Genomic DNA, 280,863 nt, shown 5'->3' with positions numbered 1-280,863 from the left:
TGTAGTTGTAGTCGTTTCCGTTGTTGAGGTAGTGGTGGCCTCAGTTGTGGTGCTTGTACTCGTTGGGGGTTGTGTACTTGTTGATGTTGTGCTACTTTCAGTTGTTGTAGATGGAACCTGAGTGGTGGTTGTCGTTGAAGGCGTGGTGGTGCTTGTAGAAGCTGTTGTACTTTCTGGGGTTGTGGTAGTACTCATTTGTTCGGTTGTGGTAGAAGGAGCCTCAGTTGATGTACTGGATGGAGTACTAGTAGAAGTGCTGCTACTCTCCGTACTTGTACTTGCAGTGCTGCTCAGTGTTTTTGGTGAAGTAGTTGGGGCTTCAGTTGTGCGTGTGCTCGTTGGCAAAGCTGTGGTTGTAGACGTACTTGTCGAAGTCGTCTCTGGAGTACTTGTTGTAGTTGTAGTCGTTTCCGGTGTTGAGGTAGTAGTGGCCTCAGTTGTGGTGCTTGTACTCGTTGGAGGTTGTGTACTTGTTGATGTTGTGCTACTTTCAGTTGTTGTAGATGGAACCTGAGTGGTGGTTGTCGTTGAAGGCGTGGTGGTGCTTGTAGAAGCTGTTGTACTTTCTGGGGTTGTGGTAGTACTCATTTGTTCGGTTGTGGTAGAAGGAGCCTCAGTTGATGTACTGGATGGAGTTCTAGTAGAAGTGCTGCTACTCTCCGTACTTGTACTTGCAGTGCTGCTCAGTGTTGTTGGTGAAGTAGTTGGGGCTTCAGTTGTGCGTGTGCTCGTTGGCAAAGCTGTGGTTGTAGACGTACTTGTCGAAGTCGTCTCTGGAGTACTTGTTGTAGTTGTAGTCGTTTCCGGTGTTGAGGTAGTAGTGGCCTCAGTTGTGGTGCTTGTACTCGTTGGAGGTTGTGTACTTGTTGATGTTGTGCTACTTTCAGTTGTTGTAGATGGAACCTGAGTGGTGGTTGTCGTTGAAGGCGTGGTGGTGCTTGTAGAAGCTGTTGTACTTTCTGGGGTTGTGGTAGTACTCATTTGTTCTGCTAAAGTAGAAGGAGCCTCAGTTGTTGTACTGGATGGAGTACTAGTAGAAGTGCTGCTACTCTCCGTACTTGTACTTGCAGTGCTGCTCAGTGTTGTTGATGAAGTAGTTGGGGCTTCAGTTGTGCTTGTGCTCGTTGGCAAAGCTGTGGTTGTATACGTACTTGTCGAAGTCGTCTCTGGAGTACTTGTTGTAGTCGTAGTCGTTTCCATTGTTGAGGTAGTGGTGGCCTCAGTTGTGGTGCTTGTACTCGTTGGGGGTTGTGTATTTGTTGATATTGTGCTACTTTCAGTTGTTGTAGATGTATCATGAGTGGTGGTTGTCGTTGAAGGCGTGGTGGTGCTTGTAGAAGCTGTTGTACTTTCTGGGGTTGTGGTAGTGCTCATTTGTTCGGTTGTGGTAGAAGGAGCCTCAGTTGATGTACTGGATGGAGTACTAGTAGAAGTGCTGCTACTCTCCGTACTTGTACTTGCAGTGCTGCTCAGTGTTGTTGATGAAGTAGTTGGGGCTTCAGTTGTGCTTGTGCTCGTTGGCAAAGCTGTGGTTGTAGACGTACTTGTCGAAGTCGTCTCTGGAGTACTTGTTGTAGTTGTAGTCGTTTCCGTTGTTGAGGTAGTGGTGGCCTCAGTTGTGGTGCTTGTACTCGTTGGGGGTTGTGTACTTGTTGATGTTGTGCTACTTTCAGTTGTTGTAGATGGAACCTGAGTGGTGGTTGTCGTTGAAGGCGTGGTGGTGCTTGTAGAAGCTGTTGTACTTTCTGGGGTTGTGGTAGTACTCATTTGTTCGGTTGTGGTAGAAGGAGCCTCAGTTGATGTACTGGATGGAGTACTAGTAGTAGTGCTGCTACTCTCCGTACTTGTACTTGCAGTGCTGCTCAGTGTTTTTGGTGAAGTAGTTGGGGCTTCAGTTGTGCGTGTGCTCGTTGGCAAAGCTGTGGTTGTAGACGTACTTGTCGAAGTCGTCTCTGGAGTACTTGTTGTAGTTGTAGTCGTTTCCGGTGTTGAGGTAGTAGTGGCCTCAGTTGTGGTGCTTGTACTCGTTGGAGGTTGTGTACTTGTTGATGATGTGCTACTTTCAGTTGTTGTAGATGGAACCTGAGTGGTGGTTGTCGTTGAAGGCGTGGTGGTGCTTGTAGAAGCTGTTGTACTTTCTGGGGTTGTGGTAGTACTCATTTGTTCGGTTGTGGTAGAAGGAGCCTCAGTTGATGTACTGGATGGAGTACTAGTAGAAGTGCTGCTACTCTCCGTACTTGTACTTGCAGTGCTGCTCAGTGTTTTTGGTGAAGTAGTTGGGGCTTCAGTTGTGCGTGTGCTCGTTGGCAAAGCTGTGGTTGTAGACGTACTTGTCGAAGTCGTCTCTGGAGTACTTGTTGTAGTTGTAGTCGTTTCCGGTGTTGAGGTAGTAGTGGCCTCAGTTGTGGTGCTTGTACTCGTTGGAGGTTGTGTACTTGTTGATGTTGTGCTACTTTCAGTTGTTGTAGATGGAACCTGAGTGGTGGTTGTCGTTGAAGGCGTGGTGGTGCTTGTAGAAGCTGTTGTACTTTCTGGGGTTGTGGTAGTACTCATTTGTTCTGCTAAAGTAGAAGGAGCCTCAGTTGTTGTACTGGATGGAGTACTAGTAGAAGTGCTGCTACTCTCCGTACTTGTACTTGCAGTGCTGCTCAGTGTTGTTGATGAAGTAGTTGGGGCTTCAGTTGTGCTTGTGCTCGTTGGCAAAGCTGTGGTTGTATACGTACTTGTCGAAGTCGTCTCTGGAGTACTTGTTGTAGTCGTAGTCGTTTCCATTGTTGAGGTAGTGGTGGCCTCAGTTGTGGTGCTTGTACTCGTTGGGGGTTGTGTACTTGTTGATATTGTGCTACTTTCAGTTGTTGTAGATGTATCATGAGTGGTGGTTGTCGTTGAAGGCGTGGTGGTGCTTGTAGAAGGTGTTGTACTTTCTGGGGTTGTGGTAGTACTCATTTGTTCGGTTGTGGAAGAAGGAGCCTCAGTTGTTGTACTGGATGGAGTACTAGTAGAAGTGCTGCTACTCTCCGTACTTGTACTTGCAGTGCTGCTCAGTGTTGTTGATGAAGTAGTTGGGGCTTCAGTTGTGCTTGTGCTCGTTGGCAAAGCTGTGGTTGTAGACGTACTTGTCGAAGTCGTCTCTGGAGTACTTGTTGTAGTTGTAGTCGTTTCCGTTGCTGAGGTAGTGGTGGCCTCAGTTGTGGTGCTTGTACTCGTTGGGGGTTGTGTACTTGTTGATGTTGTGCTACTTTCAGTTGTTGTAGATGGAACCTGAGTGGTGGTTGTCGTTGAAGGCGTGGTGGTGCTTGTAGAAGCTGTTGTACTTTCTGGGGTTGTGGTAGTACTCATTTGTTTGGTTGTGGAAGAAGGAGCCTCAGTTGTTGTACTGGATGGAGTACTAGTAGAAGTGCTGCTACTCTCCGTACTTGTACTTGCAGTGCTGCTCAGTGTTGTTGATGAAGTAGTTGGGGCTTCAGTTGTGCTTGTGCTCGTTGGCAAAGCTGTGGTTGTAGACGTACTTGTCGAAGTCGTCTCTGGAGTACTTGTTGTAGTCGTAGTCGTTTCCGTTGTTGAGGTAGTGGTGGCCTCAGTTGTGGTGCTTGTACTCGTTGGGGGTTGTGTACTTGTTGATGTTGTGCTACTTTCAGTTGTTGTAGATGGAACCTGAGTGGTGGTTGTCGTTGAAGGCGTGGTGGTGCTTGTAGAAGCTGTTGTACTTTCTGGGGTTGTGGTAGTACTCATTTGTTCTGCTAAAGTAGAAGGAGCCTCAGTTGTTGTACTGGATGGAGTACTAGTAGAAGTGCTGCTACTCTCCGTACTTGTACTTGCAGTGCTGCTCAGTGTTGTTGATGAAGTAGTTGGGGCTTCAGTTGTGCTTGTGCTCGTTGGCAAAGCTGTGGTTGTAGACGTACTTGTCGAAGTCGTCTCTGGAGTACTTGTTGTAGTTGTGCTTGTGCTCGTTGGCAAAGCTGTGGTTGTAGACGTACTTGTCGAAGTCGTCTCTGGAGTACTTGTTGTAGTCGTAGTCGTTTTCGTTGTTGAGGTAGTGGTGGCCTCAGTTGTGGTGCTTGTACTCGTTGGGGGTTGTGTACTTGTTGATGTTGTGATACTTTCAGTTGTTGTAGATGGAACCTGAGTGGTGGTTGTCGTTGAAGGCGTGGTGGTGCTTGTAGAAGCTGTTGTACTTTCTGGGGTTGTGGTAGTACTCATTTGTTCGGTTGTGGTAGAAGGAGCCTCAGTTGTTGTACTGGATGGAGTACTAGTAGAAGTGCTGCTACTCTCCGTACTTGTACTTGCAGTGCTGCTCAGTGTTGTTGGTGAAGTAGTTGGGGCTTCAGTTGTGCTTGTGCTCGTTGGCAAAGCTGTGGTTGTAGACGTACTTGTCGAAGTCGTCTCTGGAGTACTTGTAGTTGTAGTCGATTCCGGTGTTGAGGTAGTGGTGGCCTCAGTTGTGGTGCTTGTACTCGTTGGGGGTTGTGTACTTGTTGATATTGTGCTACTTTCAGTTGTTGTAGATGGAACCTGAGTGGTGGTTGTCGTTGAAGGCGTGGTGGTGCTTGTAGAAGCTGTTTTACTTTTTGGGGTTGTGGTAGTACTCATTTGTTTGGTTGTGGAAGAAGGAGCCTCAGTTGTTGTACTGGATGGAGTACTAGTAGAAGTGCTGCTACTCTCCGTACTTGTACTTGCAGTGCTGCTCAGTGTTGTTGATGAAGTAGTTGGGGCTTCAGTTGTGCTTGTGCTCGTTGGCAAAGCTGTGGTTGTAGACGTACTTGTCGAAGTCGTCTCTGGAGTACTTGTTGTAGTCGTAGTCGTTTTCGTTGTTGAGGTAGTGGTGGCCTCAGTTGTGGTGCTTGTACTCGTTGGGGGTTGTGTACTTGTTGATGTTGTGATACTTTCAGTTGTTGTAGATGGAACCTGAGTGGTGGTTGTCGTTGAAGGCGTGGTGGTGCTTGTAGAAGCTGTTGTACTTTCTGGGGTTGTGGTAGTACTCATTTGTTCGGCTGTGGTAGAAGGAGCCTCAGTTGTTGTACTGGATGGAGTACTAGTAGAAGTGCTGCTACTCTCCGTACTTGTACTTGCAGTGCTGCTCAGTGTTGTTGATGAAGTAGTTGGGGCTTCAGTTGTGCTTGTGCTCGTTGGCAAAGCTGTGGTTGTAGACGTACTTGTCGAAGTCGTCTCTGGAGTACTTGTTGTAGTTGTAGTCGTTTCCGTTGTTGAGGTAGTAGTGGCCTCAGTTGTGGTGTTTGTACTCGTTGGAGGTTGTGTAATTGTTGATGTTGTGCTACTTTCAGTTGTTGTAGATGGAACCTGAGTGGTGGTTGTCGTTGAAGGCGTGCTGGTGCTTGTAGAAGCTGTTGTACTTTCTGGGGTTGTGGTAGTACTCATTTGTTCTGCTAAAGTAGAAGGAGCCTCAGTTGTTGTACTGGATGGAGTACTAGTAGAAGTGCTGCTACTCTCCGTACTTGTACTAACAGTGCTGCTCAGTGTTGTTGATGAAGTAGTTGGGGCTTCAGTTGTGCTTGTGCTCGTTGGCAAAGCTGTGGTTGTAGACGTACTTGTCGAAGTCGTCTCTGGAGTACTTGTTGTAGTTGTAGTCGTTTCCGTTGCTGAGGTAGTGGTGGCCTCAGTTGTGGTGCTTGTACTCGTTGGGGGTTGTGTACTTGTTGATGTTGTGCTACTTTCAGTTGTTGTAGATGGAACCTGAGTGGTGGTTGTCGTTGAAGGCGTGGTGGTGCTTGTAGAAGCTGTTGTACTTTCTGGGGTTGTGGTAGCACTCATTTGTTCTGCTAAAGTAGAAGGAGCCTCAGTTGTTGTACTGGATGGAGTACTAGTAGAAGTGCTGCTACTCTCCGTACTTGTACTTGCAGTGCTGCTCAGTGTTGTTGATGAAGTAGTTGGGGCTTCAGTTGTGCTTGTGCTCGTTGGCAAAGCTGTGGTTGTAGACGTACTTGTCGAAGTCGTCTCTGGAGTACTTGTTGTAGTCGTAGTCGTTTCCGTTGTTGAGGTAGTGGTGGCCTCAGTTGTGGTGCGTGTACTCGTTGGGGGTTGTGTACTTGTTGATGTTGTGCTACTTTCAGTTGTTGTAGATGGAACCTTAGTGGTGGTTGTTGTTGAAGGCGTGGTGGTGCTTGTAGAAGCTGTTGTACTTTCTGGGGTTGTGGTAGTACTCATTTGTTCGGTTGTGGTAGAAGGAGCCTCAGTTGTTGTACTGGATGGAGTACTAGTAGAAGTGCTGCTACTCTCCGTACTTGTACTTGCAGTGCTGCTCAGTGTTGTTGATGAAGTAGTTGGGGCTTCAGTTGTGCTTGTGCTCGTTGGCAAAGCTGTGGTTGTAGACGTACTTGTCGAAGTCGTCTCTGGAGTACTTGTTGTAGTTGTAGTCGTTTCCGTTGTTGAGGTAGTGGTGGCCTCAGTTGTGGTGCTTGTACTCGTTGGGGGTTGTGTACTTGTTGATGTTGTGCTACTTTCAGTTGTTGTAGATGGAACCTGAGTGGTGGTTGTCGTTGAAGGCGTGGTGGTGCTTGTAGAAGCTGTTGTACTTTCTGGGGTTGTGGTAGTGCTCATTTGTTCGGTTGTGGTAGAAGGAGCCTCAGTTGATGTACTGGATGGAGTACTAGTAGAAGTGCTGCTACTCTCCGTACTTGTACTTGCAGTGCTACTCAGTGTTGTTGATGAAGTAGTTGGGGCTTCAGTTGTGCTTGTGCTCGTTGGCAAAGCTGTGGTTGTAGACGTACTTGTCGAAGTCGTCTCTGGAGTACTTGTTGTAGTTGTAGTCGTTTCCGTTGTTGAGGTAGTGGTGGCCTCAGTTGTGGTGCTTGTACTCGTTGGGGGTTGTGTACTTGTTGATGTTGTGCTACTTTCAGTTGTTGTAGATGGAACCTGAGTGGTGGTTGTCGTTGAAGGCGTGGTGGTGCTTGTAGAAGCTGTTGTACTTTCTGGGGTTGTGGTAGTACTCATTTGTTCGGTTGTGGTAGAAGGAGCCTCAGTTGATGTACTGGATGGAGTACTAGTAGAAGTGCTGCTACTCTCCGTACTTGTACTTGCAGTGCTGCTCAGTGTTTTTGGTGAAGTAGTTGGGGCTTCAGTTGTGCGTGTGCTCGTTGGCAAAGCTGTGGTTGTAGACGTACTTGTCGAAGTCGTCTCTGGAGTACTTGTTGTAGTTGTAGTCGTTTCCGGTGTTGAGGTAGTAGTGGCCTCAGTTGTGGTGCTTGTACTCGTTGGAGGTTGTGTACTTGTTGATGTTGTGCTACTTTCAGTTGTTGTAGATGGAACCTGAGTGGTGGTTGTCGTTGAAGGCGTGGTGGTGCTTGTAGAAGCTGTTGTACTTTCTGGGGTTGTGGTAGTACTCATTTGTTCGGTTGTGGTAGAAGGAGCCTCAGTTGATGTACTGGATGGAGTTCTAGTAGAAGTGCTGCTACTCTCCGTACTTGTACTTGCAGTGCTGCTCAGTGTTGTTGGTGAAGTAGTTGGGGCTTCAGTTGTGCGTGTGCTCGTTGGCAAAGCTGTGGTTGTAGACGTACTTGTCGAAGTCGTCTCTGGAGTACTTGTTGTAGTTGTAGTCGTTTCCGGTGTTGAGGTAGTAGTGGCCTCAGTTGTGGTGCTTGTACTCGTTGGAGGTTGTGTACTTGTTGATGTTGTGCTACTTTCAGTTGTTGTAGATGGAACCTGAGTGGTGGTTGTCGTTGAAGGCGTGGTGGTGCTTGTAGAAGCTGTTGTACTTTCTGGGGTTGTGGTAGTACTCATTTGTTCTGCTAAAGTAGAAGGAGCCTCAGTTGTTGTACTGGATGGAGTACTAGTAGAAGTGCTGCTACTCTCCGTACTTGTACTTGCAGTGCTGCTCAGTGTTGTTGATGAAGTAGTTGGGGCTTCAGTTGTGCTTGTGCTCGTTGGCAAAGCTGTGGTTGTATACGTACTTGTCGAAGTCGTCTCTGGAGTACTTGTTGTAGTCGTAGTCGTTTCCATTGTTGAGGTAGTGGTGGCCTCAGTTGTGGTGCTTGTACTCGTTGGGGGTTGTGTATTTGTTGATATTGTGCTACTTTCAGTTGTTGTAGATGTATCATGAGTGGTGGTTGTCGTTGAAGGCGTGGTGGTGCTTGTAGAAGCTGTTGTACTTTCTGGGGTTGTGGTAGTGCTCATTTGTTCGGTTGTGGTAGAAGGAGCCTCAGTTGATGTACTGGATGGAGTACTAGTAGAAGTGCTGCTACTCTCCGTACTTGTACTTGCAGTGCTGCTCAGTGTTGTTGATGAAGTAGTTGGGGCTTCAGTTGTGCTTGTGCTCGTTGGCAAAGCTGTGGTTGTAGACGTACTTGTCGAAGTCGTCTCTGGAGTACTTGTTGTAGTTGTAGTCGTTTCCGTTGTTGAGGTAGTGGTGGCCTCAGTTGTGGTGCTTGTACTCGTTGGGGGTTGTGTACTTGTTGATGTTGTGCTACTTTCAGTTGTTGTAGATGGAACCTGAGTGGTGGTTGTCGTTGAAGGCGTGGTGGTGCTTGTAGAAGCTGTTGTACTTTCTGGGGTTGTGGTAGTACTCATTTGTTCGGTTGTGGTAGAAGGAGCCTCAGTTGATGTACTGGATGGAGTACTAGTAGTAGTGCTGCTACTCTCCGTACTTGTACTTGCAGTGCTGCTCAGTGTTTTTGGTGAAGTAGTTGGGGCTTCAGTTGTGCGTGTGCTCGTTGGCAAAGCTGTGGTTGTAGACGTACTTGTCGAAGTCGTCTCTGGAGTACTTGTTGTAGTTGTAGTCGTTTCCGGTGTTGAGGTAGTAGTGGCCTCAGTTGTGGTGCTTGTACTCGTTGGAGGTTGTGTACTTGTTGATGATGTGCTACTTTCAGTTGTTGTAGATGGAACCTGAGTGGTGGTTGTCGTTGAAGGCGTGGTGGTGCTTGTAGAAGCTGTTGTACTTTCTGGGGTTGTGGTAGTACTCATTTGTTCGGTTGTGGTAGAAGGAGCCTCAGTTGATGTACTGGATGGAGTACTAGTAGAAGTGCTGCTACTCTCCGTACTTGTACTTGCAGTGCTGCTCAGTGTTTTTGGTGAAGTAGTTGGGGCTTCAGTTGTGCGTGTGCTCGTTGGCAAAGCTGTGGTTGTAGACGTACTTGTCGAAGTCGTCTCTGGAGTACTTGTTGTAGTTGTAGTCGTTTCCGGTGTTGAGGTAGTAGTGGCCTCAGTTGTGGTGCTTGTACTCGTTGGAGGTTGTGTACTTGTTGATGTTGTGCTACTTTCAGTTGTTGTAGATGGAACCTGAGTGGTGGTTGTCGTTGAAGGCGTGGTGGTGCTTGTAGAAGCTGTTGTACTTTCTGGGGTTGTGGTAGTACTCATTTGTTCTGCTAAAGTAGAAGGAGCCTCAGTTGTTGTACTGGATGGAGTACTAGTAGAAGTGCTGCTACTCTCCGTACTTGTACTTGCAGTGCTGCTCAGTGTTGTTGATGAAGTAGTTGGGGCTTCAGTTGTGCTTGTGCTCGTTGGCAAAGCTGTGGTTGTATACGTACTTGTCGAAGTCGTCTCTGGAGTACTTGTTGTAGTCGTAGTCGTTTCCATTGTTGAGGTAGTGGTGGCCTCAGTTGTGGTGCTTGTACTCGTTGGGGGTTGTGTACTTGTTGATATTGTGCTACTTTCAGTTGTTGTAGATGTATCATGAGTGGTGGTTGTCGTTGAAGGCGTGGTGGTGCTTGTAGAAGGTGTTGTACTTTCTGGGGTTGTGGTAGTACTCATTTGTTCGGTTGTGGAAGAAGGAGCCTCAGTTGTTGTACTGGATGGAGTACTAGTAGAAGTGCTGCTACTCTCCGTACTTGTACTTGCAGTGCTGCTCAGTGTTGTTGATGAAGTAGTTGGGGCTTCAGTTGTGCTTGTGCTCGTTGGCAAAGCTGTGGTTGTAGACGTACTTGTCGAAGTCGTCTCTGGAGTACTTGTTGTAGTTGTAGTCGTTTCCGTTGCTGAGGTAGTGGTGGCCTCAGTTGTGGTGCTTGTACTCGTTGGGGGTTGTGTACTTGTTGATGTTGTGCTACTTTCAGTTGTTGTAGATGGAACCTGAGTGGTGGTTGTCGTTGAAGGCGTGGTGGTGCTTGTAGAAGCTGTTGTACTTTCTGGGGTTGTGGTAGTACTCATTTGTTTGGTTGTGGAAGAAGGAGCCTCAGTTGTTGTACTGGATGGAGTACTAGTAGAAGTGCTGCTACTCTCCGTACTTGTACTTGCAGTGCTGCTCAGTGTTGTTGATGAAGTAGTTGGGGCTTCAGTTGTGCTTGTGCTCGTTGGCAAAGCTGTGGTTGTAGACGTACTTGTCGAAGTCGTCTCTGGAGTACTTGTTGTAGTCGTAGTCGTTTCCGTTGTTGAGGTAGTGGTGGCCTCAGTTGTGGTGCTTGTACTCGTTGGGGGTTGTGTACTTGTTGATGTTGTGCTACTTTCAGTTGTTGTAGATGGAACCTGAGTGGTGGTTGTCGTTGAAGGCGTGGTGGTGCTTGTAGAAGCTGTTGTACTTTCTGGGGTTGTGGTAGTACTCATTTGTTCTGCTAAAGTAGAAGGAGCCTCAGTTGTTGTACTGGATGGAGTACTAGTAGAAGTGCTGCTACTCTCCGTACTTGTACTTGCAGTGCTGCTCAGTGTTGTTGATGAAGTAGTTGGGGCTTCAGTTGTGCTTGTGCTCGTTGGCAAAGCTGTGGTTGTAGACGTACTTGTCGAAGTCGTCTCTGGAGTACTTGTTGTAGTTGTGCTTGTGCTCGTTGGCAAAGCTGTGGTTGTAGACGTACTTGTCGAAGTCGTCTCTGGAGTACTTGTTGTAGTCGTAGTCGTTTTCGTTGTTGAGGTAGTGGTGGCCTCAGTTGTGGTGCTTGTACTCGTTGGGGGTTGTGTACTTGTTGATGTTGTGATACTTTCAGTTGTTGTAGATGGAACCTGAGTGGTGGTTGTCGTTGAAGGCGTGGTGGTGCTTGTAGAAGCTGTTGTACTTTCTGGGGTTGTGGTAGTACTCATTTGTTCGGTTGTGGTAGAAGGAGCCTCAGTTGTTGTACTGGATGGAGTACTAGTAGAAGTGCTGCTACTCTCCGTACTTGTACTTGCAGTGCTGCTCAGTGTTGTTGGTGAAGTAGTTGGGGCTTCAGTTGTGCTTGTGCTCGTTGGCAAAGCTGTGGTTGTAGACGTACTTGTCGAAGTCGTCTCTGGAGTACTTGTAGTTGTAGTCGATTCCGGTGTTGAGGTAGTGGTGGCCTCAGTTGTGGTGCTTGTACTCGTTGGGGGTTGTGTACTTGTTGATATTGTGCTACTTTCAGTTGTTGTAGATGGAACCTGAGTGGTGGTTGTCGTTGAAGGCGTGGTGGTGCTTGTAGAAGCTGTTTTACTTTTTGGGGTTGTGGTAGTACTCATTTGTTTGGTTGTGGAAGAAGGAGCCTCAGTTGTTGTACTGGATGGAGTACTAGTAGAAGTGCTGCTACTCTCCGTACTTGTACTTGCAGTGCTGCTCAGTGTTGTTGATGAAGTAGTTGGGGCTTCAGTTGTGCTTGTGCTCGTTGGCAAAGCTGTGGTTGTAGACGTACTTGTCGAAGTCGTCTCTGGAGTACTTGTTGTAGTCGTAGTCGTTTTCGTTGTTGAGGTAGTGGTGGCCTCAGTTGTGGTGCTTGTACTCGTTGGGGGTTGTGTACTTGTTGATGTTGTGATACTTTCAGTTGTTGTAGATGGAACCTGAGTGGTGGTTGTCGTTGAAGGCGTGGTGGTGCTTGTAGAAGCTGTTGTACTTTCTGGGGTTGTGGTAGTACTCATTTGTTCGGCTGTGGTAGAAGGAGCCTCAGTTGTTGTACTGGATGGAGTACTAGTAGAAGTGCTGCTACTCTCCGTACTTGTACTTGCAGTGCTGCTCAGTGTTGTTGATGAAGTAGTTGGGGCTTCAGTTGTGCTTGTGCTCGTTGGCAAAGCTGTGGTTGTAGACGTACTTGTCGAAGTCGTCTCTGGAGTACTTGTTGTAGTTGTGCTTGTGCTCGTTGGCAAAGCTGTGGTTGTAGACGTACTTGTCGAAGTCGTCTCTGGAGTACTTGTTGTAGTCGTAGTCGTTTTCGTTGTTGAGGTAGTGGTGGCCTCAGTTGTGGTGCTTGTACTCGTTGGGGGTTGTGTACTTGTTGATGTTGTGATACTTTCAGTTGTTGTAGATGGAACCTGAGTGGTGGTTGTCGTTGAAGGCGTGGTGGTGCTTGTAGAAGCTGTTGTACTTTCTGGGGTTGTGGTAGTACTCATTTGTTCGGTTGTGGTAGAAGGAGCCTCAGTTGTTGTACTGGATGGAGTACTAGTAGAAGTGCTGCTACTCTCCGTACTTGTACTTGCAGTGCTGCTCAGTGTTGTTGGTGAAGTAGTTGGGGCTTCAGTTGTGCGTGTGCTCGTTGGCAAAGCTGTGGTTGTAGACGTACTTGTCGAAGTCGTCTCTGGAGTACTTGTTGTAGTTGTAGTCGTTTCCGGTGTTGAGGTAGTAGTGGCCTCAGTTGTGGTGCTTGTACTCGTTGGGGGTTGTGTACTTGTTGATGTTGTGCTACTTTCAGTTGTTGTAGATGGAACCTGAGTGGTGGTTGTCGTTGAAGGCGTGGTGGTGCTTGTAGAAGCTGTTGTACTTTCTGGGGTTGTGGTAGTACTCATTTGTTCTGCTAAAGTAGAAGGAGACTCAGTTGTTGTACTGGATGGAGTACTAGTAGAAGTGCTGCTACTCTCCGTACTTGTACTTGCAGTGCTGCTCAGTGTTGTTGATGAAGTAGTTGGGGCTTCAGTTGTGCTTGTGCTCGTTGGCAAAGCTGTGGTTGTAGACGTACTTGTCGAAGTCGTACTTGTTGTAGTCGTAGTCGGTTCCGTTGCTGAGGTAGTGGTGGCCTCAGTTGTGGTGCTTGTACTCGTTGGGGGTTGTGTACTTGTTGATGTTGTGCTACTTTCAGTTGTTGTAGATGGAACCTGAGTGGTGGTTGTCGTTGAAGGCGTGGTGGTGCTTGTAGAAGTTGTTGTACTTTCTGGGGTTGTGGTAGTACTCATTTGTTCGGTTGTGGTAGAAGGAGCCTCAGTTGTTGTACTGGATGGAGTACTAGTAGAAGTGCTGCTACTCTCCGTACTTGTACTTGCAGTGCTGCTCAGTGTTGTTGAGGAAGTAGTCGGGGCTTCAGTTGTGCTTGTGCTCGTTGGCAAAGCTGTGGTTGTAGACGCACTTGTCGAAGTCGTCTCTGGAGTAGTTGTAGTTGTAGTCGTTTCCGTTGCTGAAGGATCTTGAGCAGGGCTTTTGGTTGGATTTGTTAGGGGTTCTGTACTTGTAATGTTACTTTCAGATGTTGTTGATGGAAAATGAGTAGTTGTTGTCTCCTGTCCTGCTGTGTTTACTAAAATTGTAGAAGTACCTGTAGTTGTTGTAGTATCAGGAATTAATATAGTTGTTGGCACCTTAGTTTCACTTTGAGTTGTTATAATCATTAGTACTGTTGTTGTAGTTTGAGTTGTGGTTGTTGTAGGCACAGTGGTTGTAGTTTGAGTTGTGGTTGTTGTAGGCACAGTGGTTGTAATTTGGGTTGTTGTTGCTGTTGGCACTGTGGTTGTACTTTGGGTTGTGGTTGTTGTTGGCACAGTGGTTGTACTTTGGGTTGTGGTTGTTGTTGGTAATGTGGTTGTACTTTGGGTTGTGGTTGTTGTAGGCACTCTGGTAGTACTTTGGGTTGTGGTTGTTGTTGGCACTGTGGTTGTACTTTGGGTTGTGGTTGTTGTTGGCACTGTGGTTGTACTTTGGGTTGTGGTTGTTGTTGGCACTTTGGTTGTACTTTGGGTTGTGGTTGTTGTTGGCACAGTGGTTGTACTTTGGATTGTGGTTGTTGTTGGCACAGTGGTTGTACTTTGGGTTGTGGTTGTTGTTGGCTTTTGAGTAGTTGTAGTAGGAATTAGATTACATGTTTTCCTATCAGTATCCAGTTCATATCCTTGGTTACAGTAACAGAGGTAACTTCCTTCTAAATTACTACATCCCTGGCTACAGTTATGGATACTTGTGGAACATTCATCAATATCTGTAAAATAAATAAAAGTTAAGGCATTACCAAATGCCATATATTGAGAAAAATTATTTATATTACCAGAAATAAACATCTCTGATTTTAGTGTATGTGAAAATGGTGTTTCTTTTCCTTTCTAAAAATGATAATTACAACATGCCTTAACCTTTAGGATAATACACATGAAGAAAGCATTTGTTCTTCATTAACAGGTTTTATCTAATCCATAAAAACGAACATTCGTTCTACATAAAGAAACAAACCTTGACATGAGATATTGTTCGGCCGCAGACTGAACCCTGGACTACAGGAACAGTTGTAGCTCCCCTCAGTGTTTATACACAGCTGTTGACAAATGGCCTGACCATTGCTGCACTCATCCACATCTACAATATTCAAATGAATTTTTGCAAATGCACATCACAGAAAAAAACACTATTCCTTATTCATTATATGAGATACATTTTTTTACAGAATAGACACCAAACTGAAAATCTCTGGACAACAAGTTTAAAATACATTTGATTCCCTGGCACTTCACCTTGACATCCACCATTTTGATCGCTCTGAAATCCAGAACTACAGGTGCAGGTGTAGGAGCCTGGGTTGTCCACACAGACCTGACTAGCGTTACAGGGCGACGTCAGACATTCATTGATGTTGGTATCACACAGGGTTCCATTCCATCCCTGCTGACATACACAGCCCACAATGGGGTCACAGGATGAGGCCCCCACCCCACAATTACAGGGGGTGGTACAGTTAGGGCCCCACGAATTGGTCTCACTACAACCTAAAAAGGAAGCAATTATCCTGAAAATCTGACGCAGTATAAACAGCAACAAGCTGAGTATTCATTTTAAAAAAGAAGTTTAATGCTTGCATTTGCCAGAATGCCATTGTTTACTATAATAGTATCATCCTTTGAAATCAAATTTCCATTTTCTAAACCCAGCCACCCATTCAAAGAAAATAACAAAAAATCTGTTAGCAAGTCACTGTATTGGAAAATTACGAATGTCATGCAATGAAAAGCAAATTGAATTATGTCAATTTAAATCCAAATTAAGCAGTTGCTGATACAAAATTTATTTAGAAGTTTGAAAGCCATAGCAAACATGGACATGTCAAGAACACTGGAGTGACAAATGAATGAAATGACAAATGAATGGGGAAACATAACATTTTTCAGGACATGACCTATGTCTATCAATGACTTATAAATAGTTGAACTATAATTTTGGAGGCATTTTTTAGATTGATTACTTTCGCAAGTTTTCTGATTGGTGGTAAGTTTGTATCCGTCTGGACAGCTACAAGAGAAGCTTCCACTGATATCAGTGCAGACGTGGGAACAGCCAGAAATGTTTCTCTCGCACTCGTTGATATCTGAAAATGGACAAAGGTAATTTGTCAGAAAACTATTGGGTCATCTGTATTACATCAGAATATTGTAATTTTGGTAATAATGCCATATTTGATTGGCTACAGTGATCTGCTCGGAAATATCAAAAGTGCAATCATCAAGAGTTGTGTTACATGTGTATTATATCCATACAGAGGTTAATGTAAAATTTCCCCCTGATATAAAGCAAAATACTGGTAAGCAAACTGTCTTACTTGGACACAGTGAGAATCCTGATGCATTGACCTGGAGCTCGTAGCCAGAGTCACAGAAACAGTAGGCCACATTGGAAGCATTGACAGTGCAGCCGCCATGTGTTGTGTCACATGTCCCATCCACACTGGCTCCCAGACATGGATTGCTGGCTACAACCAGAACAGCAAAAACAATTAGCAGCGACCATCAGCAAGCTGAAGAGCTTGTCACAGCGACAATCAGCAAGCTACAGAGCTTGTCACAGCGCCAATCAGCAAGCTACAGAGCTTGTCACAGCGACCATCAGCAAGCTACAGAACTTGTCACAGCGACCATCAGCAAGCTACAGAGCTTGTCACAGCGACAATCAGTAAGCTACAGAGCTTGTCACAGTGACCATCAGCAAGCTACAGAGCTTGTCACAGCGCCAATCAGCAAGCTACAGAGCTTGTCACAGTGATCATCAGCAAGCTACAGAACTTGTCACAGCGACCATCAGCAAGCTACAGAGCTTGTCACAGCAACAATCAGTAAGCTACAGAGCTTGTCATAGCGACCATCAGCAAGCTACAGAGCTTGTCATAGCGACAATCAGTAAGCTACAGTGCTTGTCACAGCGACAATCTGCAAGCTACAGAGCTTTTCAATGAATTAAAGTACAAAATGTTTTCTGGTCCTTTCATACCAATCAGGTATAGGTTTATTTTCTCCTGTAGCAAATGCTATGTAATACTACGCTGCGCAGCTAATACCGTTTTTCCTTTATGCTATAAGACACGCCCATTTTGTGTCACTCATCTTTTATGAAGTTATTTGGCTATAAGGTTTAAAATTGCTTTGTATTGTTATCACAGACAAAGAAAGTTGAAAATGTAAATATATAACGTTCTTTTACATTCAGAATACTTACATTTCACACAACTAGTTCGATCATCTTGAAGTTGGTATCCTATTAAACAAGTACAAAAATAACTTCCGATAGTGTTGTGACAGTTCTGGGAGCAAGAAGCTATTCCTTCAAGACATTCATCAACATCTGAAATCACAAAGATCAAGTTGTACAAATTTGTACATAATTATATATAACATATAAGCTATCCTATTGTATCTTTAATGCTGATTTCCTAAGCTTGACAGAAAGTCAGTTAAGTTAATATGACTTCTATCATTAAGGTATAACATAAATATCTCTAGCAACAGCTACAGAACTGCGCAAAAGCTAACCGGAAAAATTCAAGTTGAAAGACCACACTGCTAAGTTCCATATGTACATGTGAAAACATGCAACTTATGGCCAGAAACAAACTTGCCCTGGTGTTAGATTTACCAACAAAATTTCTCAACACATTATGTGGAGCAACAGTTTTTCTTGTTTCCACATACCTATACAGATTCCAGAGGTGGCGTTTCTCTGGTACCCTGTCTTACATGGACACAGGAAGGACCCAGGGACATCCTGGCAGTACTCTGTAGACGTACAGTTATCTAGTGACTCAGAACACTCATCCACATCTAAAATATACAAAGTAAAAGCAATAAACTGGTTTATGTCTAAGCTCAAAATAGTGGATATAACAAGGGGATAAAACTAATTACAATATCAATGTCTTACAAATTAACACATGAGACTATAAAATAATGCATGCATGTTAAATAGCACTGTAATACATATACAAACTAAATCAGGTCTGCGTGTGTTCATTGTTATTAATATTTATATAGTTCAGTTTTAACTTTTTTATAAATAACTATACATAATCAATATTTAGAACAACTAGTAAGACAATAAAAGCCCCTCTTACTCTGACAGGATCCAGCAGCGCTCCTCCTGTATCCAGGGATACACTGACAACTGTAGGAGCCCCTGTTATCTACACACACTTCTGTGGCTGAACACAAACTGGGGTCTACACACTCATTGATGTTAGTGTTACATTGGACTCCCGACCAACCAGCCTTGCACACACATCCTCTCACACTGTCACAACGCAAAGCATTCTGGGAACAGTCACATGATGTGTTGCAATTGTATCCCCAGTGCATAGAGTCACAACCTATCATGACAAATAAAATTCTCAAAAGATAGCTTATATGCTAAAATGTTAAAGGGGTAAGGTCATGATTTTGGTTAAAAATCTTTTTTTTTCAATTTTAATGTTTATATTGCTGCAGTAAGGCATTTTTAATAGTCAACAAAAAAAATGTGAGTGTCATTTTTTTGAGTTGTAAGGGAGTTACAGAGCTTACAATGTTTTGCTATGTATAAACAAATCCTTTGTTTACATTTTGAATGTTGAGGTGAAAATTCCAGTTTAAGACCTAAAAGGAATGTGTTATATCTCAGGAACTGTTTATTCATGCCTAAAAATGAATAAGAAGATTGACAAATTGGCTAGAAAAATATTTTTTACTGGTATATTAAACCTTTGTAAACATAAACAGGGCACGAGCCTTGTTTACATGACAAAGAATTGTGAGCCCTGTATCTTGCTTATAACTCTAAGGCTGACGTCGCGACTCTCAGATTTCATTTTATTATTAGAAATGCCTTCTTAAAGCATTGTATTAAATGATAAAAATAGAAAAATAGAATTTGACCAAAATCGTGACCATGCCGCTTTAATGTTAAATGAGCAGAAACGACAAATTTACCGGAACAAGATGACTTGTCTTCTTGTAGCTTGTATCCAATGAAACAACTGCATGTAAAACCTCCGTCTGTGTTGGAACACACTTGGGAACACTGCCCACTATTCTCACACTCATTCACATCTTTAAGTAATAGGAAAGAATGTATAACTACATAGTTTCAAAATCAATGGTCGACATTAAAATTTTATCATGTGTGCAAGCTTGCAAATTACAATATAGTTCAATATGGCCCATTAACCTTAATTAACAATGCATCTACATTACCAACTTACTACTGGCAACTATATATATCAAATTAAGCCTTTGAAGCAAGAAGGAAATATTGTTTTGGAAAATAAATTAAAAATATTACCCTCTTTGAACTTTTTGGTATTTAACTGTATGCCCCCTGAGCACTGAATAATCAAAGACAGAATCATTAACATTTCGAATTTTCCTGAAGTAAAGGTTCTTTTACCTGTACAGTTCTTTCTGTCTGACAACAGTGTATATCCCTGGTTACAGAAACAAAATGCGGAACCCGTGGCATTGACAGAACATCCCTGACTGCAGTTCATATTATCACAGGTTTGCTGTGGAGCTGCAATTCAACAGTGGACGATCTTGGAGTTATTCAAATAAATAACATTCAGTTCTTTCCTATAAACATGCATGTTTGACCTACCTAGCAAGGTACAGGAAACGCCATCTGGTTGGAGAGAATAGCCGTCCACACAAGAACAGCCGTAAGAGCCCGCAGTGTTCACACACTGTTGCTGGCATTCATTGGTCCCTTCTTTACACTCATTGATATCTATTACCAAAGAAAAAAGAAACACCATTTAAAATTGAAAGATAATGAAATTAACTAAGGAAAAACTTTAGTGTTAATAAACTTAGAAGTCTTTATTGATAACACAAATTGAAATTTTCATCCTTAAAACACTGGAGAGAATAAAACAATCTGACACCTAAACACCTTGATTTCAATAATCGTTGTGAATAGTTTATAAAGTAAAAAGCTAGATGTTTACCTGAACAGAGAGAGTTGGTTAGTCTGTAGCCAGTGTGACAGGAGCAGGAGTAACTCCCCTCTGTGTTTGTACACAGCTGGTTACACAGATTCAAAGAACTGTTGGAACATTCATCAATGTCTGCAAACAGAAAGTGCAATATGCAATCATAGTCATATCTACAATCTAAATAATCCTGAATTAATAAATATCCTACTTTTGACTCATGGAATTCAGTTAATCAGTAACTCCAGCTGGCATTTACATGTTCCACTTAAAATATCTGCACTGATAGGAACTTGCTTGTTAAACCAGAACAAATGTTCTCCAAATAATTATTCACTGCAAATCACATTTTGCACAGGATTTCTACAAGGGACACTTAGAACAGAGTTTGGTTGAAATGGACCAGCAATAATCTTTCCATAAAAAGACAATGAAACAAACGTTCAAAAAATTAATAAATGTGAAAAGTTAACAGATATCAAACTTTATCTAAAACACATGCACAGTATTGTCAGTGCAGTGTCTATATACACTTGAAGGCCTAAGACACCCATTGCCACTTGTTCGAGATTTAAGACCAATTCTATGTAAGAATCAAAGATTTATAAAAGGGCCTGGCCACGCATAGTCACCAATTTTCCTAATATTTCATACATGGACACAACTAGGTGTAAAACGCAAAAAACCACTAAAAGTTGGTTGCTAGGGGTAACCGTTGCCATGGTAATCGAGGCTAAAGATGGAAAAATAGCGAAACTTACCTTTTTTGAAGCCATATTAGAAGGTCTGCCCACTAATGTAAACTACCAAACACATAAAACAGCATTTGTCCTATTTTCAATTATTTTATTATATCAGAAAATTTATGGAGAAACCAATACTTTTAAAATGTTACCATGGAAACCGTTACAAATTTTTGAAATCATTTTTATGCGGTTTTTTAATAAGCCGAAATAAGAAACTGTTAATTTCTTACATTCATATCAATGTCCATGATATATATATATATATATATATATATATATATATATATATATATATATATATATATATATATATATATATATATATATATATATATATATAATTGTGAAAATTGACATCCGTTGCTATGGCAACAAGGCCAAAAAATAGGAAAAACTAAGAAATTGAAGATGATTTTGATATGCTTTAATTCCCAATTTTAGAATTTTTGTGCAATTGCTTTAGTTGGAATATGTAAAAATATATCTAAATTTTCATTATCTACCACAAAAAGCTTTGTTATGCAACAGAGAAGTGTTGTTGCTATGGAAAATTAAGTTGCATAAAAAATCACAAAGAAATTCTTACTTTTTGAAAAGTCCATAGCAACGGGCGTTATTTTTAGAAAATTTCAGATTTTTTTCAAGCGTCATTAAAGTTAAGGACATACTTTATTTTTTTTTCACCATTTGATTTCATATATTTATTCATTATAAGGAAATAATATCCATTCAAAGATGCCTAAAAATATTATAATTTTCCTTATTTTTAAGCTTGTTACCATAGCAACGGTTCTCAATTTTCATATTTAAATTCTTAATTGCACAATCATAATAGTGTTTACCAAAAAATCCAAGATTTGCAATTTTTATTCAAATTAAATGAAGAAAACATATTTAAAAATTTCTGTTAGGTAGCCATGGAAACGCTCTAAAAATATGCGTTTCTCCATGAATTTTTTTCTTTCTTTCGAAAAATGACAACTATTTTTAATAATATATTCTACCCTGGAAACCCCAAGTTCTGTACATTACTCATAATATGTTCTCAAATAAGCATTAAAATGCCATTTTTACATCTTTACCCTAGGTTACCATGGCAACGGGACCACATAGCAACAAACAAATGCGTGGTCAACGAATTTTGATTCTTACATAGAATTGGTCTTAATTCTTACCTCCACACTTTTAGAACTGAGTCACCAATTAATTATACACTAGTGATACAGAGTAATCCTTTACCTACACACTTGTAGAACTATGTCACCAATTAATTATACACTAGTGGGACAGAGTCATCCTTTACCTATACAGTTATAGAACTGAGTCACCCATTAATTATACACTAGTGGGACTGTGTCATCCTTTACCTATACACTTGTGGGACCGAGCTCCACTTTTTACCTATACACTTGTAGAACTGAGTTATATGGCAGCCAGTTACACCATTTACCTGTACATTTGTAGGACTGATACACTTCTTACCTATACACTTGTAGGACTGAGTCATCCCTTACCTGTACATTTGTATGACTGAGTTATCGGGCAGCCAGTTACACCATTAACCTGTATATTTGTAAGACTGAGAATCAAGCAGCTTTACCGACCCCACAAATTTCTGTAAACAGTCAGTAACAAACCAAAAAAGTGTTTAAATTGTTTTCTCGAGGACCTAAAGTTTGATCTGTAAACAATAAAAGATAATATATAACAATTTAATTCATAGGCTTATTCTCTTATGTTGTACCTTTTTCGTCAGTCGTCTGTGCAAACCTGGGTGCCATCGTATATAGGATCGTTTTATTACGTCACGGGCAAAGGGGGGGGGGTCACTCTAAATATTTTGGGGCTTATAAATTAAAGGTATGGTTGGACGTTTGTGTAAAAAACAGCTCAAATAACGTTAGGTCCGCCATGTTGCCGTATAAATTTTGACGCCCGCTGTGTAAAGAAATTTATAAGGCAATCACATGATTCATCCAATGACGTTGAGACATTCTAGTCCGAGGCAAAACAAATACAGTTGTAGGACCGAGTCAACTCTTACTTATACACTTGTAAGACTGAGTTGAATCTTACCTATACACTTGAGGGACTGAGTTATCTGGCATCCAGTTAATTTACTTATCTTTATATTTGTAAGACTCCTCACTCCTTACCTATACACTTGTAGGACGGAGTCAAATCGTGATTTTACACTTTTAGATTGAGTTATCTTGCAGCCAGTTACACCACTTACCTATACATTTGTTGGACTGGGTCACTCCATACTTTTACACTTGTAGGACTGAGTTATCTGGTAGCTATTTGCACCACTTACCTATACACGTGTAGTACTGAGTTATCTGGTAGCTAGTTGCACCACTTACCTATACACTTGTAGGACTGAGTCATCTGGTAGCCAGTGGGACAGTTCTGACATGTAAAGGCCCGTCCAGTTAGCTGTTGCTGAGCTGCTGGGGTGTCTGTACAGTTACTGAGGGGGTCACATGGGGAACCAGCACAACCATCAATGTCGGTCTCACACGAGTCGCCTAGAACAAGAGTCAATCAAAATAAAAGAAAAAGAGAGCATGTTCACTTACCACACACTCAGATTACTTGACAATGATACACATGATCAAAGGCACATGCATTAAATGTAACAAATATCTAATTTATAGAACATATTACCCACGAATATATTAAATCAAAATGTCCTACAAAAATGCACAACAATGAATTGACTATAAAGTTTCTTAACATTCCGTTCAGCAGTTTCAGAGAAGGTAGGCTTACAGACTGATTAATAGTTTATACAATAGTGGACATGATTTTCAGTTCAAAAGATAATGAAAGAATCAAATATCCCTGTCAATATACCTGTTTTACACTAAGGCTTTAATCATTAGCTACAAAAGTTCTATAAAATTCTGTTAAGTGGATTATTATAAAAAAGGAGTTTCACCATACCAAAAATTAAAAAAAAAAAAAAACAGAACTGACTGCCTGACTGACTGAATTACTTAATGACAGTCAGACTGTCTAATTGATCAAAAATGTTAAACCCCGATCAACTTGTTGTGAATACTTACTTAAGACTGTTAAACATTATAGAAAATGAGAGAAAATAAGAGAATAATATTGAATCTTTACCTGTCCACCCGATGTCACAAGAGCATGGTACAAAAAAGAATGAAGAAATACTGGTGCTTGTTGCTAGGGAGTAGTTACAGTTTCCATGGTTATTGCAGCCATAGCATTGGTACACAGTTTCAGATAACATAATGGACACACCATTTAGTTCATCAACAGCATACAATCTGAAATAGATGTTCAATATACATAAAAACTGCATTCATTCTTAAAAATACATGTATACTAACATTTTAGATTCTTTCTAAATCACTGAAGTTCGTCATCATGTACCTAATTAGATAAATACCATCTCAATAGGATCTACTTACTCTACAGAATAGGGTGTCATGTCTGGTGGCGTAAAGATGTAGGAGAAACTACTTACTCTACAGTATAGGGTGTCATTTCTGGTGGAGTATAGATGTAGGAGAAACTACTTACTCTACAGCATAGGGTGTCATGTCTGGTGGAGTATAGATGAAGGAGAAACTACTTATTCTACAGCATAGGGTGTTATGTCTTGTGGAGTATAGATGTAGGAGAAACTACTTACTCTACAGCATAGGGTGTCATGTCTGCTGGAGTATAGATGTAGGAAAAACTACTTACTCTACAGCATAGGGTGTCATGTCTGCTGGAGTATAGATGTAGGAAAAACTACTTACTCTACAGCATAGGGTGTCATGTCTGCTGGAGTATAGATGTAGGAAAAACTACTTACTCTACAGCATAGGGTGTCATGTCTGCTGGAGTATAGATGTAGGAGAAGGAGACATTCCCTGGGAGTGTATCAGAAGTAACATTCACAGGACTCAACATAATGATGGTAACATTGTCTCTGTTCACATCATAGGCAAAGGCTGTTATGTTGATGCTCTGGCCAACAACTGTGAACAAGGTTCCAACTCCATCCAGAAAAGGCTTTACATTAGCTGAAATTATACGGAAAATATGATATTTAAAACTAAGAACGCAAGATAGCTACATTGAATTTTTTTTTTATACTTTCTGATATCAAATTGGAGACCAACAAATAAAATAAAATATAGTCATTTAACATGCTTTTTATTATCCTACATGTAGCTCCCATACTTTGTGACTTTTTCAGCATGCAGATAGTACTGCAATGCTAACATGCATATCATTTGCTTAAGCCAGTAAGCTTCGATTTTTCTTCTGGGGCTGACCTGCTAGTCTCTGTTCCTTGAGGACTGTATCATACGCTGTTTTAGTGACATTAGCTATGGCTTCATTTTGTGTGGCAAGAAAATCGTAGATACAGTTTAAATTCTGGGGACCTCCACACACTTCTTGTGCTTGGTTTATCTCTTGCTGGGTAAAATCGTCCATAAATATTGGGGCAAAATCTGTCTGTTGGAAGGAACTGCAATCCATGTCACCTCCATACACAAACAAAGATGCAGCACAATCAATTCTCCCTGAAAGAGTAAGATTTTTATATGTTGACTATATTATCAATTAAGTATAAAAAGGAATTAGATGTTCAACTCCTCTGACCTCTTTCAAAAAATTTAATTATGTTTAATTTCTCTAACGAATTAAGTTAGTTCAATTCTGTTTTGAGGCTGCAAATCAAAGTTTGTTGACATTGGTCTTATTGAATAATTCTAATGTGATCACATATCAGTATAACTTAATATGACTTTTATGAAAATCCTGTAAACTAGCCTGCTTCAAAATTGAAAGATCAAACCTTTCTTGTCCTTCATAGAAATAGTTTTGAGACTTAAAATTCTAGGTATTTTGCATTGAAACCAGGCCCATTTGGAGCCCCTTTCTGACTCCTGGAAGAGTCTTAATTAAACGTAGTAAATAATGCCATTATTGATTTTGGAGTTCTTAGATACATTGAGATGTACAATACTAGTATGTAGCAGTCTTACAAAGCTCTCCAAAGTTGAAATATAGCTCTCGTTCAGTCGTGTTAGAGGGCAGTAGTGTTCCATTGGGCATTTTCAGGTCATCATTCATGTTCCCGTTGATATTTCCCAGAAGTCCTGAGTTGGTTGAGGTGGAAGATAATGAATCTGGTATTCCAGTAGTTAGTTCCAGCATTCCGAGGTTAAGAGACATATCAAAAGTGATGCCTATTATACAAAATATTTTATAGTCAATTGAATCATTCTGTAATATAATGCTGCAAAATGAAAGTAAAACTCTCTTCTACTTAATGTTCTCTTTTACCTGATGGGAACAGAATCTTGGCAGAGTTTGTCCCTGTTCTTTTCAGTAACAGTCTACTGGCTACATAGTAGGAGTAAGTATCGCTGGAATAAAATTGACGGGTGATATCCTCTCTATCTGCATAAACAACCAGTCCTGAAGCAAAGAAAATTAACACAGGTAATACCTACGATATTGCTGGTTTTGCCTAATTAATGCAGTTTCAGCGTTGCTTATGAAATCATAATTAAACTTAACGAGGCTGGATCTAATTTGTTCTGCCCTAGATTTTTGAATGAAATTTTTTTTGGAATGGGATTTTGCTTGAAATGTAACAATTTTGCACATTTTTTTTTTTACATTTTTTTAAAAACTTCTCCCCTATTGATTTCTTTTTCTGTTCTTCATATTAAAGTTATTGCTAAAAGGCATCAAATGGTCAAATAAAAAAAACCTTTTACCTCCTGGTTTGTTCCAGGGGTAAAACTCAATGGAAATGTTTGTTTAACGTGATGATATATAAAAATTGTATATCTTATTTGCTTTGAACATTACAGTTCTTCTTTGCATATCTGTCTGTACCTGATTTTGCTAGATTGACCTCCACCTGGGCTATTCCTCCATTCTTTTCTTTGACAGCGAACGCTTGGAACACGGTGGCATTAATGGCGGTTCCATTAGCGTTGATGGCCTGTGTTGTACGGGTCTGAATCTCTAGAAGAGTCTCATTAGACCCAGGTTGTGTCATAGTCAGCATCACATATTCTCCCAGTCCATTAAATGTATAGGTAAGACCATCCAATGTTCGTATGTGAGGATCTCCAAAAGATGATCCTAAAAAAGAGTATTTTATAAACAAAAAATCTTTAAAATATTCCCCGTTTAAAAAAAGCTAACTTCAAAATCAAGACTACATAGTTTAAGGCACATTCAACTTATGCGCTCATTTTATACTACATCACCGAAACGTATTAAAATTAGTCTATCAAATAAGTGTATTCTGCTGTAAGCTAAATTGGATTAACAACCGTCAGCGTATTATATTTAGTGAATATTTTGTAGTTAAAGCTGAAATGAAATCATAAAAGCATTTGGTCGCCATATTAGTTTTGATCGCTGCTCTACTGTCACTGGGGTATATATACCGGTCGAGAAAGTTACGGTCGGTTGCCTTCTGATCGAGGCATTCAGGTTGCACGGACTTCTGAATGCATGAACTACACAATGTAGTAAAATGTTTGTAATATATAATAAAGGAAAAAACAATCAGTAAAATACAAAATATATTTATTCTTTGAAACAATTTCCAAGGTATCCGTAATATTTTGCACAGATAGTGCTGCCTTACTTCGCATGCACATCGAACACGTGTGTCGTTCATTCAGAATGCATAACGTCTGCATCATTTTTAAAACCCCGGCGGCAGTTCATCCAACACAGTAGCTGAATGATAGTCAATCCAAGAAAGTAACAACGTAACATCGTTTCCATCCGTTCCTACAAAAACGCTCCGTTTCTAAAAATCCATGCGATCATTGACATTGCTCGATCTGCCACAGTGTGTAGTTTGCGCATGTGCGATGTTATATTATACACAGGAAAGGTCTAAATTTATCGAGGATTTTTGAAGTATCTGTGGCTGGATTTCAGTCTGTCTTCTTTCGTCATTCATTGGATATGCCTTGCCAGAGAAGTGGTTGTCATATTATTTTTGTTCCAAACGTGTTTCTACACGTCTTATCGTCCAAGGTAACGTGTTCGGGTGAATGAAATACACGAATGCGGTGAAGCATGAATAGTACTCTCGGCCTTATATAGGGGGTGTGTAGCGATGAGCTTCTGCTCATAGAAATCGACAACTAATATGGCGGTAGTCGGAGATAAAAGGGAAATAATGCATATTTATGAATTCATGTCAGCTTTAAGCGATGATACTGAATGAGGTTGACAATGGTTTTCAAGGGGTGTTAATTTCAACTCTTACCCTCCCAAGCAGGCACTATTCATTTTATTATACCGAATGTCTTAATTTCACTTTACTGCTTTTATTTAGGTATATATGGCGTGAATATTATGGCGAACCGTACGCGCATGTAACAATTCGTTTTATTATACTTTCATGTTAAATACTGAAATCTGATTGGGTTAGACGCAGTTGATAATCCGTTCTATTACCCTCAGCGTTAGCAACACACGGGTAACACAACGAATTGTTACATGCGTGTAAATTATGCACGTACGGTTCGCCGTAGAATTCACGCCATTTCTATATAAAAGCTTCGCGTCAGTTGACAATGGCTTACTCGGGTGTCAATTTCAACAGTTACCCTCCCAAACAGGCACTATTTAAATATTGTTATACTTTCATGTTAAATACTGAAATCTGATTGGTTAAGACGCAGTTAATAATATTTACTATTACCCTCAGCGTTAGCAACGCACTTGGCAACGGGTAACATTAAAAAATGTTACATGCGCGAAAATTATGCGCGTACGGTTCGCTGTAGAATTCACGTTATTCCTATATAAAAGCAGTAAAATTTTCTTAAAATTCTTTTAAAAGACATTCAGTATTACAAAATAGATAGTGCCTGTTTGGGAGGATAACAGTTGAAATTGACACCCCTCGAAAACCATTGTCAACCTCCGCTTCGCGTCGGTTGACAATGGTTTTCTCGGGGTGTCAATTTCAACTGTTACCCTCCCAAACAGGCACTATTTATATAATGTTACCCAATACCAAGGGTCTTGATTAGCGCCGAGGGTAATAGAACGGATAATCAACTGCCTCTTAACCAATCAGATTTAAGTGTTTAACATGAAAGTATAATAATGAAATATGCAATTGATTTAGTGGAAAACGCCTGCCGCTAAAGAAAGGTTTTCGGTATTTTAACATACATGTATTCACCAAAACACTTATGATACTTTCAAACATGATAAAATGGTTAATTATTTTGATCATACCAGATGTGAGGGCTTGGTAGAGATCACAAGTGTCAGAGTATCTTAGTCTGAGGAATTCACTACAGAGGTTGGAATGGTGACAGCAGTAATCGTGAGGCTCCTCATCCAACACATTGGCTTCTCTTGGATTGTGTAGAGGGTTTGATGTGTAAATATAACCAGCACTTGCTCCAGAGCTAATCAGAGTGGCCAGAGTTGAATTTCTAGAATAGCAGCATTTCTGAAACAAACAGTGTTGAAGATATAATGGGATTTGAGAAATAATGAAGGAACAGACTGGGATTCCAACTCAAGCCCTCTTAATCTCTAGCCAGGTGCTCTACCATCTGAGCTATCTATTTCGACCTACTCTGACCATCATTTATCTCCCCTTTACATAATCTTCGCCCTTGAAGATCATCCCAGGCACTTTCCCTTCACTGACAGGAGTTATCTTGTCAGTAGTTTTTACAAGGCACCAAATGTAACGGGATTGGAGAAATAATGACAGATCAAATCGAGATTTCAAGCTGGGCCCCCCTGAAACTCAAGTCAGATGCTCTACCCATTGAGCTGTCTGGCGCAGGGTTTTTTTTATCCAGTTTGACCGTCAAAAACCCAGAGAGGGCCACAATGCTCATCTGCTCAGCAACAATTTATAACCGTGACCAAGTTACTTTGATGGTCATAATTATATGTTTTGAATAAACTGGAAAATTCTTAAATCTAGCTTGATGTTATATTGAATTGACAGTCTTAAACCTCTAAAATTGAAGATATTTACCAATAGAATTTTCTTTTTGAACAACTCTTAAAAGTTTTGGACTCTAACTGTGCCCTCTTTCCAAATCAAAGAATAATGAAATCGATGTATACTTGAAAGCCAAGATAAAAAAAACAAAATATGCAGACGATATCTTTTATTTCTGATGTTCTCCCCTAATACTTGATGGTATTCTAAAAGAATTAGACTTCTTTGAAAAAAAAATCTGGTCTTAAAATCAATTTCCAAAAAACACAAATGGTTAAAAAAAATTGGAAAATAATTTGTAATATTTTTTGTGGGGATGCAACAGGCATAAAATAAAGAAAACCCCTATAATACAAGATTATAAATATGGAGGGCTAAAAATGATTGATTTCCCAGCTTTTATCATTAGCCTAAAATCCAGCTGGATAAAAAAATTAATTAATTCTAATGCAAAAAAGGTAAAACTTTAAGAAACAACTATAGAAATTGAAATATCAGATTTATGGAAAAGAGGATTAGATTTTACTTTTGAAATGATTAGAAAAATACCAAATTTATTTTGGAAAGAAGTGTTACCTAGCTGGGCAGAAGTAATAAAATCAACAAGTAAGCCAACTGAAAAACAATTTAATACCGAACTATTATGGGACAACCCAAACATTCTCATAGGAAATTCCTCAGTATTTAAAAAAAAATATTTTGGAGTAGGGTTTACGCTAATTAGTGATCTGTTTGACTGTAATAGGAATTTTCTTAGCTTATAGATATTAAATGACATGAAAGTGAATACAAATTTTATTGAATACGCAGGTTTAAAAAAAAAGCAATAAAAACACATAGAAAATACAGATATGAGCAAAGAACATGGACCCAAAATTCCAAACTCTATTTATCTTTTTTCATAGAGATACAAAAGGATGTAAGGAAATGTATAACATTTTAATTGAAAATAAAAGAGATCTAATAACATCATCAATGGGATGGAGAGATCTTGGAGAAAATTCCACCGATTTAGAATGGAATAGAATCTACTGTCTCTGCTTTAAAAATGTTCAAGAAAGTAAACTCAACTGGCTCCAATATAAAATTTTACATAGAATTATACCTACAAATTATTATCTGCACACGTTGAAATTAATTGATTCTCCCTTACGTGGGTAGCTTCTATCGATCATCTTTTTAAAGTATGTTTTTATGTAAAAGAACTATGGTGTGATATTGTGGAATGGTTTTTAAATGAATTTGATATTTCCATAGTTTTTGATCGGAAATCTGTTTAATTTGGTAAAATTCTAAATCCAAGCATTTAAAAACTGTACAATTTTATATCAATGGTTCTTAAATGGTATATTTTTGCAACCAAATATAACAAAAATCCATACCTTAGTTTTAAATTAGTAAAACAAATAATAAAAAACAGGATCCTGCTTGAAAAATATGTTATTGAAAAACTGTAGATACTCAGATTATGAAAACCACTGGCAAACAGATTGTGAGAACTTACAACAAGTTTTATGACATCTGTGGTTGCTTAAACTATTCCTTTTTTTAACTATATTGATTTGTGAACATCTACAGGAATACTACTTTATTAAGATAATAGACTCGAATTTTCGGTCTTTAATACCGAGAAATCGGAAGAATACCGTCTTTTATTTTATATATCTTAAACATCATTGGTACTTGAAGATTACCAATTTTTTTATTTTCTCTCAGTTAAGCTTCGCTAATTAATAATCCCGGAAATAACCTAGATTTTTTGGATTTTACAATCTTGCGCTTGCGCAATACATTCACGCTAACGGGATTTCTGCAATACCACATCTGCATGAATAAACTCAGAAAAGATAATACAAATACGGGTTAATTTTCATTGGACGTTTGCTATATATTCCGTTCATATATATATTAATAATTTCTTATGAGAGAAAGTATAAAATAACAAATAGACATTTCAACTAAGTACTTACTCTTGTCTTCGTGATGACAAAAAATATTTGATTACATGTAAAAAAAAAAAAGTTGCATTATATTAATTTAAAATATACGGACCCAGTTTTACAAAGAAATTACGTGAACGTTGGTGAAAAGGTGTTGAATTCTTCCATTCTATGGATTAAAATTTTTAGTTGAAAGTTATTTGCAGTCTCAAAAAGGTTTGTTGTGATGAATTTGACTGTTATTTTCAAGCCAACTTCATTGACTTTCTCCAAAATCGTTCTGGAGCGATCCTTCAATTTTCTGCTACATTACGGGTATAAGGGAGGCATTCTAACTATGGTGAGGGCCTTTCCCGACACACAGATTATTCAAACTAAGAAAAGTGTAGTGAAATTAATAGCATTATTGTAGGCTTATAGCTTTTTTATGTCAATGTCAATAATACGGTGTGTCGATGTACCTATTTCGTAAATGTCCGATATGCAATGTTAATCCGTGCACGCATGGGTCAAAGTCTAGTATATTTTGATACATGTAACCCGCCCCCCCCTTTTCTTTTGTATTTTTTTCTTCTTCTTAACTGTCCTTTTTCTCTTTTTATCTACTGCTATTATTTATTATTTTTTTTGGCAAGAAAAACATGTTTTTACACTATATGGATAACTCATTTTCTTTTAGATTAATAAGATATTACAATATGTAGAATCTTGAAATGTATGAAATATGTCTGAAATATGTGTGTATGTGGAATTATGTGTAAACAAAAATAAAAAAAATATTATAAAAAAAGAACCCAAACAAAAACAAAAGATGACATAGATTTAAAAAGGAGGGTTTCAGTCATATTTTGCTCTGTTTTTAAGTGATTTTTACCAGAAAATACATCCAAAAATGAAATCGTAGCTTTGTGCCCAAGAGTAGCAAACGAAATAATAAATAAATAAAATAAAATAAGAATTAAGCTATAATTAATTTTATCTTCTTTATAGCTTTTTTAATGGTAATGTTGATGTCATAATAAAGTAAAACCTTCCATATTTTTCTTCAAACTTAGCTAAAGAAACCAATTTGTTCTAGTGTATTACCCCCAACACGCTATTTTCACAGTCACAGCTGTCACGGTGAAAGTCACATTATAAATTCAACATGCTTTTTCACATAAAATACATTGTGTATCTTTAATGAAATTTTAACAACTTTTGAATACACTGAAAGAAACTTACGGTCCTTTCTTTTTAGAAAATAATTGAAAAAATGATCTAAAGCTTTCAAACTCTGCTAAATGTAAAGTCAAGGTCAAAGGAAAGGTCAAGGTAGTCAATACACAGTTTTGCTTAATTAAATTATGATGAAAAAAAAAAAATGACTAGGCATAAAAAGATATTATCTAGATCTTTGTAGTTTTGGTTAAACTGCTCTATGCACCTGCTCAGACGCATCCGAACAATAAATAATTAATATGCGATTGCTTTACAACAAGATCTTTACTTGCGAAGAAAAATGTAGTTGGCAACATTTTAAAAATATGATTTATGGCAGCATAAATATTACATAAACAGTATGACTACTCATTTTAAACAAACAAATTAATTACCCGTGTTCCAGAAACTCCAGTGGGAGGAAATTCACTAACATAACAGTTTGGTTGACGGGGGTATGGTACAAATCGACCATCTTTTTGTATTCTGTCTTCACTGCATGGACAATTGGTTAATTTTGTGTTTGCCAATGTAACTGCCAGATACTCTGGGTTTCCATAGCTTTGGATCCAGGTGTAACATTTTTCAGCGTAGTTGATGAAATCGTTCATGGTATCCATCTTGTAAATCCAAATGCCTGGCTTACCTCCCCCTGAAAGACGTTAAGTATAGTAGTTAAAAAGTATTTAAAAAAATGCTCAGTACACATATCTCCACCTTATTACAGTTCGTCCGTCAGTCTATCAAAATGTAATCAAAATCTAGCTGCTAAGATACAGAAATCAAAATTTTGGTCAGTTTCAAACACTAGATCAAAATTTCAATACCGATAACACATAATAAACTAAGGAGTCCACAGGTCAACCAGTTAGTATAGACAATGTTCATTTAATTAAATCAAAATCTAACCACCATTAAAAGGTAAAGGTGATAGTAATTTAAATTAGATTTGATTTAACTTAGTTTGCAAGTAATGCAAAAGTTTTTATATTTCAAACATATAAATATTTTATCTACAACCAAAACTCTCCAAAGTAACTTACTGTTATAGCCATTGTTAAACACCTCATCGAGCATGTTGTTGGTCAGAGAGCCTGGATGGCTGTAGAAGTCACTGGACCCACACTTGTATCCCAGCAGGGCTGATTTTGGGGGGAGCCAGCCCATTTGTTTAAAGAGGAAAGCTGTGAAGGTGGTCACTCCATCGCTGACAATCAGCAACTGGAAACTGGCCCTCTGTTAACAATATCATTTGTAACTTAAATAACAATTAATTATTAATTTTAGAGACATCCATACAAAAATAAAATAAAAACCTCTTTGTTTAATATTTGTTAAGAAAATCAACTGTAATATATATTATGACCAGTATTTTATAAAGACATGGAAAAGTCCATTAAAACTTTTACGGATACTATTGGCTTAAATGATTTCATCCATATCCGACTTTAGAATATATCTATCTATATTATTTCCCAAAAGACCACATTTTACCAACAATTTTATTAAAAATGTTTAATGCTAATTGAATAGAAAGGTTAACTGTTAGATTTTTTCCATGTTGAAAAACATGCAGATATAAAACAAATAAATGCACCAAGGCAAACAACCATTCATTGATGTTTTTTCTCAAATCTCAACATTGTGTGTTTTTGGGCTTGTTTACAATTCGGGAAGTGAGAACCAATAATTGACTGTGGCACATCATCACAGATTTGTATTTGTATTTACATGCAATCAATACTATCTGACTTATCCTTAGTCTGTTCTTTACCTGAGAGGAATAGACAGAAGCAGGAGCTGGACGGACATTTTCCCATGTGACAACTAAACCTGTATTGGGACTAAAACTTGAAGCCACCATTGAATCTTTGTAATTTTGAACAATGAGAGTTTGGGCCTCATAGAGAACAGACGAATTGGCAGAAAATTGGTTGTAGAAATGATACCAAACACGCGAGTCTGCCGTCATGTCAATGTCTGACCAAAAGGGAGCAACTATTTTGTCTGGCAGTGATCCTGGCTGAACATAGAATTGCTGTGGACGACCGCTATTGAAGTAGCTATCAAACGTCACGTAACCATTCGTATAGATCTGAAAAATAAATACGTAATTAATAAAAACTAATCTTTGGATAAAATATGGTAACCGTTATAAACGTTAACTTAATCTAGCATACAACCACACAGCTTAAAGAAATTGATATATATTTCAGTTTGTATTAGAATATATCCATGTTGAATAATACAGTTAAAGTATCCCTGTTGAATCCTTGGTGCTAACATAATTAAAGACTTTCCATCGTGTACCGCAGAATTTACCGGCAAAAGCGATTGTAGATATTATTTATCACAAAATATTTGTTTCAGAGAGAGTTGTAAATATTGAGATGTTGGTCATTAAACATTGCAAAACTTCTATCATCTACATCAAATTTCACAGAATCTAATATCAATTACAAATTTAAACTTAACACATACATAAACACTATGAAATAGTGATGATCCACAAGTAATTCCAACTGGATTATCAACAATTGCTAGCAGCAAGTCATCCCCACTTAAACCTTCGATATCACCAGCTTCTTCCCCGTATGAAAGGAAGTCTATTGGAAACCAAAAAAAATCAAGTGAATAGAGCTCCAGTAAAAAGAACTTAAATGAAAAAAAATTATGTGAAAAGACTACTTTCAAAAGATATGTAAAAAAAGGTTTACCAATATACTTTAAAATTTGCTTAAGAATTACCAAAAATAGCTTACTTTCATTTCGAACACTGATTGTGGTGGAGATAAGTTCAGTTGTAGTGGTGATGATTTCTGTTGCCGTGGTAGAAGGAACCTCGGTTGTTGTACTGGATGGAGTACTGGTAGAAGTGCTGCTACTCTCCGTACTTGTACTTGCAGTGCTGCTCAGTGTTGTTGATGAAGTAGTTGGGGCTTCAGTTGTACTTGTGCTCGTTGGCAAAGCTGTGGTTGTAGACGTACTTGTGGAAGTCGTCTCTGGAGTACTTGTTGTAGTTGTAGTCGTTTCCGTTGTTGAGGTAGTGGTGGCCTCAGTTGTGGTGCTTGCACTCGTTGGGGGTTGTGTACTTGTTGATGTTGTGCTACTTTCAGTTGTTGTAGATGGAACCTGGGTGGTGGTTGTCGTTGAAGGCGTGGTGGTGCTTGTAGAAGCTGTTGTACTTTCTGGGGTTGTGATAGTAGTCATTTGTACGGTTGTGGTAGAAGGAGCCTCAGTTGTTGTACTTGATGGAGTACTAGTAGAAGTGCTGCTACTTTCCGTACTTGTACTTGCAGTGCTGCTCAGTGTTGTTGATGAAGTAGTTGGGGCTTCAGTTGTGCTTGTGCTCGTTGGCAAAGCTGTGGTTGTAGACGTACTTGTGGAAGTCGTCTCTGGAGTACTTGTTGTAGTTGTAGTCGTTTCCGTTGTTGAGGTAGTGGTGGCCTCAGTTGTGGTGCTTGTACTCGTTGGGGGTTGTGTACTTGTTGATGTTGTGCTACTTTCAGTTGTTGTATATGGAACCTGAGTGGTGGTTGTCGTTGAAGGCGTGGTGGTGCTTGTAGAAGCTGTTGTACTTTCTGGGGTTGTGGTAGTACTCATTTGTTCTGCTAAAGTAGAAGGAGCCTCAGTTGTTGTACTTGATGGAGTACTAGTAGAAGTGCTGCTACTCTCCGTACTTGTACTTGCAGTGCTGCTCAGTGTTGTTGATGAAGTAGTTGGGGCTTCAGTTGTGCTTGTGCTCGTTGGCAAAGCTGTGGTTGTAGACGTACTTGTCGAAGTCGTCTCTGGAGTACTTGTTGTAGTTGTAGTCGTTTCCGTTGTTGAGGTAGTGGTGGCCTCAGTTGTGGTGCTTGTACTCGTTGGGGGTTGTGTACTTGTTGATGTTGTGCTACTTTCAGTTGTTGTAGATGGAACCTGGGTGGTGGTTGTCGTTGAAGGCGTGGTGGTGCTTGTAGAAGCTGTTGTACTTTCTGGGGTTGTGGTAGTAGTCATTTGTACGGTTGTGGTAGGAGGAGCCTCAGTTGTTGTACTGGATGGAGTACTAGTAGAAGTGCTGCTACTCTCCGTACTTGTACTTGCAGTGCTGCTCAGTGTTGTTGATGAAGTAGTTGGGGCTTCAGTTGTGCTTGTGCTCGTTGGCAAAGCTGTGGTTGTAGACGTACTTGTCGAAGTCGTCTCTGGAGTACTTGTTGTAGTTGTAGTCGTTTCCGTTGTTGAGGTAGTGGTGGCCTCAGTTGTGGTGCTTGTACTCGTTGGGGGTTGTGTACTTGTTGATGTTGTGCTACTTTCAGTTGTTGTAGATGGAACCTGAGTGGTGGTTGTCGTTGAAGGCGTGGTGGTGCTTGTAGAAGCTGTTGTACTTTCTGGGGTTGTGATAGTAGTCATTTGTACGGTTGTGGTAGAAGGAGCCTCAGTTGTTGTACTGGATGGAGTACTAGTAGAAGTGCTGCTACTCTCCGTACTTGTACTTGCAGTGCTGCTCAGTGTTGTTGATGAAGAAGTTGGGGCTTCAGTTGTGCTTGTGCTCGTTGGCAAAGCTGTGGTTGTAGACGTACTTGTCGAAGTCGTCTCTGGAGTACTTGTTGTAGTTGTAGTCGTTTCCGTTGTTGAGGTAGTGGTGGCCTCAGTTGTGGTGCTTGTACTCGTTGGGGGTTGTGTACTTGTTGATGTTGTGCTACTTTCAGTTGTTGTAGATGGAACCTGAGTGGTGGTTGTCGTTGAAGGCGTGGTGGTGCTTGTAGAAGCTGTTGTACTTTCTGGGGTTGTGGTAGTACTCATTTGTTCGGTTGTGGTAGAAGGAGCCTCAGTTGTTGTACTGGATGGAGTACTAGTAGAAGTGCTGCTACTCTCCGTACTTGTACTTGCAGTGCTGCTCAGTGTTGTTGATGAAGTAGTTGGGGCTTCAGTTGTGCTTGTGCTCGTTGGCAAAGCTGTGGTTGTAGACGTACTTGTCGAAGTCGTCTCTGGAGTACTTGTTGTAGTTGTAGTCGTTTCCGTTGTTGAGGTAGTGGTGGCCTCAGTTGTGGTGCTTGTACTTGTTGGGGGTTGTGTACTTGTTGATGTTGTGCTACTTTCAGTTGTTGTAGATGGAACCTGAGTAGTGGTTGTCGTTGAAGGCGTGGTGGTGCTTGTAGAAGCTGTTGTACTTTCTGGGGTTGTGGTAGTACTCATTTGTTCTGCTAAAGTAGAAGGAGCCTCAGTTGTTGTACTGGATGGAGTACTAGTAGAAGTGCTGCTACTCTCCGTTCTTGTATTTGCAGTGCTGCTCAGTGTTGTTGATGAAGTAGTTGGGGCTTCAGTTGTGCTTGTGCTCGTTGGCAAAGCTGTGGTTGTAGACGTACCTGTGGAAGTCGTCTCTGGAGTACTTGTTGTAGTTGCAGTCGTTTCCGTTGTTGAGGTAGTGGTGGCCTCAGTTGTGGTGCTTGTACTCGTTGGGGGTTGTGTACTTGTTGATGTTGTGCTACTTTCAGTTGTTGTAGATGGAACCTGAGTGGTGGTTGTCGTTGAAGGCGTGGTGGTGCTTGTAGAAGCTGTTGTACTTTCTGGGGTTGTGATAGTAGTCATTTGTACGGTTGTGGTAGAAGGAGCCTCAGTTGTTGTACTGGATGGAGTACTAGTAGAAGTGCTGCTACTCTCCGTACTTGTACTTGCAGTGCTGCTCAGTGTTGTTGATGAAGAAGTTGGGGCTTCAGTTGTGCTTGTGCTCGTTGGCAAAGCTGTGGTTGTAGACGTACTTGTCGAAGTCGTCTCTGGAGTACTTGTTGTAGTTGTAGTCGTTTCCGTTGTTGAGGTAGTGGTGGCCTCAGTTGTGGTGCTTGTACTCGTTGGGGGTTGTGTACTTGTTGATGTTGTGCTACTTTCAGTTGTTGTAGATGGAACCTGAGTGGTGGTTGTCGTTGAAGGCGTGGTGGTGCTTGTAGAAGCTGTTGTACTTTCTGGGGTTGTGGTAGTACTCATTTGTTCGGTTGTGGTAGAAGGAGCCTCAGTTGTTGTACTGGATGGAGTACTAGTAGAAGTGCTGCTACTCTCCGTACTTGTACTTGCAGTGCTGCTCAGTGTTGTTGATGAAGTAGTTGGGGCTTCAGTTGTGCTTGTGCTCGTTGGCAAAGCTGTGGTTGTAGACGTACTTGTCGAAGTCGTCTCTGGAGTACTTGTTGTAGTTGTAGTCGTTTCCGTTGTTGAGGTAGTGGTGGCCTCAGTTGTGGTGCTTGTACTCGTTGGGGGTTGTGTACTTGTTGATGTTGTGCTACTTTCAGTTGTTGTAGATGGAACCTGAGTGGTGGTTGTCGTTGAAGGCGTGGTGGTGCTTGTAGAAGCTGTTGTACTTTCTGGGGTTGTGGTAGTACTCATTTGTTCGGTTGTGGTAGAAGGAGTTTCAGTTGTTGTACTGGATGGAGTACTAGTAAAAGTGCTGCTACTCTCCGTACTTGTACTTGCAGTGCTGCTCAGTGTTGTTGATGAAGTAGTTGGGGCTTCAGTTGTGCTTGTGCTCGTTGGCAAAGCTGTGGTTGTAGACGTACTTGTCGAAGTCGTCTCTGGAGTACTTGTTGTAGTTGTAGTCGTTTCCGTTGTTGAGGTAGTGGTGGCCTCAGTTGTGGTGCTTGTACTTGTTGGGGGTTGTGTACTTGTTGATGTTGTGCTACTTTCAGTTGTTGTAGATGGAACCTGAGTAGTGGTTGTCGTTGAAGGCGTGGTGGTGCTTGTAGAAGCTGTTGTACTTTCTGGGGTTGTGGTAGTACTCATTTGTTCTGCTAAACTAGAAGGAGCCTCAGTTGTTGTACTTGATGGAGTACTAGTAGAAGTGCTGCTACTCTCCGTTCTTGTACTTGCAGTGCTGCTCAGTGTTGTTGATGAAGTAGTTGGGGCTTCAGTTGTGCTTGTGCTCGTTGGCAAAGCTGTGGTTGTAGACGTACCTGTGGAAGTCGTCTCTGGAGTACTTGTTGTAGTTGTAGTCGTTTCCGTTGTTGAGGTAGTGGTGGCCTCAGTTGTGGTGCTTGTACTCGTTGGGGGTTGTGTACTTGTTGATGTTGTGCTACTTTCAGTTGTTGTAGATGGAACCTGAGTGGTGGTTGTCGTTGAAGGCGTGGTGGTGCTTGTAGAAGCTGTTGTACTTTCTGGGGTTGTGATAGTAGTCATTTGTACGGTTGTGGTAGAAGGAGCCTCAGTTGTTGTACTGGATGGAGTACTAGTAGAAGTGCTGCTACTCTCCGTACTTGTACTTGCAGTGCTGCTCAGTGTTGTTGATGAAGTAGTTGGGGCTTCAGTTGTGCTTGTGCTCGTTGGCAAAGCTGTGGTTGTAGACGTACTTGTCGAAGTCGTCTCTGGAGTACTTGTTGTAGTTGTAGTCGTTTCCGTTGTTGAGGTAGTGGTGGCCTCAGTTGTGGTGCTTGTACTCGTTGGGGGTTGTGTACTTGTTGATGTTGTGCTACTTTCAGTTGTTGTAGATGGAACCTGAGTGGTGGTTGTCGTTGAAGGCGTGGTGGTGCTTGTAGAAGCTGTTGTAATTTCTGGGGTTGTGGTAGTACTCATTTGTTCGGTTGTGGTAGAAGGAGCCTCAGTTGTTGTACTGGATGGAGTACTAATAGAAGTGCTGCTACTCTCCGTACTTGTACTTGCAGTGCTGCTCAGTGTTGTTGATGAAGTAGTTGGGGCTTCAGTTGTGCTTGTGCTCGTTGGCAAAGCTGTGGTTGTAGACGTACTTGTCGAAGTCGTCTCTGGAGTACTTGTTGTAGTTGTAGTCGTTTCCGTTGTTGAGGTAGTGGTGGCCTCAGTTGTGGTGCTTGTACTCGTTGGGGGTTGTGTACTTGTTGATGTTGTGCTACTTTCAGTTGTTGTAGATGGAACCTGAGTGGTGGTTGTCGTTGAAGGCGTGGTGGTGCTTGTAGAAGCTGTTGTACTTTCTGGGGTTGTGGTAGTACTCATTTGTTCGGTTGTGGTAGAAGGAGCCTCAGTTGTTGAACTGGATGGAGTACTAGTAGAAGTGCTGCTACTCTCCGTACTTGTACTTGCAGTGCTGCTCAGTGTTGTTGATGAAGTAGTTGGGGCTTCAGTTGTGCTTGTGCTCGTTGGCAAAGCTGTGGTTGTAGACGTACTTGTCGAAGTCGTCTCTGGAGTACTTGTTGTAGTTGTAGTCGTTTCCGTTGTTGAGGTAGTGGTGGCCTCAGTTGTGGTGCTTGTACTCGTTGGGGGTTGTGTACTTGTTGATGTTGTGCTACTTTCAGTTGTTGTAGATGGAACCTGAGTGGTGGTTGTCGTTGAAGGCGTGGTGGTGCTTGTAGAAGCTGTTGTACTTTCTGGGGTTGTGGTAGTACTCATTTGTTCGGTTGTGGTAGAAGGAGCCTCAGTTGTTGTACTGGATGGAGTACTAGTAGAAGTGCTGCTACTCTCCGTTCTTGTACTTGCAGTGCTGCTCAGTGTTGTTGATGAAGTAGTTGGGGCTTCAGTTGTGCTTGTGCTCGTTGGCAAAGCTGTGGTTGTAGACGTACCTGTGGAAGTCGTCTCTGGAGTACTTGTTGTAGTTGTAGTCGTTTCCGTTGTTGAGGTAGTGGTGGCCTCAGTTGTGGTGCTTGTACTCGTTGGGGGTTGTGTACTTGTTGATGTTGTGCTACTTTCAGTTGTTGTAGATGGAACCTGAGTGGTGGTTGTCGTTGAAGGCGTGGTGGTGCTTGTAGAAGCTGTTGTACTTTCTGGGGTTGTGATAGTAGTCATTTGTACGGTTGTGGTAGAAGGAGCCTCAGTTGTTGTACTGGATGGAGTACTAGTAGAAGTGCTGCTACTCTCCGTACTTGTACTTGCAGTGCTGCTCAGTGTTGTTGATGAAGTAGTTGGGGCTTCAGTTGTGCTTGTGCTCGTTGGCAAAGCTGTGGTTGTAGACGTACTTGTCGAAGTCGTCTCTGGAGTACTTGTTGTAGTTGTAGTCGTTTCCGTTGTTGAGGTAGTGGTGGCCTCAGTTGTGGTGCTTGTACTCGTTGGGGGTTGTGTACTTGTTGATGTTGTGCTACTTTCAGTTGTTGTAGATGGAACCTGAGTGGTGGTTGTCGTTGAAGGCGTGGTGGTGCTTGTAGAAGCTGTTGTAATTTCTGGGGTTGTGGTAGTACTCATTTGTTCGGTTGTGGTAGAAGGAGCCTCAGTTGTTGTACTGGATGGAGTACTAATAGAAGTGCTGCTACTCTCCGTACTTGTACTTGCAGTGCTGCTCAGTGTTGTTGATGAAGTAGTTGGGGCTTCAGTTGTGCTTGTGCTCGTTGGCAAAGCTGTGGTTGTAGACGTACTTGTCGAAGTCGTCTCTGGAGTACTTGTTGTAGTTGTAGTCGTTTCCGTTGTTGAGGTAGTGGTGGCCTCAGTTGTGGTGCTTGTACTCGTTGGGGGTTGTGTACTTGTTGATGTTGTGCTACTTTCAGTTGTTGTAGATGGAACCTGAGTGGTGGTTGTCGTTGAAGGCGTGGTGGTGCTTGTAGAAGCTGTTGTACTTTCTGGGGTTGTGGTAGTACTCATTTGTTCGGTTGTGGTAGAAGGAGCCTCAGTTGTTGAACTGGATGGAGTACTAGTAGAAGTGCTGCTACTCTCCGTACTTGTACTTGCAGTGCTGCTCAGTGTTGTTGATGAAGTAGTTGGGGCTTCAGTTGTGCTTGTGCTCGTTGGCAAAGCTGTGGTTGTAGACGTACTTGTCGAAGTCGTCTCTGGAGTACTTGTTGTAGTTGTAGTCGTTTCCGTTGTTGAGGTAGTGGTGGCCTCAGTTGTGGTGCTTGTACTCGTTGGGGGTTGTGTACTTGTTGATGTTGTGCTACTTTCAGTTGTTGTAGATGGAACCTGAGTGGTGGTTGTCGTTGAAGGCGTGGTGGTGCTTGTAGAAGCTGTTGTACTTTCTGGGGTTGTGGTAGTACTCATTTGTTCGGTTGTGGTAGAAGGAGTTTCAGTTGTTGTACTGGATGGAGTACTAGTAAAAGTGCTGCTACTCTCCGTACTTGTACTTGCAGTGCTGCTCAGTGTTGTTGATGAAGTAGTTGGGGCTTCAGTTGTGCTTGTGCTCGTTGGCAAAGCTGTGGTTGTAGACGTACTTGTCGAAGTCGTCTCTGGAGTACTTGTTGTAGTTGTAGTCGTTTCCGTTGTTGAGGTAGTGGTGGCCTCAGTTGTGGTGCTTGTACTTGTTGGGGGTTGTGTACTTGTTGATGTTGTGCTACTTTCAGTTGTTGTAGATGGAACCTGAGTAGTGGTTGTCGTTGAAGGCGTGGTGGTGCTTGTAGAAGCTGTTGTACTTTCTGGGGTTGTGGTAGTACTCATTTGTTCTGCTAAACTAGAAGGAGCCTCAGTTGTTGTACTTGATGGAGTACTAGTAGAAGTGCTGCTACTCTCCGTTCTTGTACTTGCAGTGCTGCTCAGTGTTGTTGATGAAGTAGTTGGGGCTTCAGTTGTGCTTGTGCTCGTTGGCAAAGCTGTGGTTGTAGACGTACCTGTGGAAGTCGTCTCTGGAGTACTTGTTGTAGTTGCAGTCGTTTCCGTTGTTGAGGTAGTGGTGGCCTCAGTTGTGGTGCTTGTACTCGTTGGGGGTTGTGTACTTGTTGATGTTGTGCTACTTTCAGTTGTTGTAGATGGAACCTGAGTGGTGGTTGTCGTTGAAGGCGTGGTGGTGCTTGTAGAAGCTGTTGTACTTTCTGGGGTTGTGATAGTAGTCATTTGTACGGTTGTGGTAGAAGGAGCCTCAGTTGTTGTACTGGATGGAGTACTAGTAGAAGTGCTGCTACTCTCCGTACTTGTACTTGCAGTGCTGCTCAGTGTTGTTGATGAAGAAGTTGGGGCTTCAGTTGTGCTTGTGCTCGTTGGCAAAGCTGTGGTTGTAGACGTACTTGTCGAAGTCGTCTCTGGAGTACTTGTTGTTGTTGTAGTCGTTTCCGTTGTTGAGGTAGTGGTGGCCTCAGTTGTGGTGCTTGTACTCGTTGGGGGTTGTGTACTTGTTGATGTTGTGCTACTTTCAGTTGTTGTAGATGGAACCTGAGTAGTGGTTGTCGTTGAAGGCGTGGTGGTGCTTGTAGAAGCTGTTGTACTTTCTGGGGTTGTGGTAGTACTCATTTGTTCGGTTGTGGTAGAAGGAGCCTCAGTTGTTGTACTGGATGGAGTAATAGAAGAAGTGCTGCTACTCTCCGTACTTGTACTTGCAGTGCTGCTCAGTGTTGTTGATGAAGTAGTTGGGGCTTCAGTTGTGCTTGTGCTCGTTGGCAAAGCTGTGGTTGTAGACGTACTTGTCGAAGTCGTCTCTGGAGTACTTGTTGTAGTTGTAGTCGTTTCCGTTGTTGAGGTAGTGGTGGCCTCAGTTGTGGTGCTTGTACTCGTTGGGGGTTGTGTACTTGTTGATGTTGTGCTACTTTCAGTTGTTGTAGATGGAACCTGAGTGGTTGTTGTCGTTGAAGGCGTGGTGGTGCTTGTAGAAGCTGTTGTACTTTCTGGGGTTGTGGTAGTACTCATTTGTTCGGTTGTGGTAGAAGGAGTTTCAGTTGTTGTACTGGATGGAGTACTAGTAAAAGTGCTGCTACTCTCCGTACTTGTACTTGCAGTGCTGCTCAGTGTTGTTGATGAAGTAGTTGGGGCTTCAGTTGTGCTTGTGCTCGTTGGCAAAGCTGTGGTTGTAGACGTACTTGTCGAAGTCGTCTCTGGAGTACTTGTTGTAGTTGTAGTCGTTTCCGTTGTTGAGGTAGTGGTGGCCTCAGTTGTGGTGCTTGTACTTGTTGGGGGTTGTGTACTTGTTGATGTTGTGCTACTTTCAGTTGTTGTAGATGGAACCTGAGTAGTGGTTGTCGTTGAAGGCGTGGTGGTGCTTGTAGAAGCTGTTGTACTTTCTGGGGTTGTGGTAGTACTCATTTGTTCTGCTAAACTAGAAGGAGCCTCAGTTGTTGTACTTGATGGAGTACTAGTAGAAGTGCTGCTACTCTCCGTTCTTGTACTTGCAGTGCTGCTCAGTGTTGTTGATGAAGTAGTTGGGGCTTCAGTTGTGCTTGTGCTCGTTGGCAAAGCTGTGGTTGTAGACGTACCTGTGGAAGTCGTCTCTGGAGTACTTGTTGTAGTTGTAGTCGTTTCCGTTGTTGAGGTAGTGGTGGCCTCAGTTGTGGTGCTTGTACTCGTCGGGGGTTGTGTACTTGTTGATGTTGTGCTACTTTCAGTTGTTGTAGATGGAACCTGAGTGGTGGTTGTCGTTGAAGGCGTGGTGGTGCTTGTAGAAGCTGTTGTACTTTCTGGGGTTGTGATAGTAGTCATTTGTACGGTTGTGGTAGAAGGAGCCTCAGTTGTTGTACTGGATGGAGTACTAGTAGAAGTGCTGCTACTCTCCGTACTTGTACTTGCAGTGCTGCTCAGTGTTGTTGATGAAGTAGTTGGGGCTTCAGTTGTGCTTGTGCTCGTTGGCAAAGCTGTGGTTGTAGACGTACTTGTCGAAGTCGTCTCTGGAGTACTTGTTGTAGTTGTAGTCGTTTCCGTTGTTGAGGTAGTGGTGGCCTCAGTTGTGGTGCTTGTACTCGTTGGGGGTTGTGTACTTGTTGATGTTGTGCTACTTTCAGTTGTTGTAGATGGAACCTGAGTGGTGGTTGTCGTTGAAGGCGTGGTGGTGCTTGTAGAAGCTGTTGTACTTTCTGGGGTTGTGGTAGTACTCATTTGTTCGGTTGTGGTAGAAGGAGCCTCAGTTGTTGTACTGGATGGAGTACTAGTAGAAGTGCTGCTACTCTCCGTACTTGTACTTGCAGTGCTGCTCAGTGTTGTTGATGAAGTAGTTGGGGCTTCAGTTGTGCTTGTGCTCGTTGGCAAAGCTGTGGTTGTAGACGTACTTGTCGAAGTCGTCTCTGGAGTACTTGTTGTAGTTGTAGTCGTTTCCGTTGTTGAGGTAGTGGTGGCCTCAGTTGTGGTGCTTGTACTCGTTGGGGGTTGTGTACTTGTTGATGTTGTGCTACTTTCAGTTGTTGTAGATGGAACCTGAGTGGTGGTTGTCGTTGAAGGCGTGGTGGTGCTTGTAGAAGCTGTTGTACTTTCTGGGGTTGTGGTAGTACTCATTTGTTCGGTTGTGGTAGAAGGAGTTTCAGTTGTTGTACTGGATGGAGTACTAGTAAAAGTGCTGCTACTCTCCGTACTTGTACTTGCAGTGCTGCTCAGTGTTGTTGATGAAGTAGTTGGGGCTTCAGTTGTGCTTGTGCTCGTTGGCAAAGCTGTGGTTGTAGACGTACTTGTCGAAGTCGTCTCTGGAGTACTTGTTGTAGTTGTAGTCGTTTCCGTTGTTGAGGTAGTGGTGGCCTCAGTTGTGGTGCTTGTACTTGTTGGGGGTTGTGTACTTGTTGATGCTGTGCTACTTTCAGTTGTTGTAGATGGAACCTGAATGGTGGTTGTCGTTGAAGGCGTGGTGGTGCTTGTAGAAGCTGTTGTACTTTCTGGGGTTGTGGTAGTACTCATTTGTTCGGTTGTGGTAGAAGGAGTCTCAGTTGTTGTACTGGATGGAGTACTAGTAGAAGTGCTGCTACTCTCCGTACTTGTACTTGCAGTGCTGCTCAGTGTTGTTGATGAAGTAGTTGGGGCTTCAGTTGTGTTTGTGCTCGTTGGCAAAGCTGTGGTTGTAGACGTACTTGTCGAAGTCGTCTCTGGAGTACTTGTTGTAGTTGTAGTCGTTTCCGTTGTTGAGGTAGTGGTGGCCTCAGTTGTGGTGCTTGTACTCGTTGGGGGTTGTGTACTTGTTGATGTTGTGCTTCTTTCAGTTGTTGTAGATGGAACCTGAGTGGTGGTTGTCGTTGAAGGCGTGGTGGTGCTTGTAGAAGCTGTTGTACTTTCTGGGGTTGTGGTAGTACTCATTTGTTCGGTTGTGGTAGAAGGAGCCTCAGTTGTTGTACTGGATGGAGTACTAGTAGAAGTGCTGCTACTCTCCGTACTTGTACTTGCAGTGCTGCTCAGTGTTGTTGATGAAGTAGTTGGGGCTTCAGTTGTGCTTGTGCTTGTGCTCGTTGGCAAAGCTGTGGTTGTAGACGTACTTGTCGAAGTCGTCTCTGGAGTACTTGTTGTAGTTGTAGTCGTTTCCGTTGTTGAGGTACTGGTGGCCTCAGTTGTGGTGCTTGTACTCGTTGGGGGTTGTGTACTTGTTGATGTTGTGCTACTTTCAGTTGTTGTAGATGGAACCTGAGTAGTGGTTGTCGTTGAAGGCGTGGTGGTGCTTGTAGAAGCTGTTGTACTTTCTGGGGTTGTGGTAGTACTCATTTGTTCGGTTGTGGTAGAAGGAGCCTCAGTTGTTGTACTGGATGGAGTACTAGTAGAAGTGCTGCTACTCTCCGTACTTGTACTTGCAGTGCTGCTCAGTGTTGTTGATGAAGTAGTTGGGGCTTCAGTTGTGCTTGTGCTCGTTGGCAAAGCTGTGGTTGTAGACGTACTTGTCGAAGTCGTCTCTGGAGTACTTGTTGTAGTTGTAGTCGTTTCCGTTGTTGAGGTAGTGGTGGCCTCAGTTGTGGTGCTTGTACTCGTTGGGGGTTGTGTACTTGTTGATGTTGTGCTACTTTCAGTTGTTGTAGATGGAACCTGAGTGGTGGTTGTCGTTGAAGGCGTGGCGGTGCTTGTAGAAGCTGTTGTACTTTCTGGGGTTGTGATAGTAGTCATTTGTACGGTTGTGGTAGAAGGAGCCTCAGTTTTTGTACTGGATGGAGTACTAGTAGAAGTGCTGCTACTCTCCGTACTTGTACTTGCAGTGCTGCTCAGTGTTGTTGATGAAGTAGTTGGGGCTTCAGTTGTGCTTGTGCTCGTTGGCAAAGCTGTGGTTGTAGACGTACTTGTCGAAGTCGTCTCTGGAGTACTTGTTGTAGTTGTAGTCGTTTCCGTTGTTGAGGTAGTGGTGGCCTCAGTTGTGGTGCTTGTACTTGTCGGGGGTTGTGTACTTGTTGATGTTGTGCTACTTTCAGTTGTTGTAGATGGAACCTGAGTAGTGGTTGTCGTTGAAGGCGTGGTGGTGCTTGTAGAAGCTGTTGTACTTTCTGGGGTTGTGGTAGTACTCATTTGTTCGGTTGTGGTAGAAGGAGCCTCAGTTGTTGTACTGGATGGAGTACTAGTAGAAGTGCTGCTACTCTCCGTACTTGTACTTGCAGTGCTGCTCAGTGTTGTTGATGAAGTAGTTGGGGCTTCAGTTGTGCTTGTGCTCGTTGGCAAAGCTGTGGTTGTAGACGTACTTGTCGAAGTCGTCTCTGGAGTACTTGTTGTAGTTGTAGTCGTTTCCGTTGTTGAGGTAGTGGTGGCCTCAGTTGTGGTGCTTGTACTTGTTGGGGGTTGTGTACTTGTTGATGCTGTGCTACTTTCAGTTGTTGTAGATGGAACCTGAGTAGTGGTTGTCGTTGAAGGCGTGGTGGTGCTTGTAGAAGCTGTTGTACTTTCTGGGGTTGTGGTAGTAGTCATTTGTTCTGCTAAACTAGAAGGAGCCTCAGTTGTTGTACTTGATGGAGTACTAGTAAAAGTGCTGCTACTCTCCGTTCTTGTACTTGCAGTGCTGCTCAGTGTTGTTGATGAAGTAGTTGGGGCTTCAGTTGTGCTTGTGCTCGTTGGCAAAGCTGTGGTTGTAGACGTACTTGTGGAAGTCGTCTCTGGAGTACTTGTTGTAGTTGTAGTCGTTTCTGTTGTTGAGGTAGTGGTGGCCTCAGTTGTGGTGCTTGTACTCGTTGGGGGTTGTGTACTTGTTGATGTTGTGCTACTTTCAGTTGTTGTAGATGGAACCTGAGTGGTGGTTGTCGTTGAAGGCGTGGCGGTGCTTGTAGAAGCTGTTGTACTTTCTGGGGTTGTGATAGTAGTCATTTGTACGGTTGTGGTAGAAGGAGCCTCAGTTGTTGTACTGGATGGAGTACTAGTAGAAGTGCTGCTACTCTCCGTACTTGTACTTGCAGTGCTGCTCAGTGTTGTTGATGAAGTAGTTGGGGCTTCAGTTGTGCTTCTGCTCGTTGGCAAAGCTGTGGTTGTAGACGTACTTGTCGAAGTCGTCTCTGGAGTACTTGTTGTAGTTGTAGTCGTTTCCGTTGTTGAGGTAGTGGTGGCCTCAGTTGTGGTGCTTGTACTTGTTGGGGGTTGTGTACTTGTTGATGTTGTGCTACTTTCAGTTGTTGTAGATGGAACCTGAGTAGTGGTTGTCGTTGAAGGCGTGGTGGTGCTTGTAGAAGCTGTTGTACTTTCTGGGGTTGTGGTAGTAGTCATTTGTGCTGCTAAACTAGAAGGAGCCTCAGTTGTTGTACTTGATGGAGTACTAGTAGAAGTGCTGCTACTCTCCGTACTTGTACTTGCAGTGCTGCTCAGTGTTGTTGATGAAGTAGTTGGGGCTTCAGTTGTGCTTGTGCTCGTTGGCAAAGCTGTGGTTGTAGACGTACTTGTCGAAGTCGTCTCTGGAGTACTTGTTGTAGTTGTAGTCGTTTCTGTTGTTGAGGTAGTGGTGGCCTCAGTTGTGGTGCTTGTACTCGTTGGGGGTTGTGTACTTGTTGATGTTGTGCTACTTTCAGTTGTTGTAGATGGAACCTGAGTGGTGGTTGTCGTTGAAGGCGTGGCGGTGCTTGTAGAAGCTGTTGTACTTTCTGGGGTTGTGATAGTAGTCATTTGTACGGTTGTGGTAGAAGGAGCCTCAGTTGTTGTACTGGATGGAGTACTAGTAGAAGTGCTGCTACTCTCCGTACTTGTACTTGCAGTGCTGCTCAGTGTTGTTGATGAAGTAGTTGGGGCTTCAGTTGTGCTTGTGCTCGTTGGCAAAGCTGTGGTTGTAGACGTACTTGTCGAAGTCGTCTCTGGAGTACTTGTTGTAGTTGTAGTCGTTTCCGTTGTTGAGGTAGTGGTGGCCTCAGTTGTGGTGCTTGTACTTGTTGGGGGTTGTGTACTTGTTGATGTTGTGCTACTTTCAGTTGTTGTAGATGGAACCTGAGTAGTGGTTGTCGTTGAAGGCGTGGTGGTGCTTGTAGAAGCTGTTGTACTTTCTGGGGTTGTGGTAGTAGTCATTTGTGCTGCTAAACTAGAAGTAGCCTCAGTTGTTGTACTTGATGGAGTACTAGTAGAAGTGCTGCTACTCTCCGTACTTGTACTTGCAGTGCTGCTCAGTGTTGTTGATGAAGTAGTTGGGGCTTCAGTTGTGCTTGTGATTGTTGGCAAAGCTGTGGTTGTAGACGTACTTGTCGAAGTCGTCTCTGGAGTACTTGTTGTAGTTGTAGTCGTTTCCGTTGTTGAGGTAGTGGTGGCCTCAGTTGTGGTGCTTGTACTCGTTGGGGGTTGTGTACTTGTTGATGTTGTGCTACTTTCAGTTGTTGTAGATGGAACCTGAGTGGTGGTTGTCGTTGAAGGCGTGGCGGTGCTTGTAGAAGCTGTTGTACTTTCTGGGGTTGTGGTAGTACTCATTTGTTCGGTTGTGGTAGAAGGAGCTTCAGTTGTTGTACTGGATGGAGTACTAGTAAAAGTGCTGCTACTCTCCGTACTTGTACTTGCAGTGCTGCTCAGTGTTGTTGATGAAGTAGTTGGGGCTTCAGTTGTGCTTGTGCTCGTTGGCAAAGCTGTGGTTGTAGACGTACTTGTCGAAGTCGTCTCTGGAGTACTTGTTGTAGTTGTAGTCGTTTCCGTTGTTGAGGTAGTGTTGGCCTCAGTTGTGGTGCTTGTACTCGTTGGGGGTTGTGTACTTGTTGATGTTGTGCTACTTTCAGTTGTTGTAGATGGAACCTGAGTGGTGGTTGTCGTTGAAGGCGTGGTGGTGCTTGTAGAAGCTGTTGTACTTTCTGGGGTTGTGATAGTAGTCATTTGTACGGTTGTGGTAGAAGGAGCCTCAGTTGTTGTACTGGATGGAGTACTAGTAGAAGTGCTGCTACTCTCCGTACTTGTACTTGCAGTGCTGCTCAGTGTTGTTGATGAAGTAGTTGGGGCTTCAGTTGTGCTTGTGCTCGTTGGCAAAGCTGTGGTTGTAGACGTACTTGTCGAAGTCGTCTCTGGAGTACTTGTTGTAGTTGTAGTCGTTTCCGTTGTTGAGGTAGTGGTGGCCTCAGTTGTGGTGCTTGTACTTGTTGGGGGTTGTGTACTTGTTGATGTTGTGCTACTTTCAGTTGTTGTAGATGGAACCTGAGTGGTGGTTGTCGTTGAAGGCGTGGTGGTGCTTGTAGAAGCTGTTGTACTTTCTGGGGTTGTGGTAGTAGTCATTTGTTCTGCTAAAGTAGAAGGTGCCTCAGTTGTTGTACTGGATGGAGTACTAGTAGAAGTGCTGCTACTCTCCGTACTTGTACTTGCAGTGCTGCTCAGTGTTGTTGATGAAGTAGTTGGGGCTTCAGTTGTGCTTCTGCTCGTTGGCAAAGCTGTGGTTGTAGACGTACTTGTCGAAGTCGTCTCTGGAGTAGTTGTAGTTGTAGTCGTTTCCGTTGCTAAAGGAGCTTCAGCAGGGATTTTGGTTGGACTTGTTAGGGGTTCTGTACTTATAATGTTACTTTCAGATGTTGTTGATGGAAAATGAGTAGTTGTTGTCTCCTGTGCTGCTGTGGTTACTAAAATTGTAGAAGTACCTGTAGTTGTTGTAGTATCAGGAATTAATATAGTTGTTGGCACCTTAGTTTCACTTTGAGTTGTTATAGTCATTAGTACTGTTGTTGTAGTTTGAGTTGTGGTTGTTGTAGGCACAGTGGTTGTAGTTTGGGTTGTGTTTGTTGTAGGCACAGTGGTTGTACTTTGGGTTGTGGTTGCTGTTGGCACTGTGGTTGTACTTTGGGTTGTGGTTGTTGTTGGCACAGTGGTTGTACTTTGGGTTGTTGTTGTTGTTGGTAATGTGGTTGTACTTTGGGTTGTGGTTGTTGTAGGCACTCTGGTAGTACTTTGGGTTGTGGTTGTTGTTGGCACTGTGGTTGTACTTTGGGTTGTGGTTGTTGTTGGCACTGTGGTTGTACTTTGGGTTGTGGTTGTTGTAGGCACTTTGGTTGTACTTTGGGTTGTGGTTGTTGTTGGCACAGTGGTTGTACTTTGGGTTGTGGTTGTTGTTGGCACTGTGGTTGTACTTTGGGTTGTGGTTGTTGTTGGCTTTTGAGTAGTTGTAGTAGGAATTAGATTACATGTTTTCCTATCAGTATCCAGTTCATATCCTTGGTTACAGTAACAGAGGTAACTTCCTTCTAAATTACTACATCCCTGGCTACAGTTATGGATACTTGTGGTACATTCATCAATATCTGTAAAATAAATAAAAGTTAAGGCATTACTAAATGCCATATATTGAGAAAAATCATTTATATTACCAGAAATAAACATCTCTGATTTAAGTGTATGTGAAAATGGTGTTTCTTTTCCTTTCTAAAAATGATAATTACAACATGCCTTAACCTTTAGGATAATACACATGAAGAAAGCATTTGTTCTTCATTAACAGGTTTTATCTAATCCATAAAAACGAACATTCGTTCTACATAAAGAAACAAACCTTGACATGAGATATTGTTCGGCCGCAGACTGAACCCTGGACTACAGGAACAGTTGTAGCTCCCCTCAGTGTTTATACACAGCTGTTGACAAATGGCCTGACCATTGGTGCACTCATCCACATCTACAATATTCAAATGAATTTTTGCAAATGCACATCACAGAAAAGAAAACTATTCCTTATTCATTATATGAGATACATTTTTTTACAGAATAGACACCAAACTGAAAATCTCTGGACAACAAGTTTAAAATACATTTGATTCCCTGGCACTTCACCTTGACATCCACCATTTTGATCGCTCTGAAATCCAGAACTACAGGTGCAGGTGTAGGAGCCTGGGTTGTCCACACAGACCTGACTAGCGTTACAGGGCGACGTCAGACATTCATTGATGTTGGTATCACACAGGGTTCCATTCCATCCCTGCTGACATACACAGCCCACAATGGGGTCACAGGATGAGGCCCCCACACCACAATTACAGGGGGTGGTACAGTTGGGGCCCCACGAATTGGTCTCACTACAACCTAAAAAGGAAGCAATTATCCTGAAAATCTGACGCAGTATAAACAGCAACAAGCTGAGTATTCATTTTAAAAAAGAAGTTTAATGCTTGTATTTGCCATAATGCCATTGTTTACTGTAGATTCCTTATTTAACGCGAGTACTTAATTCTGCGGTTCAACGATTTACCATCATATCGCGAAAACATCAATTGGCGAATGCCGAAATTTTATCTTACTTTCATGTTGTTTACATGTGTCCCAAAATTAAAAGCGAGATTAAAAATTCACGGGCTTCTCGCGATTTTACGCGGATATTAATTCCTCGCGTTTAATTAGGAATTTACAGTATCATCCTTTGAAATCAAATTTCCATTTTCTAAACCCAGCCACCCATTCAAAGAAAATAACAAAAAATCTGTTAGCAAGTCACTGTATTGGAAAATTACGAATGTCATGCAATGAAAAGCAAATTGAATTATGTCAATTTAAATCCAAATTAAGCAGTTGTTGATACAAAATTTATTTAGAAGTTTGAAAGCCATAGCAAACATGGACATGTCAAGAACACTGGAGTGACAAATGAATGAAATGACAAATGAATGGGGAAACATAACATTTTTCAGGACATGACCTATGTCTATCAATGACTTATAAATAGTTGAACTATAATTTTGGAGGCATTTTTTAGATTGATTACTTTCGCAAGTTTTCTGATCGGTGGTAAGTTTGTATCCGTCTGGACAGCTACAAGAGAAGCTTCCACTGATATCAGTGCAGACGTGGGAACAGCCAGAAATGTTTCTCTCGCACTCGTTGATATCTGAAAATGGACAAAGGTAATTTGTCAGAAAACTATTGGGTCATCTGTATTACATCAGAATATTGTAATTCTGGTAATAATGCCATATTTGATTGGCTACAGTGATCTGCTCGGAAATATCAAAAGTGCAATCACCAAGAGTTGTGTTACATGTGTATTATATCCATACAGAGGTTAATGTAAAATTTCCCCCTGATATAAAGCAAAATACTGGTAAGCAAACTGTCTTACTTGGACACAGTGAGAATCCTGATGCATTGACCTGGAGCTCGTAGCCAGAGTCACAGAAACAGTAGGCCACATTGGAAGCATTGACAGTGCAGCCGCCATGTGTTGTGTCACATGTCCCATCCACACTGGCTCCCAGACATGGATTGCTGGCTACAACCAGAACAGCAAAAACAATTAGCAGAGACCATCAGCAAGCTGACGATCTTGTCACAGCGACAATCAGCAAGCTACAGAGCTTGTCACAGCGCCAATCAGCAAGCTACAGAGCTTGTCACACTGACCATCAGCAAGCTACAGAACTTGTCACAGCGACCATCAGCAAGCTACAGAGCTTGTCACAGCGCCAATCAGCAAGCTACAGAGCTTGTCACACTGACCATCAGCAAGCTACAGAACTTGTCACAGCGACCATCAGCAAGCTACAGAGCTTGTCACAGCGCCAATCAGCAAGCTACAGAGCTTGTCACACTGACCATCAGCAAGCTACAGAACTTGTCACAGCGACCATCAGCAAGCTACAGAGCTTGTCACAGTGACAATCAGTAAGCTACAGAGCTTGTCATAGCGACAATCAGCAAGCTACAGAACTTGTCACAGCGACCATCAGCAAGCTACAGAGCTTGTCATAGCGACAATCAGCAAGCTACAGTGCTTGTCACAGCGACAATTTGCAAGCTACAGAGATTTTCAATGAATTAAAGTACATAATGTTTTCTGGTCCTTTCATACCAATCAGGTATAGGTTTATTTTCTCCTGTAGCAAATGCTATGTAATACTACGCTGCGCAGCTAATACCGTTTTTCCTTTATGCTATAAGACACGCCCATTTTGTGTCACTCATCTTTTATGAAGTTATTTGGCTATAAGGTTTAAAATTGCTTTGTATTGTTATCACAGACAAAGAAAGTTGAAAATGTAATTATATAACGTTCTTTTACATTCAGAATACTTACATTTCACACAACTAGTTCGATCATCTTGAAGTTGGTATCCTATTAAACAAGTACAAAAATAACTTCCGAGTGTGTTGTGACAGTTCTGGGAGCAAGAAGCTATTCCTTCAAGACATTCATCAACGTCTGAAATCACAAAGATCAAGTTGTACAAATTTGTACATAATTATATATAACATATAAGCTATCCTATTGTATCTTTAATGCTGATTTCCTAAGCTTGACAGAAAGTCAGTTAAGTTAATATGACTTCTATCATTAAGGTATAACATAAATATCTCTAGCAACAGCTACAGAACTGCGCAAAAGCTAACCGGAAAAATTCAAGTTGAAAGACCACACTGCTAAGTTCCATATGTACATGTGAAAACATGCAACTTTTGGCCAGAAACAAACTTGCCCTGGTGTTAGATTTACCAACAAAATTTCTCAACACATTATGTGGAGCAACAGTTTTTCTTGTTTCCACATACCTATACAGATTCCAGAGGTGGCGTTTCTCTGGTACCCTGTCTTACATGGACACAGGAAGGACCCAGGGATATCCTGGCAGTACTCTGTAGACGTACAGTTATCTAGTGACTCAGAACACTCATCCACATCTAAAATATAGAAAGTAAAAACAATAAACTGGTTTATGTCTAAGCTCAAAATAGTGGATATAACAAGGGGATAAAACTAATTACAATATCAATGGCTTAAAAATTAACACATGAGACTATAAAATAATGCATGCATGTTAAATAGCACTGTATTACATATACAAACTAAATCAGGTCTGCCTGTGTTCATTGTTATTAATATTTATATAGTTCAGTTTTAACTTTTTTATAAATAACTATACATAATCAATATTTAGAACAACTAGTAAGACAATAAAAGCCCCTCTTACTCTGACAGGATCCAGCAGCGCTCCTCCTGTATCCAGGGATACACTGACAACTGTAGGAGCCCATGTTATCTACACACACTTCTGTGGCTGAACACAAACTGGGGTCTACACACTCATTGATGTTAGTGTTACATTGGACTCCCGACCAACCAGCCTTGCACACACATCCTCTCACACTGTCACAACGCAAAGCATTCTGGGAACAGTCACATGATGTGTTGCAATTGTATCCCCAGTGCATAGAGTCACAACCTATCATGACAAATAAAATTCTCAAAAGATAGCTTGTATGCTAAAATGTTAAAGGGGTAACGTCATGACTTTGGTTAAAAATCTTTTTTTTTCAATTTTAATGTTTATATTGCTGCAGTAAGGCATTTTTAATAGTCAACAAAAAAAATGTGAGTGTCATTTTTTGAGTTGTAAGGGAGTTACAGAGCTTACAATGTTTTGCTATGTATAAACAAATCCTTTGTTTACATTTTGAATGTTGAGGTGAAAATTCCAGTTTAAGACCTAAAAGGAATGTGTTATATCTCAGGAACTGTTTATTCATGCCTAAAAATGAATAAGAAGATTGACAAATTGGCTAGAAAAATATTTTTTACTGGTATATTGAACCTTTGTAAACATAAACAGGACACGAGCCTTGTTTACATGACAAAGAATTGTGAGCCCTGTATCTTGCTTCTAACTCTAAGGCTGACGTCGCGACTCTCAGATTTCATTTTATTATTAGAAATGCCCTCTTAAAGCATTGTATTAAATGATAAAAACAGAAAAATAGAATTTGACCAAAATCGTGACCATGCCGCTTTAATGTTAAATGAGCAGAAACGACAAATTTACCGGAACAAGATGACTTGTCTTCTTGTAGCTTGTATCCAATGAAACAACTGCATGTAAAACCTCCGTCTGTGTTGGAACACACTTGGGAACACTGCCCACTATTCTCACACTCATTCACATCTTTAAGTAATAGGAAAGAACGTATAACTACATAGTTTCAAAATCAATGGTCGACATTAAAATTTTATCATGTGTGCAAGCTTGCAAATTACAATATAGTTCAATATGGCCCATTAACCTTAATTAACAATGCATCTACATTACCAACTTACTACTGGCAACTATATATATCAAATTAAGCCTTTGAAGCAAGAAGGAAATATTATTTTGGAAAATAAATTAAAAATATTACCCTCTTTGAACTTTTTGGTATTTAACTGTATGCCCCCTGAGCACTGAATAATCAAAGACAGAATCATTAACATTTCGAATTTTCCTGAAGTAAAGGTTCTTTTACCTGTACAGTTCTTTCCGTCTGACAACAGTGTATATCCCTGGTTACAGAAACAAAATGCGGAACCCGTGGCATTGACAGAACATCCCTGACTGCAGTTCATATTATCACAGGTTTGCTGTGGAGCTGCAATTCAACAGTGGACGATCTTGGAGTTATTCAAATAAATAACATTCAGTTCTTTCCTATAAACATGCATGTTTGACCTACCTAGCAAGGTACAGGAAACGCCATCTGGTTGGAGAGAATAGCCGTCCACACAAGAACAGCCGTAAGAGCCCGCAGTGTTCACACACTGTTGCTGGCATTCATTGGTCCCTTCTTTACACTCATTGATATCTATTACCAAAGAAAAAAGAAACACCATTTAAAATTGAAAGATAATGAAATTAACTAAGGAAAAACTTTAGTGTTAATAAACTTAGAAGTCTTTATTGATAACACAAATTGAAATTTTCATCCTTAACACACTGGAGAGAATAAAACAATCTGACACCTAAACACCTTGATTTCAATAATCGTTGTGAATAGTTTATAAAGTAAAAAGCTAGATGTTTACCTGAACAGAGAGAGTTGGTTAGTCTGTAGCCAGTGTGACAGGAGCAGGAGTAACTCCCCTCTGTGTTTGTACACAGCTGGTTACACAGATTCAAAGAACTGTTGGAACATTCATCAATGTCTGCAAACAGAAAGTGCAATATGCAATCATAGTCATATCTACAATCTAAATAATCCTGAATTAATAAATATCCTACTTTTGACTCATGGAACTCAGTTAATCAGTAACTCCAGCTGACATTTACATGTTCCACTTAAAATATCTGCACTGATAGGAACTTGCTTGTTAAACCAGAACAAATGTTCTCCAAATAATTATTCACTGCAAATCACATTTTGCACAGGATTTCTACAAGGGACACTTAGAACAGAGTTTGGTTGAAATGGACCAGCAATAATCTTTCCATAAAAAGACAATGAAACAAACGTTCAAAAAATTAATAAATGTGAAAAGTTAACAGATATCAAACTTTATCTAAAACACATGCACAGTATTGTCAGTGCAGTGTCTATATACACTTGAAGGCCTAAGACACCCATTGCCACTTGTTCGAGATTTAGGACCAATTCTATGTAAGAATCAAAGATTTATAAAAGGGTCTGGCCACGTATAGTCACCAATTTTCCTAATATTTCATACATGGACACAACTAGGTGTAAAACGCAAAAAACCACTAAAAGTTGGTTGCTAGGGGTAACCGTTGCCATGGTAATCGAGGCTAAAGATGGAAAAATAGCGAAACTTACCTTTTTTGAAGCCATATTAGAAGGTCTGCCCACTAATGTAAACTACCAAACACATAAAACAGCATTTGTCCTATTTTCAATTATTTTATTATATCAGAAAATTTATGGAGAAACCAATACTTTTAAAATGTTATCATGGAAACCGTTACAAATTTTTGAAATCAGTTTTTTGCGGTTTTTTAATAAGCCGAAATAAGAAACTGTTAATTTCTTACATTCATATCAATGTCCATGATATATATATATATATATATATATATATATATATATATATATATATATATATATATATATATATATATATATATATACAATTGTGAAAATTGACATCCGTTGCTATGGCAACAAGGCCAAAAAATAGGAAAAACTAAGAAATTGAAGATGATTTTGATATGCTTTAATTCCCAATTTTAGAATTTTTGTGCAATTGCTTTAGTTGGAATATGTAAAAATATATCTAAATTTTCATTATCTACCACAAAAAGCTTTGTTATGCAACAGAGAAGTGTTGTTGCTATGGAAAATTAAGTTGCGTAAAAAATCACAAAGAAATTCTTACTTTTTGAAAAATCCATAGCATGGGCGTTTTTTTTAGAAAATTTCAGATTTTTTTCAAGCGTCATTAAAGTTAAGGACATACTTTATTTTGTCTCACCATTTGATTTTATATATTTATTCATTATAAGGAAATAATATCCATTCAAAGATGCCTAAAAATATTATAATTTTCCTTATTTTTAAGCTTGTTACCATAGCAACGGTTCTCAATTTTCATATTTATATTCTTAATTGCACAATCATAATAGTGTTTACCAAAAAATCCAACATTTGCAATTTTTATTCAAATTAAATGAAGAAAACAGATTTTAAAATTTCTGTTAGGTAGCCATGGAAACGCTTTAAAAAATATGCGTTTCTCCATGAATTTTTTTCTTTCTTTCGAAAAATGACAACTATTTTTAATAATATATTCTACCCTGGAAACCCCAAGTTCTGCACATTACTCATAATATGTTCTCAAATAAGCATTAAAATGCCATTTTTACATCTTTACCCTAGGTTACCATGGCAACGGGACCACATAGCAACAAACAAATGCGTGGTCACCGAATTTTGATTCTTACATAGAATTGGTCTTAATTCTTACCTCCACACTTTTAGAACTGAGTCACCAATTAATTATACACTTGTGGGACAGAGTCATCCTTTACCTAAACACTTGTAGAACTGAGTCACCAATTAATTATACACTAGTGGGACAGAGTAATCCTTTACCTACACACTTGTAGAACTATGTCACCAATTAATTATACACTAGTGGGACAGAGTCATCCTTTACCTATACAGTTATAGAACTGAGTCACCCATTAATTATACACTAGTGGGACTGTGTCATCCTTTACCTATACACTTGTGGGACCGAGCTCCACTTTTTACCTATACACTTGTAGAACTGAGTTATATGGCAGCCAGTTACACCATTTACCTGTACATTTGTAGGACTGATACACTTCTTACCTATACACTTGTAGGACTGAGTCATCCCTTACCTGTACATTTGTATGACTGAGTTATCGGGCAGCCAGTTACACCATTAACCTGTATATTTGTAAGACTGAGAATCAAGCAGCTTTACCGACCCCACAAATTTCTGTAAACAGTCAGTAACAAACCAAATAAGTGTTTAAATTGTTTTGTCGAGGACCTAAAGTTTGATCTGTAAACAATAAAAGATAATATATAACAATTTAATTCATAGGCTTATTCTCTTATGTTGTACCTTTTTCGTCAGTCGTCTGTGCAAACCTGGATGCCATCGTATATAGGATCGTTTTATTACGTCACGGGCAAAGGGGGGTCACTCTAAATATTTTGTGGCTTAAAAATTAAAGGTATGGTTGGACGTTTGTGTAAAAAACAGCTCAAATAACGTTAGGTCCGCCATGTTGCCGTATAAATTTTGACGCCCGCTGTGTAATGAAATTTATAAGGCAATCACATGATTCATCCAATGACGTTGAGACATTCTAGTCCGAGGCAAAACAAATACAGTTGTAGGACCGAGTCAACTCTTACTTATACACTTGTAAGACTGAGTTGAATCTTACCTATACACTTGAGGGACTGAGTTATCTGGCATCCAGTTAATTTACTTATCTTTATATTTGTAAGACTGAGTCACTCCTTACCTATACACTTGTAGGACTGAGTCAAATCGTGATTTTACACTTTTAGATTTGAGTTATCTTGCAGCCAGTTACACCACTTACCTATACATTTGTTGGACTGGGTCACTCCATACTTTTACACTTGTAGGACTGAGTTATCTGGTAGCTATTTGCACCACTTACCTATACACTTGTAGTACTGAGTTATCTGGTAGCTAGTTGCACCACTTACCTATACACTTGTAGGACTGAGTCATCTGGTAGCCAGTAGGACAGTTCTGACATGTAAAGGCCCGTCCAGTTAGCTGTTGCTGAGCTGCTGGGGTGTCTGTACAGTTACTGAGGGGGTCACATGGGGAACCAGCACAACCATCAATGTCGGTCTCACACGAGTCGCCTAGAACAAGAGTCAATCAAAATAAAAGAAAAAGAGAGCATGTTCACTTACCACACACTCAGAATATTTGACAATGATACACATGATCAAAGGCACATGCATTAAATGTAACAAATATCTAATTTATAGAACATATTACCCACGAATATATTAAATCAAAATGTCCTACAAAAATGCACAACAATGAGTTGAATATAAAGTTTCTTAACATTCCGTTCAGCAGTTTCAGAGAAAGTAGGCTTACAGACTGATTAATAGTTTATACAATAGTGGACATGATTTTCAGTTCAAAAGATAATGAAAGAATCAAATATCCCTGTCAATATACCTGTTTTACACTAAGACTTTAATCATTAGCTACAAAAGTTCTATAAAATTCTGTTAAGTGGATTATTATAAAAAAGGAGTTTCACCACACCAAAAATAAAAAAAATTAAAAAAATCAGAACTGACTGCCTGACTGACTGAATTACTTAATGACAGTCAGACTGTCTAATTGATCAAAAATTTTAAACCCCGATCAACTTGTTGTGAATACTTACTTAAGACTGTTAAACATTATAGAAAATGAGAGAAAATAAGAGAATAATATTGAATCTTTACCTGTCCACCCGATGTCACAAGAGCATGGTACAAAAAAGAATGAAGAAATACTGGTGCTTGTTGCTAGGGAGTAGTTACAGTTTCCATGGTTATTGCAGCCATAGCATTGGTACACAGTTTCAGATAACATAATGGACACACCATTTAGTTCATCAACAGCATACAATCTGAAATAGATGTTCAATATACATAAAAACTGCATTCATTCTTAAAAATACATGTATACTAACATTTTATATCCTTTCTAAATCACCGAAGTTCGTCATCATGTACCTAATTAGATAAATACTATCTCAATAGGATCTACTTACTCTACAGAATAGGGTGTCATGTCTGGTGGCGTATAGATGTAGGAGAAACTACTTACTCTACAGTATAGGGTGTCATTTCTGGTGGAGTATAGATGTAGGAGAAACTACTTACTCTACAGCATAGGGTGTCATTTCTGCTGGAGTATAGATGTAGGAGAAACATCTTACTCTACAGTATAGAGTGTCATTTCTGGTGGAGTATAGATGTAGGAGAAACTACTTACTCTACAGCATAGGGTGTCATTTCTGCTGGAGTATAGATGTAGGAGAAACTACTTACTCTACAGCATAGGGTGTCATGTCTGGGGGAGTATAAATGAAGGAGAAACTACTTATTCTACAGCATAGGGTGTTATGTCTTGTGGAGTATACATGTAGATGTAGGAGAAACTACTTACTCTACAGCATTGGGTGTCATGTCTGCTGGAGTATAGATGTAAGAGAAACTACTTACTCTACAGCATAGGAAGTCATGTCTGGTGGAGTATAGATGTAGGAGAAACTACTTACTCTACAGCATAGGGTGTCATGTCTGCTGGAGTATAGATGTAAGAGAAACTACTTACTCTACAGCATAGGGTGTCATGTCTGCTGGAGTATAGATGCAGGAAAAACTACTTACTCTACAGCATAGGGTGTCATGTCTGCTGGAGTATAGATGTAGGAGAAGGAGACATTCCCTGGGAGTGTATCAGAAGTAACATTCACAGGACTCAACATAATGATGGTAACATTGTCTCTGTTCACATCATAGGCAAAGGCTGTTATGTTGATGCTCTGGCCAACAACTGTGAACAAGGTTCCAACTCCATCCAGAAAAGGCTTTACATTAGCTGAAATTATACGGAAAATATGATATTTAAAACTAAGAACTCAAGATAGCTACATTGAATTTTTTTTATACTTTCTGATATCAAATTGGAGACCAACAAATAAAATAAAATATAGTCATTTACAGACCCTGAAACGTACTAATACACCAAAAAAGCGTGTGACTTTCGTGCGAGAAACGTTTCGTGTAAACCGTTTAGCGTTTCGTGTAAACCGTTTAGCGTTTCGCGTGAATCGTGAAGCGTTTCGTGTAAACCGTTTAGCGTTTCGGGCAAAGCGTGCAGCGTTTCGGGCAAAGCGTGTAAATCGTTTCGGGCAAAGCGTGCGAGAACCGTGTGAAACGTTTATCAGATTTCATTCGGAACTCTCTGACAATTTAATTGTTTCAAAATAGCGCTCGTATTAAAGATTGGCAAAACTCCTTTGAGATATTCTCGTGAAAAAGAAATGATATACATGTACTTATCTTTTTACAAAATTGAATTAATTTTTAACAAACAAAAGAAAAGTACGCGTATTGAAAGAAGACTAGTTACTGAGACTATTCGGCTGTGTACAACCAGTACACATAACCTCGGACATCGGGTAAGACCTGCACCTGGCTGAACCTGTCAATCAAACTCTGTGTATTTGTTTTCATTGGATGGTCACGCGTCTCGTTTTTTGTCAATAGCCAATAGAAATTTAATGACTGCAAGGTAGTCGGAATCAGTATTTGATGATGAACAATTTCAATGATAGATTATTTAACATTAATTTGAACAAAATTAAATGTAAACATAGGAAGAAAATATTCTGTTCATTTCTATGAAATGCGGGAAGTAAATTCTTCTGAATCCCGATTAAAAATATTTCTACAAGTTATTATTTTAATTATTTAAACACTGATTACGGAAAACAACAAGTAATTAACACACTGAAATTTTCCTAAAAAGTACACATGCAATTAATTATTATGGGAATCTATATGCATGGTACTTAATTCAAATAGATTATGATAGATATATTGTACGCCGTTATGCGGGGCGCCGGTTATGTATACGAATATTAATGAGACAAAAATCTAAATCATTTCTTATTTTTTGTTCTTTCCGAAATCCAAAATAGTAATGACAACTTTCTTTATTGTTTAATCCATTGATTTTTCTCTGTGATGTTATGTACGGAACATTTATTTACGTGAATGATTCCACATAAAAAAAAATTAATCGGTTGTTTTATAGCATTTTTCCAACTTATGTGACTAATTTTATTTTACATAACTTTCAAAATTATCAATGTAAATAATTACAGGTTTATTTACAGTTAGTATTTTTACATCGTATTCTCTGAAACCAATAAAAATATTAATGTGAGAAGAATAAACAAATCCCGCCGAATACTGAAAAACCGATTTCAGTTTGTAATCATACGGATTTTATTTTTGGTATTGAATATTGTGTTAAGGTAAGTTTTTTCTCTGGAATTTTTATTATTAACGGGACTAATAAGAATCATGGATATTTCTTTTGAGCAATAACTATATTTATAGAAGTAATATTTTTGGCTAATTCTGTGAATAAATAATTTTTTGCTTTAAATATAAGTACCAAATTAATTTAATTAATCAATTCAATACTTATGTACATATATGTTTCTAATATCAGTATTTCTATTATTTCGTGTTTTCTTAAAATTAATTCTTACTAACAGAGTCAGGGTAAAAATCCGAGAGGACCCGCATCGATCAGGATAAAAGCGTGTCCAAAGCGTGTGAAAAGCGAGCAAATCGTTTCGTGCGAGAATCGTTTCGTGTAAACCGTTCAGCGTTTCGTGTAAATCGTTTAGCGTTTCGGGCAAAGCGTGCAGCGTTTCGTGTAAACCGTTCAGCGTTTCGTGTGAACCGTTTAGCGAGCGTGTAGCGAGCGTGCAGCGAGCGTGTGGTGTAGTAGTACGTTTCAGGGTCTGGACATGCTTTTTATTATCCTACATGTAGCTCCCATACTTTGTGACTTTTTCAGCATGCAGATAGTACTGCAATGCTAACATGCATATCATTTGCTTAAGCCAGTAAGCTTCGATTTTTCTTCTGGGGCTGACCTGCTAGTCTCTGTTCCTTGAGGACTGTATCATACGCTGTTTTAGTGACATTAGCTATGGCTTCATTTTGTGTGGCAAGAAAATCGTAGATACAGTTTAAATTCTGGGGACCTCCACACACTTCTTGTGCTTGGTTTATCTCTTGCTGGGTAAAATCGTCCATAAATATTGGGGCAAAATCTGTCTGTTGGAAGGAACTGCAATCCATGTCACCTCCATACACAAACAAAGATGCAGCACAATCAATTCTCCCTGAAAGAGTAAGATTTTTATATGTTGACTATATTATCAATTAAGTATAAAAAGGAATTAGATGTTCAACTCCTCTGACTTCTTTCAAAAATTTAATTATGTTTAATTTCTCTAACGAATTAAATTAGTTCAATTCAGTTTTGAGGCTGCAAATCAAAGTTTGTTGACATTGGTCTTATTGAATAATTCTAATGTGATCACATATCAGTATAACTTAATATAACTTTTATGAAAATCCTGTAAACTAGCCTGCTTCAAAATTGAAAGATCAAACCTTTCTTGTCCTTCATAGAAATAGTTTTGAGACTTAAAATTCTAGGTATTTTGCATTGAAACCAGGCCCATTTGGAGCCCCTTTCTGACTCCTGGAAGAGTCTTAATTAAACGTAGTATATAATGCCATTATTGATTTTGGAGTTCTTAGATACATTGAGATGTACAATACTAGTATGTAGCAGTCTTACAAAGCTCTCCAAAGTTGAAATATAGCTCTCGTTCAGTCGTGTTAGAGGGCAGCAGTGTTCCATTGGGCATTTTCAGGTCATCATTCATGTTCCCGTTGATATTTCCCAGAAGTCCTGAGTTGGTTGAGGTGGAAGATAATGAATCTGGTATTCCAGTAGTTAGTTCCAGCATTCCGAGGTTAAGAGACATATCAAAAGTGATGCCTATTATACAAAATATTTTAGTCAATTGAATCATTCTGTAATATAATGCTGCAAAATGAAAGTAAAACTCTCTTCTACTTAATGTTCTCTTTTACCTGATGGGAACAGAATCTTGGCAGAGTTTGTCCCTGTTCTTTTCAGTAACAGTCTACTGGCTACATAGTAGGAGTAAGTATCGCTGGAATAAAATTGACGGGTGATATCCTCTCTATCTGCATAAACAACCAGTCCTGAAGCAAAGAAAATTAACACAGGTAATACCTACGATATTGCTGGTTTTGCCTAATTAATGCAGTTTCAGCGTTGCTTATGAAATCATAATTAAACTTAACGAGGCTGGATCTAATTTGTTCTGCCCTAGATTTTTGAATGAAATTTTTTTTGGAATGGGATTTTGCTTGAAATGTAACAATTTTGCACATTTTTTACATTTTTCTTAAAACTTCTCCCCTATTGATTTCTTTTTCTGTTCTACATATTAAAGTTATTGCTAAAAGGCATCAAATGGTCAAATGAAAAAAAAACTTTTTACCTCCTGGTTTGTTCCAGGGGTCTTATCAAAGTTGTTTTTGTATGGCCAATTTCCCAGTTTGTCAGATAATGGCCATTTTTTATTAGACAAAGACGGAAATGGTGATCTTTATAGTATTATTTAAACATTCAGACATATTTAAGTAATTAAATATAAAACATCACATGTTAAGGGTCATTGATATAAAATACATGGTTACTGTCTTGAAATATATGAATTAAGCTATATTTAGGCGGGTTAAAAAAACGTTACAGAGGGCTAGGCTTGCCGAACCCTTTTCACGTTTTCGACCCGAGCCCAAATATAGCTTATACTTCGAGACATTTATGTTTATTCCACAATATAATATCACTTTTACACATCAAACGAGCTATTTTCAACATATTTTGCTAAATTTGTGCAGTTGAAACGATCACGCCATGGCGTCATCAAAGCAAAAAAGATGACGTCACAATACAAATGAAACGCTGCGCGAAAGCGTGCATACTCATTCTGTACTCGGCCTCGTTAAGTGTACAGTCCATATATATAATTCAACAGCTAAAACCTAATCCAACAGTTCAAATCTTGAGCACTTAACATTGTACTTTGTGTGCAATGTTTAAATTCTCTTGTAAAAAGATGTTCAAATATTTCAGCATGCAATATTTTCAATGAACACTGAAATAAGAAAGAAATGGTAACATAATTGCATAAGCCAGATAATCCTGTTAATGATCGAGTTCTTGTACTTTAAAAACTCAATGGAAATGTTTGTTTAACGTGATGATATATGAAAATTGTATATCTTATTTGCTTTGAACATTACAGTTCTTCTTTGCATATCTGTCTGTACCTGATTTTGCTAGATTGACCTCCACCTGGGCTATTCCTCCATTCTTTTCTTTGACAGCGAACGCTTGGAACACGGTGGCATTAATGGCGGTTCCATTAGCGTTGATGGCCTGTGTTGTACGGGTCTGAATCTCTAGAAGAGTCTCATTAGACCCAGGTTGTGTCATAGTCAGCATCACATATTCTCCCAGTCCATTAAATGTATAGGTAAGACCATCCAATGTTCGTATGTGAGGATCTCCAAAAGATGATCCTAAAGAAGAGTATTTTATAAACAAAAAATCTTTAAAATATTCCCCGTTTAAAAAAAGCTAACTTCAAAATCAAGACTACATAGTTTAAGGCACATGCAACTTATGCGCTCATTTTATACTACATCACCGAAACGTATTAAAATTAGACTATCAAATAAGTGTATTCTGCTGTAAGCTAAATTGGATTAAAAACCGTCAGCGTATTATATTTAGTGAATATTTTGTAGTTAAAGCTGAAATGAAATCATAAAAGCATTTGGTCGCCATATTAGTTTTGATCGCTGCTCTACTGTCACTGGGGTATATATACCGGTCGAGAAAGTTACGGTCGGTTGCCTTCTGATCGAGGCATTCAGGTTGCGCGGACTTCTGAATGCATGAACTACACAATGTAGTAAAATGTTTGTAATATATAATAAAGGAAAAAACAATCAGTAAAATACAAAATATATTTATTCTTTGAAAGAATTTCCAAGGTATCCGTAATAATTTGCACAGATAGTGCTGCCTTACTTCGCATGCACATCGAACACGTGTGTCGTTCATTCAGAATGCATAACGTCTGCATCATTTTTAAAACCCCGGCGGCAGTTCATCCAACACAGTAGCTGAATGATAGTCAATCCAAGAAAGTAACAACGTAACATCGTTTCCATCCGTTCCTACAAAAACGCTCCGTTTCTAAAAATCCATGCGATCATTGACATTGCTCGATCTGCCACAGTGTGTAGTTTGCGCATGTGCGATGTTATATTATACACAGGAAAGGTCTAAATTTATCGAGGATTTTTGAAGTATCTGTGGCTGGATTTCAGTCTGTCTTCTTTCGTCATTCATTGGATATGCCTTGCCAGAGAAGTGGTTGTCATATTATTTTTGTTCCAAACGTGTTTCTACACGTCTTATCGTCCAAGGTAACGTGTTCGGGTGAATGAAATACACGAATGCGGTGAAGCATGAATAGTACTCTCGGCCTTATATAGGGGGTGTGTAGCGATGAGCTTCTGCTCATAGAAATCGACAACTAATATGGCGGTAGTCGGAGATAAAAGGGGAATAATGCATATTTATGAATTCATGTCAGCTTTAAGCGATGATACTGAATGAGGTTGACAATGGTTTTCAAGGGGTGTTAATTTCAACTCTTACCCTCCCAAGCAGGCACTATTCATTTAATTATACCGAATGTCTTAATTTCACTTTACTGCTTTTATTTAGGTATATATGGCGTGAATATTATGGCGAACCGTACGCGCATGTAACAATTCGTTTTATTATACTTTCATGTTAAATACTGAAATCTGATTGGGTTAGACGCAGTTGATAATCCGTTCTATTACCCTCAGCGTTAGCAACACACTTAGCAACGGGTAACACAACGAATTGTTACATGCGTGTAAATTATGCGCATACGGTTCGCCGTAGAATTCACGCCATTTCTATATAAAAGCAATATAAAATTTTTCTAAATTTAAGACAGTCAGTATAATAAAATAAATAGTGCCTGTTTGGGAGGATAATAGTTGAAATTGACACCCCTCGAAAACCATTGTCAACCTCCGCTTTGCGTCGATTGACAATGGTTTCCTTGGGGTGTCAATTTCAACTGTTACACTCCCAAACAGGCACTATTTATATATGATTATACTTTCATGTTAAATACCGAAATCTGATTGGTTTAGACGCAGTTGGTAATCCGTTCTATTACCCTCAGCGTTAGCAACACACTTGGCAACGGGTAACACAACGAATTGTTTCATGCGTGTAAATTATGCGCGTACTGTTCGCCGTAGAATTCACTTCATTTCTATATAAAAGCAGTAAAATTTTCTTTAAAATTAAGACAGTCAGTATAATAAAACAATTAGTGCCTGTTTGTTGAAATTGACACGACACGAAAACCATTGTCAACCTTCGCTTCGCGTCAGTTGACAATGGCTTACTCGGGGTGTCAATTTCAACAATTACCCTCCCAAACAGGCACTATTTAAATAATGTTACCCATTACCAAGGGTCTTGCTTAGCGCCGAGGGTAATAGAACGGATAATCAACTGCCTCTTAACCAATCAGATTTAAGTGTTTAACATGAAAGTATAATAATGAAATATGCAATTGATTTAGTGGAAAACGCCTGCCGCTAAAGAAAGGTTTTCGGTATTTTAACATACATGTATTCACCAAAACACTTATGATACTTTCAAACATGATAAAATGGTTAATTATTTTGATCATACCAGATGTGAGGGCTTGGTAGAGATCACAAGTGTCAGAGTATCTTAGTCTGAGGAATTCACTACAGAGGTTGGAATGGTGACAGCAGTAATCATGAGGCTCCTCATCCAACACATTGGCTTCTCTTGGATTGTGTAGAGGGTTTGATGTGTAAATATAACCAGCACTTGCTCCAGAGCTAATCAGAGTGGCCAGAGTTGAATTTCTTGAATAGCAGCATTTCTGAAACAAACAGTGTTGAAGATATAATGGGATGGGAGAAATAATGAAGGAACAGACTGGGATTCCAACTCAAGCCCTCTTAATCTCTAGTCAGGTGCTCTACCATCTGAGCTATCTATTTCGACCTACTGTGACCATCATTTATCTCCCCTTTACATAATCTTCGCCCTTGAAGATCATCCCAGGCACTTTCCCTTTACTGACAGGAGTTATCTTGTCAGTAGTTTTTACAAGGCACCAAATGTAACGGGATTGGAGAAATAATGACAGATCAAATCGAGATTTCAAGCTGGGCCCCCCTGAAACTCAAGTCAGATGCTCTACCCATTGAGCTGTCTGGCGCAGGTTTTTTTTTTATCCAGTTTGACCGTCAAAAAACCAGAGAGGGCCACAATGCTCATCTGCTCAGCAACAATTTATAACCGTGACCAAGTTACTTTGATGGTCATAATTATATGTTTTGAATAAACTGGAAAATTCTTAAATCTAGCTTGATGTTATATTGAATTGACGGTCTAAAACCTCTAAAATTGAAGATATTTACCAATAGAATTTTCTTTTTGAACAACTCTTAAAAGTTTTGGACTCTAACTGTGCCCTCTTTCCAAATCAAAGAATAATGAAATCGATGTATACTTGAAAGCCAAGATAAAAAAAACAAAATATGCAGACGATATCTTTTATTTTTGATGTTCTCCCCTAATACTTGATGGTATTCTAAGAGAATTAGACTTCTTTGAAAAAAAAATCTGGTCTTAAAATCAATTTCCAAAAAACACAAATGGTTAAAAAAAATTGGAAAATAATTTGTAATATTTTTTGTGGGGATGCAACATGCATAAAATAAAGAAAACCCCTATAATACAAGATTATAAATATGGAGGGCTAAAAATGATTGATTTCCCAGCTTTTATCATTAGCCTAAAATCCAGCTGGATAAAAAGATTAATTAATTCTAATGCAAAAAAGGTAAAACTTTAAGAAACAACTATAGAAATTGAAATATCAGATTTATGGAAAAGAGGATTAGATTTTACTTTTGAAATGATTAGAAAAATACCAAATTTATTTTGGAAAGAAGTGTTACCTAGCTGGGCAGAAGTAATAAAATCAAGAAGTAAGCCAACTTAAAAACAATTTAATACCGAACTATTATGGGACAACCCAAACATTCTCATAGGAAATTCCTCAGTATTTAAAAAAATATATTTTGGAGTAGGGTTTACGCTAATTAGTGATCTGTTTGACTGTAATAGGAATTTTCTTAGCTTATACATATCAAATGACATGAAAGTGAATACAAATTTTATTGAATACGCAGGTTTAAAAAAAAAGCAATAAAAACACATAGAAAATACAGATATGAGCAAAGAACATGGACCCAAAATTCCAAACTCTATTTATCTTTTTTTTATAGAGATACAAAAGGATGTAAGGAAATGTATAACATTTTAATTGAAAATAAAAGAGATGAGATGGAGAGATCTTGGAGAAAATTCCACCGATTTAGAATGGAATAGAATCTACTGTCTCTGCTTTAAAGATGTTCAAGAAAGTAAACTCATCTGGCTCCAATATAAAATTTTACATAGAATTACACCTACAAATTATTATCTGCACACGTTGAAATTCATTGATTCTCCCTTACGTAGGTAGCTTCTATCGATCATCTTTTTAAAGTATGTTTTTATGTAAAAGAACTATGGTGTGATATTGTGGAATGGTTTTTAAATGAATTTGATATTTCCATAGTTTTTGATCGGAAATCTGTTTAATTTGGTAAAATTCTAAATCCAAGCATTTAAAAACTGTACAATTTTATGTCAATGGTTCTTAAATGGTATATTTTTGCAACCAAATATAACAAAAATCCATACCTTAGTTTTAAATTAGTAAAACAAATAATAAAAAACAGGATTCTGCTTGAAAAATATGTTATTGAAAAACTGTAGATACTCAGATTATGAAAACCACTGGCAAACAGATTGTGAGAACTTACAACAAGTTTTATGACATCTGTGGTTGCTTAAACTATTCCTTTTTTTAACTATATTGATTTGTGAACATCTACAGGAATACTACTTTATAAAGATAATAGACTCGAATTGTCGGTCTTTAATACCGAGAAATCGGAAGAATACCGTCTTTTATTTTATATTTTTTAAACATCATTGGTACTTGAAGATTACCAATTTTTTTATTTTCTCTCAGTTAAGCTTCGCTAATTAATAATCCCGGAAAAAAACCTAGATTTTTTGGATTTTACAATCTTGCGCTTGCGCAATACATTCACGCTAACGGGATTTCCGCAATACCACATCTGCATGAATAAACTCAGAAAAGATAATACAAATACGGGTAAATTTTCATTGGACGTTTGCTATATATTCCGTTCATATATATATTAATAATTTCTTATGAGAGAAAGTATAAAATAACAAATAGACATTTCAACTAAGTACTTACTCTTGTCTTCGTGATGACAAAAAATATTTGATTACATGAAAAAAAAAAAAAAAGTTGCATTATGTTAATTTATAATATACGTCCCTGGTCCTACGGACCCAGTTTTACAAAGAAATTACGTGAACGTTGGTGAAAAGGTGTTGAATTCTTCCATTCTATGGATTAAAATTTTTAGTTGAAAGTTATTTGCAATCTCAAAAAGGTTTGTTGTGATGAATTTGACTGTTATTTTCAAGCCAACTTCATTGACTTTCTCCAAAATCGTTCTGGAGCGATCCTTCAATTTTCTGCTATATTACGGGTATAAGGGAGGCATTCTAACTATGGTGAGGGCCTTTCCCGACACACAGATTATTCAAACTAAGAAAAGTGTAGTGAAATTAAGGTACTTCACTACACCGAGACTTATACTTTTTAAGACACTACGTCACAAGATGGCGATTTAAATGTTATGTTAAACTGTTTGTATCAATCGATTCAGATGTATATCGTCATAGCTCAGTGGTTAAAGTATCAGGCTTGTGAACCGCAGGTAATGAGTTCGAATCCACCTGGGGCTTTTGTTCATGTTTACTGAATGACATTTTTGAAAATATCATTTTTTATCTAAAATTGTACATTTTCTCGCCTCTTTGATATATATAATTCTTATCCATCATTCTTTCTATCATAATCAAGTAAATTTCTGCTGATTTGAGAAACTATTTCAAGGTGTAGTGAGATTATTCAAACTAAGAAAAGTGTAGTGAAATTAATAGCATTATTGTAGGCTTATAGCTTTGTTATGTAAATGTCAATAATACGGTGTGTCGATGTACCTATTTCGTAAATGTCCGATATGCAATGTTAATCCGTGCACGCATCGGTCAAAGTCTAGTATATTTTGATACATGTAACCCGCCCCCCCCCCTTTTTCTTTTGTATTTTTTTCTTCTTCTTAACTGTCCTTTTTCTCTTTTTATCTACTGCTATTATTTATTATTTTTTTTGGCAAGAAAAACATGTTTTTACACTATATGGATAATTCATTTTCTTTTAGATTAATAAGATATTACAATATGTAGAATCTTGAAATGTATGAAATATGTCTGAAATATGTGTGAATGTGGAATTATGTGTAAACAAAAAAAAAAAAATATTAAAAAAAAAAGAACCCAAACAAAAACAAAGATGACATAGATTTAAAAAGGAGGGTTTCAGTCATATTTTGCTCTGTTTTTAAGTGATTTTCACCAGAAAATACATCCAAAAATGAAATCGTAGCTTTGTGCCCAAGAGTAGCAAACGAAATTAAAAAATAAATAAAATAAAATAAGAATTAAGCTATAAATAATTTTATCTTCTTTATAGCTTTTTTAATGGTAATGTTGATGTCATAATAAAGTAAAACCTTCCATATTTTTCTTCAAACTTAGCTAAAGGAACCAATTTGTTCTAATGTATTACCCCCAACACGCTATTTTCACAGTCACAGCTGTCACGGTGAAAGTCACATTATAAATTCAACATGCTTTTTCACATAAAATACATTGCGTATCTTTAATGAAATTTTAACAACTTTTGAATACAAAAGAAAAGAAACTTACGGTCCTTTCTTTTTAAAAAATAATTGATAAAATGATCTAAAGCTTTCAAACTCTGCTAAATGTAAAGTTAAGGTCAAAGGAAAGGTCAAGGTAGTCAATACACAGTTTTGCTTAATTAAATTATGATGAAAGAAAAAAAAATGACTAGGCATAAAAAGATAATATCTAGATCTTTGTAGTTTTGGTTAAACTGCTCTATGCACCTGCTCAGACGCATCCGAACAATAAATAATTAATATGCGATTGCTTTACAACAAGATCTTTACTTGCGAAGAAAAATGTAGTTGGCAACATTTTAAAAATATGATTTATGGCAGCATAAATATTACATAAACAGTATGACTACTCATTTTAAACAAACAAATTAATTACCCGTGTTCCAGAAACTCCAGTGGGAGGAAATTCACTAACATAACAGTTTGGTTGACGGGGGTATGGTACAAATCGACCATCTTTTTGTATTCTGTCTTCACTGCATGGACAATTGGTTAATTTTGTGTTTGCCAATGTAACTGCCAGATACTCTGGGTTTCCATAGCTTTGGATCCAGGTGTAACATTTTTCAGCGTAGTTGATGAAATCGTTCATGGTATCCATCTTGTAAATCCAAATGCCTGGCTTACCTCCCCCTGAAAGACGTTAAGTATAGTAGTTAAAAATTATTTAAAAAATGCTCAGTACACATATCTCCACCTTATTACAGTTCGTCCGTCAGTCTATCAAAATATAATCAAAATCTAGCTGCTAAGATACAGAAATCAAAATTTTGGTCAGTTTCAAACACTACACTAGGTTACCGTTAATGGATCAAAATTTCAATACCGATAACACATAATAAACTAAGGAGTCCACAGGTCAACCAGTTAGTATAGACAATGTTCATTTAATTAAATCAAAATCTAACCACCATTAAAAGGTAAAGGTGATAGTAATTTAAATTAGATTTGATTTAACTTAGTTTGCAAGTAATGCAAAAGTTTCTATATTTCAAACATATGAATATTTTATCTACAACCAAAACTCTCCAAAGTAACTTACTGTTATAGCCATTGTTAAACACCTCATCGAGCATGTTGTTGGTCAGAGAGGCTGGATGGCTGTAGAAATCACTGGACCCACACTTGTATCCCAGCAGGGCTGATTTTGGGGGGAGCCAGCCCATTTGTTTAAAGAGGAAAGCTGTGAAGGTGGTCACTCCATCGCTGACAATCAGCAACTGGAAACTGGCCCTCTGTTAACAATATCATTTGTAACTTAAATAACAATTAATTATTAAATTTAGAGACATCCATACAAAAATAAAATAAAAACCTCTTTGTTTAATATTTGTTAAGAAAATCAACTGTAATATATATTATGACCAGTATTTTATAAAGACATGGAAAAGTCCATTAAAACATTTATGGATACTATTGGCTTAAATGATTTCATCCATATCCGACTTTAGAATATATCTATCCATATTATTTCCCAAAAGACCACATCTTAGCAACATTTTTATTAAAAAATTTTAATGCTAATTGAATAGAAAAGTTAATAGTTAGATTTTTTCCATGTTGAAAAACATGCAGATATAAAACAAATGAATGCACCAAGGCAAACAACCATTCATTGATGTTTTTTCTCAAATCTCAACATTGTGTGTTTTTGGGATTGTTTATAATTCGGGAAGTGAGAACCAATAATTGACTGTGGCACATCATCACAGATTTGTATTTGTATTTACATGCAATCAATACTATCTGACTTATCCTTAATCTGTTCTTTACCTGAGAGGAATAGACAGAAGCAGGAGCTGGACGGACATTTTCCCATGTGACAACTAAAGCTGTATTGGGACTAAAACTTGAAGCCACCATTGAATCTTTGTAATTTTGAACAATGAGAGTTTGGGCTTCATAGAGAACAGACGAATTGGCAGAAAATTGGTTGTAGAAATGATACCAAACACGCGAGTCTGCCGTCATGTCAATGTCTGACCAAAAGGGAGCAACTATTTTGTCTGGCAGTGATCCTGGCTGAACAGAGAATTGCTGTGGACGACCGCTATTGAAGTAGCTATCAAACGTCACGTAACCATTCGTATAGATCTGAAAAATAAATACGTAATTAATTAAAACTAATCTTTGGATAAAATATGGTAACCGTTATAAACGTTAACTTAATCTAGCATACAACCACACAACTTAAAGAAATTAATATATATTTCAGCTTGTATTAGAATATATCCATATTAACAGGTTAAATGATAAAGTTAAAGTTTCCCTGATGAATCCTTGGTGCTAACATAATTAAAGACTTTCCATCGAGTACCGCAGAATTAACCGGCAAAAGCGATTGTAGATATTATTTATCACAAAATATTTGTTTCAGAGAGAGTTGCAAATATTGAGATGTTGGTCATTAAACATTGCAAAACTTCTATCATCTACATCAAATTTCACAGAATCTAATATCTATTACAAATTTAAACTTAACACATACATAAACACTATGAAATAGTGATGATCCACAAGTAATTCCAACTGGATTATCAACAATTGCTAGCAGCAAGTCATCCCCACTTAAACCTTCGATATCACCAGCTTCTTCCCCGTATGAAAGGAAGTCTATTGGAAACAAAAAAAATCAAGTGAATAGAGTTCCAGTAAAAAGAACTTCAATGAAAAAAAATTATGTGAAAAGACTACTTTCAAAAGAAATGTAAAAAAAGGTTTACCAATATACTTTAAAATTAGCTTAAGAATTACCAAAAATAGCTTACTTTCATTTCGAACACTGATTGTGGTGGAGATAAGTACAGTTGTAGTGGTGATGATTTCTGTTGCCGTGGTAGAAGGAACCTCGGTTGTTGTACTGGATGGAGTACTGGTAGAAGTGCTGCTACTCTCCGTACTTGTACTTGCAGTGCTGCTCAGTGTTGTTGATGAAGTACTTGGGGCTTCAGTTGTGCTTGTGCTCGTTGGCAAAGCTGTGGTTGTAGACGTACTTGTCGAAGTCGTCTCTGGAGTACTTGTTGTAGATGTAGTCGTTTCCGTTGTTGAGGTAGTGGTGGCCTCAGTTGTGGTGCTTGTACTCGTTGGGGGTTGTGTACTTGTTGATGTTGTGCTACTTTCAGTTGTTGTAGATGGAACCTGAGTGGTGGTTGTCGTTGAAGGCGTGGTGATGCTTGTAGAAACTGTTGTACTTTCTGGGGTTGTGGTAGTAGTCATTTGTTCGGTTGTGGTAGAAGGAGCCTCAGTTGTTGTACTGGATGGAGTACTAGTAGAAGTGCTGCTACTCTCCGTACTTGTACTTGCAGTGCTGCTCAGTGTTGTTGATGAAGTAGTTGGGGCTTCAGTTGTGCTTGTGCTCGTTGGCAAAGCTGTGGTTGTAGACGTACTTGTCGAAGTCGTCTCTGGAGTACTTGTTGTAGATGTAGTCGTTTCCGTTGTTGAGGTAGTGGTGGCCTCAGTTGTGGTGCTTGTACTCGTTGGGGGTTGTGTACTTGTTGATGTTGTGCTACTTTCAGTTGTTGTAGATGGAACCTGAGTGGTGGTTGTCGTTGAAGGCGTGGTGGTGCTTGTAGAAGCTGTTGTACTTTCTGGGGTTGTGGTAGTAGTCATTTGTTCGGTTGTGGTAGAAGGAGCCTCAGTTGTTATACTGGATGGAGTACTAGTAGAAGTGCTGCTACTCTCCGTACTTGTACTTGCAGTGCTGCTCAGTGTTGTTGATGAAGTAGTTGGGGCTTCAGTTGTGCTTGTGCTCGTTGGCAAAGCTGTGGTTGTAGACGTACTTGTGGAAGTCGTCTCTGGAGTAGTTGTTGTAGTTGTAGTCGTTTCCGTTGTTGAGGTAGTGGTGGCCTCAGTTGTGGTGCTTGTACTCGTTGGGGGTTGTGTACTTGTTGATGTTGTGCTACTTTCAGTTGTTGTAGATGGAACCTGAGTGGTGGTTGTCGTTGAAGGCGTGGTGGTGCTTGTAGAAGCTGTTGTACTTTCTGGGGTTGTGGTAGTAGTCATTTGTTCGGTTGTGGTAGAAGGAGCCTCAGTTGTTATACTGGATGGAGTACTAGTAGAAGTGCTGCTACTCTCCGTACTTGTACTTGCAGTGCTGCTCAGTGTTGTTGATGAAGTAGTTGGGGCTTCAGTTGTGCTTGTGCTCGTTGGCAAAGCTGTGGTTGTAGACGTACTTGTCGAAGTCGTCTCTGGAGTAGTTGTTGTAGTTGTAGTCGTTTCCGTTGTTGAGGTAGTGGTGGCCTCAGTTGTGGTGCTTGTACTCGTTGGGGGTTGTGTACTTGTTGATGTTGTGCTACTTTCAGTTGTTGTAGATGGAACCTGAGTGGTGGTTGTCGTTGAAGGCGTGGTGGTGCTTGTAGAAGCTGTTGTATTTTCTGGGGTTGTGGTAGTACTCATTTGTTCTGCTAAAGTAGAAGGAGCCTCAGTTGTTGTACTGGATGGAGTACTAGTAGAAGTGCTGCTACTCTCCGTACTTGTACTTGCAGTGCTGCTCAGAGTTGTTGATGAAGTAGTTGGGGCTTCAGTTGTGCTTGTGCTCGTTGGCAAAGCTGTGGTTGTAGACGTACTTGTCGAAGTCGTCTCTGGAGTAGTTGTAGTCGTTTCCGTTGTTGAGGTAGTGGTGGCCTCAGTTGTGGTGCTTGTACTCGTTGGGGGTTGTGTACTTGTTAATGTTGTGCTACTTTCAGTTGTTGTAGATGGAACCTGAGTGGTGGTTGTCGTTGAAGGCGTGGTGGTGCTTGTAGAAACTGTTGTACTTTCTGGGATTGTGGTAGTACTCATTTGTTCGGTTGTGGTAGAAGGAGCCTCAGTTGTTGTACTGGATGGAGTACTAGTAGAAGTGCTGCTACTCTCCGTACTTGTACTTGCAGTGCTGCTCAGTGTTGTTGATGAAGTAGTTGGGGCTTCAGTTGTGCTTGTGCTCGTTGGCAAAGCTGTCGTTGTAGACGTACTTGTGGAAGTCGTCTCTGGAGTACTTGTAGTTGTAGTCGTTTCCGTTGTTGAGGTAGTGGTGGCCTCAGTTGTGGTGCTTGTACTCGTTGGGGGTTGTGTACTTGTTGATGTTGTGCTACTTTCAGTTGTTGTAGATGGAACCTGAGTGGTGGTTGTCGTTGAAGGCGTGGTGGTGCTTGTAGAAGCTGTTGTACTCTCTAGGGTTGTGGTAGTACTCATTTGTTCTGCTAAAGTAGAAGGAGCCTCAGTTGTTGTACTGGATGGAGTACTAGTAGAAGTGCTGCTACTCTCCGTACTTGTACTTGCAGTGCTGCTCAGTGTTGTTGATGAAGTAGTTGGGGCTTCAGTTGTGCTTGTGCTCGTTGGCAAAGCTGTGGTTGTAGACGTACTTGTCGAAGTCGTCTCTGGAGTACTTGTTGTAGATGTAGTCGTTTCCGTTGTTGAGGTAGTGGTGGCCTCAGTTGTGGTGCTTGTACTCGTTGGGGGTTGTGTACTTGTTGATGTTGTGCTACTTTCAGTTGTTGTAGATGGAACCTGAGTGGTGGTTGTCGTTGAAGGCGTGGTGGTGCTGGTAGAAGCTGTTGTACTTTCTGGGGTTGTGGTAGTACTCATTTGTTCGGTTGTGGTAGAAGGAGCCTCAGTTGTTATACTGGACGGAGTACTAGTAGAAGTGCTGCTACTCTCCGTACTTGTACTTGCAGTGCTGCTCAGTGTTGTTGATGAAGTAGTTGGGGCTTCAGTTGTGCTTGTGCTCGTTGGCAAAGCTGTGGTTGTAGACGTACTTGTCGAAGTCGTCTCTGGAGTACTTGTTGTAGTTGTAGTCGTTTCCGTTGTTGAGGTAGTGGTGGCCTCAGTTGTGGTGCTTGTACTCGTTGGGGGTGGTGTACTTGTTGATGTTGTGCTACTTTCAGTTGTTGTAGATGGAACCTGAGTGGTGGTTGTCGTTGAAGGCGTGGTGGTGCTTGTAGAAACTGTTGTACTTTCTGGGGTTGTGGTAGTACTCATTTGTTCGGTTGTGGTAGAAGGAGCCACAGTTGTTGTACTGGATGGAGTACTAGTAGAAGTGCTGCTACTCTCCGTACTTGTACTTGCAGTGCTGCTCAGTGTTGTTGATGAAGTAGTTGGGGCTTCAGTTGTGCTTGTGCTCGTTGGCAAAGCTGTGGTTGTAGACGTACTTGTCGAAGTCGTCTCTGGAGTACTTGTTGTAGTTGTAGTCGTTTCCGTTGTTGAGGTAGTAGTGGCGTCAGTTGTGGTGCTTGTACTCGTTGGGGGTTGTGTACTTGTTGATGTTGTGCTACTTTCAGTTGTTGTAGATGGAACCTGAGTGGTGGTTGTCGTTGAAGGCGTGGTGGTGCTTGTAGAAGCTGTTGTATTTTCTGGGGTTGTGGTAGTACTCGATTGTTCTGCTAAAGTAGAAGGAGCCTCAGTTGTTGTACTGGATGGAGTACTAGTAGAAGTGCTGCTACTCTCCGTACTTGTACTTGCAGTGCTGCTCAGTGTTGTTGATGAAGTAGTTGGGGCTTCAGTTGTGCTTGTGCTCGTTGGCAAAGCTGTGGTTGTAGACGTACTTGTCGAAGTCGTCTCTGGAGTAGTTGTAGTCGTTTCCGTTGTTGAGGTAGTGGTGGCCTCAGTTGTGGTGCTTGTACTCGTTGGGGGTTGTGTACTTGTTAATGTTGTGCTACTTTCAGTTGTTGTAGATGGAACCTGAGTGGTGGTTGTCGTTGAAGGCGTGGTGGTGCTTGTAGAAACTGTTGTACTTTCTGGGGTTGTGGTAGTACTCATTTGTTCGGTTGTGGTAGAAGGAGCCTCAGTTGTTGTACTGGATGGAGTACTAGTAGAAGTGCTGCTACTCTCCGTACTTGTACTTGCAGTGCTGCTCAGTGTTGTTGATGAAGTAGTTGGGGCTTCAGTTGTGCTTGTGCTCGTTGGCAAAGCTGTGGTTGTAGACGTACTTGTCGAAGTCGTCTCTGGAGTACTTGTTGTAGTTGTAGTCGTTTCCGTTGTTGAGGTAGTGGTGGCCTCAGTTGTGGTGCTTGTACTCGTTGGGGGTTGTGTACTTGTTGATGTTGTGCTACTTTCAGTTGTTGTAGATGGAACCTGAGTGGTGGTTGTCGTTGAAGGCGTGGTGGTGCTTGTAGAAGCTGTTGTACTCTCTAGGGTTGTGGTAGTACTCATTTGTTCTGCTAAAGTAGAAGGAGCCTCAGTTGTTGTACTGGATGGAGTACTAGTAGAAGTGCTGCTACTCTCCGTACTTGTACTTGCAGTGCTGCTCAGTGTTGTTGATGAAGTAGTTGGGGCTTCAGTTGTGCTTGTGCTCGTTGGCAAAGCTGTGGTTGTAGACGTACTTGTCGAAGTCGTCTCTGGAGTAGTTGTAGTTGTTTCCGTTGTTGAGGTAGCGGTGGCCTCAGTTGTGGTGCTTGTACTCGTTGGGGGTTGTGTACTTGTTAATGTTGTGCTACTTTCAGTTGTTGTAGATGGAACCTGAGTGGTGGTTGTCGTTGAAGGCGTGGTGGTGCTTGTAGAAACTGTTGTACTTTCTGGGGTTGTGGTAGTACTCATTTGTTCGGTTGTGGTAGAAGGAGCCTCAGTTGTTGTACTGGATGGAGTACTAGTAGAAGTGCTGCTACTCTCCGTACTTGTACTTGCAGTGCTGCTCAGTGTTGTTGATGAAGTAGTTGGGGCTTCAGTTGTGCTTGTGCTCGTTGGCAAAGCTGTGGTTGTAGACGTACTTGTCGAAGTCGTCTCTGGAGTACTTGTTGTAGTTGTAGTCGTTTCCGTTGTTGAGGTAGTGGTGGCCTCAGTTGTGGTGCTTGTACTCGTTGGGGGTTGTGTACTTGTTGATGTTGTGCTACTTTCAGTTGTTGTAGATGGAACCTGAGTGGTGGTTGTCGTTGAAGGCGTGGTGGTGCTTGTAGAAGCTGTTGTACTCTCTAGGGTTGTGGTAGTACTCATTTGTTCTGCTAAAGTAGAAGGAGCCTCAGTTGTTGTACTGGATGGAGTACTAGTAGAAGTGCTGCTACTCTCCGTACTTGTACTTGCAGTGCTGCTCAGTGTTGTTGATGAAGTAGTTGGGGCTTCAGTTGTGCTTGTGCTCGTTGGCAAAGCTGTGGTTGTAGACGTACTTGTCGAAGTCGTCTCTGGAGTAGTTGTAGTCGTTTCCGTTGTTGACTTGTTCACTTGTTCTGCTAAAGTAGAAGGAGCCTCAGTTGTTGTACTGGATGGAGTACTAGTAGAAGTGCTGCTACTCTCAGTACTTGTACTTGCAGTGCTGCTCAGTGTTGTTGATGAAGTAGTTGGGGCTTCAGTTGTGCTTGTGCTCGTTGGCAAAGCTGTGGTTGTAGACGTACTTGTCGAAGTCGTCTCTGGAGTACTTGTTGTAGTTGTAGTCGTTTCCGTTGTTGAGGTAGTGGTGGCCTCAGTTGTGATGCTTGTACTCGTTGGGGGTTGTGTACTTGTTGATGTTGTGCTACTTTCAGTTGTTGTAGATGGAACCTGAGTGGTGGTTGTCGTTGAAGGCGTGGTGGTGCTTGTAGAAGCTGTTGTACTTTCTGGGGTTGTGGTAGTACTCATTTGTTCGGTTGTGGTAGAAGGAGCCTCAGTTGTTGTACTGGATAGAGTACTAGTAGAAGTGCTGCTACTCTCCGTACTTGTACTTGCAGTGCTGCTCAGTGTTGTTGATGAAGTAGTTGGGGCTTCAGTTGTGCTTGTGCTCGTTGGCAAAGCTGTGGTTGTAGACGTACTTGTCGAAGTCGTCTCTGGAATAGTTGCTGTAGTTGTAGTCGTTTCCGTTGTTGATGTAGTGGTGGCCTCAGTTGTGGTGCTTGTACTCGTTGGGGGATGTGTACTTGTTAATGTTGTGCTACTTTCAGTTGTTGTAGATGGAACCTGAGTGGTGGTTGTCGTTGAAGGCGTGGTGGTGCTGGTAGAAGCTGTTGTACTTTCTGGGGTTGTGGTAGTACTCATTTGTTCGGTTGTGGTAGAAGGAGCCTCAGTTGTTGTACTGGATGGAGTACTAGTAGAAGTGCTGCTACTCTCCGTACTTGTACTTGCAGTGCTGCTCAGTGTTGTTGATGAAGTAGTTGGGGCTTCAGTTGTGCTTGTGCTCGTTGGCAAAGCTGTGGTTGTAGACGTACTTGTCGAAGTCGTCTCTGGAGTACTTGTTGTAGTTGTAGTCGTTTCCGTTGTTGAGGTAGTGGTGGCCTCAGTTGTGGTGCTTGTACTCGTTGGGGGTTGTGTACTTGTTGATGTTGTGCTACTTTCAGTTGTTGTAGATGGAACCTGAGTGGTGGTTGTCGTTGAAGGCGTGGTGGTGCTTGTAGAAGCTGTTGTATTTTCTGGGGTTGTGGTAGTACTCATTTGTTCTGCTAAAGTAGAAGGAGCCTCAGTTGTTGTACTGGATGGAGTACTAGTAGAAGTGCTGCTACTCTCCGTACTTGTACTTGCAGTGCTGCTCAGTGTTGTTGATGAAGTAGTTGGGGCTTCAGTTGTGCTTGTGCTCGTTGGCAAAGCTGTGGTTGTAGACGTACTTGTCGAAGTCGTCTCTGGAGTAGTTGTAGTCGTTTCCGTTGTTGAGGTAGTGGTGGCCTCAGTTGTGGTGCTTGTACTCGTTGGGGGTTGTGTACTTGTTAATGTTGTGCTACTTTCAGTTGTTGTAGATGGAACCTGAGTGGTGGTTGTCGTTGAAGGCGTGGTGGTGCTTGTAGAAACTGTTGTACTTTCTGGGGTTGTGGTAGTACTCATTTGTTCGGTTGTGGTAGAAGGAGCCTCAGTTGTTGTACTGGATGGAGTACTAGTAGAAGTGCTGCTACTCTCCGTACTTGTACTTGCAGTGCTGCTCAGTGTTGTTGATGAAGTAGTTGGGGCTTCAGTTGTGCTTGTGCTCGTTGGCAAAGCTGTGGTTGTAGACGTACTTGTGGAAGTCGTCTCTGGAGTACTTGTTGTAGTTGTAGTCGTTTCCGTTGTTGAGGTAGTGGTGGCCTCAGTTGTGGTGCTTGTACTCGTTGGGGGTTGTGTACTTGTTGATGTTGTGCTACTTTCAGTTGTTGTAGATGGAACCTGAGTGGTGGTTGTCGTTGAAGGCGTGGTGGTGCTTGTAGAAGCTGTTGTACTCTCTAGGGTTGTGGTAGTACTCATTTGTTCTGCTAAAGTAGAAGGAGCCTCAGTTGTTGTACTGGATGGAGTACTAGTAGAAGTGCTGCTACTCTCCGTACTTGTACTTGCAGTGCTGCTCAGTGTTGTTGATGAAGTAGTTGGGGCTTCAGTTGTGCTTGTGCTCGTTGGCAAAGCTGTGGTTGTAGACGTACTTGTCGAAGTCGTCTCTGGAGTAGTTGTAGTCGTTTCCGTTGTTGACTTGTTCACTTGTTCTGCTAAAGTAGAAGGAGCCTCAGTTGTTGTACTGGATGGAGTACTAGTAGAAGTGCTGCTACTCTCAGTACTTGTACTTGCAGTGCTGCTCAGTGTTGTTGATGAAGTAGTTGGGGCTTCAGTTGTGCTTGTGCTCGTTGGCAAAGCTGTGGTTGTAGACGTACTTGTCGAAGTCGTCTCTGGAGTACTTGTTGTAGTTGTAGTCGTTTCCGTTGTTGAGGTAGTGGTGGCCTCAGTTGTGGTGCTTGTACTCGTTGGGGGTTGTGTACTTGTTAATGTTGTGCTACTTTCAGTTGTTGTAGATGGAACCTGAGTGGTGGTTGTCGTTGAAGGCGTGGTGGTGCTTGTACAAACTGTTGTACTTTCTGGGGTTGTGGTAGTACTCATTTGTTCGGTTGTGGTAGAAGGAGCCTCAGTTGTTGTACTGGATGGAGTACTTGTAGAGGTGCTGCTACTCTCCGTACTTGTATTTGCAGTGCTGCTCAGTGTTGTTGATGACGTAGTTGGGGCTTCAGTTGTGCTTGTGCTCGTTGGCAAAGCTGTGGTTGTAGACGTACTTGTCGAAGTCGTCTCTGGAGTAGTTGTAGTCGTTTCCGTTGTTGAGGTAGTGGTGGCCTCAGTTGTGATGCTTGTACTCGTTGGGGGTTGTGTACTTGTTGATGTTGTGCTACTTTCAGTTGTTGTAGATGGAACCTGAGTGGTGGTTGTCGTTGAAGGCGTGGTGGTGCTTGTAGAAGCTGTTGTACTTTCTGGGGTTGTGGTAGTACTCATTTGTTCGGTTGTGGTAGAAGGAGCCTCAGTTGTTGTACTGGATAGAGTACTAGTAGAAGTGCTGCTACTCTCCGTACTTGTACTTGCAGTGCTGCTCAGTGTTGTTGATGAAGTAGTTGGGGCTTCAGTTGTGCTTGTGCTCGTTGGCAAAGCTGTGGTTGTAGACGTACTTGTCGAAGTCGTCTCTGGAATAGTTGCTGTAGTTGTAGTCGTTTCCGTTGTTGATGTAGTGGTGGCCTCAGTTGTGGTGCTTGTACTCGTTGGGGGATGTGTACTTGTTAATGTTGTGCTACTTTCAGTTGTTGTAGATGGAACCTGAGTGGTGGTTGTCGTTGAAGGCGTGGTGGTGCTGGTAGAAGCTGTTGTACTTTCTGGGGTTGTGGTAGTACTCATTTGTTCGGTTGTGGTAGAAGGAGCCTCAGTTGTTGTACTGGATGGAGTACTAGTAGAAGTGCTGCTACTCTCCGTACTTGTACTTGCAGTGCTGCTCAGTGTTGTTGATGAAGTAGTTGGGGCTTCAGTTGTGCTTGTGCTCGTTGGCAAAGCTGTGGTTGTAGACGTACTTGTCGAAGTCGTCTCTGGAGTAGTTGTAGTCGTTTCCGTTGTTGAGGTAGTGGTGGCCTCAGTTGTGATGCTTGTACTCGTTGGGGGTTGTGTACTTGTTGATGTTGTGCTACTTTCAGTTGTTGTAGATGGAACCTGAGTGGTGGTTGTCGTTGAAGGCGTGGTGGTGCTTGTAGAAGCTGTTGTAATTTCTGGGGTTGTGGTAGTACTCATTTGTTCGGTTGTGGTAGAAGGAGCCTCAGTTGTTGTACTGGATAGAGTACTAGTAGAAGTGCTGCTACTCTCCGTACTTGTACTTGCAGTGCTGCTCAGTGTTGTTGATGAAGTAGTTGGGGCTTCAGTTGTGCTTGTGCTCGTTGGCAAAGCTGTGGTTGTAGACGTACTTGTCGAAGTCGTCTCTGGAATAGTTGCTGTAGTTGTAGTCGTTTCCGTTGTTGATGTAGTGGTGGCCTCAGTTGTGGTGCTTGTACTCGTTGGGGGATGTGTACTTGTTAATGTTGTGCTACTTTCAGTTGTTGTAGATGGAACCTGAGTGGTGGTTGTCGTTGAAGGCGTGGTGGTGCTGGTAGAAGCTGTTGTACTTTCTGGGGTTGTGGTAGTACTCATTTGTTCGGTTGTGGTAGAAGGAGCCTCAGTTGTTGTACTGGATGGAGTACTAGTAGAAGTGCTGCTACTCTCCGTACTTGTACTTGCAGTGCTGCTCAGTGTTGTTGATGAAGTAGTTGGGGCTTCAGTTGTGCTTGTGCTCGTTGGCAAAGCTGTGGTTGTAGACGTACTTGTCGAAGTCGTCTCTGGAGTACTTGTTGTAGTTGTAGTCGTTTCCGTTGTTGAGGTAGTGGTGGCCTCAGTTGTGGTGCTTGTACTCGTTGGGGGTTGTGTACTTGTTGATGTTGTGCTACTTTCAGTTGTTGTAGATGGAACCTGAGTGGTGGTTGTCGTTGAAGGCGTGGTGGTGCTTGTAGAAGCTGTTGTATTTTCTGGGGTTGTGGTAGTACTCATTTGTTCTGCTAAAGTAGAAGGAGCCTCAGTTGTTGTACTGGATGGAGTACTAGTAGAAGTGCTGCTACTCTCCGTACTTGTACTTGCAGTGCTGCTCAGTGTTGTTGATGAAGTAGTTGGGGCTTCAGTTGTGCTTGTGCTCGTTGGCAAAGCTGTGGTTGTAGACGTACTTGTCGAAGTCGTCTCTGGAGTAGTTGTAGTCGTTTCCGTTGTTGAGGTAGTGGTGGCCTCAGTTGTGGTGCTTGTACTCGTTGGGGGTTGTGTACTTGTTAATGTTGTGCTACTTTCAGTTGTTGTAGATGGAACCTGAGTGGTGGTTGTCGTTGAAGGCGTGGTGGTGCTTGTAGAAACTGTTGTACTTTCTGGGGTTGTGGTAGTACTCATTTGTTCGGTTGTGGTAGAAGGAGCCTCAGTTGTTGTACTGGATGGAGTACTAGTAGAAGTGCTGCTACTCTCCGTACTTGTACTTGCAGTGCTGCTCAGTGTTGTTGATGAAGTAGTTGGGGCTTCAGTTGTGCTTGTGCTCGTTGGCAAAGCTGTGGTTGTAGACGTACTTGTGGAAGTCGTCTCTGGAGTACTTGTTGTAGTTGTAGTCGTTTCCGTTGTTGAGGTAGTGGTGGCCTCAGTTGTGGTGCTTGTACTCGTTGGGGGTTGTGTACTTGTTGATGTTGTGCTACTTTCAGTTGTTGTAGATGGAACCTGAGTGGTGGTTGTCGTTGAAGGCGTGGTGGTGCTTGTAGAAGCTGTTGTACTCTCTAGGGTTGTGGTAGTACTCATTTGTTCTGCTAAAGTAGAAGGAGCCTCAGTTGTTGTACTGGATGGAGTACTAGTAGAAGTGCTGCTACTCTCCGTACTTGTACTTGCAGTGCTGCTCAGTGTTGTTGATGAAGTAGTTGGGGCTTCAGTTGTGCTTGTGCTCGTTGGCAAAGCTGTGGTTGTAGACGTACTTGTCGAAGTCGTCTCTGGAGTACTTGTTGTAGTTGTAGTCGTTTCCGTTGTTGAGGTAGTGGTGGCCTCAGTTGTGGTGCTTGTACTCGTTGGGGGTTGTGTACTTGTTGATGTTGTGCTACTTTCAGTTGTTGTAGATGGAACCTGAGTGGTGGTTGTCGTTGAAGGCGTGGTGGTGCTTGTAGAAGCTGTTGTACTCTCTAGGGTTGTGGTAGTACTCATTTGTTCTGCTAAAGTAGAAGGAGCCTCAGTTGTTGTACTGGATGGAGTACTAGTAGAAGTGCTGCTACTCTCCGTACTTGTACTTGCAGTGCTGCTCAGTGTTGTTGATGAAGTAGTTGGGGCTTCAGTTGTGCTTGTGCTCGTTGGCAAAGCTGTGGTTGTAGACGTACTTGTCGAAGTCGTCTCTGGAGTAGTTGTAGTTGTTTCCGTTGTTGACTTGTTCACTTGTTCTGCTAAAGTAGAAGGAGCCTCAGTTGTTGTACTGGATGGAGTACTAGTAGAAGTGCTGCTACTCTCCGTACTTGTACTTGCAGTGCTGCTCAGTGTTGTTGATGAAGTAGTTGGGGCTTCAGTTGTGCTTGTGCTCGTTGGCAAAGCTGTGGTTGTAGACGTACTTGTGGAAGTCGTCTCTGGAGTACTTGTTGTAGTTGTAGTCGTTTCCGTTGTTGAGGTAGTGGTGGCCTCAGTTGTGGTGCTTGTACTCGTTGGGGGTTGTGTACTTGTTAATGTTGTGCTACTTTCAGTTGTTGTAGATGGAACCTGAGTGGTGGTTGTCGTTGAAGGCGTGGTGGTGCTTGTAGAAACTGTTGTACTTTCTGGGGTTGTGGTAGTACTCATTTGTTCGGTTGTGGTAGAAGGAGCCTCAGTTGTTGTACTGGATGGAGTACTAGTAGAAGTGCTGCTACTCTCCGTACTTGTACTTGCAGTGCTGCTCAGTGTTGTTGATGAAGTAGTTGGGGCTTCAGTTGTGCTTGTGCTCGTTGGCAAAGCTGTGGTTGTAGACGTACTTGTCGAAGTCGTCTCTGGAGTAGTTGTAGTCGTTTCCGTTGTTGACTTGTTCACTTGTTCTGCTAAAGTAGAAGGAGCCTCAGTTGTTGTACTGGATGGAGTACTAGTAGAAGTGCTGCTACTCTCAGTACTTGTACTTGCAGTGCTGCTCAGTGTTGTTGATGAAGTACTTGGGGCTTCAGTTGTGCTTGTGCTCGTTGGCAAAGCTGTGGTTGTAGACGTACTTGTCGAAGTCGTCTCTGGAGTACTTGTTGTAGTTGTAGTCGTTTCCGTTGTTGAGGTAGTGGTGGCCTCAGTTGTGGTGCTTGTACTCGTTGGGGGTTGTGTACTTGTTGATGTTGTGCTACTTTCAGTTGTTGTAGATGGAACCTGAGTGGTGGTTGTCGTTGAAGGCGTGGTGGTGCTTGTAGAAGCTGTTGTACTTTCTGGGGTTGTGGTAGTACTCATTTGTTCGGTTGTGGTAGAAGGAGCCTCAGTTGTTGTACTGGATGGAGTACTAGTAGAAGTGCTGCTACTCTCCGTACTTGTACTTGCAGTGCTGCTCAGTGTTGTTGATGAAGTAGTTGGGGCCTCAGTTGTGCTTGTGCTCGTTGGCAAAGCTGTGGTTGTAGACGTACTTGTCGAAGTCGTCTCTGGAGTACTTGTTGTAGTTGTAGTCGTTTCCGTTGTTGAGGTAGTGGTGGCCTCAGTTGTGGTGCTTGTACTCGTTGGGGGATGTGTACTTGTTGATGTTGTGCTACTTTCAGTTGTTGTAGATGGAACCTGAGTGGTGGTTGTCGTTGAAGGCGTGGTGGTGCTTGAAGAAGCTGTTGTACTTTCTGGGGTTGTGGTAGTACTCATTTGTTCTGCTAAAGTAGAAGGAGCCTCAGTTGTTGTACTGGATGGAGTACTAGTAGAAGTGCTGCTACTCTCCGTACTTGTACTTGCAGTGCTGCTCAGTGTTGTTGATGAAGTAGTTGGGGCTTCAGTTGTGCTTGTGCTCGTTGGCAAAGCTGTGGTTGTAGACGTACTTGTCGAAGTCGTCTCTGGAGTACTTGTTGTAGTTGTAGTCGTTTCCGTTGTTGAGGGAGTGGTGGCCTCAGTTGTGGTGCTTGTACTCGTTGGGGGTTGTGTACTTGTTGATGTTGTGCTACTTTCAGTTGTTGTAGATGGAACCTGAGTGGTGGTTGTCGTTGAAGGCGTGGTGGTGCTTGTAGAAGCTGTTGTACTTTCTGGGGTTGTGGTAGTACTCATTTGTTCTGCTATAGTAGAAGGAGCCTCAGTTGTTGTACTGGATGGAGTACTAGTAGAAGTGCTGCTACTCTCCGTACTTGTACTTGCAGTGCTGCTCAGTGTTGTTGATGAAGTAGTTGGGGCTTCAGTTGTGCTTGTGCTCGTTGGCAAAGCTGTGGTTGTAGACGTACTTGTCGAAGTCGTCTCTGGAGTAGTTGTAGTTGTTGTCGTTTCCGTTGCTAAAGGAGCTTCAGCAGGGATTTTGGTTGGACTTGTTAGGGTTTCTGTACTTGTAATGTTACTTTCAGATGTTGTTGATGGAAAATGAGTAGTTTTTGTCTCCTGGGCTGCTGTGGTTACTAAAATTGTAGAAGTACCTGTAGTTGTTGTAGTATCAGGAATTAATATAGTTGTTGGCACCTTAGTTTCACTTTGAGTTGTTATAGTCATTAGTACTGTTGTTGTAGTTTGAGTTGTGGTTGTTGTAGGCACAGTGGTTGTAGTTGGGGTTGTGTTTGTTGTAGGCACAGTGGTTGTACTTTGGGTTGTGGTTGCTGTTGGCACTGTGGTTGTACTTTGGGTTGTGGTTGTTGTTGGCACAGTGGTTGTACTTTGGGTTGTGGTTGTTGTTGGTAATGTGGTTGTACTTTGGGTTGTGGTTGTTGTAGGCACTCTGGTAGTACTTTGGGTTGTGGTTGTTGTTGGCACTGTGGTTGTACTTTGGGTTGTGGTTGTTGTTGGCACTGTGGTTGTACTTTGGGTTGTGGTTGTTGTTGGCACTTTGGTTGTACTTTGGGTTGTGGTTGTTGTTGGCACAGTGGTTGTACTTTGGGTTGTGGTTGTTGTTGGCACTGTGGTTGTACTTTGGGTTGTGGTTGTTGTTGGCTTTTGAGTAGTTGTAGTAGGAATTAGATTACATGTTTTCCTATCAGTATCCAGTTCATATCCTTGGTTACAGTAACAGAGGTAACTTCCTTCTAAATTACTACATCCCTGGCTACAGTTATGGATACTTGTGGTACATTCATCAATATCTGTAAAATAAATAAAAGTTAAGGCATTACTAAATGCCATATATTGAGAAAAATCATTTATATTACCAGAAATAAACATCTCTGATTTTAGTGTATGTGAAAATGGTGTTTCTTTTCCTTTCTAAAAATGATAATTACAACATGCCTTAACCTTTAGGATAATACACATGAAGAAAGCATTTGTTCTTCATTAACAGGTTTTATCTAATCCATAAAAACGAACATTCGTTATACATAAAGAAACAAACCTTGACATGAGATATTGTTCGGCCGCAGACTGAACCCTGGACTACAGGAACAGTTGTAGCTCCCCTCAGTGTTTATACACAGCTGTTGACAAATGGCCTGACCATTGCTGCACTCATCCACATCTACAATATTCAAATGAATTTTTGCAAATGCACATCACAGAAAAGAAAACTATTCCTTATTCATTATATGAGATACATTTTTTTACAGAATAGACACCAAACTGAAAATCTCTGGACAACAAGTTTAAAATACATTTGATTCCCTGGCACTTCACCTTGACATCCACCATTTTGATCGCTCTGAAATCCAGAACTACAGGTGCAGGTGTAGGAGCCTGGGTTGTCCACACAGACCTGACTAGCGTTACAGGGCGACGTCAGACATTCATTGATGTTGGTATCACACAGGGTTCCATTCCATCCCTGCTGACATACACAGCCCACAATGGGGTCACAGGATGAGGCCCCCACACCACAATTACAGGGGGTGGTACAGTTGGGGCCCCACGAATTGGTCTCACTACAACCTAAAAAGGAAGCAATTATCCTGAAAATCTGACGCAGTATAAACAGCAACAAGCTGAGTATTCATTTTAAAAAAGAAGTTTAATGCTTGTATTTGCCATAATGCCATTGTTTACTGTAGATTCCTTATTTAACGCGAGTACTTAATTCTGCGGTTCAACGATTTACCATCATATCGCGAAAACATCAATTGGCGAATGCCGAAATTTTATCTTACTTTCATGTTGTTTACATGTGTCCCAAAATTAAAAGCGAGATTTAAAAATTCACGGGCTTCTCGCGATTTTACGCGGATATTAATTCCTCGCGTTTAATTAGGAATTTACAGTATCATCCTTTGAAATCAAATTTCCATTTTCTAAACCCAGCCACCCATTCAAAGAAAATAACAAAAAATCTGTTAGCAAGTCACTGTATTGGAAAATTACGAATGTCATGCAATGAAAAGCAAATTGAATTATGTCAATTTAAATCCAAATTAAGCAGTTGTTGATACAAAATTTATTTAGAAGTTTGAAAGCCATAGCAAACATGGACATGTCAAGAACACTGGAGTGACAAATGAATGAAATGACAAATGAATGGGGAAACATAACATTTTTCAGGACATGACCTATGTCTATCAATGACTTATAAATAGTTGAACTATAATTTTGGAGGCATTTTTTAGATTGATTACTTTCGCAAGTTTTCTGATTGGTGGTAAGTTTGTATCCGTCTGGACAGCTACAAGAGAAGCTTCCACTGATATCAGTGCAGACGTGGGAACAGCCAGAAATGTTTCTCTCGCACTCGTTGATATCTGAAAATGGACAAAGGTAATTTGTCATAAAACTATTGGGTCATCTGTATTACATCAGAATATTGTAATTCTGGTAATAATGCCATATTTGATTGGCTACAGTGATCTGCTCGGAAATATCAAAAGTGCAATCATCAAGAGTTGTGTTACATGTGTATTATATCCATACAGAGGTTAATGTAAAATTTCCCCCTGATATAAAGCAAAATACTGGTAAGCAAACTGTCTTACTTGGACACAGTGAGAATCCTGATGCATTGACCTGGAGCTCGTAGCCAGAGTCACAGAAACAGTAGGCCACATTGGAAGCATTGACAGTGCAGCCGCCATGTGTTGTGTCACATGTCCCATCCACACTGGCTCCCAGACATGGATTGCTGGCTACAACCAGAACAGCAAAAACAATTAGCAGCGACCATCAGCAAGCTGAAGAGCTTGTCACAGCGACAATCAGCAAGCTACAGAGCTTGTCACAGCGCCAATCAGCAAGCTACAGAGCTTGTCACACTGACCATCAGCAAGCTACAGAACTTGTCACAGCGACCATCAGAAAGCTACAGAGCTTGTCACAGCGACAATCAGCAAGCTACAGAGCTTGTCACAGTGACCATCAGCAAGCTACAGAGCTTGTCACAGCGCCAATCAGCAAGCTACAGAGCTTGTCACAGTGACCATCAGCAAGCTACAGAACTTGTCACAGCGACCATCAGCAAGCTACAGAGCTTGTCACAGCGCCAATCAGCAAGCTACAGAGCTTGTCACACTGACCATCAGCAAGCTACAGAACTTGTCACAGCGACCATCAGCAAGCTACAGAGCTTGTCACAGCGACAATCAGTAAGCTACAGAGCTTGTCATAGCGACAATCAGCAAGCTACAGAACTTGTCACAGCGACCATCAGCAAGCTACAGAGCTTGTCATAGCGACAATCAGCAAGCTACAGTGCTTGTCACAGCGACAATCTGCAAACTACAGAGCTTTTCAATGAATTAAAGTACAAAATGTTTTCTGGTCCTTTCATACCAATCAGGTATAGGTTTATTTTCTCCTGTAGCAAATGCTATGTAATACTACGCTGCGCAGCTAATACCGTTTTTTCTTTATGCTATAAGACACGCCCATTTTGTGTCACTCATCTTTTATGAAGTTATTTGGCTATAAGGTTTAAAATTGCTTTGTATTGTTATCACAGATAAAGAAAGTTGAAAATGTAAATATATAACGTTCTTTTACATTCAGAATACTTACATTTCACACAACTAGTTCGATCATCTTGAAGTTGGTATCCTATTAAACAAGTACAAAAATAACTTCCGAGTGTGTTGTGACAGTTCTGGGAGCAAGAAGCTATTCCTTCAAGACATTCATCAACATCTGAAATCACAAAGATCAAGTTGTACAAATTTGTACATAATTATATATAACATATAAGCTATCCTATTGTATCTTTAATGCTAATTTCCTAAGCTTGACAGAAAGTCAGTTAAGTTAATATGACTTCTATCATTAAGGTATAACATAAATACCGTATAACGGGTATTTTTTACGTGCTGCTAATTTTTACTAATTTTTACGAGTTTTATAAATCCGTAAAAATTAAACGCGTAAATTTTCACAGAAGTTAAAAAACACCGCACGTAAATTTCTAGATCGTACGTATGAGAGTAATGTTCATGACCTTCAGCTCAGTCCCTGACGGCTGTACATGTACATGTAGGTATATTTGAGCGTTTTTGATCACGTGGCGATAACAGTTCAGATCTTTCATTCAGTCGAGTATTTTTCAAAACTACGTATAATGCCACGTTAGTAGCTAGATGTCTTTTTTGGTTGGGAGAGAAATAAAGAGAGAGAAAAAAAATTGAAATGGAGTTGTCTTTCTTTTTTTCCCGGTAAATCGAGCACATGGTGTACTTTAATGATGATACGCAGATAAATAGGAATAAGTAAAGTGTATATCACATATGAAAGAAAGTTAAATGAATAAGTTAGGATGTCAACGAGTACCCGGTTAACCGGGTACTCGATCGAACGTCCGAGTATCGAATACTAAAATCGGTACTCGGTTACACGGATGTATATTTTTTACTATTTCTAATTTTATTTAATAATGCATTAAAACATCGGTTTTAAAACTTAAAATGTTCATTGCACTTGTACATACAGTAATTAGGATTTCCTACGCCTCTAAATATGCTAAATGACCGTTATCGCCTGTGGCAGTGTTTACATAGTAATTATCGTGACCAAGCACCTGTTACCTTTGGTTGTCTTCTACCCTTATTTTTGGCTTACTTTAATGATTTGTTTTTCACTGAACATCGTTTATATAGTCTATTATATAAATTAGATAGCCCACAGTAGAGAAATTGAACAGACCTAAAATGCCGCCACCGACTGCAAAGGTCTGGAAATATTTTAAAAGGAACTGAAGTTTCAAAAAACGTAAAATGTCAGCTGTGCGAAATAAACTTATCCTATATACGGGGGGAACGACAAGCATGTTAAATCACATTCGTCTTAAACATAAGGAGGAATTTCTACAAAAGTGACCAAGGTTTTACAATTATCAATGTACTTGTTCATATTTATTTACACTCTGACCGAGTACCCGGGTACTCGATCGGAAAAACGTCCGAGTAACCGAGTACTAAAAATTGACCGATTTACATCCCTCCCTAGACTATAAACACAATCATAAATACCACAGATGATTTTAATTTTTACGGACATGTCCAATTCGTAAAAATATAACGCGTAAAAATTCAAATCATCCTATTTTATGACAAATTCGTAAAAAATTACAGCAGTAAAAATTACCCGTTATACGGTATCTCTAGCAACAGCTACAGAACTGCGCAAAAGCTAACCGGAAAAATTCAAATTGAAAGACCACACTGCTAAGTTCCATATGTACATGTGAAAACATGCAACTTATGGCCAGAAACAAACTTGCCCTGGTGTTAGATTTACCAACAAAATGTCTCAACACATTATGTGGAGCAACAGTTTTTCTTGTTTCCACATACCTATACAGATTCCAGAGGTGGCGTTTCTCTGGTACCCTGTCTTACATGGACACAGGAAGGACCCAGGGACATCCTGGCAGTACTCTGTAGACGTACAGTTATCTAGTGACTCAGAACACTCATCCACATCTAAAATATACAAAGTAAAAACAATAAACTGGTTTATGTCTAAGCTCAAACTAGTGGATATAACAAGGGGATAAAACTAATTACAATATCAATGGCTTAAAAATTAACACATGAGACTATAAAATAATGCATGCATGTTAAATAGCACTGTAATACATATACAAACTAAATCAGGTCTGCCTGTGTTCATTGTTATTAATATTTATATAGTTCAGTTTTAACTTTTTTATAAATAACTATACATAATCAATATTTAGAACAACTAGTAAGACAATAAAAGCCCCTCTTACTCTGACAGGATCCAGCAGCGCTCCTCCTGTATCCAGGGACACACTGACAACTGTAGGAGCCCATGTTATCTACACACACTTCTGTGGCTGAACACAAACTGGGGTCTACACACTCATTGATGTTAGTGTTACATTGGACTCCCGACCAACCAGCCTTGCACACACATCCTCTCACACTGTCACAACGCAAAGCATTCTGGGAACAGTCACATGATGTGTTGCAATTGTATCCCCAGTGCATAGAGTCACAACCTATCATGACAAATACAATTCTCAAAAGATAGCTTATATGCTAAAATGTTAAAGGGGTAAGGTCATGATTTTGGTTAAAAATCTTTTTTTTCAATTTTAATGTTTATATTGCTGCAGTAAGGCATTTTTAATAGTCAACAAAAAAAATGTGAGTGTCATTTTTTGAGTTGTAAGGGAGTTACAGAGCTTACAATGTTTTGCTATGTATAAACAAATCCTTTGTTTACATTTTGAATGTTGAGGTGAAAATTCCAGTTTAAGACCTAAAAGGAATGTGTTATATCTCAGGAACTGTTTATTCATGCCTAAAAATGAATAAGAAGATTGACAAATTGGCTAGAAAAATATTTTTTACTGGTATATTGAACCTTTGTAAACATAAACAGGGCACGAGCCTTGTTTACATGACAAAGAATTGTGAGCCCTGTATCTTGCTTATAACTCTAGGGCTGACGTCGCGACTCTCAGATTTCATTTTATTATTAGAAATGCCTTCTTAAAGCATTGTATTAAAGGATAAAAACAGAAAAATAGAATTTGACCAAAATCGTGACCATGCCGCTTTAAAGTTAAATGAGCAGAAACGACAAATTTACCGGAACAAGATGACTTGTCTTCTTGTAGCTTGTATCCAATGAAACAACTGCATGTAAAACCTCCGTCTGTGTTGGAACACACTTGGGAACACTGCCCACTATTCTCACACTCATTCACATCTTTAAGTAATAGGAAAGAATGTATAACTACATAGTTTCAAAATCAATGGTCGACATTAAAATTTTATCATGTGTGCAAGCTTGCAAATTACAATATAGTTCAATATGGCCCATTAACCTTAATTAACAATGCATCTACATTACCAACTTACTACTGGCAACTATATATATCAAATTAAGCCTTTGAAGCAAGAAGGAAATATTGTTTTGAAAAATAAATTAAAAATATTACCCTCTTTGAACTTTTTGGTATTTAACTGTATGCCCCCTGAGCACTGAATAATCAAAGACAGAATCATTAACATTTCGAATTTTCCTGAAGTAAAGGTTCTTTTACCTGTACAGTTCTTTCCGTCTGACAACAGTGTATATCCCTGGTTACAGAAACAAAATGCGGAACCCGTGGCATTGACAGAACATCCCTGACTGCAGTTCATATTATCACAGGTTTGCTGTGGAGCTGCAATTCAACAGTGGACGATCTTGGAGTTATTCAAATAAATAACATTCAGTTCTTTCCTATAAACATGCATGTTTGACCTACCTAGCAAGGTACAGGAAACGCCATCTGGTTGGAGAGAATAGCCGTCCACACAAGAACAGCCGTAAGAGCCCGCAGTGTTCAAACACTGTTGCTGGCATTCATTGACCCCTTCTTTACACTCATTGATATCTATTACCAAAGAAAAAAGAAACACCATTTAAAATTGAAAGATAATGAAATTAACTAAGGAAAAACTTTAGTGTTAATAAACTTAGAAGTCTTTATTGATAACACAAATTGAAATTTTCATCCTTAAAACACTGGAGAGAATAAAACAATCTGACACCTAAACACCTTGATTTCAATAATCGTTGTGAATAGTTTATAAAGTAAAAAGCTAGATGTTTACCTGAACAGAGAGAGTTGGTCAGCCTGTAGCCAGTGTGACAGGAGCAGGAGTAACTCCCCTCTGTGTTTGTACACAGCTGGTTACACAGATTCAAAGAACTGTTGGAACATTCATCAATGTCTGCAAACAGAAAGTGCAATATGCAATCATAGTCATATCTACAATCTAAATAATCCTGAATTAATAAATATCCTACTTTTGACTCATGGAACTCAGTTAATCAGTAACTCCAGCTGACATTTACATGTTCCACTTAAAATATCTGCACTGATAGGAACTTGCTTGTTAAACCAGAACAAATGTTCTCCAAATAATTATTCACTGCAAATCACATTTTGCACAGGATTTCTACAAGGGACACTTAGAACAGAGTTTAATTGAAATGGACCAGCAATAATCTTTCCATAAAAAGACAATGAAACAAACGTTCAAAAAATTAATAAATGTGAAAAGTTAACAGATATCAAACTTTATCTAAAACACATGCACAGTATTGTCAGTGCAGTGTCTATATACACTTGAAGGCCTAAGACACCCATTGCCACTTGTTCGAGATTTAAGACCAATTCTATGTAAGAATCAAAGGTTTATAAAAGGGTCTGGCCACGCATAGTCACCAATTTTCCTAATATTTCATACATGGACACAACTAGGTGTAAAACGCAAAAAAACACTAAAAGTTGGTTGCTAGGGGTAACCGTTGCCATGGTAATCGAGGCTAAAGATGGAAAAATAGCGAAACTTACCTTTTTTGAAGGTCTGCCCACTAATGTAAACTACCAAACACATAAAACAGCATTTGTCCTATTTTCAATTATTTTATTATATCAGAAAATTTATGGAGAAACCAATACTTTTAAAATGTTACCATGGAAACCGTTACAAATTTTTGAAATCAGTTTTTTGCGGTTTTTTAATAAGCCGAAATAAGAAACTGTTAATTTCTTACATTTATATCAATGTCCATGATATATATATATATATATAATTGTGAAAATTGACATCCGTTGCTATGGCAACAAGGCCAAAAAATATGAAAAACTAAGAAATTGAAGATGATTTTGATATGCTTTAATTCCCAATCTAGAATTTTTGTGCAATTGCTTTAGTTGGAATATGTAAAAATATATCTAAATTTTCATTATCTACCACAAAAAGCTTTGTTATGCAACAGAGAAGTGTTGTTGCTATGGAAAATTAAGTTGCGTAAAAAATCACAAAGAAATTCTTACTTTTTGAAAAGTCCATAGCAACGGGCGTTATTTTTAGAAAATTTCAGATTTTTTTCAAGCGTCATTAAAGTTAAGGACATACTTTATTTTTTCTCACCATTTGATTTTATATATTTATTCATTATAAGGAAATAATATCCATTCAAAGATGCCTAAAAATATTATAATTTTCCTTATTTTTAAGCTTGTTACCATAGCAACGGTTCTCAATTTTCATATTTAAATTCTTAATTGCACAATCATAATAGTGTTTACCAAAAAATCCAAGATTTGCAATTTTTATTCAAATTAAATGAAGAAAACAGATTTTAAAATTTCTGTTAGGTAGCCATGGAAACGCTCTAAAAATATGCGTTTCACCATGAATTTTTTTCTTTCTTTTGAAAAATGACAACTATTTTTAATAATATATTCTACCCTGGAAACCCCAAGTTCTGCACATTACTCATAATATGTTCTCAAATAAGCATTAAAATGCCATTTTTACATCTTTACCCTAGGTTACCATGGCAACGGGACCACATAGCAACAAACAAATGCGTGGTCACCGAATTTTGATTCTTACATAGAATTGGTCTTAATTCTTACCTCCACACTTTTAGAACTGAGTCACCAATTAATTATACACTTGTGGGACAGAGTCATCCTTTACCTAAACACTTGTAGAACTGAGTCACCAATTAATTATACACTAGTGGGACAGAGTAATCCTTTACCTACACACTTGTAGAACTATGTCACCAATTAATTATACACTAGTGGGACAGAGTCATCCTTTAACTATACAGTTATAGAACTGAGTCACCCATTAATTATACACTAGTGGGACTGTGTCATCCTTTACCTATACACTTGTGGGACCGAGCTCCACTTTTTACCTATACACTTGTAGAACTGAGTTATATGGCAGCCAGTTACACCATTTACCTGTACATTTGTAGGACTGATACACTTCTTACCTATACACTTGTAGGACTGAGTCATCCCTTACCTGTACATTTGTATGACTGAGTTATCGGGCAGCCAGTTACACCATTAACCTGTATATTTGTAAGACTGAGAATCAAGCAGCTTTACCGACCCCACAAATTTCTGTAAACAGTCAGTAACAAACCAAATAAGTGTTTAAATTGTTTTGTCGAGGACCTAAAGTTTGATCTGTAAACAATAAAAGATAATATATAACAATTTAATTCATAGACTTATTCTCTTATGTTGTACCTTTTTCGTCAGTCGTCTGTGCAAACCTGGATGCCATCGTATATAGGATCGTTTTATTACGTCACGGGCAAAGGGGGGTCACTCTAAATATTTTGGGCCTTAAAAATTAAAGGTATGGTTGGACGTTTGTGTAAAAAACAGCTCAAATAACGTTAGGTCCGCCATGTTGCCGTATAAATTTTGACGCCCGCTATAAGGCAATCACATGATTCATCCAATGACGTTGAGACATTCTAGTCCGAGGCAAAACAAATACAGTTGTAGGACCGAGTCAACTCTTACTTATACACTTGTAAGACTGAGTTGAATCTTACCTATACACTTGAGGGACTGAGTTATCTGGCATCCAGTTAATTTACTTATCTTTATATTTGTAAGACTGAGTCACTCCTTACCTATACACTTGTAGGACTGAGTCAAATCGTGATTTTACACTTTTAGATTTGAGTTATCTTGCAGCCAGTTACACCACTTACCTATACATTTGTTGGACTGGGTCACTCCATACTTTTACACTTGTAGGACTGAGTTATCTGGTAGCTATTTGCACCACTTACCTATACACTTGTAGTACTGAGTTATCTGGTAGCTAGTTGCACCACTTACCTATACACTTGTAGGACTGAGTCATCTGGTAGCCAGTAGGACAGTTCTGACATGTAAAGGCCCGTCCAGTTAGCTGTTGCTGAGCTGCTGGGGTGTCTGTACAGTTACTGAGGGGGTCACATGGGGAACCAGCACAACCATCAATGTCGGTCTCACACGAGTCGCCTAGAACAAGAGTCAATCAAAATAAAAGAAAAAGAGAGCATGTTCACTTACCACACACTCAGATTACTTGACAATGATACACATGATCAAAGGCACATGCATTAAATGTAACAAATATCTAATTTATAGAACATATTACCAACGAATATATTAAACAAGTTGCTGTCCTTTAAAAAAAGGACTACAATACGTGGACTATTTGCATGTGTTTCCAACGAAAACGTGAAGGCCTTAAGATTATCAGAGATTCCAACGACTCTAGCCCTCTGCTTTTAACCACTAAATTAATTTGTACGTTGTATTACGTATACATGTACATGTATGTATAGCCCTGACTTTTATCTCAGAATTTAAAGGATTCATACTTCTAAAATAATTATTATCTATCTATGAATGAAGTTTGTATGTATAGTATCAGGCATTCGGTGAATTCTACTATTTGCGCACACATTACGATTCGCACTACTTTGTTAACTATGCAGTGACAGCTTTGTGTATTTTGATGCAGTGACATAATTATTCAATCATACTTAAATGCTTAAAAATTTTTAATCGGGAAGTTCTCTAACCTCGCCTACTATGAAAGTAAAGTTAAGTTACATGTGTATTCGGAAAACAACCAAACATTGCAAATTATGCTATTTGATGCATGTTGTAGTTTCGGCATAACATTAACTTATTTCATAATACTGATAGTTCAAATCACATGCCAATCATTTCTTTAAAAGGAATACTTTGTTTTTGTATTGTTTACCGACAACTTTATAAATACAGCGCCTCTGAACTTATGTGTGCATTTAGCACGGAATTCCGATCCCGATTCAGATAAACGTGTGCTAGCCTGGTTCCCTGAGCTACCCATTACGCACAGGAACCAGGCTAGCTCATGCGCAGGCTGAATTTTCCCCATAGCATCCGGTTTAACCTCGCTTATATATTTTCTGCGTGGACCTCAGGGTCCACGCAATCAAAATGTCCTACAAAAATGCACAACAATGAATTGACTATAAAGTTTCTTAACATTCCGTTCAGCAGTTTCAGAGAACGTAGGCTTACAGACTGATTAATAGTTTATACAATAGTGGACATGATTTTCAGTTCAAAAGATAATGAAAGAATCAAATATTCCTGTCAATATACCTGTTTTACACTAAGACTTTAATCATTAGCTACAAAAGTTCTAAAAAATTCTGTTAAGTGGATTATTATAAAAAAGGAGTTTCACCATACCAAAAATAAAAAAAAAATTAAAAAAATCAGAACTGACTGCCTGACTGACTGAATTACTTAATGACAGTCAGACTGTCTAATTGATCAAAAATTTTAAACCCCGATCAACTTGTTGTGAATACTTACTTAAGACTGTTAAACATTATAGAAAATGAGAGAAAATAAGAGAATAATATTGAATCTTTACCTGTCCACCCGATGTCACAAGAGCATGGTACAAAAAAGAATGAAGAAATACTGGTGCTTGTTGCTAGGGAGTAGTTACAGTTTCCATGGTTATTGCAGCCATAGCATTGGTACACAGTTTCAGATAACATAATGGACACACCATTTAGTTCATCAACAGCATACAATCTGAAATAGATGTTCAATATACATAAAAACTGCATTCATTCTTAAAAATACATGTATACTAACATTTTATATCCTTTCTAAATCACTGAAGTTCGTCATCATGTACCTAATTAGATAAATACCATCTCAATAGGATCTACTTACTCTACAGAATAGGGTGTCATTTCTGGTGGCGTATAGATGTAGGAGAAACTACTTACTCTACAGCATAGGGTGTCATTTCTGCTGGAGTATAGATGTAGGAGAAACATCATACTCTACAGTATAGAGTGTCATTTCTGGTGGAGTATAGATGTAGGAGAAACTACTTACTCTACAGCATAGGGTGTCATTTCTGGTGGAGTATAGATGAAGGAGAAACTACTTACTCTACAGCACAGGGTGTCATGTCTGCTGGAGTTTAGATGTAGGAGAAACTACTTATTCTACAGCATAGGGTGTCATGTCTTGTGGAGTATAGATGTAGGAGAAACATCTTACTCTACAGCATAGGGTGTCATGTCTGCTGGAGTATAGATGTAGGAGAAACTACTTACTCTACAGCATAGGGTGTCATGTCTGGTGGAGAATAGATGAAGGAGAAACTATTATTCTACAGCATAGGGTGTTATGTCTTGTGGAGTATAGATGTAGGAGAAACTACTTACTCTACAGCATTTGGTGTCATGTCTGCTGGAGTATAGATGTAAGAGAAACTACTTACTCAACAGCATAGGAAGTCATGTCTGGTGGAGTATAGATGTAGGAGAAACTACTTACTCTACAGCATAGGGTGTCATGTCTGCTGGAGTATAGATGTAGGAAAAACTACTTACTCTACAGCATAGGGTGTCATGTCTGCTGGAGTATAGATGTAGGAGAAGGAGACATTCCCTGGGAGTGTATCAGAAGTAACATTCACAGGACTCAACATAATGATGGTAACATTGTCTCTGTTCACATCATAGGCAAAGGCTGTTATGTTGATGCTCTGGCCAACAACTGTGAACAAGGTTCCAACTCCATCCAGAAAAGGCTTTACATTAGCTGAAATTATACGGAAAATATGATATTTAAAACTAAGAACGCAAGATAGCTACATTGAATTTTTCTTTATACTTTCTGATATCAAATTGGAGACCAACAAATAAAATAAAATATAGTCATTTAACATGCTTTTTATTATCCTACATGTAGCTCCCATACTTTGTGACTTTTTCAGCATGCAGATAGTACTGCAATGCTAACATGCATATCATTTGCTTAAGCCAGTAAGCTTCGATTTTTCTTCTGGGGCTGACCTGCTAGTCTCTGTTCCTTGAGGACTGTATCATACGCTGTTTTAGTGACATTAGCTATGGCTTCATTTTGTGTGGCAAGAAAATCGTAGATACAGTTTAAATTCTGGGGACCTCCACACACTTCTTGTGCTTGGTTTATCTCTTGCTGGGTAAAATCGTCCATGAATATTGGGGCAAAATCTGTCTGTTGGAAGGAACTGCAATCCATGTCACCTCCATACACAAACAAAGATGCAGCACAATCAATTCTCCCTGAAAGAGTAAGATTTTTATATGTTGACTATATTATCAATTAAGTATAAAAAGGAATTAGATGTTTAACTCCTCTGACTTCTTTCAAAAATTTAATTATGTTTAATTTCTCTAACGAATTAAGTTAGTTCAATTCAGTTTTGAGGCTGCAAATCAAAGTTTGTTGACATTGGTCTTATTGAATAATTCTAATGTGATCACATATCAATATAACTTAATATAACTTTTATGAAAATCCTGTAAACTAGCCTGCTTCAAAATTGAAATATCACACTTTTCTTGTCCTTCATAGAAATAGTTTTGAGACTTAAAATTCTAGGTATTTTGCATTGAAACCAGGCCCATTTAGAGCCCCTTTCTGACTCCTGGAAGAGTCTTAATTATAGTAAATAATGCCATTATTGATTTTGGAGTTCTTAGATACATTGAGATGTACAATACTAGTATGTAGCAGTCTTACAAAGCTCTCCAAAGTTGAAATATAGCTCTCGTTCAGTCGTGTTAGAGGGCAGCAGTGTTCCATTGGGCATTTTCAGGTCATCATTCATGTTCCCGTTGATATTTCCCAGAAGTCCTGAGTTGGTTGAGGTGGAAGATAATGAATCTGGTATTCCAGTAGTTAGTTCCAGCATTCCGAGGTTAAGAGACATATCAAAAGTGATGCCTATTATACAAAATATTTTAGTCAATTGAATCATTCTGTAATATAATGCTGCAAAATGAAAGTAAAACTCTCTTCTACTTAATGTTCTCTTTTACCTGATGGGAACAGAATCTTGGCAGAGTTTGTCCCTGTTCTTTTCAGTAACAGTCTACTGGCTACATAGTAGGAGTAAGTATCGCTGGAATAAAATTGACGGGTGATATCCTCTCTATCTGCATAAACAACCAGTCCTGAAGCAAAGAAAATTAACACAGGTAATACCTACGATATTGCTGGTTTTGCCTAATTAATGCAGTTTCAGCGTTGCTTATGAAATCATAATTAAACTTAACGAGGCTGGATCTAATTTGTTCTGCCCTAGATTTTTGAATGAATTTTTTTTGGAATGGGATTTTGCTTGAAATGTAACAATTTTGCACATTTTTTACATTTTTTTTAAAACTTCTCCCCTATTGATTTCTTTTTCTGTTCTACATATTAAAGTTATTGCTAAAAGGCATCAAATGGTCAAATAAAAAAAACCTTTTACCTCCTGGTTTGTTCCAGGGGTAAAACTCAATGGAAATGTTTGTTTAACGTGATGATATATAAAAATTGTATATCTTATTTGCTTTGAACATTACAGTTCTTCTTTGCATATCTGTCTGTACCTGATTTTGCTAGATTGACCTCCACCTGGGCTATTCCTCCATTCTTTTCTTTGACAGCGAACGCTTGGAACACGGTGGCATTAATGGCGGTTCCATTAGCGTTGATGGCCTGTGTTGTACGGGTCTGAATCTCTAGAAGAGTCTCATTAGACCCAGGTTGTGTCATAGTCAGCATCACATATTCTCCCAGTCCATTAAATGTATAGGTAAGACCATCCAATGTTCGTATGTGAGGATCTCCAAAAGATGATCCTAAAAAAGAGTATTTTATAAACAAAAAATCTTTAAAATATTCCCCGTTTAAAAAAAGCTAACTTCAAAATCAAAACTACATAGTTTAAGGCACATGCAACTTATGCGCTCATTTTATACTACATCACCGAAACGTATTAAAATTAGTCTATCAAATAAGTGTATTCTGCTGTAAGCTAAATTGGATTAACAACCGTCAGCGTATTATATTTAGTGAATATTTTGTAGTTAAAGCTGAAATGAAATCATAAAAGCATTTGGTCGCCATATTAGTTTTGATCGCTGCTCTACTGTCACTGGGGTATATATACCGGTCGAGAAAGTTACGGTCGGTTGCCTTCTGATCGAGGCATTCAGGTTGCACGGACTTCTGAATGCATGAACTACACAATGTAGTAAAATGTTTGTAATATATAATAAAGGAAAAAACAATCAGTAAAATACAAAATATATTTATTCTTTGAAAGAATTTCCAAGGTATCCGTAATATTTTGCACAGATAGTGCTGCCTTACTTCGCATGCACATCGAACACGTGTGTCGTTCATTCAGAATGCATAACGTCTGCATCATTTTTAAAACCCCGGCGGCAGTTCATCCAACACAGTAGCTGAATGATAGTCAATCCAAGAAAGTAACAACGTAACATCGTTTCCATCCGTTCCTACAAAAACGCTCCGTTTCTAAAAATCCATGCGATCATTGACATTGCTCGATCTGCCACAGTGTGTAGTTTGCGCATGTGCGATGTTATATTATACACAGGAAAGGTCTAAATTTATCGAGGATTTTTGAAGTATCTGTGGCTGGATTTCAGTCTGTCTTCTTTCGTCATTCATTGGATATGCCTTGCCAGAGAAGTGGTTGTCATATTATTTTTGTTCCAAACGTGTTTCTACACGTCTTATCGTCCAAGGTAACGTGTTCGGGTGAATGAAATACACGAATGCGGTGAAGCATGAATAGTACTCTCGGCCTTATATAGGGGGTGTGTAGCGATGAGCTTCTGCTCATAGAAATCGACAACTAATATGGCGGTAGTCGAAGATAAAAGGGAAATAATGCATATTTATGAATTCATGTCAGCTTTAAGCGATGATACTGAATGAGGTTGACAATGGTTTTCAAGGGGTGTTAATTTCAACTCTTACCCTCCCAAGCAGGCACTATTCATTTTATTATACCGAATGTCTTAATTTCACTTTACTGCTTTTATTTAGGTATATATGGCGTGAATATTATGGCGAACCGTACGCGCATGTAACAATTCGTTTTATTATACTTTCATGTTAAATACTGAAATCTGATTGGGTTAGACGCAGTTGATAATCCGTTCTATTACCCTCAGCGTTAGCAACACACTTAGCAACGGGTAACACAACGAATTGTTACATGCGTGTAAATTATGCGCGTACGGTTCGCCGTAGAATTCACGCCATTTCTATATAAAAGCTTCGCGTCAATTGACAATGGCTTACTCGGGTGTCAATTTCAACAGTTACCCTCCCAAACAGGCACTATTTAAATATTGTTATACTTTCATGTTAAATACTGAAATCTGATTGGTTAAGACGCAGTTAATAATATTTACTATTACCCTCAGCGTTAGCAACGCACTTGGCAACGGGTAACATTAAAAAATGTTACATGCGCGAAAATTATGCGCGTACGGTTCGCTGTAGAATTCACGTTATTCCTATATAAAAGCAGTAAAATTTTCTTAAAATTTTTTTAAAAGACATTCAGTATTACAAAATAGATAGTGCCTGTTTGGGAGGATAACAGTTGAAATTGACACCCCTCGAAAACCATTGTCAACCTCCGCTTCGCGTCGGTTGACAATGGTTTTCTCGGGGTGTCAATTTCAACTGTTACCCTCCCAAACAGGCACTATTTATATAATGTTACCCAATACCAAGGGTCTTGCTTAGCGCCGAGGGTAATAGAACGGATAATCAACTGCCTCTTAACCAATCAGATTTAAGTGTTTAACATGAAAGTATAATAATGAAATATGCAATTGATTTAGTGGAAAACGCCTGCCGCTAAAGAAAGGTTTTCGGTATTTTAACATACATGTATTCACCAAAACACTTATGATACTTTCAAACATGATAAAATGGTTAATTATTTTGATCATACCAGATGTGAGGGCTTGGTAGAGATCACAAGTGTCAGAGTATCTTAGTCTGAGGAATTCACTACAGAGGTTGGAATGGTGACAGCAGTAATCGTGAGGCTCCTCATCCAACACATTGGCTTCTCTTGGATTGTGTAGAGGGTTTGATGTGTAAATATAACCAGCACTTGCTCCAGAGCTAATCAGAGTGGCCAGAGTTGAATTTCTAGAATAGCAGCATTTCTGAAACAAACAGTGTTGAAGATATAATGGGATGGGAGAAATAATGAAGGAACAGACTGGGATTCCAACTCAAGCCCTCTTAATCTCTAGTCAGGTGCTCTACCATCTGAGCTATCTATTTCGACCTACTCTGACCATCATTTATCTCCCCTTTACATAATCTTCGCCCTTGAAGATCATCCCAGGCACTTTCCCTTCACTGACAGGAGTTATCTTGTCAGTAGTTTTTACAAGGCACCAAATGTAACGGGATTGGAGAAATAATGACAGATCAAATCGAGATTTCAAGCTGGGCCCCCCTGAAACTCAAGTCAGATGCTCTACCCATTGAGCTGTCTGGCGCAGGGTTTTTTTTATCCAGTTTGACCGTCAAAAACCCAGAGAGGGCCACAATGCTCATCTGCTCAGCAACAATTTATAACCGTGACCAAGTTACTTTGATGGTCATAATTATATGTTTTGAATAAACTGGAAAATTCTTAAATCTAGCTTGATGTTATATTGAATTGACAGTCTAAAACCTCTAAAATTGAAGATATTTACCAATAGAATTTTCTTTTTGAACAACTCTTAAAAGTTTTGGACTCTAACTGTGCCCTCTTTCCAAATCAAAGAATAATGAAATCGATGTATACTTGAAAGCCCAGATAAAAAAAACAAAATATGCAGACGATATCTTTTATTTCTGATGTTCTCCCCTAACACTTGATGGTATTCTAAGAGAATTAGACTTCTTTGAAAAAAAAATCTGGTCTTAAAATCAATTTCCAAAAAACACAAATGGTTAAAAAAAATTGGAAAATAATTTGTAATATTTTTTGTGGGGATGCAACATGCATAAAATAAAGAAAACCCCTATAATACAAGATTATAAATATGGAGGGCTAAAAATGATTGATTTCCCAGCTTTTATCATTAGCCTAAAATCCAGCTGGATAAAAAGATTAAAGCTATACACGCTATAATTTGCGTCAATTTTGATTAAAGGGGAAAATGTATGTGTTTGATTACTAATAAAAGTTACTTTTATGCTGTTAATTATAATGCTCAATTCGATCACGTAACAAATATATCAAATATTAAACAACAAAAAATATTTATTTTCCTGCCAGGAAAGTAATGCCTCCTCGTGAATATCAATCTATCACGTGATATCGACAGCTAAATTTAGTCTATCATACCAAAACTGGCGAAGGGTCAACATCTTCATAATTGTGATAGTTTCACAAAGGAAAGGATATTTTCAGTAAAGCATAAATTTGTCCGATATACGAGTACAAACAAAAGAAAAAAATACAAGCCTGTGAGTAGATATGAATACTTCCTTTAAAAAAATGACGTAGACCTGTGTGTTTCCCGTATGTGCTATTTTTAGATCCTGTAAGTGTTAATGCAGAAGTAAGGGTATCGTGAATGACAGACGTATTTTACTTATTATACATGTATGTATTTCAAATAAACAATTGTTAAGCATATTAAAAATCAAGTTGAATATTTAATTAGACAAACAATAACGACCACCTAGTTCTCCGCGGACATGCGCAATGAGGTCGGTTTCGCTCTTCCTTCATCAATATTCATGAAAAGGTATATTTTCCTGGCAGGAAAATAAACAATTAAAAATATATATCTTTGTAACGAGATGGAATTCACCATTGTAATTTACAGATAAAGGATAACTTTTATAAGTAGACAAACACATGCGTTTTCACTGTCATTCAAAATTGACGTAAATTATAGCGTGTATAGCTTTAATTAATTCTAATGCAAAAAAGGTAAAACTTTAAGAAACAACTATAGAAATTGAAATATCAGATTTATGGAAAAGAGGATTAGATTTTACTTTTGAAATGATTAGAAAAATACCAAATTTATTTTGGAAAGAAGTGTTACCTAGCTGGGCAGAAGTAATAAAATCAACAAGTAAGCCAACTGAAAAACAATTTAATACCGAACTATTATGGGACAACCCAAACATTCTCATAGGAAATTCCTCAGTATTTAAAAAAAAATATTTTGGAGTAGGGTTTACGCTAATTAGTGATCTGTTTGACTGTAATAGGAATTTTCTTAGCTTATAGATATTAAATGACATGAAAGTGAATACAAATTTTATTGAATACGCAGGTTTAAAAAAAAAGCAATAAAAACACATAGAAAATACAGATATGAGCAAAGAACAATTCCAAACTCTATTTATCTTTTTTCATAGAGATACAAAAGGATGTAAGGAAATGTATAACATTTTAATTGAAAATAAAAGAGATCTAATAACATCATCAATGAGATGGAGAGATCTTGGAGAAAATTCCACCGATTTAGAATGGAATAGAATCTACTGTCTCTGCTTTAAAGATGTTCAAGAAAGTAAACTCAACTGGCTCCAATATAAAATTATACATAGAATTATACCTACAAATTATTATCTGCACACGTTGAAATTAATTGATTCTCCCTTACGTGGGTAGCTTCTATCGATCATCTTTTTAAAGTATGTTTTTATGTAAAAGAACTATGGTGTGATATTGTGGAATGGTTTTTAAATGAATTTGATATTTCAATAGTTTTTGATCGGAAATCTGTTTAATTTGGTAAAATTCTAAATCCAAGCATTTAAAAACTGTACAATTTTATATCAATGGTTCTTAAATGGTATATTTTTGCAACCAAATATAACAAAAATCCATACCTTAGTTTTAAATTAGTAAAACAAATAATAAAAAACAGGATCCTGCTTGAAAAATATGTTATTGAAAAACTGTAGATACTCAGATTATGAAAACCACTGGCAAACAGATTGTGAGAACTTACAACAAGTTTTATGACATCTGTGGTTGCTTAAACTATTCCTTTTTTTAACTATATTGATTTGTGAACATCTACAGGAATACTACTTTATTAAGATAATAGACTCGAATTTTCGGTCTTTAATACCGAGAAATCGGAAGAATACCGTCTTTTATTTTATATATCTTAAACATCATTGGTACTTGAAGATTACCAATTTTTTTATTTTCTCTCAGTTAAGCTTCGCTAATTAATAATCCCGGAAATAACCTAGATTTTTTGGATTTTACAATCTTGCGCTTGCGCAATACATTCACGCTAACGGGATTTCCGCAATACCACATCTGCATGAATAAACTCAGAAAAGATAATACAAATACGGGTAAATTTTCATTGGACGTTTGCTATATATTCCGTTCATATATATATTAATAATTTCTTATGAGAGAAAGTATAAAATAACAAATAGACATTTCAACTAAGTACTTACTCTTGTCTTCGTGATGACCAAAAATATTTGATTACATGTAAAAAAAAAAGTTGCATTATATTCATTTAAAATATACGGACCCAGTTTTACAAAGAAATTACGTGAACGTTGGTGAAAAGGTGTTGAATTCTTCCATTCTATGGATTAAAATTTTTAGTTGAAAGTTTTTTGCAGTCTCAAAAAGGTTTGTTGTGATGAATTTGACTGTTATTTTCAAGCCAACTTCATTGACTTTCTCCAAAATCGTTCTGGAGCGATCCTTCAATTTTCTGCTACATTACGGGTATAAGGGAGGCATTCTAACTATGGTGAGGGCCTTTCCCGACACACAGATTATTCAAACTAAGAAAAGTGTAGTGAAATTAATAGCATTATTGTAGGCTTATAGCTTTGTTATGTCAATGTCAATAATACGGTGTGTCGATGTACCTATTTCGTAAATGTCCGATATGCAATGTTAATCCGTGCACGCATGGGTCAAAGTCTAGTATAATTTGATACATGTAACCCGCCCCCCCCCTTTTCTTTTGTATTTTTTTCTTCTTCTTAACTGTCCTTTTTCTCTTTTTATCTACTGCTATTCTTTATTATTTTTTTTGGCAAGAAAAACATGTTTTTACACTATATGGAAAACTCATTTTCTTTTAGATTAATAAGATATTACAATATGTAGAATCTTGAAATGTATGAAATATGTCTGAAATATGTGTGTATGTGGAATTATGTGTAAACAAAAATAAAAAAAATATTATAAAAAAAGAACCCAAACAAAAACAAAAGATGACATAGATTTAAAAAGGAGGGTTTCAGTCATATTTTGCTCTGTTTTTAAGTGATTTTTACCAGAAAATACATCCAAAAATGAAATCGTAGCTTTGTGCCCAAGAGTAGCAAACGAAATAAAAAATAAATAAAATAAAATAAGAATTAAGCTATAATTAATTTTATCTTCTTTATAGCTTTTTTAATGGTAATGTTGATGTCATAATAAAGTAAAACCTTCCATATTTTTCTTCAAACTTAGCTAAAGAAACCAATTTGTTCTAGTGTATTACCCCCAACACGCTATTTTCACAGTCACAGCTGTCACGGTGAAAGTCACATTATAAATTCAACATGCTTTTTCACATAAAATACATTGTGTATCTTTAATGAAATTTTAACAACTTTTGAATACACTGAAAGAAACTTACGGTCCTTTCTTTTTAGAAAATAATTGATAAAATGATCTAAAGCTTTCAAACTCTGCTAAATGTAAAGTCAAGGTCAAAGGAAAGGTCAAGGTAGTCAATACACAGTTTTGCTTAATTAAATTATGATGAAAGAAAAAAAAATGACTAGGCATAAAAAGATATTATCTAGATCTTTGTAGTTTTGGTTAAACTGCTCTATGCACCTGCTCAGACGCATCCGAACAATAAATAATTAATATGCGATTGCTTTACAACAAGATCTTTACTTGCGAAGAAAAATGTAGTTGGCAACATTTTAAAAATATGATTTATGGCAGCATAAATATTACATAAACAGTATGACTACTCATTTTAAACAAACAAATTAATTACCCGTGTTCCAGAAACTCCAGTGGGAGGAAATTCACTAACATAACAGTTTGGTTGACGGGGGTATGGTACAAATCGACCATCTTTTTGTATTCTGTCTTCACTGCATGGACAATTGGTTAATTTTGTGTTTGCCAATGTAACTGCCAGATACTCTGGGTTTCCATAGCTTTGGATCCAGGTGTAACATTTTTCAGCGTAGTTGATGAAATCGTTCATGGTATCCATCTTGTAAATCCAAATGCCTGGCTTACCTCCCCCTGAAAGACGTTAAGTATAGTAGTTAAAAAGTATTTTAAAAAAATGCTCAGTACACATATCTCCACCTTATTACAGTTCGTCCGTCAGTCTATCAAAATGTAATCACAATCTAGCTGCTAAGATACAGAAATCAAAATTTTGGTCAGTTTCAAACACTAGATCAAAATTTCAATACCGATAACACATAATAAACTAAGGAGTCCACAGGTCAACCAGTTAGTATAGACAATGTTCATTTAATTAAATCAAAATCTAACCACCATTAAAAGGTAAAGGTGATAGTAATTTAAATTAGATTTGATTTAACTTAGTTTGCAAGTAATGCAAAGGTTTTTATATTTCAAACATATAAATATTTTATCTACAACCAAAACTCTCCAAAGTAACTTACTGTTATAGCCATTGTTAAACACCTCATCGAGCATGTTGTTGGTCAGAGAGCCTGGATGGCTGTAGAAGTCACTGGACCCACACTTGTATCCCAGCAGGGCTGATTTTGGGGGGAGCCAGCCCATTTGTTTAAAGAGGAAAGCTGTGAAGGTGGTCACTCCATCGCTGCCAATCAGCAACTGGAAACTGGCCCTCTGTTAACAATATCATTTGTAACTTAAATAACAATTAATTATTAATTTTAGAGACATCCATACAAAAATAAAATAAAAACCTCTTTGTTTAATATTTGTTAAGAAAATCAACTGTAATATATATTATGACCAGTATTTTATAAAGACATGGAAAAGTCCATTAAAACTTTTACGGATACTATTGGCTTAAATGATTTCATCCATATCCGACTTTAGAATATATCTATCCATATTATTTCCCAAAAGACCACATTTTACCAACAATTTTATTAAAAATGTTTAATGCTAATTGAATAGAAAGGTTAACTGTTAGATTTTTTCCATGTTGAAAAACATGCAGATATAAAACAAATAAATGCACCAAGGCAAACAACCATTCATTGATGTTTTTTCTCAAATCTCAACATTGTGTGTTTTTGGGCTTGTTTACAATTCGGGAAGTGAGAACCAATAATTGACTGTGGCACATCATCACAGATTTGTATTTGTATTTACATGCAATCAATACTATCTGACTTATCCTTAGTCTGTTCTTTACCTGAGAGGAAAAGACAGAAGCAGGAGCTGGACGGACATTTTCCCATGTGACAACTAAAGCTGTATTGGGACTAAAACTTGAAGCCACCATTGAATCTTTGTAATTTTGAACAATGAGAGTTTGGGCCTCATAGAGAACAGACGAATTGGCAGAAAATTGGTTGTAGAAATGATACCAAACACGCGAGTCTGCCGTCATGTCAATGTCTGACCAAAAGGGAGCAACTATTTTGTCTGGCAGTGATCCTGGCTGAACATAGAATTGCTGTGGACGACCGCTATTGAAGTAGCTATCAAACGTCACGTAACCATTCGTATAGATCTGAAAAATAAATACGTAATTAATAAAAACTAATCTTTGGATAAAATATGGTAACCGTTATAAACGTTAACTTAATCTAGCATACAACCACACAGCTTAAAGAAATTGATATATATTTCAGTTTGTATTAGAGTATATCCATGTTGAATAATACAGTTAAAGTATCCCTGTTGAATCCTTGGTGCTAACATAATTAAAGACTTTCCATCGTGTACCGCAGAATTTACCGGCAAAAGCGATTGTAGATATTATTTATCACAACATATTTGTTTCAGAGAGAGTTGTAAATATTGAGATGTTGGTCATTAAACATTGCAAAACTTCTATCATCTACATCAAATTTCACAGAATCTAATATCAATTACAAATTTAAACTTAACACATACATAAACACTATGAAATAGTGATGATCCACAAGTAATTCCAACTGGATTATCAACAATTGCTAGCAGCAAGTCATCCCCACTTAAACCTTCGATATCACCAGCTTCTTCCCCGTATGAAAGGAAGTCTATTGGAAACCAAAAAAAAATCAAGTGAATAGAGCTCCAGTAAAAAGAACTTAAATGAAAAAAAATTATGTGAAAAGACTACTTTCAAAAGATATGTAAAAAAAGGTTTACCAATATACTTTAAAATTAGCTTAAGAATTACCAAAAATAGCTTACTTTCATTTCGAACACTGATTGTGGTGGAAATAAGTTCAGTTGTAGTGGTGATGATTTCTGTTGCCGTGGTAGAAGGAACCTCGGTTGTTGTACTGGATGGAGTACTAATAGAAGTGCTGCTACTCTCCGTACTTGTACTTGCAGTGCTGCTCATTGTTGTTGATGAAGTAGTTGGGGCTTCAGTTGTGCTTGTGCTCGTTGGCAAAGCTGTGGTTGTAGACGTACTTGTCGAAGTCGTCTCTGGAGTACTTGTTGTAGTTGTAGTCGTTTCCGTTGTTGAGGTAGTGGTGGCCTCAGTTGTGGTGCTTGTACTTGTTGGGGGTTGTGTACTTGTTGATGTTGTGCTACTTTCAGTTGTTGTAGATGGAACCTGAGTGGTGGTTGTCGTTGAAGGCGTGGTGGTGCTTGTAGAAACTGTTGTACTTTCTGGGGTTGTGATAGTAGTCATTTGTACGGTTGTGGTAGAAGGAGTCTCAGTTGTTGTACTTGATGGAGTACTAGTAGAAGTGCTGCTACTCTCCGTACTTGTACTTGCAGTGCTGCTCAGTGTTGTTGATGAAGAAGTTGGGTCTTCAGTTGTACTTGTGCTCGTTGGCAAAGCTGTGGTTGTAGACGTACTTGTCGAAGTCGTCTCTGGAGTACTTGTTGTAGTTGTAGTCGTTTCCGTTGTTGAGGTAGTGGTGGCCTCAGTTGTGGTGCTTGTACTCGTTGGGGGTTGTGTACTTGTTGATGTTGTGCTACTTTCAGTTGTTGTAGATGGAACCTGAGTGGTGGTTGTCGTTGAAGGCGTGGTGGTGCTTGTAAAAGCTGTTGTACTTTCTGGGGTTGTGGTAGTAGTCATTTGTTCGGTTGTGGTAGAAGGAGCCTCAGTTGTTGTTCTTGATGGAGTACTAGTAGAAGTGCTGCTACTCTCCGTACTTGTACTTGCAGTGCTGCTCAGTGTTGTTGATGAAGTAGTTGGGGCTTCAGTTGTGCTTGTGCTCGTTGGCAAAGCTGTGGTTGTAGACGTACTTGTCGAAGTCGTCTCTGGAGTACTTGTTGTAGTTGTAGTCGTTTCCGTTGTTGAGGTAGTGGTGGCCTCAGTTGTGGTGCTTGTACTCGTTGGGGGTTGTGTACTTGTTGATGTTGTGCTACTTTCAGTTGTTGTAGATGGAACCTGAGTGGTGGTTGTCGTTGAAGGCGTGGTGGTGCTTGTAGAAGCTGTTGTACTTTCTGGGGTTGTGATAGTAGTCATTTGTACGGTTGTGGTAGAAGGAGCCTCAGTTGTTGTACTGGATGGAGTACTAGTAGAAGTGCTGCTACTCTCCGTACTTGTACTTGCAGTGCTGCTCAGTGTTGTTGATGAAGTAGTTGGGGCTTCAGTTGTGCTTGTGCTCGTTGGCAAAGCTGTGGTTGTAGACATACTTGTCAAGGTCGTCTCTGGAGTACTTGTTGTAGTTGTAGTCGTTTCCGTTGTTGAGGTAGTGGTGGCCTCAGTTGTGGTGCTTGTACTCGTTGGGGGTTGTGTACTTGTTGATGTTGTGCTACTTTCAGTTGTTGTAGATGGAACCTGAGTGGTGGTTGTCGTTGAAGGCGTGGTGGTGCTTGTAGAAGCTGTTGTACTTTCTGGGGTTGTGGTAGTACTCATTTGTTCGGTTGTGGTAGAAGGAGCCTCAGTTGTTGTACTGGATGGAGTACTAGTAGAAGTGCTGCTACTCTCCGTACTTGTACTTGCAGTGCTGCTCAGTGTTGTTGATGAAGTAGTTGGGGCTTCAGTTGTGCTTGTGCTCGTTGGCAAAGCTGTGGTTGTAGACGTACTTGTCGAAGTCGTCTCTGGAGTAGTTGTTGTAGTTGTAGTCGTTTCCGTTGTTGAGGTAGTGGTGGCCTCAGTTGTGGTGCTTGTACTCGTTGGGGGTTGTGTACTTGTTGATGTTGTGCTACTTTCAGTTGTTGTAGATGGAACCTGAGTAGTGGTTGTCGTTGAAGGCGTGGTGGTGCTTGAAGAAGCTGTTGTACTTTCTGGGGTTGTGGTAGTAGTCATTTGTTCTGCTAAACTAGAAGGAGCCTCAGTTGTTGTACTGGATGGAGTACTAGTAGAAGTGCTGCTACTCTCCGTACTTGTACTTGCAGTGCTGCTCAGTGTTGTTGATGAAGTAGTTGGGGCTTCAGTTGTGCTTGTGCTCGTTGGCAAAGCTGTGGTTGTAGACGTACTTGTCGAAGTCGTCTCTGGAGTAGTTGTTGTAGTTGTAGTCGTTTCCGCTGTTGAGGTAGTGGTGGCCTCAGTTGTGGTGCTTGTACTCGTTGGGGGTTGTGTACTTGTTGATGTTGTGCTACTTTCAGTTGTTGTAGATGGAACCTGAGTGGTGGTTGTCGTTGAAGGCGTGGTGGTGCTTGTAGAAGCTGTTGTACTTTCTGGGGTTGTGATAGTAGTCATTTGTACGGTTATGGTAGAAGGAGCCTCAGTTGTTGTACTGGATGGAGTACTAGTAGAAGTGCTGCTACTCTCCGTACTTGTACTTGCAGTGCTGCTCAGTGTTGTTGATGAAGTAGTTGGGGCTTCAGTTGTGCTTGTGCTCGTTGGCAAAGCTGTGGTTGTAGACGTACTTGTCGAGGTCGTCTCTGGAGTACTTGTTGTAGTTGTAGTCGTTTCCGTTGTTGAGGTAGTGGTGGCCTCAGTTGTGGTGCTTGTACTCGTTGGGGGTTGTGTACTTGTTGATGTTGTGCTACTTTCAGTTGTTGTAGATGGAACCTGAGTGGTGGTTGTCGTTGAAGGCGTGGTGGTGCTTGTAGAAGCTGTTGTACTTTCTGGGGTTGTGGTAGTACTCATTTGTTCGGTTGTGGTAGAAGGAGCCTCAGTTGTTGTACTGGATGGAGTACTAGTAGAAGTGCTGCTACTCTCCGTACTTGTACTTGCAGTGCTGCTCAGTGTTGTTGATGAAGTAGTTGGGGCTTCAGTTGTGCTTGTGCTCGTTGGCAAAGCTGTGGTTGTAGACGTACTTGTCGAAGTCGTCTCTGGAGTACTTGTTGTAGTTGTAGTCGTTTCCGTTGTTGAGGTAGTGGTGGCCTCAGTTGTGGTGCTTGTACTCGTTGGGGGTTGTGTACTTGTTGATGTTGTGCTACTTTCAGTTGTTGTAGATGGAACCTGAGTGGTGGTTGTCGTTGAAGGCGTGGTGGTGCTTGAAGAAGCTGTTGTACTTTCTGGGGTTGTGGTAGTAGTCATTTGTTCTGCTAAACTAGAAGGAGCCTCAGTTGTTGTACTTGATGGAGTACTAGTAGAAGTGCTGCTACTCTCCGTACTTGTACTTGCAGTGCTGTTCAGTGTTGTTGATGAAGTAGTTGGGGCTTCAGTTGTGCTTGTGCTCGTTGGCAAAGCTGTGGTTGTAGACGTACTTGTCGAAGTCGTCTCTGGAGTAGTTGTTGTAGTTGTAGTCGTTTCCGTTGTTGAGGTAGTGGTGGCCTCAGTTGTGGTGCTTGTACTCGTTGGGGGTTGTGTACTTGTTGATGCTGTGCTACTTTCAGTTGTTGTAGATGGAACCTGAGTGGTGGTTGTCGTTGAAGGCGTGGTGGTGCTTGTAGAAGCTGTTGTACTTTCTGGGGTTGTGATTGTAGTCATTTGTACGGTTGTGGTAGAAGGAGCCTCAGTTGTTGTACTGGATGGAGTACTAGTAGAAGTGCTGCTACTCTCCGTACTTGTACTTGCAGTGCTGCTCAGTGTTGTTGATGAAGTAGTTGGGGCTTCAGTTGTGCTTGTGCTCGTTGGCAAAGCTGTGGTTGTAGACGTACTTGTCGAAGTCGTCTCTGGAGTACTTGTTGTAGTTGTAGTCGTTTCCGTTGTAGAGGTAGTGGTGGCCTCAGTTGTGGTGCTTGTACTCGTTGGGGGTTGTGTACTTGTTGATGTTGTGCTACTTTCAGTTGTTGTAGATGGAACCTGAGTAGTGGTTGTCGTTGAAGGCGTGGTGGTGCTTGTAGAAGCTGTTGTTCTTTCTGGGGTTGTGGTAGTACTCATTTGTTCGGTTGTGGTAGAAGGAGCCTCAGTTGTTGAACTTGATGGAGTACTAGTAGAAGTGCTGCTACTCTCCGTACTTGTACTTGCAGTGCTGCTCAGTGTTGTTGATGAAGTAGTTGGGGCTTCAGTTGTGCTTGTGCTCGTTGGCAAAGCTGTTGTTGTAGACGTACTTGTCGAAGTCGTCTCTGGAGTACTTGTTGTAGTTGTAGTCGTTTCCGTTGTTGAGGTAGTGGTGGCCTCAGTTGTGGTGCTTGTACTTGTTGGGGGTTGTGTACTTGTTGATGTTGTGCTACTTTCAGTTGTTGTAGATGGAACCTGAGTAGTGGTTGTCGTTGAAGGCGTGGTGGTGCTTGTAGAAGCTGTTGTACTTTCTGGGGTTGTGGTAGTACTCATTTGTTCGGTTGTGGTAGAAGGAGCCTCAGTTGTTGTACTGGATGGAGTACTAGTAGAAGTGCTGCTACTCTCCGTACTTGTACTTGCAGTGCTGTTCAGTGTTGTTGATGAAGTAGTTGGGGCTTCAGTTGTGCTTGTGCTCGTTGGCAAAGCTGTGATTGTAGACATACTTGTCGAAGTCGTCTCTGGAGTACTTGTTGTAGTTGTAGTCGTTTCCGTTGTTGAGGTAGTGGTGGCCTCAGTTGTGGTGCTTGTACTCGTTGGGGGTTGTGTACTTGTTGATGTTGTGCTACTTTCAGTTGTTGTAGATGGAACCTGAGTGGTGGTTGTCGTTGAAGGCGTGGTGGTGCTTGAAGAAGCTGTTGTACTTTCTGGGGTTGTGGTAGTAGTCATTTGTTCTGCTAAACTAGAAGGAGCCTCAGTTGTTGTACTTGATGGAGTACTAGTAGAAGTGCTGCTACTCTCCGTACTTGTACTTGCAGTGCTGTTCAGTGTTGTTGATGAAGTAGTTGGGGCCTCAGTTGTACTTGTGCTCGTTGGCAAAGCTGTGGTTGTAGACGTACTTGTCGAAGTCGTCTCTGGAGTAGTTGTTGTAGTTGTAGTCGTTTCCGTTGTTGAGGTAGTGGTGGCCTCAGTTGTGGTGCTTGTACTCGTTGGGGGTTGTGTACTTGTTGATGCTGTGCTACTTTCAGTTGTTGTAGATGGAACCTGAGTGGTGGTTGTCGTTGAAGGCGTGGTGGTGCTTGTAGAAGCTGTTGTACTTTCTGGGGTTGTGATAGTAGTCATTTGTACGGTTGTGGTAGAAGGAGCCTCAGTTGTTGTACTGGATGGAGTACTAGTAGAAGTGCTGCTACTCTCCGTACTTGTACTTGCAGTGCTGCTCAGTGTTGTTGATGAAGTAGTTGGGGCTTCAGTTGTGCTTGTGCTCGTTGGCAAAGCTGTGGTTGTAGACGTACTTGTCGAAGTCGTCTCTGGAGTAGTTGTTGTAGTTGTAGTCGTTTCCGTTGTAGAGGTAGTGGTGGCCTCAGTTGTGGTGCTTGTACTCGTTGGGGGTTGTGTACTTGTTGATGTTGTGCTACTTTCAGTTGTTGTAGATGGAACCTGAGTGGTGGTTGTCGTTGAAGGCGTGGTGGTGCTTGTAGAAGCTGTTGTACTTTCTGGGGTTGTGGTAGTACTCATTTGTTCGGTTGTGGTAGAAGGAGCCTCAGTTGTTGTACTGGATGGAGTACTAGTAGAAGTGCTGCTACTCTCCGTACTTGTACTTGCAGTGCTGTTCAGTGTTGTTGATGAAGTAGTTGGGGCTTCAGTTGTGCTTGTGCTCGTTGGCAAAGCTGTGATTGTAGACATACTTGTCGAAGTCGTCTCTGGAGTACTTGTTGTAGTTGTAGTCGTTTCCGTTGTTGAGGTAGTGGTGGCCTCAGTTGTGGTGCTTGTACTCGTTGGGGGTTGTGTACTTGTTGATGTTGTGCTACTTTCAGTTGTTGTAGATGGAACCTGGGTGGTGGTTGTCGTTGAAGGCGTGGTGGTGCTTGTAGAAGCTGTTGTACTTTCTGGGGTTGTGGTAGTACTCATTTGTTCGGTTGTGGTAGAAGGAGCCTCAGTTGTTGTACTGGATGGAGTACTAGTAGAAGTGCTGCTACTCTCCGTACTTGTACTTGCAGTGCTGCTCAGTGTTGTTGATGAAGTAGTTGGGGCTTCAGTTGTGCTTGTGCTCGTTGGCAAAGCTGTGGTTGTAGACGTACTTGTCGAAGTCGTCTCTGGAGTACTTGTTGTAGTTGTAGTCGTTTCCGTTGTTGAGGTAGTGGTGGCCTCAGTTGTGGTGCTTGTACTCGTTGGGGGTTGTGTACTTGTTGATGTTGTGCTACTTTCAGTTGTTGTAGATGGAACCTGAGTGGTGGTTGTCGTTGAAGGCGTGGTGGTGCTTGTAGAAGCTGTTGTACTTTCTGGGGTTGTGGTAGTACTCATTTGTTCGGTTGTGGTAGAAGGAGCCTCAGTTGTTGTACTGGATGGAGTACTAGTAGAAGTGCTGCTACTCTCCGTACTTGTACTTGCAGTGCTGCTCAGTGTTGTTGATGAAGTAGTTGGGGCTTCAGTTGTGCTTGTGCTCGTTGGCAAAGCTGTGGTTGTAGACGTACTTGTCGAAGTCGTCTCTGGAGTACTTGTTGTAGTTGTAGTCGTTTCCGTTGTTGAGGTAGTGGTGGCCTCAGTTGTGGTGCTTGTACTTGTTGGGGGTTGTGTACTTGTTGATGTTGTGCTACTTTCAGTTGTTGTAGATGGAACCTGAGTAGTGGTTGTCGTTGAAGGCGTGGTGGTGCTTGTAGAAGCTGTTGTACTTTCTGGGGTTGTGGTAGTAGTCATTTGTTCTGCTAAACTAGAAGGAGCCTCAGTTGTTGTACTTGATGGAGTACTAGTAGAAGTGCTTCTACTCTCCGTACTTGTACTTGCAGTGCTGCTCAGTGTTGTTGATGAAGTAGTTGGGGCTTCAGTTGTGCTTGTGCTCGTTGGCAAAGCTGTGGTTGTAGACGTACTTGTCGAAGTCGTCTCTGGAGTACTTGTTGTAGTTGTAGTCGTTTCCGTTGTTGAGGTAGTGGTGGCCTCAGTTGTGGTGCTTGTACTCGTTGGGGGTTGTGTACTTGTTGATGTTGTGCTACTTTCAGTTGTTGTAGATGGAACCTGAGTGGTGGTTGTCGTTGAAGGCGTGGTGGTGCTTGTAGAAGCTGTTGTACTTTCTGGGGTTGTGGTAGTACTCATTTGTTCGGTTGTGGTAGAAGGAGCCTCAGTTGTTGTACTGGATGGAGTACTAGTAGAAGTGCTGCTACTCTCCGTACTTGTACTTGCAGTGCTGCTCAGTGTTGTTGATGAAGTAGTTGGGGCTTCAGTTGTGCTTGTGCTCGTTGGCAAAGCTGTGGTTGTAGACGTACTTGTCGAAGTCGTCTCTGGAGTAGTTGTTGTAGTTGTAGTCGTTTCCGTTGTTGAGGTAGTGGTGGCCTCAGTTGTGGTGCTTGTACTTGTTGGGGGTTGTGTACTTGTTGATGTTGTGCTACTTTCAGTTGTTGTAGATGGAACCTGAGTAGTGGTTGTCGTTGAAGGCGTGGTGGTGCTTGTAGAAGCTGTTGTACTTTCTGGGGTTGTGGTAGTAGTCATTTGTTCTGCTAAACTAGAAGGAGCCTCAGTTGTTGTACTTGATGGAGTACTAGTAGAAGTGCTGCTACTCTCCGTACTTGTACTTGCAGTGCTGCTCAGTGTTGTTGATGAAGTAGTTGGGGCTTCAGTTGTGCTTGTGCTCGTTGGCAAAGCTGTGGTTGTAGACATACTTGTCGAAGTCGTCTCTGGAGTACTTGTTATAGTTGTAGTCGTTTCCGTTGTTGAGGTAGTGGTGGCCTCAGTTGTGGTGCTTGTACTCGTTGGGGGTTGTGTACTTGTTGATGTTGTGCTACTTTCAGTTGTTGTAGATGGAACCTGAGTGGTGGTTGTCGTTGAAGGCGTGGTGGTGCTTGTAGAAGCTGTTGTACTTTCTGGGGTTGTGGTAGTACTCATTTGTTCGGTTGTGGTAGAAGGAGCCTCAGTTGTTGTACTTGATGGAGTACTAGTAGAAGTGCTGCTACTCTCCGTACTTGTACTTGCAGTGCTGCTCAGTGTTGTTGATGAAGTAGTTGGGGCCTCAGTTGTGCTTGTGCTCGTTGGCAAAGCTGTGGTTGTAGACGTACTTGTCGAAGTCGTCTCTGGAGTACTTGTTGTAGTTGTAGTCGTTTCCGTTGTTGAGGTAGTGGTGGCCTCAGTTGTGGTGCTTGTACTTGTTGGGGGTTGTGTACTTGTTGATGTTGTGCTACTTTCAGTTGTTGTAGATGGAACCTGAGTAGTGGTTGTCGTTGAAGGCGTGGTGGTGCTTGTAGAAGCTGTTGTACTTTCTGGGGTTGTGGTAGTAGTCATTTGTTCTGCTAAACTAGAAGGAGCCTCAGTTGTTGTACTTGATGGAGTACTAGTAGAAGTGCTGCTACTCTCCGTACTTGTACTTGCAGTGCTGCTCAGTGTTGTTGATGAAGTAGTTGGGGCTTCAGTTGTGCTTGTGCTCGTTGGCAAAGCTGTGGTTGTAGACGTACTTGTCGAAGTCGTCTCTGGAGTAGTTGTTGTAGTTGTAGTCGTTTCCGTTGTTGAGGTAGTGGTGGCCTCAGTTGTGGTGCTTGTACTCGTTGGGGGTTCTGTACTTGTTGATGTTGTGCTACTTTCAGTTGTTGTAGATGGAACCTGAGTGGTGGTTGTCGTTGAAGGCGTGGTGGTGCTTGTAGAAGCTGTTGTACTTTCTGGGGTTGTGGTAGTAGTCATTTGTTCTGCTAAAGTAGAAGGAGCCTCAGTTGTTGTACTGGATGGAGTACTAGTAGAGGTGCTGCTACTCTCCGAACTTGTACTTGCAGTGCTGCTCAGTGTTGTTGATGAAGTAGTTGGGGCCTCAGTTGTGCTTGTGCTCGTTGGCAAAGCTGTGGTTGTAGACGTACTTGTCGAAGTCGTCTCTGGAGTACTTGTTGTAGTTGTAGTCGTTTCCGTTGTTGAGGTAGTGGTGGCCTCAGTTGTGGTGCTTGTACTCGTTGGGGGTTGTGTACTTGTTGATGTTGTGCTACTTTCAGTTGTTGTAGATGGAACCTGAGTGGTGGTTGTCGTTGAAGGCGTGGTGGTGCTTGAAGAAGCTGTTGTACTTTCTGGGGTTGTGGTAGTAGTCATTTGTTCTGCTAAACTAGAAGGAGCCTCAGTTGTTGTACTTGATGGAGTACTAGTAGAAGTGCTGCTACTCTCCGTACTTGTACTTGCAGTGCTGTTCAGTGTTGTTGATGAAGTAGTTGGGGCTTCAGTTGTGCTTGTGCTCGTTGGCAAAGCTGTGGTTGTAGACGTACTTGTCGAAGTCGTCTCTGGAGTAGTTGTTGTAGTTGTAGTCGTTTCCGTTGTTGAGGTAGTGGTGGCCTCAGTTGTGGTGCTTCTACTCGTTGGGGGTTGTGTACTTGTTGATGCTTTGCTACTTTCAGTTGTTGTAGATGGAACCTGAGTGGTGGTTGTCGTTGAAGGCGTGGTGGTGCTTGTAGAAGCTGTTGTACTTTCTGGGGTTGTGATAGTAGTCATTTGTACGGTTGTGGTAGAAGGAGCCTCAGTTGTTGTACTGGATGGAGTACTAGTAGAAGTGCTGCTACTCTCCGTACTTGTACTTGCAGTGCTGCTCAGTGTTGTTGATGAAGTAGTTGGGGCTTCAGTTGTGCTTGTGCTCGTTGGCAAAGCTGTGGTTGTAGACGTACTTGTCGAAGTCGTCTCTGGAGTACTTGTTGTAGTTGTAGTCGTTTCCGTTGTAGAGGTAGTGGTGGCCTCAGTTGTGGTGCTTGTACTTGTTGGGGGTTGTGTACTTGTTGATGTTGTGCTACTTTCAGTTGTTGTAGATGGAACCTGAGTAGTGGTTGTCGTTGAAGGCGTGGTGGTGCTTGTAGAAGCTGTTGTACTTTCTGGGGTTGTGATAGTAGTCATTTGTACGGTTGTGGTAGAAGGAGCCTCAGTTGTTGAACTTGATGGAGTACTAGTAGAAGTGCTGCTACTCTCCGTACTTGTACTTGCAGTGCTGCTCAGTGTTGTTGATGAAGTAGTTGGGGCTTCAGTTGTGCTTGTGCTCGTTGGCAAAGCTGTTGTTGTAGACGTACTTGTCGAAGTCGTCTCTGGAGTACTTGTTGTAGTTGTAGTCGTTTCCGTTGTTGAGGTAGTGGTGGCCTCAGTTGTGGTGCTTGTACTCGTTGGGGGTTGTGTACTTGTTGATGTTGTGCTACTTTCAGTTGTTGTAGATGGAACCTGAGTGGTGGTTGTCGTTGAAGGCGTGGTGGTGCTTGTAGAAGCTGTTGTACTTTCTGGGGTTGTGGTAGTAGTCATTTGTTCGGTTGTGGTAGAAGGAGCCTCAGTTGTTGTACTGGATGGAGTACTAGTAGAAGTGCTGCTACTCTCCGTACTTGTACTTGCAGTGCTGTTCAGTGTTGTTGATGAAGTAGTTGGGGCTTCAGTTGTGCTTGTGCTCGTTGGCAAAGCTGTGATTGTAGACATACTTGTCGAAGTCGTCTCTGGAGTACTTGTTGTAGTTGTAGTCGTTTCCGTTGTTGAGGTAGTGGTGGCCTCAGTTGTGGTGCTTGTACTCGTTGGGGGTTGTGTACTTGTTGATGTTGTGCTACTTTCAGTTGTTGTAGATGGAACCTGGGTGGTGGTTGTCGTTGAAGGCGTGGTGGTGCTTGTAGAAGCTGTTGTACTTTCTGGGGTTGTGGTAGTACTCATTTGTTCGGTTGTGGTAGAAGGAGCCTCAGTTGTTGTACTTGATGGAGTACTAGTAGAAGTGCTGCTACTCTCCGTACTTGTACTTGCAGTGCTGCTCAGTGTTGTTGATGAAGTAGTTGGGGCTTCAGTTGTGCTTGTGCTCGTTGGCAAAGCTGTGGTTGTAGACGTACTTGTCGAAGTCGTCTCTGGAGTACTTGTTGTAGTTGTAGTCGTTTCCGTTGTTGAGGTAGTGGTGGCCTCAGTTGTGGTGCTTGTACTCGTTGGGGGTTGTGTACTTGTTGATGTTGTGCTACTTTCAGTTGTTGTAGATGGAACCTGAGTGGTGGTTGTCGTTGAAGGCGTGGTGGTGCTTGTAGAAGCTGTTGTACTTTCTGGGGTTGTGGTAGTACTCATTTGTTCGGTTGTGGTAGAAGGAGCCTCAGTTGTTGTACTGGATGGAGTACTAGTAGAAGTGCTGCTACTCTCCGTACTTGTACTTGCAGTGCTGCTCAGTGTTGTTGATGAAGTAGTTGGGGCTTCAGTTGTGCTTGTGCTCGTTGGCAAAGCTGTGGTTGTAGACGTACTTGTCGAAGTCGTCTCTGGAGTACTTGTTGTAGTTGTAGTCGTTTCCGTTGTTGAGGTAGTGGTGGCCTCAGTTGTGGTGCTTGTACTTGTTGGGGGTTGTGTACTTGTTGATGTTGTGCTACTTTCAGTTGTTGTAGATGGAACCTGAGTAGTGGTTGTCGTTGAAGGCGTGGTGGTGCTTGTAGAAGCTGTTGTACTTTCTGGGGTTGTGGTAGTAGTCATTTGTTCTGCTAAACTAGAAGGAGCCTCAGTTGTTGTACTTGATGGAGTACTAGTAGAAGTGCTGCTACTCTCCGTACTTGTACTTGCAGTGCTGCTCAGTGTTGTTGATGAAGTAGTTGGGGCTTCAGTTGTGCTTGTGCTCGTTGGCAAAGCTGTGGTTGTAGACATACTTGTCGAAGTCGTCTCTGGAGTACTTGTTATAGTTGTAGTCGTTTCCGTTGTTGAGGTAGTGGTGGCCTCAGTTGTGGTGCTTGTACTCGTTGGGGGTTGTGTACTTGTTGATGTTGTGCTACTTTCAGTTGTTGTAGATGGAACCTGAGTGGTGGTTGTCGTTGAAGGCGTGGTGGTGCTTGTAGAAGCTGTTGTACTTTCTGGGGTTGTGGTAGTACTCATTTGTTCGGTTGTGGTAGAAGGAGCCTCAGTTGTTGTACTGGATGGAGTACTAGTAGAAGTGCTGCTACTCTCCGTACTTGTACTTGCAGTGCTGCTCAGTGTTGTTGATGAAGTAGTTGGGGCCTCAGTTGTGCTTGTGCTCGTTGGCAAAGCTGTGGTTGTAGACGTACTTGTCGAAGTCGTCTCTGGAGTACTTGTTGTAGTTGTAGTCGTTTCCGTTGTTGAGGTAGTGGTGGCCTCAGTTGTGGTGCTTGTACTTGTTGGGGGTTGTGTACTTGTTGATGTTGTGCTACTTTCAGTTGTTGTAGATGGAACCTGAGTAGTGGTTGTCGTTGAAGGCGTGGTGGTGCTTGTAGAAGCTGTTGTACTTTCTGGGGTTGTGGTAGTAGTCATTTGTTCTGCTAAACTAGAAGGAGCCTCAGTTGTTGTACTTGATGGAGTACTAGTAGAAGTGCTGCTACTCTCCGTACTTGTACTTGCAGTGCTGCTCAGTGTTGTTGATGAAGTAGTTGGGGCTTCAGTTGTGCTTGTGCTCGTTGGCAAAGCTGTGGTTGTAGACGTACTTGTCGAAGTCGTCTCTGGAGTAGTTGTTGTAGTTGTAGTCGTTTCCGTTGTTGAGGTAGTGGTGGCCTCAGTTGTGGTGCTTGTACTCGTTGGGGGTTCTGTACTTGTTGATGTTGTGCTACTTTCAGTTGTTGTAGATGGAACCTGAGTGGTGGTTGTCGTTGAAGGCGTGGTGGTGCTTGTAGAAGCTGTTGTACTTTCTGGGGTTGTGGTAGTAGTCATTTGTTGTGCTAAAGTAGAAGGAGCCTCAGTTGTTGTACTGGATGGAGTACTAGTAGAGGTGCTGCTACTCTCCGTACTTGTACTTGCAGTGCTGCTCAGTGTTGTTGATGAAGTAGTTGGGGCCTCAGTTGTGCTTGTGCTCGTTGGCAAAGCTGTGGTTGTAGACGTACTTGTCGAAGTCGTCTCTGGAGTACTTGTTGTAGTTGTAGTCGTTTCCGTTGTTGAGGTAGTGGTGGCCTCAGTTGTGGTGCTTGTACTCGTTGGGGGTTGTGTACTTGTTGATGTTGTGCTACTTTCAGTTGTTGTAGATGGAACCTGAGTGGTGGTTGTCGTTGAAGGCGTGGTGGCACTTGTAGAAGCTGTTGTACTTTCTGGGGTTGTGGTAGTAGTCATTTGTTCGGTTGTGGTAGAAGGAGCCTCAGTTGTTGTACTGGATGGAGTACTAGTAGAAGTGCTGCTACTCTCCGTACTTGTACTTGCAGTGCTGCTCAGTGTTGTTGATGAAGTAGTTGGGGCTTCAGTTGTGCTTGTGCTCGTTGGCAAAGCTGTGGTTGTAGACGTACTTGTCGAAGTCGTCTCTGGAGTACTTGTTGTAGTTGTAGTCGTTTCCGTTGGTGAGGTAGTGGTGGCCTCAGTTGTGGTGCTTGTACTCGTTGGGGGTTCTGTACTTGTTGATGTTGTGCTACTTTCAGTTGTTGTAGATGGAACCTGAGTGGTGGTTGTCGTTGAAGGCGTGGTGGTGCTTGTAGAAGCTGTTGTACTTTCTGGGGTTGTGGTAGTAGTCATTTGTTCTGCTAAAGTAGAAGGAGCCTCAGTTGTTGTACTGGATGGAGTACTAGTAGAAGTGCTGCTACTCTCCGTACTTGTACTTGATGTGCTGCTCAGTGTTGTTGATGAAGTAGTTGGGGCCTCAGTTGTGCTTGTGCTCGTTGGCAAAGCTGTGGTTGTAGACGTACTTGTCGAAGTCGTCTCTGGAGTAGTTGTTGTAGTTGTAGTCGTTTCCGTTGTTGAGGTAGTGGTGGCCTCAGTTGTGGTGCTTGTACTCGTTGGGGGTTGTGTACTTGTTGATATTGTGCTACTTTCAGTTGTTGTAGATGGAACCTGAGTGGTGGTTGTCGTTGAAGGCGTGGTGGCACTTGTAGAAGCTGTTGTACTTTCTGGGGTGTTGGTAGTAGTCATTTGTTCGGTTGTGGTAGAAGGAGCCTCAGTTGTTGTACTGGATGGAGTACTAGTAGAAGTGCTGCTACTCTCCGTACTTGTACTTGCAGTGCTGCTCAGTGTTGTTGATGAAGTAGTTGGGGCTTCAGTTGTGCTTGTGCTCGTTGGCAAAGCTGTGGTTGTAGACGTACTTGTCGAAGTCGTCTCTGGAGTACTTGTTGTAGTTGTAGTCGTTTCCGTTGTAGAGGTAGTGGTGGCCTCAGTTGTGGTGCTTGTACTTGTTGGGGGTTGTGTACTTGTTGATGTTGTGCTACTTTCAGTTGTTGTAGATGGAACCTGAGTAGTGGTTGTCGTTGAAGGCGTGGTGGTGCTTGTAGAAGCTGTTGTACTTTCTGGGGTTGTGATAGTAGTCATTTGTACGGTTGTGGTAGAAGGAGCCTCAGTTGTTGAACTTGATGGAGTACTAGTAGAAGTGCTGCTACTCTCCGTACTTGTACTTGCAGTGCTGCTCAGTGTTGTTGATGAAGTAGTTGGGGCTTCAGTTGTGCTTGTGCTCGTTGGCAAAGCTGTTGTTGTAGACGTACTTGTCGAAGTCGTCTCTGGAGTACTTGTTGTAGTTGTAGTCGTTTCCGTTGTTGAGGTAGTGGTGGCCTCAGTTGTGGTGCTTGTACTCGTTGGGGGTTGTGTACTTGTTGATGTTGTGCTACTTTCAGTTGTTGTAGATGGAACCTGAGTGGTGGTTGTCGTTGAAGGCGTGGTGGTGCTTGTAGAAGCTGTTGTACTTTCTGGGGTTGTGGTAGTACTCATTTGTTCGGTTGTGGTAGAAGGAGCCTCAGTTGTTGTACTGGATGGAGTACTAGTAGAAGTGCTGCTACTCTCCGTACTTGTACTTGCAGTGCTGTTCAGTGTTGTTGATGAAGTAGTTGGGGCTTCAGTTGTGCTTGTGCTCGTTGGCAAAGCTGTGATTGTAGACATACTTGTCGAAGTCGTCTCTGGAGTACTTGTTGTAGTTGTAGTCGTTTCCGTTGTTGAGGTAGTGGTGGCCTCAGTTGTGGTGCTTGTACTCGTTGGGGGTTGTGTACTTGTTGATGTTGTGCTACTTTCAGTTGTTGTAGATGGAACCTGGGTGGTGGTTGTCGTTGAAGGCGTGGTGGTGCTTGTAGAAGCTGTTGTACTTTCTGGGGTTGTGGTAGTACTCATTTGTTCGGTTGTGGTAGAAGGAGCCTCAGTTGTTGTACTGGATGGAGTACTAGTAGAAGTGCTGCTACTCTCCGTACTTGTACTTGCAGTGCTGCTCAGTGTTGTTGATGAAGTAGTTGGGGCTTCAGTTGTGCTTGTGCTCGTTGGCAAAGCTGTGGTTGTAGACGTACTTGTCGAAGTCGTCTCTGGAGTACTTGTTGTAGTTGTAGTCGTTTCCGTTGTTGAGGTAGTGGTGGCCTCAGTTGTGGTGCTTGTACTCGTTGGGGGTTGTGTACTTGTTGATGTTGTGCTACTTTCAGTTGTTGTAGATGGAACCTGAGTGGTGGTTGTCGTTGAAGGCGTGGTGGTGCTTGTAGAAGCTGTTGTACTTTCTGGGGTTGTGGTAGTACTCATTTGTTCGGTTGTGGTAGAAGGAGCCTCAGTTGATGTACTGGATGGAGTACTAGTAGAAGTGCTGCTACTCTCCGTACTTGTACTTGCAGTGCTGCTCAGTGTTGTTGATGAAGTAGTTGGGGCTTCAGTTGTGCTTGTGCTCGTTGGCAAAGCTGTGGTTGTAGACGTACTTGTCGAAGTCGTCTCTGGAGTACTTGTTGTAGTTGTAGTCGTTTCCGTTGTTGAGGTAGTGGTGGCCTCAGTTGTGGTGCTTGTACTTGTTGGGGGTTGTGTACTTGTTGATGTTGTGCTACTTTCAGTTGTTGTAGATGGAACCTGAGTAGTGGTTGTCGTTGAAGGCGTGGTGGTGCTTGTAGAAGCTGTTGTACTTTCTGGGGTTGTGGTAGTAGTCATTTGTTCTGCTAAACTAGAAGGAGCCTCAGTTGTTGTACTTGATGGAGTACTAGTAGAAGTGCTTCTACTCTCCGTACTTGTACTTGCAGTGCTGCTCAGTGTTGTTGATGAAGTAGTTGGGGCTTCAGTTGTGCTTGTGCTCGTTGGCAAAGCTGTGGTTGTAGACGTACTTGTCGAAGTCGTCTCTGGAGTACTTGTTGTAGTTGTAGTCGTTTCCGTTGTTGAGGTAGTGGTGGCCTCAGTTGTGGTGCTTGTACTCGTTGGGGGTTGTGTACTTGTTGATGTTGTGCTACTTTCAGTTGTTGTAGATGGAACCTGAGTGGTGGTTGTCGTTGAAGGCGTGGTGGTGCTTGTAGAAGCTGTTGTACTTTCTGGGGTTGTGGTAGTACTCATTTGTTCGGTTGTGGTAGAAGGAGCCTCAGTTGTTGTACTGGATGGAGTACTAGTAGAAGTGCTGCTACTCTCCGTACTTGTACTTGCAGTGCTGCTCAGTGTTGTTGATGAAGTAGTTGGGGCCACAGTTGTGCTTGTGCTCGTTGGCAAAGCTGTGGTTGTAGACGTACTTGTCGAAGTCGTCTCTGGAGTACTTGTTGTAGTTGTAGTCGTTTCCGTTGTTGAGGTAGTGGTGGCCTCAGTTGTGGTGCTTGTACTTGTTGGGGGTTGTGTACTTGTTGATGTTGTGCTACTTTCAGTTGTTGTAGATGGAACCTGAGTAGTGGTTGTCGTTGAAGGCGTGGTGGTGCTTGTAGAAGCTGTTGTACTTTCTGGGGTTGTGGTAGTAGTCATTTGTTCTGCTAAACTAGAAGGAGCCTCAGTTGTTGTACTTGATGGAGTACTAGTAGAAGTGCTTCTACTCTCCGTACTTGTACTTGCAGTGCTGCTCAGTGTTGTTGATGAAGTAGTTGGGGCTTCAGTTGTGCTTGTGCTCGTTGGCAAAGCTGTGGTTGTAGACGTACTTGTCGAAGTCGTCTCTGGAGTACTTGTTGTAGTTGTAGTCGTTTCCGTTGTTGAGGTAGTGGTGGCCTCAGTTGTGGTGCTTGTACTCGTTGGGGGTTGTGTACTTGTTGATGTTGTGCTACTTTCAGTTGTTGTAGATGGAACCTGAGTGGTGGTTGTCGTTGAAGGCGTGGTGGTGCTTGTAGAAGCTGTTGTACTTTCTGGGGTTGTGGTAGTACTCATTTGTTCGGTTGTGGTAGAAGGAGCCTCAGTTGTTGTACTGGATGGAGTACTAGTAGAAGTGCTGCTACTCTCCGTACTTGTACTTGCAGTGCTGCTCAGTGTTGTTGATGAAGTAGTTGGGGCTTCAGTTGTGCTTGTGCTCGTTGGCAAAGCTGTGGTTGTAGACGTACTTGTCGAAGTCGTCTCTGGAGTAGTTGTTGTAGTTGTAGTCGTTTCCGTTGTTGAGGTAGTGGTGGCCTCAGTTGTGGTGCTTGTACTTGTTGGGGGTTGTGTACTTGTTGATGTTGTGCTACTTTCAGTTGTTGTAGATGGAACCTGAGTAGTGGTTGTCGTTGAAGGCGTGGTGGTGCTTGTAGAAGCTGTTGTACTTTCTGGGGTTGTGGTAGTAGTCATTTGTTCTGCTAAACTAGAAGGAGCCTCAGTTGTTGTACTTGATGGAGTACTAGTAGAAGTGCTGCTACTCTCCGTACTTGTACTTGCAGTGCTGCTCAGTGTTGTTGATGAAGTAGTTGGGGCTTCAGTTGTGCTTGTGCTCGTTGGCAAAGCTGTGGTTGTAGACATACTTGTCGAAGTCGTCTCTGGAGTACTTGTTATAGTTGTAGTCGTTTCCGTTGTTGAGGTAGTGGTGGCCTCAGTTGTGGTGCTTGTACTCGTTGGGGGTTGTGTACTTGTTGATGTTGTGCTACTTTCAGTTGTTGTAGATGGAACCTGAGTGGTGGTTGTCGTTGAAGGCGTGGTGGTGCTTGTAGAAGCTGTTGTACTTTCTGGGGTTGTGGTAGTACTCATTTGTTCGGTTGTGGTAGAAGGAGCCTCAGTTGTTGTACTGGATGGAGTACTAGTAGAAGTGCTGCTACTCTCCGTACTTGTACTTGCAGTGCTGCTCAGTGTTGTTGATGAAGTAGTTGGGGCCTCAGTTGTGCTTGTGCTCGTTGGCAAAGCTGTGGTTGTAGACGTACTTGTCGAAGTCGTCTCTGGAGTACTTGTTGTAGTTGTAGTCGTTTCCGTTGTTGAGGTAGTGGTGGCCTCAGTTGTGGTGCTTGTACTTGTTGGGGGTTGTGTACTTGTTGATGTTGTGCTACTTTCAGTTGTTGTAGATGGAACCTGAGTAGTGGTTGTCGTTGAAGGCGTGGTGGTGCTTGTAGAAGCTGTTGTACTTTCTGGGGTTGTGGTAGTAGTCATTTGTTCTGCTAAACTAGAAGGAGCCTCAGTTGTTGTACTTGATGGAGTACTAGTAGAAGTGCTGCTACTCTCCGTACTTGTACTTGCAGTGCTGCTCAGTGTTGTTGATGAAGTAGTTGGGGCTTCAGTTGTGCTTGTGCTCGTTGGCAAAGCTGTGGTTGTAGACATACTTGTCGAAGTCGTCTCTGGAGTAGTTGTTGTAGTTGTAGTCGTTTCCGTTGTTGAGGTAGTGGTGGCCTCAGTTGTGGTGCTTGTACTCGTTGGGGGTTCTGTACTTGTTGATGTTGTGCTACTTTCAGTTGTTGTAGATGGAACCTGAGTGGTGGTTGTCGTTGAAGGCGTGGTGGTGCTTGTAGAAGCTGTTGTACTTTCTGGGGTTGTGGTAGTAGTCATTTGTTCTGCTAAAGTAGAAGGAGCCTCAGTTGTTGTACTGGATGGAGTACTAGTAGAGGTGCTGCTACTCTCCGAACTTGTACTTGCAGTGCTGCTCAGTGTTGTTGATGAAGTAGTTGGGGCCTCAGTTGTGCTTGTGCTCGTTGGCAAAGCTGTGGTTGTAGACGTACTTGTCGAAGTCGTCTCTGGAGTACTTGTTGTAGTTGTAGTCGTTTCCGTTGTTGAGGTAGTGGTGGCCTCAGTTGTGGTGCTTGTACTCGTTGGGGGTTGTGTACTTGTTGATGTTGTGCTACTTTCAGTTGTTGTAGATGGAACCTGAGTGGTGGTTGTCGTTGAAGGCGTGGTGGTGCTTGAAGAAGCTGTTGTACTTTCTGGGGTTGTGGTAGTAGTCATTTGTTCTGCTAAACTAGAAGGAGCCTCAGTTGTTGTACTTGATGGAGTACTAGTAGAAGTGCTGCTACTCTCCGTACTTGTACTTGCAGTGCTGTTCAGTGTTGTTGATGAAGTAGTTGGGGCTTCAGTTGTGCTTGTGCTCGTTGGCAAAGCTGTGGTTGTAGACGTACTTGTCGAAGTCGTCTCTGGAGTAGTTGTTGTAGTTGTAGTCGTTTCCGTTGTTGAGGTAGTGGTGGCCTCAGTTGTGGTGCTTCTACTCGTTGGGGGTTGTGTACTTGTTGATGCTTTGCTACTTTCAGTTGTTGTAGATGGAACCTGAGTGGTGGTTGTCGTTGAAGGCGTGGTGGTGCTTGTAGAAGCTGTTGTACTTTCTGGGGTTGTGATAGTAGTCATTTGTACGGTTGTGGTAGAAGGAGCCTCAGTTGTTGTACTGGATGGAGTACTAGTAGAAGTGCTGCTACTCTCCGTACTTGTACTTGCAGTGCTGCTCAGTGTTGTTGATGAAGTAGTTGGGGCTTCAGTTGTGCTTGTGCTCGTTGGCAAAGCTGTGGTTGTAGACGTACTTGTCGAAGTCGTCTCTGGAGTACTTGTTGTAGTTGTAGTCGTTTCCGTTGTAGAGGTAGTGGTGGCCTCAGTTGTGGTGCTTGTACTTGTTGGGGGTTGTGTACTTGTTGATGTTGTGCTACTTTCAGTTGTTGTAGATGGAACCTGAGTAGTGGTTGTCGTTGAAGGCGTGGTGGTGCTTGTAGAAGCTGTTGTACTTTCTGGGGTTGTGATAGTAGTCATTTGTACGGTTGTGGTAGAAGGAGCCTCAGTTGTTGAACTTGATGGAGTACTAGTAGAAGTGCTGCTACTCTCCGTACTTGTACTTGCAGTGCTGCTCAGTGTTGTTGATGAAGTAGTTGGGGCTTCAGTTGTGCTTGTGCTCGTTGGCAAAGCTGTTGTTGTAGACGTACTTGTCGAAGTCGTCTCTGGAGTACTTGTTGTAGTTGTAGTCGTTTCCGTTGTTGAGGTAGTGGTGGCCTCAGTTGTGGTGCTTGTACTCGTTGGGGGTTGTGTACTTGTTGATGTTGTGCTACTTTCAGTTGTTGTAGATGGAACCTGAGTGGTGGTTGTCGTTGAAGGCGTGGTGGTGCTTGTAGAAGCTGTTGTACTTTCTGGGGTTGTGGTAGTACTCATTTGTTCGGTTGTGGTAGAAGGAGCCTCAGTTGTTGTACTGGATGGAGTACTAGTAGAAGTGCTGCTACTCTCCGTACTTGTACTTGCAGTGCTGTTCAGTGTTGTTGATGAAGTAGTTGGGGCTTCAGTTGTGCTTGTGCTCGTTGGCAAAGCTGTGATTGTAGACATACTTGTCGAAGTCGTCTCTGGAGTACTTGTTGTAGTTGTAGTCGTTTCCGTTGTTGAGGTAGTGGTGGCCTCAGTTGTGGTGCTTGTACTCGTTGGGGGTTGTGTACTTGTTGATGTTGTGCTACTTTCAGTTGTTGTAGATGGAACCTGGGTGGTGGTTGTCGTTGAAGGCGTGGTGGTGCTTGTAGAAGCTGTTGTACTTTCTGGGGTTGTGGTAGTACTCATTTGTTCGGTTGTGGTAGAAGGAGCCTCAGTTGTTGTACTGGATGGAGTACTAGTAGAAGTGCTGCTACTCTCCGTACTTGTACTTGCAGTGCTGCTCAGTGTTGTTGATGAAGTAGTTGGGGCTTCAGTTGTGCTTGTGCTCGTTGGCAAAGCTGTGGTTGTAGACGTACTTGTCGAAGTCGTCTCTGGAGTACTTGTTGTAGTTGTAGTCGTTTCCGTTGTTGAGGTAGTGGTGGCCTCAGTTGTGGTGCTTGTACTCGTTGGGGGTTGTGTACTTGTTGATGTTGTGCTACTTTCAGTTGTTGTAGATGGAACCTGAGTGGTGGTTGTCGTTGAAGGCGTGGTGGTGCTTGTAGAAGCTGTTGTACTTTCTGGGGTTGTGGTAGTACTCATTTGTTCGGTTGTGGTAGAAGGAGCCTCAGTTGTTGTACTGGATGGAGTACTAGTAGAAGTGCTGCTACTCTCCGTACTTGTACTTGCAGTGCTGCTCAGTGTTGTTGATGAAGTAGTTGGGGCTTCAGTTGTGCTTGTGCTCGTTGGCAAAGCTGTGGTTGTAGACGTACTTGTCGAAGTCGTCTCTGGAGTACTTGTTGTAGTTGTAGTCGTTTCCGTTGTTGAGGTAGTGGTGGCCTCAGTTGTGGTGCTTGTACTTGTTGGGGGTTGTGTACTTGTTGATGTTGTGCTACTTTCAGTTGTTGTAGATGGAACCTGAGTAGTGGTTGTCGTTGAAGGCGTGGTGGTGCTTGTAGAAGCTGTTGTACTTTCTGGGGTTGTGGTAGTAGTCATTTGTTCTGCTAAACTAGAAGGAGCCTCAGTTGTTGTACTTGATGGAGTACTAGTAGAAGTGCTGCTACTCTCCGTACTTGTACTTGCAGTGCTGCTCAGTGTTGTTGATGAAGTAGTTGGGGCTTCAGTTGTGCTTGTGCTCGTTGGCAAAGCTGTGGTTGTAGACATACTTGTCGAAGTCGTCTCTGGAGTACTTGTTATAGTTGTAGTCGTTTCCGTTGTTGAGGTAGTGGTGGCCTCAGTTGTGGTGCTTGTACTCGTTGGGGGTTGTGTACTTGTTGATGTTGTGCTACTTTCAGTTGTTGTAGATGGAACCTGAGTGGTGGTTGTCGTTGAAGGCGTGGTGGTGCTTGTAGAAGCTGTTGTACTTTCTGGGGTTGTGGTAGTACTCATTTGTTCGGTTGTGGTAGAAGGAGCCTCAGTTGTTGTACTGGATGGAGTACTAGTAGAAGTGCTGCTACTCTCCGTACTTGTACTTGCAGTGCTGCTCAGTGTTGTTGATGAAGTAGTTGGGGCCTCAGTTGTGCTTGTGCTCGTTGGCAAAGCTGTGGTTGTAGACGTACTTGTCGAAGTCGTCTCTGGAGTACTTGTTGTAGTTGTAGTCGTTTCCGTTGTTGAGGTAGTGGTGGCCTCAGTTGTGGTGCTTGTACTTGTTGGGGGTTGTGTACTTGTTGATGTTGTGCTACTTTCAGTTGTTGTAGATGGAACCTGAGTAGTGGTTGTCGTTGAAGGCGTGGTGGTGCTTGTAGAAGCTGTTGTACTTTCTGGGGTTGTGGTAGTAGTCATTTGTTCTGCTAAACTAGAAGGAGCCTCAGTTGTTGTACTTGATGGAGTACTAGTAGAAGTGCTGCTACTCTCCGTACTTGTACTTGCAGTGCTGCTCAGTGTTGTTGATGAAGTAGTTGGGGCTTCAGTTGTGCTTGTGCTCGTTGGCAAAGCTGTGGTTGTAGACGTACTTGTCGAAGTCGTCTCTGGAGTAGTTGTTGTAGTTGTAGTCGTTTCCGTTGTTGAGGTAGTGGTGGCCTCAGTTGTGGTGCTTGTACTCGTTGGGGGTTCTGTACTTGTTGATGTTGTGCTACTTTCAGTTGTTGTAGATGGAACCTGAGTGGTGGTTGTCGTTGAAGGCGTGGTGGTGCTTGTAGAAGCTGTTGTACTTTCTGGGGTTGTGGTAGTAGTCATTTGTTGTGCTAAAGTAGAAGGAGCCTCAGTTGTTGTACTGGATGGAGTACTAGTAGAGGTGCTGCTACTCTCCGTACTTGTACTTGCAGTGCTGCTCAGTGTTGTTGATGAAGTAGTTGGGGCCTCAGTTGTGCTTGTGCTCGTTGGCAAAGCTGTGGTTGTAGACGTACTTGTCGAAGTCGTCTCTGGAGTACTTGTTGTAGTTGTAGTCGTTTCCGTTGTTGAGGTAGTGGTGGCCTCAGTTGTGGTGCTTGTACTCGTTGGGGGTTGTGTACTTGTTGATGTTGTGCTACTTTCAGTTGTTGTAGATGGAACCTGAGTGGTGGTTGTCGTTGAAGGCGTGGTGGCACTTGTAGAAGCTGTTGTACTTTTTGGGGTTGTGGTAGTAGTCATTTGTTCGGTTGTGGTAGAAGGAGCCTCAGTTGTTGTACTGGATGGAGTACTAGTAGAAGTGCTGCTACTCTCCGTACTTGTACTTGCAGTGCTGCTCAGTGTTGTTGATGAAGTAGTTGGGGCTTCAGTTGTGCTTGTGCTCGTTGGCAAAGCTGTGGTTGTAGACGTACTTGTCGAAGTCGTCTCTGGAGTACTTGTTGTAGTTGTAGTCGTTTCCGTTGGTGAGGTAGTGGTGGCCTCAGTTGTGGTGCTTGTACTCGTTGGGGGTTCTGTACTTGTTGATGTTGTGCTACTTTCAGTTGTTGTAGATGGAACCTGAGTGGTGGTTGTCGTTGAAGGCGTGGTGGTGCTTGTAGAAGCTGTTGTACTTTCTGGGGTTGTGGTAGTAGTCATTTGTTCTGCTAAAGTAGAAGGAGCCTCAGTTGTTGTACTGGATGGAGTACTAGTAGAAGTGCTGCTACTCTCCGTACTTGTACTTGATGTGCTGCTCAGTGTTGTTGATGAAGTAGTTGGGGCCTCAGTTGTGCTTGTGCTCGTTGGCAAAGCTGTGGTTGTAGACGTACTTGTCGAAGTCGTCTCTGGAGTAGTTGTTGTAGTTGTAGTCGTTTCCGTTGTTGAGGTAGTGGTGGCCTCAGTTGTGGTGCTTGTACTCGTTGGGGGTTGTGTACTTGTTGATATTGTGCTACTTTCAGTTGTTGTAGATGGAACCTGAGTGGTGGTTGTCGTTGAAGGCGTGGTGGCACTTGTAGAAGCTGTTGTACTTTCTGGGGTTGTGGTAGTAGTCATTTGTTGTGCTAAAGTAGAAGGAGCCTCAGTTGTTGTACTGGATGGAGTACTAGTAGAGGTGCTGCTACTCTCCGTACTTGTACTTGCAGTGCTGCTCAGTGTTGTTGATGAAGTAGTTGGGGCCTCAGTTGTGCTTGTGCTCGTTGGCAAAGCTGTGGTTGTAGACGTACTTGTCGAAGTCGTCTCTGGAGTACTTGTTGTAGTTGTAGTCGTTTCCGTTGTTGAGGTAGTGGTGGCCTCAGTTGTGGTGCTTGTACTCGTTGGGGGTTGTGTACTTGTTGATGTTGTGCTACTTTCAGTTGTTGTAGATGGAACCTGAGTGGTGGTTGTCGTTGAAGGCGTGGTGGCACTTGTAGAAGCTGTTGTACTTTTTGGGGTTGTGGTAGTAGTCATTTGTTCGGTTGTGGTAGAAGGAGCCTCAGTTGTTGTACTGGATGGAGTACTAGTAGAAGTGCTGCTACTCTCCGTACTTGTACTTGCAGTGCTGCTCAGTGTTGTTGATGAAGTAGTTGGGGCTTCAGTTGTGCTTGTGCTCGTTGGCAAAGCTGTGGTTGTAGACGTACTTGTCGAAGTCGTCTCTGGAGTACTTGTTGTAGTTGTAGTCGTTTCCGTTGGTGAGGTAGTGGTGGCCTCAGTTGTGGTGCTTGTACTCGTTGGGGGTTCTGTACTTGTTGATGTTGTGCTACTTTCAGTTGTTGTAGATGGAACCTGAGTGGTGGTTGTCGTTGAAGGCGTGGTGGTGCTTGTAGAAGCTGTTGTACTTTCTGGGGTTGTGGTAGTAGTCATTTGTTCTGCTAAAGTAGAAGGAGCCTCAGTTGTTGTACTGGATGGAGTACTAGTAGAAGTGCTGCTACTCTCCGTACTTGTACTTGATGTGCTGCTCAGTGTTGTTGATGAAGTAGTTGGGGCCTCAGTTGTGCTTGTGCTCGTTGGCAAAGCTGTGGTTGTAGACGTACTTGTCGAAGTCGTCTCTGGAGTAGTTGTTGTAGTTGTAGTCGTTTCCGTTGTTGAGGTAGTGGTGGCCTCAGTTGTGGTGCTTGTACTCGTTGGGGGTTGTGTACTTGTTGATATTGTGCTACTTTCAGTTGTTGTAGATGGAACCTGAGTGGTGGTTGTCGTTGAAGGCGTGGTGGCACTTGTAGAAGCTGTTGTACTTTCTGGGGTGTTGGTAGTAGTCATTTGTTCGGTTGTGGTAGAAGGAGCCTCAGTTGTTGTACTGGATGGAGTACTAGTAGAAGTGCTGCTACTCTCCGTACTTGTACTTGCAGTGCTGCTCAGTGTTGTTGATGAAGTAGTTGGGGCTTCAGTTGTGCTTGTGCTCGTTGGCAAAGCTGTGGTTGTAGACGTACTTGTCGAAGTCGTCTCTGGAGTACTTGTTGTAGTTGTAGTCGTTTCCGTTGTTGAGGTAGTGGTGGCCTCAGTTGTGGTGCTTGTACTCGTTGGGGGTTCTGTACTTGTTGATGTTGTGCTACTTTCAGTTGTTGTAGATGGAACCTGAGTGGTGGTTGTCGTTGAAGGCGTGGTGGTGCTTGTAGAAGCTGTTGTACTTTCTGGGGTGTTGGTAGTAGTCATTTGTTCGGTTGTGGTAGAAGGAGCCTCAGTTGTTGTACTGGATGGAGTACTAGTAGAAGTGCTGCTACTCTCCGTACGTGTACTTGCAGTGCTGCTCAGTGTTGTTGATGAAGTAGTTGGGGCTTCAGTTGTGCTTGTGCTCGTTGGCAAAGCTGTGGTTGTAGACGTACTTGTCGAAGTCGTCTCTGGAGTACTTGTTGTAGTTGTAGTCGTTTCCGTTGGTGAGGTAGTGGTGGCCTCAGTTGTGGTGCTTGTACTCGTTGGGGGTTGTGTACTTGTTGATGTTGTGCTACTTTCAGTTGTTGTAGATGGAACCTGAGTGGTGGTTGTCGTTGAAGGCGTGGTGGTGCTTGTAGAAGCTGTTGTACTTTCTGGAGTTGTGGTAGTACTCATTTGTTCTGCTAAAGTAGAAGGAGCCTCAGTTGTTGTACTTGATGGAGTACTAGTAGAAGTGCTGCTACTCTCCGTACTTGTACCTGCAGTGCTGCTCAGTGTTGTTGATGAAGTAGTTGGGGCTTCAGTTGTGATTGTGCTCGTTGGCAAAGCTGTGGTTGTAGACGTACTTGTCGAAGTCGTCTCTGGAGTACTTGTTGTAGTTGTAGTCGTTTCCGTTGTTGAGGTAGTGGTGGCCTCAGTTGTGGTGCTTGTACTCGTTGGGGGTTCTGTACTTGTTGATGTTGTGCTACTTTCAGTTGTTGTAGATGGAACCTGAGTGGTGGTTGTCGTTGAAGGCGTGGTGGTGCTTGTAGAAGCTGTTGTACTTTCTGGGGTTGTGGTAGTAGTCATTTGTTCGGTTGTGGTAGAAGGAGCCTCAGTTGTTGTACTGGATGGAGTACTAGTAGAAGTGCTGCTACTCTCCGTACTTGTACTTGCAGTGCTGCTCAGAGTTGTTGATGAAGTAGTTGGGGCTTCAGTTGTGCTTGTGCTCGTTGGCAAAGCTGTGGTTGTAGACGTACTTGTCGAAGTCGTCTCTGGAGTACTTGTTGTAGTTGTAGTCGTTTCCGTTGGTGAGGTAGTGGTGGCCTCAGTTGTGGTGCTTGTACTCGTTGGGGGTTGTGTACTTGTTGATGTTGTGCTACTTTCAGTTGTTGTAGATGGAACCTGAGTGGTGGTTGTCGTTGAAGGCGTGGTGGTGCTTGTAGAAGCTGTTGTACTTTCTGGGGTTGTGGTAGTAGTCATTTGTTCTGCTAAAGTAGAAGGAGCCTCAGTTGTTGTACTGGATGGAGTACTAGTAGAAGTGCTGCTACTCTCCGTACTTGTACTTGCAGTGCTGCTCAGTGTTGTTGATGAAGTAGTTGGGGCTTCAGTTGTGCTTGTGCTCGTTGGCAAAGCTGTGGTTGTAGACATACTTGTCGAAGTTGTCTCTGGAGTACTTGTTGTAGTTGACGTCGTTTCCGTTGTTGAGGTAGTGGTGGCCTCAGTTGTGGTGCTTGTACTCGTTGGGGGTTGTGTACTTGTTGTTGTTGTGCTACTTTCAGTTGTTGTAGATGGAACCTGAGTGGTGGTTGTCGTTGAAGGCGTGGTGGTGCTTGAAGAAGCTGTTGTACTTTCTGGGGTTGTGGTAGTAGTCATTTGTTCGGTTGTGGTAGAAGGAGCCTCAGTTGTTGTACTGGATGGAGTACTAGTAGAAGTGCTGCTACTCTCCGTACTTGTACTTGCAGTGCTGCTCAGTGTTGTTGATAAGGTAGCTGGGGCTTCAGTTGTGCTTGTGCTCGTTGGCAAAGCTGTGGTTGTAGACGTACTTGTCGAAGTCGTCTCTGGAGTACTTATTGTAGTTGTAGTCGTTTCCGTTGGTGAGGTAGTGGTGGCCTCAGTTGTGGTGCTTGTACTCGTTGGGGGTTGTGTACTTGTTGATGTTGTGCTACTTTCAGTTGTTGTAGATGGAACCTGAGTGGTGGTTGTCGTTGAAGGCGTGGTGGTGCTTGTAGAAGCTGTTGTACTTTCTGGGGTTGTGGTAGTAGTCATTTGTTCGGTTGTGGTAGAAGGAGCCTCAGTTGTTGTACTGGATGGAGTACTAGTAGAAGTGCTGCTACTCTCCGTACGTGTACTTGCAGTGCTGCTCAGTGTTGTTGATGAAGTAGTTGGGGCTTCAGTTGTGTTTGTGCTCGTTGGCAAAGCTGTGGTTGTAGACGTACTTGTCGAAGTCGTCTCTGGAGTACTTGTTGTAGTTGTAGTCGTTTCCGTTGGTGAGGTAGTGGTGGCCTCAGTTGTGGTTCTTGTACTCGTTGGGGGTTGTGTACTTGTTGATGTTGTGCTACTTTCAGTTGTTGTAGATGGAACCTGGGTGGTGGTTGTCGTTGAAGGCGTGGTGGTGCTTGTAGAAGCTGTTGTACTTTCTGGGGTTGTGGTAGTAGTCATTTGTTCGGTTGTGGTAGAAGTAGCCTCAGTTGTTGTACTGGATGGAGTACTAGTAGAAGTGCTGCTACTCTCCGTACTTGTACTTGCAGTGCTGCTCAGTGTTGTTGATGAAGTGGTTGGGGCTTCAGTTGTGCTTGTGCTCGTTGGCAAAGCTGTGGTTGTAGACGTACTTGTCGAAGTCGTCTCTGGAGTACTTGTTGTAGTTGTAGTCGTTTCCGTTGGTGAGGTAGTGGTGGCCTCAGTTGTGGTGCTTGTACTCGTTGGGGGTTGTGTACTTGTTGATGTTGTGCTACTTTCAGTTGTTGTAGATGGAACCTTAGTGGTGGGTGTCGTTGAAGGCGTGGTGGTGCTTGTAGAAGCTGTTGTACTTTCTGGGGTTGTGGTAGTAGTCATTTGTTCTGCTAAAGTAGAAGGAGCCTCAGTTGTTGTACTGGATGGAGTACTAGTAGAAGTGCTGCTACTCTCCGTACTTGTACTTGCAGTGCTGCTCAGTGTTGTTGATGAAGTAGTTGGGGCTTCAGTTGTGCTTGTGCTCGTTGGCAAAGCTGTGGTTGTAGACGTACTTGTTGAAGTCGTCTCTGGAGTACTTGTTGTAGTTGTAGTCGTTTCTGTTGTTGAGGTAGTGGTGGCCTCAGTTGTGGTGCTTGTACTCGTTGGGGGCTGTGTACTTGTTGATGTTGTGCTACTTTCAGTTGTTGTAGATGGAACCTGAGTGGTGGTTGTCGTTGAAGGCGTGGTGGTGCTTGTAGAAGCTGTTGTACTTTCTGGGGTTGTGGTAGTAGTCATTTGTTCGGTTGTGGTAGAAGGAGCCTCAGTTGTTGTACTGGATGGAGTACTAGTAGAAGTGCTGCTACTCTCCGTACTTGTACTTGCAGTGCTGCTCAGTGTTGTTGATGAAGTAGTTGGGGCTTCAGTTGTGCTTGTGCTCGTTGGCAAAGCTGTGGTTGTAGACGTACTTGTCGAAGTCGTCTCTGGAGTAGTTGTTGTAGTTGTAGTCGTTTCCGTTGTTGAGGTAGTGGTGGCCTCAGTTGTTGTGCTTGTACTCGTTGGGGGTTGTGTACTTGTTGTTGTTGTGCTACTTTCAGTTGTTGTAGATGGAACCTGAGTGGTGGTTGTCGTTGAAGGCGTGGTGGTGCTTGTAGAAGCTGTTGTACTTTCTGGGGTTGTGGTAGTAGTCATTTGTTCTGCTAAAGTAGAAGGAGCCTCAGTTGTTGTACTGGATGGAGTACTAGTAGAAGTGCTGCTACTCTCCGTACTTGTACTTGCAGTGCTGCTCAGTGTTGTTGATGAAGTAGTTGGGGCCACAGTTGTGCTTGTGCTCGTTGGCAAAGCTGTGGTTGTAGACGTACTTGTCGAAGTCGTCTCTGGAGTACTTGTTGTAGTTGTAGTCGTTTCCGCTGTTGAGGTAGTGGTGGCCTCAGTTGTGGTGCTTGTACTCGTTGGGGGTTGTGTACTTGTTGATGTTGTGCTACTTTCAGTTGTTGTAGATGGAACCTGAGTGGTGGTTGTCGTTGAAGGCGTGGTGGTGCTTGTAGAAGCTGTTGTACTTTCTGGAGTTGTGGTAGTACTCATTTGTTCTGCTAAAGTAGAAGGAGCCTCAGTTGTTGTACTTGATGGAGTACTAGTAGAAGTGCTGCTACTCTCCGTACTTGTACCTGCAGTGCTGCTCAGTGTTGTTGATGAAGTAGTTGGGGCTTCAGTTGTGATTGTGCTCGTTGGCAAAGCTGTGGTTGTAGACGTACTTGTCGAAGTCGTCTCTGGAGTACTTGTTGTAGTTGTAGTCGTTTCCGTTGTTGAGGTAGTGGTGGCCTCAGTTGTGGTGCTTGTACTCGTTGGGGGTTCTGTACTTGTTGATGTTGTGCTACTTTCAGTTGTTGTAGATGGAACCTGAGTGGTGGTTGTCGTTGAAGGCGTGGTGGTGCTTGTAGAAGCTGTTGTACTTTCTGGGGTTGTGGTAGTAGTCATTTGTTCGGTTGTGGTAGAAGGAGCCTCAGTTGTTGTACTGGATGGAGTACTAGTAGAAGTGCTGCTACTCTCCGTACTTGTACTTGCAGTGCTGCTCAGAGTTGTTGATGAAGTAGTTGGGGCTTCAGTTGTGCTTGTGCTCGTTGGCAAAGCTGTGGTTGTAGACGTACTTGTCGAAGTCGTCTCTGGAGTACTTGTTGTAGTTGTAGTCGTTTCCGTTGGTGAGGTAGTGGTGGCCTCAGTTGTGGTGCTTGTACTCGTTGGGGGTTGTGTACTTGTTGATGTTGTGCTACTTTCAGTTGTTGTAGATGGAACCTGAGTGGTGGTTGTCGTTGAAGGCGTGGTGGTGCTTGTAGAAGCTGTTGTACTTTCTGGGGTTGTGGTAGTAGTCATTTGTTCTGCTAAAGTAGAAGGAGCCTCAGTTGTTGTACTGGATGGAGTACTAGTAGAAGTGCTGCTACTCTCCGTACTTGTACTTGCAGTGCTGCTCAGTGTTGTTGATGAAGTAGTTGGGGCTTCAGTTGTGCTTGTGCTCGTTGGCAAAGCTGTGGTTGTAGACATACTTGTCGAAGTTGTCTCTGGAGTACTTGTTGTAGTTGACGTCGTTTCCGTTGTTGAGGTAGTGGTGGCCTCAGTTGTGGTGCTTGTACTCGTTGGGGGTTGTGTACTTGTTGTTGTTGTGCTACTTTCAGTTGTTGTAGATGGAACCTGAGTGGTGGTTGTCGTTGAAGGCGTGGTGGTGCTTGAAGAAGCTGTTGTACTTTCTGGGGTTGTGGTAGTAGTCATTTGTTCGGTTGTGGTAGAAGGAGCCTCAGTTGTTGTACTGGATGGAGTACTAGTAGAAGTGCTGCTACTCTCCGTACTTGTACTTGCAGTGCTGCTCAGTGTTGTTGATAAGGTAGCTGGGGCTTCAGTTGTGCTTGTGCTCGTTGGCAAAGCTGTGGTTGTAGACGTACTTGTCGAAGTCGTCTCTGGAGTACTTATTGTAGTTGTAGTCGTTTCCGTTGGTGAGGTAGTGGTGGCCTCAGTTGTGGTGCTTGTACTCGTTGGGGGTTGTGTACTTGTTGATGTTGTGCTACTTTCAGTTGTTGTAGATGGAACCTGAGTGGTGGTTGTCGTTGAAGGCGTGGTGGTGCTTGTAGAAGCTGTTGTACTTTCTGGGGTTGTGGTAGTAGTCATTTGTTCGGTTGTGGTAGAAGGAGCCTCAGTTGTTGTACTGGATGGAGTACTAGTAGAAGTGCTGCTACTCTCCGTACGTGTACTTGCAGTGCTGCTCAGTGTTGTTGATGAAGTAGTTGGGGCTTCAGTTGTGTTTGTGCTCGTTGGCAAAGCTGTGGTTGTAGACGTACTTGTCGAAGTCGTCTCTGGAGTACTTGTTGTAGTTGTAGTCGTTTCCGTTGGTGAGGTAGTGGTGGCCTCAGTTGTGGTTCTTGTACTCGTTGGGGGTTGTGTACTTGTTGATGTTGTGCTACTTTCAGTTGTTGTAGATGGAACCTGGGTGGTGGTTGTCGTTGAAGGCGTGGTGGTGCTTGTAGAAGCTGTTGTACTTTCTGGGGTTGTGGTAGTAGTCATTTGTTCGGTTGTGGTAGAAGTAGCCTCAGTTGTTGTACTGGATGGAGTACTAGTAGAAGTGCTGCTACTCTCCGTACTTGTACTTGCAGTGCTGCTCAGTGTTGTTGATGAAGTGGTTGGGGCTTCAGTTGTGCTTGTGCTCGTTGGCAAAGCTGTGGTTGTAGACGTACTTGTCGAAGTCGTCTCTGGAGTACTTGTTGTAGTTGTAGTCGTTTCCGTTGGTGAGGTAGTGGTGGCCTCAGTTGTGGTGCTTGTACTCGTTGGGGGTTGTGTACTTGTTGATGTTGTGCTACTTTCAGTTGTTGTAGATGGAACCTTAGTGGTGGGTGTCGTTGAAGGCGTGGTGGTGCTTGTAGAAGCTGTTGTACTTTCTGGGGTTGTGGTAGTAGTCATTTGTTCTGCTAAAGTAGAAGGAGCCTCAGTTGTTGTACTGGATGGAGTACTAGTAGAAGTGCTGCTACTCTCCGTACTTGTACTTGCAGTGCTGCTCAGTGTTGTTGATGAAGTAGTTGGGGCTTCAGTTGTGCTTGTGCTCGTTGGCAAAGCTGTGGTTGTAGACGTACTTGTTGAAGTCGTCTCTGGAGTACTTGTTGTAGTTGTAGTCGTTTCTGTTGTTGAGGTAGTGGTGGCCTCAGTTGTGGTGCTTGTACTCGTTGGGGGCTGTGTACTTGTTGATGTTGTGCTACTTTCAGTTGTTGTAGATGGAACCTGAGTGGTGGTTGTCGTTGAAGGCGTGGTGGTGCTTGTAGAAGCTGTTGTACTTTCTGGGGTTGTGGTAGTAGTCATTTGTTCGGTTGTGGTAGAAGGAGCCTCAGTTGTTGTACTGGATGGAGTACTAGTAGAAGTGCTGCTACTCTCCGTACTTGTACTTGCAGTGCTGCTCAGTGTTGTTGATGAAGTAGTTGGGGCTTCAGTTGTGCTTGTGCTCGTTGGCAAAGCTGTGGTTGTAGACGTACTTGTCGAAGTCGTCTCTGGAGTAGTTGTTGTAGTTGTAGTCGTTTCCGTTGTTGAGGTAGTGGTGGCCTCAGTTGTTGTGCTTGTACTCGTTGGGGGTTGTGTACTTGTTGTTGTTGTGCTACTTTCAGTTGTTGTAGATGGAACCTGAGTGGTGGTTGTCGTTGAAGGCGTGGTGGTGCTTGTAGAAGCTGTTGTACTTTCTGGGGTTGTGGTAGTAGTCATTTGTTCTGCTAAAGTAGAAGGAGCCTCAGTTGTTGTACTGGATGGAGTACTAGTAGAAGTGCTGCTACTCTCCGTACTTGTACTTGCAGTGCTGCTCAGTGTTGTTGATGAAGTAGTTGGGGCCACAGTTGTGCTTGTGCTCGTTGGCAAAGCTGTGGTTGTAGACGTACTTGTCGAAGTCGTCTCTGGAGTACTTGTTGTAGTTGTAGTCGTTTCCGCTGTTGAGGTAGTGGTGGCCTCAGTTGTGGTGCTTGTACTCGTTGGGGGTTGTGTACTTGTTGATGTTGTGCTACTTTCAGTTGTTGTAGATGGAACCTGAGTGGTGGTTGTCGTTGAAGGCGTGGTGGCACTTGTAGAAGCTGTTGTACTTTCTGGGGTTGTGGTAGTAGTCATTTGTTCGGTTGTGGTAGAAGGAGTCTCAGTTGTCGTACTGGATGGAGTACTAGTAGAAGTGCTGCTACTCTCCGTACTTGTACTTGCAGTGCTGCTCAGTGTTGTTGATGAAGTAGTTGGGGCTACAGTTGTGCTTGTGCTCGTTGGCAAAGCTGTGGTTGTAGACGTACTTGTCGAGGTCGTCTCTGGAGTAGTTGTTGTAGTTGTAGTCGTTTCCCTTGTTGAGGTAGTGGTGGCCTCAGTTGTGGTGCTTGTACTCGTTGGGGGTTGTGAACTTGTTGATGTTGTGCTACTTTCAGTTGTTGTAGATGGAACCTGAGTGGTGGTTGTCGTTGAAGGCGTGGTGGTGTTTGTAGAAGCTGTTGTACTTTCTGGGGTTGTGGTAGTAGTCATTTGTTCGGCTGTGGTAGAAGGAGCCTTAGTTGTTGTACTGGATGGAGTACTAGTGGAAGTGCTGCTACTCTCCGTACTTGTACTTGCAGTGCTGCTCAGAGTTGTTGATGAAGTAGTTGGGGCTTCAGTTGTGCTTGTGCTCGTTGGCAAAGCTGTGGTTGTAGACGTACTTGTCGAAGTCGTCTCTGGAGTACTTGTTGTAGTTGTAGTCGTTTCCGTTGGTGAGGTAGTGGTGGCCTCAGTTGTGGTGCTTGTACTCGTTGGGGGTTGTGTACTTGTTGATGTTGTGCTACTTTCAGTTGTTGTAGATGGAACCTGAGTGGTGGTTGTCGTTGAAGGCGTGGTGGTGCTTGAAGAAGCTGTTGTACTTTCTGGGGTTGTGGTAGTACTCATTTGTTCTGCTAAAGTAGAAGGAGCCTCAGTTGTTGTACTGGATGGAGTACTAGTAGAAGTGCTGCTACTCTCCGTACTTGTACTTGCAGTGCTGCTCAGTGTTGTTGATGAAGTAGTTGGGGCTTCAGTTGTGCTTGTGCTCGTTGGCAAAGCTGTGGTTGTAGACATACTTGTCGAAGTTGTCTCTGGAGTACTTGTTGTAGTTGACGTCGTTTCCGTTGTTGAGGTAGTGGTGGCCTCAGTTGTGGTGCTTGTACTCGTTGGGGGTTGTGTACTTGTTGATGTTGTGCTACTTTCAGTTGTTGTAGATGGAACCTGAGTGGTGGTTGTCGTTGAAGGCGTGGTGGTGCTTGTAGAAGCTGTTGTACTTTCTGGGGTTGTGGTAGTAGTCATTTGTTCGGTTGTGGTAGAAGGAGCCTCAGTTGTTGTACTGGATGGAGTACTAGTAGAAGTGCTGCTACTCTCCGTACTTGTACTTGCAGTGCTGCTCAGTGTTGTTGATGAAGTAGTTGGGGCTACAGTTGTGCTTGTGCTCGTTGGCAAAGCTGTGGTTGTAGACGTACTTGTCGAAGTCGTCTCTGGAGTACTTGTTGTAGTTGTAGTCGTTTCCGTTGGTGAGGTAGTGGTGGCCTCAGTTGTGGTGCTTGTACTCGTTGGGGGTTGTGTACTTGTTGATGTTGTGCTACTTTCAGTTGTTGTAGATGGAACCTGAGTGGTGGTTGTCGTTGAAGGCGTGTTGGTGCTTGTAGAAGCTATTGTACTTTCAGGGGTTGTGGTAGTAGTCATTTGTTCGGTTGTGGTAGAAGGAGCCTCAGTTGTTGTACTGGATGGAGTACTAGTAGAAGTGCTGCTACTCTCCGTACTTGTACTTGCAGTGCTGCTCGGTGTTGTTGATGAAGTAGTTGGGGCTTCAATTGTGCTTGTGCTCGTTGGCAAAGCTGTGGTTGTAGACGTACTTGTCGAAGTCGTCTCTGGAGTACTTGTTGTAGTTGTAGTCGTTTCCGTTGTTGAGGTAGTGGTGGCCTCAGTTGTGGTGCTTGTACTCGTTGGGGGTTGTGTACTTGTTGATGTTGTGCTACTTTCAGTTGTTGTAGATGGAACCATAGTGGTGGTTGTCGTTGAAGGCGTGGTGGTGCTTGTAGAAGCAGAGGTAGTGGCGGCCTCAGTTGTAGTTGTTTGAGATAGCGTTGATAGGTCTGACTAGTAGGTTAAGAGAGTAAATAAACATTATAAAACAAATATCACGAATTTCAAGCGTTAGCTTTTATTTTGTAGATATCAAAGGTATAATATTATATTTTGTTACAGGTGTGTAATGAATAACGGCTACAACGATTTTTTATATGGTCTTTTGAAATTTGAAAATTTGAAAAATGAGTTTGCGTATTTACCGTTTATGATTTTGTCTTTGTGAATTCACTTAAGAGTAAACTTATATAATTCACACTCGTATGTTTCCTAACCCTAACCTGGATGAAATACCTTCTACATCCCTGCATCTATAATAAGAACACTGTTCAGATTCTTTAAAGCAACATGAGCTGCATTTTTCATGTTAATTTTTTTTTTTTTACAAAAATGTTTTTTTCTACTAAAATGACAAAAAATATCATGGTTCTTAAATTTCTGTTTGCCATATTTTTGTGGGAAAAGCCGTTGAGAAGCCTTAATTGGAGCAAAATTGAATTATTGTCGTCCTGTACAAAAATTGATCTGTTATATATTCCATAGAAGAGAAATCTTTCTTCTGACAAACAATAATGTTTTTTCAAGTCTTATTTATCATAACAATTTAAGCTATATGCAAACTTATAATACCAGCAGCAGCAGGTTTCTGCAGCAAACTAAAATTCTAAATAATACAGCTCATATCGCTTTAAACCTCTTCCAAACACTCCTAATCCAGAACCCCCACAAAAGAATGGTTTGTTAAATTGTTTCTATCAATCGATTTGGTTTAATGTTGTCATAGATCAGTGGTTAAGGTGTCGGGATTTCGTCACATTTCCTAAGATAAATTTTTGAAAATATAACTTATCAAAATTGTACAAAATTTTCTATAGATTTATGAAAGAACTTTTCCTGGAGATGAATAGGAATTCGTTATAGCAGTAATTTACTATATATGTTTTTTAAGTTCGAGTTTAGCTCTAATGGTTTAATTAGCAACTGGAGATATTGTGAGCCATCTCACAAATGATACCCCACCAAGAAAATAGAATAACTTAAGAATTAGTAATGGATACACCAGTTTTCTTATAGTGACCTTGAACTTGAAAAATGACCAAAGCTTATGATTAGGACCTATTTACAGGTCACAAGCAATCTTTAGATTCTTATCATTTTCCATGTGGCCTAGACAGAAAATATGCATTGTTTTAGAACAGTGACCTTGAACCCGCACAACTGAACCTGGGTAAATTCCATGACACACCCTCAGATCATGAGCAATCTTTATGGGTAGTAAAAACGTCCAATGTTTCTCATAAGATGATGGCGCCCCATGCCTCAGAGCGAGTGCAGTGGAACAATGGAAATCTGACCAAAATTTGCGTTGTAGTACTGAATGGCCTCCACAAAGTTCAGATCATAATTCCATAGAATAGAATGGGGTTGCAGTAAAAATGTACGATGCCATAATCTTAATGATATGAAGCAAGCTTTGTTAAATAAGTCGAATCCCGGTCAGAAGATGTCAGGTCAGTAGCTAATTCGAAGTATGCCCAACTGAATACGAGCACTTATATGAGCCAGAGGTGGATACACAAAATACTGATACGAAAAGGGGTAGCAATTGATCCTCTTAATAAAAGGCAATAAATATCTTAGAGTAGTGCATAGCTTAACCGTTTGGGACACTTTCCTACCTCTTGTTTTTCTTTTATATGACAGACACATACGTTATTTATAAATACCTGTCGCTTTATTCTCCTTTTACCCTTTCCTCTGTCATTCGAGTTTTCAGAATGAGCCATTCGAAGCACCATCCAAGGCCAGTCTGACTCCGCTACAAAATAAACCATGCGAGCATTCTATAAGTTGGGGCATGATGTCATAAGATACTTATTTTAGATACTGTGGAATCATTAGAATTCGTGGTGGCTTAATTTTCGTGGTATTCGTGAGTAGCCCTCCCCAACGAATTTAAATCCTCAACGAAAACAATTTTAGAAAGAGTTATCTTTGTTGTGAAACAGTAACAGACGCATCCACGAAATTACATCCCCACGAATGAGCAAAAAAGTCATAATCCACGAAAATTGGCCCCCTCGAATTTAAATGATTCCACAGTAATTTATATCGAAAATGTAGATTCTTTTATTTTGCGATAAATGCTTTCGCGATACAGATGTTTAAATGTAAAATTACAAGAAGGTAAAATCGTAAGTACTGGTTTGCTTTCGCGAGATTCATTTGTAAAACTTTTTTGTTTTAGGCCTAATACATATAACTCAAAACTCTTGATTTTAACTATGTCCATTCCATATATTCTTACACTATAAAGGGTAAAAACAAAAATGCCTATACATTACCTTTTTCTTCTGTTCTGTTTTCTCTACATTTTCCATAATGAAGAATTTTCCAGTTCTCATTGTTGACGCAATTCGATTCGGCCAAGTGGCATTCACTTTTATATGTTTTGTTGTTCGATGCACATACTGTCACATTTGTCAATAATGAGCAATTGCTACACTTGAAAACGTTTCCGAATACTGGATAAATGTTGATTATTGTACCTACAAACAGGATAGATGCACACTATTTCATTGAAAATAGTTTTAGGAATAAATTTTGATTTTCGATTTATTTATTTGACTTTAATATTAATGGGAATACTGAAAAGCAAAAAAAAGAATGTTTTCTCTCATGATTCAACAATAAATCGTGTACGTGTTATTGTTAATGATTCACTAGAACTTCTCACAGAGTGATGATAGAAGAAATCTGATAAAACCAATGAATGTACACAATTATTTCTAAGCACGCAGCATCAGAAGTTGAACCCTCACCCCTTCCCAACCTTTTCTGGCTGCAAACATTTTTCTTAAATTTAGATATATAGAAATATGAATTGTCATGGAGTCACACCACTTTTGTGTAAGCATATAAAAAATGAAGCGATAATAAGGGAATTAACAGTGGATTTAAAGTTATGGGAATACGCATCCCCCACCCCCCACCCCCCACACTAAGGTCTTCATGATTTGCGACAATCCCTTTTTTCATCTTCTACTTTTAAATAAACGATAGTTTTTTATGTCTGGCCCCTTACTTTTAAAAAACGATGTTACGTGCCTGATTTCGAAAGTTTTTGTTTCCTCGTCTGGCGTCTGGGAGAAAATGCCAATACTTTAACTATACTTTAATACTTGCATTATCCTCTTAATTCTTTATTTCAACAAACGTAACTATCAGCATATCGTAATTTCTTTTTTTCATTACCCTATAGCTATAAAGAAGAAGAAAAACCTTTCCTGGAGTAACGACATTGTAATCGATTTGAAAATTCTATGATAAAATCGTAAAACTTAAAGTGTTGATATTTTTGATATTTTGTTGCAGAATGGGATTTTTGTGTGTGTCCTGTCCCCCCCCCCCCCCCCCAACTAGAGGTATAAATATGAGTGGGGCATCGCAATAACTGAATAAAGCGCTGCATTCTAGATCGTAGCAGTTGCCCAGCGCTAAGAGGCAATAGCCCTTTTCACAAAAAAAATCTTAAGAATTTGTGTAAGATTTAGGGTTAAGAATCTCGAAAGAGAAATATTAAGTCAGTTTCACAAAAGCACTCGTAAGTGAAAAAATTCTCGTACGTTAATTCTTAATAATCGCGCACTTAGGATTGCATTAACGAAAAAAAGCTTCCCTAACAACGTACTTTCATTTCTGACGCGCATGCTCATGAACAAAAACGTAAGTTTTCACTTACAATAAAAATTAATCGTAAGTTTTTTGTGAAAAGGGCTACTGTATAATTGGCCTTACCTGATGAAACCATAACACTGTAAAGCACCCAGGCCAATATCAGTAGGGCACACGCCCTTCCACATCTCTGAAATGACAAAAACAACCGGAACATCCATGCTAAAACGCAACAAATTTCTCACAAACCCGATCAAACCATCATGAAGAATTTAATTTTTATCATTATAACATATATTGAGAGAATGATTCCCTCAGTTTCCTACGGAAACTTATTGTTAATTCATAGCTCTATAGAAACTGACAGGGCTAAAATCTACACGCCCCTTTTATCGATTGGTCGAAACCCACAGCAACCATGTAAGAAAAATCACGGACTGCACAAAATAATCATGATGATGTCAGACCCACAGGAGACGATTCAGTTGTTTCTTTTAGCTAACATACTGATGCACATTTACAGTAATTTAGTGAATTAAACTTACTTTTTACAATCAATTTATTACCTAGTTAAAAAAAGATGAAAATATAAACAATAAAATGCTTTCTTTGACGATTCGGGTTATAAGGGTAGCGATCGTTGCAGGTTATAAGGGTAGCGATCGTTGCGGGTTATGGATTTTTTCGGCAATGTCGCCACCTTCGTATTCCGCATGATTCTTCAAAGAAAGGATTTTATTGTTTAAATGACAAGCATCCTTAAATTGTAACACAAACTGGAAAGATATCGATGATAGAATGAAACATGACCTAGACGTCTGGTCATAAAAAGTTCTTCGGTCAAAATCTAGAGGAATTAGAAGTCCAAGACCAATGATTAATATTTGTAAACATTTTTTTATAGTCTGTCCCAGGATATCTTGGAACAGAGTATAAACACTTGTTTTATAACTTGCAGTGGTGGGTTAAAGAGAGCGTCACCAACCGCCCACCCTTTAAATTTTCAAAGTTACACTGTACGATGAATTTCAGTCAGAAATGAGTAAATGTTCACTCTCGTGAGGCTATCAAAGCCAAGTAAGTAAATGAAAGATATTGTTAATTAAATATCTGCAAATCTCTATTTTTGACCCTCTTTCGTTTCAATGTCACCACAAAGTTTTACTACTTTACTTGTTTTTGCTCTATTCAATTTGCGAATAGTCTAAGTTGTACTGAAACCAGTCCAATTTGTCATCAAAGATGTTATAAAGAACAAAGGATCACAGTCAAAACCAGAACGAATTTTTTCCTTATATCATAATGATATACTACTAGTGTTGGCACTATTCAGTTGCTGTCAGATCTAATCCTGTTAAAAAATCATTTGAACCACCACTTTGTGGCACCTGTAGAAAGCGGGACGGCTGACAAGATCTATGGAATAATTTAACGGTTCATTGAAAAACAAAAAAAAAACTTAGCTTCTATTTCAAATTTAATTTAAAGAGAATCACAGATGCTCAACAAAATGCACATGAGATCGACCTTAGATTTTTTGATTTCTTCAGCTAAAAGCTATTTTAGTAAAGATTTTTTTCTAGCAATAACAGTAAAACCGTATCGTCATGCGCGGATCTAGAATTTCATCCCGGGGGAGGGTGTCCAGGGAAGGGATTATTCTGTTTCCCAAAAGGAGAAGATCGGAAACAAAGCCTTATTTTGCTAAGTTAATAAGTTACCAAATACTGAATTTACCAGTCAGACCCCCGCCCCTTCTCTTGATGCGTACATGAATTGTGCCTTTCGTTCTGATAAGATCCGCTCATATAGATCGCTACACACACCTGCAAATGTGTTCGGAATGTTTTCTTTATCGTTACTAAGTATTTAAAAATCCAGAGGTGCTCGAATGAAAGTTCACGAGGCTTCACGGAGATTTGTTCAGTTCCTGTGAAAGTTCGAACGGAAGTATTATTATTGTAATAAATGTGCGGATAATATTCTCAAAATACACAAGTTTAGCTTTTTTTAAAAAGCTTACCGTCTTTAGAACATACCCTAAATAGCACTTAGTTATCAAGGACAGTTTAACTTTTTTTTTATAAATGTCACCTTCCTCTACATAGCATGGCGAGTGGATTTATCCAAACATTTTTGTGTCATGTGTCGTTTAAGCCTGCGTGTCTAAAATTGAGAACTGCGTACCTGAGCTTGTAAGTTGAAATCAACTACAGGGTGAAAGAGATCTTATGTAGGGTCGTAGACTCGTATTATTTTGATAAAATCAAAGTTATACCACTGCATTTATCTATCTAAGGTGCAAATAACTTGACCGATATCAGGCATACCGCATTTTTTTTTTTTTTACATTTTTGTATAAATATTTAAATAAACAATTCTAAAAGAAAAACAAATAATTTCAATGGATATTATAGAATGTTACTTTCAACTATTTGGACCTGAAAACCAAATGCTAATAGCAATTTGTATTGCTTTTTCGTTTTCTCACTTTTTACGATTTGAAATCTACGAAATTTGTTAAGTCGTACGTGAAAAAGATCATCAGAAAATTATCCCCCTTGCGCCGAACAGTATTTCAACCAATGAAATAAATGTAAATTTTCACATCATGTATTTTCAACCAATCACAAAGGAAAGGAAGTGCACAACCCGGAGACTGTAAATTATTTCAACTCTTTATACCGTCTTCCAAGGAAGACGGTAATTAGTACTGGTCATTTTTCATATCATATCATACGTTGATTTATGTTAAGACAAGAAAATCTATTAAGGTATATATCTTATTTCATCGTTTAGAGGTTATTTAAACTTAACGATGATATTCAGAACAGTTATCGTTCGTGTTCAACCTCTCTACACGTGGTTCAAAGTATAAACATTGGGTTACTTGATAAAATCATAGCCATGTTTGAGGCTTTTGGCGTGCAATACCATGCTTTTAAAAAAAAGAATGGGTGTCTGTTTTGTATAAAAACTTAGTATATCGAGGTATTTTCAAGAATATTCTGCATAAAATATTATAGTCTGATTCAATATTGATGCTATTACTAGGTCATGCGTGGATCAAAAATTAATCCTAAAAGGGGGAACGATGTTAATTGTTGCAATGGCACAAAAAAAAATTAAATTTCAATTATCATATTTATTTCTAGAACTAATTTTATCCACCATTAAATGAAGATAATGTTAAAAACCAATAAACGTCTAGATTTTATATTAACTTCAAGTACCTAAGATTTTATGATTAAAACTATAAACACGAGCCACTGAAAGGGTCAAATAAAACCACGTGGTCTAAATTTAAATGACAATAACATTCGCAGGGGGTGACACATTTGTACAGCGATCTACGTGAGTAAATCAAAGAATTTAGCTTGCTGCGCCTTCCAAAGAAAGGTAACTCAAAAAAATTCAAAAGTTCTGGGGATACCACTTCCACTGTAACTCGTCATAAAACAATTTCCATTTGATTTCAGTTGAATAAACATCTTACCTCACGGAATAGATATAGTTGAACAGAGCCAGATTAATCTAATCTAACCCACCCCCATCCCCTCCTCGGTTCGGACGCCTATGAAACTCAAAACATTCCTCAACTCATCGTCGCAAGCCGTGGGTTTTGTGTCCATTCTATTTCCACAAAAGAGGCACTGTGCACTTAGTATACGACTTCGTTTAAAATATACCGCTTTTGCAAGCATCAGGCATTTTCAATATTATACAACATTTAGTTAAAGTATATTCAGAAGAACACAATTTACACAATTACCACGTAAAAAGAGTCTTAATTGTCTTACACGACTTCATTAAAATCTTCTGGTTTTGCAAGGGATATGTAGGAAAATACATATAGTTAGCAGTATGTAATAAAAAGTTAGATATTTCACTATTTGAACCACTTTATACCAAATAAATCCGACTAAAATTACATGTATGTTCGCCAGCTATTGTGATCATTGTTTATATTAAATTAATTTTAGTTTAACGTGGTCGTCATACTGAAAATAAAACAAATATCTCAATGAATGACTTTTCAAATCCTATGAAAATGTTATATATATGCGTGGCCTAGTGGTAACACGTAGGTCTTCTTCATTTTGTTGTCGCTGGATTGATTCCACCAAGTAGTAAATATTTTGTTTCTTTTCAACGATTCTTTTTTTAAAGCGTGATAAAAGTAGAGTTTAAAGCAATAAGAGTTGCAATTTTCGTGCTGATATTTTTTTTACGAAAATGTTATTTTCTACTAAAATAAAAAAATACCATGGTTTTTTTTTATTTCTGTTAGCCATATTGGGGGGGGGGGGGGGCGTTGAGAAACCTAAATTGAAGCAAAATTGAAAAATTGTCGTCCTGTACAAAAGTTGAACTGCTATATATATTCCTTAGAAGAGAATTCTTTCTTCTGACAAAAAATAATGAATTTTTATAATCTTACTTAATATAATAAAATTTTAAGTTACACACAGTCTTAGCATACTAGCAGGTATTTGCAGCAAAATAAAGTTAAAAATAAATACAGCTCATATTGCTTTAAATTACATGTGTCTAATCTGGTGGATTTCTTTTTAAAAAAAATCCTGTTTAATTCTGAGTAAAAGCACACCCAATATAAACAGACTTTTCACTAGCACTATGCATTCTCTATTTACATTCATTGAATTTTGCTGGAAGTTATCACGGTTCAGAATATCAACAGTTATATACGCAGGGGCCAAGCCCGTTTTAACATAACCATAAATTTATATTTACATCTACCAAGTATCATTCCCTCTATTTCTTATGGAAACTTATAGTTAATTCATAGCTCTATAGAAACAGCCAGACTGAAATCTACACGCCCCGTTTATCGATTGGTCGAAATCTACAGCGACTGAAACTGACAAGAAAGTGACAGGACAGAAATTGACACACCCAGTTTATCGATTGGTCCAAACCTACAACTACCTAAGAAAAATCACGGACTGCACGAAATAACCATGATGATGTCAGACTCAAAGTTTCACAAGAGACGATTTGGCTGTTTCTTTTAGCTAACGTGCTTATGCACGTAAACAGTAATTAAGTAAATTTTACTTACTTTGTACGCTCAATTTATTAATTATTTAAAAGAAAGATGTTAATATAAGCAATAAAATGCTTTAGTGATTCATTCGGGTTATGAAGGTAGCGATCATTGCAGAAAAAAATTACATAACCTGCTAACTCGGGTTATGTATTATTTCTGCAATGTCGCTACCTTCATATCCCGAATGAATCACTAAAGAAAGCATTTTATTGTTTAAATGGTTACATTGAAATTAATGTTAATGTTATTGGTCCCTGTGGTTATATACAGAGTTCTACATGTATATTTTCATTTCTCGATGCAGATTTCCCGAAGTTATGGCAAATCAGTTGTTGCAGACATCATAAAATCAGTACCTTGGTTTCGAGAATCATTTTTGCTACAGGTACCTGTATCTATTTTTAGTTATATGTAGGTTCCGCTCAAACATGGGTGTGGGCAAACTACATTGTAATGGGAAACGGCGCTATACCTATTTGTAGAAATAGAATGGACACAAAACCATTGGCTTGAGACGATGCCTTCAACTAGTCGCAAATACTTTCCTAAAATAGTCATTTTCCTGATTTCTAAATTATGAACTTCTTTGTTGATCAGAGTTTTTGAAGCAAAGAAAGGGACTACTATTATACACAGTTATTTTTACGGAGTTCCATATACGCGAATTTTGCATGCGTTTTATATAAAGAACTTTGTCATAGATTGCATGCTAATCAGTGCATTATTATCCTATGAACAGATGAATGTTATTACCATTATGTTGCAAATTGTTTTATCTATTATAAGTATAAGTATAGGACCAATCAACCTTCTAATCGGAAAAAACCCTCTTAAATATTGAGGTTTATTTGACATGTTAAGAGATATCCACTAGCAAATCATAAACAAGACTGTGAAACATTTTATATCATTTCAAAAAAAATACGTTTCCTTTGAGTTTAGGGCAATTAAAATCGAATTTTATGAATATAATGTCAGTAATAAGATATCTAAGAACTAAATAGAGAAATATTTAAGAATATTTAGTATTTAGTGTACCTCTGCCTGTTGAGACATGTCATATCCTGGGAATACTGTGGGCGAATCTCCGCTTTCTGTCACGGTGAAGTGAACACGCACGAGACTCTCGGCTGTTCGATTGGACTCCTCGATATATGGGACTAGGCGTCACGCTCCAGTGACTACGAGTTTATATACAGCCTTCTCTTTGTAAGATGAATGTAAGTGTTGGGTATTTTTTAAAATTCAATCGTGTTCTTTGAGACATGGAAATCCGCGATTAGAATGGCCAAAGGTAGATAAACTATATATATACAGCATCTGTTTATTAACATTTTTAATGTATTATACATGTGTCTTGTCCACAGTGTTCATTTCTAACATATATGATAGTTTATGCTGAACGATTATGAAACCGTAAAAATTGAGAACATGAAAAAAAATTCAGTCTCAATTCCATGATAATTTACATTGAGCAATTATTAAACCGTTAAAATTGAGAACATGAATCTATACTCAAAACTTCTGCCCGGGAAATGGGGCATGATTTTTAAAATTTATCATTTATTTCCAATAATTTCAATGATAAAATATTTTTCGGGAAATTTGGAATGATAATGATTTTGGAATGATATGGTCATTGATGTATTTCGCCGCAAGGAAAGTATTTTTTTTTTAAATCTGCTAAAGGAAAATGCTAGGGTCGTGCCAATTGCACATCTTCCCAACTGCAAGTATGGGGCCGCAAGGGGAAGAAATCTAAAACATAATTTTTTTTACTGTAGTTGGGGATCAAAAGCATTATTTTCTGTAACATGACTATGTGCCTTTTTTCAGGGGGTGGATCTCCTGTTTATCTACATATATTATGTTAAAAACTCGGCTAAATTATCCGAGGAGGGGGATGGGGTGTTGAGACGATATAAAGTGGACATGGTCCTCAGAGTCCTTTTGTGACAATCTCCAAATACATGTATGTAACGTGTAGAATAATGCGACGGAACAGTAGCAGTGGTTTTTAATTGAAAATCTACACTCCCCGTTTATCGATGCTTCATCGACTTAAGGGGGATGTGCGGCCATCTTGTACATTTGAGGATAAGAATGTAAACATTTCTTGAACTGGCTTGTTTTTGCCCAGAACTCACCAAAAATGTTGTCAAAAAAATATGAAGTCCTACATGTCATTTTGTTTGAAAAGTATGCATACAAGAGCAGGACAATGCCTTTTTAATCACTCAGAACAGCTGTCGAACTGCGCAGCTACAGATTTAAAAATCTGAAAAAAATATAAAAGGGATTCGTTGGTGTCCTCTCTACAACCATTTGTTGAGAAAAAGTATGAATTTTTGCTCATTTAACTTGTAACTTCATTTGTATTCCATGCCGACTGATAAAAATAGGGTACCCTATTTTGAGGCAAAGTTACCACTTAAATAAGCAAAATTCAAACTTTTTCTCAACAAATGGTTACAGAGAGGACACCAATGAACCCCTTTCATATTTAAATTCTCTGAATTTTAAAACTCTAATGTAACATTTACCGACTGCTCGAATAATCAAGGTGATGTCAGACTCAAATTCCCAATAGGAGACAATTTGGCTGTTTCTTCAATCTATCATACTGATGTTCATTAACAATAATTGAGTCAATTTTGTTTTACTTTTTCACGATCAATTTATTAATTTGCTAAGAGAAAAACGTAAATATAAACGATAGAATGCTTTCTTTGATGATTCATGTGGGTTATGAAGGTAGCAATTTTTGCAGAAATTTTTTATACATAACCAGCGGTTTTTTTTCTCCATTACCGCCACCTTCATATCCCGCGTGAATCACAAAAAAACATTTTATTGTTATATATACATGGCGTGCTAATTCATATAATAAAATTCATGCATATATCAGTTTGTTACATCTATAAGATACATATTCATACATCCGTTGGATGCAGTTTAAAGCGCTAAAACGAACGCCTAAAGATATCTGCAGATAAGTATATATATGTACGTAACAGTATTCGAATGTTTTGAGTATATCTATAAATATGTAATAATCAATTTTGTTCATCGTTAATCCAAGCCATTTACAACAATCTGATCAGCATATAACACAAAGTCTGCTTTTACTGGATTCCACCACCACGTGACCATTAGCGTCTGGACGTGTCTTTTTGGACAGTCTTAAAACCGTGACTTTACCGTTTCCGGACCCCACCCAGAGATCGTCGTGGTTCAGTGCCAAGGTCAGTGGGTATTCTATGCCGTCTTTTGAGGCCAGAATATTCTGGACGAATTGGTATTCCGGACTTAGCAGTTGCACAGCGTGACCAGTAAGGTCACTCACTATGACGTAGGATTCGGAATTGCAGCAGACATCGCTCGGGTTGAACAGCATCTCCCCGAATCTCCTTGGTCTTCCTCTACAGACACATTTCAACTTCCCTGTTTTGTCCAAGACGACAAGTCGGCTCGTCCTTTCCGAAGTCCAGTCCACAACAAGAATATCCGAGTTTCTGTTCTCGCTGACTCTGTATGGTTTGGTGAACAGACGAGTTTCACTCGAGTTTTTGATTTCCTGAAGTTTTTGGCCATCACGGTTAATTCTTGCAAGGCCCCTGACACTGTCTGTTGATATAACACAGTCGTCAGTGTCAACCAAGCACACAATGAAATTGTCGTCCACGGTAGCACAGAGACCAAACGGATGAAGGGGTTCAGTTTCTGCGATGTCAATTATTTCGCCTGATTTTGTCAGCATTTTCACTTTCATGCCGTAATAATCAGACATGAGAATTTCCCCACCTCCCGCCGAAGCCAAATGGTTAACCAGAAATCCGAAATAAGACGATCGGATCAAATCGCCCTCTGGCGTCATCAGTTCATTGTTTTTCGATCCGAATTTATGTACCCAGCAATTACCAGATGAGGGACACAAAGTTGGAATCGTCCCTGATCCATGGCGGAAGGAGGATAATTTGCTAACCACGTAAACATTGTTTTCATCCTCATCCTCTTCAATGCTCGCCTCATCACCGACGCGTCCAAATCTACTAGCTTTCTGTTTCCTTTTGCCTCTGTTTTTGTTGGTCTTGATTAGAATGGGACGTGCCATGCACAATTTTGAAACAAAAATCAGAAAACGTGAATAAATTCGGGTATATGGCTGAATACTCCCTGATTTCCCGAGGAAAACCGTTTGATCGGATCGTAAGAACCAAGCACATGTTCCGAACAGAAACGCATCTCGATGACTTAACTTGATTCTTTAACCAGATGTGTAACTCTATACAGAATTATTCTATTTGTCTTGTCCGTGTTCTTTAGTCTCTATAAAAACATTAATTGATAAGCATCCAACATTTAAAAGTTGTATTGTTAGATTTAATCTTTGCGTGACGACCCGGTTGAGTAAGCTCCCCTTACCCCTCTGTCCACATTCCTGCAGACATGCGCTATTCAGACAAGTGATTCAATTCAAATTTGAAACTTTTTCAGACCCTGCAACAAGTGTCTATCCTGATACAGGTTTAATAAGGTTACTTCTGGCATTGTTGATCATCACTGATACATTATAATTAGTATTGTGTATGGCGCATTTTGCTATGGAGGATTGAACAGCCTATTTTATGACATTGGCCATCACAATGGATTATAATTATTTCAAAAGAACCCTCTGTCGTGAACATATATTGTGTAGTAATTTAAAGTTGCTCCATATGAACCCCATCGTCTTGAATTGGGATTTGTATTACGTTGAAGGCCTTAATAATTTGTCATTTTGTAAAATTTGAGTTTACGGGATGGCAGCTGTGTGTTCAAAATTTTATTCAAAATTTACAGCATGACAAATTCACAATATCAATTTTAAACGCCCTACTGTCAAAACAGCCAAATAAGGACACGGTGTGATTTCATCAAAGATTTAAATAAGAAAAAAAAAAGAAGAAATGAATACAAACTTGGGCTGGCTTTGATAAGGAGCTACCCCAGTCGATCTATTAATTAATCTAATTTGTTAAAAGAGGCGTAATATAGTTGTCAACAGGAAGGAGTTTGTTACTAAATTCTATAAGAAATCTAGATAAAAATACAACTATTTCTTTCTTTTTTTTCTCCTAAAAACCTTAAAATTCAGCAAACTTATACGGAAAGTTTCTGTGTCCCCCGGGGGTAGGGGTGGGAAAGGGGGGCGATAGAAAGGGTGTCATAATAGTAATTATAACCTTGTTAATATATTGGTGACAAATATGCGATTTGACATATGCATGTTCTATATAGCTAACTTTGACCAGATTATAGAAATATGTCTTATTATCAGACAATGGACAAATCATTATACTCTATTACTAAATACTAATTTGAAATCACGTGCAGTATTTGAACTTCCCATCATAAATTGTACGTATAATGTGAACATATCAGGTACCTATAATAACTTGTTCGCCAGATCGACAGCACTAGATAATTATTTCCATTTTAATTTAAAGAAAATTTGTATTTAATGATTTTTAATAACTGCTTATAAGAATTCTCCTTTATAAATACATGTACGTATACATGTATGTTGAAAAGTCGACACATTTTAGGAATTTAGTATAACCAGGGACAAAAATGTGTTATAAGAGATATTACGAATATAAAACTTATAAATTTAATACTATCAATGCATTTTATTTCTGCGCACATTGTCTGTGTTTACCGCACATAGCATCATTGTGACTCACAATAATTCCAGCAGAACATCGGGATCGAAGTCCAATAATTCAAGATAAGGAATTGGGGTTCTGTTAATAACATGTAAAAACTTTTGCTACTATCCTAATGTTTGCTCATCATTTATCAACAGTGTGGAAAACTGAAAAAGTTTTTTTTAAATACCCTTTTCCAAAAGTTATCATTGTACAGTTTTAGAGAAGAATGAATTGATCGCATGAAAAAGGAATCTTTACTTTTTGAAATTATCCCTCATGCAAAGCCGGAAGTAACATAGTCTGCATATTTGATGACGTTATACACCGATCGAGAGGTGACGGGCAAGAGTGCTACTACAACAATCTGTCTTTGGCGCAGGTTAGAATGCTTTGTAGTGTAGAGAAACTTTTGATTTCATTAAAAAATAATTCCATGACATTTAATAAACATCCTTTAAAGTTTCAGAAGATAAACATTGGTCTACGACGTCTGTTATAATGTCAATGTTATTGTTCGTATCCGCCATTATTCCTGGCACTGTATCCCATGTATGACGAATGTGTCCTATTTACATTATTAAGAAATTATTTTATGGCTAGATCCTCAAGGCATATAACAAAAAACATGGAACGAAAAGACAAAATGATCTATGTATTCAAAAATAGGATACCGTTCAAAATTGAGGAATGGATGGTGAACGTTAGAGTAACTTCGTTATGATGGTTAAAATAGCTTTCATGATGAATATATATCCATATGTAACAATGGATTTTTAAAAAAATCACGGATATACTCTGAAGTTCTCTCTTTAATTGCTATGATTATTTTGGTGTGTCTGAACTACATGCAATTCAGCCTGACCCGATGACATCTTACAAAGTTTATCATACTTTGTCAATGTTAAGTGTTCTCCTTCTTTTATCCAGCTCCTAGCGTGTCCTTGATTGGACAACAGCTATAATGAGCCTCAGTCGTCAGCCGTCTTCCTCGGGTAAACAGCCCCGACAAATTCACAATGGGGGATCCTCTAATGTAACCACTACACAATCAGTCTTAGGTGAGTAGTATGTTTCTAGTAAGTGTGTGTATGTTCATTTTGTATGCACGTCCCTCAATAGTACACAATCATATGTTTATACACAATCCTTTGCAGTTTATGTGTTGGTATTGGTGACAAACTCTACTTGCTAATATTCAAACACCGTGTGCATTCTTAGAAATTAACTCACAAACTAGCACATATTTTAAGAGTTTTTCCTAAAAGCCAAAAACTAACATGTGAATTGTAAAACCAACCTTTGTCTCACTGTATCAAAAAATGTCGGGTATGTAAAATTAGGATATTTAAGAAATAAACAACGTTATTTAGTGAACATGGTGTTATGAATAGCAATTGCTCTGTTGGCATATTCCATGATGCGCGCTAGCGCATCATGGAAAATATGCCAGCAGAGCAGTTGCTATTCATAACGCCATGTTCACTAAATAATCGTTGTTTATTACTTATATTTGCATTTTACCACTTGCGAATACCCTGTATTAGCCTAGACCTAGGCATTTAGCTATTGTATCAAAAATAAACATTCAGACTGTAATGTATCTTTTTAATTTACATAGATTTGTTAACAGAATCAGTGATATGTTTAATAACAGTAATTCCATAAAAAAAATTAAATGTTATTATAAGACATGTTTTAATTAAATGCATCAATTTTATGGAGTTGGAGAAAAACACATGATGTATTGTATAGTGGTTTAAATTTATAACGTCATGGAAAAGTATATAACATCACACCTTTATGACGTCATAGTATAAAGACAGAGCAATTGCGATTATAGAAAAATAATTGCAGTTCCTCCATATGGACTTACAGTGGGAAAGAACAATGTATATGCAAATAAATGTTATTGTAAAGAAAACATAAAGTGTCATGATCAGTGTGTTTTCATATTTTCAAGTACTTGTTCCTTAAATGCTTTTATTATCTTGTAAAGTGAAGTATGATGAACTCACATGTAGATTGAGAGTCGCTATTTGACAGGTAAACAGCTACTGAAGGATTTATGTGTAATTAACAACAGAATTCAAAGTTTGATGTAAACTTTACAACTATACTAATGATATGCTGTCAGATATCCTCTTCCCTAGTCCAGGCTTTCTGATACGTACACACCGCTCCTCACGAACCCTTGGCATATTGTGCTATCAAAAGTTGGGATTTTTTTCATGAATTTTGATTGGGTTTGCTGAAACCCTTCGACCAATCAAAAAATGCAAAACATATCTGATTTAATCGACAATGTTTTGGTACTGTTTATTCAATAGTGTCTTTAACACAAATAGCTCAAATCCTTTATTTATCTAGTCTATCTGTTTGAGCCTTCATGATGCATGTATCAATCAATGCTGCAATAATAAGTACACCTGATTGTGTATCAACAGAGACATGCACTTGTACATTGAGGATTTACTTACCTCAGTCTTATACTCTTCCAATGAATTCAATTTATCTGTAATATTTCACATTATTCCTAGTAATTGCATACACTAGGCATTAAAACGTTTGTCCAACTTGTCAATATCAATGTCTATACAGGCTGATATTACTGCACCAGGTATGGCATCTTTCATTATTTGGCTGATTTAAAATAAGATCATGATGAAAAAAAATCACGACTTTTGATAGCATGGTATGCCAAGGGTTTGTGGGAAGTGGTGAGGATCAGATGGAATTTCATAAATTGACATAAATGCTAGTGACTGGAATTTAAGACTGAAAAAGTGGGTTACAATATGGTCAATTAAAAGTAAATCTGAACACTGACATACTGGTACAGTACCAAAAATGTTATATTTTTACAAGATAAACGATAGGATATTCATGGTGACGCACGATACAATAGGGTTGATACATGATAGGAAAGGATAAATGATGTTCATGATAAAGAAAAAAACAAACATTTTCTGAAAAATAAAAATTCCAATTTCACATTAAATTAGGTTTTCACATAGTGTGTGTGAGAGAGAGAGAGAGAGAGAGAGAGAGAGAGAGCACAAACTTATCTGAATATACTAAACCAGATCCACCCCTTGCATCTTTAAGATTTTGTAAGATATGCCAAAAGAGACAAGCATGGATTTGAATAGCTTCAGAATACTTTGCAGTCAGATATTATAGACAGGATGGTACACAGAGCTAGCAGATATGATTGATTTTTTTTTAATGTATCGTATGTGATAACTAGCTAATTACATGTGAAAGGACAGCAGTATATTTATTATCACCTGTTTATTTCTACACTATTCTACCTGACACATCGTCAAGAGAACTTTGAATATGTGTAACAATATACCCGATGTGAGTACTGAAATGATTGGTAAGTGAACCAAAGATTTTATTGTACATTGTGTACCTTATGTCTTTGAAATGAAAGCGATACAAAGTTAGAGTTTATAAATACAGTGGAGTCATTAGAGTTTGTGATGGCGAATGTTCATTGATTCTGTAGTTCACTCCATGTATTTACATCCTCAACAATTAGATCATATGATAAATTCTGTATACATTATAGAGATTAGGAGTCCATGAACTTACATATCACAAAAGCATATGAAAAAATTGGTATTTCATGACATTTCAAATGATTCCACAGTATGTACAGATAACTGTAATACATGCACCTGTGAATAATGACCAAAATAATGGGTTCATTAAATACAATTTTTAATCCTGTTTGAGCTGATGAGTAAACTAGCACAGTCGTTTTAATTTTTTGGGGTATCATTTGTTTTTCTCACAATATATTATGCCATGAGGTAGCTGGAGAATTCACGTACATGTATATACATGTACAAAAAGATAAAGGAAGAGCAGGATAGGTCCAAATACATTCAGTAAATAAAATATATAGCCATATGCACATCAGGTATTTTAGTTACTTGAAGTGCAGCTTGGTATTTTGGAAGACACAAGAAAACACAGAATTTTACAGAATTTGATTTTATGCAGTAATTGCGACTTCATATATATGAAAACTTTTTTCTTATGGTTGAAAAACCATCACATTTCTTACATGTAAATATCAAGCACTAGGATTGGTGGTGTATGGTACATTAGTTCCGATTGTTGGATTGTTTCTGAATAATGTGATGTTCCTGATATTTAGAGTTCATTTAAAATAAACAGCAGTCAGAATATTACATGGCGTATTTCATTATAAATTAGCTTACCGTATATAGAATTTTTAAATATGTTGAACTCAGTATTGAAATATGGCAAATAATCTGCACTTTTTATCTTGTTAGGCCTTTCTGGTACATAAACATTGTAATATAATACAAATTTATTATCAATTCAGTTTTATGGGTGCTCATTATGGTGAATTTATTGAAAGATAATAAGTGGACACGAGTTATTATTGGAATGTCTTGCTCATTATTATATTTGACGTTAGCAATTCTTAAACATGGACAGCTTTAAAATTTGATCAATATTTGGTTAGGATCTATGTATATAATCTGCCACATATAAGATGATACGAATATTAATAACAGCACTGGTAGATGTTGATACATTTGTATTTAGATCTATTGGATTTTCCACCATCTTAAGTTGCACTCTTTCTCTTAAGCTTAGTAAGTACCGGGTACCACAATATAGGATCCAAAAAGGTGCAAGTGACTATGAAGGGTTTACATGATATTTGAAATGTACCGGTAGATGTTTCAAGAATTTCTGTATTGTGAAAGCTGAAATAGAGATATTTTACATCATTCTTTAAAGATGCATATTTTAAAAAATTCTTGAAATTTGAGACCAATTGTAGGAAAGATAATACATATACATGAAGTATTTTATATTTCCAGTCATTTTCAGATTGTCAATACCTGGTACATCAATTTAAGCTCTCTAAAGAATGACTAACAAAAAATTGTCTATTCAAGTTTTCACAATAGTTTTTGAAACATCTGAAGATTAATGAAAGCATTAAAGTGTTTATTCACTGTTTTCATTAATATTTTCAAATGTTTTGTATGTACATGTATATATTGATAAGTTTACAGGTATGGTAATGTAATAATTGTGATCCATTACATACTTCGGTGCTTTGACCGTACTTTGATTGTTTGGTTGTTTCTGTCCACAGCTGCTGCGGGGAGCAGTAACTCAGACCTGGCCTCCCTCTTTGAGTGCCCGGTCTGCTTTGACTATGCTCTCCCTCCCATCACCCAGTGTCAGAGTGGCCATATTGTCTGTCAGCCGTGTAAACAGAAACTGAACATATGTCCCACGTGTCGTGGGCCATTAGGTAAGATAAACCCTGAGAAAAACAAGAGGGCTAATATTTTCTCAATGTGCCACTGAAAATTTTAAAAATATGACATACTATCATATAATTTGGTCATAACTTAAGCGAAGAAATTTCATTCGATATTTTGAATCTATGTAGCTGTTATATTTTTTAAAAAGTATCTGATTTGTAAACTATTAATTGCTGATACATCATTCATTTTACATTGAAGAATTAAACAATGTTTTTTTTTTATATTTTAAATGTTAGTACATGTACCAATGCATGCTTCGTTTTGCTGTAGGTAATATAAGGAATCTTGCCATGGAGAAAGTCGCCACAACGGTGATGTTTCCCTGTAAATATTCCTCCAGTGGTTGTCCGGTCACTCTCCTACACACAGACAAACAGGAGCATGAGGAGACCTGTGAATATAGGTCAAGTATATCTGATACCATCATCACTAATTACAAGTCTTCCTTATCTTGTCATGTTGAAAATATTAGCTGAGTATAGACAAAAACTATATTTATGTCACACAATGGTGATTCTGTTTCTGTAGAATTGGGAATGAACATGTAGGGCAGATACGTACGAGGAAGTTTTTCACAACTCGATGTAAACCATATTATCTCTGCTCAGTATCTTTGATAGACTGAGATAAAATCTTTCAGCTCTTTGTGTATAAAGAAAGAAAATACTGGCACTTGTTAATTATTGTGTTTATCAAACTTCTGTTTTATTGATGTATGTAACTGTATGTACAATCAAAAAGCGATAAAAGAGTTTATTTAACAGTTATTGTTTTAGAATAGTTGTGAAAAGTAGAAATGATTATTTGTAAACTGCATCAAATTTTTTCTTCAGTTTTGAGAAGAAATGTAGAAAAGTTACTTAAGAACTTTCCATTAGTGATTTCCTTGACAATACCCTGTAAATTGAATGAATGTTGATTTTTTTCAAATGATTCTCAACAATTAGGTATCCTCTTGTACCAAAGTGGTTTGTTTTAATTTTTGATGTATTTTTTATAGACCGTATTGTTGTCCCTGTCCCGGAGCTTCCTGTAAATGGCAGGGGTCACTGGAGCAGGTCATGGGTCATCTCATGCAGCAACACAAGAGCATCACCACCCTCCAGGGTAAAAAAAAAAATCTCTCTCTCTTTCTCTGTCTCTCTCTTGTTCTCTGTCTCTCTCTTTCTCATCAAAACTGTTTGATTAAAATGTCCAATAACATAAAGTAGAAGCATTAATATTGGTGGAGGTTCAATTTCAATGGATACCCTTTACTCACAAATTATCAACCCTGTCTTTTTTCAATATATATGTCAAAGAAAATCCATAATTTCACAAGAATCTAGATGATTTCACAGTGTGTAGTTCAGACCTGCAATGGACAGACTGTTTTGCTTTCAGGTGAAGACATTGTGTTCCTGGCTACTGACATAAATCTACCAGGGGCAGTAGACTGGGTTATGATGCAGTCTTGTTTTGGTCACAATTTTATGTTAGTCCTGGAAAAACAGGAAAAGTTGGAGGGACAACAAATGTTTTATGCCATAGTACAGCTGATTGGTACACGCAAACAGGCCGAGAACTTTGCTTACAGGTACAGATAGTCTTAGCAAGAAATAAATAACCTTTCGACTTAAAATGTAAGTCTTTCCTTATTAATAAACCAGTCAAAACAGAAAAAAAGAACTAACCAGTAAAAACTCTTTTAGATTCAAGTGTTCACCTTTCTTATTTAATAGTAGAAGTTTCTATTATTGCTATGATAGAGCAGGCTAGAGAAAGCAATATCACGTTGGTCATTTTGCACAACTTATTTTTACAATCTGCTGAGATTTTAAACTTTAATGAAATAACTGATACAAGAATGTAAATAGAAACTCTTTTGATTGTCAAATTCTCTTTACATAAAACTGAAAGTTTCAGGAAGGGGGGTTGATCTTAATTAGTCATTTATGTGATTTGTATTGGAAAAAAAGGTTGAATCACTGAGAATGGTTTTACATTTCAGACTGGAGCTGAACGGCCATCGTCGGCGGCTGTCTTGGGAGGCCACTCCGCGAAGTATCCACGACGGAGTCCAATCTGCCATTGTTGCCAGTGATTGTCTAGTGTTTGACACAAACATTGCCCAGTTGTTCGCTGACCATGGTAACCTTGGCATCAATGTCACCATATCCATGTGTTGAGGGGGTGGGCGTGTACAGACAAGCCAAAGACTGTCCCTCCCTCAAATTTTAAGATTCCATAGTCAGAGAAGAAGTTGATTTACGTAAGCATTGCTGGGCTTAGATATCTCACAGAATTCTACCTACCTTTTACCATAATGCTTATATTTTGTCTTGACTTGAGAGGTACTCGGCAAAATTAAATGCATTATGAATTTATCAAAAACAAGGAATGCCAAAGAGATGTAATGCTCTTTATCTCATTAGTGGAAGCAAGATATGGTATTGTACGTGTGTGTTAGAGAGAGAGAGAGAGAGAGAGAGAGAGAGAGAGAGAGAGAGAGAATATAATATGTACAGTGTACATGTATGTATTTGTCAGTGCTATTGGTCTTATTTTGTTCAAGAGTACAAGTGAAATGTTTAAAAGATGTATCATTTTGAAAATGTGATCAGAGTTTATGTCTCCGATTGTGGAGTTCGTGTCATATTACATATATATCATATCTTTATTACCTTAATGGTGAATATTTATTACAAAGATTTTTTTCATGTGTTGTGTGTATGAACTTCATACAAAATCTTTGAAAATTGTGGCAGAGATAATCTCTGTTTTTGGAAGTACATAATCTCTGTTTTTGGAAGTACACTGTTTGTTAAGTTGAGATCCTAAATAAATTATCTATGATATCAATTAATGGTAATGGTAAGATCTTTTTCATGCTTATCAAATCTGATACATGAATTAACATATATATTGCATTTAAATAACATGTGTATATTGATATTCTGTGTCAGGAAAAAAACAAAGTTTTGATTAAGTGGGAGTGTAGTGCTTTGTTTGCAATGAAGGTATGGAAATGTTCCGTCCATTTCTCTGTTCTTGACGTTTGTAGGCATTCGGTATGTCATCAATTCTTAAGGAAATAGTCAATCTCAGTAAACATGGGCATGTATTCAGGAGCAACTTTTTTCTCAAGTTTTTTTTTAACTTCATTGTAAAGCTGCTAATCAAATGGGTTTTTTTCAGTCTTATAATGTAAGAATATTTTGAAAATGCAATTTTTCATTGAATATGCAAATTTTTGGTTGATTCACAAATTTTTGTGAACATTACAGATCTCTGATATGCCTTAAAAGTTTAAAAAAGAAAACCAATACTCATAGTTTTTACATCGAAAGACAATAAAATAATCTGTAACCAATGTATTTTTATCAATATTCAATAAATGATCTTTGTTTCTTCAAAATTATACACATATAGCTTGACAGACAACATTGTAGTTGCCTTGAATCTCTTGTGTGTGTGGTCAACAAGTGTGGATGGGCGTCTGTGAGAAATACAACACTTGTTTTAGGACACCTTAGTTACTGTTTAGAATTTTTAATATTGAATTTGTCATTCGACTCTAAATCTTGATTGCTGCTCATGGTTCATGTCTCATCTTTTTATAAGGTAGTTCCAAATCTGATGAAATACAGCTTATGTAAAGCTCACAATTTTTATGGTGTGAATATTACTGGAATTTAAGGACTGTTTCAATGATTTTTATTGTGCGAGTCGGCCATTAAACTCTCAGTACTTCATACATGTACTTTATTGTATAATTCAGAAGTGATTGCATGTATATTATGTGTGCTGTTAATGGTCTACATATCCGCTTTCTGTGTTAGATTTAGATCATTTCTGAAAACTATATAACCAGAATATGCCATATATCATACTATTACATGTACGTTATCTCATGTGTTCAAAGTCTACAGTGTAATTCATAATGAATTTGAAACTGTTTGGTATAAAGTTCTGAAAATGATATGTTGTTTGGAAATCCATCAAATACTGTGATGCAATACCTTGTGGAAAAAAACCCTGTATTAATTGTTTACAATGTACTTAATATTTTTAGGGCAATAGTATTTTATATCATTTTTCCCAATAAAATGGTTAATGAACCATTAAACAAGAGACGCAAATAGGAATGTTTGATATATTTTTAAAAATTAAATTGATTTCCGGAAGTGAAAGATTTTAACAGTTCTTGAACAGTTCTTTATATGAAATATGTTTCACCCAAACTGCAGAATCAGATTTTGGACAAGAGCCTAAGTCTTGTTAATTCTTGTTACTGTTAGAGGGTATTGCTGCCAGACATGCATTTGAAAAGTTTTAACCGGGTTTTGTAAAGGAAAAATTCAGTTATTGAAATGGTGAAAATGGTTGATGGGCGGGCAGCTTCCAAAAGGGTACCCTTATTTTACGGATAAGTCCTCCTACAGTTTTTGAAATAGGAAGTTGCTGTTTTGCAGATTAATTGTTCATATATCAGAGATGTGAATACTTTTTGGATTTTGATTTTTGATAATTTTGGAAAAAAATACAAGCTGTTTAACTTAGCCATAATTTTCGCATAATATTGCATAAAGGGTACCCCTATCCTCCCATAGTTTTTAAGATAGGAAGCTGTTGTTTTTCAGATCAATTGTACATATATACCAGAGAGGTGCATATTACTTGGATTTGATTTTTGATAAATTTTTTTAAATACAAGCTGTTGAACTGAGTCATGAGCATATTACTTGGGTTTTTGATTTTTGATATTTTATTGAAAAGATATCAGCTTTCGAACTTAGTAATTTTTTGGCAATATATTGCATATTGAGTACCCTATTTCACTGGATAGGTAATGTTTTCAATTCAGGGTTGACAATTGGACTATGGACACTGTTCACAGAAATGAAAACGCAGTATGCTGTCACATTGACAGCTTTTAATCCTACTATAATAGCATAGACTTTGTTGCCTTTGAAGTCAGTCGTTAGCAATTTCAACATTTGACCTTGATTATGGTTGCAGGTTGTCATCCTGGTAAAAGATGCAAACAACATTGAATTACATCCCTTCTTTCTACATGTAGTTGACAAATAGTCAGTTCAAGAATGAATATCAAGATCATCAAAATGCATTTTGAGTGCAAGGTTAAAAGGCATAATTTACGTATGAATCAGTTTTGTTTCATCACAGTGACACAATAACTTTCTTACTCAGCAGAAAGTTGGGTATTCCCCCATAAGCCATATTTTTCACATCGCAATTAAAAGAAATTCAGAGAACTTGTTTTGAATTATTGAAACAAGATCGATCTGTTTTAATGTATCAGTTGTTTAATGTCACAAAATCTTAATTTGATGGTAACAATTGTGGTTCTATTGTATTGGGTGAACTCTAGGTGGAAGATTTCTGCCTGGGGGTGATGGGTTTGAGGGCAGGTAGTTCCAGGTACCCTCCCCTCTCCATGATGTACTATCACATTTTATGGCATCTCTAGTAGACGTTTTCTCTAGTCATTGTTTCTCATTCACTATATCATTTCAATATCCATGCTCTGCGTGTGTTTTGTAAATTGGGCGTATTCTGATGTCATTTCTTATGCACTCTGTGTAATATTGAGTTTTGGCATTGTTGTTAGAATCATATATTATGTAATCAAAGAACCTGCAAGTGAAATTAAACATGTTTATTCAACGTGTTCCGTGTGCTTAGTTTTTGAATGACACAATTTTGTATATACCCATGTCTCATTTTTGTAATTTGTTCATGGAAAAAAAGTTGGAAATAAGTGATAATGTACAACTGCTTGAATATGAAATGTGAATCTGAAATACTTAATAGAAACATAAGTTTATACAATTATAATAAGACTTGTATACTTTTAGATTTCAGACAGTATGTATTTCGAGGATTTATGTAAAAAAAAAAAAATAAGCAGATATGTAGCCTAATTTCAAGACTTCACGTGTAAAAGTCAGCAAATTCTTGTTACTTATTAAAACGGTGAATGTTTACCTGCGTAATTATAATGACACTGTATTTTACAACAAGTCCTTTGCTTTATTGAGAGAAATATTTGGTAATGCCTTAAATTACAAGTTGAAATCTATTATTGTCATTAATTCATAAAGTTGGTGTAATTATGTTTACCTATAAGAGAAAATAAATCATATATAGATGATTGTTTTTCATTTGTTGTCATAGTTACCATGACGTACACTACGCCGAGGTGTCCAGGGCTGCGCTCATGATCGTAGCAGCTAGCCTAGCCACTAGGTCGTAGATATCTAGGTCTATTGAACGGACCGCTAGGTCTCAGATTTGAATTAAGTTAGAAATTTTCAACTAAAGACTGATTACATCGACAAAGTTTGATATGTACTTGTTAAAATTCATTATAACTTATAGGATGAACAAAACATCACTAAGCAAAGAGATTTTATGTTTATTGCTACGTGGTTATACATGTGGCCATCTCGAATTTTCTGCTTAGCATAAAATATATAGGCTATACTAATATCTACTAGGTTAGGCTAGGTAAACTTACCGCTCAACAGCGTAGCCGAACGTAGCAGCTACAATCTTGAACGCAGCCCAGGAAGCGGTTAGAGATCAAGCAGTGCGTTAGTGTGGGATGGGGGATGTATCATCATCTGTCATACAGCTTTCGAAGTTAGCCTACACAGTTCTTTAAAATATTTTCATCAATAAATCTATAACCCAAAACAGCAAATTTGTTAATAAGTTAAGATAGGAACAATGAATAGAGGTAAATAATTCATAAGACACACAGATTGCAACTAATGGCAGTTAATATGAGCCGATACAATATTTTGAAGTTTTGCAGATAATCTGTATCACCTTTTAGAAGTAAAAGAAAGAAGGCATTGTTGAACAGATATCTTATCATTCGTTAATCACTTTAGCATTGAGACTTACTTTTCTGATTAATTTACTCAACTTCTGGAACCATGATTTTAGAAATATATCGCACACGCGTCGATATCGCAGGTATGATATTTGGATAAACGCATCTCGTGTCCCCGGAAACTCCTACTGAGGCAGCAGTGTGATGCACAGTGGCTTGTGTCTTGCTATACGATTGTCTTTTACTTATTAACAATTTTTCATTGTCGGTGAGTCCAAAGTCATGACTATGGACTTAGTGACAATTAAAAATTGTTAATTACTAGAATAGTAAAAGACACAGTTATGCAAAAAAACAAAACAAAAAAATACAACGAAACAACAAAACCGGAGAAACGCATCACAAACACCATAGATATAGTGAATTTCTCTAAGATCTAAAATTATAACAAAGATTAAAGGTTTCGTGCCCGGTGGTGCTGGAATATTGGACGTAGATGTGACCCACCGGAAGTTCAGGGATCGAGAGTGACACGACAAATGACAACTGGGGCAATCATGTGTCGTCTGCAAGCTTAATCGTACTTATTCTGGTAACAAGAAGTATTAATAGCTTAACTATACAAAGCGTCAAAAAATAACCGCTAAAATTTAATAATGAACATTCAATCAATTTTACTGTGTATTTATAGCTGTAGAATTTAAGCGGTTTACATGACTGAGTCACGACGGTATAGAAGTATGAACGATCGATCCATCTTCAATAACCTTTCTTATGTCAACTTTTTCTGCTGTATAGTGTTAGATGACTACTTTATGGGCTAATGCTTTGATCAACAGTAAGTTTTACTCTTGTTTTAATTTTATGAATTACTTCTATACAATATATACTAGGTCAAAAACAATCAATTAATGGAATAAATACATAAAAAAGAATTCAGTAAAAAAAAATCCTTTATAAAATTGAAGTGTTTTAATTTTTTTTAATTATATTGATAAAGATATGATTTAAACTTTATTGAAAGAACGTGGTGTAGAATTAAATTCACTGTGAAGAAATCATGTAGTTTGCTGTCGGAGGGTGGACGTTCGTATCTTCGAAGAGTGGTAGGAGTTATAGTATTGTACATAATGTCCGTATTCTATTATCATGACGTAAATGAGCCCTTGATAAGTCTGCTTATGTGTTCATTGCCGACCTTGACTTCATTTCTAATTAAAGGCCACTATCTGTATTAGAATGTACTAAATGATTGTACTATACATACACAAAATGTTCTGTACAACACACAAAACTCATACAGTATGTGCATTGCTTTTCTGTTTATTCTGTTATTTTACCTTAGTTCTAGAAAATGCAGAACAAATAAATACCGAAGTTAGTAATAAAATGTTAATCATAATTATATATATCAAATCAAACTTCTCTAATTATGTACAGATAGATAATTGATTGAATAGTTTAAACATTTGGAATGTGAAATCAAAAACAAAAGCAAAATTAACAATCCCTCTTTCAAAAAAAAACATAAAAAAAAACAAGAACCCAAAAGACTGTGTTGAAAAACAACAGGAAAAAACAGTGAACAGAGAAATGAAACAAAATCGCAAGATTAAAGCGCCGAAAATATAAGTGGTGGGAGGGATGGTGACACAAAAACACTGTAAATATTTGTATTACTGGGTGCTGGATTAATTAATACATGTATATGGTATTCATTAACCATTATTGCTCATAGCTTCAACAATCTTGTTAAGAAACACTTTATAAGAAAAGAAAAAAAACAATTGAGAACAAGGAAAGAACGTGGTATCCAACTGCTATCTTTGATTGGTACAATTCTACTCAATGAATATTCTTCAAATAAATAAACATGTTTATTTAACCGCATGTTTTCGCTTTGATGTTTTCGTGTGTGGTATGGTATGATCCCACACTCCTGTCAAACACGGAGGGGCGTTAACGACAAACACATCATATTATATAAAAATTGCAAGCTTTTGCAAGGTTTATGCGACCTTGTGCGTTATATTTTTTTTTGTGAAAGCAGGAATCATCAATCGTTTTGTCGAATCAGCGCATGACTCAGGAAATAAATTAATGATTTATGGAAAAAATAAGAATTTGTTATAATGTTGAAAATAAAAATAGATCGAAAATTTACACTCTTAATCTTTCTCAGAAAAAAAGATATTTATAATAAGGGCATATACATATATATTAATCGTATCGCTTATTACAGGTTGAAACGTATTTAAATTGGTAAGGAGAAATAGATCTCTGATGCTTTAACATGTATTTCTTTATTTAAGTAATTCTAAGATTTGTTAAGTACTTTTTTTTTTTTTACATGTTTACATCCTATAGAACTACCCAAAAAGCAGTAAGGTTCCAGTCATGCCAAAGCTCAACGAGAAAAGGATCCTTTCATTTCTTTTCATAGGTTCATTAGGTCAGTGTCGTTTTGAATATATATTAACTTACGAGAATGGAATAACTTTAAGACATTGATATTATTAATGCCAACTAATCATGTATTCGAATCTTTATTGCAAACAGTGTGTTCGATTCATACAGCAGAATGTGGCGGCCATCACTCTCTGAAATGGACCAATCATTGTTACAGCTTCCATCCGGAGAAAAAGTCACGTGACGATGCGTCATATGTGTGTCATCAAGAGGGAGGTTATCTTGCAGTGATTAACTCGAAGGAGGAAGAGAGTTTCATTGCTGGGTATCTTCATAGTAAGTCATTGAACGTAATCTTATAACAAAACCATAGAGTTATACAAAAATTAGTCAATGAATCTACTATTAATTTTGCATCAACAAGATTTTGACTGGTGTACTAAATTAAATTTTGTCTTGAAAATCCATCTCGACTTTAGAAAAGGGGTTACTTTGTTATGCATTACAACTGAATATATGTTGCTGTTTATTTTTAATTTTATCAAATATTAACGCATGATGCGTAACTTGATTTAAAGCCTTGAGCCGGTATCTTTTTTTTTTTCAGGAAATAAAGACAGGATATTTGACAACACAGATTTTATCCACCTTAAACACGAGGTAAAATATACAATGATTAACCGTTGGATATAAAACTACCGGAAAATTGTATTTAACTTTTCTTAACGCCACAGTATATTTTACAGGAAGAATATCTTATGCGAGAGAAGAAAAAAATGGAAAGAGAGTGTGAGTTTTGCATTGATCTTAGAATGTATGTATGTACAGATAGAACATTATCACTTTTTTTCGCGAAAATTGAACTTGTTTTATATAAGTGGGCAAAAAAATGTAAATATTTGATATATGAAAAATCATCTCCATGCTCTGTTTTCAGATTGTAAGCATTATTTCGAGGGTACGCTGGAACAGAGCACATTAAATGTTTTAAGAAAGAACGAGGTAAGACTGTTCACGCATTACCATGACACCGGATTTCTGTCTCTGATGTTCATAGCATCATTAACACCATGCATCCCATCCTCAGATCTCCCCGAGTCTCCCCAACAGGGCGCAACTGACGACTCCCCCAGGATTCTCCATCCGGCGGTCACTCATCCCGCGAGCTAACATGGGCGTGTGGGCTGACGCATTCGTACCCAAACATACTATTCTTGATGAATATGAGGGAGAATTTGTCGAAAACCCAACAGACTTTACTTATTGCTGGCAAGTAAGACGTGTAGTATTTTGAAACAATGAATCGCAAATTTCTAGTTAATGGAGCAATAATTTCATCTTTCACATATTTTATTTTGTTGTTATTTTAAGATAGATTCTGGTCCACGTAAGCTGTTCATAGACGGTAAAAATGAGAACATAAGTAACTGGTTGCGATATGTTAATTGTGCCAGAAATGCATTCGAGGAAAATACAGACACATTCAACTGTGGGTCCAAGAAATTCTACTACACAATTAAAGACGTCCATCCTAACAATGAACTGTTGGTCTGGTATGGGACGTCTTACGGAAAATGGCTCGATATTGAGAAAATCAATCCTGGTGAGGCACCAAATTAAAATATCAGTCTTGTCTTCTTTAACGTAAAATGAAATAATAAAAATAAATCATTTTTTCTATTCTAGAAAACGATTTTCCAAATGGATCTTTAAACGCACGGATAGGGAGTATATACTACACACGAGATAAATCGTGGATAAATAATGACCATACACATGTGACTTATACGAACTGGTCACGTGACCTTAAAGCTAGAACAGGCAACCGATCAGTGGGTTTGATATTGACATACAGAAACGGAGAGTGGCAGTGGATACCAGAACGAGATTACTCCTACTATGTGACAAACAATTCAGTGGAACTTCCTTTCGTGTGTGAAAGTTCAGAAGGGACGTGAGCACCATGACGACCTATTTAAACGTACGCTACTTTACTTGAGAAACGAGACTTTAATTTTTCCATACATTTCTAAAATGTACTGTCCATATTAATACTTTTTATTAGAACTAAGATGTTTGCAAGAATATGCTAATCTTTTTGAATTTATTATATTTTCGACATAATTTGATTTCACATAATTATACATGAATATTTCATTTTAAAGCACTTACTTGAAAAATGCATGATGAACAATCTTGACCTAGTTGTCAGTGATGTTCATCAACTTTGTTATAGCTTTGTAATTTTAATAAAATATGACAATCAAGTCTTTTAAATTTTCTTTTGTACAATTACGATAAAAGAACTTCTCAGACTTTATAAAGATAAGCAGACAAATTTATTTTAATTATTAGGACTTTCATGTCATGATAAAACAGAGATTGTAGAATCATTTCGTTTAGTTAACGCTAAAACACAAACCAATCAGTATAGAATCCGATTAATTTACAGTATAATGGGGCCGCTGCCACAGTAGTAGTTTTAAAGGTCATCCACCCGCAGAGTCTGCGTGATTCTGTAGATCCTCTGACGAAGGGCCTCTTTCTGTTCTATAAGATCCTCCTCTATCCGCTTAGCCTGATTCAGTAACTCATCGATAAGAGAAGGGACGCCCTCTTCAAACTTTTCTCCATCTCTATAAAGAACGTGTGGAATATGTTAAATTGTTTAGAAGAGAGAGAGAGAGAGAGAGAGAGAGAGAGAGAGAGAGAGAGAGAGAGAGAGAGAATTCATCAATTGTTATTACCGAAATAATTCCATCCAGTGCATGTAAACTTTCATTGACTTCTCACTCATGTCTGAAAGTAACCCAATCTATTTATTATCTCTCATATATACAGAGAAAAATGCTATCCGTATATTAAGGATATATTTCTTAATGCAAAAATCCAAATCGAACATCACCTTTAATTAAGTCAGCAATGCTCAAGTCATCATAAATGCTTTGAGGCGACCCCTCAGAATCTTCCCTTTCTGAACTGTCGTCTGTTGCCTCGGTTGACGGTGTCGTCATTTCAGCTGATTGTGACGACATTGAGCCTATATTTAATGAATCTTTAGATGGTTGATTAAACTGAGTTTCCGTATTGGACTCATAGTTCTCTTCATTCTGTATCTCAGAATTAGAGAGATCTTCGGACGTTTCAGAAGGTAAGAACGTCGGATACAACGTCAAAAAATTGTCACCGAAGAGTTCACCAGACCCTGAATAAAAAGATTTCACGTGAAGATGTTGGTATACAATTACAATTTAAAACAGTCCTAATCTATTGTATGCATCTCATAAGAAACAATATCAACGTTAATTGGAGTTGTCGCAGAGAAATTATCCTTAAATCAGAGAGCAAAAATTAAAGAACAGTGTAATTAATTTGTTCTCTCGCTGGAAACGCTGCTAAGCACTTGCCAATGGACAGGTGCGCTCGACATCCTTACCTTCAGCTATGTCGGGTGTGGTAAGGAGACTGTTTCTGTCATCGCACTGGTAATAAGGGGATGATTTCGGTATGTCAGGGGTTGTTGGTGTCACAAAACCTTCTTTCTGAAATAAACACATACAACTGCACACCTTTACAGTACATTTGCATGCAAATATTTCCCTCTTTAATCAACACTTTTCATTCTCCATTTTTATGTAACGAGATGTCTGACTAATTTCAATAATTTTATAGCTTTACAGGGGCTCCGCACAATTGATTATTGTATTCTACTTGGAATTTGATTTTAAAACTGGATGATGAATATAAAAGCTCTTATAGCACATTTTCTTTTCGATTATAACATTTATAAGCAAGTATAATTACATCAACTGTACGTCTTTTCTTGGGTGTGTCGTGTGTGTATGCATCATTATCTTCCTCACCGTTTTCTTCTTTCTGCAACGTTCTGAAATCTGTCTTCTGCATCAAGAAAAGGAAGCTAAAATATAAAAACAACAAATATATTAATTAAGTACTTGTGTTTTATTGACCCGGACCCAGGACATTTTCTTCTCAAAACAAATTCAAAACAAACACAACATACCACCCCCATCTCCGAGAAAAAAAAAACTTTTTAAAAAAGACTTTTACTGACCACCGTCGAACCACTTTTTCAGTGACTCTAAAGCCAACATTTTGCATAAGTTAAAACCAAATATCTATAGGTTTTGTGGTACGTTTGTAATGTTATACAGTACAAAAAAATTACGAAAGGCCTAACGTTACTGAACTGTAACTGTAAGCATCTGTCATCTTTGGTTTAATTAATCAAGTTATCTTTAGCATGACTTTTGTGAAACCTTTGATACATTAATCCTAATATGGATGAAACCTTTGATTCATTAACCCTATTTTGAATGAAACCTTTGATTCATTAACCCTATTATGAATGAGAAGTTATCATGTATTACTGATTTACAACTTTAATATATTCACACGTACCTGATGCCACAATGTGCAGACGATATTTACATTCAAGAAGAGTTCTTTAATAAGGGGGATAACTCTAAAATTTATTAATAATAGGTTTTGATCCGGTGCGCCCCCGAAAATCAAAGTTAGGAAAAGACGGTGATTTATTTTAGAATAATCAACAGGAGGGAGTAGCTTAATTTGTTCGGTCATGTTATTTTATCTTCAGTAGCCAAGGGTGATGTTAATATTTCTATTTTCATTTCAATTCCTTACATTCTTCCGAAAATGTGGGGGCGGTGGGCAGCTTCCTGATACTTCATTTTAAGGAAAAATTATGCTTGCTGCGATAAAAAGTGTTTTTGTGTGTGGGGGGGGGGGGGGGGGGGGCTGGTCCCTCCTTGATGCTATGTGACTGATGGTTAGGTCTAACCAAGTGTGTGTGTGTGTGTGGGGGGGGGGGGGGTCTCAGTCCCGCCTACACCCCCCCCCCCACCGGTTCCGACTACTTTGCACAAAATGAATACTGCAGTAGAACTAGAAATATTGTGAATAGAGAAACACCGTGGATCGTCACCCTTAGCTAGCCAAGATGGTTAATCTATGCGACTCCCCAGTTTTCAAGAACGTTGTCAAAGTGATTACATATTTTAAAAAACCTGGCTTAGTTACATGCACAGATCCAGACCCCCTAGATTGGGGGGGGGGGGGAGTGGTGGAAGGCTAATTCTAATTGCAAAGGTTGGGGTGGGGATAGGAGGGGTGGTTCCAATACCTCTTTTCGGAAACGTTAATTAAACAAGTGTGAATTTAGACTCTCCAGGCCAATTGCCCACTAGATCCGCGCATCTTGTGCATTGAATGTCTACAAATTTTGGTATTTACTATTTGTCAAAGAACCACGATCAACACCAGGCCATGAAATGCTGCTTTATCTCCTGCACTTTTGAAAGGAAATTACAGTATATTAAGCAGTGTAGTTTTCAAATCGTTGTGTTGTTAAATTATAAAAATGTGTAAGCTTCTCAAACCTTCCAATGTCTATGAATCCAAGTCTTTGATTTTACAGACCATAAAATATTTGTAAATTTCTTCGTCTCCTAGTTCTCTTTACCATTTTTTTAAAATAAGGATGATAGCAATCATATGATTAAAATGTAAAATTATCAACTTAATTTGATGTAATATCAGTTAGTTTTTACAGAATTAAAACCATATAGCTTTTTTAATATAATACTGATATGTTATATTAAATTACTGATCTGTTTTATCTAAAAGATACTTGTACTGATGCGGCGCCTCTAACATGTCTGGAAACAAAGACAATAACCCATTCGTTCATTCGATGTCGAGAGGTGCACTGTCCTTATTCACACAGTGTTGTCTGTAAACAAGAGAGATACAGCGTGCGGTCAGTAAATCAGGTAAATTCTTCGACAGGTGGACTGTCGCCAAGTTACCTGATAGTCTGCAGCCCAGCTTCTAAAATGTCGCAGAATCTGTTCAAGATATTGAATAATATGTACAGAGTTCGATCTCGCATTGAATTTATAAGAGTGTGGTTTTGTAAACGTGTAACTCTATCTTTTTTTGACTGACCATGTGTTAGATTTGATTATGGTCAACAATTTACAAAAATTGAGCATATGAAGGAATTCGAAATGAATAGCGATCTTTCACATATTTTAGACCCTGGTTTCAGCAAAATGTTGTTAAGATGAAGGTGCTTTCTTTATCCCCGTAATGTCAAGAGAGATTGAATAATTGGCTCAAGGTGACCAAATTCTTATCATAACCCCTTGGCCAGAATGTTGAGAATATATGTCGCTTTTTTCCTTGGTAAGTCAAACCGTAAAATATATGCCAATATTTACAATCCGTTCGTGTTAGCAAAGATAACTGAATTCGTCTTTTTCTCATTTAGTCACAGGATGTCTGTCCTTGGCCATCAGGGAATATCAAGAAGGTATGTGAACTAATTTAGATGAAAAACCGAGAAAGAAAGCTAGGAAATGAGCTTTTTATTACCTGTATTTGTTGATGACAGCAATATGTTATTACGCGTATTTGTTGATGACAGAAATACGTTATTACGCGTATTTGTTGATGACAGCAATACGTTATTACACGTATTTGTTGATGACAGCAATACATTATTACAAAAATCAATTCCAAGACCGTATATAAATTATATGCATAGTTGTTTGGTGGAGTAATATAACTGGTTGGATGCAATGTAATGAAGGTTTCTCTCATTTACTGTTGACAAAGTTGACATCATTTCATGGTGCTGGTAAACTGGTTGCTTTAATTGTAATTGAACATTTACTGACATTATTGTTTTAGTGAAAAATTTAACACGCGAAGTACGATATGATATTTTTGCAAATTTTGCGATTTTTATTTTGCTACCATAGGATATTTTCGATGCAAGGTGCTGCAGCACACTAAGCATGACACATTTTGTGAATTCTTCATTCGAAAAACTTTTTTACAAAAAAACAAACAAACAAACAAACGAACAAATCTGCAACTGCTTTAATAAACAAACACCACAAAACATTACTTTGTACAATTTCCGAAAAATATATGCAATTTTAGCAGCAAAGAATTTTGTAACGACAAAGTGTTAGCGAACATGGCAAAATTTTTCTCACATGTTTTTGGTACTGAAATTTAGACTATGAATTTATAACTTATGAGATTTTGAATAATATCATGTCCTTCATACGTTTTAGAGTTTTTTTATTTTCTTTTTCAAGCTGTAAAACCAATAAATACTGTTGATTGGATCTAAAACGATCTTTAAGTTTGGTTTTCTTGAGCAATAATTACTATATGAAATAGTTACAAATACACGACTTTCATATCAATCTTAGCAGGCAGACCATATTTGTTAATATTGCTGCACCTTTTTTTTCATTATCGTAATAAAAAAAACCAGTTCATTTTATATTCTTACGCTGATTTTTAACATGTGCCACTGAGTACAGAATTCTTATCGAAAAAATCTCATTATGTTTTATGACATTTTCGTTCACAGATGGGGTCCAGGGATTACGAAGAGATGCTGTTTCAAACGGTGAGACAGACGTACACACACACACGCACAATCTTTTGATTTGGTATACGCCAAATCTTTCATTCGTCAGTATAGATTGTCTAAAACTTTAAATGTCAGGACCTTATTACTTAGTCTGGTATCTATTACATATGGCATTAAAACTGTAATCAATTTGGCCTTATTACTAGTATTTCCAATCGTGACCTAAACCCCTTCAGAGTGTTGATATCTTAAGCTATAAACACACTTTTACCATATCAGTCGACGCGAATTTATATCTGTGTATTTGCTACATGAATATAGTTGATATGTTTATAGTAAAATCGCCAAGATTATTTTCAAATATTTATGATCTAGCATTATAGCAGAGAGCGTCAACGATTGAATGGGCAAACAATAGAACAGCGTGCTGCACATATCAAAAAGCACCACAATCATAACAAAATTATTGCAATACTTTGATTTTAAGTACTATATTTTTAATAGGGTGTCATAACGACGCAGACTGTACATCGCATGTGTGTTCCTCCAACCAGGGAGCCAGCTGTGAACACTTCCACTGCATTTGTCATCAGTCGTCTGCTCATGGAGGTAAGAGAGAGAGAGAGAGAGAGAGAGAGAGAGAGAGAGAGAGAGAGAGTGTGTGTGTGTGTGTGCAAGATGGTATCCATTGTTCATTGACATTCCGACCCAATTTTGACGTATTTAGTTGAACTAATGTTTTGACAATTCTAACAGTGTCAGTGAACCACACGACACATAGCCATGGAGGACACGGACATACGACAACCACAACCGAATTACCGACAACTCCACTGCCCTCAACAACACAAGCTTCGACAACACTGCCGACAACAACAACCCAGCAATCCACGACACCATCCCCCTCTACAACGCAGTCATCCACAACATTACCGACAACTACAACTCAAACATCGACCACGCCACAACCCTCAACAACGCAGTCATCTACAACGTTACCGACAACAACAACCCAGCAATCAACAACACCGCAACCATCAACAACACAGTCATCAACAACATTACCGACAACAACAACTTCTTTATTACCATCTACAACGCAGTCTTCAACACCAAAACCAGTTTTGTCAACAGAAATCAAATCAACAACTATGAAATTGACGACTATTGAGCGAGCAACAAGTACCAAGCCAACTACCAAACCAACAACAATGCCAACAACTACTAAACCAACAACGTTGCCAACAACTACGAAACCATCAACATTGCCAACTACGACCAAACCAATATTGCCAACAACTACCAAGCCAACTACAAAACCATCTACATTGCCAACAACTACCAAACCAACAACATTGCCAACAACTACCAAGCCAACTACATTGCCAACTACAACCGAAACAACAACAATGCCAACAACTACCAAACCAACAACAATTTCTTCACAAACAACTTCTTTCGTCACTGTAAAAACAACCAGTTCTTCAGGTGAGTGCAATGCCCTTTAAGCAATTGTGTTATTGCAGCATTTCAAACTTAAGGTGCATGGTATGGGACATCTGTCGATATTAATGTAAATTAAAGTACATTATAATTGAAATACTTTCACCGGTTTAGAATTTTCAAATTTTACAATATTTAACCAAAAAACTAGCTTTTAAAATATTTGGAGAGGTAAAATTTTTAAATCCCCAGCGTGATTTGAACTGATCATGACTTACAGATTAGTAGTAAACCCTCTAACCCACTGCGCTACGCTGTTAGGTGACAATATTGGGAAAGAAACTACATATATAATTACACTTAGTTTTATTGTTCATTTCGATCAACAATACGTCACAACATGGAAGTGACCCATACCACCTTAAGTTATACGCTTAAAATTTGTTATTCATTCGTCAATGCTATTATAAATAAAGACCTCTTGTGTATAAAAAAGGGTATACTGTCTCGATATTACTTCATCATCTCGATGCTTGATATAGATCATCCTTGTACGTGATATAATATTTCTTTATAATCCTTCGGTGGAGCAAAGGATTGGTTCTTAAATAAACATAACTGAAGAAGAAACCAACCATAATTAGATTATGATTACACGTCAATACTTTGTAATATAACACAAGTATTGTTTTTTGTTTACATATCGCTATTCCAGAATGTCCCTGCACCTACTATAACACGTTCATTACTCTGCCTGGGATAGGCACGATGCATTGCGCCAACCCCGACAGGCGGCGCTGTATCGACGGAAAATGTCACTGCGTGGCGGATCCCGACGCCCCTTGATTTCTATGCTGTTTTTTGTGAGAGGTTGAGCTGTATTGTTCAAAACGATTAAACCATGAAGACATCACACATGTTTTAGTTATATTTTGCATAGACACTTTGAACTGATGATTCGCCACCACCTCCCTTTTTTGACAATAACCCCCCCCCCCCCCCAAAAAAAAAAACCCTTATCTCACGGGAAACACAATTATCCCTTGGACCACCTCTGGAAAAAAAATTCAAGATTCTTACATGGGAATATCATTAAACTCTTATTAATATGAATTAATGTGGGTCAACCAGAGCATATCATAATGAATTCTCGTGATCAAAATTTCATGACATATATATTAGTTCTGTTAAGAACAATAAAGTTTTTCCTTGATTCTCTATCATCGTTATACTCCAAATTCGAATTCCTGTTCTTTTCAAGCGATCAACGTAGGTGTGTACGTGGCCGTGTACGCACACAACTCCCTTTCAGACTTTCAGTGCTACCAATAATTCCTTGAATTTCCAACCATATGGTAAAATTAATGTCCAAGCTACTTTCATTTAGAACTATCCAAAATCAAATGTTAAGTTGAAATACAGCTAATGACTATCGTATACTCTTTAAAGTTATTTATTTCCTCTAGATTATTAGAACTATTGCTGTTTAGAAGTTTACCTTAAGGCGGTAACCTTTATTTTAAAAATAAACTATATGTTTTAGAAAAGGGTGTAGTTCAAAACTATAGTTACTCTCGGTCAAGAGTTTATGATGTCAGCTAGTTGCAGACATTTTGTAGTTTGAGGATAAACATTTTTATCTTACACTGATTTAGACGGGTGCGCCTATGATTATAACAACATCGTAAACAAAACGTACTAAATTGTTTCAAGGTGTTCTTTTTTTAATTTCAGAATATGTCAAAATTGAACTATTTTGATTTAAATAACAATGAATTGATTTCGAATAATAGCATCAAAAACTTCAAAACTGCAAATCGACCATTCAAACAGATTCAACTACATGAACTAGTATTTAACAGTAACACATGTACAACGTGTAAGGGGGTCTTGTCATTCACAATGGTACTGTAGCACATTGTTGAAAACAAAACGTGTTACACTCACAATTGGGCACTGTACAGTAAAACTCATAACTAATATAATGTCAAATTCAGTTAAAACGATTGTATTCTACGCACATGGTTTTGACACAATCTGTGCAAAAAAATTATATATATATATATATATATTCACACACACACACACACGATTCTGCGTACTATATTAGATTCTACGTACACTACAGTGAACATTAAGATGGTATTCTTCAATATTACATGTATATGTTATAATACATTTACAATATTACATCCTGCACTAAAAGTGACAAAAATTGTTTATCGAAACTCATGTTGAATAATAAATCTTAAAAGTGAATACCATACTCTTATAACAATTCTTTCAATTGCAAAAAAAACTTCAACAAATTAAATAAAAATAAATAAGTCGTCCGAGCAATCCATAGCATGTAAAAACATAATTATGTCAACTTTTCAGTTGAGGGAAGAAACAGAATTTGCTGGGTTGTGGGGTGGGGCACTCGTCCACCATCACGATGTCCTGATCTTTGTTTGTCAAAGTCAAACCTCTGTCCTTCTGCTTTAACAACTCAACAACTCGATTGTGTTGTTTCGTCTGCGCGTAATACAGTGGAGTCCTGTCACAGCCATCCTGGATGTCGACGCGAGCACCGCGACTGATCAGATATTTACAGATTTTGACATCGCCCCTGTACGCTGCTATGTGGAGCAGGGAACACTCCCCGGGAAGTCCTTCCGGTTGACCCATTCGGAAATTGACATCTATTCCGGAACTGATCATGATTTTCAGCAGGTTCTTGCTTCCTTTCAGGGTACAGGCATGTACGGGCGTCCACCCGTCCACGTCCGATTCGAACACTCTTTTGGCAGTAACTATATCCGTTTTGACCAACTTTTTCATTTTGTCCTCCAACTTCTCGTTCTGTTTTTTCATCATGGAGAGGATATGAATGGCCTGTTGTTTAATACCATCCGACTGCTTCTTCTTCATGCTCATGTTTGAATCCGATCACTTGGGAATTATTTACTTTATACAGCTGTAACAAGAGAACAGAAATTGATTTTATCGGCAGTGCTCCGCATGATATAAGGCTAGGTTAAGCCTCTTGTAAGGAAACACTTGTGGGGTATAGACTAATCCTATAGTTTTGTTCTTGGCCATAAACATGCAACATCGCTGAATGACTTCTCCCAAGACCATATATTGTAAAATATTAGCACGTGTGGGAGTTATAACCAAGATCTCCCAGTAAGAAAAAATCCTGATTCATTAAGGAAAAATCAATATCTAAATGTCGGGTGCGACTTAAATGCAAACACGTCAATTTTAAGCAATTATGATAGTCATTAACTATATTAAAACATAAGTATAGCGAAATCGAACAGGATATCTCAAAAGAGGAAGTAAATGAGGGGATTTCCCGTTCATGAATATTTGCTCGAGTGGTGTACCTAAATATAATGTAGTAAAATGTCGAACAGTTATAATACACACTTAAGTCAAATATGAAAATTACATTCAATGAAATTAAACTTGTACACACATTATGAATCATATTCCCACTTATAATATATTTGTGACTTTATTAGATGACAGATTGTGTTACGTAATTCGGTATCAGGTATGGATTAAGGAATAATGTATTATTCTTTGATTATGAAAAGAATGGTTCCTTTTATAATTTTTAGTAATTATACGATTTTATATTAAAAGTCATTGATGAAAATCACGAAATGTACTGGACTATGCAAAATCGTTACGTAGTTTATTCAAAGACAAAGACATTTGAAAATGTGAATATTCAAATATATTACAAACGATTAATATTAATTAATATGGAAACCCTTTTTGAATAAAGCTATACATGTACTTGAAATCTTTAGGACAATCTTATACCGGTATACCCATTCCCGATACATTAAAAAACCACAGTGTTCCTACCCGTACAGCTTCTCGTCAAATATTTCATAAAAATGTCAAAAAATTTCGATTGATTTTTATGTACAATTTTTTTCTTTCAAACAAAAATTTTCTTACCAATACCGGATGATAGATTTTGCAAAATAACCAAAAAGACCTTACCAACAGACGAGTTCTCTATGCACTTTCAAATCGGAAACAGACCTTGTGACACAAACGTCAAAGGAAATTTCGCAGTTCCAATCTATCGATCAACCGGGATATAATTTATCTTTGTTTATATATGGTTAAAATATTATTCTATCTATTTTGAGTTTGATCTATTTATTCAAAATTCTATAAAAACGATTTTACAATATTTATACGAATACTTAATTATAGGAAGCAAACTCTTCAATATGCACTTCACAATAACAGGATCGGATATGATAACTAAAATATTTGCTAAATTTTTAAGCACATTTATGGGGATATATCATGTATGTACACATATAAATATCTTTTTTTCAGTATTCAAACGCATATTACAATATCTGATATGTCAAAAGGGCGGATTTCATGAACGACGTAGCAGAGCTTTTTAAAGTGGTTGGGGGATTGAACACAGTGACTCTAACTTCACTAATATTAAAATTTTGGTCCGTTGGGTGGGGGTCTATAAATTCCTCGTATATTCAAGTTGGTCGGTATATTAACTTTCCTTAATATATTCTGTTGGCAGTGTCCCAAAAAGTCGGGTGGAGGGCACAATTCGTTTATAAAAAATAATTAGGGTTTGTATGTTTATAATTATAATGTTATTTTTCCATATCCATATTGTTTTGTCACCTCATTTCCGTGTAGAGTAGATATTGTGTCTATTAAAGTGGCACATTGAACTAATCTTTTAAATTCACACTTTCACGGAGTTTTTCCCCATAATTTTATTCATAAACTTTCACTTACACAGAGTTAAAACCATGTACACCCCAAAACATCAGACTATTTCTGCGTGTGTGTGTGTGTGTAGCGGGGGGGGATGTTTAAATTAAAGAGAACGCGCACCAAACACCTCCCCTCTCCCTTTGAAGCAATTATCATTTACACACTTAAGGTGGGAAGGGTAAGTGATGCACATACTGAAAGAAAATAATGTTTTCGCAGCAAATCCTTACACAATTAATTATGTCTTGGCGTCCCACTCGTTTGTATAAAAAAAAATCAAATTTTCTTTCTAGTCAAGTTTTGTGCAATAAACCATATATGGAGCCATAATCACATTCTTATCTTTTTGAAAAACAAACTTACCATATTTAAAAAAATAAAATAAAAAAGATGCGCTTGTTGTGAGAAAACCAACCCATCTGTAGCATCACTAAAAAACACTACAATGCAATGCTATTATACACTACAGGCGATTAACGACGCCAATACTCGAAGGGGGATGGGTATATAATTGTTCTAAACTGCGCATCAATTTAGACTTATCTCAAATATATCATAATTCTACTGAAGTCAACAATCGACAATCTAAATCAAATACTTAATCCCCTATGAAACTACAAGTACTAAATTGTATCATTACACATTCCATTTCGTGATTTCAAAGGAAACAATATTCAAGTCATGGTAATACTTTATTATTGTACAGATAATTGAACAAAATGATTATATAAAACAAAACTTACAACAAGCCTAGAAGACAGCCAAAAACTTCGTGCATGTGACAAGTCTCGCAATAACCTTGTGCGATACTGGACATATGTTACAAGTGTTTCCGGCAATTATCAAATGAATGAACTCCTTAACAAATAGTTCGCAAACAGTAATGAACAAAACAGTCATTATCTATCGAAATAGAAAAGAATGTCAAAATAAAGCTTATTCTGTAGAAGCAAAATCAGTCTAAATGTTCTTCTATTGCATGCATTTTGAGTTTTACCATTATAATTATAATGGTTGAAAATTCCAAATCTTTCCAATAAGATTTATCCAATAATAAACAATGTAACGTTTAAAAAAGAGGCAAATTCCTTTAAAACTCTCTTTAACAAAGAAAATTTAAAATTCTTGAGAACTACTTGAACGAGTCTAAATTTGCTGCTTCTGTGCCAAAGGCTGCTAAAGCCGTGTTCTGGGAGATATCGGGCACCTCTGTGACGTCATCATAGAGAATCTGGTCCTCCGCTATCACTTGTCCCTCGTCGATCACACTCTGCATAGGTACGTTGCGAACTGCCGTCCTCTTTTTGCTACTTGGTGACGGTGGCACGAATGTACCTTGGTACACAGGAATAGCAACATTAAAGGAAACCGAATTCGATTGATAAACGTCATTTTGTGAATTGTTTGAGGTCGATATATCACCACTGGAGATTGGCTGTCCCTGTGTATAGCTTCGTGATGGTTTCTGTGGCGATACTGTTTTCAAAGTGCCAGGGCTGAACAGCTTCTTCTCTAGGAGGTCGATGGTGTTCTCAAGGGTTTTTGTTGCTTCTACTGAAATCCTCTTTTTCCGTGTTTTTGCAGATTCTGCCTCTTGTATCTGTTTCTGATAAAGCGTTTTGTCTGTCTCTGATAGCGGGAACGTGGAAGTAGAGGGGATTCCTAGAAGTTCTGCTATGGATTTCCCAATCACTGAATGATAATCATCAATTATGATTTTAAGATTAGCAGGACCCGAATGAATTCCTCTACATACACAGTTTATGATGTGTTTTGAAGTGTTCAGATGATCTATGGTTTGAGTCCTGTCACTCAAATCCACACCGCACACCAGACAGCCAAATGCAACCATTTTAGGAACTTTCACACCTTGGAGTTCAATCATGACTCGTCTCTTCTTCCTTGTTGTGATTACTTTGTCCCTTTTCATCTCTTTAGGTTTCTTCACCCGCTCCTGTTGCCATGTTTTAACCTTTTTCTTCAACTTCTTTTCATCATTGTAATCTTCAAAGTGGTCCCCAGCAGGATCCACCCCAAGCTCTTGACACTTATCGACATGGAATGCTTTTTCAATGTGTGAATCCTTACTCTCTTTACTTTTTAAATAGATATCACAAATCTTGCATCTATACCCATCCCTTGAAATTTGTTTTCTTTTAGCTATGCGCAACTTGTTGGGAATCTTATTCTTGTCCAGAACATCACCAGGGTCGATTCCCTTCCTCTGGCAAAGCTCGATGTGCCTCTCAGTTCCAGCATGCTCCACAACAGTTATCTTACCAAAGAGATAGATGTCACAAACCTGGCAGGTGAAATTGTTTCTAAGTGCTTTGAAACCTATACGTTTGACAAAACGTCTGTGCTCTTCTAGATCTGCATCGGTCTTGAACACCAAACCACACTCTTGGCACTGGGCGTTATTAGACTGCATGTCGATCTGTAGCTCCTGTCCGTCCGACATCATCACTGAGTAAGTCTCTCTTTCTGCTATCACTCGTGCTGCTTTCTGACAATGGTCCTCGTGGATCTTCACGCACCGGTCTACGTAACTTTTTTCATCATCTGAATTTCTTGGTCGTTCCAGCATCTCTGATTTGGAAGGCATTGCATTTAAAAGGTCCTGATTGTAATTTTGAACATCGATGCCAGCTAATTGACAGTTGTTTTTGTGGGGTTCTCCTTGCAAGTGAGTCCTCATGTCATGGGCCTCTCTATCAATATGGCATACAAAGCACCTGTCAAAATAAGAAAGGCTTTATATTTATAATCCCTACCATAACTTACAGATACTGTATAATGAGAGATATCAAGGAACCACTACTAAACAAACATTTTTTTTTATACCACAGATCAAGACTTGTATATTACATAAATTAGACTGACGATACTGTAGATTCCAAATTAAATGCGAGGAAATTTAAAATCAATGCAAAATTGTGAGAAGCAACCCTAACATATTTTTAAAATCTCATTTTTATTTTTCAGACAGTTTTAAACTATAGAAATTATACCAGGTAACCAAAAATTGGTGCAATTTTATATTCTGACTTGCAATTTGATATAAAACAGTGGAATTAAGTATACACAAGGAATAAGAAATTTATAGTACTCAAAAATAGCAATGTGGGCTTTCAATAACTTGGAAATGGAGAGATGAATTTATCAATAAGAAGAGGCTAGTTTTTCATTTTTTTTCGAATTGTGTATTTATCTTATTATGATATTAGAGTGGTAAAATTTGATCATAGAAATGGGCATGAATCTATACTCATTCCACCCCTAATGAAAGCCCTGATGGCAAGCAGTGAAGATTATCTCACTCTTATCATTTAATACAGTCATGTACTACTGTATACTTATATCATGTCGTTAATTATCTAGATGATTATAATTATGCACTCATGAAAAATACACATTAATCATAAGATATACTGGAGTCAGGGTATTACAGTCTGGATAATGACAATAAACAACAGTTACATATGATAAAACTAACACAAACTTACCTAAACTTCTTACTTATTCCTTGCTTATGTTTAATTAAATGTTTTTTCAACAGGTTCTTATCACAGAAGCGTCTATCACAAAAACTGCAAAGGTACGGGTTTATCTTCCTGTGAGAGGACATATGCTGCCGAAAGGCCACTGAAGACAAACTGTTGTGATCACAATAGATACACGGGAAATGTGTTGGCACTATGCTGTGTTTGACTTCTGGATGATAGACAAACATGTGCTTGGCTAAGTACGGCTCTGCCCTGAATCCTTCACCACACACTTCACAGAAAAGCGTGTTCGGTTTCATCCGTTCCCTGTGCTTCTTCATATGCTGGCTGTGCAGTGAACTGTTGGAGTTGATTTTTCCACAATACTCACATATATACATCTCTTCATCATGCTTTTCCAGATGAGTATCAAGTTCTGATGGTGTTTTAAACCGCTTTGTGCATATGTTACATCGCCTTTCTGGTTCATAATGGAATTTTGCAGCATGCCTGGCAGAGATATTCTCAGAGGAGGCGCTAAACTCGCATTTCGAGCATTTGTGTTTGTACTTTTGTCCTATTTCATGATGGGTCATGTGCTGCAGAAATTCTGTATCTTCATCAAAGCTCTTGTTACAACCAGACACTGGGCATAACAGCAGAGCATGAAGGCTGTTGGTTGGATGGAGGGCATTTCTGTGATTTATAACTTCCTGTAGACAACTCATGGGCTCTATGAACTCTTTGCAGATTCCACAGCTGTACTTAATGTTGGGCTGGTGGGTAGAGTAGTGATTGACTAAGTCCTCTTTACTGTTAAATTTTTCATTACACAGATGACAATTATGGTTATCTTTGTCGACATGGAAGACATTCAAGTGGTAATCAAGGTGTTTTCTCTCAGGAAAGTGAAGCCAGCACACCGGGCAAGCACAGACTGGTTCATTTTTGTGAAGCAGATGACTGAAGGAGTTTGTTCTTTCACTGGGTACACAGATATGAACTTTCTTCACATGGCTTAACATGTTGAGCTCAGAATATTCAACATTTAAACATCCTTTGCAAACAAAGATGCTTTGGGATCTTACACTTCTGTATAGAGCATTACAGTGGCCATGTTTCTCAATCTCTGATTTGTGATTTATTCTGTAATGTTTGAACAACATAACAGCATTACTTGCCAGCTTAGAACAGACTAAACATGTTTGTCTTCTTGCTTTCCTTAATGACTTTCGCTTACAACAGTGAGATGGAAATTTTCTGGTGGTCATGAAGCTGTTGCACTTGATGCAGTATCTCTTCATGTTGTGCTTCCTCATATGATCTGCCATAGTTCTCCAGTATGTTGCAAAGAAATCACATTTAAGGCAATTCACAGGGCCATTTACTTCTCGCCTCCCAGTATATTCATGATCAACCGCTGAAGTCTGAGATTTATCTGATATAGGATGGCCCTGTTTTCCAGGTAGCTGGTCTTTGGGTGTGTTTTTATTCTGAGAGTAGAAAATAGAATAAATGAGGGCATATATCCTAATTAAGGGTTCTTTTAAATAGTTAAAGTCTTCTAAAGTTAATCATATAATGTATCCACAGAAAAGAGAGAGAGAGAGAGATAGAGAGAGAGAGAGAGAGAGAGAGAGTGCATGTGTGTGTGTTCATAAATTACCAGTCTCTCTTGCTCTTCCTCAGTGGTTACTTCTTCTGGGTCACTTTCAGATTCTGGAGTTAAATCTTGAGTTGATTCTGAAGAAAAAAAAATGATTTTTCAAAACATTAATTGCTAGAATTAAAACATAGAAAAGATATTATATATTTTATGGTTTTAAGGGGTAGAGCTGAAAAGATCCTTAGTATCACAACCTTGTATGATATCATGAAATATGTCTTGCTGTAAGACTGAAAAATGACTAAAGGATGGAAATTTTACAAATTTTGATGGATTTTTCTCACTCATCATTTAATATGAATAATTATATGAATTGTGTTGTTTATGTAGAACATTTTCAATGACAGTAATACTATCCATTTTCTGCAGATATTGTACCTTAGTTTTGATTAAAACAAGTAAAATTGTTTCAGAGAAGTTGTTACATGTAATTCCTGTAATGTTTAAATAAGTAACAATAGACAAATTAGATATTAAAATCACACTAAAATTCACCTCCAACCATTAGGCTAAAAATGAAATTGCAAGAGGAATATTACCTTTCTTTTCTTCCTTTGCATGTGATGTTTTGGGTCTTTTGTTTTGGTATGCTTTAGCCAACGGGTTAACTATATGGTATTCCTGCTTTAATAAAAACATACATTTTACACTTTACACAATCCAACATTGCAGAAAAAGATGATAAATAAATGCTATGGTTTTTTTTTCATGAACTCAGGTCCTCCATTACATTAACATTTGTACATTAAGGTGGCTCACTACACCTTGAAATAGTTTCTCAAATCAGCAGAAAATTATTTGATCATGATCAGATCTAGAGAAAGATAGCATGATGAAAAAGAAGTATACAAATAGGCAAAAAAATATGCAATTTTGGATAGGCAAAATTCTATTGGATTTCTAATTTTGCTCAAATTTCGGCAAAAGGACCCAATACTTGCAAAAATGTAGCGTTTCAAATGATGTCTTTGCACAAAAAGGTTTTTTTTTTGTTGTGTCATTAATGTTTACAAAATAAGTAAAACTTGCCTCTCCAATCAGCTTTCTTTTATATGAGTTTGAAATATTCTTTCCTGTTCCTAACTCTGCAATTTTTTTCTTCTGCTCTGAAGCAGGCACATCTGGTTGACCAATAAGCAGTTGTTGTCCATTTGGTACCAAGAATTGCTTGCCATCTTTCACAACTAACTGATAATACACATCGCCTATTTTAAACAAGGTCGTTTTTTTATCGAGAGATTTGTTTTCTTTTTGTGTTGAAGCTGTAGAAACTGTGAGTGTACTTTTAGTTCCTGTTGACAAATTGGTTTTGTTTGTCTCTTCCTTGTCACTTCTGTTCACTACATCTGTATTCTTCTTGCTTTCTTTCTTTTCAGGATGCAGAAGGAAACGGCGCATTGCTGCTTGTGCTCCTGAATTCAATAATACAGGCGTGTGATTGGCTGGTATTGTTAATGAATTCAATAAAGCAGGCAAAGGATTGGCTGAGTTTGTTCCAGAATTTGATGATGCAGACATAGGATCGGCTGAGTTTGTTCCAGAATTTGATGATGCAGGCATAGGATTGGCTAGTTTTGTTCTAGAATTTGATAATGCAGGCATTAGATTGGCTGGTTTTGTTCCTGAATTTGATGATGCAGGCATAGGATTGGCTGGTTTTGTTCCAGAATTTGATGATGTAGATATGGCAACAGTGTTCCCAAATAACGATCGCGATGTAGATATTGTTTGTGTAAGAACTTGTGAGGATGAAAGCATTAAACCAGCATTATTTGTATTGAGTGCAGGTGTCATCAAGTTTGGTGCACCAACGATTACTACAGTTTGAAGAGGTGTTGAAATTGGAACTGCTTGTGCCGCTTTTGCACTGTTCAATGTGCCAGCAATTCTCTCTTCTGAATCTTTCGAAGCATTTATCTTTGGAGCTAAAGGACGTTCCCCAGGTTTACAAGACTGCTTGGTTGGTAATTTGTAGTCTGAATTTGTCTGAGGTTGTAAAATTTTAACCATTCCTGAAGATGTATAACTACATGTATTATCAGCAGTGTTTTGTTCAACAGAATTCATGGCTGATGGTCTTTCTGGAGTGGAAACAACACTAGTTGATGCAGTTGTCAGCACTGTCGATGAGCTCTTGGACTTGTCCAGCAAACTAGGAACTATGGAAGAAATGCTGAACAGGTTTGACTCACATGATGGAATCGAAATTTTTCCAGTTTGATGAGTAGCTGCGGGTGGATTAATGATTCCCTCAGACTGTGACTGCAAGTGGTTGGATAAAACTACCATCTCATCAAGAGCTAATGGTCCTTTTTCTGTCAATGGCTGAACAAGCTGAAATTGATCAGGTCCCCCAACCAAAATCAGGTTTACACTGGATGAAGTACTAACGGTAGTATCTTTCAATGAACCAGATGCGGTACAGGTAATTTTCAGCTTTTCTGATGCATTTGACAATTGTGTTTTCTTTACTGATACCTTTTCATCTACTGAACCTGCTTCTTCAATAGAAGCTGCTGCTGCTGCCAAACTTGATAAAGAATTTGTTCCAATGGGTTTTGGCGCTATCAGTCTGGGAGAAGATTTTCGTTTTTCAATACTCAACCCTGAAGAGCTTGGTGCTTTCTGCTTTTCTGGGATACTAACTGTCTTTGAGTTTTCAGGAGTCCCCGTGCTGGATCTTGTCTTTCTGCTGGTATTTGATTTCATAGGTTCAACATTGGTTTTAGCAGGTGTGCAATATTTTGATACCCTCTGGGTCAAATTTTGGTTTTCATTTCCTATGGGCATTTTGGTTTCTGCTTCATTCTCCTTAGACAAAATTAAGGGCGTTTTTTTCCTGATGGGCCTTGTAACCTCACTAACTGGGGATACTTCTTTACGTTTCTTGGCAACAATCTGTTTTGATTCATTTTGTTTTTTGGTTTCTCTCAAACTTGATCTCGTGACAGGTCTACTTTGCTTGATTTCCGATTTTGCAGAAATTGTGGTTTGTTTCTTTTTGTCACATTTCTCTGCTTCTTTTAACTCCTCATGATGTTCCATTTCTCCAGACATATCTGAATCAATGCTGCAATATTCATCTGAATACTGACTCTCACTGTCATTTTTACATTCCTTAACTACATGTACTTCACTCGTAGGTTTTTGAATCACATTTTTATTTCCTGGTGTTACCTTCTCTAGGGTTGTAGAAACTGCTTTTTCATCCGAGTTAATCTTTGAGCTGTTTTGTTTTCTTATGACCATTTTCTTGAAATCCTGGTACTTTTGTATACTGTCTGAACAGTCTCCGCATATCCTACTATTCTGTGGAACGTCAATGCCCAGTACGTACTTGGCATCCTCTGGTTTGCAGTCTCTCATATCTTGCTCTTCACAGACTGCTGAGCACAAGGAACAATTTCTCTTAGCTGCCTTCTTTAAGACTAATGATGGCTTGGATGATCCTTTAAAAAAATTTGGAGTGTATTATTTTTTGTATTGGAAACTTATTAATTTTTAAATATAAATTGATATAATGAGATTCTTATAGATCACCATTATACAGAAACATAGGTAATCACAGATTACAAAGCTCACCGAGACGAGACATCACCCTTATGAGATTTCACCTTTATGAGACCATCTTTATCATATTAAATGAAAATCATACTTTATGATTCTGGATATTCATGGATTCTGTTTTGACACAATATCGTATATCATCTGTTAAAAAATTGAATGATAATCATATGTTTATATGTTAATCAATACAATAATATAAACTTAAATTAAATATTGCATCCTATCATATTTACAACATATATCATATAATACAATAAAATACCATAATAAACAATGATGAGATATGATATTGTAACGTATGATATGACATTGTATTGTGTTATACGTTATTGTATTTGATCAAATAATACAATATCATAATATATAAAACAATATAATATAGTATTATATTACAATATCATATTACATAATACATCATAACATTGAAACATATGATATTATATTGCATAATAAAGTATGATATTTTATAATACCGTATCATTTATGATACATAATATGATATTGTATCATATGATACAACATAATTTGATACAACATTGTAACATATCAAATGATACAATTTTATGTGATAAAGTAAAATATTATATAATACAATATTTTATTATACATATGGTATCATATGATACAATAATATATTTTACAATATCATACAATACAATTTCATGTGATGTGATAAATATCATATTATAAACCAATATCATATTATACAATATCGTATGATACGATATTATATAATATAACAGTATCATATTATACAATTTCATGTGATATAATTCTCTATTACAGAAACTAATATCATATCATGCAAAATCGTATGATACAATATTATAGAATATACAATATAGTATCAATATACAATATTATATTTTGCAATATCTGATGTAATAGTATCATGTGATTAGAAAATAAATTAATAATACAATATAATATTATACAATATTGTATCATAATATACAATACTATACATAACGATATCATGATATAATATCATTACATATCAAAAAAAATTATACAATATCATATCGTATCATATAACTTTTTATAATATTACATATGATATTATATTGTATCATATTAAACAATATCGTTTCATACCATACAACACTTTATCATAGGAATCATGTTATATCATTTATCAACAAACACATCTATCTATCGAGCAGGTTTGAGTGAGGTAGGAGATTTCTTTAGCATCCTTGATAATGGAGATCAGGCTCTGCATCTGAAGCAACCTCTGCGTTTCATTTATAATATAGTTAAATCAACTATGCAAGCTATCATCTATAAAACATGTGACCTGTTCCAAAAAAACTAAACCTCATCCAGCATCAGAAACCTATGGCTCAGATTCAGCATTCAAGCGTGTCAGGTGCATCAGTATACATAAGACGCAGCTCCATGCAAGTTTGGTGAAGTTCAGACCAGTAATAACTAAGATATCATCATCAGAGGGCACTAGAAATTAAAACCTTAACCTGCTCCAGCATCTGCAACCTATGGCTCAGATTCAACAATCATGCCTGTTTGGTGCATCTGTATCATAAGACACACCATCCATTCAAGTTTGGTGAAGTTAGGACCTGTAATAACTGAGATATATTTTTTAGCATCCTTGATATTGGAGATCAAGCTCGACATCTGAAGCTTCATCTGTGATTCATTCATACTACAGTTTAATCAACTATGCAAGTTTGAAAAAGTACTATTATCTATTAAAAACATCCGAAACGTATGGCTCAGATTCAGCATTCAAGCCTGTCTGGTGCATCAGTATCATAAGACACACCATCTATGGAAGTCTGGTGAAGTACGGACCAGCAGTAACTAAGATATAATCATCAGAGGGCACCTGCAACAAAAACTTTAACCAGGTCCATAAACCTTAACCTCCTCCAGCATCCGAAACCTATAGCTCAGATTCAGCACTCAAGCCTGTCTGGTGCATCAGTATCATAAGACACACCATCCATGCAAGTTTGGTGAAGTACGGACCTGCAGTAACTTAGATATTGCTATCAAAGGGCACCTGCAACAAAAACTTTAACCTGGTCCAACAACCTTAACCTCCTCCAGCATCTGAAATTTAGGACTCAGATTCAGCATCCAAGTCTTTCAAGTCCATAAGTAGGTCCAGATGCATCATCCATGCAAGTTTGGTGAAGATAGGACAAGTAATAGCTTAGATACAGGACCTGCAACAAAAACTTTAACCAGGTCCGGACGCTGACTCCGACGCCGACACCGACGCCGACGCCGAGGGTATAGCATAAGCTCCCCCTGACTTCGTCTCGGTGAGCTAAAAACTACATTTAGTAAAACTTAACATCTCTTTCCTGATCAATATGTTCAATTCTGATAAAATTACATTTACTTAGTAAGTAAATTATTTACTTTATTTTATTGTATTGTATTGTGTTTGAAATAGTATAGCTATAGGTAAGTAAAACTTACCTAGCTATACTATTTCAAACACAGTACAATAAAATAAAGTAAAGACTAAAATGAACATAAAACTTAATGCAATCATGAACTTTAAAACCTGTATTTCAGCTCTTCTCAGGCCAAGGAGAAAATGATTCAGAGAAAGTTGATTGTACCACATACAAGACAGCTTGTGTTTAAGTTTTAGTATTACATGTACCATCCATTTTGTTCATGAAATATATGTATTAAAAATACTGTTTCCTTATTTCTTATGTGCATGTGTTTAATAGACTCAGTAATGCCACGCTTCTACCAGCACTATCTATACCTTTAGCTTCATCAATAGAGCGTTGGTTTTAAAGTAAAGGGTATGGGTTCAAGTCCACTTGTGGTCATTCCTTCCATTCCTTTACACTTAATTATCTCCCCCTTAGAAGAGGGTTTGAAAAATCTGGAAAGTCCTTAACTCAATACCAAGTCTAATTGAAATTGTCAGTAGTTCTGGAGAAGAAGAAAATGAAAATGACAGAAGGAATGACAACCAGTATATTAGAATTAACTATACAGTGTTCACAAGTGATCAGTTCAGATAAGCTAAAAACCATATATTTGGCTGATTCACAATTTCTCTTGATACTATCTTCAGCATTACTTACTTGGTGGAATTTGCAAGCATTCTTTGAAGGTTTTGAAGTTTTTCAGCATTGGTTCCCTTGCATTGGATGTACAGCAGGCATACATCTGTCTTTGGGGCTGGCTTGCAACAACAATCATTTCTCCTCCTGACTTTTGAAAGTCTCCACACTGTGTAGGAAATTAAGTTATAAAACAAAATATTGATGAAACAGAAGGATGTATGATACAGAACATTACACTTCTGTATTAATGTAAGCAATAATCATGATAAAGCTGCACTGACAACTAACAAAATTTGTTGATTTTGAGAGATTAAGAGATACATGTACATGTCCTAATTATCTTCAAGTTAGCTCTCATAGTTTTTACCAATTCCATTTTTTCATACGAATTTCATTTTGGCAACTCTAATTCAATTTCAGCTTAAAGTAAAAAAATTATTGTCTTATTCCTTCTTTTTTGGAATGTAATGCAATTTACAACAAAATTCTTTAATTTCACACCATTCAAATATCTAAACTCATTAGAAATTAAAATATATTATAAGAACAAACCAGTTTCTCGGTCATCTGTTTCCAGACAGGGTCTATCGTTTGGATGTCTTTGACGTCCTTGTTCATGATGTCAGCTACAGGGTAGTAGGTGTATGCATGCATCAAAATTGATCTTATTGTGATAAAATGCATGTGAGGATGCTGAATTCTGAAAATATGCAAGAAACATATTAGAACAAAAAATTAAACATAGGTAATCAAAGATTACAAAGTTCACTGAGACGGGGCATCACCTTTATGAGACCACATTGTCATATTATATGAAAATCGTAGTTAATGATCTTGGATATTCATGGATACTGTAGTGGGGTTTGACACATTATCATATATTATATGTTAAAAAATGCTTGATAATCAGATGTTTATTTCATACAATATTGTAATATACAATTCAAAGCAATAAATGTGATTCATTTATATTATAGGTAAATTAACCATACAAGTTTGAAATAGTACTATTATCTATTAAACATGTGACCTGTTCCAAAAAACTAAACCTCATCCAGCATCTGAAACCTATGGCTCTGATTCAGCAGCCTTGCCTGTGGAGGGCATCAGATTCATTAGATGCACCATTTATGTAAGTTTGGTGAAGTTAGGACCAGTAATAACTAAATATTAACATAATCTTCAGAGGGCACCTGCAGTGGCGTAGCGCCCTTTACGCAAAAACGCAATTGAATACACAAAATTTTGCAAAGCATAGGTCTTATGATTTGAGTTTCCTATTGTTTGCACGTAAACAAATCGTATTGAGACTCCACTGCATTATAATCTGCACATTTAGTATTCAGTTCTCAACGTAAACCATGCAATTACGGTACTACGATTCCGGAAAATACCGTCATTCCATACTTTACATTAAAATTACTTGGAAGCTCGTTTGAATCATAAATTAATATGGACGAGCTATACCTTTGACTTTCATGTTATTGGCTTAAAGAATGATCTACAATAAACTTATTTAAACTTTTAACTCCTTTCAAGTTTAAATATTCATACTAAAATCTGAAAACACATCAAGTTTTGAGTGTTTGTCCGTAATTGTATTCTGTCAGTCTATACTTACATGTAATTTAAAGTCGGCCGTCGGGTGATTAAAATTTTGACGAAGTCACGATACATTGTGATAAACTTGATCAAAAATTTGTCATTTAGGTAAGCAAGTTACGGTTTGAATAATAGACCTGTTTCAAAACGCCTATTATTATCTTTAGTCATATGCAGTTTGTTTCCGCTGGGGTATCAGTGTTTCATATATAATTACACGTTCTTTTAAAATTCAATATTTCCCTTACACATACAGTATGTAAAATTGTAACATTTTGAGACAATATCTCATCACCAAAAGCCTGTAAATCTAAAAGCTAAAACCTAAAATCCAAGAGCATCGGGGTCTTGAAATTTTAAAGAAAATATTCGAAGAGTACTAGGTAAATAACGTTTGTCTCGGAATTCAGCAACTTTTGTTCATATTTATTGGAATCATAATACTTAAAAATGTCATATTTTTAAGGCTGTTTTGTCATTCAAATAACATAAAATCCAGGAGCTTCCAGGGGCTTCGCCCCCTGGGCCCCCACCAGGGCTCTGCCCTGGACCCGCTGATGGCCTCAAAGCGGCCCCCAGACCCCCTACCTTTTTTTGAATACAGTAAATTAAAAGGTAGCTACGCCACTGACCTGCTCCAAAAACTTTAACCAACTCAAAAACCTTAACCTCATCAAGCATCCAAAACTTATGACTCAGATTCTGCATTCAAGCCTGAGCATAAGCCAACCTCAGGGCTCAGGTAAATGTATTGTAACTCTCAACTAGTAAAAAAAATTCAGATGGGTGACCATAGTCTAAGCTCTACGTTTGTCCATCCAAAGTTTTTTATGACTAGTTAACTACAGTTTTGCTGCTAAGCTACTATAAAAATCAAGGCTGCACTCCAGGCCATATCATCAATTAAAATATTTATTTATTTTTTTTTGCAGATATTTGTCATTTACCAATATTGGTTGGGGATACTTGGATCCGCCACAATTATGAATTGTTGTCATGTGGCCTGGCGGCTAACGGTGTTAAATGATGAAACAAAAATGCATGCATTATGATTAAGCACTTGATTGTTTACCAATAACACAATCAGTCGAATGAGCTTAAGTCTGTAACGTTAAGCATGGCTGTAGCATTTCGTTGAGAAAAGTCCTAACCGCGTATAAACCTAAGTTCAAGTTAAACCTCAAAAATCGTCCTGTAACCTCTTTCTTCAGCGGAAGTGCTCGAATATAAAAATAAAAACCAAACAAACTCGATCCGGAATACTTAATGAACGGTATGACAATGTCGTTTCATTTTTAAATCTCGTTTTATATCTTTTAATGATCATCAACATGTGTAATTCATCCCATTTTGAATTATTCCCTTTAAATATTGAAATAAATGCCAATTGCATTTAGTTTCTCTCTCATAGGATTATAAATTATTTATATTTAAGCGTAAGATTTAGTACTAGGCCCTATCGTATGAATTGTAATTTCTTAAGTTAAGATTAGGAAGTTCGCAAAAATTAATAATTAAAGTTGTTTGTTAAGTTTAATCAGAGACATAAATATTTATGTTAACGAGGATAATAATATATATGTTTTCAATGACACCATGCAATTGTTTTGTCGTCAGATATAAACCATTATTAATGTTATAACTCATATTTATTTATAATTTGTTACTCACTCTTTGGACGTAACTATAATAACTCCGGAGTCTCGTGTACATGTTCCGATCGATTGCTTTATTTTTAAATATGTAGCCTATACCCAGATAATAGGAGTTTGTTGGGGTTTTTTTTTTTTTTTTTTAGAGCTGATCACATCAATGATCATAATTTCAATTTGTTAAAATTCACATATTCTTGACATTTTTTACGGGTTTATATTTTGTAAACATTAAAAGTACATCGTAGTTTGAGACTCGCTTCGTTCATTGAATATTGATGGAACTCAATAATAAAACTCGCAAAGAAAATTGATTTTCAAGAGCGTCAACAATACAAGTAAATTGCTGTCTGAGATTTTGGATACCTGACATGTTTTGGCTGTGTATATGTTCAATAAACAGAAAAAATAAGAAAGAGTAGTGACTTCCTTAGTAACCTGAATAATCTTAATCATTTCACCACTACTGCACAGCTGGTGATGACTGACGCTTATTTCAAGTAATCATGACAGATATATGGTATTTTGATTAGTTTAAATGGAAATGTTTGTGTAATATTCTATTTCTATAATTACTACAATTTTAGCATCTTTTAAAAACAACCACGAGTATTAACTGATTTAAGTCGCCTGCATATTTACATCATGTAGCGCAGTGGACAATGCACTCGCTGCAACCCGAGTTTGATCTCCGTGATCGACGGGTAATACCGTATGGTGTTCGCTTGGACACATGGGTTTTCTCCGGGCAATCCAGCTCTCTTACATCAATGACATCTTCGCGCTGACATGCATCCTCACCAATATTCATATAAGCTGTAGAACTTGTTCATCAATCTTTGTAAAATATATAAAGTTCAGCATGTTTTCATGTATAACATATGGTCGAAAACATATTTATTAAGTCCAAATCATACTTTGTGACGTAATTTTTACATAGCATGTAGTCAGAAAGCAATACAATGCTACCATGCACACCTATAATTATGAAGTACCTACCCACCTACCTATTACCTATAGTCCTTGTTGCATTCTGAGGTACATAGGGTAAGGACTACGGGTTTCCATTCATTTCTGTTCTTAGCTATCCTTTCCACCTCTCACCAGGCAAGGTTCATGTCTTTCAGAGTTCTTTTGCAGCAGTTCGCCTCCATGTTGATCTTTTCTCCATTTCCCTTCTGGGTCCCTCTTAGTGTCACTCTTGTAATATCGTTTGTTGGATTCTTTAGACGTGACCAATCAATCTCGTCTGTCCAGTAACTTCAAGGTTCCTCTTAGTGGCCTTCTTTACTCTCTATCACTGTTTGAGCATTGTTCCCTCAGTTTCTCATTGATTCTTTCTGAATGTGTGTTACAAAGCCCTTTCTTTAGTTCTTTTCTGTTGTCAACGAGCTTCCATGTACCTGGTATCTATTCTTTATGCACTTGCTTTCTTAAACTTATAACTCTTTCGCTTAATGCATCGTTAAACGTATACTTCACTTTTTGCCAGTGCTTGCATGTCTACCTGTTTTTATCAAAATTACTCCTTTGTGGATATGAAATCTGGACCCCCACAGTTTACATATTATCCCCTGTGGCAAAGTACCTTAAAGCAATTTCAACTTGATTTATAGCAGACAGGGAATTACTCCTCAGGGTGGGGCGGCATAATTCTGGTTCTATGATATCTGTGATGAATCTTACCGAATCCATGGAAAACCTGTACCTTTCTTTATATTCCACCTCATCTTATGACTTAAATGTCTATAAATTCGCTGTTTCTTTTGTCGTCTGCCAAAGTTAATGTCAAACAATAACCTATAGCAGCCATATTTAACCACCGGTGAAAAGATTTAACCCAGCTTTGCAGAATGGTTAACTTTAGCCAAAAGTTAACCACTGTTTAAGCAATTGAGCCAGGAGTTAACAATTGAGAAACATAGTTTAATCATGCACTTGTCAAAATTTAACCACTGGATAAGGGATTTAACCAGTGGTTAAAGTTATCCAGTGTTATGAATAACCCGATCCTGGTTTTAACACCAATCTAAAATCTTGCTTGGTTTTGATGTCACTTAGCTCTCTACTAAGTGTCAAATCTTTTCCTGTTGCATTTGAGTACTGTTTTCATCAGCTTAATTTTGAAATCTGTAGTTACTAGCTGTCGATCACTGCCTAACACTAACATCCTGAAGCGATCTTCTCCATTTACAACAATATGGTCTAACTGCATGAATTTTGTCTCTTCTTCCAGGTGATACCCATGTCAACTTGTGTATTTTTTTGAGTGGAAATAATGTTCCAGTTGTCACCAAACAACACTGCTAGTACCACTACCTTAATTTCCCATGACTCGTTCATATCCGGTGTCGTCTTAGCCTACTTTTGCAACAAAATATCCCACGATGATGGTTAAATCATGTTTTGGAATCTTTTCTAGCTCAGCCTTTAATGCATCATAGAAGTATAGTTTTGTTTGGTCTTTACCTCATTTGTAGGAGAGTAGACTTGTATGACAGATGTCTTAATAGGCTTTGTGTTGAGTCTCGCCCTTGTCATTCTCTCACTAACAGGATGGTATTCTATCAAGGACCTAGCTGCTACTTTTCTCAGAACAAGTGCTACTCCCTCATGATGTCTACCATCTCTCCTGCCTGAGTAAATGATTGCTTCATCGCTATTTGTCATTTCCCCCCCCCCAAAAAAAAATATGCCGATCCATCTACATTCACGTATTCCTAAAATGCGTGGTTTGTTGTCCTTCATTTCTGCTGTTATGAAGCAACGCCATATCTATCATATTAAAAGTCTACTTGATGAACATGTAAATATGTAGTACAAAAGCGTTTATAGACTGCCAAATCAGTGCACTATAAAATATACTATATAGTCGGAATGCCCAAAATCAACGTACATGTATTTGGTAAAAGCAATTTCTCATGGAGTCAATTTTTATAACTTAACCGAATCATTTTTTATTGCATGACTTTAGATGCGAGAAAAGTGTCATGGATTTTACGTGAAACACGTTCGGACGAACATGAAACTGGATCTTATTGTTAATTATAGATTTCCCTTGCCACCGCCTCCTTCTTTACATACAAGTAGTCTTCACAATTGGGTGACATATGTGACATAAGCACCCACAATCTGTGATTAATACATGTAAAACTATTCTCAAACGTGAACAAATTCCGTTCTGTCTTCTTATAAACCCTGGTTAAATGCAATATACTTGTTCATATTTCCCAAATCTGTGATACACTGATACTTGATACATTTGTACGCCTAAGCTCATTTTGTCACACTTCATCGTAACGCTCCAAATTATATTCGCTTCAGTTTGAATAAGTAGGGCATTCAAAAGAATCGACGAATCCTATATAGGGCAGATATTGATTGAACGTATATTCAGGTTTTCGTATGAGAACATAAGAATCATGTTAATCAACCTTGGGGCGACGACGATTTTTTTCCCTAATATATTACAGATCGTGGTAAAAAAAACAAAAAAGAATATACAACAATTTGTTTCAAATATATTGTAAGTCCTTTAAATGTAAGTTGTATTAAGATGTAAATATTGATTCATATTGTTACATTAGTAAAAAAAAATTAAGATATTGCAAATTCAAAAATTTTGATTTAACAATATTTAAAAAAAAAACTTATATAATACATTACTCCTTGAACAAAAAATACTGGAATTTGAATTTAATTTTCACAAAACGGTAAAGAAATTACCGTAAATCTTGCAACTGTACATAAATGTGCTCAAATTCTGATTCCGATATCTCACGCAAATCATTGTCCGCCAATTCACACCCCCTCCCCAACAATAATCGACAGAGGTACAGCTCTCTGTCTTAATGAAAGGCTAAGTCGTGGTGTTTTGATAAGTGAACTATCCTTAAGAATAAAACAGAAAAGAATAAATAGCAAACGCTGTATGAGACAAAAAACATTTAAGGTGAGGTGACGGGATTAGATGTGGATCGATTCGGAGTATACTTTGCTGCGTCCAGCGTTTTTGTTTCATTTCCAGAGGAAGCCCAACGACAATGTTCACTATTCAGGTAAGCGACCGATTATACATCTTTCATACATGTTCATAAACCATATGAGGTTAATGAAATAGTTTAGGCAAAATTGAATTTTAATTAAAAGTCAAATTTGGTGTATGATTCAATGAAATTATCGCTATTTATAATACAAGAATGTGTTTTATTGTTTTATCTAACTATTAGAATATGTGACTATTCTAGCCATAAGCCATTATTTGGTATTTGGGTTGAGCTTTACGATTTGAATATTTTTCGATTCTTTAAAGAGAGCTCTTGACCAACAATAAAATATTCTATAAACTTCTTTTGTCATTAACCATTACTTAGTAATTAGTTATATACTTAGTTGCTGTATTTTTCTTTTCAAGAGGTTTAGACAGTCAAAAATGGCTTCGGCCACCTGAACTTTTTCAATTGATATTTTTATTGAAAAGCTGACTAAAAAAAAGCATACTGGTTTAATTTCGTTTCTATTTGATTCCATGGATCAGCTACGGTATCAACCTCTCGTAAATACTGTGTACAGGAAAATATTCGCCCCCGTTTTATTTTCGCCTCTTTCGCCCTCGTTGTCAGAGGGCGAATTTAAGACTGGGCGAATTCTATGTTACAAATAATGTCTCTGTAAACACAACTGCAGCTGGGCGAATTCAAGACTGGGCAAAACTGTATGCAAGTGTAGAAGAGCGAAAATAACACTGGACGAAAATAACCCTGTATATACAGTACATTGGAATTGATGCATAGAAATAGTTAAAACACACCCATGTGAAGAAGTTACTGGTAGGGGTAGATTTGCCCTTACATACAAACCTTTATTATACTAACTTTATACCGATTTCTTACTTCAACTTTCCTCGCCTTGAATTTAAACTGAAGCAAAAACGTTCTCTACTTTAGACGGACGTTTTTTTAATGATGCCAAGTTCAAGTTCATTTATTTCACTCAAAACATAAATTATGTTACATGATGTACCGAGAAAATAATTACAAAAGGATATAAAAAGTACCAACGCAGGGGTAAAGTATAGTATATAGTACTTGTATAGTAAAGCAGGTTTTATTAAATACTGTCTTAAGTGTTTACCTAGGAGAATCGACCAACTGTTTTTGAAAGCCGCATGGTCCGATTTTTTGGCTATTTCATTATCAAGAAATTTAATTTTCGTTCAAACTGATCATCTTAGAACGTTATAGAATTTCGTCCATTCACTCCAACAGAATCGGTCTCCATTCAAAGTTAAATATTCAATGTAAAAAAAATCTTTATGGGCAACACAAAAAACAATATATAAATAGTGCCTGTTTGGGAGGGTAACAGTTGAAATTGACACCCCGAGGAAACGATTGTCAACCGACGCGAAGCGGAGGTTGACAATGGTTTTCGAGGGGTGTCAATTTCAACTGTTATCCTCCCAAACAGGCACTATTTATTTTATTATACTGAATGTCTTAATTTTAGAAAATTTTATATTGCTTTTATATAGAAGTGACGTGAATTCTGCGGCGAACCGTACGCGCATAATTTACGCGCATGTAACAATTCGTTGTGTTACCCGTTGCTAAGTGTGTTGCTAACGCTGAGGGTAATAGAACGGATTATCAGCTGCGTCTAAACCAATCAGATTTCAGTATTCAACATGAAAGTATAATAAACCAAAAATGTAACATGGGAATGTTTAATAAAGGGAACCGTTGGGTTTCGTCTCTGAATAATTAGGTTAATTAAATCCGCATGATATGCATAGATTGTGAATAAAACAAACTTCAGAGATATTAGTGAACAAAATGTACACGTTCTAGTTTTGTTTGCCAAAATTAAACATTATGACTTTTATTTATAGCGATGTCAAATAATAACACAAGATTACAATCATATACCCGCCTCGACGTCATGGGCGAATATTGTATGTGAGGCGAATTAACGCGATATCCATTTATGTCGTTTCTTTTGTAAACAAAATTTTGTACAATTTTTTTTCCTTAAAATATTGCTGAATTGACCGGGAAAACTACTGCAATGCCTATTATAATTCACATACTTAGCATAACCATCGTTCAAAGGCGTACAATAATCGGACCAAGCAGCTTTAAAAAGAGTTACGGATTTTGATGTAGACATATTTTAGTATTCAATCTAAATTTTAAAGTACATTGTACTAGGATTTCTAAGATAGTTTTCATTAAATAGCTGTTTTCTTATTGATTGCCATGCAATAAGGGACCATAAACGACGACCTCCAATCAATTAATCTATTACCAGTTCCGTTTTACAACACGCCCTCTTACTGAGAACTCAGATTAGTGGTATCTTATATTTCTTAATTTCCTACAGGAAACTACCCGAATTTTTTAATTCCGGTAGGAAATACTTTTATCATCTAGAAAATATTATTGCCTCATGATTTTTGGGAATGTCCTGAAGAAAAATGAATTCTCCTATGGGTATTATTATTTTCTTATGGATGGGATATCAATTTTAAAAGGTAAACTATATATTTCACCTGTTAGGTGAGAGACATTAAAAACAGAATGAGCTATATGTTTTCTTGCCAATGGTCTATCATTTGGTTTATATGAATTTTCACAAAATTGCATCTTTAGCGGGTGCAAAATTAATGCCACCTTGGCGCTGGCATAATTATCCGACGCAGTGCTAAATGTTCAGTATTGTTTTATTTGCTGCTATTTAGGACCCAACAATGACGTTTTGCAGCAAATACCGAAGTAATTTGACACTATTTTTATATCAAATATAACCACGTATCGCTTGGCTACGAATCCAGGATTAAAGAATGTGACGTCATAAATTTGACGCTGATGTGTTGCATCCGCTTAAAATCGTTAACACTACAAAATAACGATATAAGACCAACGTAAATTAATAGTTGTGGTATAAACGTAGAATAGATGAGATATACGTAAACAGTTTCATGAATAGAACATTTGCTAAAGGCCAAAAGGCAAATCTAGCTGCCATACTATGCAACACTTTATCACGCAAAGCCAACTTGACGGAACAATTCGTCGCTTTGTGTAATCGCGACGTCGACGTAAAAGTCGTTCACAAGACAGAGCGATGGCGCTCTCTGTGATCTGTTTACACGGGTAGGTGTCGTTAGCAAGACGATATGTTTATAGGAAAATGAGATAACGTAGCGACGTACCGATTTGTGTAACAGCGCAATGCGTGGAGAATGGCAGCATCGCGAGAGGTCGTAATAGCGTGACAATGTGGTTTGTTATACCCCTGTTATTATATAACTCTATGCGAAAAAAAAGTCCAGCATTTTGACTGTTGGACTGGAACTGTTAGATTGGAACTGTTAAAATCGACTGTTAAAAAAGACTGTTGACCGGTGACGTCACATTCCGCGAAAACGTGTCATTGATTAGAAGGGGTATAACAAAACAGTTGTTGACTGTGTCTCGGGCAACAGGTGATCTGTCGGACTGGCTCGCAAACTGTTGCCCGCGGCCTTCGGCCTTGGGCAACAGTTTGCGGGCCGGTCCGACAGATCAACTGTTGCCTTCTACCCCAGTCTACAACTGTATAGTGTTACGACTGAGTCGATAACGCGTGAGCAAGTAGTGCGAGGCTACGCTAATGAGACGGCACTTGTGCAAAGTTAGGTTACTGTGACTGCATTATTATGTTATCTGTATTTTGCAGAAGCGACGGCGTGTTGTGCGAAGTGATGTTAGTAAACATGGCGTGTTGTATAATAAGCCATGTTAGAAAACATGGCGTGTTGTATAATAAGTCATGTTAGAAAACATGGTGTGTTGTATAATAAGTCATGTTAGAAAACATGGCGTGTTGTATAATAAGTCATGTTAGTAAACATGGGGTGTTGTATAATAAGTCATGTTAGAAAACATGGCGTGTTGTATAATAAGTCATGTTAGAAAACATGGCGTGTTGTATAATAAGCCATGTTGGTAAACATGGCGTGTTGTATAATAAGTCATGTTAGTAAACATGACGTGTTGAATGAAAAGTCATGTTAGTAAACATGGCGTGTTGTATAATAAGTCATGTTAGAAAAACATGGCGTGTTGTATAATAAGTCATGTTAGTAAACATGGCGTGTTGTATAATAAGTCATGTTAGAAAACATGGCGTGTTGTATAATAAGTCATGTTAGTAAACATGGCGTGTTGTATAATAAGCCATGTTGGTAAACATGGCGTGTTGTGTAATAAGTCATGTTAGAAAACATGGCGTGTTGTATAATAAGTCATGTTAGAAAACATGGAGTGTTGTATAATAAGTCATGTCAGTAAACACGGCGTGTTGTATAATAAGTCATGTTAGAAAACATGGCGTGTTGTATAATAAGCCATGTTGGTAAACATGGCGTGTTGTATAAAATAAGTCATGTAAGTAAACATGACGTGTTGAATGAAAAGTCATGTTAGTAAACATGACGTGTTTTATAATAAGTCATGTTAGAAAACATGGCGTGTTGTATAATAAGCCATGTTGGTAAACATGGCATGTTGTGTAATAAGTCATGTTAGAAAACATGGCGTGTTGTATAATAAGTCATGTCAGAGAACATGGGGTGTTGTATGATAAGCCATGTTGGTAAACATGGCATGTTGTGTAATAAGTCATGTTAGAAAACATGGCGTGTTGTATAATAAGTCATGTCAGAGAACATGACGTGTTGTATAATAAGTCATGTTGGTAAACATGGCGTGTTGTATAATAAGTCATGTTAGAAATAATGGCGTGTTGTATAATAAATCATGTTGGTAAACATGGCGTGTTGTATAATAAGTCATGTCAGAGAACATGGCGTGTTGTATAATAAGTCATGTTAGATAGACAGCATGATATCTGATTGCGCGCCTGCGCGTTGTTCGAAATTGTTATTAGCGCAACGTCGCTCATGCTAATTTGAATGTGTTGGCATGCGAAGTGAAGATAAGGACACAGCGCGTTTTATAATGTTAATGCTTTTTTGCTTATTTTTTGTTTACTTAGCGGGGTTTTCTCCACGTACTTTTGGGCGCTAATGACTGTATCCTAATACCATGGTTATGCGTTCCTGCCATATACAGTCAATACCAAATTAAGCAGAGGGACTAATATAGAACAATTATGCTTCGTGGTACTTCTGGTATTGATAGTTTGTGTCCTTAGAGCCATATTAAACTTATAATGAAAATATTGAGTTTCTGTAAACCTTTCATGATTTCCAACATTATAAGAGGTATGACAACAAGAACATACTGTGCTTAGTACACTTAAAGTGGTATTGGACACCCCATATTGTGACGTACTTCATTTTGAAATAACTCATAATATAAAGTATAATTTCATAATTTTTTCTTCAGTTTTGTTACTCAACAGTGTAGCGCAAGGGGTTAAAGCGTTAACTATGAATCTGTCAGTCATAAGTTCAGGGCTTCTATAATTTTTACCTTTCCAAAAAAAATTTTAACTTTTTTTTTTGGGGGGGGGGGGTCATATATTGTAGAATTCGAAGATTCTAAAAGCTGAAAGTCTTTTGATTATAATGTACTTTTATCAATATTAATATCGACAGGTGTCCGATCTTGATAATATTGGTAAACACGAACAGTTCTCTCTTTCGCTACTATGTATTTAGGTTAAAACCTTGATTTTTATTGGGCGCCGTTTAATATTTTTGAGGTATTTTGTGATATCAGGTAATGATTTTTTGATATCAAGATTTCAAATTTTTGTTATCAGAAAATGATTTTTTGATATCAGAAATTCGAATTCTTGATATCAGAAAATACGAACCATTCTCTGATATCAGAAACTCAAACTGATTTTTGATATCAAGAATTATACTTTCTGATGTCAAAAATTCAAGTTAAGTGGCGAATTAATTTCACATATTTAGTAAATGCTCCCTTGACCCAAATGTAAATTGCTAAACTACAGTGCTCGATTTGCATTTTAATATTTGTTGTTTTTATTTGAAGATTTATTTAATGTAAGAATTCAATAAGTGTTCTGGTCTTATGTATTGAAAGCGCTTATTGTAGGCCTGTGTTATTATGTGGACGAACATGCCAAAATGAAATCAGATATAAAACTAGGTATACTTTATTATTCTTAACAGGCATCTAGAGGTTTGAAACAAAATTTCTTACGAGTTACATCACAGGGAGCATTCATTAAGATGATAGTAGTTTTATGTAGATCTTATTTTCTGATATTGAGAAATCGATTTACTGATATAAGAAAATACAAATGATCTTTTGATATCAAAAAAGGATTTTCTGATATCAAGAATTCGATTTTTTGATACTAAAAAATCAACTTTATTTATTTATATAAAAAAATTTATTTTGTGATATCAGAAAATCATTTTTGATATTAAGAATTCTATTTTATGATATCAAAGAAAAATCTGATATCACGAAATAGATTTTCTGATATCAAAATTTTTATTGACACCAAGAATTGTTTTTTGATATCAAGAGTTTGAATTTTTAATATCAAATATTTATTTATTGAAATCAGAAAATAACTAGAAAATATTAAAACGGCGCCTAATAGATTTTTCACACTAAATTTCATTCTAAGAGAATATTCAGAAAATCAACTAAGAAATGAGATTTTTTTTTCGTCAAATGGGAATAAATACCCCAAAAATGTAGGTCTTGTGAAGTGCAGATCTTTTTTTTTTAATTTTCATACATTTTCATGTATGATAATTTTGTTTCTCGGAAATGGTTTCACAGAATGGTGAAGTAAATTTCCTTCCTTGTAGATGTTTACCCTCCTTTGTGTGTTGGGCATTGTGAACTGCTCCCTTACCTGGGAAAAGAAAAATATTGGCGACGAAAACTATTATAGAACATACCTACCCAGATGGATTCAGATGATGAACAGATTGGCCGCTAGGGGGCTCTTGTCTGTTTCTTCCGTACAACAATATGGTAAGGACTAAGCTTTCATACTAACAATTTCATCCTAATATAAATATTGCTATTGTATATATTTAACCGAAAGCTTTCCCAGGAAAGCGGAAGTATTTTTGTTCTGTAATTTTTGTGTACGTTATTTTATGTAACTGATAACAACAGAATAAGAATAGAACTCCTGAGTACTACCAAGCTTGTTTCGTGTCCTCTCAAGGTTATCTTTGGCCATTGATAAATTACGTCTCACCGAATTTTGGACAACTTGTTTTTGGTTCAAGTGTATTTCCAAATAAGCATGACTTTTAATGAGACTGTTTTTGGAATCCTATACCAAACACAGACGGAAAGAGAAATCATGTGTATAAAGATTTTAAAGTTTTTAATGGAAAAAATATGGTGATTGTAATTTATGTGAACACAAAATCTTGAATTTTTTGGGGGAATATGAAATTTTGTGAAATAAATTAATGAAAACTCATCACAGTTTCCGAAAATGTAGTTTTGTCTACAAAGTTTACTCTCGACGGTGCCATATGTGACGATGCATACTTAAATATTATTTGGTTTACATCACTAAAACATCTGCTCGGTCAACCGATGTACATTGTAATGTTTGCATACATGTTTTTCTACTTTTTCTACCATTGTCATTCAATTTGTATATGTGGCTGTAGTGAATGTAAGTATAAAGTATACTGAATATATATATTCAATTGATAATTGTCTGGTCTTACAGAACAGTTTTTGTCAACGATTAGACCCTTGATCGACAAATCAGACGTTTGAGTGGCGTACAGACCCAACACTAGTGTCCCAATTTTACATGTATATCCTATAGTTTCGTCGCCTGGCTCCATTGTAAGCAGTTTAACTAAAGACATATATTGCAACAAATAGTGTTAGAACCATTTTAACAAGAGTTTGGACATTGGGTAATTGTGTTAAACAGCAAAGTGACGTAGGCCTGTCTATTTCATTGTCAGTCGCTCAGCCATGGCTCTCTGAAATCAACAAGATTTGTCTGACTTTTGAGCTAAGACAACGCAATCGGTGCATATGACGCTTGAAACTGCGTCATTTTTAACTTGTTTTGACGCAAGAATTAGATAGCTACGTCCTACTGAAAGTCCAAGGTCTTGTTAGAATGGTTTTATTTGATCCTATGTTATGGTGTTTATATGTATGTGTTTATCAAAATTCTTGAAATGTTTGAAAAATGTGTCACTAACTATATAATAAACTTCACTGTAAAGAGACAAACTTTTTTCTTTTGTATATTATACATGTACTACTTTATTGATGGTTTAATGATAAAATGAAAATTTAAAGTTGTATCATACAGAACTAACTGAAGAATTCAAATTGCATTATATGAATTTAATGCTTTAAACGCTTATGCTTTAAGTTTTGAATATGAATTTTCTTTTCAGATTGGTCTGTGTGATGCAATTCCATAATACCGGTATCTTTGAATACTTGAATTGGTATCACACAGATCAAATGAAAAATTCATTTTATATAATAAAGATGTGAATTGTCTTATTTAGTGTTCTGATTGTAATTTTTATATGTATAATAAAAATTAAGATATTTTGTCAAGTTGTGTTTTATGAATGTATATTATGGGTTTCTTTAGAGAAATTCTTTCGCTTTTGAAAAGTTTTGTTCGTTCATATTTTGAGATGTTGGTTTAAAAAGATCTTTGCTTTTGAATCGAAATTGATTCGGATTGAAGTAGCCTATTTTATTTTTACATATTACACTTTTAGCTTGCAATCAGATCATGGATTTTCAAACTGCCTAAATTGATATTTGAAATCGTAGAAACGAGAAAACGCTTTGAAACTACCAGATGTTAATTACTATTCTATTAATTAACACTGAAATATATTATATCTATTAAAAAAAAGTTATGTAAATAAACTTTTTAAAAAGAAAAACCTGAGTCACAGATCTGGACATAACGTAAACCATTCTGTAATAAGAAATATACATGGCAACCCATGTGAGAGCGAACGTGACTGCCTTATCTTACATATCTATAAGTGGATAGCACTGCATCAGTCGTGTCGCAGATCTGCCAAGCTATTCATATCACCATGGCTGTCCGGTTCTTTGTGCTCACCCTAACAGGTATCTGTTTATATTTATGGACATTCATATCACATGCAGTCTCTGTAGAAACCAATGCATTTGACCGATTTTCATGTAACGCATTAAACATGTATCCGCTTCTCAGTTATTTGCACCCGTTTCTCTTGCTTTCCTGTATTGTATGCCATATCTTATCCATTATAAGACTTATAAATTTGTTGGAGAATCAAAGCAGTAATAGAACATCAATGAATTTGAAAATTCCGTGCTTCTTGACTTCTAAGTGGTGTTTGAAGGTATGGGAAAACTTATCAAAGCCGACATTTAGATTGAATGAAAATTTTCAACCTTAACTAAAAATCCCAACATGTTAGCCACAAATGGATGTATGTTTTTAAAAATAAGATTCTAAGACATTTGCTGTTTTCTCATGAAGCAAAGTAAACAATTTAGTAAATAAATCTATTGACTAAGATATATACATGTGTACATTTACTGCCGTAAGCTGATGGAAGGACCTAAATTATTGTTGCAAAACGCTTCGGAACAAGACCACTAGAATGCGAGTGTTAAAAGAGATACTACACGAGGATTCTATATGTATGTTTAACATGATAACACACAGTCTAATCCGCCTGATTCTGGTCGCTCACGTATGACGTCACTTACGTAAAGAATTTTTCATTTACATCCGCCTTCGAGTTTCACTGCCAAATGTGAAACTGAGGGTAAAATATTCAAGAACTGTTCTTGTTGACACTGACAAAATGCGCAACCAAAAGATTGCATTAAATGTGACACCATGCGCTCTTATCCCAATACATGTAGCTGATTTGATAACGTGTAACCAGACGAACGTTATTTGGCATCACGCATGACAGGTTAATCTATTTCGCGATTCTCAGTCGATTCGATCGATATTAGTTTTAGTAAGATCGTAAACAATAAAATGCATGGTCTTGCGACAGACGTTTATCGTTTTGTGATCGGCCTCGCCCGATCACAGTTGTATCCGGATGATGCATCCTGCAAATTTTACTATTTGCGCACGCATTGCACCTCGCACTATGCTTTGTTTACTATGCTGGAGAGCTTCATGTAAATATTTTTAAATTACATGTAGTTCAACCAAAAAAAAAAATTATTTTCACGCGTTTGCCTTGAAGTCAAAACATTCTTAAAGATAAATAATGATTCAAATCAAGTTTTTTTATATGCTTAAGAATTTTAATCGGAAATACACTTCACTGCTGCGAGTTAAGGAAGGAGTCTTTTCTGGTTTTCGACTTGTCAAACGTAAATTTGATTAATTGTTCATTAAATCAAGATGAAAGGAAATTAAAATACTATATTTTTCTTTCTTTTTTACTATCATACAACTTGGCATAGAAAAATGTAATCAATGTTTAGAATGGAACAAGAACTATATTTTTGGCGTAATATTGGCGTAGGAAAAATTCACATGTTGCGCAATTCAGAATTGCTGCAGATTATATATATATAATGAGTCTGTTTTAGCATTTTAAAAACAATAACAATAATGTTGGATATTTTTTTACTAATGTGAACTAATAATATGATACTTGGGTTTCAGAATATGTTTTTAAAATATGATTTGCCTATCAAATAACACTTTTATAAGCTTTTTAAAGCGCCCATTCTATACATTGATTTTTGTGAAAAAATCACTAAAATCAGTTTTTCTCTCTTATGAAACGGTCAATATATTAGCTTTTCTGTCAATTTATATCTTTATATAAAGTCTTCATAATACATAAAAATTAGAAATATTTTATTATTGGAAGCATAAAAAAATAATCAAAATTTCTTCAAAATTTAAGAAAATTAGAGGAAATGCGGGCTAAGCAATATCAGTTTTAGTATAAATATTTATTCCAATTTAGTAGTATCAGCTGATAGACACTCTCATGGTCTATGATTTCATTGAAGATTTGAATCTTCAAATCTTAAACAAATGTCTACAGAACTATAAAGAGCTACACTTATTTTTATCACTCTTTACGTTGAGGAAAAAGGTAGTGACCTTGACCTGACCTTTATCCGAAAGCAAAAAGGTCAAATTTAATTAAACTGATAGAATCATTAAGTAATATGATCCGTTTGACTGTGTCAAAATTTCATGCATTTCTTATTATAAGAAGTATGTTTGATAATGAAAAGACTCCTTCCTTAAGTTGATTTATTCCTTGCAATATCAGGAAAAAAAGATATATTACATTACAATATTCTCATAACATTATATTGCCATGAAGCTGACCAGTGATATCATATGTCTATCATTGAATACTTGTTATTTCTGCAATTATTGCAACCGTCATCTGCATATGAACCACCAAACAAAAAGCAGATTATTGTTGGAATATTCATGTATGGTGTTTATCAAATGCTTAATTTACGATGTTACTAAATCAGTTTTATGCTTCTATAGAAATGTTCATTTTTATTTTTAGCTTTATCTATCGATGCATTTTTCCTTGACAGTGAGTATAGCGTCATTTCATCTTATTCTTTATCTTAACACAGTTATGTTATAGTTGTTTTAACTTATCGCATGTTTATAACGTTAATACAAAAAAATTCTCAATTTTGCAGCTATAAAACAAGGCCAATATAACTCATACAACAACATTGAGCCATGCAATCGTAAGTAAATGAAATACCCATTCTTCTGCGAGGGAGGGGCAATTAGTTTTACTTAAGCCTGCGTAACAAATTTCATGACACAGATTTTATTATTGCTGCAGTGAATTCTTGACATCGAAATGTCCAACAAATAGAATAGCTTCTTATATCCTAAATTTGATATACCTTTTCGTTTTTTTCAGATATACAGAATCTAATTAATGAATGGGCAAAGCGTCAAGAATATGACGGTGAGCAAACACGCTTGTAAAATACAATTCACAAATGTAGTCGTGTTGATTAAGAATAATCATGATAATGAATTGAGCACTCCTGTTGGTGTCCTCCAGTAATGATAATCTGTAATAATACATGTATAATAAGCAAACACATGTAATTAATATTTCATACTATGAATATATCATCTGAATAATTTTTTTTTAAATGAAGTTTATGTTGATACAAGTCAAAAGCACAGAAAATGAATTGAAACCAATATTGTGCAACATTTTTTCAGCTGTCAGACATATCTACAGCTTTATTCTGAACCGTCAGCGCAACCATAACGGTAAGTTGTACTCACATTCAGCGATCTGAAGCAAGGCATGAAGCATGTTACTATATATAGGCATTAAGAGGGGACTCGGTGGTCGACGAACCAACCATTAGATCTACCGCCTTAAATTTTAAAAACGATTTGTTTAGTTATAAACAAATGAATATGCCTTCACTCGTGTTTTTAAATTACATACATTTTTATACCTCAATCAGATTTGTAGTTAACCATATATATCAATTTGTGAACCATGAACAAATTGTATTGACAACTCTATATACTCCTTATGTACGAATAAAACGGAAACGATGCACCAGGAGGGGGTGGGGATGACCCCCTCCGAATTTTTTTTCAAAATATGTTTTTCCTATGGAAATAATTGTTTTCCCCTAGGAACTCTTTAAGCAATTGTCTATCGTATTATACTTTTGAATTTTTCAAAACATGCACCTTAAACGGTGCGAAAATATCACCTTGGCACTGGCATAATTAAAAGGAATGTGAATTTGAAGTTTTATACAAAATATCTTGAAGTATAGTTCATTGAAATTTCACCCCATGATAATTATTCGACACAGTGTTATATGCTTAACGTTCGGACCCGGGTGGAGGCGGTGTGAAAAATCGAGTGCTCGTATAAACAATACATGGTTATGATGTAACGAGACGACTCTTTTTCACTTTAGACAAGAGATACTCCTACTCAAGCGATTTGGACGAGGCTTTTTATCACCATAACTCGGATCCGGATGGTACGTACCAAAGTTTTTCCATTCGCTAAAAATACTTATTGAATTTAGCACTCTTGTCTTAAGAAGGATAATCCCTTGTGAATAAACGTGAAAACTATGACACTATTCTTTTAAAAATATATTTTAAAATGATGGTGGAAATAACACCCTTCTCAGTACGTTAAAACTGAACAATTTTAATAGTACATGGACACACATTGAAAAATCCGAGCAATATATTCATGTGATGAATAGAGTCCAAGGAATACTTTACATATCATACAAAGAGGTGCCCCGGTCCTGATTATTTTTACTAGCATCAACAATGATGAATTCCATCAAAAGTGAGTAATTGCAGTCTCAATTGCAATATGTGTGGATGTATCGTCAGTGGGTTAGTCCCGATGGGGCAGTCCCGATGGTTTGTAAAAAATCCTTTTCGAAATACTAGCATAGTATTCGTAATATTTAGGGGTTTTCAATTGGGTTTTCCGGTTCCATTTTGTTTACAGATATACCGGTATTCATTGGATTACATGTACATTCCGGTCTGTATCATGGGCGCGTCTTTTAACCACAATGTCAAACATTGCAGTTACCTGTAAATTGTGTATAAAACACGTATAGGTAGTTATACCAAATATATAATGAATGTATTCAATTAATATCATCAGTTCATTGTGGTATCATTGTGATTCATTATGGTTAAAAGACGCGCCGTCTATCATTTGTGCATATTGTGAGGTATTTCTTTGTACATGCACATATTTAGGTTTATTGGTCTCTATTTAAAAACACTGTGCACAAGGTACTCCGGTCCCATACATATCACATATAGAGTGACATACAGGTCTCTAGTGTTCGATGCACTTTGGGATATTCCGATCCGGAAAATTTGCAAATACATAATTATACTGGAGCATTTCGGACGTCAATATCCGGAATAACTCCTTGGAACTTATTTGGAATAAGAGCGGATTTCATAAGTTTAAAATGTTTATGGAAACACTGGTGACTTGTCCGAATGTTTCATAATTTTTGCAGTTATAGAGTATTAGCATGTTCGATATAATATTCTTCTTCTTTCTTCCTTTTGGAATATAAGAATTTTTTTTGTTATTTTTAGAGAATAGGCTTCGAGACCTTATTACACACAACACTGAACCTGGCTGTCTTAATAAGTTACAAACGTTTTGTGAAGGTATGTAATGTCACAAAGCAACATGAGCTGCTATATCTCACAGCTCAACGAACCAATCAATTTTATAATCAGGTGATTTGTACTGTAGGTCTTCTTCATATCCAACAACATTCTCACGTGACAACAACGCACAAACCTACGGAGAAACCAACAGAGAAACCGACGACGACCGTCCAGGTAACCACACAGCCGATCACCACAAAGAAACCAGTTACCACCACTATGCCACCTGCCACTACCACCATGCCACCCGCCACCACAACCATGCCACCAGCAACCACTAATATGCCAGGAAGCACATTGCCTCCTCTGAATCTCAGTAAATATCAGTACTTTTGATAAACCATACTACAATATTACCAAACTATAAGATATTTAATATACTAGTTCCATAATCGTTGTTATATTGTTAAAATATTGGTTTTGTGCTGTTCTGGTAAAATAAATTTGTAGTATCAATTTTTTGGGCATTGATTTGAGAAAACGGAATGGACAACGTCCAAATAATATTTTGTAGATCGTGCATACATGTGTATAACCAAATTATTTTATTTCATATCGATACCAGCGTGATGAAATAAAAACAACAAATTAGCATACTAGCATACTTCTGTTTAATTACCATGCATTTAGTATATTTGATAAGGTAGTTAATCTTATATGTTTCTTCTTATAGAGACATGTGATCCTCTGGCCTTTGTGATGGTTCTTGCAAATGGAAACCAAGTTCTTAACGACAATGCCGGACTTTGCACGGACGGGACCCACAGTGCACCCGAGGCGGTCGTCATGCAGACCTGTAAGGCTCCGGCACCCTCGGCATGGACCGCCGGACCCAAGGTAAACAGACGAGAACTTCCGTTTGAGTGTACTTTTGAATTTACTAGTCGACATAATCCAGGCGTTTACATGTACATCCTGTATTTGTTGGAAGGGGGGATGGGGGTTGACAAAAATGTAGGTCTGGATCATACTGAAGTCTGCACTGTGCAATGGTGCTTACTGACCGAACGTGATGATACTGAGGCCTGTCAGGAAAAGCGAGGACTAATAACTTGACACACTTCCTTTTAATTTTTAGGTGTTGGAAAACTGCGCCAGGATTCCTGCGTACACACCGATCGCCACGTTTGAGTTTGGTCAGTACAATCTGGACTCTTCCTCCCTGTCGGGAATCTTCGTGGAGTGCACGGATGACGGGTTCAAGGTCAGTGTTGTATATTCTTATTGGGACTTCCCAAACAGAGACATTCACTGCGAACTATTTACAATGAATGAACTTTGAAATGAACAGTGAACAACGTATGAAGACTTGTTAAATCAAATACTTGTAAGAACCACACTCACAGATTCGTTAATCTAGGCACTGTAAACTATTTAACCTTTATTCAGAGGTTAGGCTTGCAAAACGAGGTCCTATAATCAACAAAATATCAGCAAGTTGGTCCATGGTTACATTGCCATTAACAGGTCTCTTTTTGTTTTGTGTACCCATAAAGTCTGTCCAAAAATGTTTATGCATTTGGACGATTTTTAATTATCATATAAAATGCACATACATGTACCTGTAAAAGAAGTGCAATTGAAATTGATGAATAGGAAAAATATCCAGAATATCTTCAGCTACACATTTTCGTTTTTCACTCAAATATTTGTAGTTACAAAAACAGATTTCTTATGGATATTTATAATGGGAAATGTTAGATTTTGATGTCATTTGGAATACCTCGCACAATTTTTCATCGATCTCGTCCCATCCGGGTACTTTTAGTTTTATTTATGTTACAATGCAAAATCCCCGTAAACATTTTCTTTTAAGCTGTGTATTGAAATCTGACAAGCTAGAGTGGGTGTTTCAAAAGAGAAATAAAAATTTTTTATACTGTTGAATGAACATCGTACGAATCCTGTGATATTTATATATATATTTAATAATCAAAGAAAATGCATTGCATTAATAACTTAAGATAGATTGTAATAATTAAATGTAAGATGCTACGTACGTTAATCTAGAATAGGTCAATCGAACCCAGCCTTATCTATATTCCACTATAGTTTAACTCCATTACCAGTAACAGAAAGCAATAAATATATTAGTTTTATACATTTTCTTTGACTTTTGATTATTTCTAAGGTGTGTATATCGCTAACTGTTGTTTATCTGTTTATTAGATTGCGGCACAGCTATGCGGACATGGTCCAGAGATCTTCACGCTTCACAGGGGCGGCTCCACTCTGCGACAGAATCCCGATAGTTATTATGTCATTAACATATAAAAATTTCCGGAGGGTGTACCTCGTCTGCATATTATTCATTTACAAAGAGCACATCAAACAAATACATCATCTAAAGTCTGTGCTTTATTCATTTGATCATTTGAACCGAGAACCTCTGCAAGCGTTTGCATATACATGTGTATTCCATTAATGAATAAAACAAAGGATATCGTAAAATGCGGTAAAGGGATACAAGTTATTTTAAAAAGTCTCCTTGAAAAAACCTCTTTATTCACGCTTTCTATGTATATGGTTTGATTGAGGAATCTTCATATTTGGTGAATAGTTATGATTAGTGGATTCCTCGAGTTTCACAGACGAAGGGATTACATTATCACAAACACGGTATACACAATTTTATATGAAAAATTGATGAAAAGTGTTGTCGATGTCAGGAGGATACTGTATATTCGTCCTTTGAACACTCAAACAAATGATTTATAACTTCATGTATACTAGGTGTGATTTCAAAAAATATTCGCTGGTACGTTTAATTTCGACTTAAATAACACGAAATCTGCTTTTGCAAAGTACTTTCCAACCCCTTAAAAATGCAATATTCGCCCTTGCATCCAAAATCTTTGTACTTGGTCGCTAAACACGTATACATGCATGCATTTATACAAAAAGTCATATACAAAATGATTTGCAAACTTAAGAAAACTTCTTTGTTGATATTGGCTCGTGTTGTGCACTGGTTAAATCCTCCATTGTTGAGTTAAAGATGCAAAATTAGAAGCAAAAAAACGTGTACATGTTCTTCAATCGTTATGTCAAATTCAATTATTACAAACGCCTTGTGCAAACAATAATTTATTTAACAATATATTTTTTTTAAAACAAACTCAATAAAATAAAGTTTTCATATAATTAGTTCATATTTATATTAAGAAATTCAGCGCGAGGTAAGAATGTGCATCAACATTTCATTAAATATGTATTTACTAATAAATTACATATCGCTTTCTTTGCTTACATTGTACATTGCTTATTCAAGTAAACGGTTATATTTTACAATCTCCTCATATATTTTCGTTGTGGGCAAAACTTTTAGGTAAGGAAGAAAAATACAGGAATCCGGGTGTCCTTTTGCACCACTTTCCAAAATATCTGAGATAATACTGTAGTTTTGGACTGATGACGGAATCTCTACAGAGATCAATCAAACTGAATACATGAATATATCACAATAAGTTTTTATCACAGTAAGCTTATATGTGGATCACACTTGAGAGGTACCGTCTGTCTCTTGTTTCATCGCTTTGTCAACATCGATGACCCATTTCTTTATCCACTCCTCCTTCTCTTTCGTCATCAGTTCGTTTTCCTCTATGTACTGCTTCACGTCAGAGTACGCGTAGGAATCGTTGACGTCACGCCACGTGTGCCAAGTCCGTTCGGAACTCGCTTTTTCGTCCACAGAGCTTGGTAAATTCTCTCCATTCAGAACCGGGGTTTGTTCACTGGAAGACGATTTTTGTGGTTCGGGTTTTCTTTTCTTTTCTGGCCGTTCTCTCTTTTCCACCGATACATTGCCTTGCGGTGTGTGACTACCGACCCTGGAAGTTTGAGCCTTTATGTTCTCGACTTCGTACTGATTGTCTACCTCTTCTTTCAATCTCTTCAGCTTGTCTTTATACTGTTCCTCGTGCCATTTCCGGAACTGCTCTATTTTCTTCCGGATAGAGAACTGTTCCTCGTTTCTGGCTCGGCTGTAGTCGTGGAAAGACTTGTGGCGCTCGGTCCTTTGCACTAGTCCCATTTGATTACTCTGAACCTGCAACTTTGCGTTTTTGTCTGTATCATGCACGTGGTTTCGAGACGTATGTTGATTTGCATTCTCTTTCGTTAACTTTCGACGATGATCTAACCGAGACCGTCTTTCTATGAATGGAGAGGAAGCACCAATTTTGTTAATACTTTCGTGAGAAAACGATTGGTCTTTTCTAATTCTAGTAATTTCCACTACATTATGCTGGGGTTGATTCTGGGGGGTTCCTGCGTTATTACGAGAGAGATTTGAGACCCTCGTATGCTCCTTCTGGGGCATGGGTGACGAGACGTCGTGTTTTGAATATTGGCTATGTAAAACATACGGTGTCGTGACGTCATGAACACGTGATATTCCCAATGAATTAATATACGGCGATTCTGCGTCTATATGGTTAACATACGGTGTAATGACCTCCTTACGCTGATTGTTGGGAGTCCTAGAAATTGGCGGGAAAAATGAAAAGTCTCCTCCTCTTCTCTGAACCTGCTTTGCACGTTTCTTCATCACCATTTTTGCACGCGACCTTGGATTGATGTTGACGTCAATTGTGTCCTTCATTAAATGAGTTTCTGTGTGTTCGTGGTAAGCAGGGTTTGGAGAGAACGAGCCTTCATCACTTGTAACCGAATACTTTAACATTGTTGTGAACCCATGGAGTCAACATCGGCATCCATCCACTGTGCTCAAATATTAATTCCTCTTTGTTGTCTAGCACTTTCTGCAAAATCCAAAGAAGATTTTGTTTATATGAGAGATAAATATAACCTCCATTAAATATGATGTGCTGCATGAGATGAGTTATTGTTGAGAACACTTACAAATCTCGTCCACACGTCTTCAATCCATTCACCAACTATCAAAGAAGTTCACTGTAAAATAGAAAAATAAACACACCATAGACAGATCGGTTGTTAGTATTGCACGTATTCTAAATCATAAAGAATCTCCAGCACATACACTCTAATATATATTGCTTTGAACGGAATGATTCGACTGATTCACTAAATACATAGGGGAGAGCTTGTTCCTTCTATGGGTCACACTTCGCTTGTCCTCAAAGGAAATTTAAAGGTTTTACTTGGTTATCTTTTGTTTAAATACAAACGATTAGACTTTTGATAATTTTTCCTCTCATTTTTTTCCTAAGGTCATCGACTCTATTGTGTTGTACGAAAGAAATGTCTACCGTTTGAAAAGAATTAATAATTTATTTTACGACGCAAATACTTTTCAATCAATTTATTTGCTATTCAGTACATGAGTCTATGCATACCATTAAGACGCTATGTTTTTAAAAGACAATAATGGTATGACAATTCATATATAGGTTTTAGCCTTACCAAATATTGTTGGTGATTCACAATGTTACGCTTGTCAGTGAAACTTAACGAATAAACAGTTGTCAACACACAACTTAACAATTGTCAATATGTTGTCATTTTTGTCACAGTTACGGGTATAAAGCGATTTTTCATCAATACATTTTATTCATACTATCACAACAATCATCCACACAATTTTATCAGTACCCAATCATACACGGCCGGAATAACAGGCGAGATCAGCGCACAAGTATCCAAAATCTGCTTTCAGAATGTAAATGTAAAACAAGTAATAGCTTTCCAAAAAGCTTGCCTGACTAAACAAAATTATTCAATGGAAGCATACATGTATCAATTAGGCTATCTTATCAGAAATTAATTTTAATTTTTGCTGCTGATCATAAATCTATAAATGGAACACGGAAATTTAAGATATATATACATGTATATCACTTGAAATTCTTTTATTTTATTAATTCAATTTTTTAGGAATGCACACTTATCATTTAAGTACAGGTAAGTTTGAGAGCTGGAGAGTAAATAGTCGTTTTTTGCAAATTGTATTTGTTATATTAATTGCAAAATCAACTGAAAGGCATTTTTTAAAACTTCCAGCCTTATGAAATATGAGAGGGTATACAAACACGTATTGTTTTTGAATGTGTGTGGGCAGCTTCATTAAAATCATCTTGACAAGCAATTAAAAAGGATGAATTCTCAAATTCATGAAAAAAAACCCTAACTGTAACTTCAATTCAATTAGACATTATTTGCAGAACTTTTCATTATTGCTTGCTCCTACAAAAGTGGAGGGGGGGGGGGGGGTAAATCCATGATATTTCCATTTATTCTATAAAAAGAGGGGAGAGGAAGCAGCCTCCCTCACCCCAACCCCCGATGCTACGTGCCTGTGATGTAAACACATGGTGGGGTCTGGGGTATTTGCATGATCCCAACAGACTCGTCAACTAATCGACGCACAAAAACTATGAATGAGACATTTTGGCGCGAAATCCTGCTTTACCGTTCACGCAACGAATGAACTCATCCATTGGCAGAGATCCATGGGGGGGAGGGTTAGATGAATTTTTTTTTTACTTTTGTTTTGTAACAGCTACATATATGTACATTATACTTTGGATCGGATGTTTTGTAAGAAATGTATCGAATTAAGAAACACCTTGATTAGTAAGTTTTAAATGTGGTAATGTACATTTAGTAAGACATGCGAGTTATGTTCTCTTTTCAAGATTAATGAAATCGCCCAACTAAACGAAAATGGGGTCACACCCCGCTTTGGCGATTTAGTTCCTCCAGTAAACATTCCAGCTGTATAAATATTTATTTGTTTTAATCCAAATTGATGACTCTCTTGTAATAATGATAATCCAACACCAATTATTTCTTACATTGTACCGTAATAGACAATATGTTACAACTTGTTGCGGTGACCCCCTCCCCTTTCACCGTTCAAATATGGTGGAATGCTGATCTATTTTTAAAGCAGGATTACACACGTGCTCTGCATGGTGACCGTCCCTTTTACTTGAAAACTCTTGCTCGCTGTTGTTATTACATGCCATATAACATTTTCATCAATTGTGAATGTAAATGCTGACATCTTAAACATGCATCGGTTAATCTTTTTTGTGAAATATCATGATACTGCTTGTCCCATTGTCTGCACTGTTTCGGAGATTGCAACTTTTAAACCTTAGATATGCCTGACGTCATGACGTCAGGCAATGAATGTATATATATGCAAATATCTGGTAGTTTACTCTGGTTGTCCGTTAACCAGTTAGCACCGTTCCTTTCAGTGGATATCGATCTCGCGGTTTAAAATCATTATCATTAATAAGCTGATTAAACACGTGAATAAAGTTGTCTCAATACTGGCGCGAGTGAATGGGGGGAAAACGAAGAGACTTGCATAAAAGCCCCAATCATTATCTATAGATCCACTCTGGTTAATTGTCGGCTGGAATAGGGATTAAGCGTACGCGTATTATTTATGAAAGAGAATGCAAAGGAATAAGACTTTTTTAGTCTGAGCATATGCACACACTTACGTTCAGGACATACACTTTTATTTTGAGAATCAATTTCTCTTAAGGTTAAACATTTTTTAGCTCCTGACACTGATTTTTAACGTTATCATATTAGGATTTCCTTTTAATTTTGTACATTTCCAAAGAAAGTCTCATTTTTCGAGCTCAAGATATTGATAACTTTCCTCATTTTTGCAGCTGTTTTCTGTTATAAGGAGTAAAAGACAACTCAGCCGGCGCCATCTATTTTACAATCCACAGTTCTGATTTACCATTTATTTAAAGAGCCTTTTGAAGAATATTCAATGATAGTACTTTAACAAACATCCACAATTAACACTTCTTTTTCAAACAACATTATTTGAGAATTTCAAACAAATTACTTGCTTTATAATTCATACGACAAATTTGATGTAATATTTACTGTTTTGCAGGGATTATTGCGTATCATCGCATCTTGACTTTTCACTCACACTGAGTAGATGACATGAAGGGATATTTCTTTGCCCTTCTGTAACCAGAGGCCACTAAACATGAAAAGATTGTATATTGCTTCGAATTCCTCTCCTTAAAAAGGGGCATTCATTACATGGTCTTATTTGAAGGATACTTTACTTTAATAAAGGATTCGAAATGCTCCGAATCTGGGAAGAAAGTCTTAATTTTTCCCGCTTTACCACTTTGCCAAGCGACAACCAGAGACAGAAATGCGATAGTGCCTAAGTTAGTTACATGTAGGTTAGTGTTCATAGGTTCGGATTTAGTGCATAAAATTACTAGTAACACATCGGAGGCAGTAAATTGTCTGAATATAAAGTTTGCCGTGCTACATGTACATGTATATGTGTAAGTATACGTATAAGTGTGTTTTGGATTTTTTTATGGTCCACACTTTAATGAACGTGTTTGGTTGTTGTGTTGGTGATACCGGTATTTGGTTACAGAATGTAGTCCCTCAACCACGTAACGTTGTATGACAAAGCTGTGAGAGGAAGAGATGCTTCCTACGATTCGCAGCTTTTCCGCTCCGTTCACATGCTGGGGGTCCGGACTCCATTAGTAAGATACCATATTTGATTATTCTTCATGATTTAAAAAGATTAAATGAGCCCAAGACCGGAAAAGAGTCAAGTTGAGAATAATTAAATTTTCTATAGCCCTTCAGTCAATCGAGCTTGCCAATGAACCAAGTGTGGGGGTAACGTTTGTATCCATTGTTAAGCACCTGATATACCTTTTGTTTTCTTGTCAACTATGTAATAATTGTTCCGAATCAAAAAGAACAAGTGATCGTTTTATCTCTACGTGTTATCAAAGTCACATTCTTAAGAATCGTGTAACTAAAGATTTCACTTGCATTATGATTTTAAATGTCTGAACACAATGAGTCCTTGTTTACCAAGTGAAATTAAATGGAAACATCATTTAGGACTTTGTAGAAATCCGAGAATCGATGGGATCTGTTGTGGGGATAGGGTCGCGAAATCTGATAAATCCTCGTTATGAAGGAATTCAGTGATCCCGGTCGCATAAAACAAAAGAGAAAGTCTAACGCAAGCAACAAGACGGGTGTCTGATATCTTGGTTATTGAATATTGGTTCAGTGGGTTCGTTTCTAATCCAACTCGTTTATTTTATATCAGGTTTATGTTCTAGATTGACTTATGCCAAGATTTATCGTATCTTAGGGTTATCTTTGATTAAATATCATACAAATCATACGATTTCTTATTTTAGACTGACTTTTATTATTAACATTCATTTTCTCTTCAAACGCATCACGTGATTGTTACGTAGACAGTCGATGCTGGTTCGTGACCGGATGTCTATATAGAGACCTTAGCAGGTGCCCCCTGGACCTGCATTGAGCTCCCCTACAGTGTTACCGATGGACAAACCACTAATCACAATCAAGCCAAGTCTTAAAAGCTTGTTGACTTTTCTTTACGTCAAACCACTGATAACATTTTGTATCCACCATTAATATTTTGATTTTTCCCTATATAGCATGTCCGTGTGACTTTTAAGGTTAGACTCCGGCATGAAATGGCATGTAATCTTTTGATTTACGAGTGTTGCCCTGTTTCGTGTTCTGTCTACTTTTCTTTACGGCAATAACTATGATACCATGAAAAGAACGCGCATGTTTTATTTTTCAAATTAAATTCATACTTTTTAAAGTGACAAACCATTGGAATAGATGTTTACATTACATTGATAAGTTTGCCTAACACTTCAATGCCTTTGTGATTCCATAGATGTTATAAATACTTGGATTCTAAAGAACAATAAAGTTCTTATATCATTGCTAGGTAAGGTCCGTTCGTTCACCAAATGCAGAACTGTTTTCTCCCTAACTTACACACGATGTGTTGGTTCATGAAAATTCATGTACGCATGCTCTTTATTAAATCCTAAACTTTGTGTTGCATTTAGACTTAATCAATATTAAGAAGTAAATAAAGAGAAATCACATATTCAAAAATGTGATCGTTTCCATACAAAATGAATATTGGTCTTATATCTGAAAATACATGTGGAAGTGATTCAGATAATAAAGAAGAGGACAGTTGGCCACATAGCTTCAATATAATGAACAACAATGGCCACTTCGGCTCCGTATGACCAAACTTCTTAACTAGCTTTAGTATATACATGTAGTATACATGTAATATACTGCTATAAAGATCCATTCTAAACTCACAATAGGGTTTACAGTACAATATACAATTTTGGTATACATAACGGGCTGTTTGGCACTGGAGATGAAGACTTTTTTAAAATACCCCACATAATTTCCATTTCTTAATTATACCCCCTTGCAAATATGTCTAGCTCTTCTTTTGAACAAAATTTGAAAGCCACATTTATCTAATAATGCTTTGTGCCAAATTTTGGTGAAATTGGCTCAGTGATTTTACAGAAGAAAACAAAAAAAAAATGTGAAAATTTAAGGACAGAACATTTTTGGTTAGCAAAGCTCACCTTGCCCTTTGGTTCAGGTGAGCCAAAAAGTAAACCCTAAATGGCTGAAATTATTAATGCTATTAACCAAAATTCATTACACGATTAATATTTTATTTTTGGATGACAATTGCGCTTATATAAAATTCAACTTAAATGTGTTTGGTGAAACATGATATATAGTGTTTGACCTGACAACACACTCTAGAAACGAAACAACATATTCTTCGGTTTTTAATTGTCAGGAAAAAATATGTATTCCTACCTGTATGTATTGACATCGCCAGGAATCCTAAAAGGCAATTCAGCTCACAAAATCTGCAACACAATGAATAAAATTGATTAAATCGTTCGGAATATAAAGTAACTGGCGTGTTATTGCTGGGAGATAAATACCACATTATACATTCAGTTGACCATGCTATCCTAACGGAACAAGTCGCAATCCCACATCTCCATTAATGGAGTCGATAGCTTTAAAATCTGCGTCTTATACATGTGTTGTGTGAATTTAAATGACGAGGATAACGAATACCATCGATTCTAATTTAACGCTCAGCAGAATTTTAAGTCTTTTCTGAGAGTGATCTAAAATGGGTGTTGATGATAGCTCGCTCCCATTATAGCCAACTACTGGCTCCGGCATTGGTAAAACTGTCTTATTCATGTATCGATCCTGATTGGTGCATTGCATGTTTGTATGATTAGCGTGTATTTGCTTATATCTTTATGATATGCAGATGATATTTCATAATGTGTCGACACTTATTCTGATTGATATGAAAAACAGATTAATGATTGCATAGGAATTTCCCATCACCATCTTTGTTAAGAGCGAATCATTTTACTTGAAAAATAAAAAAAAAAGACTGGCGAAGCACTTGAATGTAAACTTTGTCCTTGCAACTTTACAGCTGACTTTGAAAATATTACACTTTGCCTTAATTTACAACCACTCGATTAACTTTTTAAGTATCAATGCATTTGCATTATAGCTGACCTTTGTTGTAAATCGGTACAATTGTCTTCGACAATCAAGTGCTTGACTTAAAACGTGACTTTTTCTGTGACAAATTCCATTGTAATAAGTGAATTAAATTTTGCAACATATGACCAACTGTTACAGCCAACATCCTTTAAAAATCAACGAAATCATACATTCCACATACGATCATAAAAAGTCATATGAGAAATTGCGGCGATTTAACACTTTTAATAAATTATAAGTACATATCAACTATACGTCAATCGATGGTATTTAAAAATAAGTCCAATCCGATTGTGTGTGTTTTATTAATTACTCATGAATGTGTGGGAACCAAGAAAAATCTCGCAATGTCAGGGAAATAGTTTTACGTTTCGTTTATATATACTTAATATAGAGAACGAAGGAATGTTATAAAATATTTTATTCTAGTCGGATAGTCCGACAATTTGTTTGAAACTCAGAAAGTAAGGTGTACTCAAAATGGAGTAGCAAGGTCATGGTTATAGGGGAGGTCAAGGTCAGGAAATTATGATACAGATGAACTGTTCTCGCTTATACGTACATGTATTTTTGGAGCTAAACGCAAAATAAGACTGCATGGGTTGAACAATTTCTTTGAAAATTAACAAAGCAAAGTCTGACGGAGAGACAGAAGGAGGAAACTTTACGACAAACATGGTAAACACTGCATACCATGTTCATAATTTTGGCGGGCATAAAGCTATAAAATTTGCTTTTTTTTTCGTTAAGTTCCAATTCTTAATCCTATGCAGTCATAAGCTCTATTAGAAATAACACTAACTCCAAATCGGCTTACAACTTAATCTTAGGAATTCTCGTAGCAGCTAGAAGGATTTATTTCATTTCATACATATTCCGCAAAACCAAGACAGATATTTCCAAAGAAATGACCATATTGATAGACAATAACAGCGTTACTGAGCTCCGGGCGACAAATTCGGCATTCGTGTCAGCCAGCAAATCGTTCAATAAAAAAAAACAACTTCTCCAATATGGACAGAAAATATTTGTATATTGCAATGCTGAAAAACGTGAATTTTGATATCAACGTTATACATGGAGATACCAAGAGATAGCGGCATGGGTGATCGAGGATTGTGATAGCTGATCTTATGCTGTTCAGAAGTTTTATAAATTCGATACTGGAGCGTGTGATACAGCTTATCTTGTCATCAAGCTTGAAGATAAATGAAATAAAAATGCAATTCTAAAACCACGGTGATAACTTATAAATCTAGAGATCGAGAAATCGGTGTCATAACATGGCATCCACTTTGTATCATAGACAAAGTCTCTCGCAGGCTTTTCTTTCATTTGTGCTGTAATGTTATACATAATCTGATTTACAAATTATAAGTATGATTGTCAGAATGTAAATAAATTAGGTGAATTTGCCCGTGCATGTTTTTCCTACCTATGCTGCTAGTAAATGAGTGTGTTTTCTTTACCTATAATTTCATTACAACTTTAAAACCATTATATTGCAACAACAAGCCGCAGTCTTTGAATGTGTATCGGGGACATTGAGTAGATTAAAACACGCTAGCTGTTGAAATTGCTTCCTGCAATAAACGACCGTTTTCTCTGTTGGTATGTAACTTTAACTAATTTATTCGTTTATGAGTTCTTTAAAACCCGTGGTGTGGGTCTCGGCAAGTTAAGACGCACAGTAGCTAGGTTATTTAAAATTCCTCTTGATTTACAAAGCGGGATTTATAATTATTTCTGATCCTTATATTAACTTTCCAGTGCAATGCAAAACCAAACAAAGTACAAATGGTTAAACCCAACACAAATGGATGATGATTTTACACAAGCAATATAAGTTTGGATGCAAACAGAAAATCGATATACATTTGCCCATATATATCACATGTATGTACAATCAATGTATGTACGTATGTACATATGTATGTAATTACCAGGTCTAGGCAACCTCCGTTTTTGGAGGATAGCTCAATTTCAAGATGGCTGCTGATTTTTACCATATATGGAAAGTCACTTTGCATTGTGGGTAAAATTATCCTCCATTTTTGGAGGATAGCATGGGTATATTTCAAAGGCTTCGTGCATATCTTTAATGAGAAAATGCAAGCACCAGACCATATGGGAATTAAAGTTAAGGGAATAAACTAATGATTGTATGCGGCGATTTGAAATTCTATGTATAGTATTTTCACAATATGCTTTGAAAGTGTGTACTTCCTGTGTTCAGTTTTACAAATGACATAGACTATTTACATGTTTCATTTAATAAAAATCACAAAATAGTGATGTTTATTACTCATTAAAACATTAATGAGTTCATTCACGTTGAGAGACACACAATAGATATCTTGATCTGCTATATTGTACATGTACAAAGTAAATGTTTGCATATACCTTAGGAACTTTGTAGCTCTTATTCTAATTAATTCACATGTTATTAAGTATCATTTAAATTTAATCCCTTCACACAAAAAGACATTGTTAAATTTTATTAATCAAAATGATACCATTTATAGATATCAATTATCCAGAATATTGAAAAAAATGTCTTCACATAAGATATTTTTCTTTAAAATCAGCCCTGCAATTATTTAAACTTAAATATTTATTAAATATTATCAATAATTATAATTATCAATAGCTAAATAAGGTGATATTTTTATAGTATAATAATTATATTTTATTCATAGTTAACTCCCTTTGTAAAAACAGAGTTAATTGCCCTTCATCTGAAAAGATCCACCAGGGGGCGCATACATCTATCCTCCAAAAACGGAGGATAAAATCTATCCTCCAAAAACGGAGGTTGCCTAGACCTGATTACATGTACATGGTGATATACATTCCAATACAACATACATATAAGTATTTTCTTACCTTCAACAATAAAATTCAACAAATTCCAGGTATTGTCAAACTGTGTCAAATATATACAGGCAGAACTAATGGTATAATTCCGGATATATACATTTCCAAGCATACAGGTACTTCTCTAATCCATTTAAATAACAGCGGGTTTCGGTAGTCAGTGGGTTTCCTGCGCTGTATAACGGAGAATCTCGTAGCTAAGTAAATACAACGGGTTTCGAGTTTACAATTACTTATCAAAGAAGAAACATATTCCGGGCACTGCCACAGAACATACGACAAAACATAAGAACCATTCCTTATCAATGGAAAAATTCAATCCTTTAACGATGGAATAAATACATAGGGATAAGGCGTCGATTGCAAATCCAGTGAAAAAAAAATCAATCTCGAAGGACGGTGTGAAAAATTTTCATTACACAAAACACGATCAATTCATTCATTGAGTGAAAGAAAGGTCCCGCCCAATGGACACAGGAAACATGAGGGACAAAATGAACTTTAACATATCCCTCACGGAAGAATGGTCTATGGCTGCCAGAGGGTTATGTGTGTATTCAATAAAACGTAGAAATTAATTTCAGGACAGATTAAAACGGGAGAACTTAACGGTAGATTAAACATAGTCTATGTTCAAACCCCTTTTTATTAAATGCATGAAATTAAATGCAAACATAATAGAATAACAAATATCTTTGCGCCTAATTCGTTTGACATTTAAATTGTAATACTGCACTTTTCACGTTACAGGTAGAAAATCTGTTCTCGCATGAGTGGGAGAGGATGTTGATCGATTTTAAATGTTTTCTGGATATTTTTTTAAATAATTAATCGTCAATTTAGGAAGTACGTTATACATAGTTCCAAGAATGAACATTTCAATTTAAATAATTAACAAATTGATATTGGTGCACATTTACTTGTAAAAGTACTGATCAATTTCTGATTAATTCAGCACAAAGTAAAAAAAAAATCTATCAAAGCATTCAGAATAGCATGCCATGCACAATTTTGTTTTTTAACTTAACACTTTGTAACTAGGAAATGAACACAATAAAAATTTGTAAATATTAGAACAAACAGTTTGTGTTGTACACAGAGGTAATGAAACTAAGCATTTAACTGATAAATCTGACTTCAGGCAAGCATGACATTTCTATGATGTTAATTTATTGATTGGTCAGCTAAAACTATAAAACCCAATTTCGTTACTCTGGTGTGATAATCATGTCTCCACTGCCTAAATGTTATCGTAAGGCTTTGCTTACACACCACTAGTAAAATCAAATGCTGAAAAACAGGACTGCAGTCATACATTCCCATAAATGGTCTCAGTGAAAAAAGGGAAATGAAATTAATGTTCAAACAACTGCAAATCAATTTCAAAACTGGCTGGTTAAAGTGAGGAAATGTGAAATTTTAAAGACTGAAATTATAGTACTAGTACATTAGTGTTATAGATAAGAGTTCATCCTCTGGAAGGAATATAGAATAAATAAAGTTGAGGCCATAAGCTTGCTTAAGAAATACTGACCTTTGAGATACATTTGAATATGCAAGCTAAGTGCCTGCTTCATGATAAACAAAATAAAATATTACACAACAAAGCAAAATCAACAGTGTATTTTCAGAAGCAACCCTAATTATGTAGGACATGTACTTAGAGAGGCAGGATAGCATTAAGCACGGATAAAAGACTCTTTTTTGTATAACTGGAGTTAGTGGACTGTTCAAATACATGATAAATAGCCCAGAAACACAACCTGTCTCTATTGTGTTTATTTTCCTGGACCTGTATTTAACAGTATGTGCAGGACACTAATAGCACTGTGAAGATTTTTTTCTGCTTAAAACAGCCAGGTCAACACAATGACAGTTTAAGGCACAATGCACATGTAAAGACAATCTGGAGTTAGATTAAGACAATGAATAGAGTCTTCAGCTCTGGGAATCACTGTCTCTCCAATGTCTATGAAGCATGTTTGAGTTCTCAGTCCATCACAACACTGACACAGTATTCAGTCTCTCCACCGGTGAGCGCACGCCATGTTACAACACTTGTAGAACGTTGTCATTGGCTCATCAGCTGACCGGGTCTGGATCTGCATGAAGAAGGCTCTGTTGTGGCTACACTTTGGACATGTTTCTGTGAGAGAAGATAACAGTAACAGTATAACAATACAATGTAGATGTAATTTCCAAAGATTGACTTGATATTTATACCAGCTAGTCAAAAAAGGACCATTTGTGCACCAATTAAAAAATCATTTTTGTGCTTTGAAAAAATAACTGTAAATGTACTATATTTAGCATGTACGATATTTGGCAGAATATGATTTTTCAACTTACGGTAAAAGTTAGAATGGATTTGATTTAGTACAATTCTGAATGTACCTATTTATCTACTCTATATTTTCCATTTGTTAATGTACCTGATTTAGCAGACACAGTTTTCTGACAAAAATGCACAATAGAATAAACAGCCAAATGTAATACGTTTACGGTCTGATATGTAAAGGTGTTCATATTGAATTTCAAAATACCGGTATCTACTGATAATCTATAATTGGGGACCCTTTCAATTATAGATAATAAGTTTCATCAATTAATTGCCACATTTCTATTCAACATATTAAATTGTTATATGTTTTTTGGTGCTTTCTAAAACTTTAAAAGTGAAAGAGTCTTTTTCTTGATAATAAACAATTCAGAGACATGGTAAAAGTTTATCTACACTGTTGACCTTCTAAAGTACTTTCAAGACTCATCATGGATATATCAAATAAACCCAATTAGAACAGAATGTCATAGTCTCATTGATTCTGTCACTGACCTTCTGTGGAGTCGACATTTTCCCAGGCAGCAGCTCCACCTAGCACATCGTCCACCTCCTTCAGCTTGGGATACTTTCTGGATGCTATCTATTTAAACACAGAGATCAACATTAACCATTACAAATAAATACAGATGACTAAGCCTTCTAATGTAAAATGTATTGCTTTCTTTGGTGGTTCATGCAGCTATAGACGTAGAAAACATTGCAGAAAAAATACATACCTGTGTTACTGTAAATTCCTTATATTACGCAAGTACTTAATTCCGCAATCCCACTGTTTTGTATAAAATCACGAGAATATAAAATCGCGAATGCAGAATATTTATCCATATTTCCTATAGTTATCAACTCTCAGAAAATAATTGTGAGGTTTTAAAATCCACGAGGGATGCTTCTCGTGATTTTATGCGGATATTAATTCCTCCCATTTACCTGGTAATTAGGAATTTACAGTATTGCGTTGCGTAAATTTTTCTGCAATAATCGCTACCTTCATAGCCCTATGAACCATCATTGAAAGAAAGCATTTTAATGTTATATCTCTTTAATTTTTCCTTCAGTTGTTTGAAAGTGAGTAAAAATATGTAAATTAATAAATTGTCACTTGATGAACTGATCATGACTAAAAAATGTACATGCGAAGACAATTTTAAAAGTTTAATTCAGGAATGTGTATTTTTATGTAGTACACAGAATGGTTTATTTCATCTCTTGGAAGGTCATCTCGGCAAGAAAATTTTCTTCCGATATGAGGATAAAATACTTAACTGATAAAATGTTGTTCTATGTTAAAAGTTATTATGTAAACAGTTGTGAGTTACTGTAAAATTTAAAGTGTTAAAATTTTGTCTACGATTAATTCACACTACAACGATCATCTCATATCCGTTTTCAGTCCTTATCACATAAAATGAGTACTTCTATGTAAACATCGCTAACTATCTGTACCTTTCTTTGAATGTTTTGGACATAAGGGCACGTGTTACACGCAAACCGGTAACAATTCTGTCCTTCTTCAACCACCAGGACATTTGCACATGTTGGACAAAACGTCAACATTTTACCGTGGTAACCGTAATGTAAATGTGTGACTGCCAGTTGATGCAATTTTCACTTTCATTTTCAAATTTTCTGTAGATAATCCGAACTGTGTATTAGTTTTGTCTTTCAAAACAATATGTCGCTTTTGATTAATATGACATGATTACATAAAATAAAAAAGTAAACCTGAAATAAATTAGAATGATTGTTATATTTTTCAAAATGAAATAATAAAGGAAACACAAATTATATTATACGCACGAGCTAATATATAAGTTGAACTTTCACTTTTCATTTGGTTTGAGCAAAATAATGAGGTTCACGCAACGGTTCAGAATTAAAGGAAGAAGGTATCTTAAATAAAGATATTCTGTCTATATTGTCTTTGTTTAAAGATACTGATTAAAGAATGCATATTGATAATCACAATAGTCCATTGTTTATTACAGTGCATTGTACCATGTTGTATACTTTGATTATGCATCCTACTGCAGTTTAGTTTACAAATAGTACCCAGTTAGTATATCCCAATAATTTATATTGTTAACAATTTACAGGCTCTAAGAAGTACCAACGACAATGGCTGAAGAAGGAAGCATCTCAGTCCTGTCTACTGCTGGCACATCATCAGAGACAGGTAGTGAGGTAACTGACAGGGAGATAGAGAAGGTAAAAATCGAGGATCCAGAGGATGGAGAGATGGAAGAAATGGACTCCTCGGAGCTCGTCCTGTCTCACCAGGAAGCCATGTCAAAAGTGGAGGCAGCCATTGATGAACTTGTCTCAGTAAGTTGATATGTGACAAGTTACTATGCCATTTATCAGTACAACATTTGTCAAAATCTTCTGTTTGGAGTCTACTGGTATATTGCAATCTGTAAAATTTCTTTTATGTACTGTCAGTGTACTCGCCATTTTATAACATGTGAAATTAAATGGAGTATTTATGTTGTGTTAAAATGTATGGCTCTGACATATTTTGAAATTTACTATCAATTGATGGACACTTTACACCACACATTACATGAATAATTCTGAAGGATTTTTTTACTTATGGAACAAGGGCTTACATTCCTATCTGTTCCTCACTTTAGTGAACATTGAAAGTTTATAAGTGTGTATAAATAGTCAATGTTTGGATCTTCTCAAAGAGAAACAGGAGTGGATCCAAAACATCAAATTTTAACAAGATGGAATAAAAATATTGTTTGTTTTCTTTATCAGACAGACTCCCTGTTGTATGATTTACCCCCAGAAGTCACACTGGAAGAGGTTAATTCCTTCATTGCTCTGGAGCATGGACAAGCCATGCTGGTAAATGTCCAACGTGCTGATGGAGAAATACTATGTAAGTAACTGTGTTATTGGTTACTGTATTCATCATAGTAACCCTCAGGATCTTTATCCACTTCACTTCTTTCTTCTTGTAAACGATCATCCACCTTTCTAGATTTATTTACAAACTCTGTCATTTTATCATTTTCGCTAGCTAAATGTCCAATTCGTTTTTCTCAAACAAATTGGACACTTGGCTTATAAATTCTGCACATTCCAAAATAAATCTCATTCCATATAAAGGAATGTTAGGAGTCATGAGATCATGAGGCAATAGAATCATTTCCTTTTGCATAAAAATGACCATTTACCCTTATGATAATTGAAAAATAAAATGCCCTATTATCATTTTGAGATTAGACTAATCTAACCAATTTCTACAACAATCTCTCAATTTTTTATTTTCAGCGGTGGTAGTGGTTCAAAATGGCACTGTCCTTGACCTGAAGCATGCCATTAAACGTCACATGACCTTGAAACTGTCCCGCAGCAAAGGAAAAAAGCACATTAGTTGGTATGTGTTTATTTTGTTTTGTTCACTTCATGAAGCAAAAAACAAAATGAACAGTGATTGAAGTAATAAAAAGTGCCTTTTACTTAGTTAAATCACCTTATTCACTTTTCTACAAATCTTGGCTAAATTTTTCGCAAGTTGTTGAATAAACTGTCTGAGGTACCTGTAATATATACTCCTCTCTATTCTTTCAGGAAGTACATTTGGAAGCGATACTGGTTGTATTTTGAAGGTCAGAAACTTACTGAGGACAAGAAACAACTAAAAGAGTAGGTTTTTCTACCAGATGTTAATTTTACTCAATTTTAAAAGAAATTTTGATTTCTTTCAGAGGCATTTAAAGAAAACTTAAGACAAGTTAAGTCTCCATTGCTTTATATTTCTCTTTTACAGATATGGCATCAGAAATAAAGATGAAGTGACATTTATAAAAAGATTAAAAGAGAGGTGATCAGATGAGTTGTGAAATGGGGAAATGTTTCTGATTGAGAATACCATGGTCCAGAAGTGTATACAGCCACTGGTCCTGATGCACTGTATCATGTTCATCAGGAGGTGTTACAGCATGTTTTCTTGTTCTTAAATAGGAATGCAAGTGAAGGAAACAGACAGATTTGCAAGAAATAAGGCAATGATTGCTGTTTGATGAAAGATGCTTTTGAATAAATGTTAAGTTGCAGTTTCTATTTTTCTATTCCAATGACAACCTTGTTTCTGTCATTCTATCATGTCAGATTGCAGCTTGCCTTGCCCTTCTTTTATCTTGGTCAGAGAGTAAGAATTTTTCTCTGTTGTGAGAGAAAGGGAGCTATGTTGTAAAATTCAGTTTTAAATGAAAATTGTATATTGCATGTTATGTTATCATACAATATGAAAGCAAGGGGTGTTAGCAAAAAATATTCATATCTAATAGCAAATACTGGTATTAGGAATGTACTGTAACATGAGGCCATCCTTAAATAAAAAATGTTCGTTTGGAATTGCTAGACCCAGGAGGAGAGAATTTCTTTTTTTTTTCAAACTTGAAGTTAAACTAATCAGAAATTGGTTAAGTATAAAAAATCTCCACATAAAAAAAAGTTTTTATATTTTTTACACATAACATTTTATCAGCAGGCAAACAAACAATAATTTTATTTTGGCCTGATATATCTCCAACTGATCGGACATGTAGCATGATAAGTCATTTTTAAGGTTCTAGCATTTTAGAACATGAGACTGAATATGAAGAATATTTTTATTTATTACATGTACACTTTTTTTTTACATTTTCAAAATAAGATAAAAAGATGTGTATTACACCTAGAGTAGTCACAAAAAACAATGGAAAACATGATATGTATGTGGGCTGGAGATGTAGCACAATAAGGATGCTTTCTCCCATTGTTACATCACAATACATCCCCGATCACATAACGGGCACTAAAATTATTATAGCACTCAGAAAGTGTGCATACACAAGAAATACACCAAACAAACTAAATAAGTCCCAAAAACTAAGAAAAGTTACTTAATAAATCAAATTACGGAAAAGAAACTGAATTACATTCATCATAAATTGCCTGTACAGTTTTCTTTTGATATACTTATATATCCTGCAAATTTATAGTGTATATATTTAATTTTTTTGCAACACAAGACAAAAAAAAACTTTCTCCAGAACCTTACAAGCTGTTAAAAATCTGAATAATTATTGTATATATTCTACAAGCTATTGACAGTCCCTTGGTTACATATAGTTGTTCATTATTGGCTGTTGCAATGTTATCATGTTATGGGGCCATCTCTTGCTAATAACTCTTATCTGATCGAACTACAGGGAAATTACTGGTACTGGAATCCATCAAAATGTAATGAGATTTTATTGTTGATTTATATTTAAAGGAAATCAAACTCGATATTTACAACTCAATTTTCCATATCTTAATGCATTTTTTTTTTAAAAACAATGATGTATCAGGTACAGGTACTGAAAATTGTAAATTAATGCATGCACCTGAAGTTTGAATTTTGATGTCAATTCAGTAAGGAAGAGGGATGAAATGGCCAAATGTCTGGAATAAACTTAACTATTTTCTACTGGTATGCAGTATTTTGATTATATACATGTAAAAATCAAAAGCAACAAAATAAATCTGTTAAAAAAGAGTTTAACACTCTGGAATTTTCACTAGCTCTAATACTAAATGTAAATATGTGTAAAATAATTAATGCGCTAAATAAAAAAAAACCAAATATTAACAAACAAAAACACAAAAACAAACGGAGTCACTTTTTAAACAAGGGAGGGAACTTCATGCATTACAAAGGTGCTTGTTCCACTATAGATATATTATAAAAAGTAACTTAAAATAAAAGTTTTTGATACATTCCAAAAGAGAGATCATTTGCATACAGATATCACAAAGTTTGCTTTCCAATGATCTACAGTCATTTACATTACATTTTATATTGTGTATATAATAGTTTTTTTAAAATGCCCTTAATGCTAATGATTCATGTAAAAATGTTACATCAACTTTTCAACCTAAATAACTCCATAGTTTCAGAATTCTTATTTTCGAACGATTTTTGAAATGCTTTTTTGATAAGAATCAAGTTTGTTGAGAAATATTTGAAAGAGCTTCCAACGATACTTTAAACAAGACAAATGTTATCACACCATGGTCAATAACAGAAAGAGTGGTCGGAACTCTTCTCTACTTTGCAATGTAACTGTAAATCTGCAAGTACTGGAGACTTCCATCCGCATTCTGAAATAGGTTATCCGTCGCATCCACGTAGAGTTCGTCTCCATCCATGACGTCGAATCGACTGATCGGGAGGGACTGGGTCTGCTTACAGAGTTCCTCGAATGTCTGGTCTTCCTCCCTGTGGTGAGGTCCACAGGCAAAGTGGTACAGCTTAAAGGTAAGCAACCTGAAATACATCAGCAGGTAAGGTTAATTTACTATCTATACCAAGCTGAAGATGCAAATTCAGATTAAAGAGTCACTCCAACTTTTGATATTCTGTTGTCCACTAATTGTAATACAGGTGGACATGTATACTTTCCACCACTGGATTTCTCTCGATTTACTGAATCAGATAATGACGTTTATGATCATTCAGATTCGCATCAAATACATGTATTTACTTATTGAACAAGAATCAAGACAAGTCTTATCAGATATAAACTTTTTAGAAGATTTCATTAGTTAACAAGATTAGTTATTAGATGGTAGACACTCACGAATCATAGAGGAGGAATTTTTCTGCAGCCTTAAGTCGGAGATTCCCTATGGGATCCACAACATGGACTTTCTCCTTTATCCGTTTGTCCTTGAAAATGAAGGTGACATTGATCCACTCCTTGTATCCCCCACTGATGTCTATGTCCCTCAGGGGCGTGATTTTACCTAAACACAAGTACATAACAACATATGTGTAAAATCATCAGCTAATTAAAAGCTCGGCCTCTACAATGCATCATTAATCACCGATATTTCATGGAGGACAGGAGGAAATGATGCTTAAAACATTGTCATTATACTTGATGATTTTTAAACTTTCCAACTTGGTTTTTAGAAATTCATTATAGATGTTATTTTTATAAATCCATCAGTTATGTCAGCAGGAATAATGCTAGTTACACTATATGAGAAGGTGAAATTTGAATAATTTAGATTCTTACCATGCTTGGCCTCCAGTTCAAAAAATCTTTCTGGCTTGCTCCCTTTGTCCATAAAATAACGAATAAAATGTCTCTCCGACTTATCTCTCTCTGTACTTGTTACTTCACTTCCATTCAAGATCATTATGTTGGGCATACTGCAAAAAAATCATTTAAAATCTGTATATATTTCAGTGCATGTAACTTTTAAGTGTTGGTATTAAATTTCTCAGATCAAATTGGTTTGAGCTTTTCAACATACTGAGCAACAAGCAGTTTTCTTCTTTCTTCTGGATCTAGTTTCTTCACCAGAGGAATGTCCTGTTCAAATATAAAAATATCTCCTATTCAGAACTTAAACAACACACTATAATTGTTGGAAACCCTTGCCAGTCTTAGATATGCTGACTGACCATTAATGAACTTCCTCTATTTTATCAATCATTTCAATCCGCTTATGAAAAAGCAAAACTAAATCAATTTTTGGAGGTGTTACTGATTATTAGATCATGTTAGCATTCACATAGATTTCCTTAATAAACTTGTGAAGGAGACCACTGGAATAAGGTATGAATATTCATGAAACTGAAAAAAACTCAGCAATTTGGCCTAGGATAGAGGAGCATGAGAAAGACTGGCCAGGGGTTTTGAACAAAGTCACGCTTTCAGTACACAGGGAGAAATCAATGAAACGTTACTCTGAACCATTTAACAAAAAATATGAGATAAAATGTGTTTTTCATAATTAACAACTGGGCATCATTCACATGACTGACCTTGATCCTGAGAGACTTGAGTGCTGGGTACTTTCTCAGCTCATCACAGTGAGTCCAGTTATTGAGTTGAGTTTCACTCAGACAGATCAATTTGAGTCTGGAGAAAGGGTCCCCATGCTGACACTCTGTGCTCTTCGATGACTCCTCCCCTTCTTTTGTTTCTATGCTGTCTGCCATCTGCAGAACGTCACCGACAATGTCTTCCACTATGTCTTGCATCTCCATGGAAATATCTCTCTCAGTCTCCATCTCTTCTGCCGGATTCTCCAGACAGCATATTCTACATTCCTCCTCCTCTTTGTAAAATATGTGTTGGATGGGGTTACCAGACAGAATCAGAGATTCCAACTGGGGCAGGTGTTTCAATTTCCAAATTTCTTCCCAACTGAAAGTTGAAGGGGAAACTCCTTCTTTAGTATAAAATGTTAGTATATGTATTTTAGACAATCTTTATATGGCTACTTATTCTTATATCTGTAATAAACTCAAGAACATATTCATAAACATTGTACCTTCTGAGTCTGTTGTTATTCAGTCTGAGACAGGTGATGTTTTGTAAACATTTGTAGGCATCCTCTGGATGATCTAAATCTTCATATTCTACAACAATGCATTAGATTCCATGTATACTTGTATCTCTGACAAAACATTATTCTCCAAACAAAACAAAATTCAGTTATGCATATCAAATTTTTGATAAACATAAAGTGTAAAGTAATATGGCATTGTCCAATTTTTCATCATCAATAGTCCTCAACTTCTTTCTAAATAAGAAATCCTTTTTTATTGAATGTTACATTCCACTTACTGGTTAATCATGAACTGGTCGGTAAGTGATCTGAGACAGACAAACTGTATACGTAATTACCATTTTCACAAGCATGTAGCTCTGTCAGAGAGGGAATCTTTTTGGTCAGGTCTATGACATCCTGCCAGCTGGTAAATGTTCCATTCAAAACCAGATTCTCTATCTGGGGCAGAGGAGCGTTCCATGACTGAATGGTGTTCTGTTTAAAGGAGTAAATTAATGCATGTACTGTAAACCAACTCTTGTTCCCGTGCAAGAAATTTTTGCAAAGTCTGTGAGGGCCTTGTTATCGCGAAATATTTCTCGCCATGCACCAGTCGTTGCAATGTAAACATTAGTTATATATCTAGATTATAAAAATATAAATTGTGAAATAAAGTTGTCGTGTAAAAAATATTTGGTTTACAGTTACAGCTAGCAATAAAAATGTAGGCTACACTGTTTAAAAGTATTTCATCATTTAAGGGGGATGTGCGGACATTTTGTACATTACTGAGGATAAGAATGTAAACATTTCTTGAACTGGCTTGTTTCTGCCCAAAACTGGCCAAAAATGTTGCCAAAAGATATATACCCAATAAATATAAAGTCCTATATGTCATTTTGTTTGAAAAGTATGCATACAAGAACATGATAATGCCTTTTTAATCACTCAGAACAGCTGCCTACCGTAACTGCGCAGCTACAGACTTATTTTGAAGATTAAAAAATCTGAAAATTTGCCTCAAAACAGGGTACCCTGTTTTATCAGTCGGCATGGGATCTAGTTTTAGAACAAGAAAAATCCAGTCTATACTTAGAACTCCTGTGTCTATGGAGACACATTGACGTTGTCAATTCAAAACAACCCGTTTTGAATTTAATATACATCTCTATACCTGTCCCATGTTTGTTTCATGGGGAATTTTTAGTTCTATAAGTATAAATCAAATTCTTTTTGAAAGTGTGATATGGGTCTAAAAAGGGATTGTCTTCAATTAAAAAAGTAACATTATATTTCAATAAAAATAAATCTGCAATGTACCTCCACAGACAGAGATAAATATATCTTCTGGTTTTTTGAGGCCCATTTTAAGAATAGGGTACCTTACAACTTAAAATACAACTTAAATGAGCAAAATTCAAACTTTTTCTCAACAAATGGTTGTAGAGAGGACACCAATGAACCCCCTTTATATTTTTTAATCTTCAAAATATGTCTGTAGCTGCATGTGCAGTTCGACAGCCGCACATCCCCCTTAAATTTATATATTAAAGCATGATCAATGAAAAGGAGTCATCCTAAAATACAGAATTATTACTGTTCAAAAGTCATATATACAAAATATACAACTCAAGAAAGCCTTCATTCAAACAAATGATTAAATTAATGATAGTTGGTTGGGCCAGGGAATGCAACTATTATTAATTGTTCTCAGGCGATGATTTTTTAATATGATATACCTCTTTATTTTGAAGTTTGTTTCTTGCCAAGTTGACAAACTTAAGGCACTGAAGGTTAGACAGGATGGTCAACATGTCCTTCCAGTCCGTAAGGTCATTGCTGGAAAGGTCAAGGTCAACTACATTGGGACAGAGACTGGACAATCCCTCATTTGGCACACCAGCGTGACCCACACAACTGTTGTTCAACACCTGCAGGTAAAACAAACACTCAACATATTCTTCTGATCATCATACACTTGCCTGGTACCATGTGATCTATATATATGGTTTTATATTGATGATAGTATATATATATATAGTACATGTATTTTTGTTAATTAATTTGAACATAATATAATGGTTAAATCAAGGATATGAGAAAATAATATATTCATAATTCTTCATGCATCATTACATTGTGAACTTGTTGAGAAGAATGACTGCACATTGCGTCTATTTCCACACGATACACATGATAACGGAACTTGCGAGCGTTATCAATCAGCTGGCCTGCTGCCAAAATTCGGTCAGCTGTTTTGTCTATTTTGATAAACAACGTAATTTTTCACATAACCATCAATAAAAAACGAAAACCATACCACATTTCTCAGATACGCCAATTCTGCCTCCGAATCGCTCGTCTTCGGCTTGCCAGTCACTTTGATGTCTATTACAAACCCTGATGTGTATATCTTATTGGGGTCACTCATGCAGTACTTTTCTTTGACAGCCTCAGTAAACGACTTCTTTCTCATCCTTCTGTTGCGTCCTTTTGAGGGCAGCATAACGCTGAAAGCGATATTTTTTCGTTCCACGTCTTCTTCCTCCATTTTCAAATGGAATGTTCTAAAGTATTTAAACCTTTGTCGGATCATTTGTATTTTTAGAACGAGATAACACGAGACACCCTTTTGTAAATATTTTCATCTGACGTGATGCTCTAGGGGTATTTTTCAGGTATGCCTAACTGACGACAAATAGAAATTATCTGATTTATTTCATAAAGAGTGTATATTTGTCAGGGTTTTTAAAAAAAATGTTTCCTTAATGTAGTTGATAATCCCTTTTGTCGTAATATAAAAAAGATTATCTTAAAATGTGCAGTAGGTGAGTGGACATAAAAAAAATATTTCCTTTTCCGGTGTCTTTGTCTGTGATAACACTTTGAATAAAAGAATCCATTTATTGGACCGTATAGAATAAATGTACTACATGGTCCAATAATTTTAATCGACAAATTGTTAGGGCGCCAGTAGGCTTTGCATACTTAATATTTTGATATTTGATCGTACGATTGATAAAAATTATATAAGTATAAAATTATGAAATCAAATTGTTCAGTTTTAACTGAATGGGTTTTGTAACAAAAAAATTAGAAGCAGCATTTACCAATATGCGACTTTTCCACATTTCCCCCCTTGACCTAGCTCTTACAGTCGTTTGACCAGTTCCGAATATGGTACAGATTTGGAGGTGCTGTAAATGTTCCTGGGTGTTATTTTTTAGATCTGATTTTTTGGCCGATATACACCATATCCCTGCAAATATAAATGCAGGATTTGCTGCATTTAATATTTTTTAAATAAAATTTTATTCTACCAAATTACGCGGGAAGCCATATTGCGAATAAGCCAATGGGTTCCGAATAACATAACTGTTTCTATAGATATGGAATGTAGATAAAAAAGTTTCGGCCCTAAAACTATTGATTGAACCAGTTGAATAACAGGTTTAATGCAAACATATCAGTTATTGGTATTTTCTTAACAAGACAGTTTGATTTGCATGGAAATGACAGACAAAATCACAGTAACAGTAATTTAGCCTGGTTTCTAACATCTTGTCGGAATACAGTCGCAGCCCCTTCACTTATCATCATTGTGGTACAATATGATTTATTTAAGACGGAGAAAGACATTTAATGAATTCCAGAAGTATTCGTTTTAATCAATCCCTTCATTAAATCCTAAAACAGAGGGAAACAAATTGGGTATTCGGAACTCGTAAAATGACGGCTCAATAAAATTCTGCTTCCACTTGCTTTTTTATTTTATTTTTTATCCTGTATGCTTTTGGGTATGTTAGAATACATACTAAACCTACGTTTAATAAAAGAAATCTTGTTACAAGTGAAAGACGATTTTACGTGCATATTATCGTTGCAATGACCTGGATTTATTACAAAGCGAAAGTAGGTTGACTAATCTATGACCGATATCAAATACATATAGGCTATGAAACTACAGCAGAATTCAAACAAGCATAAATACGTGTTTATATTAAAGGTATTGATTTTTTCCTCCATTTTTTATTTCAATAATGTTTTGCTATTTAACTTCTGAACTATTCGGAACTGGTCAAAATTCGGAACTGATCAAACGACTGTATGTATTGTTAACAATCATTCTGAGAGTATTGCATAAGCAATACACGTCCCCTACCGGTTTGTATTATTCTATGAAAGCTTCAAAGCATACAACTATTTCAAAACTATTATAAACGAGAAGTTATGCTTTAATCAGAGATATAAAAAATCCCAGAGGAAATTCAAACTACATAGTTGATATAGAAATTAAATAAAAAATAGGTAAAATAATACTCTTTATTTTATCTCCTGTAATTTCGCCAAGTCCATTAAGTATTTGCTGGTAGAAATTTGTGAAAACAAAACTGTTATGCAGAATATCATTTCTTACCGTCTTCTATAGACTATACCCCGAATCAACAGACCAACACGATAACGAACCCGATTGTAATAATACAAAAAACCCTGTCGATTAAATATACAACACAATGCTTGACACTATTTTACAGAACTTATTTGTTTGTTAGAAACAATAAAAGGAATGGTACAAGTAATGCACGATCATATTATTACTGAAAACATACTTTACTCGTTTATTCAATACACACCGAACCCGAACATTAAAAAATTGGAATTTAAAAAATTAATTTTCCCGAAAATATGTCAACCAGACGCTACAAAAGTGTAAACTTGATCTGTAGTGTGACATTTTGAAGCTGTTCAGCAAATTTCATATTATTCCTCAAACGCATAAAGAAAAAAGTGTGGAAAACTGAAGTGGGACAGACAAACAGACGGACGGACGCACGGACGCAGAGGAAAGCTATAGTCCCCTCCGGTGAAACCGTAAGGGGACTAATAAAGCAATGAGGTATGAAGAAGATGTTATTGCTTTTGTTGATGAATAGAGCAGATCTTGGCAAACAACTTTCCGGTTTTGACAGTCTATGAATGTTAATGGGCATCTCGAGCTCTTAGCGAATTAGACGAAAGGTGGTCAATATCTGACAGCTTGTTTTAATGAGCAAACTAGGTAGTAACATCCCACAGAAAGTCCAAGCTCTTGTTAAAACGGTTCTATAAATATTGAATGTTGTCCTAAAACATAATGGTAAATTGAAACGTGCTTGTGAGAATTTAGCAGGTAAATCAAGGAAGGCATATTCTATGTAATCAAAAGAACCAAACAATCACATATTCTTTCAGGAAAGGTTCAATATGAATCACGCATTATGCCAAATTTGACTTATTCTTCGAAAATTTGGCCGATAAGTGATTTGTTTTAAAATAACAAACGATTTTGACAAAACTCCATTTAAAAACTTTCAAAATTTTATCTTGAAAGACATTTCAAGGGTTCACATTTCTAATTTAGCAGTTAGAATACAGTTTGGTGCACTTCCCAATTTTTAAAAATGTACAGATTTTATATAGATATTATTACAGCTTGCAGAAAATTGTTTTAGATTAAGAGAACTCGAACTTGCTTTTGCAACATACATTTTTAGAGGACGGAAAACTTGCAGGAAATGGACAAACTTATTGGCAAAACTGTATACATGTACGAAGAATACTAGTACTTGATATTATTGGTTCAAATGCTAATGCAGTATCTATAAATGATTTTGAAAATAATTTGAAAAGGTATTTTGAAAAAATAGTTTTTGAAAACATTAAAAAAAATTTTATAAAACGGTAATGGAAAATTGTCATTTTACATCCAATTGATCAGTACACAAAATCTAAACAAGGTTTAAGTTAGTCAACCATAGTGGCATACGTTAATTTTTCCATTTTCAGCAGATGTTAAATCAGCAAGAAAGGTTTGTAGTTTTATACTTGACGCATTTAACATATGAAACTTATAAGAAATAAGATAGTCTATGTACTAACTATCTTTATATACTGTATGTATGTTGGCTTGCGGCACATGTGGTTTTTGTCAATATATGCATCAATCATAAATCTCATTTTTATTCATAGAGTGAATCTTAAACATGTGCAGAGGTCGAGTAGTCAGTTATGGTACCAAAGGATCTAGCTATTACAATTAATAAACATTCTGTTCATTGATAATCCCCCCCCCCCCCGAGCTCATATAAGAATTGCAGATTTTATTTAAAGAAAAGTTCATTATTTAACTGCGTTTAATTGATTTTGATTATATATTATTTTACTTTGTGTTTTTAAATCTTTATTTTATGTCGTGTAACAAAGAGGAGCTGAAAAATCGTGAACATACGGCGGAAGGATGTAATAAGTTCAATCATTCTTTTCGTTAATTAGGGAACGAAATCTCAGAGATTGAACGAAATCAACATATTTAGACGATCGAAATTAATGTGGAGTAATAAATTTATTTTTTTATTTTTAAAAGATTACTTAATACATATGTACTATAAAAACCCATCGGGTTATGAATAAATTATTTACTAAAATAAAATAAACAGTAATAGAGCATCACAAATCTTTGGCCCACGTGTTTCCGGAACTATCCGGAAGTAGGTGACAATTGATTTCGATACACCTCGGTCATTGACGTCACACTGATATTTCAAGATGTCTGAATTTGACGCTTTCGACAGTGAGCCTCCAGCACAAAATACCGAAGAGGACCCAGCCGCAGCATTTCTGGCCAGGGAACAGTCTGAATTAGCGGGGTTAGAGGACGACAACGTCCCACAAGATAATGGAGGTAATCTTTCTGTTTTGATTTGTTGATTTAATGTAACAATCGTTCGTGTTCCGCCCACCGGTCACCTGTTCAAAAAACAGCATAACATACCTAGTACTGACCAAATTGCTGTGAATTGGATAATTTAGAGAAATGAATAATGCTGATAGGACATCGGTGTTTATGTTTACGAAATTATTTAAACTTGAAGAAAGATTAATATCAAATAATAGTTTGATTAAACATTAAGTGAAAACGGCTGTCAGCACAACTAATTATGAATACATGTAATTGTAAACTAGTTATCATTTGATCTATGGGTGTCCAGTCAACTTACACTTTAGCCTACCTGAATACATTATACACCTGCTCTGAGGACAATGGCAAGTTTAACTTTATCATTATTTAAAAGTGTAATGGGTCTCAACGCTTATTAAGGGAAAGATGCCCAAATTGTTTTAGACATTTACCATGCAGTACATGTGGAAATATTACAGTATATTTGCCAAAAATATTGTAAATTTTTTATTGAAATACACATAAAGTACCGGTATCAACATTTGGTTAACATGTTTTTGTATAATCCAGCTGTTCCGGAAAATTGAAACCTTTATATAAAGTTGATTCAAAAAACATCTTTTGGATCAATCATAAAATCTGGGTTAACCCAATAGGTAGATTTATGTTATTTTATTTTATAAGAAGTAACTTTGTGTTTATCATAATGGAAAACACTTTATTTTATGAGCCTAAGTTTGCTGTTAGTAAACTGTAAAACAAGTTTGAATTGTCAGATGAAACATGAGGAAATAGAGTGCAGCGTTAAGTGTTTGATGAGTTTCCTTTAATAGTTCCCATTTAAATTTCAAAAAGTGTAACTCGATTACAGCTTAATTTGCCGATGTTTAGACTTTGAATTTCTGTTAATGAAATAGGTTATTCTGTCTTGAAAACATCAAATTTATTTGAAAATATCTATTCTTTTATAGGGGGAGAGCAGTTTGATATGTTTGATGATGGAGAACCCCAAATGATGAATGGAGCACCAGATTTCATGGGTGAAAACCAATTTGAAGAAAGTCAGGTACAGAATAATCAGCACAGTGACCCTTGATACATACTCTTTGCTGTTTCTGTGAATGGTACCTTAAAGTTAAACAATACTTTCAATAAAATTGATTTTATTTGCTGTTCATTTTAATATTAATAATAATATTGTTTTAGGGTTTATGTACAGGAACAATGATCATGACTGGAACTATGGTTTTGAATTGATTTAACGTGAGGTTGAAGCTCTTTGTTTTTTGTAGTCAAATGGACCAAGTGACGCATACTCAGCCATCTCCTCTGTAGACAAAGAGAGGGCAGAACCCGAGAAACTCAGGATCTGGAGAGAGGAACAAAAGATGAGACTGGAGAAGAAAGGTACTGCCATACACTCATTCTTATCTATGGACTGACTCTCTAAACTATGTATCATCTTAGAAATCTTGGAATTTTAGAATTGCTACATATATTTTTTCATTTCCTCATCTTACAATGGATTTTTTTTTAATATTTCTGAAATCACCACTTTTAGATGATAGAATATACATTTATACCACTTAGTGTCCCAATGAGTTTTGATAATCTTTAAGCTGCAAGTCATTGTTTACAATACGAGTTTAAAAAACTGATAAAATAGCTACATAAAATATTAAAATATTAGTCCTCAACATAAAACCACATCCTGATATGCGGCATAAACATGTGTTGTTATTATACTTTCATGTTAAATACTGAAATCTGATTGGTTTAGACGCAGTTCATAATCCGTTCTATTACCCTTAGCGTTAGCAACACACTGGGTAACATTACAAATTGTTACATGCGCGAAAATTATGCGCGTACGGTTCGCCGTAGAATTCACGTTATTCCTATATAAAAGCTGTAAAGTTTTCTTTAAAATTAAGACATTCAGTATAATAAAATAAATAGTGCCTGTTTGGTAGGATAACAGTTCCCAAACAGGCACTATTTATATATTGGTTAGCTTGAGGGTGTTTTTGGTTAGCTAGAAGGGTTTATTCTTAATATACATGATAAAGAGAGTAGTCTTTGTGTCAGAGCAACAATACAAACTACCGGTAGATGTAATACACTGTACTTAAATCTAGTTGTTGTAGCCTACATAACATTTGACATTGAATTTGAATGGTATTCTGATTGCAATATTTTTGGCCAATAGATGCTGAGGAGGCACAGAAGAAGGAGGCTTGGAGAGAAGCGGCCAAGAAGGAGCTAGATGATTGGTACAAGCATCACAATGAACAAGTCCAGAAGACCCGGGAGACTAACAGGTAGCTACCAGGGGATGGGGAAAGGGGGGGTTGCCTGGCTTAGCTGGCAGGGTGAGAGTTGAGGGGGGGGTGAGTAGCAGGTAAGATGGAGGGGGAAGTAAGGTGTTGTGGCTTAGCTGGATGTGAAAATTATTCATTAGCGCCGCTACTTAAATGAAGATGCAATTTTTTACCGCTACTTAAATGAAGATGCAATTTTTTTAATGCTTGCAATGTTATGCCAAGATTTCCAAAATATATACATTGATGAATATATTTTTGATACTGTACATCACAGAGTTTCTTCCCTTTACTGTGCACATTTGAAAAATGACATGGAAGATAATGAAAGACAGTGATCATGGTGATAGATCGCAAATGAATTGATTATAGACGTATTTTGTAATGATACTGGAATCTCATACTGATTTATCCTGTTTTTATGATGCAAGCAATGTACCAAAGCTTTATATGATTGAGACACTTCTGACTAATTGAACACTCCCTGTATTTACAGCAATGTTTCACACTCTTTGTATTTACAGCAATGTTTTACACTCCCTCTTTTTACAGCAATGTTCACACCCTTTTACTGACACTTACCTGTATTTCTACTAATTGTTTGCTTTATTATGTGCTTTTACTTGCATAGAAAACATAATATGTAAGTATTATTTATAATACAGGTTGCTTATTGTGGTAATATCAGTATTGTAAAAAAACTGTGTAGGCTCAATGTGTACAAAGTAGAAGATTGCTTGTATTGTGTTCTGTTGTACATGTTCTCTCTCTCTCTCTCTCTCTCTCTCTCTCTCTCTCTCTCTCTGCTTCATCCTCTTTAGTATGAGTGATAGAAGATATAACTTGGTAAACATGCTCTATATTTCATAAAGTAGACTACTGCTTAATTTATACAGAGAACTTATCCATTTAAAATATTACAGCAGTGTATACAGGTAAACATTTACCCTAGAACTTTGTCATTGTTCCTGTGTATGGAATTTTATATGTTCTGTTATGGTTTCCTTTTTGTGTTGGGTTTCTTTGGAATGTTCTCCATTGATTGAGAAGTTTTTCCTGCAACAGTTTCAGATTTGCACTTGTATGTCAAGAAGCCTATTAACAAGACCATAAACTTTGAGTAGTTGTGGCAAGCTGCAATGTGACGTAGTCCTATTTCCTGTCTGTTTAATTGTCGGCCATTCAGTTATTGCTCATTTGAAGTCAATAAGATTTGTCCGAATCTAAAGCTGTGCTAAAGCAATTTGTGCATATTTTGCTTGAGACCAGCGCCATTTTCAATTTGTGATGCAAGAAGTAGATATTAGTGGTATATACATCATAATGAAAGTCTATGGTCTTGTTAAATGGTTACATTACCAGTACTATGATTTTAACCACAGTCCATATCCATGCACAGTATACTGAGCTGTAGATATTAGTAGTATATACGTCATAATGAAAGTCTACGGTCTTGTTAAATGGTTACATTAGCGGTACTATGATTTTAACCACAGTCCATATCCATGTACAGTATACTGAGCTGTGTCTTCCCCTTGTAGGACGGCCGAGGAAGCTTTCAAGAAAGATAGGGATACCACACAGCCCGGGGGAGAGTGGGAGAAAATATGCAGAATATGCGAGTTCAACCCCAAAAATTCCAAAAACACCAAGGACGTGTCGCGGCTACGCTCCATTCTCCTTCAGCTGAAGCAGACGCCATTAGTGAGGTGAAGGGGGCCGTGTTGTTTACAGGGAGTGCCCTTGTGTGTTGTGAATGATCGACGTTAGAGATTCCGTTGTCAGTGTATCATAGACATTACAACAAGACTGGATTTGTATTTATGTTGCCATTATTATTTTCCTTGATTATTTGAATTACTCACTTCAATTAATACAGACTTAGAAATAAATTCATAACTAGAAATTAGCAAGATGTTTAGTCCTTGAATTTTTTCCCTTTCATTATTCATTCAGTGTCAGTGTATGTAAAAACGGAAACAAAAGTAAAAAGAATTGTCTGCAATGAAGTTTACTAGCATTTTTAAATTATATACATGTTGAAATACATGATTGTGACAGTAACATCCAGAGTTTGTTGTTTTATCAGTAGACATTTTTACACCTGAAACACTACCTGCAGGCCTGTAGCTCCTAGTCTGAAAAAAATCGAATGGAAGACCTTTTTTTCTCAGACTGGAAGCTACAGACCTGCAGCTACTGAAACACCAAATCCTACCTCCCATGGAATTGCTCCAGAGTATTTTTCTCAGATGTCTCTCATTTCGAATAATTAGGTGATTTTTAAGAAAACTATTGCAAAAACTGCATATGGTAATAAATGTATAAAAAATAAATTTATCATTACCTTTGAGAAGAAAGGTATGTTTATTACGATTACACTAAAGTTTTTTTTCCCGAAGTTTGTTCCTTGATTACCAAATAACACAGGTAAATGTAGAGACATGTATTATAAAATGTAGATATGAAATTTTAAAATAGTGTAAAATACGTAAACAAAAGGCGAACATAGTTTTAAAAAAAACAAAAGGAATTATATGTTTTTCTGTAATTATTAGGTGGAAACTTTGAGCAAATGGCACCATACCATTGTCTACTAAAACATACATCAGATTTCATTTTGCGAGGACGATAATTTAAAGAACTTGCCGAAGTGTGATATGAAAAATGATATTGGAACATCGCTCGGCCTTTTCCGTCGAGCCGAAGTTTCGGAATGCAAAGGCCAAGCAATGTTTTCGATCGATGAAATACAAATGTATGACCTGATGACCAAGTTGAAATATATTTGTCTTTGTTTATTACTTCAGATATTCTTTACACAACATACAAATAGAGGATATTCAACCTAATGAGGTATAGTGCACTTAATACGCGATTTCGCCTCCTATAGCGCTTTTGCAAACATCGGGCATTTTCAGTATTATGCAATATCTATTTAGTTAAGGTATTCGATGTATAACGACCACATTTTGTACCTTATAAATGAATGGTCCGATATTCATAATCATGATATCATTTTGAAGGTGTTATCAAATAAAAATACTCCACCAAAGGAATTTTCAAAATTTTGATTATGGTCCAACTAATTACACCTTGAATTTTGCATTGAAGTATATGGGCAATATATGTTTTATTAAGATATTGTAAAAAATAACTTAAAATTCGTAAAACTCTTTTGGTTAATACATGCATAAACGTTCTCTTTATTTAAATACGAAATAAAATGAATTATTTACCGCAGATATTTTGACGAAATTAAAGTTTTCTTTTTTTCATCACGGGGAGATAAGTCTTTTAAAAAATTTAAAGTGCGAAATGACCGGCTCCTTATATGTTGTCTTTCATGTGAATTTGGTTCATGTCACTTTCATAGTTATCTTGCAATACATATTTAACTAGTTTAAAATTCAAAATTGTTCAATGAATATATTTTAAAAAAGAAAATTACACGATTGCCGTGTTAAACGAGTCTTAATTGTTTTATTATCCAATAATTATAATGGAAAATAGTATGCAATAAAAAGTGCGGTATTTGACTATGTGAACCACTTTAAACCGAAGAAATTCGATTTAGACTATGTTTTAAATTAATTAAGATACCTCACTACACCTACTCTTATACTTTTTAAGACACTACGTCACAAAATGGCGATTTAAATGTTTTGTTAAACTGTTCGTATGGGTTGTATATCGTCGTAGCTCAATGGTTAAAGTATTGTGCATCTGAACCGCAGATCATGAGTTCGAATCCGCCTGGACCTTTTGTTCATGTTAACTGAATTAAATTTTTGAAATGTAATTTTTCATCCAAAATTGCAAATTTTTTGCCTATTAGACTTAATACTTCTTATCCATTATGATATCTATCATAATCAAGTAATTATCTGCTAATTTGAGAAAATGTTTCACTGTAGTGAGCCACCTTAACTTGGTCTTCGTATTGAAAATTAGACAAATATTCCAATTAGTGACTTTTCTAATACAGGCATGTATATAGCCACATATATTAAAAAGACATCATTGAAAGTCGTATATGCGTGGACTAGTGGTAACGCTGAGGTCTTTTTGATTTTGCGGTCGCTGGATCGATTCCACCAAGTAGTAAATATTTTTTTCTTTTCACTTAAACCATGACAAGAATAGAAAGTTTAAAAAACATGTATCTAATCTGCTGGATTTTTTCTTTTAATTTCTCTTGTTTAATTCGATCTAAGTATAAGCACATCCAATATAAACAGATCTCTTCACTCTATTTACACTCAGATCCATTGCATTTTGTTGGAAGTTATCACGGCTCAGAATAACAACTGGCTTTATACACATTCTTATATATTTATTTCTCGATCAGGTTTCCTGGATTTATGACAAATCAGTGCTTACAGACACAATTATAGAACCAGTGTTCAAACAAGGGTGTGGGCGAACTAATAGGAAAAGGGGCTATACCTCTTTACATCACAAGAGGCGGACTTTTTAGGCATATTTTTGGGGTTGCAAAATACCTTTTTGAAAATCGCTCTCCAGCCACATACAAGTAAATTTTTCTATTCATTTTTGTAAAAATAATTCCTGTGCATAAGATACCACTTTTTCATTATTTAGACAAAATCAAATTACTAAATCATATTTTAATAGCGTTTCATATTGTTTTATTGAATCACTAAAATGAACCACAGCACTTCTAAGATTTTTCATACAGACGTACATTGTAAAAAATTGTACACATTTAGAAGTCCAAATAAGGCCTTAAATATTCCTCATCATGATCAAACCCGAAGTATTCACTGGTCATATACTCGCTACTGTCTATCATCACGACCATCAGTTCGGGCGCGGGATGCTGACTCTGTATAGCATCGGGTACAGCAATGTTCATATAAAGCACCAGGAATGCGCCAAGGAAGACCAAAAGAAGCAACCAGCAACAACAGCTTCTGATATTACAGGAGGACCGCTCCACTAAAACTTCCGTAGTTTCAATACAATCTATCCTAGAACTTCTGTCACAGTTAATCCTAGATTTGTCACTGTGTGAATTATCAGTGTATCTTTGGGGTTTCTGGCAGTACACCATGTCGTACTGATGGCGCTTACAGTACGTGTGATTGTCAATGAAGTTCACACGGTCAGAAACAGTCCACATTCCTAGAACACCGTGCATCGCGACTAGTTCCAAATTCAGAAGAATCCGTCCATTTAGAACTTCTGTAAATCATTTTCTCTTCCTTGGTGAATGACGGAGTTCCACGGTGTAATAATGACACATTCAGCTAACGGTTACGAAGCCCCAGAGGGTAGTGTAATTCCATGTTTAGCTTCTTTACTGGTGTTATACGCGGAAGTAACCAGGTATGAATCAGATTTACAGCGAACTATGTACTGTGTCGACACCCGAAACTTCCAAAACGTTTTTCAGTTTTCCTACAAGTTTAAGTTTGTTTTAAACTAGTAGAGAAATATAGTAGAAATTCATGGGATTTAGATTGACCTTAGAAATTTAAATATTGTCTATTTCATTTTTTTCAGTAGCACACGCGCTATCAACATTACGTTAAAACTTTAATTACATTATATTACAGTCAAAGTATTGTGAAATTACTTAAATTAATTATTTAATAATATCGCATGTATGGCATGTCAAACGTTGCAATCTTTTCCATTTGTATAAATTTAATTTAATACTATTGTATATAATTTTCTATTTGTATTCCATAACTCTTTTTTGTATTGTATGATTTTCCTTTTGCATTGTATAATTTTCATTTGCATTAGGCTATAAATTTCCATTTACATTGTATAAAGAGGTAAAGCGCACTTGATATACGATTTCACCTAAAATATACTGTATAGAGGGAAATACTCGCCCCCGTTTTATTTTCGCCCCTTTCGCTCTCGTTGTCAGCGGGCGAATTTAAGACTGGGCAAATTCCAATGTTCCAAGTTATCTCTTTAGTACACAAGTGTGTCTGGGCGAATTTAAGACGGGGCGAAACCGTTAGCGGATGTAGAAGGGCGAAAATAACAGGGGCGAAAATAACAGAAGCACCTCTGCAAAAATAAGACATTTTCAAATTTATACAATATTTAGTTAAAATATACTCAAAGAAACGCAAATAACACAATTACCATGCTGAAAGAGGCTTAATTATCTTACAAGATATCATCAATATATGCAGGCTTTGTTAGGGATATATAGAAAAATAGTTATAGCATACCAAAAAAAAATGGATATTTGACAAAATTTGAACCACTTTAAACCAAAGAAATTTGATTAAAGTTATAGTTAAAGTTAACGATATAGTAGTAAGCGTTTATATTGAATTAGTTTTGGTTTAACATGGTCTTCTTATTGAAAAATAGACAAAAACATGTATTTCAATCAGTGTTTCTTCTTATACAATCATGTATGTAGCCATATTTCTAAAAGCCTTAGATGCATGGCATAGTGGTAACGCTGAGATCATTTTGATTTTGTGGTCGCTGGATCGAATCCACTAAGTAGTGAATATTTTTTTCTCTCTTTTACACTTACAAATGTAATTGCAACATGAAAAGAACAGAGAGGTTAAGTTGCACGTATCTAATCTTCTGGGGCTTTTTTTAAAAAGATTATCTTGTTTATTTCAGTCTGAGTGTGAGCACACCCAATATAAACGGATCTCTTCATTAACACTATACAAGTACTCTATTTACACTCAGATCCATTGCATTTTGCTTGAAATTATCACGGTTCAGCATATCAACTGTCATTTATACACAGAGTTTTCCGAATGTATGACAAATCATTTGTTACAGTCACCGTTATAGAATCAGTATTTAGGTTTTGAAAATCATATTGCAACATTTAGGTACCTGGAGCTAACAGGCTCTTTACGTCCAATCACGTGTAGGCGAAACAATGCTTTATTAAACGATTGTTATGCTAAGTATGTATAGTAAAAGACAGTGCAGTAGTTTTCCTGATCAATTAAGCCATATTTTAATGAAAAAGGTTGTAATGTTTTGGTAAATCAAAATCAAACATGTGTACATTTAGTTCACTAATTTTACTAAAGCTTGCTTCGTTTACAATCAACGCATAACATGCGGGTTGAATAAACCCAATCATTCAAGGGAAGAAACCAAACAGTTCCCTTTTACTAAACATTCCCATAATGCAGTTTGTAGTTTTTTGTATGCCCAAAAAGAAATTATTTAACATACCAGGTACTTTGAATATTTCTAATTTTGAAAGGAGACCGATTCTGCTGGTGTAATTAGGCAAAAGTCTATAACTTTTTTAAGATACCGTATATCCGGGTTTTTTTCGCGTGCCACAATATTTGCGAAGATAGGGGAAAATCTGATACATTTTTAATTTGCGTCAGTTATTTTTTGAGATTAAAAGAGTTTCTTATAGAAAATGATACAGGATATAATTTCTGCGTATTTAATTATTTGCGATGTAAAAGAGATCACGAAAAAAGCGAAAATTAGATCATCGCAAAAATTACTGGATATACAGAAAATTATTTGATACTGTAATAGCGAAAAATTCGGACCATGCAAAATTTTTATGTTTATAGCTTACTGTGGAGGACGCTTTTATCATACATAGAACCAATCTGTCGGGTCTCGTTTCATGTTATTTTTAGGTAAGAACCTCGCAAGTTGTTAGAACTTGTGTTCGAACCATTGGTGTATGTTTATATGCAATAAAATATGTTCAAACTATTCTTTTTTATTTAAGGAGGCTGGGTGGTCAACAAATTAAACATCAGTTTTGCTTAAAATTTTAAAATTTTCCCGTTTTCCAATATTTTTATACAGAGCTCTTCTTTTAAAGAAGATCAATGCAGTCTAAAATATGGCAACGACCATCAAGCCTTCTTAATTGTTCTAGAGTGACCACTGAAATGGTGTTCGCCACTAATAACTGGAATAGGGCATTTGGTATAGCGAAAGCTTTTACTTTTACAATGTTTGGGGTTTTTTGACTTATGAAGTGGTGCTATTTTGAGTGACATTTTGGGATTTGGTATCTACAGACTGGTGTCTGCTTTCAGCAAAGCCTGGCTAAAAATTCATTTATGAAGTAAAACATAACAAAACAATTGATTTTTCATAAATTTCTTTCGATTTTTGACAAAGTAATAAAAAATTAGTTATTACCTCTTTTTTATAGTTGTTTGATTCACTAAATTCAAGCTCATTATGCTTGTGTTTCTTGTAAATTCGATCCCATAAATTTTCTTTCAATGATAAAGTAACAATCATGATAATATACAAGTAAATTTGCGTGATCGAGCTGCCTTTTCTAGCAAGAGGGCTCTTTTCAAGTCCGTGCGATGGCTGTGTTGAGATTTGCATTAATCAATCACAACTTTTTTGGCCTTTCCGTCAGAATGGGAAAACACTTCAAATATATATACAAGATGAAGTCGCTTCCCATCAATTTGCATATGTATTTAGAACCATTTTAACAAGAGCTTGGACTTTGGGTAGTTGTGTCAAACAGCAATGTGACGTAGGCCTGTCTATTTCATTGTTGGTTACTCAGCCATGGCTCTCTGAAATCAACAAGATTTGTCTGGCTTTTGAGCTAGACTACGCAACGGGTGCATACCGGTATTTCGCTTGAAACCGCGTCATTTTAACTTGTTTTGACGCAAGAATTAGATAGCTACGTCCTACTGAAAGTCCAAGGTCTTGTTAAAATGGTTCTAAGTATTTGCTAGATTGCAATTTGTCTTTTCACTTTATATTTAAGGTTATATAAAAAGTGGGTTATCATGGACGCCTATGTATTACAATTGAGATTGTTTTTCCGCCCGTGTTTCGATTCGTACGATCTTGGAAATCTGCCGGATGCCGCACGGCTGTTGCTAAAACGGAAACTAACGCGGGGAAGGAAAACTTTTATATAATGTTATTTATTAGATAAAGATACTGAACAAGCCAGAAACGATATGCCGTGACACAGCGCAAAGGAAACAGAACACAAAGTTCAATATTTTTAATCAGCTCACAAATAATAAATATAGAATTTCAGGTAAATTATTGTCCCAGTTTATGTCCTTAAAAAGTTCAGATAAAAGTAATTAAATAAAAAGTTATTTATCCCCGAAGCACACACATCATACAGTCTAGGCGGAAAATAGGTTGATAGTCAGTGATGGTAGAGTTTTAGCTGGCGGGAAATAGGGTGATTGTATAGCTTTGGTTATTTGTCTGTCTAGAACACGCTGGAACCTCACTGGTGGAGAATTAAGGACTTGTCACTCCTGACTGGACCCGAGTAGTCATTCATCTAAGGTGTTTATTCGTCATACTGTAGATTCCTTTTTTTACGCGAGTACTTAATTCCGCGATTTAACCGGTTTGCTCAAATCGCGAGAATATGAAATCGCGAACATCGAATTATTAGTATAGTTTCATTTAGTTTACATATGGCCGAAAAATAATAGCGAGATTTTAAATTCCGCGAGGTGTGCTCCTCCCAGTTTTACGCGGATATTAATTCCTCGAGTTTAATTAGGAATCTACAGTTTTAGGGTTTGACAGATGAATGTACATGTCTTGAAGTGTACAATCATACATACAATGTATATAGGACAGTCGATAACTGCCAAGACAATTAAGGTGATAGGGGACACCTGTGGATATTAAAGTAGATAAGGATACATTATAATCAAAATACTTTCACCGTTTTAAAAATTTCAAATTTTACAATATTTGACCACAAAATGTGTTTTAAAGATTTTTTGGAAAGGTTAAAAATATAGAAGTCCCAGCGGAATTCGAATTCATAACTAACAGATTCGTAGTTGGCATTCTAACTCATTGCGCTATGCTATTTGGTAACACTTTTTGGAAAGAGATAAAAATATTTATGCCCAGTTTTATTGTTTATTTCTATATGAAGTACGTCACAATATGGATGTGTTCCATACCACCAAATACGAAAGTCATTGAAATTTATGAATGTATACATATAAGGGTATGCATCTTATGTCTACTCATCCATCACTCGTACAGAGAATTTAACGCTGAAGAAGTGACCACATCCCTCGAGGCGCTGTGTATTGGCGTCCATATAAGATCCGTGGCCGCATAAACAAGCACGGCTCTGGTTGAGTGCCTGGGGGAGTTTGTGCTTCCTTGTCCAAGTAATAGTTAAATTTCCATGCAGACAAGGTTAGAATGGATATGTGATAATAAACAAGGATAGTAATAACTCAATTTATTTGTCGTAACTAATTGTGTTACAATACTATCTCGTATTTGATTTATATATTGTAAATTACAAATTAAAGGTTTTTGAAATTCCTATGGGGAATACAGGGGAAAGACAAAATCGTTACACTCGCTCGGGTAAACGCTAAATAAAAAATAAAAAAAAAATAAGCAAAAGTGCAACATGTTGTATTTTAGTTGAAAAATAAATATGTAATACCATATTATCAATTTTGCGTAGCGTCACGTTTATGACGCAGCTGCGCGAAAGACTTACTCGTTGTTTTGCAACGAGCTCGGCTCTAGTTTGTATTAAAATTCAAATCACGAACAATGAATACGGTGATTTTGAGAATATGTTCTCTTAAAATACCCCATTTTTTAACCAAGATTTTTTTTACATATAAGGTCTGCAAAAGACTCTAAATGAAAAAAAAGAAGAATTTATTCATCAAATCTCTTAACATGCCACTACAGTTATTACCTGAAGGCTCACGATGGCTGAGTAATTTCCAAATTCCCCTTTGAATTTGGGGCATTTCCGCCCGCAACAGGGGCGGATTTTTTATGAGATGAAAATCAATGTGTAAGATATCTCAATATTCCCTGTTTTTGATGCATGTTCTTTCCAGGGGGAGGGGGGGGGGGGGCTGAAAAGGCTCAACCACAGGATCTTTTCCAGAAGTTCTTTTTAATTAATAACCTATATCTAAAGTTGCGCATTTTGGTAGGAATATTTTGTAAAATTTAGCACTGTAGTGACACCTATACAATATTTAATTAATAACCGATATCTAAAGTTGCGCGATTTTGGTAGGAATATATTGTAAAATTTAGCACTGTAGTGACACCTATACATTATTTAATTAATAACCGATATCTAAAGTTGCGCGATTTTGGTAGGAATATATTGTAAAATTTAGCACTGTAGTGACACCTATACATTAAAGACAATAAAATTCACAATCAAGTTGATGCAATATGGCATTTGTTTATATCTGACAATGATTAAATGTGTCCATTAAATGTCATCATTTATATAACTAGTGTGCATGTGCTTTGCATCAACTATTTCTACACGAAATCAAATTAATTCTTTTTTTGCTGATACTCAACTTGAATGTGTGTTTAGCGCCTCTTGCACAAAAACAACTATACCAAAAAGCTCTCAAGGCTCTATTCAAACTCAAGAAAGACATAATCTCATTAAACCCTGATGTCAAAACTATTATTCATATATTTGACCACACCATCAAACCAATACTGTTGTATTCTTCTGAAATCTGGGGTTGCTTTAACCAAAAAAAAAGCTCATTCCTCTAATTGTTCCATAGAAAGAGTTTATTCAAATTTACTGTATGAGAAACCCCTTAAATTTTGCAAATTAATTTTAAGATAAGATAAATCCACAACAAATTTTGCGGTATTGTCCGAACTGGGAAAATTTCCTCCTCACCTTTAACAACTTGACTAAGAAGCATGCTAAGTTACTGGCTCAGCCTTGAAAATCTTGGTCAATCTTTTCTCTTACTATATAATGCCTACTTGGAATCAAATTTACTTTTCAACAAAACACATCCTCATGGTATGGCTCCATCAGCCTTTTTCTCCTTAATATCATGGGAATTAAAGATCCACCTTCAGTAAAACCATACAAATTAAAAATAACACTTAAAAATGTTTATTCTTATACTATATCAAAGAATGGCATTTTCAACTTGGAGTAAACTCTGATAAAAAGCTAAGGAGCTACTGCACTGTTAAACAATTTTTTTCCCTTGAGAATTATTTAAGATCAATAAAAAACTTTGAAGATATTCGTTTTTGTATATCAGCTCATAGACTTCAGTTCCCAAAAATGAAAGATTTTGTCTTTGATGCAACAATAATTTAGTTGATGATGAAAAACATTTTTTGTTCATCAGTAGTCATGCTCAGGAGGAAAGAGAGAAAATAGAGAAATATTGTAAGCACTCTGATAAAAAGGACACTGACGAAAAACTCACATGGCTATAATATGACCAATGAAAACATTGACATTCTTACTCAAATATGTAAGATGATTAAGGACAATGGAATATGAAGTATATTTTATAGCATTTAATTCAACTTATGTTTATCATTTTACACTCACAAGCTGTGGTGACTGCAGGGGGGGGGGGGGGGGGACAAGACTGACTGTCAAGTTGCCAACACTACACTGACTGAAATAGGCATTGTCCCTTGGTGCCCCTTGTTAGTCAAGACAACCCGTCAAAAACTTCTGCTCCTTTAAGCTGGCCTGAGTGCTTGGGTACAAGACCGCTCAGATATGGCTCTGACGAAGAATTATGTAGAATTATCAGTTTCGGTTTTTTCCTTGAATTCAGATGATCAATGTGTGCAATTTGAATTGACCAATCAGATTGCTTGATACACAATCATCTATATATATATATATTTTACCACTATTTTGTAAATGAAGACAATCCCTGCAAATATTAATTCATTCACATCCAAACACTGGGGGGATTAATTAACAGCACATGCAGAAAGGATATCATTTTACAAGCTTCTCCCCGCCGATTAACTCGGCCCCCGCCGCGGCTATTTCTGGAGATCTGCTATAATGAAGCCACACGGTGAAAACTGGAACAGTGATGGAGGCGATATCCGCTGTATATGATGAGGAAGGTTTGGGGAGTACTTTTAGCGCTGGTGGTTTCAGTCGCTGGGATCTACTTCGTTCTCTCGCGGTCAGTACTGGATTACCAAGTGACAGAGAGCCCGGTGAGTATCAATATTGTGTTTTCTGGCTTTTTCATCATGATTATATAGATTGGTCAGTTTGGGGGTGTGTGCAATCTTAGGTGACTAAGAATAATTCACTTCAGATCTAAATATCGTGTTAAAGAGTTAAATTAAAATAGGCCTTTGTGTATCTTTGGTCTGATAACTAGGGCCTGGTCATTAATTGCCCTTTCTTTCTCTGTCTTGTGGTGATGTTTTACGCTCTAACACACATGCGATCTGGTGTGCATGTGCGCGTGTGTATCGCTCGCGGGCGCGACTTGTCAGAGAATTTTGTGTGTGAGCGACCTAAATCGTACGCAGTCTGCGAATTTTAAGTCAATCAATTTACTATCATCTACAATGTAAATATGTTATTTAGCTAATTTAGATGTCTGCCATAACTTAGGTATCATAACCAAGTTTTACTTCCTTTCATACGAAAAATAAAAAGAAGACAGAAAATTACATAACCCGCCTATGCGTTTTTTTTAATGCTAGCTACATTCATACCCGCATGAAACACTGAAAAAAATGTTTCCAAAAAAATCGAAAATATTACAAAAATACCGTGAAAAGATTTTTTGGAAACTTTAATGAAAAAATGTACAACTTTCCTGAACATGACACTCTATTTTCCTTTTGTAAATGTGAGACTGATATCAAATGTAAGCTCGTCTAAGTTTTATGGCCCCGGGGCCTGTACTTACCGGATGGTGTAGCGCACCCATTCAAGAGCTCCCAGGGACGGCATTTGCTTGTACAATGTTCCACTATTTAGCTGATAAATTATCCCCACTTCTTGTCATATCTGATCATTTAGAACTTTCGTTAACATTGAAATTAATAGACTATCAAATTTTAAAAAATAGTCCAGAATTAAAAAACTTTTCAGTGATAAAAAAAACTCAAAATATTCCATTATTATAAAAGCTTCTCGTAATTAGTCTGAATTAGTTTTTGCTAACCTAAGCCAAAGCTTCTGATCAAAATTGTTTGTTGTCTGTCGTTGTCATTGTAAACTTTTTACATGTTTATCTTTTCAAGAACAACTAACCCGATTTCAGCCAAACTTAACACAAACCATCATTGGGTGATGTGGGGACTCTAGTTTGTTCAAATAAAAGGCCACAATATTTCTTTCACACAGTACAGGAAGTCGATTTGACAATGAGGTGGACAATAAAATTGTTTATCAAAAAATATGTGTATATACCATTTCAAATTAAAAGTCAAAATTTTATTGGTTAAATCTTTTTCGAGCAATAAGATTCTCGTCATCTTAGGCTTCTTATTGTCATGTTGGTAATTTTGTATTTACATCCACCCAGTAAATTCAAAATTTAAAACATGACAATACCCATGGACGTACATGTATATACTAATGTACTCGTATGTTATGTACTAGTATGTCTCTGCAATCATGGCAATACCTTGACTAGACGTGTACACGGTGAATATCTTCATATCCAAATTTATGACACCACACGTCTCTTGTAATTATATATATACCCACCTGTTGTTTTGACAATAAACGTCACCTGCGGTCTGCACAGTCTTTGTTAGTGTGTGAAAGCTATGACCACATTTGGAAAACAACCTCGATATGTTTTCCGAGCTTGCCGGAAATGCCGGAAAGGCCCGAGAAGATGCGATTGCTACACAACAGTACCAATGGTTCTTGAAAATGTTCACCTCGAAATTGAAATTACAGTAGAAACATAATGATTAAGGCACAGTCAATGAGCTATGCCATTGCCGATGTGAAGCCCACTCTAGATTCACAATTCTAAATTGAGACCCCACTCCAGCACAATTCCAGTACAACACTGTGTCTTCTTATTGTTAATTAATCGATTCAGGAATTTAAACCAATGTTTTAGTATTCTGCTTCTGTGTTTTAGGATGGCTACGGCGCTAGCTCACCAATCTTTTTAAAAGATAAGCTTGTGCTACAAAACATCAATTTATCAAAATCTTCATGACATCATTTCTACATTACTATCTTTCACCTTGTTTTTAAAGCTCGTTATAAAACTTTAATTTTGGGGGCAAAAAATGCATAATACCGCACATAACGTGTTAGTCCTTTACACGTATTTTTTTTTCATCGATTGGACCCCCCCCCCCTTCTTTTCCATAATGCTGGATCCGCCTCTGCGAAGCAAACTAAAAAGTTACTTTACGTCAAGGATGCATTAGCGAAATATCATTCTGGTATGTCTAGTGGGCAAAGTATTGATCCCGTCTTACTATATCTATTTACCAAAGTACGTGCAAACATGCAAAGGGGCTATTTCATCTTGAACAAAGCATTAGAGCCTGTGACGAATCTTGTGAAGCATCAAAGTAATACAGAACTATAGTTACATGTATGTACCACAGGCGCTCCCAATGTAATGTACCCAGAAAGTCGAATTTCGTTTATTTATAGTTGTTAATTGTAAATACTCGTACATTACATTCAAATACTCGAAAATCGGCATTTTCAGCATGTTGATCGAAGATTAATATTTAAGTTCATCAAAACTGAAGGCTCAAATGATTTTTTCTGGTCACTTTTTGTTACGGGTTAGCCCGTCCGTCTGTCTATTTATCCGTCTTTTAAATATGGAAGCATAAGCTCAATGTGTAGTATACAAAATTTTATAAATACTTTTTGTGTGACGAACAAATTTTACTCATGACATTAAACTTTATAACAACCCGAATGTGACAACCCAAAGGCTGAGTAACATCCTTGAAAATGGATTTGAATATTACACATGGTTTCTCATCTTCACAGCTCTTCTTTCCAAATGTGTAAAATTAAAGTGGTCATGAAGATCCATTTATTAATAGTTTAACACAATGGTATTTTAAAAATTGTTTGCAAATTTGATGGTTTTTTTTCATCATTTTCCTTCACATGATCGATCTCGCTAAACCGGTACTTTGTATATCTTCATATATTTGATAATATCTCCTTTTTTTATAATTGCAGACATGGATTCCGCCCGCTTCCGTTCAAAAAATGAAATCTGGGATCAAGGACATCCTGAATTTTACCCAGAATGCCCTGCTTATAATACCAAGTGTCGACAAATTCATTCCAAACCTCACACAAGATAACTTGGTTAAAAAGAAAAGTGTTGTCGAAATACCACAAAAAAATGAAAGCAAAGTTGGAAATAACGTGAAAAATACAAGGAACGTCACCATAGTTACAGCTTACTGGAATCTCGGAACGTTTCAAAAGGGTGTCGGAGGTCTTAAGTTCTCAATAAACACATATTTCAAATGGGCGTCCACATTCAAGTACTTAGTGAATCCTCTGGTTGTGTATACTGACTGCAAAGAGTTTAAGGAGTTGATGGAGACTCTGCGATCCGATCGCCTCAACAACACAATGATATACCTGCTGAATCGGACGGAACTCTGGCCCTTCCAACTTGTCACCCAAATGAAATCCGTCCTGGATAAACCGGGTTATCCAAAATATTACCCCAATACAGTAATCCCTGAATATCCCGCGGCCCAACATTCAAAGTATGCGGTTGTGGCAGAAACGATACGCAAAGGCGTCTTTGCCAATCCTTACTTCGCTTGGGTAGATATAGGATATTTTAGGGATGTCGTGGAACGAAAGGTTGACTTTACCTTGGACATACCACCGGGCTTTGACCCAGGAAAAATATCTGTCAACCGAGTGGAGGGTCTGTCAATGAATATAGATCCTTTCACGATATTTAGGAAAAACATCGTATGGGTTGGAGGAGGAATATTTCTTGGGAAAGGAGTGGCACTACTTCAATTTGAGCAGTTGTATCACAGGGCAGTCAAATATTTTTTGGACCAACAGTTGGTGAATTCGGACCAGCAGGTGCTGTATTCTATGTACAGTAAAAAGGGCAGGGAAGCCTTGAAGCCGAATATAGAACTACAGTTGTACATCCCAAAGGGATCCGGAAATCCGTGGTTTTATTTGGGATATTTGTGTAGAAAAGAAGTATCTGTTAGAAATTCGTGAAAGTGTGTATGAAAGAGAGAGGGTGGAAGAAGAGGGAGTGAGAGTATAGGCATTATATAGAGAGTAAAGGCATTATATAGAGAGTAAAGGCATTATATAGAGAGTATAGGCATTATATAGAGAGTAAAGGCATTATATAGAGAGTAAAGGCATTACTAGTATATAGAGAGTAAAGGCATTATTTAAATGAATTTTTCACTTTATCATTTGTATTTTCAGTTTTGTTGTATAATTTTTTTTAGATTCTCGTGATGACATACCTATGCATGAAAGTTTTTTGACGATACCCAGCTGTAGTCAAAATAGTGTGAATCAGACCAAATTCACGGACATGTTCATCATTTGTTTTCTGTTATATCGGTACCCTCAATTGATAAAACATAATCTTTATGTTTACATTGTTTTATGCATATTTATTTCAAATGATCATGTGAAATTCAAGGGGGGGGGATAAAATTTTTTACCATAAAGTATGTTTTATTTAATTAAACATATATTAAGTTTTCTTTTTGACAGCGAATACACAACATTTACTGTTGGCGAGAATTGAGAATTGAGAATTGAGTTCTCGCTTTAGCATTTATATAGCTGTAGGTCTGTATATCCAGGTCTGAACAAATTCCGATCTGGTCGTCCATCCGATTTTTTTCAGACCGGGAGCTACAGACCTGCAGCTAGCATTTAAAATGATAGGATATGAAATGTGAGTTTGAAAATAATATTTAGTGTGTAAAGTGACTGACTTTACATTTCGATGTTCCATAACGCTTGTTCTTTGAAGCTAATTGTACAGGAAATTAGTTGTACCAGAAATCTAAACATTAATTAAGACAAATGATATTTGATATTGCTCAATTTCAACCCTTTAAAAAAATGTAGATATTAGTCGGATAAAATGTCCATTGTTTTGATCGTTAACTACAATGTCAATTATTGAAAATTAAAAGAAAAAAAGTATACTGTTATATGCAGGCTTGGGGCGAATTACATTGTAAAGTAATGCATTACACTACCATTACTTCATGAATTTGGGCATTAAATTACCATTACCATTACTTGATTTTCTTAAAGTAATGCATTACATTACCATTACATGAGTAAAGTAATGCATTACCATTACCATTACTTTGTTTTAAAAAGTAAAGCTAAATAAAGAGCTTTTGCAAATATTTCAAATATAAAACACTCTTTAACATAACTACAGTTTCATGTTCAGTATCAGGTTTTACGACTTAAACAAGATTCATTCTTTATTTGCTCAATATATAATCATTTTATGGCATTATGAACAACATGCCACATAATTAGTAAATTGATATTTATAGACATTTGACATGGTACAATGTCAGGTATGAAATAGAGACATAGAAGTACACGCATAACAGAAAAGAAATTATGGAATAAAGTTGCTGTTATTAAAGGCTAAATAGATGCATTTCCCCAGATAACACAAATTTTCATAATTTTGGACACTAACTTGTATTAATTTATAAACAGAGGGTTTTCCCCTGTGATATTTTTTAATATATCTTAATCAGATTTCTTTATACTGAGGACACATTAATAAGACAAAAGATTGTTGCTGCAGTCTATGATCATCAAAGTTTCAAAGGGTTCAGCTTTTAACTGCATCCTGTTGGGTTTGAAAATCTTCCCAGCTATACTTAATAAACATTCTACATGAGCAGTGGAAGCTGTGACTGAAAGACTTTTTGGCAATCTTTATCTTAGGATATATATTAAGTGCAATAATAGAAAATTACATGAATCTTGTATTTTCTATCAGTGCAAACTAATGTACTTAATATACAACAGGGAGACAGAGAGAGAGAGAGAGAGAGAGAGAGAGAGAGAGATTATTTTCAAATTGGTTATAATATTGGAAGTGATTTTGATTTTCATCATGATAAACAGTGCATTCACACTTTTTTATGGTTCATGTCTCTCCTCTTTTCTAGTGGGACTTAGTCAAGGGAAGAGGATTGGGGTGTTTAGCACTTCTTATAACAACAGATTGTTTTGATACCTAGATTGACCTGGGGGCATAGTGTGTTGTTGACACACTCTCTATTGAAAAGAAAATTAATTGGAGTAAATTGTTTAAATGATTTCAGACTTAATAACAACACTCTTAAAATGTTATGGAATTGTGTTGTTATATCTAGTAATATTACAATTTAATAAAATGAACAATTTAAAAATCTTTTTTTATAATACAACTAAAACATATTTTCTTAAAGAATTATTTCTTTCTTCTTTTATAAAATAATTCTAATCAAATACAATTTCAGCTATTCATTTATTGATCACATTTCTTAAAAGTGAACATGCATAAATAAGCATAGTAATGCAAAGTAATGCAATGTAATGCCAGCATTACACTAGATTTTAAAAAGTAATGAATTACATTACCATTACTTGTGATGCTAATTTTGTGGCATTACACATTACTATCATTACTTTGAAAACATGTAATGCATTGCAATGCATTACCATTACATTTAGCATTACCCCAAGCCTGGTTATATGGGCCGCTCGATAAATTATGTGATGGCCGCCAAAAAAATGAATTGAGACCAACATATAAAACACAATTTCTCTGCCTTCTGCATAGTATTTTAATACCTGGGTCACGTCAAAGGTCAGGCGTACAAATTTTTCTCGTATCGTCGGCTAAAGTGATCTCTCGACACTAGTATCGGAGGACTCGGAGCAGTCCAATTAATTAATTCATAGACACACCATTGGCTTCAAAAGCATGAATATTTATTAGTCGGCGGTCGGCCGATAACATACACAAGTCCGCAGACAAACAATGTTGTTGAATGCATGCGTCACATACCGTATTCCACATCGAACATGTTGTGTGTCATAAAAAAAATCAAAAAAATTTAAAAATAACAGATTGTATTAAATATTTTTAATAAACATACAAAAATCTTAGGTATAACAAATATATTCGCATAAAATAATTAATTCTAAACGATCAGTGAATTAATACCCCATATATATCAGTAAGATAAAGTGTAGGTTGTAAACCCGAGTAAAACATCAGTCACATTTCCAAAAACACCAACGTCTTCGGCGAATTGTCGCTCGATCATCGACGTTGCAATTTCATCGATTATAATCGAATGTTATAGTTTTATCATTAAAAACAAATTACTATCAGTACTCACCTTTTTTTTTTTTTTTTATACATATGTATACATACAGTTATAATGTTTTGTATGTCGTTTTGCTATTTTTGCATTAAACCACCAGGTGAATAACACGCATCTCCAAGTTTAATTGGGCCTGAAATTAGGGGAAAAATGTAGTTTGGGTGTATAATTTATATCAAAACTTTATGAACAGGTGGTACATGTAATACTGTAATAAAATTATAATTAATTCTAAAGCCATTATCTTCTGGGTAAATTTTGGAATGTACTGAAATTTTATATATACGATAATTTTTTTCTGACGGTGATAATTTTGCTTATCTATTGATGGTATACATTACGATAATCTTTGAAATGATCAATGATTGATTTTTCTTGGGTAAGAGAGGAATTCTAGAGAGTATATGTATCAAAGATTAAGTATATGCAAAACAAAAAATGAAATTCAGAGAAAAAAGGGGTTTGCCAATTTCAAGGCCGTATTTCATAACATCCTATTAGATCTTAATTCACGTACTCGACAAAATCCTAAACAACATTCATACTGACATCACAATACATGTCTTCTGTAATATAACCGGTATATGAAATTTTATTAAGTTTCACAATTACTTCCTGATAGAAACAAAATAATATTATTCCTTGATTCTTTAAGTGAATACAAGATACTAGTGTATGTTTTTGAGGTAACGCCTTGTCAACTTAGGACCCCTTGTTTTGAGGCAATGCCCCGTCTACATAGGACCCCTTTGTTTTGAGGCAGTGCCCCGTCTACACAGAACCCTTGTTTTGAGGCAATGCCCCGTCTACATAGGATCCCTTGTTTTGAGGCAATGCCCCGTCTACATAGGACCTCTTGTTTTGAGGCAATGCCCCGTCTACACAGGACCCCTTATTTTGAGGCAGTGCCCCGTCTATATAAGGCCGTTTGTTTTGAGGATAAACATTGTCAACGCAGAACTCTTTGTTATGAGGTAACACCGCGTCAACGTATCACCCTTTGTTCTCAAGTAACGCTGCGTCTACATAGGGTCCGATATTTTGAGGTAACGCGGCGTCGACGTAGAAACTTTGTTTTGAGGTAACGCCGCGTCTACGTACGACCTTTTTTGTTTTATAATCAATAAAAACTGAAATAGACAACAAGCTTATTGAATCTCGTTTTTACAGGTACAGGTTATGTCACATATGTAAGCCTTATTTCATCCTTGTATCGTCTAACGTTGATTGTACAGTGTAAGATCACGAACATTTTAATAACCCTTCCTACAATGCTGTGTCGTCTTACATAGTATTAAAAAATTAACTGAAGCAGTAACCTCAGACGTGGTTTCTATTTGTGTCATATGCAACTCGTTGTGTCCATGAATATTTCCCGTCATAATTCAAATGTCTTAAAATTGAAATTCTCATAAACATTCAAACAACCGGTATGTGATGGCATTTTAAGTCATCATTTATTGTTTCTATTAAACATACATTTAACAAACACTATAAAAACAAGATCTAAATTAAAAATCTGAAACTAGTCATACTGCATCAGATTTTAAGCTATCTTTAGTGACTTTAGTCCCAGTACATATATTACTGATACACTGTAGATGTTCATTTCTTAAATCATGAAGCTGGGGCATTACACGAAACATTTGCACTAAAAAACTTGACAAATTAGGATTTTGCACTATATACTATTGATTATTTTTCTCTGATGCCCAACATGATAAGGAGACATTTCCTGTTTTTAAAAGGCTGGATAAAACTGAGTTCCCATTTCACTCTTTAAGGAAGGAGTCTTTTCTGGTTTTCGACTTGTCAAACGTAAAATTGATTAATTGTTCATTAAATCAAGATGAAAGGAAATTAAAATAGAATATTTTTCTTTCTTTTTTTATCATCATACAACTTGGCATAGAAAAAGTAATCAAAGTTTACAATCTAACAGGGACTATATTTTTGGCGTAATATTGGCGTAGGAAAATATCACATGTTGCGCAATTCAGAATTGCTGCAGATTAATGAGTCTGATT

The 280,863-nt window shown here is 37.9% G+C and overlaps 24 protein-coding genes and 3 long non-coding RNA genes across 36 annotated transcripts in view; 8 read left to right on the top strand and 19 right to left on the bottom strand.

Moving 5' to 3' along the window:
• Nucleotides 1–16,377, bottom strand: part of LOC136275383 (mucin-2-like) — a 24,259-nt gene extending 7,882 nt beyond the window's left edge. The window contains exons 1-16 of the mRNA XM_066084291.1: nt 16,374–16,377; nt 15,600–15,749; nt 15,246–15,368; nt 14,521–14,772; nt 14,243–14,365; nt 11,860–13,994; nt 11,124–11,814; nt 10,731–10,797; nt 8,758–10,417; nt 8,269–8,322; nt 6,934–8,133; nt 5,431–5,502; nt 4,371–4,986; nt 3,978–4,081; nt 1,786–3,663; nt 366–388 (exon numbers count right to left, since the gene is read on the bottom strand). Of these exons, the coding sequence (XP_065940363.1) occupies nt 366–388; nt 1,786–3,663; nt 3,978–4,081; nt 4,371–4,986; nt 5,431–5,502; nt 6,934–8,133; nt 8,269–8,322; nt 8,758–10,417; nt 10,731–10,797; nt 11,124–11,814; nt 11,860–13,994; nt 14,243–14,365; nt 14,521–14,772; nt 15,246–15,368; nt 15,600–15,749; nt 16,374–16,377 (9,152 nt within the window). The remainder of the gene's footprint in view (nt 1–365; nt 389–1,785; nt 3,664–3,977; nt 4,082–4,370; nt 4,987–5,430; nt 5,503–6,933; nt 8,134–8,268; nt 8,323–8,757; nt 10,418–10,730; nt 10,798–11,123; nt 11,815–11,859; nt 13,995–14,242; nt 14,366–14,520; nt 14,773–15,245; nt 15,369–15,599; nt 15,750–16,373) is intronic.
• Nucleotides 16,378–23,806: 7,429 nt separating this feature from the next.
• Nucleotides 23,807–46,069, bottom strand: LOC136275382 (uncharacterized). The gene is made up of 12 exons (XM_066084290.1): nt 45,053–46,069; nt 38,408–39,385; nt 37,967–38,020; nt 34,873–35,800; nt 34,592–34,716; nt 33,885–34,205; nt 28,241–28,460; nt 25,856–26,107; nt 25,295–25,429; nt 24,994–25,197; nt 24,277–24,528; nt 23,807–24,021 (listed from the first exon to the last, which is right to left on the bottom strand). Exons 1-12 carry the CDS (start codon nt 45,929–45,931, stop codon nt 23,807–23,809), a joined length of 4,563 nt encoding a protein of 1,520 aa, XP_065940362.1. The 5' UTR covers nt 45,932–46,069.
• A 650-nt stretch (nt 46,070–46,719) lies between these two features.
• LOC136275381 (mucin-2-like) lies at nt 46,720–52,236 on the bottom strand. Its single transcript, XM_066084289.1, has 10 exons — nt 52,218–52,236; nt 51,800–52,051; nt 51,522–51,644; nt 51,253–51,273; nt 50,851–51,124; nt 49,335–50,813; nt 49,120–49,172; nt 48,402–48,996; nt 47,825–47,880; nt 46,720–46,760 (listed from the first exon to the last, which is right to left on the bottom strand). The coding sequence occupies exons 1-10, from the start codon at nt 52,234–52,236 to the stop codon at nt 46,720–46,722; spliced, it is 2,913 nt and encodes a 970-aa protein (XP_065940361.1).
• A 509-nt stretch (nt 52,237–52,745) lies between these two features.
• LOC136275312 (uncharacterized) lies at nt 52,746–54,159 on the bottom strand. The gene is made up of 3 exons (XR_010713878.1): nt 54,036–54,159; nt 53,082–53,231; nt 52,746–52,850 (listed from the first exon to the last, which is right to left on the bottom strand). It is a non-coding gene; the product is annotated as an uncharacterized lncRNA (long non-coding RNA).
• Nucleotides 54,160–54,464: 305 nt separating this feature from the next.
• LOC136275380 (fibulin-5-like) lies at nt 54,465–56,201 on the bottom strand. Its single transcript, XM_066084287.1, has 4 exons — nt 56,129–56,201; nt 55,777–55,896; nt 54,928–55,179; nt 54,465–54,637 (listed from the first exon to the last, which is right to left on the bottom strand). The coding sequence occupies exons 1-4, from the start codon at nt 56,199–56,201 to the stop codon at nt 54,465–54,467; spliced, it is 618 nt and encodes a 205-aa protein (XP_065940359.1).
• A 5,431-nt stretch (nt 56,202–61,632) lies between these two features.
• Nucleotides 61,633–76,183, bottom strand: LOC136275379 (mucin-like protein). The gene is made up of 11 exons (XM_066084286.1): nt 76,066–76,183; nt 75,456–75,580; nt 74,741–75,061; nt 74,010–74,202; nt 73,344–73,600; nt 68,700–68,919; nt 66,212–66,463; nt 64,940–65,074; nt 64,641–64,844; nt 63,925–64,176; nt 61,633–61,847 (listed from the first exon to the last, which is right to left on the bottom strand). Exons 1-11 carry the CDS (start codon nt 76,181–76,183, stop codon nt 61,633–61,635), a joined length of 2,292 nt encoding a protein of 763 aa, XP_065940358.1.
• A 5,259-nt stretch (nt 76,184–81,442) lies between these two features.
• Nucleotides 81,443–87,460, bottom strand: LOC136275378 (mucin-2-like; the record flags this gene model as incomplete). Its single annotated transcript, XM_066084285.1, has 7 exons — nt 87,181–87,460; nt 85,575–86,751; nt 83,221–83,283; nt 82,824–83,039; nt 82,324–82,520; nt 82,047–82,239; nt 81,443–81,737 (listed from the first exon to the last, which is right to left on the bottom strand). Coding segments are annotated over exons 1-7 (2,364 nt in total), but the record flags the coding sequence as incomplete, so codon positions are not given.
• Nucleotides 87,461–87,624: 164 nt separating this feature from the next.
• LOC136275377 (mucin-like protein) lies at nt 87,625–114,340 on the bottom strand. The gene is made up of 24 exons (XM_066084284.1): nt 114,187–114,340; nt 113,947–114,029; nt 113,198–113,518; nt 112,467–112,659; nt 111,818–112,074; nt 106,756–106,975; nt 104,363–104,614; nt 103,808–103,942; nt 103,509–103,712; nt 102,797–103,048; nt 102,332–102,542; nt 101,401–101,516; nt 99,768–99,932; nt 97,455–97,484; nt 96,709–96,828; nt 96,360–96,488; nt 96,153–96,275; nt 95,696–95,815; nt 94,848–95,099; nt 94,429–94,557; nt 90,347–90,598; nt 90,069–90,191; nt 88,895–89,820; nt 87,625–87,636 (listed from the first exon to the last, which is right to left on the bottom strand). The coding sequence occupies exons 1-24, from the start codon at nt 114,338–114,340 to the stop codon at nt 87,625–87,627; spliced, it is 4,779 nt and encodes a 1,592-aa protein (XP_065940356.1).
• On the bottom strand, nt 91,228–92,775 carry LOC136275311 (uncharacterized). The gene is made up of 3 exons (XR_010713877.1): nt 92,648–92,775; nt 91,630–91,779; nt 91,228–91,398 (listed from the first exon to the last, which is right to left on the bottom strand). It is a non-coding gene; the product is annotated as an uncharacterized lncRNA (long non-coding RNA).
• A 2,667-nt stretch (nt 114,341–117,007) lies between the features above and the next one.
• LOC136275376 (mucin-2-like) lies at nt 117,008–122,892 on the bottom strand (the record flags this gene model as incomplete). Its single annotated transcript, XM_066084282.1, has 5 exons — nt 122,152–122,892; nt 121,661–121,893; nt 121,366–121,417; nt 119,831–120,888; nt 117,008–117,169 (listed from the first exon to the last, which is right to left on the bottom strand). Coding segments are annotated over exons 1-5 (2,241 nt in total), but the record flags the coding sequence as incomplete, so codon positions are not given.
• Nucleotides 122,893–124,583: 1,691 nt separating this feature from the next.
• On the bottom strand, nt 124,584–128,078 carry LOC136275375 (uncharacterized). Its single transcript, XM_066084281.1, has 2 exons — nt 126,793–128,078; nt 124,584–124,696 (listed from the first exon to the last, which is right to left on the bottom strand). Exons 1-2 carry the CDS (start codon nt 127,994–127,996, stop codon nt 124,584–124,586), a joined length of 1,317 nt encoding a protein of 438 aa, XP_065940353.1. The 5' UTR covers nt 127,997–128,078.
• An 828-nt stretch (nt 128,079–128,906) lies between these two features.
• LOC136275374 (uncharacterized) lies at nt 128,907–135,070 on the bottom strand. Its single transcript, XM_066084280.1, has 2 exons — nt 134,372–135,070; nt 128,907–128,975 (listed from the first exon to the last, which is right to left on the bottom strand). The coding sequence occupies exons 1-2, from the start codon at nt 135,068–135,070 to the stop codon at nt 128,907–128,909; spliced, it is 768 nt and encodes a 255-aa protein (XP_065940352.1).
• Nucleotides 135,071–136,660: 1,590 nt separating this feature from the next.
• Nucleotides 136,661–148,626, bottom strand: LOC117687267 (mucin-2-like; the record flags this gene model as incomplete). Its single annotated transcript, XM_066084279.1, has 2 exons — nt 139,179–148,626; nt 136,661–137,858 (listed from the first exon to the last, which is right to left on the bottom strand). Coding segments are annotated over exons 1-2 (10,452 nt in total), but the record flags the coding sequence as incomplete, so codon positions are not given.
• Nucleotides 148,627–163,520: 14,894 nt separating this feature from the next.
• Nucleotides 163,521–170,906, top strand: LOC105333460 (E3 ubiquitin-protein ligase Siah1). Its single transcript, XM_011436451.4, has 7 exons — nt 163,521–163,652; nt 164,201–164,331; nt 168,423–168,584; nt 168,871–169,003; nt 169,601–169,707; nt 169,984–170,176; nt 170,591–170,906. Exons 2-7 carry the CDS (start codon nt 164,235–164,237, stop codon nt 170,766–170,768), a joined length of 870 nt encoding a protein of 289 aa, XP_011434753.1. The 5' UTR covers nt 163,521–163,652; nt 164,201–164,234; the 3' UTR covers nt 170,769–170,906.
• A 5,256-nt stretch (nt 170,907–176,162) lies between these two features.
• Nucleotides 176,163–180,302, top strand: LOC105333459 (histone-lysine N-methyltransferase set-17). Its single transcript, XM_034481336.2, has 9 exons — nt 176,163–176,282; nt 177,812–177,896; nt 178,004–178,189; nt 178,461–178,513; nt 178,600–178,642; nt 178,791–178,855; nt 178,941–179,126; nt 179,225–179,456; nt 179,540–180,302. Exons 2-9 carry the CDS (start codon nt 177,842–177,844, stop codon nt 179,809–179,811), a joined length of 1,092 nt encoding a protein of 363 aa, XP_034337227.2. The 5' UTR covers nt 176,163–176,282; nt 177,812–177,841; the 3' UTR covers nt 179,812–180,302.
• On the bottom strand, nt 180,167–182,396 carry LOC105333458 (HEAT repeat-containing protein 1 homolog). Its single transcript, XM_011436447.4, has 6 exons — nt 182,276–182,396; nt 181,658–181,772; nt 181,290–181,395; nt 180,759–181,058; nt 180,601–180,652; nt 180,167–180,489 (listed from the first exon to the last, which is right to left on the bottom strand). The coding sequence occupies exons 2-6, from the start codon at nt 181,757–181,759 to the stop codon at nt 180,336–180,338; spliced, it is 714 nt and encodes a 237-aa protein (XP_011434749.3). The 5' UTR covers nt 181,760–181,772; nt 182,276–182,396; the 3' UTR covers nt 180,167–180,335.
• Nucleotides 182,397–184,007: 1,611 nt separating this feature from the next.
• LOC117692687 (salivary glue protein Sgs-3) lies at nt 184,008–187,587 on the top strand. The gene is made up of 6 exons (XM_034481320.2): nt 184,008–184,084; nt 184,170–184,211; nt 185,289–185,327; nt 185,796–185,900; nt 186,048–186,779; nt 187,450–187,587. The coding sequence occupies exons 1-6, from the start codon at nt 184,054–184,056 to the stop codon at nt 187,578–187,580; spliced, it is 1,080 nt and encodes a 359-aa protein (XP_034337211.2). The 5' UTR covers nt 184,008–184,053; the 3' UTR covers nt 187,581–187,587.
• Nucleotides 187,588–189,056: 1,469 nt separating this feature from the next.
• Nucleotides 189,057–206,117, bottom strand: LOC105333456 (uncharacterized). The gene is made up of 9 exons (XM_034481284.2): nt 206,063–206,117; nt 203,834–203,981; nt 203,300–203,447; nt 197,682–200,101; nt 197,192–197,273; nt 196,653–196,729; nt 195,008–196,479; nt 192,245–194,236; nt 189,057–189,693 (listed from the first exon to the last, which is right to left on the bottom strand). The coding sequence occupies exons 2-8, from the start codon at nt 203,963–203,965 to the stop codon at nt 192,634–192,636; spliced, it is 5,934 nt and encodes a 1,977-aa protein (XP_034337175.2). The 5' UTR covers nt 203,966–203,981; nt 206,063–206,117; the 3' UTR covers nt 189,057–189,693; nt 192,245–192,633.
• Nucleotides 189,102–189,653, bottom strand: LOC105333492 (ankyrin repeat-containing protein DDB_G0279043). Its single transcript, XM_066084276.1, has one exon. It carries the CDS (start codon nt 189,651–189,653, stop codon nt 189,102–189,104), a length of 552 nt encoding a protein of 183 aa, XP_065940348.1.
• Nucleotides 206,118–210,454: 4,337 nt separating the features above from the next.
• On the top strand, nt 210,455–219,092 carry LOC109619415 (uncharacterized). The gene is made up of 3 exons (XR_002200182.3): nt 210,455–210,593; nt 217,340–217,508; nt 218,230–219,092. It is a non-coding gene; the product is annotated as an uncharacterized lncRNA (long non-coding RNA).
• A 422-nt stretch (nt 219,093–219,514) lies between these two features.
• LOC105333455 (uncharacterized) lies at nt 219,515–227,075 on the top strand. Its single transcript, XM_011436444.4, has 11 exons — nt 219,515–219,626; nt 222,059–222,088; nt 222,201–222,251; nt 222,434–222,481; nt 222,748–222,798; nt 223,473–223,538; nt 224,644–224,718; nt 224,807–225,037; nt 225,395–225,558; nt 225,800–225,925; nt 226,891–227,075. The coding sequence occupies exons 1-11, from the start codon at nt 219,593–219,595 to the stop codon at nt 226,993–226,995; spliced, it is 981 nt and encodes a 326-aa protein (XP_011434746.3). The 5' UTR covers nt 219,515–219,592; the 3' UTR covers nt 226,996–227,075.
• A 726-nt stretch (nt 227,076–227,801) lies between these two features.
• Nucleotides 227,802–239,505, bottom strand: LOC105333451 (uncharacterized). Of its 3 annotated transcripts, none has more exons than XM_011436439.4 (4): nt 238,981–239,505; nt 235,372–235,424; nt 229,588–229,638; nt 227,802–229,487 (listed from the first exon to the last, which is right to left on the bottom strand). In XM_011436439.4, the coding sequence occupies exon 4, from the start codon at nt 229,406–229,408 to the stop codon at nt 228,218–228,220; it is 1,191 nt and encodes a 396-aa protein (XP_011434741.3). In that variant the 5' UTR covers nt 229,409–229,487; nt 229,588–229,638; nt 235,372–235,424; nt 238,981–239,505; the 3' UTR covers nt 227,802–228,217. The 3 variants fall into 3 exon arrangements, with proteins under 3 accessions (XP_011434741.3, XP_011434742.3, XP_019924950.3); XM_011436440.4 differs by lacking the exon at nt 238,981–239,505 and adding an exon at nt 235,503–235,611; XM_020069391.3 differs by lacking the exon at nt 238,981–239,505 and adding an exon at nt 235,513–235,568.
• A 1,263-nt stretch (nt 239,506–240,768) lies between these two features.
• Nucleotides 240,769–242,930, bottom strand: LOC136269461 (DNA-directed RNA polymerase III subunit RPC10-like). The gene is made up of 3 exons (XM_011436441.4): nt 242,756–242,930; nt 241,805–241,892; nt 240,769–241,117 (listed from the first exon to the last, which is right to left on the bottom strand). Exons 1-3 carry the CDS (start codon nt 242,864–242,866, stop codon nt 240,990–240,992), a joined length of 327 nt encoding a protein of 108 aa, XP_011434743.1. The 5' UTR covers nt 242,867–242,930; the 3' UTR covers nt 240,769–240,989.
• Nucleotides 242,931–243,101: 171 nt separating this feature from the next.
• On the top strand, nt 243,102–246,631 carry LOC105333454 (U11/U12 small nuclear ribonucleoprotein 25 kDa protein). The gene is made up of 6 exons (XM_011436442.4): nt 243,102–243,198; nt 243,406–243,634; nt 244,073–244,196; nt 244,592–244,697; nt 244,892–244,966; nt 245,091–246,631. Exons 2-6 carry the CDS (start codon nt 243,428–243,430, stop codon nt 245,146–245,148), a joined length of 570 nt encoding a protein of 189 aa, XP_011434744.3. The 5' UTR covers nt 243,102–243,198; nt 243,406–243,427; the 3' UTR covers nt 245,149–246,631.
• Nucleotides 246,632–246,644: 13 nt separating this feature from the next.
• LOC105342478 (tubulin-specific chaperone cofactor E-like protein) lies at nt 246,645–252,311 on the bottom strand. 2 transcript variants are annotated; one of them, XM_034481229.2, is made up of 9 exons: nt 251,958–252,306; nt 251,377–251,568; nt 249,994–250,132; nt 249,638–249,725; nt 249,126–249,510; nt 248,612–248,670; nt 248,371–248,507; nt 247,930–248,095; nt 246,645–247,616 (listed from the first exon to the last, which is right to left on the bottom strand). In XM_034481229.2, the coding sequence occupies exons 1-9, from the start codon at nt 252,231–252,233 to the stop codon at nt 247,397–247,399; spliced, it is 1,662 nt and encodes a 553-aa protein (XP_034337120.2). In that variant the 5' UTR covers nt 252,234–252,306; the 3' UTR covers nt 246,645–247,396. The 2 variants fall into 2 exon arrangements, with proteins under 2 accessions (XP_034337120.2, XP_034337130.2); XM_034481239.2 differs by lacking the exon at nt 246,645–247,616 and adding an exon at nt 247,623–247,775 and having other exon boundaries at nt 251,958–252,311.
• Nucleotides 252,312–256,174: 3,863 nt separating this feature from the next.
• Nucleotides 256,175–260,742, top strand: LOC105342463 (clathrin light chain A). Of its 2 annotated transcripts, XM_034481217.2 has the most exons (6): nt 256,175–256,358; nt 257,327–257,421; nt 257,648–257,762; nt 258,565–258,676; nt 259,600–259,611; nt 260,218–260,742. In XM_034481217.2, the coding sequence occupies exons 1-6, from the start codon at nt 256,223–256,225 to the stop codon at nt 260,387–260,389; spliced, it is 642 nt and encodes a 213-aa protein (XP_034337108.1). In that variant the 5' UTR covers nt 256,175–256,222; the 3' UTR covers nt 260,390–260,742. The 2 variants fall into 2 exon arrangements, with proteins under 2 accessions (XP_034337108.1, XP_011447728.1); XM_011449426.4 differs by lacking the exon at nt 259,600–259,611 and having other exon boundaries at nt 256,177–256,358.
• Nucleotides 260,743–271,325: 10,583 nt separating this feature from the next.
• Nucleotides 271,326–276,129, top strand: LOC105342359 (uncharacterized). Of its 6 annotated transcripts, none has more exons than XR_010713969.1 (3): nt 271,326–271,663; nt 274,647–275,741; nt 275,848–276,129. XR_010713969.1 is itself a non-coding variant. In XM_034481196.2 (2 exons), exons 1-2 carry the CDS (start codon nt 271,556–271,558, stop codon nt 275,670–275,672), a joined length of 1,134 nt encoding a protein of 377 aa, XP_034337087.2. In that variant the 5' UTR covers nt 271,327–271,555; the 3' UTR covers nt 275,673–276,129. The 6 variants fall into 6 exon arrangements, 1 of the variants encoding a protein (XP_034337087.2); XR_010713968.1 differs by having other exon boundaries at nt 275,822–276,129; XR_010713966.1 differs by having other exon boundaries at nt 274,647–275,761.
• Nucleotides 276,130–280,863: the final 4,734 nt, after the last annotated feature.

Source organism: Magallana gigas, chromosome 5 (genome assembly GCF_963853765.1).
Source record: "Magallana gigas chromosome 5, xbMagGiga1.1, whole genome shotgun sequence".
In the NCBI taxonomy this organism is placed as follows: domain Eukaryota; kingdom Metazoa; phylum Mollusca; class Bivalvia; order Ostreida; family Ostreidae; genus Magallana; species Magallana gigas.
The sequence above is the reverse complement of the archived record's forward strand: the minus strand, read 5'-3'. Positions and strand labels throughout refer to the sequence as shown.

What these genes read in the sequence shown, in the direction of transcription:
- LOC136275380 (XM_066084287.1), bottom strand. Translation starts at nt 56,201, where the DNA reads ATGTTAATGATTCTGTCTTTGATTATTCAGTGCTCAGGGGGCATACAG. An exon ending in TACCAAAAAGTTCAAAGAGG is followed by an intron (nt 55,897 to 56,128) that starts GTAATATTTTTA and finishes TATTACTTAAAG; the next exon opens with ATGTGAATGAGTGTGAGAAT. An exon ending in CGCTGCTGGATCCTGTCAGA is followed by an intron (nt 54,638 to 54,927) that starts GTAAGAGGGGCT and finishes TCTATATTTTAG; the next exon opens with ATGTGGATGAGTGTTCTGAG.
- LOC136269461 (XM_011436441.4), bottom strand. Translation starts at nt 242,866, where the DNA reads ATGTTGACGTTTTGTCCAACATGTGCAAATGTCCTGGTGGTTGAAGAA. An exon ending in TCCAAAACATTCAAAGAAAG is followed by an intron (nt 241,893 to 242,755) that starts GTACAGATAGTT and finishes GTGTTTAAATAG; the next exon opens with ATAGCATCCAGAAAGTATCC. An exon ending in AAATGTCGACTCCACAGAAG is followed by an intron (nt 241,118 to 241,804) that starts GTCAGTGACAGA and finishes CTTCTCTCACAG; the next exon opens with AAACATGTCCAAAGTGTAGC.
- LOC105342463 (XM_034481217.2), top strand. Translation starts at nt 256,223, where the DNA reads ATGTCTGAATTTGACGCTTTCGACAGTGAGCCTCCAGCACAAAATACC. An exon ending in CGTCCCACAAGATAATGGAG is followed by an intron (nt 256,359 to 257,326) that starts GTAATCTTTCTG and finishes ATTCTTTTATAG; the next exon opens with GGGGAGAGCAGTTTGATATG. An exon ending in ACCAATTTGAAGAAAGTCAG is followed by an intron (nt 257,422 to 257,647) that starts GTACAGAATAAT and finishes TGTTTTTTGTAG; the next exon opens with TCAAATGGACCAAGTGACGC.
- LOC105333455 (XM_011436444.4), top strand. Translation starts at nt 219,593, where the DNA reads ATGGCTGTCCGGTTCTTTGTGCTCACCCTAACAG. An exon ending in GTTACAAACGTTTTGTGAAG is followed by an intron (nt 224,719 to 224,806) that starts GTATGTAATGTC and finishes TTTGTACTGTAG; the next exon opens with GTCTTCTTCATATCCAACAA. An exon ending in GCACGGATGACGGGTTCAAG is followed by an intron (nt 225,926 to 226,890) that starts GTCAGTGTTGTA and finishes TCTGTTTATTAG; the next exon opens with ATTGCGGCACAGCTATGCGG.
- LOC136275377 (XM_066084284.1), bottom strand. Translation starts at nt 114,340, where the DNA reads ATGAGCAGCACTGCAAGTACAAGTACGGAGAGTAGCAGCACTTCTATT. An exon ending in AGACAAGTCATCTTGTTCCG is followed by an intron (nt 95,100 to 95,695) that starts GTAAATTTGTCG and finishes TTGTCATGATAG; the next exon opens with GTTGTGACTCTATGCACTGG. An exon ending in CGCTGCTGGATCCTGTCAGA is followed by an intron (nt 94,558 to 94,847) that starts GTAAGAGGGGCT and finishes TGTATATTTTAG; the next exon opens with ATGTGGATGAGTGTTCTGAG.
- LOC117692687 (XM_034481320.2), top strand. Translation starts at nt 184,054, where the DNA reads ATGTTGAGAATATATGTCGCTTTTTTCCTTG. An exon ending in ATATGTCGCTTTTTTCCTTG is followed by an intron (nt 184,085 to 184,169) that starts GTAAGTCAAACC and finishes TTTCTCATTTAG; the next exon opens with TCACAGGATGTCTGTCCTTG. An exon ending in TCAGTCGTCTGCTCATGGAG is followed by an intron (nt 185,901 to 186,047) that starts GTAAGAGAGAGA and finishes CAATTCTAACAG; the next exon opens with TGTCAGTGAACCACACGACA.
- LOC105333459 (XM_034481336.2), top strand. Translation starts at nt 177,842, where the DNA reads ATGCCAAAGCTCAACGAGAAAAGGATCCTTTCATTTCTTTTCATAGGT. An exon ending in CATTGCTGGGTATCTTCATA is followed by an intron (nt 178,190 to 178,460) that starts GTAAGTCATTGA and finishes TTTTTTTTTCAG; the next exon opens with GAAATAAAGACAGGATATTT. An exon ending in TATTGAGAAAATCAATCCTG is followed by an intron (nt 179,457 to 179,539) that starts GTGAGGCACCAA and finishes TTTCTATTCTAG; the next exon opens with AAAACGATTTTCCAAATGGA.
- LOC136275374 (XM_066084280.1), bottom strand. Translation starts at nt 135,070, where the DNA reads ATGAGTACTACCACAACCCCAGAAAGTACAACAGCTTCTACAAGCACC. An exon ending in CAACAACACTGAACAGCACT is followed by an intron (nt 128,976 to 134,371) that starts GCAAGTACAAGT and finishes AACTACAACAAG; the next exon opens with TACTCCAGAGACGACTTCGA.
- LOC136275375 (XM_066084281.1), bottom strand. Translation starts at nt 127,996, where the DNA reads ATGACTACTACCAACACCCCAGAAAGTACAACAGCTTCTACAAGTGCC. An exon ending in TACTACCACAACCCCAGAAA is followed by an intron (nt 124,697 to 126,792) that starts GTACAACAGCTT and finishes ACCACAACTGAG; the next exon opens with GCCACCACTACCTCAACAAC.
- LOC136275381 (XM_066084289.1), bottom strand. An exon ending in GAACAATATCTCATGTCAAG is followed by an intron (nt 51,274 to 51,521) that starts GTTTGTTTCTTT and finishes TTTATTTTACAG; the next exon opens with ATATTGATGAATGTACCACA. An exon ending in CAACGACAACCACCACTCAG is followed by an intron (nt 46,761 to 47,824) that starts GTTCCATCTACA and finishes TACTCCATCCAG; the next exon opens with TACAAAAACTGAGGCTCCTT.
- LOC136275379 (XM_066084286.1), bottom strand. Translation starts at nt 76,183, where the DNA reads ATGACTACTACCACAACCCCAGAAAGTACAACAGTTTCTACAAGCATC. An exon ending in AAGTAGCACAACATCAACAA is followed by an intron (nt 75,581 to 76,065) that starts GTACACAACCCC and finishes TGTTTCCAATAG; the next exon opens with ACTTCCTTTCATACGGGGAA. An exon ending in CAAGATTCTGTTCCCATCAG is followed by an intron (nt 64,845 to 64,939) that starts GTAAAAGAGAAC and finishes TTTGTATAATAG; the next exon opens with GCATCACTTTTGATATGTCT.
- LOC105333492 (XM_066084276.1), bottom strand. Translation starts at nt 189,653, where the DNA reads ATGAGCATGAAGAAGAAGCAGTCGGATGGTATTAAACAACAGGCCATT.
- LOC105333458 (XM_011436447.4), bottom strand. Translation starts at nt 181,759, where the DNA reads ATGCAGAAGACAGATTTCAGAACGTTGCAGAAAGAAGAAAACGGTGAG. An exon ending in AGAAAAGACGTACAGTTGAT is followed by an intron (nt 181,396 to 181,657) that starts GTAATTATACTT and finishes TGTTTATTTCAG; the next exon opens with AAAGAAGGTTTTGTGACACC. An exon ending in CACTGGATGGAATTATTTCG is followed by an intron (nt 180,490 to 180,600) that starts GTAATAACAATT and finishes CGTTCTTTATAG; the next exon opens with AGATGGAGAAAAGTTTGAAG.
- LOC105333451 (XM_011436439.4), bottom strand. Translation starts at nt 229,408, where the DNA reads ATGTTAAAGTATTCGGTTACAAGTGATGAAGGCTCGTTCTCTCCAAAC.
- LOC136275382 (XM_066084290.1), bottom strand. Translation starts at nt 45,931, where the DNA reads ATGAGTACTACCACAACCCCAGAAAGTACAACAGCTTCTACAAGCACC. An exon ending in CAAGATTCTGTTCCCATCAG is followed by an intron (nt 25,198 to 25,294) that starts GTAAAAGAGAAC and finishes TTTGTATAATAG; the next exon opens with GCATCACTTTTGATATGTCT. An exon ending in CAAGGAACAGAGACTAGCAG is followed by an intron (nt 24,022 to 24,276) that starts GTCAGCCCCAGA and finishes GTATAATTTCAG; the next exon opens with CTAATGTAAAGCCTTTTCTG.
- LOC105333454 (XM_011436442.4), top strand. Translation starts at nt 243,428, where the DNA reads ATGGCTGAAGAAGGAAGCATCTCAGTCCTGTCTACTGCTGGCACATCA. An exon ending in CCATTGATGAACTTGTCTCA is followed by an intron (nt 243,635 to 244,072) that starts GTAAGTTGATAT and finishes TTTCTTTATCAG; the next exon opens with ACAGACTCCCTGTTGTATGA. An exon ending in GGAAAAAAGCACATTAGTTG is followed by an intron (nt 244,698 to 244,891) that starts GTATGTGTTTAT and finishes CTATTCTTTCAG; the next exon opens with GAAGTACATTTGGAAGCGAT.
- LOC105333460 (XM_011436451.4), top strand. Translation starts at nt 164,235, where the DNA reads ATGAGCCTCAGTCGTCAGCCGTCTTCCTCGGGTAAACAGCCCCGACAA. An exon ending in GAGGAGACCTGTGAATATAG is followed by an intron (nt 169,004 to 169,600) that starts GTCAAGTATATC and finishes TATTTTTTATAG; the next exon opens with ACCGTATTGTTGTCCCTGTC. An exon ending in GAGCATCACCACCCTCCAGG is followed by an intron (nt 169,708 to 169,983) that starts GTAAAAAAAAAA and finishes TTTTGCTTTCAG; the next exon opens with GTGAAGACATTGTGTTCCTG.
- LOC105333456 (XM_034481284.2), bottom strand. Translation starts at nt 203,965, where the DNA reads ATGCATTTTATCACAATAAGATCAATTTTGATGCATGCATACACCTAC. An exon ending in AAAGAAAGCTGATTGGAGAG is followed by an intron (nt 197,274 to 197,681) that starts GCAAGTTTTACT and finishes TTATTAAAGCAG; the next exon opens with GAATACCATATAGTTAACCC. An exon ending in GGAATAAGTAAGAAGTTTAG is followed by an intron (nt 194,237 to 195,007) that starts GTAAGTTTGTGT and finishes TTATTTTGACAG; the next exon opens with GTGCTTTGTATGCCATATTG.
- LOC105342478 (XM_034481229.2), bottom strand. Translation starts at nt 252,233, where the DNA reads ATGATCCGACAAAGGTTTAAATACTTTAGAACATTCCATTTGAAAATG. An exon ending in AGAAAACTGCTTGTTGCTCA is followed by an intron (nt 248,508 to 248,611) that starts GTATGTTGAAAA and finishes ATTTTTTTGCAG; the next exon opens with TATGCCCAACATAATGATCT. An exon ending in AAATTCCTCCTCTATGATTC is followed by an intron (nt 247,617 to 247,929) that starts GTGAGTGTCTAC and finishes GATGTATTTCAG; the next exon opens with GTTGCTTACCTTTAAGCTGT.
- LOC105342359 (XM_034481196.2), top strand. Translation starts at nt 271,556, where the DNA reads ATGATGAGGAAGGTTTGGGGAGTACTTTTAGCGCTGGTGGTTTCAGTC. An exon ending in ACCAAGTGACAGAGAGCCCG is followed by an intron (nt 271,664 to 274,646) that starts GTGAGTATCAAT and finishes TTATAATTGCAG; the next exon opens with ACATGGATTCCGCCCGCTTC.